Source organism: Falco peregrinus, chromosome 4 (assembly GCF_023634155.1).
Source record: "Falco peregrinus isolate bFalPer1 chromosome 4, bFalPer1.pri, whole genome shotgun sequence".
NCBI lineage: Eukaryota > Metazoa > Chordata > Aves > Falconiformes > Falconidae > Falco > Falco peregrinus.
Window position 1 is genome coordinate 93,980,933 of NC_073724.1, and position 288,358 is coordinate 94,269,290.

At 39.4% G+C, this 288,358-nt stretch overlaps 1 protein-coding gene across 1 annotated transcript; it reads right to left on the reverse strand.

Annotated features, from left to right (window-relative positions):
- Nucleotides 1–23,914: 23,914 nt before the first annotated feature.
- On the reverse strand, nt 23,915–166,996 carry FREM2 (FRAS1 related extracellular matrix 2). The gene is made up of 24 exons (XM_027790674.2): nt 161,743–166,996; nt 155,853–155,942; nt 88,697–88,843; nt 86,171–86,401; nt 83,299–83,424; nt 82,148–82,399; nt 65,867–66,016; nt 63,924–64,133; nt 63,466–63,663; nt 61,311–61,475; nt 61,051–61,233; nt 57,512–57,642; nt 56,422–56,580; nt 55,297–55,600; nt 52,520–52,651; nt 51,555–51,886; nt 41,987–42,179; nt 39,504–39,608; nt 38,285–38,412; nt 38,065–38,199; nt 33,185–33,311; nt 31,587–31,774; nt 30,535–30,681; nt 23,915–28,846 (listed from the first exon to the last, which is right to left on the reverse strand). Exons 1-24 carry the CDS (start codon nt 166,901–166,903, stop codon nt 28,334–28,336), a joined length of 9,507 nt encoding a protein of 3,168 aa, XP_027646475.2. The 5' UTR covers nt 166,904–166,996; the 3' UTR covers nt 23,915–28,333.
- Nucleotides 166,997–288,358: the final 121,362 nt, after the last annotated feature.

A 288,358-nucleotide genomic window follows, 5' to 3' on the forward strand; every position in this document is an offset into this window, starting at 1 on the left:
CTCAAGAGGAACCTGGTTTGAAAGCTCAGCTTTTGGCTTTGGGAATAATCAGAGCTATTTTCCCAACCAAATAGCCCAAACTAGCAGGCCCGAACTAAATGCTGGCAAACTTCAAAATCCACGTCAAAGGCAAAAGATGCAAATCAGGATGTAAAGAGGAATTAATCAACTTGTAGGTTTGCAGAAATGTCACAGGCTTTTGTCTGAGAGATTGCATATTTTTAAAGATTTCTTCTATTTTGTAAAAATGACCTGTACCCCAAAGGCTTGAATATAGTCTTTAAGCAATACAGAACAACAAACAGTGATACAATAATAAATGTTTTTAAAGTTAATATCATCACTGATCTACAGCAATGAAAAGATCTTTCCTGACCATGTGAAAAAATCTTGAGCTTGCTTGTTGGGCAAAACCAAGCACTCCCAATCACCACTGAAATCATATTAGGCATTGATTTATTAGTGTGCTGCTGTCACTGGAATTGTTGGTGTTTTGTCACCTGTCTCTAGGGTTCCGTGTTGTGTTGTGTTCCTAGTACAGATTTTGTGTTTTTTATCACCAGATTAAAACATTTACATCGCTATGATGGTAGACTCACCATTACTTTTTTCATCTCTTGGTAGTTGTTATTTTGGTTAAGGTTAAAGACGAACTTCTCTGATAGGAGCTGATTTTTTCTATCATCTTTGAAGTATGCAGTAACTTGCACTGGGCCCTGTGCTCCGTGGACTTGAACTGTTACTGTCTCATGTACGCCCAAATGCACCACATTTGGGGCAGTTATAACAAATCTAAAATAACATAGAAACAGGTTATCCAGCATGTAGGTTGATTTTCTCATAACAGCAGAATGTCCAACAGATATAAATTTTAAAGAAAAAAACAACTCTCACAATAGTTGAACTTGGGACTTGTAGAGATCACCTGGTCCACCCCCCTTGTTAGTCAAAGTAGAGATTAAAAGAAGACAGTTTCTCTCCGACTGATCTCCAAATACAGAACCATCACATTTAGGTCCTACAAAAGATCAGTCCCTATGCAGAGTAGAGAAAAAAACCTGCACTATTTCCCAGGGACTGCCAATGCTGTTTGTAGCCTGGTTTAACTCAGAGAAAGTTCTATAAACTCAACTTTCCGGAAACAAAACTAGGCTATGCACTGAGACACTTAATAGATATTCATAAATACATATTTGGTACTATGAAGTCATGTATGCTCATGTACTAGCACCCACATTATGCCATCTTAGGCTTTAATATGTCAGGAGGTATCAGTTTCCATGTATGGGGTTTGCAGGTGGTTGATCTTCATTGAGATGTCACTGTTTGTGAGATCCTGGTAATGAGAGATCATGGCAAGTGAGATCACAGCCCTGGGAAGGAGTGAGTTAGAGGCTAAACTGACTGGGATTTAGTTTTTTCTCTTTATTACTTTCCTTTATTCTTAACTCTGCTCTGGTGCTTCTTGGTAATTAATTTTGTGCCCTTCAAAATGTAGATCATCATTCTTGCCCTCTTTTGTTCAAGTATCTTTTACACACAAAAATCAGAGAACTATGTGAAGAGCTGTGTCTTAATGATATGATGGTACATACACAAAGCACAGTTCTGAGCTCAAGAAAGCTGCTTTTGGAAAATGATTATTCTGCAGAAGGTTCTAAAACAAAAGGCAAATGATTTCACCATTATCAGAATGGGTTGTCTGAACTTTTTCTTAGGTTTCTTCTTTCTTAAATTTATAAAATGAAAAGTGGGGTGTAGAAATAGGGAAAAAAGCTGATTTATTTTTTAAAAGGAAATATAAATTCACTTCCTTTTTTTATAGTAATCATGTTGCTCTGTGAAAATAAGTAAGAATCATCTCCTATATGATTCATGAAATGCATCACAGGTAGTCTGAGCCTTCACACAAACATAATGATCTCGGGAAAGAAAACAAGAATAGCCTTCAATAAACGTGAAAAATTTTTTATCCATCCATTTGTGAAAATATTTTCTAATGTTTCCACTTTACAATGAAAGATGAAACTTGTCTTTCAGTTACATCTACTCTCATGCAATGCTTGATCCTGATCTTTATTGTTTTCATTTGTCTAATTGTCTTCTCTAACTCATTAGTCAGGCAGGTTTGGCCTCTATATACATTCAAATGGTTGAATGTTGAGAAGAAAGATCATTTTCAGCTGTGTTCATTGTATTTTCTCAGTGGCACTGAAGGGATTTTACTCTAAAAGTGTCACTGCATGACCCACTCAGAGTCTGTTGGCGCTAGCAAAAGTTGACACAAGACCTATCTCGACATACGGAAAAGAGAGTGTAATGCTTGCTCTCTGCCATAGCCTACAGAAATTTAGGGTCTTTTTTAACAGTAGTATAGTTAGTTGTTTAAAAGTTTACCTATGCAATAGCTCCCACAGACATGGTCACTAGCGCACACTGCCCATGATCTCAACCAGCCAGACACAAGCCAGATCTGGTCTTGAAGTGTCATGATGTTTTCCTGACGTAATGTCCAGTTTCATATACTTAATACATTCAGCACTTTATGATTCCCACATCCATTTACCTTAAAGAAAAAAACCCTCAGTCCTCATTTCCACTAAGATTTTATCACAAATGACAAAGCCTGTGTTTCACTGAAGATGAAGTGTGTATGGTACTCAAGGTGTACCATAGGTACCCAGTATCTGGCTTCTGTGGGGCTGATGTGGACACTGGAGGTCAACACCAGATGTCAGGCAGGAGTCTGCACCTGGTTAAAACCTCATAAATATAGAAATAAGTATTTGAGGCTCAAAGATGGGCTGACATGGAGCGGGAGGAGGGTTTGACCTGACTGCCTAAATATTTCATCAATGCTCTCCTCTGACTATAGCAAGTACCTGAATACACTTGATCCTGGTTGGAATAAAGCAAGAATCTCTTCTCCTGTACCTCTGTCCTACAGATAAATGTCAATTTGAAGGACCTTAGATATGCTCCATAGGTTTTCTCAAAGACTTGCATCTATTTCCAACTGAAGAACCAGTATCAACATACGTGAATCTCCACTAAAATACAGGATATGTATAGAAAAATCATGAAGCTGTTCCAAACGTGAAACCTTTGTTTTCTGCAATGTATATCTCAATTACAGAAAAGAGAGCTATTCTTTACCAAGATTTTTCAAGCCAATAAATGTCATAAGCTAAAGATGAACAAGCAGCAATAACAGTGTGAACATCTTGCTTTAGTAGGACTTTTTTATTATTTGCTACTGAATGGCGATCTCTCTCCTTAAAAGTGCTTTAAAAGGGCAGGTCTTAGCTTTTTAATTTTAGCCTATTTAAGGTTACTCAGATTTCAAAGGTCCAAGAAAAAGGCTTTGTTGAACTTCTATAAAGTCTGTTACCATTTCCTACTTTCTCTTTCAAAGGATTTGTTAGAAGTGAAGAATTAATAACAAAATATACTTACGATGGTGCTTGCTGTGTATTGGCAACAGCGAAAAAAAAGCTCATCAAAAATACCAGCCTTTCCATTGCAAAACTCTACAACATCTGCAAAACAGAAATACCAGCCACCGTCAATCTACTCTCGAGGCGCAGGCTGTAAGAAATGGGCTGATGGCACACCGCAGCAAAGAACATTACCTCTCCTAGTTATTTATTAATAACTTGCAAAACTGTGCAACCAATAATGATGGACTTGCGAGGGATGCACAAATTAATAGCCTGGGGAGAGGCATTCTGGACTAAGCCACAATTCGATGTTTGATCATTCATTCTCTTCCCAGCTTCAATATTTTCACATGATAGCAACTGAAAGTCACGTGCAGAGAGAAATTTTTTGCCAATACTGCGAAGGCAATCCCAAAATCAAACAAGACACCATAGCTAAAAAGAGTGTCTCCAAAATGCTTCTAAATGGGGACAATCAGAAGTAACAGGTCCCTTCTCTATGCTGTTACTTAACTCCAGGCATCTCTGCGGCCCAGCAAATCTGAGGGAAAGCTCCTTTTGATTTTAGATAGCACCAAAGGAACTGCACTGGAATTCTAGCTGTACAACTCAGACCCAATCCATAGTGCTTGAAGGCATCCTTCTGCTTTAACTTAAATGGAAATAAAATGGATGTCTCTCCCTGAGTTACTCAGCCCAATTTTCCTTTATGGTCAAGACAGAGGGTAATTAGTCTCTTTTAAGCATAAGCACATAAAGATGGACTCATCAGCTGAAGACATTCCAGACTGCAAGAAAGACACATAATGTCTTAACAGGCAGGATACTCAAAACCAGGGGAAAAAATAATATATCTGAGGAATGGCTGGTTGTGCAGGAACCAGTTTTGATCAAATGAAAATGAAAGAACAAACTGAAAGTCTTATCAGGTCCCATTCTTCCCAGCCTTTACTGGATCATTGTCTCCCAAACATAATTTTGTTGACTCATGAGAATGGGAAAATGGTCATCTGATTTCCAGGCAGGTCAAATGCCAGAAATGATCACATGGCTGTCCACAAGTTCTGAGGATAAACTGCCCTTTAATACACCACATTTAAGTCTGTGTCTTTAATTATTAACAGTGGATGCCTTAAATCAGCACTCCATTATTTGTAAGGTGAATTCATGCTCACAGCAAGGTCTCACTGCGCACAGTCATGTTGTACTGTGAGGACAAAGGGACATCCACCTCACCCCACCCCTTGCCTGAGACATCCCCTGCCTTGGTCTTCAGACATCAGCAGCTCCAGCAAGAGCTCCTTCAAGACAAGGAGACAGGGGAAGAGATGGAGGTGTGAGTTGTCAACTAACCAGTTCACTATTTCATGTGAGTGTGTCACAAGTGTGGTAGCTCCCTCTGAGAGAAAACCAGATGTTTTTTCAGAAGTACTTTCTCTCCATTTGTGGTCACAGAAAGTACCAGCAGCAGTGGCAACAAGAATGTTTCTGCACATCAGCAAAAGCTAAGTTTTGCCTGCTCTAGGTATAGGTTTTTTCCAAGAGACAGTCAATTGCCTTCACCCTTCCTCTTCTGACTTCCACTCTCACTCCAGCTGTCAGTCAGGAGGGGGAAGGTGAGGAAAGGTACCTGTGGATCCTCAGGGTCCAAATCCATGTTCTTTGGGAGATGTTTACAGGAGATGAGAAATGGCAACTATTAAGACCAAAGTTATTTTCAGTCTGCCCTCCCTCCCCCTCCCCCTCTTATTCTCTCTGCAGTTATGCACTGACAAAACTGATTTATTTCCATTGCAAAATCACACCATTTCCCTCAGGGCCTCTGGCATCCCAAACCCAAGCTAGGTGGTAAGGAGGAGACCTCCACTACAAAGTTGGTCTGTGCCCAGAACAAAGACAAAGGTTTTGTAGAAGAAGTTCTCTTGGGAACAGGGAGCAGAAGAAGCTGGTTAAACTTGTGGCTGGTGGAATAAGAACTTCTCACTCTTGTATGAACAAAGAGAAGATAATGGGGGAAGTTAATTAAGAGCAGAAGTAGCTGTGGAGTACACTAAGGCTCTTGCCATTTTCAGAGACAGTTTTACCACTAGGTCTTACACGGCTGCCATCCAAGGTTGGGGCTGATGCAATGGCTGAGCAATTGTCACTAAAAGAGAACAAGAAATGAGTATGAATGGGTCCTTTATTGTTGCTCCAGACAAATAAAAAATAATTTTTAAAATAATCAATATCATCAAGGTCCATGCCCTTTTCTTGAGAAAGATGCGTGGACTTCTCCCAGCTGGAAAATTAACAGTTTGCCGAAGACTGTGACACAACTGGCATGGATTTCCTATTCCTGAAGTGACAGGAAAGGTAACTTTGCCCTGTGGGGTCACATCAAAATCTTGCTGTTGTACCAGTCCTTATCAGAGGGGAGGAGAGGGGCTCTCCATCGTCTGGGCTGGGTTGTTTGTCAGGGGACCAAGGTCTGTTTGTACAGCTATACAAATAGCTGTGTATGAGCTCACAGCAAGACATTTTCACATATCATTTTTTAAAGGGGACCTTGCAAAAGCCATTTTTTGCTTTCACTTGTTTTTAATTGGATTTACACACTTTTGCTTCCTTGTGAAGTATGAAGTGTGTATATGGCCGCTATCCATAGTAGTAAGTTACGTAACTGTTTTATATTTGAATTTAAGGAGGTGTTCTGACTCCTAATAAAAGCATTTTTTCTTCAAAATATAAACCAGTAACTGTTATTAAATAGGGATTCCTCGCACTGTCTCTCAAAAACACAAAAGAGCAAGTGTATACATAACTATTTAAGTAACTAGACTTAAAATTCCTTATGCTTTATTTGTCTGTCTCTGGGTTTGTAAAAAACGGTCATTGCACCGGTTCTCTAGTGTCACAGATTCTTCAGATTGGCTGGGATTGCAATGTCTAGTATAATGCAAAATGTTCCAATCCAAAGCCATATTAAAATATAACATTATGAAAATAGAAAAGAAGAGAAAAGACAAGAAGAGAAAAGACAAGAAGAGAAAAGACAAGAAAAGACAAGAAAAGGAAAGGAAAGGAAAGGAAAGGAAAGGAAAGGAAAGGAAAGGAAAGGAAAGGAAAGGATAGGAAAGGAAAGGAAAGGAAAGGAAAGGAAAGGAAAGGAAAGGAAAGGAAAGGAAAGGAAAGGAAAGGAAAGGAAAGGAAAGGAAAGGAAAGGAAAGGAAAGGAAAGGAAAGGAAAGGAAAGGAAAGGAAAGGAAAGGAAAGGAAAGGAAAGGAAAGGAAAGGAAAGGAAATTATCTCAGTTGAAGGTCTCCAGCACGTCCATGAAAGAGAGAACACAGAAAACTCACTCTAAAACAACTTATGTGCCTGTCCTTTTTCTAAAGGCAAAGTTCTTTCCTATTTACTCATCAAGCACTTTTCACCTATTGATCCTTCAGTTGACCCACAGTCCAGTACTGTGTGTGGAAAGCACCGTCTGGGATTGATGTATGTGTAAGAAGGAACTAGTAAGCCCTGAACTCAGGGCTTTTTTTGAATATATACTATCTCTCCTTTCAGTAGTTTCATTTGAACTTTGTAGGCTTTCACAGTGTTTTGAGCACCAGCAGTAGTTTTTGTTCTTTGGCTTGAAGTATTCCCATAAAGGCTTTTCCCCCTTAATCTGCCTAAATACCAACAAGAAACTCTTCTTTCACTTTCCTCCTGCACTCTTTCACCTCTGCCTGGCAGACGGGTACAAAGGACAGCTTCACAAAGCACATTTTACAAATAAGCCCTGTGGTGATATCCTCTTTGCCAAGTTACAGGGAATTGTGAAAAACACAAAGGGAATATTTCACTTCTGACATTTCAGAAAATTTGATTTTGAAATCCTTTTTCAACAGCAGACCATGAAGTGTGGTCTAATTTGAAAGTTCCTTTTAACAGCAGGATAACTCTTCTTAGGCTTCAATGTAAATTGAAAATGTAAATTTAAACTATATTTTTTTTCTTTACCAGAATCTAGGTCATGAATTAGAAAGTTAATCTAGGCTCTAGTTGCTTTTGCCATGAGAAATTGTCCTTTTTGTCTGTATTTTCTTTAAATGTTCATTTAGTGCTCCTAAGTGTATCCGCTGAAAAAAAATGCATCAACTATTTAAAAGAGGAAAATCAACATATCCATGGGGTTTTCTGCTCTCACTGAGGACCCTGGATTCTTGGGGGATTAAGCAACCAGACTGTTCCTCTGTCATTTTCCCAATGGGTAGGCTCAATTCTGTGATTTTCCTAATTATAGGGTTAAAAAAAAGGAAAAGAAAAAAGAAAGAAGTATTTGTGAAAAATGTACAAACCCAGTATTGCTTCTGGGAATTTAATATGTTGCAATAATGACCTATGTAAGACAGTACAGTTTTTTTAGGTCAAGCAATAATTGCATTATACTACTGACATAGTATTTCACTCTGCTGTAATAATGCTTCCTGGGTTTTTTTGTCAGCTACCTTTGTCAGAGTCTCAGAGGTTTGGCACCCTTAAGAAATGTGGGTAAAACTTAATAAACAAACCAACTGGAACCTGGCTGAGAGAAAAAGCCATTGGACACCTCATGGCCAGGAGGGGAGGAGATGTCTGAGCATGCAGGTGGTCCTCTCACCCCAGGTGAAAGCAAAGAACTTCTGGAAATGAGGAATAAAACAGCTTGGCCTATTTCATACAAGGTATTTGGGGTACTACAATTGTACTCAAACATTCTGACGCTCTGCCTTGAATCTTACACTCAAATCCATCCTTTGTGGGACTTTTTCCTTTTCTTTCATTTTTATTATAAAAACCAAAGACAACCCCATTTTTCCTCATTACCAACTATTATGAATTACCTAAAAAAAATTAACATATTTTAAATAATTTGATCTTTCCCAACATCTCCATTCTTCTGGGCTGTAATTAATATAATTAACTCTTTGAGGCATATTTTTCTTCTCCTTTTCATGGAAGTGGAAGATAAGAATAAGTTAAAACAGCAAAAGGCATCTTGAATATCAGTGGCAAAAGCTAAAATTTTAACTAGCTGAGAAGAATAGACCCAAAGATTCTCATCCAGTTCTGTGGATTTTGACACATATCGATGAAATCAAGAAAAACAGCCTTTTATGCAGGCAAGATTTAGAGATGTAATTTATAATAATAAATAAAAATATTTAAAATATATATAATTATAAATAAGTATTTTTAAATATTACTGACCCTTGTTCCTTGCACTTCCTGACTTGTTAAATGGAGATACTCTGATGTTTCAGACAATTGCACAATTATACTAGAAAAAGTGTTTCACAAACAAAAGGCAAACAAAAATCACATACAATGTACAACCACAGCTAGCTATGTGCCTATCTGCCACTGGCAGCTTTCCTTGTTCTGATCTGCAAATTAAATCTAAAACACTCCACGCAGTAACTCACAGGAACGTGAGACACAAGAAAGCTTCTCCCCTCCCAAGCCTGGGAGAAGGCTCTGCTCATCTCCATTGCACTCGAGCAAGGTTAGGTCAGCTGCACTGGCAGATCAGAAGCTGTCCCACTTTTTTTTTGGTCCCTTGGTTTTAATGTTCAGGGATGAAATTCGAAGAGAAAGGGGGCAAGGAGGCAGGATGTGAGTGTCAGGAGAGCTGTGTTTTTGTCGTAAAGGAGAAGCTGCTCAGTTACACCGCATTTCAGTGTCAGCAGCTGCGGTATCCCCAGGCAGCAGGCAGAGCATCTGCCGCCCTGTTATAAAGGAGTAAAATCTGGATGGCTTTTGTAGCAACTTAGTGGGACAGTTATTCAGGCAATGTATGCTGATCTCTTCTTTCTGCAGAAATTTAGCCATGGAGCTCTGGCCCGTTGCAGCCATCAGCTTTTTAGGCATCTATTTGGATGAGCGGTGTGCCTTTTTGTACTCTCAGGCACAGGTACTTATCCAGCCTGGACATGGTAGTCGTAGCTGAAATCTTCCCTCTCGATAATGCAATTTTGCAGAAGACTTGCTCTGACTAAATGATGCAAAAGAAGACAACTGACCTGCCCTCTCAGCGGCTTAGGTGCAGTGGGGAATATTGATGCCTTCGGAAGGGGCCTGGCTGGATGTCCCCAAAGCCCTGTGATGGTACTTGGGTCAAACACACCCTGCCCACATTATATGGTTTGCTCATTGCACCTACAGAAAAAAAGCGAGACTATAAGAAAATGTGAACACAGAGGATGTTTTCATTTATTTAGTCAACACATCTTGGTAGGAGCATGGATCTGTCCTAGCTAATATGTGAGCACATGTCCTGCTATGTTGTGCTGGTTTTGGCCGGGATAGAGTAAATTTTCTTCATAATAGCTAGTGCAGGGCTATGGTTTAGATTTTTGCTGTAAATGGTGTTGATAATACAGAGATATTGATGATGAGATTGTTGATGAGCAGCACTTACACAGCCTCAAAGCCTTTTCTGCTTCTCACGCTGCCCCAGCAGTGAGTGTGCTGGGAGTCCACAAGCAGTTGAGAGGGAATGCAGGCTGGAACAGCTGATCCCAGCTGACCGAAGGGATATTCCATGCCAGAAGACGTCATGCTCAGCATATAAAGCTCGGGGTAGAAGAAGAAATAGGGGAACATTTGGAGTTACAGCATTTGTCTTCCCAATTAACCATTATGCATGATGGAGCCCTGCTTTCCTGGAGATGGCTGAACATCTGCCTGCCCATGGGAAATGGTGAATGAATTCCTTGTTTTGCTTTTCCTCTGGGTGTGTAGCATTTACTTTACCTATAAAACTGCCTTTACCTCAGCCCGTGAGTTTTCTCACTATTACTCTTTAGATTCTTCCCCCATCCCACTGCAGGCAAGCGATCGAGAGGCTGTGTAGGGCTCAGTTGCCAGCTGGGGTTAAACCATGATGTATGTATTTTTGTGATGTGGGTCACATTTACAGGCCATTCATGCTTGATTTTGTCTTGACTTCTGAATGAGGAAGATGAATCTTCAGTCATATTGGGATGTAGTTCAAGAAGACCTCGGCAGTGTTCTGGTTCAGCTTGTGGTCCCAGCAGTGATCCTGCTGCAAACTCCGACAGCAGCCCAGACCGAGGAAGCCAAAGTTGGGGACATACCTCTGCTCTTCCCTCCTCAGGGTGGTGGGGCAGAGAGCTTTGGCAGCCAGTGCCATCCACATCTGGGCATCTATCTTAGCTTTCCTTTTTCTACATGCACTAGGCATGCCTGTTGTGTATGTCTCTAGCTTGATGAGGTAGAAGAAATAAACAGCAGGTTTGAAAAAACTGGTGCCCATGGCACTCTCAGCTTCAGACAGAAGCCCAGGTCTGAGATCTAATTCCCAACTTGCTCATGCTGTTCCTGGGCTTGGACAACATCTAGTCCTGGACCCGGAGCCCACTGGCCTCCGCCATCCAAACAGTGAGGCAGGTTACTCCTCAAGGTTGTGCACAGCATGGGGGTGCCAAGGCTGCCCCCTATCAAGCATCTCAGTCTTGGGCTGCTATGCTCTGCTTTACAGGCTTTTTCTCATTCCTTGCTGCCATCAGCAGCAGTTTCTTAAGTAAATTTGGGGCTGGCTCCCATTTCACAGGTTGTTACATTTCTTCCTGAGCAGTGACAAATAAAAAAATAAAGTCATCAGAGATCATTAGGGATTGCAACATAATGTAATAGAATGCTAAGTTTCCAAACATCTTCCCTTTCTTTGGTGACTTCAGTAAAGCTTGTTGGCTTCAGTAAGTACACTGCAGGTGTGCATTTAGGCAGCAAGCCCAGCTTCAGTTTCCATGGAGAAGAGTATTAACAGCATTTATTTGTACTTTATTCTATGAATATTTGCCATATGTTTGCTGCATGCATTCTCCACTGAGATACCAAAAAGTGTTGACTCACCGTGGCAGCATCAATGCCTCAGACCTTGGCCACATGTGGGATGTTAGTATACTCTAAGACACAAAATCCTGCAGCTAGAATCTGCTAAACCATTTATATACTGCTGTTGTAGCTTGAAGCAACATCAAGGAAGATTTGGGACAACACAGTTTGGGAGGAAAAAAGTATTTCCCTCTATTCTACAGTCAGAAAAGGTGTATTCCGCATCTTGATTATCCTCTGTGTGATTATCCAGAAATAGCAGCCCATATGGAAAGGAACACAAAGTACTCTGCAGAATATTCTCGTCTGGTCACCACAAAAAGAAACACTGGGTGCTTTTAGTGGGCAACTTGCTGTTAAGGGACACTGAGGTGCCCATCACCGGCTTGACAGAGAGTCACAAGAAGTGTTCTGCCTTCCAGGAGCTGAGGTCCAAGGTGTTGCTGAGAGGGTGCCACAATTTGCCAAAAGCAGACTACTATCCTTTCCTACCGTTTCATGTGGGCTCAGATGACACTGCAAGCCAGAACGTGGGCATAGTCAAGGAAGACTATAAAGCCCTGGGGGTTCGAGTGAAAAATATTGGTGTCCAAGTTAATTTCCATTTTACCAGCAAGAAGAAAGGGTTCAGGCAGAAATAGATGTATAATGCAAATCAACTGCTGGCTTCATGGCTGGTGCCATCATGAGGGTTTTTGGCTTCTATGAGGATGGGACATTCTTTGATGACAATGGAGGGATGGGGTCCACCTGTCTAGAGGAGGCGAGGGAACCTTTGGCAGCAGACTGGTCAGCTTGGTGAGGTGAGCTTTAAACTGAAGGACTCAGGGGGAGGAGTCCAAAGTGGTAACACTCATGCCATCACATCCAACTGCAGAATAAACCAGGCCAACCAGAGCAGCAACAAATGTTCCTTAGCTGCTTCCCAAGATGAGAAGCAGAAGGCCAGCTACCTCAAGGTTGTGAGTGACTATGGTGGATACTCTTGCACCCCTCTTGGGAAACTTGCATGCTTGATTACCTCTCTGAAGTGCCCATACACCAGTGCACACAGGGCCATGATCTCATTGCAATTGCAGAGACATGGTGGGACAGCTCTCATGACTGGAATGCTGTCATGGATAGCTACATACATTTTAGGAAAGACAGGCCAGCAAGGCAATGTGGTGGAGCTCTTCATGTGAGAGAGCAACTGGAATGTATCGAGTTCTGCCTAGGAGTGGATGCAGAACAAGTTGGGAGCTTATGGGTAAGGATTAAGGGGCAGGCCAACATGGGTGACACTGTTGTGTTTGCTACAGGCCACCTGCTCAGGAAGAGGAAGTCAGTGTGGCCTTCTACAGACAGCTGGCAGTAGCCTCGTGATCACAGGCCCTGGTTCTCATGGAGGACTTCAGGCACCATGGTATCTTCTGGCAAGACAGCACAGCCAGGCACACACAGTCCAGGAGGTTTCTGCAGAGCACTGATTATAAATTTTTGATGCAGGTGGTGAAGGAGCCAACAAGGTAAGGTGTGCTTCTAGACCTTGTACTCACAAACAAAGAAGGACGGGTTGGGGATGTGAAGGTTGGGGGCATCCTTAGCTGCAGTGACCATGAGATGGTGGAGTTCAGGACCCTGCGTGGAGGAAGCAGGGCAGTAAGCAGGATTGCAACCCTGGACTTCAGGAGAGCTAACTGGCCTCTTCAACAGCCTGCTTGGAGGAATCCCATGGGTTAGGGCTCTGGAAGGCAGGGCGGTCCAAGGGAGCTGGCTGATACTCAAGCATCACTTCCTCCCATCTGAAGATAGGTGCATTCCTATGAGTAAGAAATCAAGCAAAGGAGGCCTGCATGGATGAGCCAGGAGCTTCTGGCAAAACTCAGACAGAAGGAAGTTTACGGGTTGTGGAAAAAGGGACAGGCCACTCAGAAGGAATAGGGATGTAGTCAGAACGTACAGGGAGGCGATGAGGAAGGCTAAGGTCCATTTGGAATTAAATCTGGCAAGGGATAAGGAAAACAAGGGCTTCTTCAAGTATATCAGCAGGGAAAGGATGACTGGGGAAATGTGGGCCTGCTGCTGAATGGGGTGGGTACCCTGGTGGCAAAGGACACAGGGAAGGCAGAATTACTGAATTCCTTCTTTGTCTTGGCCTTTACTGCCAAGGGCAGCCCTCGGGTTTCCCAGACACCGGAGGCAAGAGAGGAAGTCTGGAGAAAGACAGACTTTCCTCAGGCAGTGTGGGATAGATGATTAGACAGCAAGGTGGGCTGAGGGCTGGCTGAATGCAGAGCTCCGGGGGCTGTGATCAGAGGCGCAGAGTCCAGCAGGAGGCCTGTAGCCAGCGGTGCTCCCCAGGGGTCAGTGCTGGGTCCAGGCCTGTTCAACTTACCCATCAATGCCCTGGATGAAGGGACAGAGTGTCCCCTCAGCAAGTTGCTGATGCTAAAAAAATGGGAGGAGTGGCTGATGCACCAGAAGGCTGCGCTGCCATTCAGCGAGACCTGGACAGGCTGGAGAGTTGGGTGGAGTAGGAACTTAATGGAAGTCCAATAAAGGAAAGTGTAGGGTCCTGCACCTGGGAGGAATACTCTGATGCACCAGTACATGCTGGGGCTGACCTGCTGGAAGGCAGCTCTGGAGAGAAGGACCTGGCAGTTGTAGTAGACAGCAAGTTGCCCGTGAGCCAGCGGTGTGCCCTGGTGGCCAGGAAGGCCAGTGGGACCCTGGGGTGCATTAGGAGAAGCGTGGCCAGTAGGTGGAGGGAGGTTCTCCTGCCCCTCTGCTCTGCCCTGGTGAGGCCGCACCTGGAGTGCTGTGTCCAGTGCTGGGCTCCCCAGTTCAGGAGAGACAGGGTACCACTGGAGAGGCCCAGTGGAGGGCTACAAAGGTGATGAGGGAACTGGAGCATCTCCCTGATCAGGAAAGGCTGAGACAGCTGTGCCTGTGTAGCCTGGAGAAGAGAAGACTGAGAGGGAACCTTACTGATGTTTACAAATACCTTAAGGGCGGGTGTCAGGAGGATGGGCCAGGCTCTTTTCAGTGGTGCCCAGTGACAGGACAAGGGGCATCGGTCACAAACTGCAACATGGGAAGTTCCATCTGAATGTAAGGAAGAACTTCTTTGCTTTGAGGGTGGCAGAGCACTGGAACGGGCTGCCCAGAGAGGCTCTGGAGCCTCCTTTTCTGGAGATACTCAGAACCCACCTGGAGATGACCCTGTGCAACCTGCTCTAGGAGAACCTGTTTTAGCAGGGGGTTGGACTACATGATCTCCAGAGGTCCCTTCCAACCCTGACCACTCTGTGATTCTGTGAACTTAGTAACACCGCAGCATGTGCATAAAAGATGACATGCTCCTTTGAAAATATGACCTGTGACAGCACTCTGTGTCTTCAGGGGCAGCTTTCACACCTGTAATTTTTACCTATCTTTTTGTTTCCAGAGTCTCTGTCCGTTTGCAAAGCACTACTGAGCCCAGCGACAGGACAGAGGCAGGGACATCAAGGGGGGCGGGGGGCGCAAACCTTCAGCAGCAGCACATGTACAGAGTCCTGGTGCCATCCAGTGGGCAGCTGTGCTCTCCACTACAAAGCAAGGTTTCATGAAGAACTGTGAAATTGCCGCTCTTGCTTTCCGAGACCTCCTTGTACCTCCCAGACAAATGTAATGTAGACAAAGGAGTAATGAGGAGTCAGGGGCAGATTCACACGGGTGAAGGTGAAGAACAATGGGTGGTTCTTCACAGTGCAGGCTGCTTGTACATGAGCTGCCTATCTGAGCTCCATGGCAGTCAGCCCAGCTAGTGGGTTTTAAAAAGCATTTTTTGAGTTATCCTAGTGGAGGGATACATCCTGGTCTGCTCTAAGGAGTGCTTAAGCACTTGCATGTAGAAAAGAAGAGGAAAAAAAGAGTAATACCGCTCCAAGCATGTCCCAGGTGACCCACTGGCAGTTCAGAATCAAACACGTTATCTGCTGAGGGATCTCTGATGGGATTCGCTTTGGGATACTGAGACACACTCACCTCTTGACATCACAGCCTTTACTCAACTGCTTCTCAAACCAACGTCTCTGAATACAAGCTCAGGTTTCTATCCGGCTTTTTAACCTACTGCCTAGTTATAATTTTGCAAGAAAATGCACCAGAGAAGTGGTGCTGTTCAAACCCTACTTTAAGGGTAAGTTTTCATAACGACAGTGCATTCTCTGTTGGCAGAACAGATCAGAGCTAGTCGTGAGCACCTTGCTCTACCCAGATACATCAGCTGCATGGCATTAGACCCTGGAAGGCAAGATGAAATGTTTTGTGCTGACCTGCACAGTCTGTTGCCAAGAACAATGCTTATCTCCTTTGCGTCCTTTCTGAAGTGATTATTGCAGTCAGAAGCCTAACCCCACTCCACGCCTTAAGGACTTTCTGATTTACTGCAACACACTCTTCCCACTCCCTGCGAGTCAAGAGCTTATCTGGGAAAACAGATGCCTTGAAGACGTGGGGCCCCTATTCTCTATTCCAGCTAAATTCTACTTATGACTTGAAGGGAGGGGGAAAGATTATTTTAAATCATCTTTACACTGCCTGTATTTCACAGTAGTCAGAGGGCTAGCTTCACTCCTGATAGGAATTAAAGCGCCTTGAGGTACTGTGATATAAGGCCAGTTATTTAGGAATGCTAACACCTTTTTGGCACACAGGGATAGACAGAGATAGGCTTCTCTGTCATAACATGTATCTCTGAGGTTAATAGAACACAGAGAAAAAATATACCTTCTAAGGATATTTATTTTACTTTATAACTTATTTCTCTTCACAGTCAGCAGATAGCCCTTCTGCCGTGGGGGTTAGAGTAGAAATTCAGGCTGGCTTAATTGTATTTACAATGTTCTTAAGAAATAAATAACTCTATCTGCAACTTGGATATCTGAAAGTGCCCTCTCTAAGGAGTCAGGCAGGTGGGATCCTCTACACAGAGCAGTGCAAGACCATATAAAAGGAAGATAATGTGTAGAAGGGACAGAAGAATGCAGCTATGAGCTTAGGAAAACACTTCTCACGCAGATTCAGATAAAGAAAAAGACATCCTTTCCTTTTCTGCAGTCCTGAGAGGTGTACCCTGACCGCCTTCCCATCTGCCTGCAAAAGCGACCCACAAACACTATTTCTGCGGTTATGTACACCCCTCTGTCCTCACTTATGGGTGTTACTCTTCACCTCTGTTACCTCACACAGAACAATCTCCTGCCTACATGGTTTTCCACTGCAAAGTCCTCAGTGAAAAGAAGCTAAGACCCCTGAACACAGACCTTGCTTCTTACAAAGAAGCATGCTGCTTGTTAATGATTACAGAAAAGAAATTAAAGCATTTCTCATACCTTGGAATTTGGTAAGCCAGCCAGGCCTTGCCAAAGTCAAAGTTTATCTAGTTACGGACACTCCTTAAATGGCAATAGAGGAAATATAGGTAGGAAAATCTGTGCAGGGGAATCTGCTCATACCTGTAATGTTGTGCTTTATTTGGGATAATAGAAGACTAAGGTACTGGGATAGTGGTGCAGAAAATGCCCCTTGTGTTTTTTTGGGGGTAAAGGAATCATCAGCAATACAAAACCTCAGACTAAAAATCATGAAACACAAAAGCAAAACTTTGGGACTGGAGCTGTGTTTCTATCTCCCCATTGCATTTTTTTTTTGTTGTTGTAGTGTGCAAGTGGGGATGCCCTGGGTGCCCGGGCAGAAGCTCTTCAGCATCCCTGCATTAGTGAAGGAGAAGAGGGAGATTTTCCCAGCACAGCTCTGAAATGTATACGTGTAGGTGTACATGTGGAGGTGAAGGAGCTGAGGTTAAGAGGGAAAAAAGCAGATACAGTACGTTGTCCAGTGCAGTGCAGTGCAACAGAGATTGGGTGAAGTATCACCCTCCTCCTCCCCCTTTACTTTACATTGACAGTGGTCAGAATTGGCCTAATTTCTGGTTTCCTTGGAAACCTTTTAAGTGAGCATGTTTATTGTAACAGCCAGAGTGCAAGTAGTGTAACTAAAGAAAAGATATATGTGAATATTTTGATAGTTCAGAGGGATTTAAGAGGTGTGTGCATATGTAGGTTTACATTCATGTGCGTGTGCCTGCATATATCTCTGCACAGATGTGCCTTTATTTTATGGAAGTTTCCAGAGGTTAGAGGTTTTCTTGGGACTGTGCAGTAGCTGAAAAGAACGGAAGGTGGCAGGTTTTCAACGTTTTCATGGAGCAAAAAAGTACAGTAAAGGAAATGCAGGAAGGAGCTACAGTAAAAGGAAAACAAGAAGGTAATAAAGTGAAAGGATACAGAAGGAAGAAGACAACTAAGCCCAGACCATATCCAATTTGTTATATCTCTGCTGTTAGTGATTGCATTAACACTGAAGGCTATTTATTTCCCTCATTCTTGAGATGTAATTCACTGATGCCATAAGGGCTGATTTCACTAGATCCTTGAAAACACCTGGTCAGTTGTCATGCATTTCATTTCAAGACTTTAATGTTTCATGAAAATTGTAAAATGCAGGTATGTATTCTTTTCTGGGTTTTATTATTATTATTATTATTTATTTATTATTTTATTTCCTTTGGGAGTGCAGGTACATGGGAGATAACACCAGGCAAAAAGGAGAATGAATATAGGTTTGCCAGAAAATTATAAAGCAAAACCCCAAAAGAAATAAAACAGAGAAGATGACAGAACTGTCTGTTCTCAAGTCATTAATTGAAGATCTTTCTGAATATTCAATGAGGCTTTGTGAAACTGTTACTACAAACGGGTGCCTTGTCATCTGCAGGCACCCTCTTGGCTGGTCTACTTTTCTGTAAAGCACACATCTATCTCTTTTTTCCAACCCACCAGTCTATTTTAAGCAACAAGTTCACCTCACACTGTGTGACAGTGGCACGAAAAATACCCGTTTGCAGCCAATGCTGGTGACTTACCAGGTAGGATGCTCCTTGCGTCTTGAGCTCCCTTTTTCACTTTGTCCTACAACTAATTGCCACAGCTTGTTTTGTGAGAAGCAGACTGAGAGCTGGGTTTGAGTGCTCCAGAGGGATGGCAAAGGCTGGTCTGAGCTGGACCAAAGCAACCTCTCCTGCCCCGGCCGGGGGTGCCAGGAGCCACCGAGAGTTAGTGGCCACATCCACAGGCACTCACGTGGGAAAAAAGCAGCACCTTTCTTGCCCCTTTGAGAAATCTTGGACTGTGTCCGACAGCAGGCAGCTCTTCTTTGTTTAGCAGCCAAATTCCCTCATTCCCAGGGCAGCAGATTAGCTTTGAACTTAAATACCTTTGCCAAATGAAAAAGACTCTCTTCAAGCCTCTGGGGACCAGGGACCAGGGAGAGAGGTCTTGCTTGTCCCAGACGCTGGCAGAAGCCCCTGTCACTGGCCCGTGGAGGCACATGCTCACAGACTGAGGCTGCTGCTTGGGAGCACTTCCAGGCCACTCTGCTAATGAGTGACCAAACCCAGCTTACAGCACCCACAGAAGGGGAGCCAAGAGACCAGCAGCCCAGGAGAGGGGCACAAGGAGAAGCTTTTATCTTTTTCCAGACTCCAGGCTGCTGGTGTTTGGGAGGGGGAAATCCTGCTACTGCAGCATCTTGACATAAAAAAAATAGAAGAGGCACCAAAACATGGACTTTTGGAGAACTTTGGTCATTTAGTTTCTCTTTTTCTTAATGTGTTTCCTTGCTGCTCTCCAAACACAAGGTATTTTGGCAGAATGGTTGTGCTGCTCTCTGGTACCCTGCAGCAGACCAGGGCTCAAGCTGGAAGCAGAGATGGCAGCTGCTGGTCCCTGGAGCTGCGATCGCTGAGGTTGCCATCTGGGAGACAGTCCTGAATGCCACCAGTCTGCATATTTTGGACTCCAGCAGAGTGTATCAAATCAGTCTTCCTGACCCCAAACACCAAGAGGTGCATTCTCAGGTTTTGGCTGTGGGTCTGGCTGCTATGATTCCTTCCAGACAAATACATCTTGCATTCTGCTTCCCATTTTGTAACGCTTCATCCTTGTGATCTTACCTAAGGAATACATATAAACAAAAAAATTGTATTATATAACACAAAAACATGAACACACACACACAAATGTACTATTTACATATATTGATATCTATTACATACTATATAAAATGCACAGGCATTATATATAACTATAGGTAAAGTTTAAAATACATATTACACAATAAAATCTCTATAAATTTGTATAATATAGCGTGTACTTGTTGCAGTCATGCTTTGAGAGCCGTTTTGTTGGAGAATAAAACTTCTCAGCCATTTCATGAGGAAACCGGGACAACGCATATTACCACAGCTGACAGTCCCAGATGGGAACTGCAGGCAATGCCTAAATGCTGCAAGAATTTTTTTTAATTATTGGCATCACACTTACCATTCATAATGATGTTATGGATGTGAAATGCATAGTTCCTAAGAAAACTGAAATCTCCTGGGGGAGAAATATCTTCCTGACACCTTCATTTTGAAAGCCAAATTGGAAAGGAAAAAACAAGCAGGGGCGCACTGAGCCAAAAGAACTCAGACAGATGCTGTTACTGGTGGTTCTGTTCCGAGCACAGTGTTGCAGGATAGGAAAACCAACACAGCTGAGAAAATAGCAATAAATGGGTGCAGCAACTGTTGCAGGAGGTGTGTGCACAAACCTGTCCAGGCTAACACCTGATAACAGAATCTGAATTTCCTGGACAAGCTGTCTAACTGTACAACTAGTTCAGAAAAAAAAACCTGTCAGCAAGGGAAAGCAATTATCGAATTGCTTACATTTAGCCTGGCTACATAAAAAGCAAGATGTGGGTTCTGCCTATGAAACTCGTATTTTTTGAGATGCCAGTACAGTTAAAAGCATTTAAGTTAGCAGTTGTAGCCATGCACCACTCTGGGTACTTGCTGCAGGTGGGTTTAGGTCCCGGTGCACAGCCTGATATCTGCAGAATCACTGCAACAAACCAAGCTCTTCCTACAACCAAAATGCAGCAGGTAGGCCCTTAATCATCAGTGAAAACTTCACTTGTCTGTTGCCCTTCTGTTCAGCAACTTTTAGGTGTCTGTGCCCATCGTGATGTAGTCCATAAACAGGCTTTTTTTGGCCCTTGTCACTAAAGTTCACCTAAATTAGGATCTCAGTGGAGTTTAGGTGGAGTGAACATGGTCTACCGAGACTTGCCTCTGCAGTCTTGGGAGACGTGACACAAATGAGCGCATCCCCATGCAGCATAGTGAGTTGGTGGTTGACATTACAACCTGAAATGGAAAGTCTCCTGGGGTGCAGAGGAGCCCCGAGAGCACCTGTGCCATACTGTACACTGTGATGCATTAGGGTTGCATGGGATATTAAGGGCATCACGTGGCACCTCTGCTAAGCTCTGGGCACATGAATGTCGCTCTATGTGTGATGCATGGGCAGCTGCTGATGCCCATAAAGCCATTACAAATCTCTCTCCAGTTGATGCTCTTTGAGGATTGAAACAAATCTTTCCCTTCCTCCTTCTGGGAGTGTTGTGAGATCCTGACAACGGGAGGCCAGGAATCCTGACTCCAGGAGACTGTGCAAGGCACAGCATTAATGAGGTGGTCTGTGGCACTGTTGTGTGATGTACAGGAAGACATCTCCTGTGAAGCCAACCTCCTGACATATCAGCATAATTTTGTCCCCAAAGACAGGGGCTTTTGTTGTTCTGAACGATTAGTCAGATCCTACTCCAGCCTGTTTCACAGACTTGACGATACTGGGGACCTGTCCCTGTGGGGAACAATGTAGATTGCTGTGTTCAATCCAAGTCTCATGCCAAGAAATAGAAGATAAGCCCAGCCACATCCCCATGAGCTACTACTACTACTTTTAAAGAATTTGGTATTTACGTTTCTTTCTTGCCAGGATCATTTTGGTGCCATTAGAAACATAAGAAAAAAATACATCAGTGAAAGAGACACTTGATAGCCCGAGAAATATTTTTTTTAACCTTTGGTTACAAACAGCAGAGAATAAATAGAGCATGTTCAAAAGGTAAATAAACTCAACAGTATCTTTTACCTCTGCCCCTATTTTCCTCTCTCCAGATGCTTTACCTCATTCTGGCCAGATCATAGGCACAGGATATGTGCCAGCAAGAAGCTATAGACTCATGTACCATTTCAAGCGGTCCCCAGCAGGAGGTCTAGGCAGATGTGAGGTGCAGGTAAGCCAGCTGTTAGAGACCTAGGGTGCTGACAAATGGAAACTTTCATTCCCTCTTACCCCAATAAAAAACCTGCCAGATTACGGGTTTTGTACTTTATTTCATCAGTTCCAAGCCTGGGTCTGGCAGCTCTTTGTACAACTGTAAGGGCATGGGTGGCTCTTCTGGGTTGGGTGATCTGCCTCTGACAGAGCCCAGCAGGAGCTGTGAGGAAGACAAAGGAAAGAAGATGAACAGCTTGATTTATGTTCTGAATCATCTCAGCTGTTTCTGGTCCGGGATTTCTAAACTAGCTGTTGAAGCAAATAGTTGATTGTGACGGACTTTTCTTCCATGAATTTAACTTCTTTTTTTAGTTTGGCATACACATCATCCTTCAGTAATGAGTCTTGCAATTTTAATTTTAGGTTGGATAATTAGGTATTGCCTACTTTGTTTCATCCTTGTAGCTAGCAAATTTTTTTGGTTGAAACTGAAATATTGCAAGAAACAGTGAATACTTTTTTTCCCTAATCATTGCCTACTTTGTTTCATCCTTGTAGCTAGCAAATTTTTTTGGTAGAAACTGAAATATTGCAAGAAACAGTGAATACTTTTTTTCCCTACTCATTGCCTCTATAACATCCAGGATTTAATGCACCTCTATAATACTTTCTCTTGTGTATTTCTTTCTGAGGCTGAAGAGTGGAAGAATCTTATCTATTTAATCTCGCCTTATGGGGAAGACATTCCTTACCTTTTGTCATTCTTTTTGTCATTTGCTGTCTCATTTAGTTCCATTATATGCTTTTATGGATGGGAATGCAAGAGGAAGAAAGGCAGATATTAACTTGTTATTAAAGAGGTGGGCACACCATGCACTTATCCAGAACGCTTCCTTTTGTCTTCCGTGGTAGCTCTGTTAACAGGTTTTGCTACAAAAATGGCCAAGAAGAGGCTAGAGGTGACAATTGTTACACCTGATCTTCCAGTTGCATTAGTTTAACTGGTGCACTTTAGCTGGTGACCTACAGATTTGTGCTTCACATGTAAATTAACACTCAGGAAAACTTGTATCATGAAAATGCAGGTAACAGGACAGAGCAGGAACCCAGCGCATGCCCGAGCATTGGCCGTGAACTGAAACAAGATTCATCACTTCCAAATCTTCCAGTTCCCTTCATTTTTACTGCAAGTCAGTGGTTACTTACCAAAGCAACAGTAGTGCAAGCAAAATTCTAACAGATTATCTCTTGAGATAAATAATAACACCAACACTCAAACAGCCAATCACTTGAGAGTAATTAACTGCACAGCTTTCAAAGCTAAAGCATTCAGGGGTAGGAGCTGAATTCCTTTGGTGTAGGATCTGAGTCATTCTTTTAAAAGACAGTGAGGATGCATTTAAAAACCCTGAGTCATATAAATGCTGAAATGTAACCAGCCTCGGGCTGTGGAGAAAGTCATCCAGAACCTGCTGGAACATGCTTGCCCACCTTAGCAGTATCAGAATTTCACTAAGTGTCAAAATGAACGTGGACATGACTCCATCGCTGTGGATGATCTCAGAGGGGGAAATTAATGTCCTTTGATTTATTGATAGTGCTATAGTCCTGTGTCCAGATTATTCGTTTACATGATATATAGCTATTTGTCTTGGAGCAGGACAGAAACAATTCTGATCTGATTTGCCCTGGTAGAAATCACAGCACAGAGCTCACAGATACAAGAGCGGATGGCTCAGCTCAGTCTGTGTAACTGCTAAGCGTGAAATCCGCATGAGCAAGTTTAGGTAGTAGAAGGGAACAGACAGAGCAAAGCAGGAATCACTGCCTGCTACTTTATCCTTCCTGATAGCAGTTGGTAAATATACTGTATCACTTGTGTGACTAGCCATAAGCATAGCCTTTCCGACAGGGAAGGAGGCGGGTGATTGCTTGAGTTCACACAGAAATCAGAGACCAGTGCTGCAAGTTTGCAAAGGGTGGGGTGAGAGGGGAAAGGTTCAGAGCCGGTTTTTCTTTCTGCACCATGTGTGTGTGCGTGCGTGCGTGTGTGTATACATATAACAGTTTCACCATGTCTACATCTCATAGATTTCTAACCCGATACATTTGCTACTGGGAAAAAACTAATGAGCTGGCACAAGAAACAACTGACAGCAACATCAGTGCTGCAGGAACAAGAAAATTGCTTCCTGCAGGCTCACCTTCACTTGTCAATGAGTCTAGTACAATAAACCCTGCCAGCACACAGGAACACGGCAATCCAGCCCACAAAGGACTTGCAGATAGCTAGAGCTTTCTGATGGTCTGGAATGGAAAGGGAAATCCCTCTCTGAGCCATGACTGCAACCACAATGATTAAAAACCTACCCCTGCGCTGAACACTTCATGACCAGAAAGCAATCAGTTCAGGAACAAAGCAGTGAGATTTATTGCAAACACAGCAGTAAGTTTATGTTCTGTTGATGTGACAAACTAGTTTTCCTTAACACTGCGTTACTGACCCCTCTCCACAGTGTGATATTCATACACAAATTTTAGATCAGTAACCAAAACAGAAGTAGTTTTATTTTTTCATTATACAAATGCCAAATATCACAGCCATAGACATAAGCAAAAAATTGTTCCAAATAAATATGCATGGAGAGATTTTTGACAGCTTGATAACAAATTTAAACACAGTAATTATTGTATAAATGGTTTAACAAATGGTATTACTGCTAGCAGAATAAGCATCTCCAGGGAAAAGAGGATTGAATACAAAATCTGGAAATAGATTAAATATATATATATAAAATATACTCAGTTTATTGCATGGATAGATAAATATTAACATATTTGTGCACATAACTGGGAATGAGGCACTTATTCAGGTTAGTAAAACAAGGCCACTTGTTAAGTAGAAGAGAAAATGTTAATAAGCCTCCAAAACATCTTGCTGAAATCTAAAACCCTGAAGCCATAATAAAAAAAGGCATGTGTTACAGATGTATTTATAGTTCACTGAATTGTAAGAAATCCAGTTTCTTAGGAATGGGACAAATCCAGCAGGCCTTACTGAAAACGTTGGGATTTTTTTTCCAGACAGAGGACTTTGGTATCTGACTCATGAATCTCACTCATTCTTGTTCAGCTTTTCAATGTTTGCTTTGTGTTTTATTTTGTTATCACCAGTTTGCATTGTTATTTTATATATTGTTAGCAAAACGTTAGCCTGATAATCTCCATCAACCTAAACATTTTACAGACTTGTAATCAGATGCTATTCAAAACAGTGATCAAGTTGTTTATCGCGCTAAATGCTTGGCTTGTAGAACACATGGTTTTGCTGTGATTTTATAAAAAGAAATAATAATAATAATAAGATTTGCCTGCAAAGCAACTTTAATGATATTTCAGTCTGTTAAAATTCAAAAGCAGAAAAATAGCTCTACTGATAAACACCTAATTTCTGTATTATAAATATATTTTTTTTTAAAACGATCTTCTCTGCTTATAAAAACCAGGCATTTTATAAATATTAAAATGTTCTATTATTTACATGTGTCCCATTTTGCTGTGGAATCAGACTGTTACTATCAAAACATGCAGGTTCTAGGAGACAGATTCTGCATTTCTCATTATCATAATGATTTCACACACAGGAAAAAAGGCAAATTTGATCTTATGTTACATTTGCAACTTAGTGGTGAACTTAAACTGAATATAAAAAGCATCTGTGGGTTAAGTCTTTGATCAATCTTGCACACATAATACATGGATCACAAAACCAGGAACTTAATTAAAAGAGTAAATTAATGTCAGGTGACTAGGGAAAAGGTCTAATGCACTGGGCACATCTTGCGGATAATTGTTTTGGGCTAGAACCCAGATTAATTAAAATAAAAGATGACTGCATGATTTTAGTAATGGAGTTTGACCCTTAGGTTGCTGCAAACATCCCTCAATTAAGCAGTCTGAATCACAGCCCTCAGAAAAACCTAGAAAAGGTAGGACAGATTCTGACCTGATTCGTTTGGTGAAAAACTGGTTAAATCTTATTAAATGAGTGAAGTGCTAACAATATAAATCCAGAGCATGAGATACCAGCATGAGTCCCTCTGTGGGCATATTCACACCGTACCATGAATCATAGCACAGCTATTCCTAGGCTAGTAGACCTCAATGTTTCTGAGCCCTTACGGCTCAGAGAGCGATTGCACAGAATTACTGGGTCAGGTCTAGCTGTACTGGCAGAGCACCACAGCCAGGCCAGGAAGCCTTTTGGATGGATTTTTCAGTTCAGAGGCAGCACTGTGTGCTTGCAGCCAGGCTGCTTTCAAGTTGGCTTTTGCTTAGCTAACTCAGATCTCTGCAGCGTGGTGCCCATAATACCAATTGCCAAGTGTATTGCAGCTGAAGAGAGTTTGGGGGCTGCCCACGCCCACCACCACAAGATAATGAATGGGAACAGGTATTCTAGCAACAGCCTCAACACCTGATTCAGATTTTGTATCTTTTATATAGTTTAGATCCATTCACAACTCCATTAACTCCAGTGCTGTTTAACAACTTTGTTGGCAACATGACAGTGGGATTGAGTGCACCCTCAGCAAGTCTGCTGATGACGCCAAGCTGTGTGGTGCAGTCAACACCCTGGAGGGGAGGGATGCCTTCCAGAGGGACCTTGACAGGCTTGAGAGGTGGGCCCGTGTGAACCTCATGAAGTTCAGCAAGGCCAAGTGTCTTGCACATGGGTCAGGTCGATCCCAAGCACAAATACAGGTTGAGTGGAGAATGGATTGATACCAGCTCTGAAGAGAAAGACTTGGTGGTGTTGAGGCTGAAAAGCTCAACATGACCCTGCAATATGCACTGGCAGCCCAGAAAGGTGACCAAATCCTGGGCTGCATAAAAAGAAGCGTGGCCAGCAGGTTGAGGGAGGTGACTGTCCTCCACTACTCTGCTCTTGTGAGACCCCACCTGCAGTACTGTGTTCAGCAATGGAGTTCCCAACATACAAGAGGAATATGGACCTGTTGGAGTGAGCCCAGAGGAGGGCCACAAACATGATCAGAGGGCTGGAGCACCTCTCTTATGAAGACAGGCTGAGAGAGTTGGGGTTGTTCAGCCTGGAGAAGAGAAGGTACCAGGGAGACTTTATAGCAACCTTCCAGTACCTAAAGGGGGCCTACAAGAAAGCTGGAGAGGGGCATTTACAAGGTTGTACAGGGACAGGACAATGGGGAATGGCTTTCAATGTAAAGAGGGTAGATTTAGATTGGACATAAGGAAGAAATTCTTCACTGTGAGGGTGGTGAGGCACTGGCATGGGTTGCCCAGAGAAGCTGTGGCTGCCCCATCCCTGGCAATGCTCAAGGCCAGGCTGGATGGGGCTTTGAGCAGCCTGGTCTGGTGGAAGGTGTCCCTGCCCATGGCAGGGGGGTTGGAACGAGATGATCTTTAAGGTCCTTTCCAACCCAAACTGTCCAATGACTCTATGACTTGAAAGGACTTACTCATCTATAATGTTAGTGTGACAAATGGGACTATCTGTCCTGAAGGTTATATAGCTTTCATAGCCAAGCATTTGGCAGGATTTCTTTGGGACAGAACAGGTCCTGTCTGGATAAGAACTGACATGGGACACAGCTGATCAAAATTTCTGTGGGACATGATGGTATTTAAATCAAGAACACTGAGAGAAAACTAGAGTTACTCTTGCAAGAGTAGTTACTCATTAAAAAATGCCCAACAATGCCCCAGCATGTTTGTCAAGATGTGCTGTGATTATGCAGTAATAAATACTACTTGATTCTATCAAATGTTAATGTTTTTTTCACTTTGTTGCCATTTAATATGGCAATTGACAATCACATGCTGGATTCAGTATCGTGATTCCTAGGCTCAGTTCAGGCAGAACCTTGTCCTCTGCATTTTGAATCTAACTCTATCATCTTCTCTAGGTGCTGAAATACTAATGTTTGCATTTCCCAGCTGTGGATATGCACTAAGAAATGTAATTTACTTTACAACACTTCCATGATCCATTATAAACTTAAGAGGACATAAGTGTCCAGTTTCTGTGAAAAATGATTTTTTTTTCTGGATTTGTTGCATTCTTTGGCTTTATATAAACATAAATAAGAAAAAAATGTCTCAGATTAAATAGATGAATAAGAATTTGCAGAAAAGAGTAGGTATTACATCCTGTGACATGCAACTGTTTATAATGCCATGCTGTCTAATCTAGCTGTCTTTTGAAAAAAAATTCAGTTACACATAAGTAAAAAAAAAAATAATAAAAAAATCACTGGTATAGCTTAAGTGAAGTCAAACGCTTATAGGAGGAGGATTCATGCCTAAGGCATTTCATCACCTTTCAGACTAATTGTCGACACTGAATATTTTGTGAGAAACAGTACGAAATATAAAGGGTGTAAGGATTCCTCCTCTCAAGTATTTTGTGTTTCTAAAGAAACAGATTTCCTCTCTTATTGTAGACAGGATATATAGCACCTTTGGATACTTTTTATGAAATGTCAGAAAATACAAAAAGAAAAAATTCTCTCCCTTACAATGCAGTTCCTTGAATTGCTGCTTAAAATTAGTGCATGATACAGGGACATCAGGATTACCTTTCGTGCAAAGTGGGAGATTCAGTATGGATTCTTCTATTGTTGATAATGGCAGCAAGAGTTCAGTATGAAAAATTTCAAGTACACCTAGAAGCATATGAACTCTTTATTCCTCATCAGTCACTGTGATCTGCTGCTAGCAAAGTGCAGTTCAAGGTTTTTTTATGAGGCACTCTGGAGACTCTGGCTTGAATCCTGCAGTCTTGGAATCAAACCTCTGAGCTGTCACTGGTGTAATTATACGGTAGCATCATTGGTTCATTGCTGCCTGACTCCTTTGTGGCTTCCTTCTTCTCAGAATTTTGTTTCCATTTTAGCAGCAAAATGATGGTTGCAATCAAGCAGATGGCAAGGAAAACGGCAGCAGCTCCACCAATGATTGTGACTACGCTGACCCCTTCACTTTGGTTATTCAGTTCTCTGGGGAGAATGCCATTGACTGCAATCTCCCGTTGAGGAACCTGTTTCTTGCTGGTGCGATCTAGTGCTATGTGCTGTATATTTGTTCCTCTGTTGTTCTCTACACCAATGTCTTTTGCGAGTTCTGGGTCTTGCTCAGCTGCCCTCTTCTGACGTCTCTGTGTGGATGCTCCGGGGCTCCCACCACTAAAGAGCAAGTGGTACTGGTGCTCCACGCTTCTTTTGCCAATTCCACGGTTAGCATTCTCTTTTGAACGTACAGTGTAGATTGTATGGACATACCACTCCCTACCCAAAGACACCTAGAAAGACAAATACTTTTTTTTGTATTTAAACACAGACATGCCCAACCTGGACAGCACTATACACAGAGGAATTCAATCACTGTTCCGAGCTGATTGTCTGGACAAATATTTTTAAAATCATGCACAGATAACCCACCTCTATGTGCCAATGTGCATCAGAAGAGTCATGTTTTCTGCCAAGATTTTAAGAGGGGGTAGTCTCCACTCCTCTCCATGGCCAGACTCTATGGCTATCAGGTACAGATAAAGAACCATAGCTTTGGCTTTTTTTGGTACTGTTAGTGCCAATGGCTGTACAAAGAACCTCAGCTGTAGACAGGCTGCAGAAAAGGACCGTCTAGGTCCAACCTGCCAGCTAACTAGGCCCTGGCTGTGGCTCTGTTTCCATCTTAATATAAGAAAACAGTTTTTTACTGTGAGGATGGTTGAACATGGGAATAGGGAGGCTGTGGAGTCTCCATCTTTGGAGATGGAGACATTGAAAATCCAACTGGACATGGTCCTGGGGCAACCTGCTCTAGGTGGCCTGCTCTGAGCAGAGGGTTGGAACAGGCAGTTTCCAGAGGTCCCTGACAACCTCATCCATTCTGTGATTGCACGATTCCCTGCCACCTGTGTGAGATGATGCTATCTCCCTTTAATTTGTCTTGTCTTTTCTGAATACATAATAAATCTGGCCTCCACAAAGTCCAGTGGGATTCTCTGAATACTATCTTAAAGCTGCTGGCTGATAATTTCAGTGGTTGAGTCCAAGTCCTGTTATTCTAAGAAATAACACATTTTCTATTTTACTCTTGTTTTTCCAAGTCTTTCTCAGGATATTCTGTTGTTCCTTCATATTCCCATTCTTTTGAGAGAATGAGGATCAAAAATCACAGCATTATTGGAAATGGATTCTTCATATAAAAAATGAGATTTCATTTTCAGGGAGGCAAATTATGAAACCCTTTTTACATTGGTAAGTAGGCTGTTCTCTTAAATACTCCACTGCTTACAATGAGACCATTAATACTGAAGGGGTCAGGAGCAGGATTAAAGTCTCCTCAATATTTTTCTACTAAATTTATACACTGGAGTTTTGCATGTAGTTTTGCAAATACTAAAGAGACAAATAACGAATAGACAATTCCTAGCTGAGTTATATAGATTAAAGGGGTCAATGCACACTGTTGAAGGATTATATTTAATTAAACAGTAGTTGCACCCTTTAGTTGTCAGTTTCTAGGCTTTCCAGTGCTTAGATGTTTCACAATGTGCAAGTTCTCAAGAAAAGAATTGCACAGAAAATGCTGAGTATCAAACTAGATTTTGATGAAGTTCACTATAAATGCTTATGATTCTTTTATTTTTTGTCATTCACAAGTGAGATGGGAAGCAATAAAACAATGCTGTGTAACAAGAAACTTAGCAAGTTCTTAGAAGAAATGCATAAGAATCATCTATATAATTTTGGGCTAGACTGTGGAATTAAGCAAAAGGAAAGCATAGTATCCCCACAGAAATCTTTTAATAACTGCTACAAATTTTTTATCTATGAATTTTTAAGCATTTATAATCCTGTTTGACTGTCATGGGAATCAGAATAAATCTTTCTGTTGGCTTCAATATGACTTACCGTTAACAATGCTTACACAGGAAGCCTTTCTTGGTTCAGTACTCTTGCTACTAAGCTACAGAAATCATACCTGAAATAGAGGAGTTGAATCTACTTTAAATCCATCAGAGCCTGGCTGTTTAACTAATGGAATTGCTTCAGGATCATCTATTGCAAGTTTTGCATTAAAAAGCAGATTTCCAAAGCTTGTGGCTTGCGTCTCCGGTTGAGCTTTGTCCTACATGATCACGGAAGGAAAAAAAGTTTGTAAAACACAGATTCATTTATTCTAGGGAAAACAGTTCTAATATTTATACACAATGTAAAAATTGTGTAATTTACACATTCTATTTTATGCAATCTGGTGTAATATCAAAAGAAAAGACATGAGAAGCAGTTGTGGTCACATCTGACTTGTACTAACTTCTATTTAATCTCTTGCCTGAAGGCGTTTTTGTTGAAATATGAGGGAGAAACACTAGGGAACAAACATAGCTACATTTCTGAAATAAAAAAGATATATAAATGTGGTATGAAATAAAAGTAAGACTCTATTTCTCAGTTTAAAGAAGCTACCTCTCATTTCTATTAACAGTCATTCATACAAATTAAATAATCATCTTACTTAAAGTTAACTCTCTAAAAGTTGGGCATCAGGTCTGTAGTCATCTAGGCTTACTCTAGAATTATTTTCACAAGGGAAATCACATCAGGAATTCTAAGCCAGCTTTAGAGTTATCTTTCTTTGCCTATTGACTACAGAGGCATCCTGGATGACTAACTTTACATTATACACTACATTTTGGAAGCCTAAAGATGAAACAAATTCCAATCCTTAACCTGCACATGTCCTAAGACTCTCTCTATGGTCAATGGCTATAGACAATGCAGAGCAAGAGTCTATTTTGGGATTCTAACTTAGGCCAAACTCTAAATGATTAAAGTCCCCAAAAGAATTAAGAGTAGAACCAGGAGGAAGAAAGGTACAGTACTGCCTTGATCAGTTCATATTAGTCTGGAGCTCAAGTCAAAAATTTGGTGCCATTGAGAATATTTTAAAGAATAGTTGGTTTTGGATAAAAAAGAAGTTAGAAAAAAAATTAAAAATATATATTTGCATCCTCCCAGAATTAGAACACTTACCACAATCTTAAACCTGTATAGAAGGGATGGAGAATCAGCAAGGCACCCATATTCAGTGTTGGATGGGTTGTATTTGGGTACATATCCATCAGCTCCTGTGCACAGGAAAACCTTCTCGATGCTACAGTAGAAAGAATCACCCAGATTCTGCACTGGATCCACCATCACCCGGCCATATATGATATCACCTGTAAACAGTGTACACAGTTCACATCCTATTACCCTGGAGCATTTAGCACAGTACTAAGCCTGAGTTAATAAACCTAGCCAAGAAGCTTAGTGCAGTGCAATATGATTATGATTATATCCAAAGACACCTTGCTACCCAGCTTCCCCTGTAGGGGTGTGTTAAAGGCTGTAATCACAGGGCACACTCTTCCACGCACTCTGGGCCATGTGATAGCAGTAGGAGGCCATTTGCTGTCGCTGTAGCCTGAACCACTTCAGGGGCTGCTTTAATTCTGGGCTATACTGGGTTCTTCATTCAAGAGGTGACTTAAATAATTATGTACATTATGTACAACTCTGTATCAGATCAGGGTGTAAGTTTTGGCCTCCTGACAATGCACTTTGTTGAAGAGATGGGGTTTTTTATGTCAGTAGGATCCTGTTTACGCTGTATAAGAGTTTATTTATAGTTGGTCAGACTGGCATACTGTACAAGGGAAATAAACATTATGAAAAGTCATAGAGACATTTTCTGAGATTTGGCTCCCTACTGTGTAACTGCATTTCAGCTGTCTGATAATGTTTAAGATAAGACATGCTTGCCAGACCTGTACAAATAACCTGGGCCGTTGCTATGCAGGCAAGGAAAGTGTACTGTGTGCAGTGGTCAGATACATATGACAGAAAGTGGTTGGGAAGGCTGAGAATCTGGAGAAGGAAAGGAGAGATATTGTGTTGCTTTTACAACAATTTGGAGCAACTGTAAGGGAGACCAGATACCTGCTGTACTGTGCAAGAGTGTGCAAGTACTGAGACTGTGCAAATACAACACAAAAGACAGTCATGCATTCAAGGTGCTGGCACTCTACGCAAAAGAGGCACGTGAGGAAAGCAGAGGAATGAAATGACTGCTTAGGTCCACCGACAAATGTGTCAACTGACTCAATCTTTCCAACCTCAGCCCACTCAGTGGAGGACAGGGGGAAGGGAGAAAGCCTTGATGAAAGCACTGTTCAGTAGCAGCCAAAACATTAGCATGTTATCAACCTTGTTCTAGCCACAGATGCATAGCATGGCACCGTAGTGGCTGCTAATAAGAAAGTTAACTCCATCCCAGCCAGACCTAGTACACTCAAATGCAACACAGACTGTATAATATTCACTTATCAGCTAGGAATGTTCTTCATATCAGCCAACATTTATAAAGTGCTCAGTTTATGGGAAAAGGTACCAGCACTGTAACCCTCAGACACACCAGTTTCAGTGCAGAGTGGCCAACAACTCTGATGTAAATGGCCAGGTTGGAAAGGCAAATGCAAAAGAACACAAGCAACAAGCCCAAACCCTTGCTCCTATCTTGTTTTGACTGAAACAGGACCCTGATAGTGTGGAACACACATTAAACATGCATGAGGTGTGCACAATTGTACCTTCTGAGAAAGCAACATCGCTTTCTTGCCCAAAGCCCATTGAGCCATCAGATAGCCAAAGTGTCTTTTTGGAGAGGAGGAACATCTGGGTATTCAAGCTGAACTCAGCCGCCACTGGATCACTGACCTAAAACACAACAACATAAGGCTCTTCAACAAGCATTGTTTAAAGACTCTTAAAATACAGCATGACTTTCTCCCAATGTACATTATTCATCAGCTCCCCAGATCTACATGCAATAATACAGTTTAACCAAAAAACTTCTTTGTATTAGACCTATACTGTGATATATTTTACATGCATACAACCTTTGAGTTATCTGCCTCTGTGATATTTGATAGTATTCTAGGTTAGCTTCTTTCCACCTCATTTTTCCAGGTCCCAGCCAAAAAGGTGCCCAGGGCAACTGATGTGTAGGGGTAACATAAGGAAAATATTTCCCTCAATAACTTGTCTCCATCTGACTCATCACAGCCTGTTTTCTCTATCCCATTTTCATTCTTACATCCAAGTCTCACCTCTGCTACTGATCCTCTACCAATTATTTCAAAGTACACATTGCTGAGGATTTAGTTGCAAGTGTCAGTTCTTCTGATGTGCTGCAGGATATCAGATCATGCATGTGAAAATGCACCAAACCATGTGAACATCTTTTTATGTTAATATTTATCTTTATATATTTGACACAGTTATCTATGGTTCCTCTTTGATTACATTACAAGAATAAAATAAATTAATACTGTCAGCAGCAGGTTCTCATTGGGCCATATAACATTAAGTCAGAAGGCAAACTATACAGGGACATGGCATAATAAAAGGGTAAGTATATAGTCAACAGAAGAACTAGGGAGAGCCCAGAGTTCAAAAAGATGCAGTGTACTTGAGAAACCAATATGGAAGATGCACACATTTAAAAAAAAAAAAAACCAAAACAAAACAAACAAGAGGTCACTAAAATAAAAAAATACTGACACATATATGTATATTTATGTATACATATGTAGATGTGTGTGGAAAGGAAGTAAGGAAAACAGAAAAGAAAACAGTCTTGCCAGCGCATGGACAAGGGACTGATGGAATGAGATATAACAGTACCAACAGAAACTACTGCTGCAAGTTATACAGCTAACACATTTATTCTTCTTCAAATCCCTTTTTCACAACAGGTTTATCCCAAATTATCAAAGCAACAGAATTTGTCAAGAAGAATGTATAGCTGAAATAGATTTTACACCCACTGCTACCCTTCAGAAAAAGGAACCCTACCCCCATAGCCTTTTCACAGAAAAAAATAATTTAAAAAATCATTTCCATTCTCTTGGAATGCTTCCTTCTTAATGCCTGGGATTCAGGCCCACAGCTTCAAAAATCTGACTGGCACAACAGGTTTCCAGCTGTGGTTCTGAAAAAGAATCAAGCATGGCCTCATCAAGCTCTTCCTGGGCAGAGTAAATGTCCACTGAATAGGAAACAAGAAGTGTGTGTTCAGCTAAAGGCTCCGGACTTCAGCCTCACAGCTTACAAGAATGGTAAGAGCAATGGCATGGGTAAATACCATGCACGTAGCTATGAACACATCTTTTAGGCATCCTATTCTAAGCTATTAATTTTATTTCTGTTTTATGTGTAAGTCTCAGTACTGCCAGTGGCCGACATAGCTGTTATTTATGACAGTAGTTTAAATGTAATTATTTTCATATGCATTTGAGCCATTTTAAACAAGAGTTCTTAAAAAATAATCTGTGAGGACCTGCTGGGTGAGATGAGTACTGTCACTTTATTTGCTTATTTTCTATGCACATCAAGCCTCATATGGATGACTTGGGGACAATGCAGGTCACTCATGGTAGACATCCCCACCTCCATGGGACTAAAGCCCATGAGATACTTGGTACCTCAAGAAGCAGAGAATTCTTGCGATTGCTCCATCCCAGGGCTGCAAGTATCTTGACTAAGGAAGTGCTACTGTCAGGAAATAGTCATGTACATTTAAAGAAAGGAGATGCTGAAAGGACTGGGATAAAGCAGAGCTTTGTGGTTGAATGCTGTTTGTGTTCAGGAAATTCCAGAGAGAGACAGTAGTAATACAAACCTCACTAGGGTTCCAGGCTACCCGTTTCCCTCTTCAGGGGCCACAGAGAAAGGAAAAAGGAGATGGGCAGATACATACTAAAGAAGGAAATGTAGAACCAAAATCTCTAGAGTGGAGACACCAAATATATTGCCTTCTTGATGTTTGATCCTTAAAATGGCCCCTCACTCATGAACAGTGAAAACAATTGTGAAGAAAATAAGAACAAAAAGTTTTCAAGAAAATGAAAAGCCTCATGTTAAAAAGCCCAAGAAGATAATTCAGTACAGCAGCTGGAGCACTAGACCAAGAATTGGGAGAAACAACTGTTCTGCCCCATGATTTCATCATTAGGCTTTACAGCCAAAGTCATTTTGGTCCAGTTATGACACCTGCGCTCACTGACTTCATCGAAACATATAATGGTTTGGGTTGGAGGGCACCTTTAAAGATCATCTAGCCCAATCCCCCTGCCATGGGCATAGACACCTTCCTCTACAATCAGGCTGCGCAAAGCCCCATCCAGCCTGGCCTTGAACACTTCCAGGGATGGGGCATCCACAGCTTCTTTGAGTAACCTGTTCCAGTGTTTCATCACCCTTATAGTGAATAATTTCTTCATTATGTGCAACCTGAATCTACCCTCTTTCAGTTGCCCCTTGCCTTGTTACTATAGCACTTGGTCTCTGGTTTTCTTATAAGCCCCCTTTACATATTGGGAGGCCACAACAAGGTCTCCTTGTCTCACTCTCTTCTTCAGACTGAACAAACCCAACACTCTCAGCCTTTCCTTAGAGGAGAGATATTCCAGCCATCTGACCATTTTGAGGCCCTTCTCCGGATCCACTCTAACAGGTCCATGTCTTTCTTGCACTGGAGACACCCCAGACTGGATGGGCCTGTGCAAAGTATGAGGTGTTGCCTAGTCTAAGGACCAGTGTCACAGTCTGACCATTCATGTTCACTTCTCTGTCTCTTGTTCCTTATTTCTAAAACAGTGGATACCAATGCTTATTCAGTTTTGCAGAATAACTAGAAGATCTTAGAGGTGAAGTGCTAGATATTGTCTACTGAATTTGTGCTACTGTACTGCTGTAATTGCTGCTTATTTGGGACCTGCTTTCAGTCCACATAGTCTTTCAATCTATGATGGAAGGGAACAATATCATGGGCCACAGAATCTCCTGAATTCCTTTTCCTATGGTATCTCAAGAAAAAGAGCTGGTCTTGGTTTGAAAATTATTGGTGATGGAGGACTAACTGGCCACAGTCCTTGGCGATTATGACACTGCTGCAATTTTGCACCTTATCCCTATTTTCAACTGATGTACCTGAAACTTCCATGTACTGTATTATTAAAGCTTTATCTGATATAATAACCCCTATAGTATCCATTTATTTGTTCCAAGGTAGTTCTTAGTTTTATTCATAGTTCTTAGCCGTAGACTTCTTCCAGGTAAGAGTTAGGTCTCTTGCTAGGCTACTTTGCCCATTTTGCAATGATTTTTGCGGCTTTTATGAATTTTCTTTGAATTATCAACATCTTGTTTATACTGGGACCTCACACAAGCTCTGGTTTAGCATTGCTGTGAATTGCTTTAGAGTTCCTAGAAGCAGACTGGAAATCCCAGACAAAAGCTGAAGTGCTGAACTAGTATAAATTCCCATCACTCCCTCCATTCAAACTTTTTCAAAATGTTTTGCTAATTAACTCTGAGAAGGCAGGTTTCCTGTCAGATCATGTATCATCTCTCTGCTTCGCCAGGACTTAATGCCATATCAGGAATCATCTGTTCTCCCATAGCTGGCATAGTGTCAAATGAAAGCATAAAGACTGCATACATTCTCTTGTGTACTCCAGCTAATTCAACAGAAAAGTGATTGTGTATCCCTGACTGATCTGGATCGGATTTATACCATAAGATGACCTAATGGCACACAACTATACTATTAATGAGCATGAAACCACAGCCACACTATTCCAGTATTAGTTGTACTGGCTCCAAACAACAGAAATGATACAACTTCCTCCTTACACACCCGAAGGTTATGCTAGCCCTTTTTATAAGACTGTAAACTGTCAGTTTATTTTCTGCTAACTATCCAACATGACCCTCAGATTTTTTCCAGTCAATGCTTTCTCAGCAGAGTCCATATTTTGTTCCCAGCTACAGAGCTTTACAGCTGGGCTTTGTGAAAGGTATGCTGTTTTGCCTGTTCCCATGTTCCCATATGATCCATACTGCTACCTACGGCTGCAATTTGTCTCACTCTTGTGACTCTTAAAGCTAAGCATTTTAGCAGTGCTGGCTGTCTACACTTCCTTTATAGTCAGTGAAGGAAGTCCCGCCTTAGGCATGAATTAATCTCCCTCTGGAGGTCCCACCAGAGAACTAGCTCTGATCTTTGTGTCAGATTAAAACCTTATGATAACATTTATGTTTTCCTAATTATGTGATAAAACTATTTCATACCAAAGCCAACAGACAAGTAAATAATTCCCAAGGTTAGTTCATATCACGGTATCTCCCAAACCAATGTCAATGAGCTTCCTATCAGCTATCAAAGATTGGCCGTGCATTGAGGACAAAAAAACGTTTATACCCATGTTACTATATTAGCCTTTACCAGTTGGGCAAAACTGGTTAAACAGCAGAGGGGGAGCATGTGCAGTCCCACCAATTTTGGAACTGGTTTGTTTAAAAGCAAGTAAATTAAGGTTCTAGTACTATCATTGTAAGACCAACAAAGGCAATTTTGGTAACAAACTGAAAAGGAAACATGATGAAGGTATCATTGTGATGGTACCTGCTGGAAACGGATATCCAAATCGAATGTGATCGGCTCTCTAGGATTGCAGATAACTGGTAGGTTGTACTCCTGATGTGGAGCAGTGGTACAAGCTATCAGCTTCACAGTGTATGTTCCAGAATAGTCTCGAACCTGAAAAGAGAGAGAAAGCTGTTCCACCAGCACCCTAACTAACAGGTTGGGGCAACAGAAGGCAGAGTGAAGGCTGAGGTCTTACCGCAAAATCTGAAACAAAGCTCCACTGCTGTACTGGCTGGTTGTACGTTGGCTCACTTCGGATGAGACTGAGGCTAAATGTCAGGCCTGGGTGATCAGCTGACATAACCATGGAAATTAGAGATGAAGCTAGAAACATGTCAAGAGACAGATTTGTCACCTTTAGTGTTTCACTGCAAACTCTCAGAGCCTGAAAAACATTCCCAATAATTCATAAAACACGCCATAGTTGATGTTAATATATTTACAGGGCACTTGGTTTTATTAACTGAAACTAACAAAATCAATTACAGTCAACACAGCCGGGTTGGGCCACATAACCAGAACTGTCTGAAGATTAACAGGCAGGCAAAAGTGGAATGGCAAAGATCTATATTCCCTCCTGTTTTAAACTTGGAATGTCAGCCCAGGGAACACAAAATAATTTCTCTTAGTAATGTAACTCTTTTGGCTCTACCTGATAGGCAAAACCTAACACACTAGAGGACAGCTGCGGAAAAGTAGAAGCACTATGAAGGAGTTTTACAGGTCAATAAAACTGAATTAAACTAGAAGAGATTTCTTAAAATTATTTTTCCCCCTTCTCATTATTGTTCAGCAGATTTAATTTAGTTAATCTTTTCCATGGCCAGCATTCATGGTCAGATTTATATCTGTAGACAGCCTTAAACCTGTGATTATTCTGAATAAAGGCAGTGGGGTTTAAACAGATTAAATTGCAGGATCAGGTCCTCAGCAATGACTAATTGAATGGCAGTGAGAATATTTTATTAACAGAGTGATACAATGCTCATACAAAACCTTTTCTTACTCTCTGAAAAAGGTCTAGATAACCTACAAAGGCTTCAAGTTAGAAAAGACATTTTAATACTAAGTTCCTAGGGCAACATCAGTAAATAGGTAATCATAGCTTTTAGATTAAAAACATGTATTTATAGATCCCCAGTGGACAGAATGGCCTAGATGTTCTTTTTTCATGAATCGGGCTCTTGATCAAGAATATCTCTGTTTTCCATCAGATTAATGCATATTCTATTAAGTTTGACAATCTGAATACAGTCATCAGTGACAAGAAAGTAATCCAAAGTAGAGGGAAAATCCTTATCTGAAGAGAACAGTACATAAAAAATTCAGGTTTCAGTAGCAGAAATAAGAAAAATTAATAGTATAAAATCTGGGAGAGATTTTTATAATACTGCTAAAATATAGATTATGCTTACCAGGATGGGACATCACAAACAGGCCATGAAACCGGGCTTCAGTCTTGAAGTTGACAACCAAGCGCCCCTCTTCACTGATACGCATGCTGGTTGGGTACAGGGAACCTGGCAGAAGAAGCCAATTTGCAAAGTTTATTCCTCTTGCAGATGACAAATAAAATACACTCCTGTGAAACACCAGCCCCACTCTTTCGTTTCCACTTAATCATGTCAGTCGTCTGGGAGGGGGCCTGCTGCTACCTTACGAGCTGACCCAAGATTCTTCTCCAACGAGAATTTACACAGTGGGGCCTAGAGTTTTCACAATGCTTCAGCTCTCCAAAGCACATACAGAACCTCCTGGCAAAACCATGGTGTTACACGTTATCACGGACCCACACAGCTGCTCTAGTAGGCTGAGGAATGTCCACAGCACAGTGTGCTTGTGTTCAGGCAGCAGCATGGTCAGCTGCAAGGGAGTTCTATAGAAGGAAGAATACTTTTGTTTTCACAAGGTACTCAGGCTGACTCCTGCCAATGAAAGCTGCATCAGAGATACTCTTTAATCAGTGCCTCCCTATCTATTGTCCCAAGGCAGCACCCCTCAGCATTTAGTTGTAGCAGTTGGTTGTGGCTTCCATGGCAATCTGTTTGAGGGTGCTTGATTTTGTGAAACTCATTCTGACAGGCTTTGCATTGCTGGCAATTTCTGGCATGAATCCGGCTCAAAACACAGGCCTAATGTTTCCTAATTTCAGGTTACAAGGTCTTGTTTATATGTCAGAATTGGTTTAGTGCTGTAGCTTGCAGCCAAGTCCCTTTTTCTCTGCAGTTCTGCAAAGCTTCAGAGTTCAGGCATTTCCTCCAGTGCCCCCTTACAGCCAGCCAGTGATGGGCCCTCACTCTGCTTGCAAGGAGCAAGAAGGAAACGGGAATGTTCCTCCATGAATGTGTCAGCAAGCTAACATACTCACCAATATGAATGTATACCACCCACACAAAATCATCTGTATCAATCAAATGTATTGGTACATTAAATATATATATATATATATGTATGTATGTATGTATGCATGTATGAATTATTGCTTTAGAAGACCTGGACTGATTTACAGTTTTATGTAGAATTTAAGTAGAGCAATTATATATAACCAGAGGTATGGAAATAAACTGGAAACTAGTTAACCCCTCTCTGCCTGGAAAAAACTGCTGCTCATTGTGCAAGGCTGCGGAGTCAGAAAATACTGCCCAGATCAGATTGGGATTTGTTAAGGGTCTATCCTTTGCTACCTTGCTGTGTTTATCATCTGTTTTGTGCTGGCTGTTTTCAAAGGGAGCTGCCAAAGTCCAGCATCTCCATCAGCTGGCCATCAGCTTCTTAAACAAAGAAACAAAATACTTAAAGCATCAAAGACAGGAAAATGGTGGCATAGATGCACCACATAACTGCTAAGGCTGAGGATTAGACCTCGTTGTTATTCAGTGACTAATACATCATATGATTTGTGTCATGTGGTTTATTCTTTAGGCATGGCATGACATGTGCTTCATTCTTCATGCACTGTAGATTCCCCTTGCCACTCCTGATTTCCTGCTTTTAACATGAAGACAGAAATTACATAGCAATGACTTCTGTAGTTCATATACAAAGTCTGCAGAAACAAAAGATGGTTTTATGTTCACTGGAGTCCTGATACTGTATAAGCGTACATACATAATTATAGCCAGTGCCTGTATTCTACCTTAGGCTGAGACAGATATGGAACACCTGAAGCTTAATGCTGGGAAACACTAAGTAAATTTACATAAATAGAACAAAGCAGCATATAGGTGTAACTATAAACTTTAATCTTTCACAGACATCTGTATGTCACTATTTTAAAAACATAAATTAACTTTTTGCAAAGATAAATTCTGTAATGATAGAGTTTGATTTGTTGACTAGTTATAGTCACAAACATTTATTGACAGTATCTATCACATTTAAAGAATGTTTCACAGTTTATTACTCTAACACATAGGACAGGTTATTATACCCTTTATATATTTCTGTATATTTCAAATATTTCACAATTCATGTTTTCAAAACATCAAAGGTTTCTGAAACGGCACATTCATGTCCAGAAAAAAATACCGCAGAAAAATATCAATTGTTTTTCATTGAAGTGCAAGCATCTTGTATGGTGACAGAATATGAACACGTAGTGAACCTTGAAGTTCTGAGTAGAAATAGATGTTTTAATTTCTCCACATGTACTTCAAACATAACAAAACATTTATCTTTCTTTGCAATAAAAGAACTGATGTCAACTTTACATGGTTTTCATAAACACCCCAGCAGAGAACTGAGTCCTAGGAAATGACAGTTTGCAACTGATAATAAATTATATACTTTCTGGGGGCTTTTTAAAGTATTAGAATGATTGAAAAAAACATCCTACTGTGTGCAAACTATACTCTTAGTAAAAGAAGACGAGTTGGATGAAAAGAAAACCAGCAACTACCTTGGAGCTCTGCTTCAGGTGGGCTACCGATCCCATCCTTCCACAGGATGGCAGTGTCATACACAAAAGTCAACCGGAGCTCCGACTGCAGGTCGAAATGCTGCCAGCCTCCTACACCCACCGGAGAGTGGAAAACGTAGGAGACGTACAAGGGGACCCTAAGCGTGACATAGGACTGCACTAGGTTGAGAACCTATAAAAAGGAAAATTATTTATTTAGGTTAGTGGTCATGAAAGGCAACATTGCACAGGTAATCCAAATGCAAGAGAAAGAGAAGACGCAACTTGAAATAAATATTGTGACTGAATCAAATTCTCTTATTTTGCAAATTGCAGATGAAGTCCAAACCACCACATTTCAATGTATTTCACCTGAGCTTACATCTCCTCAAGATCCATTTTTGTATTTCAAACTAAATATGTGTTCTGATAAAACATAAACCTCTCAATTTTGACTCATTTTTATTTAGGTTTTTAAAGTACATAAACAACATGGCAACAAATGAAGGTTTTAGAAATTTTTGAAATATCCTTTTGCATTTGCTCTATACTTGTGCCTTAACCAACTCTTTTGCTTACAGTCTTACATTACTATCTTCTAAGAAGCTCTTCTGGAAGACCCTGAATTTGCTCAGATGTCATTGCAAGACTGATTCCTTGGACTGTACTTACTCATCTAGAACTATTTCTTCCTTTGTGCATGGATAGTAGCTAACACTCCATGCAAACACACAAATCATACCATTTATCACTGTCTGGAAGAAGTAAAAATAATATTCAAGTTGATATAGATTTAAAACCAGACCCTTTATGCATATATTGTGAAAAACAATAGCACTGTATTTAGTTATTACCAGTCAGAGAATTATATATTCTTCTCATATATAGATGAAAAAAGACAAGAGCAACAGTGTCAGTAAACTGTCACCTCTTAAGATAACTCTTACATGATATGTGGATCTAAATTTTTCTGAAGAGACTTTGAAACTACGGTTTGTTAAAAATACCTTTTCATTCACATCTCTCTGATTAGAAATGTGCAATCTAGATCAATTTAGAGCATTCTGGATTTTCTTAGAAAGCCACGGAAGGAAAGGCATTGAGATCATTTCCCGGTGGAAAACTTTTCAAAGGCATAAATGGTGTTCAACTCTCATTTATTTCCGATAGAAATTCCATACATAAATTTGTATTTGAACATTTCCCTGGAGTGATTACTTTACAAGCTTCTAAAGAGTGTTTTGCACTATCAAAAAACTCCAGCATTCAAAGTACTTTACAATCTGTGTAATAAACAAACTGTTTCTGGGTTCACACAGTGCTGTGTCAGGGGGCTGAATGTCCATTACTTTACAGCTGGTTTACATTCCCAAATGCCAGACAAAACTTTCAGTAACACTATGAAACCACAAATTTACTGCCAGCACTGAGTGAACACTCTGAGCTAATTAAGGAGTTCATTATGGCAAATGTTCATAGCTGCCACAACTCACTTCCACGCATGACACTCCTTGATCTACACACTATGCTACCAAACCCTTTCCACTGACATTGTTTGCATTGTTCCATACAATGTGCTAGCCCTTAGACAACAGACAAACTGGAAACACAGAGTGTCATGCAGTAAAGCAGCCTGGTAGATAATATGAGAAGCTACAGTAAGAGATTATTTTCTATTAATGTTTGTTGGTTTTACAGAAACACAATCAAGAGCTTCTATTTGGAACAAAACAAGAGGGTTTACTTCTCTATATGTATTTGATGACAAATCAAAGTTAGACAAATATATTATTCTTTAGGCCTATTTAAGCTGCAAGTTTATCTTTGGGAAACCTGCACAAATATCTCAGCAGTTACTTAAGACAATTTGCTAAATTGTTCCAAATAACAACACAGAATTCTCACTTTATTAAAAAAAATAAAATATATATATAGCTATGATGCAACTCTAAGTGCATCATGGTTTGCCCTTAATTCAGGAGTAACCTCAAACATTTGTCATTTCCTGGAACAGTATCAAGAACTGAACACATTTGCTAGTATAACAAATGTGTTGCTATTGAAAAGTCATCCCAGACAAACTGTCGTCTTTTCTCTGTGTGTTTTTGTTCTACATCTGCATGTTGTACAGTAAGAATTACACATTGAAGTCAAAGACCTGAAGTTCAGCTTGTTTATGAGGAAGAGACAAAGGTACATGATTTAATGTATGTCCACTATCCTTTTGAAAAGAAGCATACATCATGCTTAATGATAATGTAGAGAAGGACTGGAATATCACACAAGGAGAATTTAATGACCTTGAGGACTTGAATAACAGAAGTGAGATGAAATTTTACAGCTTAAAGTAATAGAAACTAGTGAGAGAGATTTCTGCTAGAAATTAAAGACTTTGCTTAGAAACAATAGAGGGGAAAAGATTTTGGTACGTGAATTGATCACATCATAACTATGACCTTCTACCCTCTCCATGTGATATGATCCTAAGATAAACTGAGGAATGGGGTAGAAATTAGAAGCATGCATGCCATTATACAGAGCGCTAGTGAGAGCTTATCTGGAACAGCTTTGATCATCCATGCTTGAAAAAGCCTACTTTGCATTGTAGACTGCAGAAAAAGAAATCAACATAATCACAAGAATGGCATAATTATCTGATGAGAAGAGACTAAAATAGCCATGTTGGTTAGCCTAGTACAACAAAGGCTGAGAGGGAATACGAATGCTGTCTATACACGTCAGGAGATGAACAGCAGAGAAGGCCACTGATGATGAAAGATGGTGCTGACATGGGAACAGACGGGAATAAGATGGCCATGACAAACACAGCCTAGAAATCAGAAGAATTTCTAGCACTCAGTGTGGTGGCATTTAACAAGAATAGTGAAGCCATGAAATCCTATTAGCTTTTAGATTAATTTTACTAGTGTTGGGACCACATTACATAGAGTTAAGGCAGTGGCCTGGACAGAGCGATCCACAAACCCCTTCTAGTTCGGTGTCTTATGCTACCTCAAGTGAAAAAAACCCAAACACCTTCTTTCAAAGTTTTTCTTGAATTTCAAGTCCAAGGTACTATTGGCTCTTCACATGCAGTGCACATAACACAATCCATTAATGGGGTTTGTAAGCCACATGTTAGGGTTTTCTTGCCTCCATTCAATGGGAGCGTAGTATTAGCTCAACTCATTTGTACTGGTGGAAATCTAACCATGGGATCCCTTCTGGGTCTAGCCTGCCTGAAACACTGCTCCTTTGCCATATATCACCACTGCTTTGTGGGCAAATCTGAAACTATGGTGCTAAAGAACTGTCTTCATTTCTAGAACCCTAGAATTTAGAAAGGTCTTCCTTTTTAGCAAAACCCATATGTCCGGGCAGCAGGGCTGCTTGCCCCAGCCTAGGAATTTATTCAGTAATTCTCTGGCTATCGGTATGAACGTCTGTGTGCTTCCATCAGTACAGCTGCCCTTATGTGTGATTCATGGCATGTAGAGAGAGGAAGGGGTTCTTGCTAAACCAGCTGATTGAGTTTTTATGCATACAAATCCTTCTTCAGGCACTTGTGGACTTGTGGGTGTGGAGGAAAACCTACAATACCGATAGCCAGAGAATTACTGAATAAATAGTTCTCTTTCCTAACAGGAAACGAAAACTTGCAAGGCCCCCTCATTTCCTGCTGTCAAGGAAAATGCCATGAAGGGCAAACTAATCTTCAGTAGGCAGAAAAGAAAAATCTCAAGACATGCTACGTGAAATACAGAGGACCTTTCAAATAACATAAAAAGGAAATTAACTGCAGAAGAAAACTGTGTCAGAGTGAGCAGACCCCTACCACCCCCCCCACCCCCCCCAAATGAATTGATGGAATGTGTTACACAGATGGGGGAGTCTTACTTCTCTAGCCCTCTTACTAACACCGTTTAGGTGAACATGAGAAAACATTCTTTCCATTGAGTTATCTTTATTTTCCAGCACTGCCTGCGAAGCCTATTGAAAGTAGCCAGCTGTTCATATTTTATCTCAATGTGACACTGATGAAACCAAAATGGTAACATAGAGTTGTGTAAGTGTAGGATCAGCTTAACTGCTGTAGAGAGACAGGACAGGTGCATAATGTATCTATGCATTCTATGCACAGGAGATTTTAGCAGTTGTACTGACAAAACTATATTCATTAACATTAATTTTAAACAATAGTAGGTGGGTGTGACTTTTAGCCTTCAGATAGCAGGAGAGAAATACACACTACAGCAACAGCTCAGCTAAATTGGGCAAATTGTGTCTAATAATCTGTGACAGTGCTAGGTCTGGAGAACCTGAGAAGGCAGAAGACTCAAATTTTTCCAAGCAGGGAACTCTTACTGTTAGTATCTGAAAAAGTGTACATCACAGATCACTCAAATAGCACATCTCAAAATTCATGTGTGTGAGGGAAGAACATAATTTATACTGGATATTGATATAAGAAGCAGAATTTCATACATTACTTTTTTGCAAGTCAAAATTTTGCAGAGCACAAGATCTGTTTTTGAACACTGACAATTCCCATTTAAGACTTAGGAAATATTAATGGGAGTTTCTATAGGTGTTCTCCTTTTGTTCCCTTTTCTGTTGCAAACTGTCAAACTTCATTAAGTAAAAAAACATAATTAGTTTGAGAATCTGTCATGTAACAAGTGAGAATATTTACAACAAAAAATATTTTCAGTTAATGCTTTGGGGCATGGACTCTGTTCTACTTTTATATTGTGCTTTATTTATCTGGCTTACATTTCCAGAGGGCAGAACTTGGCAGTGTGTGTGTGCATTGTTAGTACTGATAAAATCAGAATTATAAATAACACAAGTTCATGTTTTATATTGTATATCCCAATGAAACAAAGTTTTCATGAAAACTGTCTTTTTGTCCTCCAAATTGGCCTAAACCTCATTTTCTGTTGCATTTACTTGCTATGTCTGTGAATCTGAGTCACAGAAGTTTAACAATGTTATCAAGTAACTGTTTACACAATATCAAAGTGGTAAAGTTAAGATTTCATCCCAAGAAGGCAGGCAGCCAGGTAGGTCACAGGTGAAATGCAAAGCAGGTTTGTTTAAAGAAGTCTGAATGGAGAGGTGAATGCAATACAGCCTTGAAATGCCAGCTCCCTGAAAAATTTAACCTCTGACTTTGTTACACAGCTGGTGCATTAACTTTATAGTAGAGTGTTTTCTTCACAGCGCTTAGTGAATGCATGTGTTTGCAGCTGGAGAAAAAAAACGTTTGACTGTTAGCGAGCTTCCATGTCAAGGGAATACAAGTTGCAGGGCTTTCTTAAACTTGACTGTGGTGGCTGCACTGAACAAAAAAATCTGAAATTAGATATTTCTGTCTATTTGCATTTTACAGCATCTAGTAAGATTTTCAGAAGAGCTGACTTTTCCCCCTAAAGTATAATTTTGGTAAAACTAGAACTGGTAAAGCTGGAAATATAATGTTTCTGTGTAATAAAAAAACTCTGCACGCTGCCTCATATAAGCTGTGGCTGTACATTCGTGATTTTAAAATCTGTTTTCACATGGGATTTCCAAACACTCTGTGCCATAACCTGTGTGGCATAAATGTGAACTGAACATACTGGAAAAAAGGCATTTTCAGTTTTGGCCAGAAATAACTGTTTTACTTAGAGACAAAACACAGTGCTCAGCTGTGTTCAATTACAGTAACTTCAAGGTATCAATCTGTACATTCAAGTATTTTAATATGTGTTCTTTACTTTCTTGTTTCTGTCAAAGACTTTCTTAATTGGCTGTTGTTAATAAAATTTGTTTGAACGGTAATTTCCTTGCTTCCCTATGCCAGGTTTGGCAATGGACTGGAACTAGGGAAAGTAACATCCATATATAAATACTTGGCCAGAACCACACAGAAGATTTTAAATGCCAAAATGTCTGGCTACAGCAAACAGTTATAACAGTAGGAAATGAGATCAAATGATACTCCATACTATCAAATAAGTCTAGGCCAGCACTTCTATATATACTTTATTTAAGGATAGCCACTTGTTTGGTTTTCACTGTTTCATTTTTTAACTTCCTTTCATAAATATGTCATTGTTCTACACCTGCATCTTAAGAATGAGGTGCCTGTAGTACTTGACTCTCACAATGTCCCATGAAGTTCAACATTTACTAATTACTTGAAAATACAGGAAGACAGCCCTTAGGTAGGCAAGTTCCACATTTTTGAGGCCTATACATATCCAAAGACAGACACTGACACTTAGGCTGTTACTGCAGGTTGTCCAAAAGAACGCTGTTGCTGCTAACCATCAAAGCTGACCTTAACTTTAGCCAGAACAGAACTACAATCCAAAAGAATTAGCTCAATTTAAAGAGGAGCAGATCTTTATTTTTAAATATAAGGTGCTTAAGCTGCACATCTAAATCCATGTTTAGACACATAAATTCCTGACTTTTCAGATGTGGTGAATATGGTCAGACCCCAGGAACAAAGCGTCTAGCTGTAGACTGAAAGGAGTGCTGCATCTAACTCATGCAGGGTTTGCTCAAGCACAGAGTAATTGAGAAACAGAATGGGTCACAAGCAAAAGGTCTCAAAGAAAAAAAAAAAAAGAAATCTCAGACCTTCTCTGTATGCATTATGACAGTTCAGGAGTTCATGGGAACTGGCTAAGACAGCTGCAGCCTGCAACAAACACTAGGAGCACTGCCAGAAGAACTACACCAGCTGCAGGTCTCCCACCTCACTTCTTGCTGATTGAAACTCATCTTCTTCCCCTACCATAGAAGGAACACCTATAAAGTGAAGTTCCACAATCACACAAGATGTTGCCAGTTACTTTTGTGAAATCTCTCTGAAGCAACAGTACTGTCTTTGTTTGACCATACAGGTATTGGAGAGCTAGAATCAAAAAACAGAATTTTGAGCTTAGAGATCTAGCCAAAACTGATGCTATTAAATTTGCAGTGGTAGCAGGATGTGGTAAGAGTGTTTTTGTTATTTATCTCTTCTGTCTGTATAATAGAACTTAAGCTTCCTTTGTGTGCTAAAAAAACATGGTGAAAACCATAGCTGCCAGCTTTCCTCTCACAGAGGAGGATTATTAATTGTTCACTGAAGGAGAAAAAACCAACAATGGTGACAACCACAGAGATAGGGCACTGACTGCCTCCCCTCTCAGCTGGAGGGGGTCATGTGAAGATAAAGACCAAACCTGGAGAAGAATTAAATGGAGGTGGGGGAAACGGGGAAGGCAGCGAAGCGCATACTGGCTGTGGGGCAGTGCTTCACTGCTAGAAGTAATTCAGCTTGATATTTCACTTAACACACTGTAACCTCTTAGCCATAACCTACGAGGCACTAAAGAATAACTTCAGCTGCAGTTTCATGGCTCTCATAGCTCATGTTCACCCCATTCTGCTTTTAAATGAGTGGTCTTACCTAAAGTACATAATGCTTCTGGAGCTTAAAGCAAGAACAGCTCTCTGCCTTGTTCACATTAGCATTTATGCATGTCCTCCACAACTGAGTATACAGGTTCTTTTCATTTACCAAAACAGTGGAATGTATCCTCTCCTTTGTTTACACGCATATAGGTTTTATTTAAACACATATTTGTCTAAAACAGCTATTCAGCCTTTTCCCTAAATGACACAAAAATATTCAAAATGGAAAGGATTCATACCAGGCCTTCCTTTCTTTTCACTGTGGGAGAAGTGCCTTGCATAGGTCACAGAATCAGAGCCACAGCTGCTTGGCAGCTGTGTGTGCTTATGTGCTTATCATTGAGTTGTGTGGGAAATAAGAATATATGATTGCATATTTACATGGGCATAAGGAGATAGTCAAAGATGATGAGTTGAAGAAATTAAATCATTCTAAGAACAGTGAAGATTACTGTCATTTTTATCTTGTGGGAATGTGTAAGTTTTACATTCCACACTTGCATGCCACCTTCTTCCCTCTGACAGTTCATAGTCCCAGTGGAATGTGCCTGTAGGAGGATCTGCCTGTAGCAGAGGGGCAATCCCAAGCAGATGCACCAACATCAAGTGAGCTTTCAACATGAAGGCAGAGACCTTCTGGTTTTATACCTTACAGAGTATGTAGTCTCTAGTTAAACGGGACAGAATGTTAGGAACTGAACTCAGGGCTAAAGAGAACCTGGTGCAATTTCTTGTCCAGCAAACTGACTGATCACCTGCGGACACCCACAGAGTATGGTGGACTTTAGGTGTGTAAGTATAAAAAAAAGGAAAAGCAGTTTATCTGATTAGGTATCTACATGTCCATTGGCACCTATGCTTTTAGTAGTAAAACAGCTTTGTTGTTGCACATGCCCATAGGCTTCTTTGGGCAACAACACACTTTTCTCATCTGTTAAGGCCTCATGTCATTTCGGACTTACAATAAGAATTTGTGCATATAAGTCTACTGAGGTCTGATAAACAGATGGATCCTTGGCAAAATTAACACCTGCCAAAAAGCAGAGAAATTATGGCCATTTCACACAGTGGCCTGATCCTTTCCACAGTGGCTCAACAAGGAAGGCTAGCAAGCCAGTAAAGTAAGTTAGCTTTATCACACAGTTGTCATGCTGTGGATGGACTTCTCTGAGATGAGGTACTGCATTTCCAGTCTTTCTTCCAGCCTGTGGGATTATTCCCCAAAGAGACTTTTCTGTGTCATAAAGGACTGATCTTCATAGCTACAGCTTTTGTAGTCCAGAGCCTAAGTGGTATCAGACAGGCTTATATGGTAATTATACAAGGAAGACCTAGGGATTAACTTCGCTCTCAATGTACCAGAAAAAATCTTGCATCCTTTTGCTTCCACATTACTATGGATCTATAGAAATAATTTTCCAAAGAACACCTGACGGTCTCACCAGTCTCTTTGTTTTAACTCCCCAACCACTTTCACAGCTCTGTTCTTTGTCCATTCCATATTAGCAGCTTCTCATTGCTTCCTGACCAAGGAATTTTCTGCTGGGTGATGCAAGATCACTGTGCTGTCTGCACTGGTGGGTCTTGTTACCCAGTGAGCAAGATCAGCAGAGCCAAGCAGCTGGTAGGACACTGCAGTCCAATGTTATCAGCAAGAAGGCTCTTCACAATTTTTTAAACTCTTTTTTAAGATACACCATGACTAACACTAAATAGCCCAGACTATAAATATGCTAAAAGCAATCCTTTAGAAGCTTTTCATTCTAAGAAAAGACTAAGGTGGCTCACTATACAGTAAAAGTGTGATTGATTTGTCCTAAAATACTTCAAAACTGTATTGGGAGATAACAATAGCAAATTTCATTCAAACTAAATTATTCCCTTACTTTCAGTCAGACAAGGATTTCATATATAACCTATTAGCATTTAATGAATATCAATAGATTTATAACATAAGTTGGCTTTGGGGGAAGTCTGTTTCTTCTTAAGAAAAAAAACCAAAACATTTTCCAAATAAATTAATTCTAAACCCACTTATTTTTACTAGCACAGATGCATTACAAGGGAAATCTTTCATTTTAAGAATACAGTACAAAATCAAGTTACACTTCCGTACCTGTCCATCTGTCCCAATAGTGCCTCCACAATCTGTGAGGAGCTCGGACATGTCATAATAGCTAACAAACTCCCATAAACAGGCTTCCAGATTCAGATTGCGGTAGAAGCGTAGGGTATTGAAGCCCCTAATTATTGGGCTGTATTGATAGGGAATGGTCTCTCCAATCACATCTGGATTTTTGGTAGCATCAGTTAAGAAACCATGGTGGGTCTTCACTTCTGTGTAATCCAAGAGGTTGGAGCATTTATGGTTTCCAACTCTAGTTCCATCAGGGCTAAGGGTCAGCTCAAAGTTGGAGAGCTCTCTTGTAGAAATAACAGGCAGCATGCCTAAAAAATATTAATTTATATCACTATCACTAAATTTCAGTTGTCAGAGCTGCTTAATTTAGCCAAAGTTTGTCAAACACTAAGCTTGTTATGCAGTGCTTCTGTATTTTTTACTTATAATGTACTTTAGAATTCAAAGAAAGTTGATATGCTAAGTGTGTATGCGAATGTTATCCACAACAGCTATATCTTTATACCATGAAATGTGAAATAAAAATTTTCTAAATCTCCAACATAATTTTTAGTCAGGACTTAGTGCGATTTTTTCAGAAGCACATAGTAATTAACTGATTTTATATTTTTTTAATAAATAAATTCTTCTTTGGTATATCTCTATGCACTTCAAAGGAGTTTTACAAAGTGCAGGTCTAGTTCAACTTATGTAAACTATGCAATTAATCTGAAAACAATCTTCACATCAAAGACTATGTATCAATACAGTATCTTATGCACCTTGTTGCAAACTGCACTTTTACATTCATCAGATTCTTCTCTGGTCCCATGTGTTAAAAGATTATATTATTATTTAGGCTATTTAAAATGACATGATTTAAAATGGCATGACCAATAAAATAGCACAAATAACAGCTTGTTGTATGTGTTCTCTCAACTACACAGCTGATTTTGTCATACCATCGATATGTGGCATTGTGACAGTCAGTTTGATGAGGTTGGCATAATCAGGATCTTCTGGGCCGGTATAGCGCAGTTTGGCAGAGAATGGTTCTGCTCCAACTACTCCTGACATATGAGGTTGACAAAGACCTAATGGAAAAAAAGAGACAGTAACTTTATGTCTAGAGGAAATAACCTGTACTTTCCCTTGCACTATTTTTAGATGTGCTCTTTTCCACTGTACAAGTTTCCAAAACAAGGGGAATTTTCATGAATGACAAGTAAATGCTTTCAGTAGCATTTACCAGAGGTTTGAACAGGAATTTATGCAAAAGAGGGTTCAAACAGAAATCATTGCTAGATCAGCTGGACCACATTTTCAGAACCAGGTGATGATACCGCACCTGTACATTTTCAGCTGCATGTGTCAACTATAGCGTGAAGTCAGTGTCAAGTGCCAATACTTTCTTACACAGGTCCTCAGAGGCATACACTTTTATTCCTCCCACCCTCTTAAGCACACACACAGATTTATGGAAGATACCTGAGTAGTGTTCAGTTGGTTTTGGCACTGGATTGGGATGTGAACCTATATATGCCTTCATAGGACTCTCTGAGCCCTCTGTTCCATTAGTGACTGAAATGTAGTTAGAATATTGTGTCAAAGGATCTTTAGAAATACTGTGCATATACCAACGTAAAGCCACCTTCAAAGTTAGATCAAGTTGCTCAGGGCCTTGTTCAGTTGCATGTTGAATTTGTGCAAGAAAGAAGAATCTGTAACTTATTTTGGCAATCCTTTTGAGGGATAGTTCAACTTGTTCTGGTATTAGTCCTGCTTTGTAGGACCAGAAGATTAGGTTTGCAATCATATAATTTGAAATCCATGCGGCTTGTAGTTGAATCATTCAATGCAGAAGTGTCTGCATTCTGGCCACAAGAATCATAGCACATTGTCATGCAATGGCCAAAGGATCACAAGGTACTCTAAGAAAGAAATCAGTAGAAATGGAAAATCAAAACAGTTGCCTTTGCCCACATTTCTACTGTTTGCCCATTTCTGAGGGATTACAAGAAAAGAGGAGGCAGGGCTCTCCTCTTGGAGAACGTACTGGTTCTGGTGCACCTCATCTGGCTCAGCAACTCCAAGTTGGAAACTTCTGGCATGAGGAAACAAAATTTCTCTTCTGTACATGATAGCATCTTTTGTTTGTATTTTTTCTCAAATGCAAGTAAAGCATACTAAAGAGGCTAAATACAATTTTTTCACAATCTGCCTTACATTTGAGAATTTGGTCTATGCACTGGAGGTCAAGCATCCTCAAAACTGAAAATATTCAAGATTTTGTCAGGTTGCTCTGAACATTGCATTTCTTTCAAAACAGAATCTTAGAATTTCCTTTATGTTGTACACGATCTTCAGGATTGTTCATTTCCACATCACAGGTTACCTCAGGTAATATATGCATGACAATTCAGTCCTGAGCCTGAGCTAACCAGCCCTGTTAATTTGTCAAGTGTAATCCAAGTAACACATTATAACTGAGCCAGTCTGTTTCACATGACAGAACTAGCTCACCCAGCATAAGGTTGTCTGCCTTTAATGAGCACTACACTGCGCCTTGTAGGCAATACCCTTAGACAGAGTCCTCTTTAGGGTGTAGGATTCCTGATAGTACAAACAAAGGTGACTTGAGCCTACAGTCAAAATGTGGAATAAAGGATAGGGGTTAATAGAGATTCTATTAATTAAGCTACTTAGAGCCCTAACTTAGCAGAATAAACTGTTTTAATTAAAATATTTAGTTGGAAAGGCCAAGGAAATGAAAATGATACTGCAAATGAACAATCATGTAATTTATTATCTATCATAAGGTCTCACAAAACCCAGAAGAGTTAATTTTGCTATGAAAGCAGCAGAGATGACACAAAGAATGCAAAATGGCTGCAGATGGGTAATAAAATAGAAGGCTTTGTAATTTACCTTGATTGCTGACAATTACTCACTCTCCATATTATAAAATAAACATAAGTATCTGTGCTTTCTGCAACAAAATATCATATGCTCTCAGACTGTACTCATGTGCATGTCAGCTCTTCATCTCTGCTTCATAATGTTGTTCAGTACAAGTTTCATGAAAAGAGCTGGCTGGGCAAAGGAGGTAGGCTACAGTAACTGCTGGCTGAGAGAAAGCATCGTCAGTTCGGTACTGATTAGGTATCAGAGAGAGACAAAGAAAGTATCAGAAAGAAGGATGAATATTATGAATAACTCAACCATGAAAAAATTTTATCTACACCCCATTATTGGACAACAGTTGCATTAGTCCTTAGTCGAGGAAGATACTGAATCTTGGGGTGTCCAGTGAGGCTAGAATGCCAGATGAAGCTTTTCTTCTGGCTAAGCATTCCTAACAGCATTCCCATGTGGGTTCTCCAATGTCTAACAGGAGCTGAGATTGCAACACAACATTACTACATTTGAATTCAAAGGCCAACAGAAACCAGCTTTCACTAATTCCATTGCACATTACATACTATTCTCCTAAACATAAAAGTTTGTTTTTAAAGTTGTGCTTTTAAAGATGTGGAAAATTAATAAAGAGAAAAACCATTTTCTTCACACAATTCTCTGCTGTGTGAAGAAAAGAGTTTTTGCACCGCCTCTACAAACAACAGAAGAAAAGCTGAGACTGTAATGTCAAAACACCTGATCATCTAATCAGATTTTGTTAGGATGGAATCTGGGATCCAAAAGAGGTCTGGGGGTTTTGCAATATGTAATGATGTCTTACCTTCTGACGTGCTTATAGTTACAATAGGGCTCATAAGCTCAAGACCCTCATTCCCATCTGAATTCACAGCACGAGCCGCACACTGGACACGAGAACCAGCTTGAAAGTAAATGGAGTCAAGTGTAATCATCTTGGAGGAAGTGAAGAAGGTATCAAAGTCAACCTCCTTCATGGGGCTAGTCACACCATCAGGACCAGTGGGTGCACTTACAAGCCACCGGTATTGTGTCAGAGTATTATTGATGTTCTCACTGGCACATATAGAACCAGTCTTGTCAAAGTCTTCGTATTTAGGATTACAAGCCTGCAGAACAAGGCAGATGTGTTAAATTTTTTTTGCTTCATGGCAAAGGAATTTTAATTTACCAAGAGTCACTAATCTCAAAAACATGGAATTGACAACTCCAATAAATCTATTAAGAAATCAATTTATTTTGACAGTAACACTTTCAGCACTGTTATGGTATATTAAAAGGCAGGTCTAACCATGCTTATTGAAATAAAAATATTATTTTAAATTATGGTTTATTGGTGAAAATCTAACTATGTTATGAAGGTACAGACTACACTCTCACATATATATTTTGCATTTCAATATTTCTTTTGGTTTTTATATTTAGGAGAACTATTCAACATAAGATGCATTCCTGTGCATAAGGAACGGTGTGAGAAACCAGCTGAAGATGCAGAGAGTCCAAAACCTTCCTCAATGCATATGAACATTCATGCAAACTTTTCAGTTGCAAAATTACAATGAAAGAAGCCTGTAGGACTTCAACAGACAGTACTAATTTTTCAGTCTGTATCACTCATTGAAAACAATTTATCGCCAGGGATTTTAACTCCACAAATTGAGGCAAGACAATGCAGGAAATAGTAAAATCATGCAATCACAGACTTAGTGTGAACATCAAACTGCTCTTAGTGATGAACAAGTGAAAAATCTTTCTATGCTTTTTGTCCTCTTGAAAATTGATTTGTTATCCAGACAAAGTAGATTAACTCTTAGGACAGTTCTAGTCTCATGTGTGACTCACAACAATATGGATTGATACTGAGCGCCTAAAGTCCATTGAACAAAATCCATATACTGATTTTGTTCCATCTTTCCACAGAGATACTCACTGTGATACAGATGACAGGATAGCCAGCTATGGGACTTGTTCTGTCTTTGGCACTAGAAATATCATCATATATCAAAAGGGATGCAACTTGCGGGACAGAGGGAAAGGTGACATCTGCCATGCTGTTCATTTCTTCAATGTAAACAATGGCCTTGGCTGTCTGAACAATGAAAAGGCAGAAATAGTTCTCTGTGAATATTTAAATAAACAAGGGGATTCAGGCTAGACCTTGATCAGAATATGTGTAGCCTTTGGAACATTGTCCTCAAAGAAGTTCTAACACCTCAACTGGATGAGCTGTTGAAAAAGGGTTGAGGCACTGGAAAGTATATTGCAGACTACAAAAGCAAGAGCTAAAATTATGTTTTTCTTTTCATAACACTGAAGATACCAGACCCAGTGGGGTACCTTTTGTCCCAGCTTTCTTGAATCACTTCAGTACTCTGGCAGAACCCTAATGTACAGTGTATGCTTTAACGCCTGGTGGAAATGGGACGCTTGTCATCAGCAAAGGCTGTGTCTCTGCTGTCTGGCCACCTGGAGTCAGACTATATATATTGTGATACTGATGAAGCGGTCAAAGGGTTTGAAGAACATTATATGCAGAATCAGAGGAATATACTGTTCAAATTAGAAGTACATATGTTATAATGCTAAATACGAAAGTGTGGCTATTTCATTTCACACAACGAGAATATTAAAAGGGTTTTGAAAGCAGAAGTTATATTTCACCTAATTGCTCTTTTTACAGCATAGAGGTTATATTGTGTTGCCAGGGTGTGTTTCCAAGAGGATATCAGTTTTTAGGACTGATTCTATGAGGAGAATGTGTCTGGAATGGTATCTTGAAGACTTCAGTCTCTCATTGTTTCCATGACCCCACGAACATTATTCCCTTGGCAACAATCTGTTTTGGGTAGGTACTACTGTGTCAGCTGGGATGATCTTCTTTGTCTTTTAAGATACAAGCCAAGATATACAAGCCATATACATGGCGTGTATAAACCTTAGAAGAAGAGTAAAGCTGTGAGCCAGAAAGTAAGGTCTGTTTACCAGATTTTGCTGTTGAGGACTTTGCATCAGTTTGTTACCTGTATTTCTGCGACCATGTTCTCGTCAGGCTTCAGGTGAACAGTGAAGGCTTCTCTCATCTCCCTTACTCCATCAAAGAGAACTTCAATCTCCACAAAGTGCTGTGTTTCACCTTCCTTAAACTCAATTTCTAAAAATATAAAAAGACACTTAAAAATAAATCTGTTTTTTCATAACAAGCTGTAATTCTAGACCCAGCCACGAGAGATGGCAGTTAATACTCACTTTTAAAATTACAGATGTTCATATATTTAGTTTAACCTCTTTGATGCTAAAAATAATAATAATGAATAGCAGTGAACACATGGAAATCACTGAAAATAAAGCATTATCATCATCAAAAGAGATTTGCAAAGACCAAGATTTAGTCTCACAGAAAGTAATTCCTTGAAAATTACCTGGGACTAATTATTACATAAACGTTGGTAACATGAATGACCAAAAGACTGAGGAGATCTCAATAGAAAGTATTTATCATGCCTTAGTCATACAAGATGCATTTAATTACAATGGCATATACCAAAACCAAGATACAAGACTAGAGTTACACAAAAGGGTACTGCATTTTGAAAAGCATTATCTCTGAAAAAACTTTGCTTGCCATGATGGATAAAAAGTTCAGTCTTATCTGTCTCTATTGAGTTTGTGCAGCAAAGTCTTGGTCGTGGGAGGGCTGCAGGCATGGCTTCTGTGAGAAGATGCCAGAAGCTTCCATCATGTCTGACAGGGATAGGGCCAGCCAGCTCCAAGATGCACCTGCCACTGGCCAAGGCTGCGTCCATCAGTGGTGGTGGTAGCAACTCTGTGCTAACATTATTTAAGAAGGAGAAAAAAAACTGCTGCACAGCAGCAGTCAGAAGGGAGAAGTGAGAAAATGTGAGAGAAACGACTCTGCAGGCAGCAAAGTCAGTGAAGGAGAAAGAGGAGGAGGTGCTCCAGGCACTGGAGCAGACTCCGCTGCAGCCCGTGGTGAACACCACAGTGAAGCAGGCTGTGCCCTGCAGCCCAAGGAGGTCCATACTGGAGCAGATCCCCACCGGCAGCCCCTGGAGGCCCCACGCCGGAGCAGGTGGGTGCCCGAGGGAGGCTGTGACCCGTGGGCAGCCCACGCTGGAGCAGCTCCTGGCAGGGCCTGTGGCCCCGCGGGGAGAGGAGCCCGGGCTGGGGCAGGTTTGCTGGCGGGGCTGGGGACCCCGGGGGGACCCAGGCTGGAGCCGGCTGTGCCTGAGGGACGGCACCCGTGGGGGGACCCGGCTGGGGCAGGGTGTGAGAACTGCAGCCCGTGGGAAGGACCCACGTTGGAGAAGTTCATGGAGGAATGCTTCCTGTGTGCGAGACCCCATGCTTGAACATGGGAAGAGTGTGAGGAGGAAGCAGCAGCAGCAACATGTGAGGAACGACCAAAACCCACATTCCTTGTCCCCCTGTGCTACTTGTGGGGAGAAGGTAGAGAATTTGGGAGTGAGGTTGAGCCTGGGAAGAAGGGAGGGGTAGGGGAGAAGCTGTTTTAAAATCTGGTTTTATTTCTTATTGGCCTACTCTGATTTGATTGGTAATGAATTAACTTAATTTCCCCAAGCTGAGCCTGTTTCGCCCATGACGGTAAACACTGAGTGATCACCTCGTCCTTATCTCATGGGTCTTTCATCATATTTTCTCTCCCCTGTGCAGCTGAGGAGGGGAGTGATTGAGCAGCTTCGGTGGGCACCTGGTGTCCAGCCAGGGTCAGCATACCATACTGACAGTAAGAAGAGTGCTGTGGTTCTTGGATGTATTAATTACTAAAGGAAGAAGTAGTACAGAAACTATTTAACGTTCGTTTAGGGAATGGGTGAGAGTGATAGTAGGTGTATTTCTACTGTCTTTGTTTTTAAAGGATGTCAAATCAATCAAAGATGGTACAGAAAAGACCAACAGAAACTGAGGACCAGAAGGAAAAAAAAAAAAAAAAGACTTGCAGAAAATGATGTTCTGATTAGTATATTGAAATACCGTCGCAAACAAAAAATACCAGATGCTAAAGAGCTCTGCTCAAGTATGTATGGTGATGATGAAGCGATAAGGACTGGTCAGTGAAGCAAAACACTAAGAAACACTCATCCTCTCCGGTGCCTTCAAACCAAGACTGGATGCCCCTTCTGAAGTGTATACTTCCTCTAACCAAAAGTTATTGGGTTCTACAGAAGTAGCTAGGGGAAACTGGGAGAATCCTGCAATCCATGATGAGTCTAATGATACTTCCAGCCTTAAATTTTACTAAGCCATGAAAATACTCTTTGTGGTAATAAACATGCTGGTGTGAGAGCTAAGAATTTTACTGAATTTCAGCTTGTCACACTTCCTTCAGATAACCCAGTTAGGGATGTGGGGTTTATACCCACGACTGAACAGGCAGGGTCCCTAAACCAACAGATGCTCTGATTCTTCTGTGGGGAAATCCTGCAGATCACAGACCTTTCTCAAAGGTTCTTGTTATTGTTCTGCAGTAGCATGTTTCCCTTGAAAACTCTGCTCCTGTGTGCTGTCAGTGCACAGCAGGGAGAGGGTAAAGCAAGGCCATGTGTATAGGTAATGTGTATAGATAATGCGTACAGGGTAAGGATTAGCTGACATTAAAAATTCCTGTGGTTTTCAAAAGGAAAGAGCAAAACTCTAAAATGCACAAGGCAAAGTGACTGTAATTAGCAAGCTATGGGTTGATAACTTTCTTGTTGCTAACAATTTTTCTCTTCAAATATTACTAGTGGGAAATGCCTCTTTATGGAATTCGGAGATAGCCCACTGTTGTTACTGGATGTTCAAAAATAAGTCCTATCTTTCAGCTGGACTGGGCACCAAAACAGTTTATACAAAACTGTAAAAGCACTCCAGCAATGAATGATTAATCTTAGTATCATGTATTATCGTAAACTTTAGAAGAAAAAAATTCATAGTGCTACAAAGTCTGTTAGTCATTCACTAAACCATGTTGATGGGCGACTAATAGAAATAAGTTTATCAACTAAGAAATTTCTTATTCTGTTGCACAACTCTCCTTATTCATTACTAGTGAGGAGCATTGGGCAGTGAATTGCAGAGATATAGAAATAAAGCTTAATTATTATGAAAGTAAAAAAATGAACAGAAGTAGACATTAATTCCTACATAGAGCAAAAGCCATTAGCTTAATGAACTGCTTGAGAATCAACTACACAATCATATCCTATAAGTAGATGTTTTTGCAAAATAATGGTATTACACTTTGCAAATGTTACTAAGGTGGCACTCACAGATTTATTCCACATTTATTACTTGAGCTACAGATGTTTTCAAAGTAGACACAATTCTTTTGCAAATACCTTCACTGATATCTAGTATTCTAAGAGCAGTTGCATTACCACATGGGATCACGTCTGTCCTGAATTTAAATAGCAAAATGTATTAATAGATGTAGTTGCAAAGTAATCTATTCATAAAGTTACTTAATTTTTCAAATATTACATTAAAGTCATGAACAAAACCAAATAGTAGGATGTGATAATCATCTGAATGATCCTACCTTCTGATATAGGGTGATAGTCTTCTCCAGAAGTAGCAGATCCATCCTTTGTATGAACTCTCACAACAGAAACCTTGGAAGTGTCTCCCAAACGAAGCACTGGGATTTTTACAACTGCTACTTGCCTTGTGTCCTTTGGTTCACTCACACTAAATTTGGTCTCACCAAACTTAATAATAGCCTCTGCAAACAGAAGAAAAATGTTTTTAGAGCACACAAATGGGCTTCCAAAAGCCAATAACAACAAAAAAATTTCTTACTGTCTGCATCATCCCGAATCTTTATCAGCATCTCATTTTGTTCACCAATAGAGGCACCAAACGAAGAATCGCTTCTTGGAGTGCCAAGAACCAGGCGTAGTTCTTCCTCTTCTTCATGGAAAGTATCATCCATAAGCACCAGCGTGCAAGGCTTCTCAGTTTCACCTGCAATCATTCTGAAGGTAACATCATGCAGAACTTAGGTGTTCTTTGCTCTATTACAATACTTCTTCCCAAGCTCAAGGAACCACAGACTGCTTCTGCTGGCCAAGGCATCCACCTTGACACTGCATAAGTTAATGGGTAATGACAATAGTGAAAGCAGAATTGGTAATCATTAGCTTTCTATGAAAACTCATTAAAGTGGCATCCACTATTTTGGGACTTCTCAAAGACAATTTTCTATCTGGTATATCCACTTCATGTGTATTGTTCCTTTTGTTTTATCTTAGAATAAAATACTCCTCAGTGACCTCTCCCACAATGTGCATTTAAAAAAAAAATAAAAAATACTTGCACGAGGAAACAGAGTAATAGAAACTTGCACTAATAATGGTAATTTTGTCCTGAAGTTGTCCAGTCTCTTTTGACTGGACACTCTCCAACTGTGTGGACCTTCACTTATTTAATTTGATTTTAGTATCTTTTAAACTCCCACTGATTCCAAGCAACAAAGGTTATTGCCTTAAAAATGCTTTGGAGTTGCAGAATACTCAGTTTGAGCACTCACAAATTAATGTGTCTAGACTTACTAGATGTTCAGAGACTGGGAAATAGGCCTTGTCTTAGGTCTTCTACAAGATCAGCAAGAGTTATGAGTGGTGCACAGTGTCTGGCTCCAAGTGTCAGGCTTAGTGGGCTCATCATCACGAGAATGACTCCTACTTCGCCGACAAAAGGAACAGCATAGGATATGAAAGAGGTCAATTTACAGTATTTTTTCATCATTACACATGCAACTATGATCCAAGCTCTTCAAGAAGAACCAGACCAGGATACTGACTGTGTTCATTCTCTGAGGTGGGTTTTTTCCGCCTATAGAAAATAAATTATCCATTAGGAGGAGAAAAAAATTTTTCAAAATATTTATCCTGCTCATTGTTACATGTGAAATGTGAAAACTACTGAAACTGCCACATATTAAACATGCCTAAGAAGCTTATGGAAACAAGATACGATCGTAGCAGATCTCTTTTTGCTACTTGTCTTAATGGAGAAATGGTAGAGTGACACTCAAAAAAAATGAGGAAAATCACTTCCTAAGGGGTCCAGATCCATTAATTGTAACAAGTTGGACTCTATCCTGGTTGCACAGAAACAATGGCAAAGGTATAGAGTACATGACAGTGCTGAAAGCTGAGGCCATCTCTAAATAAAGACAGATGGAACAACTCACTTTACTAGAGAACTATCATACATATCTACAGAAATATGAAGGTCGTCATTTCTGTGATAAGGGCATACCAAGGATTTCATGCTGATGACAGAACTTGCTTAGGGCTTGTAAAAATATTATCTGTGTGTAAACTTAAAAGACTAAACTGTTCTGCACAAATAGAAGGAATCAGGTAATATTCTTTCAAGGCAGGAACATCTGACTTATTTGTATTTAATGTCTGATGTGAAATATTAAGTATCTGATATTAGTGAATTGCCTTAGGAAAACTTTGGTGGGAAAAAAAAGTTCAAACAGAAATTACAAAGCTGTATCCCTGTTGAAAGACCTATTACTTACTTCAGTGAAAGTCAAATGTATTTACCAGAAATCTGCTTAACAAAGAGCAGAGCTTCTGAAGTTTCCTTTCTCACAGCAGGTCTGTGCTTCCATTACTGTGTTACACTGAACCTGCTTTTGCTATCAAAAATATCCTGGCACTCAGGCTGAACCTATATGAGATTATGTCCCTCCCTTTGGTTCCTATTGATGATCCCTCTATGTCAGAAGTGAAGCAAAAAGAGACAAGAATTTGTGCACTCTGCCCATTGTGTACAGAAAAAAGCTTGGTTTTCCAGAGTGGTCTTTTTGGCAGTACTTTGTGAGAAGACACAATTAAAATGAAAGAAAACAAACAAACAAAGGAAAGGAAAGCAAAGCAATGCAAAGCAAAACAAAACATGTAGACTCAAAGCTTCTAAAATAAGATCAAAAGCTTACCAGGAAGGAATGTGATGATGGAACTGTCAGTATTAGGACGTTCTTCAAAGTCCATCATTACCTGAGCTGAACCTTGCCTTGTATAGCACCTCACAGTGGATGTGTATCGGATATCCCCACTCCTGTATATCATGGCAGAAATCTGTCCATCATTTTCATTGCCTACATATACAGATTCCTTAAACTGCATCTTAGGCACTGGGAAGAAAAACATAAAAAGAATGTGTATAATTGCAAAAGTTATCATATCTTTCCTCCATTATTTCAAATTTGATATCTTACATTGCACAGGATACATAAAATAAGCAGCCAGACAGCAAATTACTGAACACATTGTCTGTAGCTGAAACAGGCAGACTTGCTGGTTTTGGTGTGATTCAAAGGAAAAGTGCTATTTGTGTACTGCAGTCATCGATCTCCTGCAGAAATGTGAAAAGGCAAAAAAAAATATTACTCACAGTCAGACAGTGAGTCATTAATGAAGATGGTGGCCTTGCTGGGTTCTCCAAGGGCAGCGTTCATGGGCATCCTTAGCACAAGCTCAAACTTCTCAGTTCCTTCTAACACCGGTTGCCCAAGGTCATCCAGAATTACCACACGAAATGTCTGCATATGGACTCCAGGGGAAAAATCCAAATTACGACTGATGCCTACATAATCTACTCCAGCTACCAAAGGAAAAGAGATTAAAAAGTATTAAATTAATAAATAACATTACCTGCAATGAAAAATAAAAACATCTATCATTACACAGTTAATTGTAAGCAAATATATAGGGGTTTTTATATACTGTTTTAGAATTTGCCAAATTCTGGCAGTCATGTAAAGCAAAAAGCTCTTTTGACCAATATAAGTTGGACTATACAATAAAACAAGTCAATATTAAGCTATAAATATTAAGAACTGTTCAGAGGAGTTGTGTAAAACAAAGTGAATGGAAAATAAAAGAATCAAATTCTGCTCAGACCATGTCTGGTGAGGTCTGGCACCTTAATGTTAAAGGCAGACTGATCTGGGTTTGGTTTGCTTTTATGTTTTGTTTTGTTTTGAGCAAAGCAAAACAATCCATAAAAAGCCAGTAAGAAAGCAAACAAACCAAGATACTGACTAAAATGTGACACACTGTCTCAGAACCAAAGCATTAAAGCTATCTAGGATTTTAATAAAGGACTGAGTTTTAATAGTTTTAATGTTCATTTTTGGGGGGAGAATAAGCAGCAAAGCTGTTGAAACAAAGCTTTGGGGAGAAATGGTTTCACTGAAATTGAAATAAGGTTTGGAATTCTGTGAATTTAACGAAATACGGCAAGATTAAAGGCCATTATCAGGTGGGCACTTGCCTGGGGTCCCTGCTGATCTACCCCAGATCTAAGCCTCTAACACAGGATGCCAGGACTGGCAGCTCAGTGCAGCAGAATCATTGCAGAACTGTGTAAGACCAAGAACCAGGTTTATGGTTTTACAGCCAGCCAGCCATGTCAGAGCTTTCAGGCTGTAACCAACAGTCAAGACAGTCCAAGAGGTGTGCCATTTCCAGTTTTGAATCTAGAGGTCCTAGCAAAATTAATTATGATTCTTACTGTATGGAAATATTTTTTTCCCCCAGAAATAAAATAACTTAAATATTCAGGATGAGATAAAGACATCAGATCATATAAAGCAAGTTCAGAAGTGAAGTAATCTTATCTTTTTTTCTTTTTCATGAGAAATAGGTTTATCATATAAGTTATGTCTGATACGTATATAAGATGATTAGATATTCCTGAAATAACAGTAAAGTTTTACATAATTTTGGCTAAAAATTAGTTGAGAAGCTAAACTCTACTGTTCAGTTACACTCAGAATAAGCATCTAAGGAAGATAATTTTTATGCTGTCTTTATATAAATGTCTTAGGCACATTGTCATATGTGAAAAGTAAAAAAAAAACCCCTATACTAACACTTGATTCTGCAAAGGTTCTGTTGAAGCATCACTGAACCACACAGCCATAGAAATTCTCTTGCTGAACAGGATACTAGATAGTAATTTCTCATTGCCTACAGTAAAAATGAGAGGAGCAAACTCTGCATGCTGCCAGTGATTATAACTCTGTGCCCTCAGTATGCTGTTGAGGCAAATAATGAACTGCTTTCATGGGATAGTGTTTTATATGAGGATTTGAAGGCATTTCTCTTAGTGCTGTATTTAATGACAGTACAGTTTATTTATAACAGTTTATAAAATTTTACAGTTGCTCCTACTCCTGTTTTGAGACAAAATTGGTAACAATTTGTACTAAGATCTGCTAAGACCAAGAAACAAATAATTTCACCTTATGCAGTTGAATCTATATCAAGACCAAATGCACTAGCATTTTTTGTTGTTATGTATTATGAAACTAGAGCAAAACAATAACTTACCCTCTGCAGTTACTGGCTCAGATTTGCGAGACCTCACTGTAACGGAGGCAGATTTAGACAGATCAGTTCCAGTCCTCCAGACACGTACCTCAATATGGCCAGCACTCTCATCAACGTAGTATTCATCATTTCCAAAGTAGAATGCTGGTTCTGGGGGAAAGAGAAATAATGTTTATAAATGTTTCTTTACCTTACATTGAAGGTAATGAGTATCAAATCCACATTAGACAATGGGGAGCACTTCACTCTTCTCAGTAAGTGAAATACAGCCTTTTATTAAGGGTTAGAATTTTTTTAGGTATTTTTGGCTTCTTTTCAAGTATTGGTTTGCCTGTTTCAAGACAGCAATTGTTGTATCAGCACTGTGTTCTTTTTCTTGCCTCCTACATTTTCAGCTTTGTGTGTCAGCAGTTATGAATCTGTGTACAAACCCAAATGTGTTATCTCATTAAACTTATTTGAGTCCCGTGCACAAGCCAGAAAATTCCTTGCATTTTTCAATTTGGTGCAAGCAGACAGAGGTGAATATAGATAATGAAACCTTAAGTTGAATGTCCTCATGGATTCCTGTAGCTAAACCCAGACTGGAACATGATATATATCTGAAGCTGCTTTTGGAAAAAATTTCCAGCTAGCCAAAGGGGCAAATACTTAGTTCCCCCACATCCAGCATTTAAAACAAAATCAATCTTATTTCATGTAAGCTGTAACATGAATAGTATTATATCTTAATATTTAAGTTCCACAGTCCATGAGAAAAAAGAGCAAAAAAGCAAAGGAGGTTAAGTGTTATCCCACTCAACAGACATATTGTTTATCGTCATGTTTTCCTCCCTTTTTCAGTTTTTCTACCTATAGCAATTTACAAAGTAAACAGGCTTAATAACATAGCCCAACTTCATCCTGGATATATATTAGGTCTCCTTTTCTACCTCTTCCATTTCTGTTTCAAACATGCAAGAGTAAGCACACACAGGCAATGCCTCAGTTTTCCCGTTATGCAGCAGAAATCATACCTACCCTCCCCAACGGCTGGGATGTAATTTAAAGATGTACACAAGTTCTTTTTGTATTTAAGCAAAATTTTCTTATGTTGCTTAGTGAGAACTTATTATAATCATGAGGTTACATTATCATAAATGTGTTTGAAAATGCCATACAGCATGTGGCCAACTTAATTTAAGTTGACAAAGATCACAGCAGTTAATCAGTGCTTTATCAGTGGCACTATGAATACTTCCCCTTCCTGAAGCATAGAAAAAAAAAAATCAAAGAAAATGACTGGAAAAGTTTATCATTCTACAGAGCTATGCCTAGAATACATAAAAGGTACAACTTACCCAAAGGAGGAGACATAAATCCTTTTTAATGGTAAGTGAAATTCGGGCCATCATTTCCATGATTCAAATTTTCTTAAGATTATATGTATGTTGAAAAATCTATGACTTCTATTATCATGGAACAAATGCTTTGGAATTAAAGAACCTGCTTTGGACTACAGCTGAGCTCAATAAAGCAAAATATTGTGAAGACATTGTATCTTGAAGGTTTTGGAGAAGCTTGTAGGATAATCAGACAAAATATCTACGCATTTCTGAAGTACTTGAGGCCAATCTGACTGACTACACAGTGTATGGCAACAACCTCCTCTGTAGTAGATTGCTTATTTATTTTTATAGAAAATTGAACAAATTAAAATAGGAATTTAATTAAAACTAACCAGAAGTAATATAGTTAGTTATTAGTAAGCCAAAACTTAATCTGAGAAGTGAGCAGTTAATAAATATTTTGGAATTGCATTCATGAGTTAAATTGGAAGTTTTGGAGAACATAATTTTCTCTTCTGCTTTCAAGATTTTTCCTGTATTTCACAACTGCCAAAGCTAGTAAACACCGCCCCCCCGCCCTTAGATATTCCACATCAGTGAAACAAATCCAGCAGCCTTTTTATTTATCTGCTAAAACCAAAATCATGGGTTTTAACAAATTGATGGAATTGAATGTATTTACCGGAAAATAGTTCAGACTCATAGACCTGCTTGAGCATTATCAAGGACATCAGCCTTTGCAGGATGAAAGACAAACTTGGTAAATGTATAACTTTGGTAGATGAAAAGGTTTTCAGTTCCAAGTTAAATTTTTTTTATTCAACATTATGTGTATTTAAATGTGCATGTGTGTTTGAGTGCACAGGCATACAAACATCAGTCTTACATTATTTGCCTATAGGGACTGGTTGCCAGAAACATTTTTAACAGATGAATAGGATACACTCTCTGGACCTTTTTGTATAATTACTATTAATTTTGATGACAGTTCTACTTGCAGAGATACTGCAGAACTGGATATGAGATCTGCAAAGAAATATGCCATTTCAGACATACAACAATCTTCTAAAATTCTCAAGATGGACAAAGACTCATCCAGCCTCTGGAGGTTAAAAATACACAATGCCTACCAAATGGTGATGAATGTGACAACAGCTAGATAAAGGCTGCTAAAAATATTATCAAATCTAATAAATTTCATTTCTTAATCAATTATTCTTAAAGTTTAACACTCTTCCCCAAGTCTAATCTCATTCTTATAACCATATTCACTCTATATTTATGTCCCAGTGGTTCCGGAATTAGATCTGGACTTGTCTGCACCTCATTTTAAACATTTAAGTGAGAGGTACTCACACCCACAGCCTGCTTGCTCTCAGTTTGCAAGGACAAAGATATGCCATTACAGAGATTTCCAGTATAATAAACATACAGAATGAGGTGGAGTGGTTCAGCCACTGCAGTGAAAAAAATTTTAGGAGATCTGGAAGAATCCCCTTCTGCTCACTGACTACCCAGGGAACATAAATGATCTGCCTTAAGCTAGATGGAAGATATAAAAGAAAATTTATATTTCTTGCAGTGTTATCCTAATGCTTTATTTACTGCTGCTGCAGAAGAATCTCTGTGCACTGTTTATTCCTGTAGCCACAACCGAACGCAAAAATGCCTAAACCCTCAGTTAGCTTGCCTTGTATTCCAGAGTGAGGGTTTCACACTTTTTGAGGCATGTATCTTCAATGAAAGACACATTCTGCATGGTTACCCATCCTAGGAAACAAATCCTTACAAATGTTTTGTAAGTTCATTTCCTGTAAGCTGTGTTAGTAGCTCCCCAGGGGAAGTAGCAAAGCCAAGGTACTAACAGGGAAAGCATTGTCTTTCTCAGGTCATGGCTGGCAAACACTCTGCTCAATGACTGCAGGCTCACTTACGGCAGTTCTTTAATCTAGTAATCACCCCGAAGAGAGACCACTGCAAATTTAATGGTTCCTTTTACAGAAATAAGAGGAAGGGTTTTTTTAAAGTTTTTTTGTTCAGACCCACAGATTTCACTGGCATGAAGTTACAATAATCAGAGGAGAAAGGTTAGGAGCTTTAGTCCCAGGTTTCTTGGCACAGAAATGAAATCTTTGTCTTGCCTTTGTGCTTATACAGTCAGGAGCACAGATCAACTACAGCACTAGTCAGTCCCCAAGCAGGAAAACAAACACACTTCTCATACTGTCAGAAATAGCTCTATCTTTGAATATACATTACAAAATCAATGCAATAGCACAAAAAAAAAAAATATTTCCAAGGAAGCTTTTGTTTTTAAAATGGTATCCTTACAATCTGCTTTAGAAGGACATGGCAAAAGAGTAGGTTGGTTATAGGATATGTAAGGTGCCATAATCGTTTGGGCTGCCCATGCAAATAATCTGCGAGGTGGGCTATTTAGGACAAACACAAAAGAACAGACTTGTCTTGCTGCCACCTTGATAAGCCTTAATACTAAAGTGTTTTTCGGTGATATAAGCTTCCAGTGAGAGATACGTATATATATGTATATCATCTCAGAAAGAGACAAATAATAGAAGAAAACAGACCTTCCACTCAGACATATTTAGATATTGGAACTTGAAACAGTCATTACAACTGAACTCATGGTTGATCTTTTCTAGTGGTGTTAGACCATTTATTCCTGTAAGCTTTTGCCAATGTTATGATGTGATCATTGTGAGTTGCCAGAGCTAGCAGAAATCTGTTGTAGTAATGCAGAAGGTGCAAAACAGGGCTTTGTAAACCTACTAACTTGTTCTGGTACAGTCTAGATATGCTAGTGCAATGCTGAGTCCAAATTAATGAGCCCTGATGGTTGACACAGCTAATTAGCTTGAACATAACAACAGACAAACAAGGCCAGATTTCCTCTGGATCTGATCTGATTCATAAATCCCTACACAATGCTTACTTGCATTTCAGTATCACAGTTAGCATTAAATGACTGAGCTGCTGAGTCGATAACAAAGAGACTCCATCCTTCTGAACATGAAGTGGGTGAGTTGTAGAGAGACCAGTTAAGAACAAGAGTTCCATTAAATGTGAGAAGGAAGAGGCATTTACTATTTAATAGCAGTAAAGGTCAACTTCTGTAATCTTTCTCATATATGCATATTAATGGGAACAAAGTATAAGCTCAGAAAAACTCCCTTATAAAAAGTTTATATTATAATATTATCAAAGAGGACTTTTAACATTTGAAACTAGGTAGCACTATTCTACAGCTATATACACATCCTTGAACCTATGCAAGCAACTAGGCTTGCCTTTAGCACAATGAATTTAATTTGCTAAGTCATTTATTTTTGCTGAATGCTGTAGAAGCAGAGGTCAAGATTACAGTCAGAGCTTAGTTCTGGAGCAGGTACCTATTGTGCAAATGCCAATAGCTTTTTATTTGATGTGGTCAAAACAGATTACTTTCAAATTCATATGTTGCAAAAAAGAAAAGTTAACTTTCATCTTCTTAGCACTGTTGTCATAACTTTTGCAATCAAAAAGTAAATTCACCTCAGAATCAAAGTTACTAGTTGCAGCCAAAATGCCACACACATTATCTGAAGCAAATAACATCTACATTTCCATTTGTCTCAACAGCTCATTTCTGTCTAGCAACTTACAATGATTTTTTAAATGATACTGCAAACATTACAACAGGTAAAAGGACAGACTCAAATTAATGCGACCCTTACCAAACTCAGTTATACTCTGTAAGAAAAAAAACCATTTTTTAAATATAGAAAGTCAATGCCTTACATTGACTGGGCTGTTTCATCACTGAATTACTCTTATTTTATGCAGCTTAACCCCATAATTTCAGTAGAGTAACACCATATGAATCGAGATCTATAACTGCTACGAACATTATGTATAATTTATTTTTAATTAATTTATGATACAAACTGAGTCAGTACAGACGTTTACATTTTAACTCACCCTTTATGTTAAAGTGCATCCATGCTTCAGTTCCTTTACACACAGTACCATCACAAGCAGCACCTGCCTAGCAGGTCTGGAAGCCATATCTAACCTGTCTGCTACATGAATAAGTAAAACTTAAATGTGAGCAAAGTAGCACAGTAAAGGAAGTATACTACAGCCCTAGCTGCAAGACTAAGGATGGCAGTAAGATGGCTACAGCGATACCCTATATCTGACCACGTACTCTTCCCTTCTTGTCTGTCCCATCTGTACTACAAGGACAGCCTGCAGCATAGTTTGCAGCCTGAAGAACTGAGATAAACCTAATTTTGCTTAACATCAAGTTGCAATTCATAATGGTTCAGTAATAACTAGATGGGCTACAGAGAATGTCTGAACCATGGAATAAAGACATCTGAGTGCATGAAGCCATTCTGTAGCTCAACTCGTTCAAGATGCGTGCCTTTAAACTGAAAATGGATTTTTTAACAATTAGTTAACTATTATGTACAAGACGGTAATGAACGGTCTTACATTGTCTCCCAGCTATAACTGGCAGTTCAGGAGAAAGACTAATGTGTGAGCTTGACTATTATAAGTGACCTTCTCTTGGACACAACTCATATACCTTTGTTGGTTTGCTGAGAAACATTGCTAACTTTCCAAAATACTAAATTCATATATATGTGAATTAACATATATGTGAAAGTATTTATTGACAGAAATAGTACTGTTATGATCCTTGCACGCACCCTCAGATTATAACATACAGACCTTGATACCACTGAAACTATCACAGGTGCCAGAGGAGCTTCAATGTGCAGAGTCTGAGGACAGGACCAAAGTTTATCAAGCTCCAATCATTTGCCCAAACTATTCCAGAATTCAGATAATTGCCACATTTACCAATGCAAATAAAAATATAAAGACTAATAGCTGAAGAAACAAACACTTTGGAATTTGAGGAAATACCCAAATGTGATGGTACTGCCTGCAGCAACCGTCTGATATTCACATACCTTTTTCATACTGGCTAGACCTCCCACAGAGCATGAAACCAACTCAGATTCTTCTACATGTTCTGTTTTTTAAAAGAATGAGATTATTTTTATGTAAGACACCCAGGAAATGGGATCCATAACAAATTCTCAACAAACTGATGAAACAGAGGCAGGCTGATAAATGGCAAGGCTTGGCAGTAGTATCTAAATATACCACACACAAGGTACCTCACAAGGAGGCCAAGCATGAAGGAGCTCACAGTCAATGATTCATACATGAGATAAGAAATGATGACTCCTACAGACAGAAATAGTTGGAGAAGCTGAGCAGCATTTTAGAAATCAGGCTACATGAAGATATAGCATGTAGCCATTTCTAAATGTTTTTCACATTTTAATTGAGTGATTAGTTTACTATTGGCCCTTGCGGAAAAAACAGTGTGTAGAAATGGTCTGAGGGTAGTAAGTCTATTTGCAAAAACAGTTTTTCTGAGAAGAATATTTTCAGGTTTTCTCTTCAAATCATGTTCCTAACTCCTAAAGTTATATCTAGAAACACAACCACCAAATCACAACAGATCATTCTATGAATATTTTCTTTATAGTATCTTGTAACATCACACACTGAAATCATGGCCCTGATCTCTAAGGTTTTAAGGCTTGAAGTCATAGTGATGACAATCATATTTTCTCCCCAGCTGAGATTTCCACTGGTTGGGTAGTTGTATTAGTAAGGCTTTTGAATGATAAATAAGTGTTTTGTTGTTTGGTAAGGAGAGCTGATAGGAAGATGTCGAGGAAATTGTGGAGACTGAATAGCAAAGATAGAAAAGACAGAAAACCTGGACCTTCCAAAACATAAAAGCAAATGCATGCTGAAAATGGGTGAGCTCCTTATGCAATGAAAGCTATTAGACTTTGAGAAAAAAGATATAACAAGATTCTAAATGTCAAAATAAATCCAAATTGTGAATTTTCTGAGACTAATTTTTCATAGAATCACAGAAGAGTTTGGGTCAGAAAGGGACCTTTAAAGAGCACCTAGTTCAACTCCCCCTGCCATGGACAGAGACAGATTTCATTATACCAGGTTACACAAAGCCCTGTGCAGCCTGACTTTGAACACATCCACTGATCCACAACCTCTCTGGGCAACTGTTCCTGTGTCTTATCACCCTCAACATAAAAATTTCTTCCTTATGTTCAATTAAATCTGCCCTCTTTCAGTTTAAAACCATTGCCCCTTGTCCTGTCACTACAGGCCTTGCTTAAAAGCCTCTCTTCAACTTTCTCATAAGCCCTGACTATATAATGAGAGGCCACCACAAGGTCTCCCCAGAGCCTTCTCTTCTCCAGGTTAAACCCAACTCAGCCTTTCTTCACAGGAGAGGTGTTCCAGCCCTCTGAACATTTTTGTGGCCCTTCCCTGGACCCACTCTAACAGATCCATGTCCTTCCTGTGCTGAGGAGCCCAGAGCTGGATGCAGTATTCCAGGTAGGGCCTCACAAGAACAGAGAAGGGGAGAATCACATCCCTTGACCGGCTGGCCACACTTCTTTTGATGCAGCCCAGAATACAATCGGCTTCCTGGGCTGCAAAGCGCACGTTGCTGGCTCGTGTCCAATTTTTCATCCACCAGTACCCTCAAGTCCTTCTGTGCAAGGGGGGATACCATACATCCCCCAGTCTGTACTGATATTGACGATTACCCCAACTCGGATGCAAGGCCTTTTACTTGGCCTTGTTGAACTTCATGAGGTTCACATGGGCCCCCTCCTCAAGCCTGTCAAGGTCCCTCTGGATGACACCCCTTCCCTCAAGCCTATCAACTGTGCCACTCAGCATGGTGTTACTTGCAGATTTGTTGATGGTGCACTAAATTGCACTGTCTATGTCATTCATAAAGATATTGAATACCATCGGTCCCAGTACAGACCCTTGAGGAACACCACTCATTAGTGGTTTCTGTTTGGACATTGAAACATCGAGGGTAACTATTCAGACATGTCCATCCAGCTAATTTCTTATCCATCTAACGGTCCATCCAACAAACTTGTATCTCTTCAATTTAGAGGCAAGAATATTGAGGGGGACTGTATCAAAGGCCTTGAAGAAGTCTAGGTAGATGATGTCTGTAGCACTTTGTCCACTAATGCAGTCACTCCACCATAGAAGGCCACTAGATTAGTGAGGCATGATTTGTCCTTGATGAAGGCATGCTGGCTGTCTCTAATCTCTTCCCTATTTTCTGTATGTTTCTACATATCTTCCAGAAGGATCTGTTCCATGATCTTACTAGGCACAGAGGTGAGTCTGTTAAATTAATTTTAACCAAATGAATTACAAATCGGAATCTTATCAAAGCATCAAATGTGTTTGGTTTCATTAAAGAATAAATGAAGAAGGGAGGCACTATTATCATAACTATCATGACTACATATGGTGCATAGAAGAGGAATAGCATAACCAAGAAATTAAAAAAAAAATGCTATGTTTTCCAGGTGGCTGTGGTATTTCTGTATCATTTCTGGCACAGCTTGTACCACATTTTTTTAAAGAAAATTATGATTCTATCTATTCTTGTGGATAGTTAATAAATCTGTTCTTCTGCCTATATGCATACACACACCCTTCTGGCTTGGAGACATCTTAACCCTATCACAAAATAGACTAAGAAAGACAGTGCTCCAATTCTGACTTTAGATTTTTAAACTTTTACTGTTCAGTCACAATGTTATCTTGAATTTGCTTAACCAGCAGAAACAATTTCTTACAGGCTTTTTGCCCACATATAACGAGAACACATTTAGCCCACTGAGTTCTGAGAAGAAAAATATGCAAGAGATCTTCCACACTCCCTTTACAGGAGCTAATGTTGAGAATGGAACTTGGCAGAGAAGAGAGAACAGAAGTGAAAATAGAGCAACAGCCAGACTTATCACACAAGCAGAGCTCTAATGACAGAAAATATGCTCTGCTGTATGTTAAAAGTTCTTGAATTCTCTCTTTTGGTCTTCTAACCCCATTGGTGTGAGAGGGAAGAGAAAAGAGTTGCCTGACAGACAGTAATGTGAGATAACAACTAAGGTAATCCTTTAAGGATTTAAACATTCAAAAGGAAAATCAATGTCATTAAAGCCCAGTGGGGTACACTGGTTACTCTGTTGTTCAGTATCTTTTGGATCTTCAAAGACTGATGAGTGAAGTGTTAGTATAAGCAGCTTCAGAGGAAGCAAGATGATCTGCAAAAAAAACCTTAGGAAAACAATGCACCAAGATGTTCCACAGAACTTGATTATCCACATGTTAAATACACAACACTAAATTCACTCCCTACAATCACAAGCAACCAAGAACAAATGATAAATTTAGAATGGTTTGCTAGGCATTCAATACATTTTCAAATATAATAAATATTAATATTTATTTATATCTATAATAAATATAAGACCTGCAGTACAAATAACAAAGCCATGAAAAAATAAAACATGCTACAGGAAGACTGGAGAGAGAAAGATGTTCAATGTACTCTTGAGTGAACTGTCATAAAACAATGATCCATTAGGCTCTGGAAAACAACGTCAGTAACATAAGAATGCTATTTCATTTAACTCATTCTATATTTAACAGAAAGTATCAATTTTCTACAGTTCCTGTAAATTTGTACCTTCTGCTTATCAACTATTTTATGTGCTTTGAGTACAAAACTCAAAAGCTGTTTCCCACATTTCCACGCTTTGCTAGAAATACTGCTACAATTCACACAGAAATGTAATAATGCGTTATGTCAGCTAACCGTTTCAGAACCTACAGCAGTGAAGACTTAGAGATACACTGCTTTGCCAGCTGAGTCCTCTATAGTAAAGGAGTCATCTGAAAGAGATGTGACAAAGTACGGTAAGCAGGTCATGAGGAGCCCAGATCATAAAGTTGGACTATATACCTAGTTATTAAGCAGCCAACTGAATATGAGATTAATCTAATATTTGTAGTTCATGTATATAATGTGTGAGTTTGCACCTGCAGACACACACATGTAATAAACTGCCAGCAACAGATAATGTTGGAAAAGTAAATCATAAATGTGCCTGGTTGCCTCTATAGAATGTCCTACTGTAAGATATGACAATAATTTATTTCTGTGACAGACATCAAAAAGGGACTTTCCAAAATCTTTAAGGCTATCACCATAAATTGAACATTTTTCACTGTGTTGAACTGGTGATAATTAGACACTATAAGTAAAGAAAACTGGGAGTATAACATGTGTCATAAATTGGATGTCTTCCACCTTTTCCCTTGATTAGTTGCCAGTCTGGCCACCTGCCATAGACTGGTGAAAGGGGAGGGGTCACACAGAGATTTTACCTAATGAGAGGACAAAAGAAGCTAAAAGCTGCACAGAAGTGCCAGAGGCATCAGTCCCACCAGCACAGTAAAAATAGAAAAGGAAGGAAGCAGTCAAAGGTGGATGTATAGAGGAAAAAAGAACAACTATCTCACTATTTTAGTTATCTCCAGAGAACGGTGATGGATACTTTGCTAAATTATGACTCCATTCTTTAATATAACAATGGGCATGCTATGCCTATAGTGTTCAGGTTGTAACTAAAATTGGACAAATAGACCAGCAGATATTAATCACTGAGATCAACCACCCAGACATTCAGTTTAAGGTTATGGCATACTTATTTTCAGAAAGAAAAAAACACATTTGATGGCCTGCCTTGGAGGCCAGTGGAAACAATGAGATTCCAGATAAACTTGTGAGATAAGGATGTCTCTCTAACAATGTTACTAATAGAATATTTAATTATCATCAGCTGGAAATTTGGCTCAGTAGATTTAGTTGACACTGTATGTCTACTGGGAGCCAATGCAAAGCATAGCTTTATGTTGCCTTGCACTGTAGACTTTCTGCCTCTTTTCAGGCTATTGGTAGTAAACATTAACATAGACTTTACTACTCCAAGCAAGCTGGACAAGTGCTAGTGGCTACTGATTTCCAGAACATAGTCTAAGGTTTTCCAAAGCTTAATTAACTGTAGGGGGAGTGACAGTAAGTGTTTTAAAGAAATCTCCAGAGGACTAAATAATTAATCTGTTCTGTTTGATCTCTAACACTGGCTTTCCATGTTATCATACCATGATCGTACCATCATCCAGTTTACTCAGCTGTAAAATATTCCCAGATAGTGCTATCCTTTCCCCTGTCATGTGGATGATATGAGTGATCGATTCTGTTGAGTAGGTACAAAGAAAATGGTAAGCAAACCTCTGAGTCCATTGCTTTCCCAGCCCTGATGTAGAAATGTCCAGAAGTCTGAACGACTGCTTGCCCATCTAATGTGAATGTAGTGGAACAAATGTATTTAATGTACTTCTTGCTGTGAAGAGCATGAGGCTTCAACAATTCCACTAAGGCAAGATGACTGTCAGCCTGGCTGTAAGGCTGGGTGCTCTCATGGCAACACTAAATACGGTATCATGGAATTAAAATCACATGGGAAGATAGCCACTGACACAAAACTTGATGCAAACAAAATAATTGTAAGCATTCTCCTCTTAGCTACAAACTTCCAGCTCTGCATTCATCACACCTCTTCTCTTCGGGTTTCCAAATGTGACTACAAACCAAGAGTTTAAAATTTGCCCGTGATACAAAACAGAGTAAGCAAAAAAAGAGTCCAAACAGCAGCCTGGCCGTCAAAACAGTTGACTGTGAGAGCAGAGTTTCACTTCAAGACTTGTTGCAAGGACTAAAGCACATTTTGTATTGGACTTATTGCACACAAGACAGCGACACTGTTGGAGTTAGAACCAAACTACAGGCAGCTCATTCCCAGATGAACTAACAAAAGAGTTTGGTCTCATTTTTTTTCTTAATATATGTGAAATTATTTCAGTCACAGCTTCAGTTAGAAAAACAAAGAACACTTCTAGGCTGACCTTGCTGAGTTGCTAAGTCCCTGGGGATTAAGGTATTTCCATGGAAGACTGGGGTCTGGGTGTTTTCAGGGTCTGAGTCTAAACTCCAGGACACCTCTCTCCAAGGAGAATGAAAAGTGCACAGTAACCTTATCTTCCTTTTCCTAGATGCACAATATTGATCTATTATGTAAAGTGCCTCCTCCAAATGAACTTTATGCTGAACTCTGTGCTCTCCATGCAGGATAGGTATGTCCTTCCTGAGCCAATCAAGTGACCTCAAATCCTTCAGGGATTTCTGTTGATCCCCCAAATCCTTGATGTGCATGCAGACAAGTAGTTGAGCCCACCAATTCCGGCTAGATTTAGAAACAAAAGTCCACATTTGCATGGAAAATAGTTGGGTATTTTTGTCTGATTCTGGACTTCATCTTGAACATCTAAATACCTAGTGAAACACTCTCGAGCATTCATTTCTTTAGATTTCAGCTAGATTATTTTCAATTTTTCTTTAGAAATCATAATTATATTATGAAGCAGGAATAGCTACGTATGTTTTTGTTGTCTAATGGCATTTCAAAGTAGGAGCTGTTTTAACAAAAAATTAGAAAAAAATCTTTCCTTCATGCCCAGTAGTGCTTATCACTTTGGGTTGAATGGCAAGTTAAATTTCTAAGGCTAGGGTTTATAGGTACTGTCAGAAATCAATGTATTCAGATGCACCAGATATTCACAGTGATTGATCTCAACAGTTCAGATACTTCTAGGATGGGATGGTTCCTGGGAGTACATCTGTCTTTAACTATATTAACTATAGGAGGACCCCAGCATAGCCTGCTTGAATGAGATGGCTAATATTGAGTGAGATTACTGCTACCCCAAAAATGGATGATTTGCATAGGTCTTTCCCCTGAATGCTTTTCTTGTAGTGATTCATGGTTAGTGAATATCACCTCTGACTCAAACAGATCCACGTTTTTATTTTTTAGTGCTTAAACTGTAGTGACGTGTAAGTTTGAATCCAAGATCTCCAGGCATAATTTACTTTGCTGTGTATTTCACTAACTTAATCCTTTTCCTCTTTTCTACCTGTCTTCAGCTTCAGGACCTATCAGGAAAAGTCCCTTCCGAATTAAGAAATGTCCCAACAGCAGCACTAATTTTAAAATCACCTTTCACAATATAAAAATATACCTGTGCATGGTCTACATACTATGTTTTTTGTTTTGTTTTTTTTGTCCCAGATTTTGCTTTGGCAGCACAGCACTACTGTATAATCCCCAATTAAAGTATTCAGTTGCCAGGAATTTAATATACTCTGGTTCACTACAAAGTTGAGCACACCTCTTTTATTTTTTGTTTATTGTCATGATTGTATAGCAACTCAGCTATTTTAGTTAGACCCTAAGGGCCTTTCTAGAAATAAAAGAAGAAAAGACTTTGATGATAGGTACTGAAGGTGAATGTTTCCTAATTAACTTGCACTGAATGCCAGAGGAGATAAGGTAATGTTGGTTGTGCTGATTTGACTTCCATAGGAAAGATCTCATGTAGTATTATTAAACTTTGACCTTTGCTGTTTGTATCTTTTGACCTGAAGAAGTCCATGCATAATGTTAATCCTGTCACAGGACTTGGAGAAATCACAACTTAATGACATGCTGTGACATTTGTCCAAAGAAGCTTTGTTAAATAGAAGATGAATTTAAACAATGAGAAAAATATATCAGTAGATATGAAGCAAAGAAGTTAAAGTGAACTAAAGAATTTAGTATGACATTACAATAGCTCATAGGCTATTATACATGTGCTAAAGTTTTAACCCATCTCTATCTGAGGCATTTTCTGAATTAAATTTTGATGTTAAAAGCTGAAGAAAATGCTTTTTATTTCACATAAACACATTTACATTTATTAAAATTAATGTTGTGCACTGAAAATAATAACCAATGCTTCTTAAAATTCCCTGCTTATTATGTAGAATTTTAATCATGACTGCCAGAGTGTTAAATTGCTCACACATTACACAAATACGTGTGTGTGTATATACACAATCTGAAAGAAACATACACATATATATTTCTTTCTCTGTGTGGAGACATAAATAGATATGTAAGGTATACCGTAATTTATCTACTCTGTAGCCTGTACTCTGCATTTTATAGAACAGGCAGCACAACAGATCTCAGATGAAAAAAGACACATACTGACTTTTCTGTTATTGTGCATTATGGTTTTGTGAAAAATAAATTCATTTTCATGTTTTCTAAATTCATTCTCATGTTTTCTAGTGGCAGTGTTAAAACAAAGGAGATTTCCCTAATATGTTGTGGGAGTCTCATAAACAGTTAAGTTGTACACTATGTTGTGATTGATTAACTTTCATAATTTCTTATTCAAAGTCAGTCAAGGTTACAGTTATAATGATTGTATAAGTCGAGGAATTATAATCTTATTTTAAATGCTAAAAACAGTATCTAAAAGTGTTCCCTCCCAGGAAATAAGGTTCTACTGAAGATAGACACTGTAATTTCAGCTTCAGTTCTCTTTTAAACAGTCTCTTGGAGAAACATTCTCCCCATCCCAAACTTTCCATATATATTTTAAGCACTCAGAACACTTTCAAAAGCTGGGTAATCATCTGCTTCATGGATATATTTTTTTATACCTACTCTCCCAATATTTTGTATTCTGCTATCTACAAACAGTAAAGTTCATGAATTCTTCAAAATTATTCAAAAAATCAAATTGTTGCAAAAAACCTACACAAACCCGTATTTGCCATCACAGCAAAGTCAGATAAACATATTTCTATTTCAGCTTGCATTCGATATATGATCTGTTACAAGAAGTGTTACTTCAAACTTTTGTATTCGTTAATGATATATGATTATCCAAATACTTCACAGAGAAAACAAAGTCACCTCTGTCACAGGATTACATGTGAGAAATTTCAGGCAGACTGAGTATTTATGATGTAATTAGATGGGTGTCAACTTCCTGCCTTTAAGAGCTGCCTTTTATACTCTTAACTAGGGAGAAATCACTGTGCTGATAATAAATGTCTATCTTGGCATAAGACTTTCAAAGATATAATTCCTCACATTTAGGCTTCAGGAAATATGACAGTGTCACAATAGATGGTTTATGGCCTCACAGAGAGGACTAAAATAGCTTATCCGTATTCCTTTCACAGAGTTTCCAGTTGGTATGTCAGCTTCTAAAATCCATGCATAAATAGGGCAATTGTGCCAGGAAGCCTTTTTGCTACCACTCCTAGAAAGAAGAAAGTTGCACCACCCATGCTAGGGACACTGAAGGAGACACTTGAGGCTGCAGTAGTATTTACATGAATTTTTGAAAGCAGTTGGTGACACAGTGTGCTGATTCTACTGTTCCTTAGTCACAGACCTCTCTAATCACAAATAGAAATGTTCTTTTCAATGCAACATATCAAAGCTATCGACCACTTGAACAAAGGACATCATTTGGTCAGCATGTCCTTACTGAGGCAATTGCTAAAATAACATTACTGACTTTTGATAATTCGCTTTACTAAAAAGACCAAGGCAGCATACATGGACACTTCTAGGCAGAAAGTTAAATGCAGTATCAAATCAGAAGGACTATAGCTTGCCTCTTAGCAGCTGCTATATGGCTTCTAGTCCATCGGGGATTCTCATATGGCCCTTTGGAAAGTAATGCAATGGGCCTGAAGGCTTGTGGACATAACCTCAGAATCACACATAAATAGATGCCCATGAAAGGTGATTTTTTGGATTACATCTGCTACTGTGATAGGGAAAGGTGCATCTCCTCACTCCCAATCACTGCTTGTGTGACTTTCTCAAACCATAAAATATCAATACTAAACACTTTAAAAAACCCGCATTGCTTTCTAATAGTATTTTCAAATCTCAAGATGGAAGCAGCATGTGTTTTAACCAACAGGAAGAAGTGCAAAAATCCAATTTCTACATGCTGATTTGAATATGATATTGATACTATTTGTAGTTTCTGTCTGGAACTGGGAATATCACTTTGTTAAATGATGTCTTACCATCATCCTTGTCAGGTACAATGGTAATTCGAGTACTTGGGAATTCTGCACCAACTCTTCCACCCATTGGCATGCTCAGCAAAACATCAAAGGTCTCAGCCTCTTCATACAAGGAATCATCTATGATGACAATCCGACACATTTTTTCTCGTTCGTCTTTGTCAAAACGTAGAATGCTGTTGTGATCCTCAGGCCTGGATATGTAGTCGGAGTAAGAAAGTACAGAGGTTGGGGCAGTGCCAGATGCTGTTCCTGTGGCATAAAAGGAAAACAGTCACTATACATACCATGGTTACAATGATCTCCTCACAGAGGCTGAATCTTATTTCATTACCTTTTAATTTCTATTTACTTTTACATTACAAGATGGGCTGAAACCTTTGACCAGGCTACATTTCTGAGATCCCTGGACAAACTTCTTCTGTATATAATGCAATGCAAGCACATGGCTCCTCAAATTAATTTCCAGTTTTCCAGTCAGAAGGAATATTGTAGTCTATCACAAAAGACACTGACAAAGGAGACCTAGTGAGGATTAACAACTAACTCCCTTTGTATATTTTACCCAGTGAAGATATCGGTGGACCAGAAATTATCTATACAGCTAGAATTTGATGAAAACAAATTATTTTGATTCCAGGTCACCTCACCAAAAATGTTGCTTCAGCTGTCCAGATGAAAAAAAATAGTAAAAGCACAGTTATGCTTACTAGAGACCCCATGCTCTGTGTGGATTTAATTAATAGGAGACTGAAACATAGAGGAAGGAGAAGCACAGCAATTAAGCACTATTATTTTGTAACTTTTTTTTAAAGATACAAACAAATAAAGGATATCCGTGGCAATCACTGCAGTGCTTTCAGTTCTCATCACTTCCAGATATATGGGGCTGATATAGATAAAGAACACAGATCCTCTTCACCTCCTAACAAATGGCAGAAATTTGCAACATGATCGTTTCTCATCTGTATTCAATAATAATCCAAGACAGACTGAAAAAATGAATACATTTCCAGCTGAGACTGAAGATATTTAGATGAAAATGTAATTAACTGCTATAAACAATTTTATTATACGATAGATAGAACAATTCTTTTTCCTTTCTGTCTACCGTTTTTGCCTTTTTTTTGTTCTATAGTAGATTCTGTTACCATGTTGTGTGTAGCAGATAACCATCAGTTCCTGGCTCACATCTCCACTTCTTCTGACTGGAATGAATAATTCACCAACATCTTCTTCAATAGTATAGGTGGACTGAGGAATAAAGACTGTTGATTCTGCAAAGAACAGACATATTTATTTATGTAGATTTATGGCCTCATAAAGTCACCTATAAAATACCTAGGAGCATTTTAGCATATTCTGAAGTGCAACAAATAACTTGTATTTATCAGCAATAGTGCTAATTTTAAGAAAAACTTGGAGGGTGAGAGAAGTAGAGTTTCTTAGTCTTTCAGAAATGGAAAACAAAATCAGATCACTAGGTCTGAATTCACAAGTCCTTATTAAGTAGTCTCTAATCTGACTAATTTACTTATCTAGGGTTACTTGTGCAAGATAGTGTTTGGAGAATTTGTCCACAAGGTCTATATTTTTCTCATTTCCATGGTATTTCTTTATTAACAGCTAATCACAGAAGTATCAGTAGTATAGCTCACACACAGGCAGTGGTTCTGCAAGGCCATTCATTAACTTACTACATCAAGATAACTGAAAATCATTTGGCATTGAGGATGCAAGATGGAGCTCCTGCTATCTTACTCTAACTTGGACACTTGATTTGAATCGGCTACACATCTACTCCTGTTTTACTCAAAGGAGACCTAGCCAATACAGTCAGCGAAGTCTAGAGAGCAGTCTCACCCTAAAATTTATTGGACCAAAGAATGTCAGATGTGTTTTTCAGGGAAAGAAACACTGAAATGAATTTTAAACTCTTCATTATTTTATATTCATATAATCATATTGCTGTTTTATGCTGTTAACTGGGATTCAGGATCCATTTTGTTCTTATTCTCTCAAAAACTCAAGAACAAAAGGTGGCTATGCATATGATTATAAAGCACCTTTACAGTTTCATTAATATGACTGCAACCCAAACAGAATATAATTCTGTATAATATTAAATCAAGTGGTATCAGCTGACTGCACAAAGCAATTCTTTCCAATATTTCAGAGTACTTTGGCAAACAATTTTCTGAAAATTGTCAGGTGATTTCTTTGAAAACATGTTCCAGGTTTTATTTATCCAATTGGAAAATACTAGCAGCATGACTTAAGGTCAAAAGACTGCCTTAAAAATGCTGTAATTCAGGTTTGGTAAGATCTAGACACTTTCACTATTCCAGCAAGTCAAATATTCAATGTGAAAAAAAACAATCCCCTACCTTTTTCTTTTAAAGTAAAACAAGATGTAACACCCAAAACCCCCATTTTGTTAATTTTATTTCTCCCTTTAGAATTAAGTTGACAAAATGAAAAACTCTATCCTAAAAAAAAAAAAAAAGCGAAAAAAAAAAAAGCAGCAACCTGATTTGTTCTGTTTTCTGTCTCCTATTATCCTATTAGGAGTAAAATGACACTATAAAACTTGAACTGACCTTATGAACAACATAAAAGCTCAGAGGAGAATGATGTAGACAATGTCAGCTAGTGTAAGAAAGCACATCCTTATGCAATCTCTTTTTGGAATAAAACATTAACTGATGTCCCATACACCAAGGGCTGGTACAGCTTTCCAAACGAGCTCACTGTTTTGGAACTAAGACTACACCATTCAAATAAATGAATTTGAAAATAATTTTCACTGGAAGCAGAATAAAACTTTTGATGGTTTCTATACAGTTAGCAGCTGAACTTGTACCTACCCTGTGCTCTAAAAGACGATTAGGAAACCTAGTCCTTCCCCTCAAAATTCTCTTTATATTCCTTCCTGTAGATATTACTTGATTTGCAGTTGTGCATTCAATTTTCTCTTGCGCAACTTCACTTTATGTATAATTACTACAAATTCTCTGGGACTGTGAAAATTTTATCTTAATATAAGAAATAGAAAAAACTATCATTGGCATTAAGAAGACTCAGATAACTATCTTGAGTTGTGCTATCTCACTGATCATAGAAAAGACAGATGTAACACATTTTCAAGTAATTTCTGTGTTTCATACATACTACTTTTCAAGTTAAGCACTATTTTTCTCAGTGGCTAAATATGGATGATGATCATATAACCTCTAGTTTAACTTGCGCTATGAGCGAAGAAACCTCTGACAGTTTTCCTGCGCAGTCCTCTTCAAATGTTAATCAGGGAAGACCACATAAAAGAAGCTGTTACAGTCATCCAATACTTGAAAGATCCCTTAAAGGACAGTTTTGTGTGACCATGGCCCATGAGTTCAAGTGTCTGGATGCAGCTGAAAAGCAAAGCAACCAGAGCACATTCTACATTTTTAGGGGTTTTTTTCCTCAGCTTCTTTTTTCATTTACATTTAACCATAACTGTATCTGTTCTTGACACAGCTTGTGCTGTACTTGGTCTACTGAACCTTACCCTTACTGACCTCCCCAGCTTGACATTAAGGCCTAACTGATGCGACTAGTTTGCTTCAAGACCCAAACCAGCCTGGACTTTCCTGTACCGTCCTCTCTCACAAGAATTATCATGGCAGAGTAAATCCAGTCAGCCTCCAGCCGCACATGCAGATACACTCTGCTTGCAAACACATTGAACTGAAACCCTATTATACATAAAATGAAACCGAAACTAAACAAAACAAAAAACCTAGAAATAATATATCATAGGAAAAATGCAGGCATTTCATCAAAGCATGCTACCTTAGTCACATATTCATTAATTACTTAAAGTGATAGGGGACAAATGGCTACCCAATGCCCAGGCCTGCCTTCAGAAATATTCTGAGGGAAGGTAAGCTTTACTATCCACTATTACTAATAGCATTTGTCCTTCAGTCTATCTTCTGGTGTATGTACATATTGGCAGTACAGTTCTGGAAAGGTTCTTACCATCTCCTGGGTCAATAATTTCCACCGTGGATACATATGGAAACTCCAGAACTGCCATGACAGGCTCAGAAAGAACAATTTGAAAGGACTCAGACTGTTCATGTTCACCGTCACTCAAAATCCGTACTCGCCACGTAGCTAAGGTTTGGCCAGGATTAAACTGCACTTGCTTCTGGGCTTTTCCTCTGAAATCCTTATCTTTCTTGGCAGTACCATCTTTGGTGCTAATACCTGCAAAAATCATAAATTTAGGTCATTATAAACATTACTTACATTTTTTCTGTCATTTTTAAACAAAGAATTTTTAAAAACCATACTTCTCACAACCCGAGAGTATTCAAGCCAACTCCAATTACTCTTGATCAATTTTATGCTAGTGTCACACACAGCAGTGGAAGTGTATCAATTAACATTATGAAAGACAGTTTGGACAGAATTAGACAAAGCAAAGCTAAATGCTAGAAAAACTCTACATTCTCCAAGGTTTCAGTCAAGTTTCTGTTTCTCTGTAATTCAACTATGGGTGCCCAAAAGGGCCAACAATATGTTTTCATGCCTTTACCTTTCTGGGTTCTCTTCTGTTCCAGAACTTCTAAATAACATGCTGCCTGAAACCCTCAAAAATATTTATTTCTCCTAGAAAAAATCAAAACACACCTGGAAAGGGGAAAGCTAAGGAAAACACAAAGACACAAAAGGGTAAAACGTACAGAATAAGGATGAAAGATGTAAAATCTGAACCATTGTGGTCATTCCCACTACAATAAGTATTTTTTTTTAAATGATCATCCTCTTATTTCAGTGTTTGCATAATGACAATTATAAACTGTAGTTCAGTTGAAACTGCAAAGCCATAAGATAAAAATCAATACAGCTCATCCCACAGAGACAACACAGACCTTACAGCCTCAAATCCAGGATGCTCTAAAATGGATTTCATTGGCACTTTCGTCACAGTTTAAGGCTGTTTAACAGGCCCACATGGAAATTAGACAGTCCTTCAGAACTATTTCTAACTCATGCATTTGGCCTTTGTTTGAACCCCACAGCACCACTCAAATCTTAAAGGTCTTTCTCAGGTTTTCAGAAAAAAATTCAAAACTTCTCCCTTCTCTGTTTGTTTCTTACAATGGTGTTAATTTATTAAACCATATAATCTTTCCCTACACAGCTTGCCTTTCTTGCTTCCTGCTTGTGCCTCTCTTCCTAAGTTATAGCCAGTATAACTTAGCATAATATATAGCCAGTATTTTACATAACCTATAACCCTTCAGACCCTTTGGCACTACACATGGACCAGAAAGGCCAGCAAGCATCTTAACCAATATCTTTTAAGTTCTTTGCAACTCTGTAATTCCATTTTGCAGGTGGTCAGAGGCAAGTTATTCAAACTGGTTTTGCTGGATTTTGAGTCAGCTCAATTCAGAAGCTGAGCTTGAATCCGTAGGTAGATAATTTTGTAAACTAGTTGTAGGATCAGAAGTCAAATCAGTATCTGTTAATCAGCACCAGTAACTAATTTAAACCACACACCTATAACTTTGCATTTTATTGACCTATTTTATTCTTTTACTTTAAAAGAAATATATTATCAAAGTAAGTTCACTGTTCAGGATGGAGTCTTTTAAGTTAGATCCAGTTATTTTGTGCCTATACTCCTTATATCTCATGCCAAAATAGGTATCCTAACTACATCTCAATACCTAAACACAGATTCTTATTCAGAAAGAGACCTAAACAGAAACCTGATTTCTAAGCATGAACTTGTGCTCCATGCCAGGTAAATGCTTACATATCTCTGCAAAACCAGCTTTGAACTGAGTGCCTTTTCTCAGCAGCGTAAGCTCGTCATAGGTTTCAACATGAAACTGTATAAGAATAATGCTCCCTAGTCCAAACGCATCACCAGGAAAAGGATGGGAACAGATCCAGAAACTACAGACAGGTGTGAGGTTGCAGGATGTGATAACATAATCTTTTTTCACCTTTTCACTCCCCAGACACTGCAAACAGCTTTCAACACCTCCTGTATCAGCCTCAGTTGACTGCCAACATTGACAAAAGAAAACGAGCCTAATGGTCCTAGCTGCTAATCAGACCAGCTCACAATAGCCTTCCTGGAGAATGATCTCTGCTTATTGTTGTCTTTCCAATTGCTACAACTGTTTTTTCTCATTACAGGAAAAATAAAATTCGGACAGGAACTACATTCTGTGAAACAAATACAATTGATACCACTGTTGGTATCAATCAAATCAGAGAAAGGAGGACTGGGTCTTGGGCTGTTAAATCAAAAATTAACCGCAGAAGACCAAAAAGAGAAAAGTGAAATTTTCATCATATAACTAAAGAAATAATATCTTAGCATAACAAAACATACTTGCTTTAATAAATAAACATACTCCTTTGAAAGTAGCTTGCTTAGTATGAAACACCAGTAAAAGAAAATAGTTGTATTGATGCATTTTATCATCTAGCTGGCCAGTGATTTATAGAAGCAACTGATAAGGTTAAAATTGAACTTACTTATAAAAGAGGTTTCTCCAAGATAACCTCTCCGTTTAAGAACAACATCAAGATATTTGGAGTCTTCATTTACTAAATAGTATTCCTTTTCTAAGGAGATCCATGCCCAGTTTAGGCGAAAATGTTGATTCTTCAGCTTATTGCCTCCTGCAAAACAAAATAAAAATTCATTTTTCTTCTTCATCAAATACTACTCTGTCTTTGGAGGTTAATGTAACCTGTACCCTGGGTAAAAAGTGTATCTTACCTAGACATCACAATCCAAAGATTTTGAAGATTTAAAACTAAGAAATAACAAGTAAAGAACTCAACCATGAAATGTTCAGTGCATATAGGAACAAATTTTATCTTAGATGCATACAGATTAATCACATTCCTTACAGAGTATGCTAATGTTCTTCTTTTTCAAGGGAAGAAGAACAAGGATTAATAAAAATATATTTAGGATGCCTTTTTAGAAATTACAAAAGGTGCAGATGATCCAAGTTTCTGCAGAACTGTATTGGTATTTCTAAATAACACACAGCGTAGGGCATTATGCAGAACTTCCTCAATATGATCAGGCTACCAGAAGCACTGGAAGACCCTTAGTATCCTGAGAGACTGGAGCTGATACCTACCATCTTTTAGACTTGCATGTACCCATGCAGCCTGCTTCTAAAACTTGCTATTTTGTTCACTAAATCCAACAATTTCTGCTCTTACTGGTTTAGAATTTATGCATTAGCACTGTATGATTTTAGGAACAGCTTTCATGTCTTCCTAGGAAATGGTTTCAATAGGATTAAGTATACCTGATACACACTGCAGTTTATAGTTATGCTGATGCCCTCCTAAGTTTACATGCGTGTAACCGTTGGGTTAGGTATGATTGCCTGTGCCACCTAAGAAGATTTAGAGAGATATAAATGCTTATTGGAATTCTCTTATACTATTTTGCAATGAGCTATCTTCATGATATGATGAATGCCCCCAGCTAAGTAAGCTGCTGAGATGTTTATTGAGAATCAGTTTTCAATAGACCACAAGATGTCTTCACAGTTCTTTTTACACAGGCACAACTGTAGCAACATATTCCTGGTGAAGAAAGCAAACTCCAAGGATCCCTTCCAAGGTCTTGACTGTAGCAGCAGCACAGCAGCTTCCTTGTGGTCTCACTGTGCATTCAAACACTGGGAACTGAAAACACAGGACAGCAAGCAATGCACTAAGCTAGGGAAACTGAATAGTTAACATGGACCAAGTCAGCATCTCTGGCTGGCAGCCGTTGATGGCATTGTCCTTAAGTTGAACACTATTTCCTTACACAATAATTGGAAGAACCTTCACAGTCCTTCTGAAACAAAAATGACCATATAGTTGTCAACAGAAGTAGGCTCTGTTTTTGAAGCCAAAGCAATGCAGGAATACAGGAAGCATCCCTCAAAACTTTTGGAGGGGATGATATGGAAGTCATTTAACTCCAGCTGCAAAACACTGAGCACCAGCCTAAAATCTGAGCATGTCTCAGCCTAATCTCTTGCTCCCAGCAGAAATGAAGCTGTTGTGTCTACAGTTAATGGGTTTTGTACAACTGTAAAAGAACAGGAAATACTGATTGAAATGGCTCTCTAAGGTCCAATTAAAAATGCTACTTTTTTTCAGTTGAAAGGTAATAGCTGGAAAGAGCTAGCATCCATTTCACTATGAACCAACCATTTGTACAACAGACTGAATATCTTAGATTAGATTATCCCATTTCTAATAAAACATAGCATAGCTTTAGTTTTACAAGTACAGTTTACCTCCATCTGTTCACTGATTTTTCACAGTAAAAAGGCATTTCTTGTCAGTGTAGGGATTCTAGATGCCACACATAAAAGGGCATGACAAACTGAGTTCTGTGTATCCTATTGGATGTTTGTTACTACTCAGGAGAATCCTCTAACTTCCATAGCAAGAATAAAATAACCTGTTCAGCTCACTGAAGGCAGATGCTTACTCAGCAACTGTCTTCTGGGAATGCTGGCTTGTGTGGGAGGCTGTAAGCTGATCTCCTTCCCACAAGGTGCTGCTACAGAATAAGGTTTGCTCAGGTAATGACTGTCTGAAACGTGCCCTTTAGAATTAACACTTCTGTAAACAAGCCAGTGAATAGAGTTACTGGAGTACTACACTGCACTCCTTGCCCTGCTTTTTTCTGCTCTTTTGATCTCTATAGTTGCTGACAAAGGGGGTGACTACAAACACACATACGAAAACTGTAAAGAGCACCACGAGAAAACCAGGAACTACAGTGTTAGCTACACCAGCACTTATATTAGGTTAGACATATGTTATGTCTTCCCATTAGTTTCTTGGGACAAATGCAATAGAGTATGTCTTGTTCTGTAATCTAGTAAGAAAAGCCATTTGTGTGCTGCCCTTGAACACAACTGCCCAATTTAAAGATAATTTGACACAGGGATAAAAGTTTCTAACGATATAAAAGAAACAAAAATTTACTGCCAATTAGAGGAGAAAGAAGCTATTAGTATCACTACTGAGAAAATTACTGCTGCATAAGCTTACTAGAAATGAGACTGTCAGATACTGGAAAACCCTCAACTGAAGGAAAAGCGTAGCAGAGTTTATATCTCTTTAGACAGAATAGATTCCAGCTAGGGAATGGAAAGCAATAGCAAATCCAACACCAACTGTTCTAACATCCAAAGAAGTAATGGTTTAAACATGTTATGGACATAGGCACACAATCTACAGCTTACATACACACAGGTCTTATGTTTCATTTCTAGACTCTTAAATCAACCTTAAATGTAATCGATATTTGCACATAATTACTGAACATACCAAAATTACTACACAAGTGACAAAAATCCCAGTTGTTAAAGAGGAAAAGTCATACAGAGAAATTCTCAGTAGCCAACTACCAAACCAGTTAATTCCTGTCATTGAAAATGTTGAAATATACTGAGTTAGAAATCTAATAGGAGGACGAAATTTAGGAAGTAAAATGTGCAAGAAAGAAAATATGATTTTATATTGTGTTAATTCCACCTATTTCTTGCTTTCAGCAGTTTCTTTCCATTTTTTCTTAAAGTAAAAAAAACCCAAAACCAAAAATGTATTATTTATAGCAGGCTTTCAGCAAGCCTGCATTTCTATCGGCCTACTTCTGCCCCTAAAATATATATTGTTCACGTTTTAGAAGGTGCAGTACTAAAACCATCAGATTCATAATTTTAAGAAAACAATATAGATACTTTAGATCTTGATTTCTTAACTTTGTGCTTCAGAAGAAATGTTTTCTAAACTATACAAGCCATGTCACAGTCCAATGTCCCCAAAAAATAAAACCAGTGTTGCGGTTGTTGTTATTATTACAGAACTCCGACACAATAGTGCAGGAAGTATATGATACAATTTATCTAATTTCAGGTATTTATTTTTGAGCTAGAAATTCTAAACTGTCTTTATAGCCAAAATTGGGAAAGAGGCATTTTGTGAGGCTATGATGTATTTTAGGTATCTATTTTTGAATGAGATTAGCTGTGCCTCAAAATATGCAGAAATACATGCATTTTTCCTCAGTAGCTGTTAAGAAGGCCTGTCATGATGAGTTACATTGTAGGCACTTTTATTATGCTATATATATACACTAATGCTAGGTAAGATGAGTTCCACCACACCTGAACTGGATGAAACTGGGCTGTTCTAGAAGATGGTAGAGCCAAGCACCACACAAATATAAGGTCTGTTAAAGAATAAGAAGAGTATAGCTTTCAGAAATTATAAAATATCAGAAATAAAATTTCACATGCCATCTTAATTTTGTTCCCTGTTAAATTAGTTATCTGCCTTACAATAGTATTTCTATAGGCAAATGAATTTTGCATGGCTCACTAGCACTTCCTTTGGGCATAGTCAAACATTTAGCTGCTAGGCAAATAATTAAGGTAATTAAGGTACCTCAATGACAGTTTTGCTTTTGTTCCTTTCCTAGACAAGTGCTTGTAATACAAATACATCAGAAGTTGACAGAGAGAGAAGCCATTACTAGAGTGCTTTTAAAACAAAACAAAAGGAAGGAGGGCCATGTTACGACAAGGTAAATCCAAAGTAACTTTGGTTATACATCTGTGAGATACAGTTGGCAAGATGTTGCTATAGTGATGCATGAAAACCCATTTCTTGAATTTTGCCAAAGACCACAGTGCAGCAGTGCTAAATCAGAAGATGCTAGACAGGACCTGGTATAGTGAGACATTGATGAGAAATGAGATGGCAAGGGTTGTGAGACACAGTCAAAAACTTTGTACGCAGCTTAAGCTAAGGATCTAGAGTAAGGTGGGTCACAAAGTGACTTAATGACTGTGACTTCACTGACTGAGGCTGCTGAGGACAATACTGTCTGAAAAGGTTTGCCTGAATATGACAAATCAAAGATGGATGTCGTCTAGAATTGGTCTTTACAGGAGTCCTGTCAGAAAACAGTGTCACCTGTCAGAAAACAGTGATATATTATTTTTGCATAGGTCATCAAACCAGAAATTCCTAGAAAGATCAAGTCATACAGAAACTCCAATTTCAGCTACATGAATAAAAGAAGAGGACTTGATCAGTAAACTGTTTAAAGGGAAAAATATTAAAATGAATTTTCCCATTTAAGCATTTATCCTTCGAAACTGCTGTTCAGGTATCTTTAAAAATACATAAAAACTCCATCAGAAACACTCACTAGATTGTCAGAACTTTCTATCATGATGTAAAGAGCTCAGAGAAGGAAAGAATCAGTTCCAGTTCTCTCCACAGATTTCTGGGCTATGTGAAGACAGTATAAAATATATTTCCATCATTAATTCGTGTCTCTTGAGCACTGGCAAGCTGAAGGGCATTCCATAGAGAACGTCTGATTGTAGCTTTGCTGTCCCTAGGAGCTACCCCAGAACCCCAATTCATAAACAAAAGCATACAGCTACACCACAGTGTTATTGATACAATGGAAATTGATGTATCTTGATAGATACTGTCTTCCCTACATGGTATCCATGGCATAATCAGTCAGAGATGAATCAGCTAAAGAGTGCCCAACCTGTACAACCATAGCCACCCAGATTCATTGTGTCCACAAAGTATGTCTTGCATTGCCATAAAGCTCTACAAATACCAGACAGCTGTGGTTTAGACATCTGTTTCATTTTTTCACCCTCTGATTAGCTTCTTTCTGTGCCAAACCAACTTAAGTTACATATCAGGATAAAGTTATCTCAACAGTTTCATTAGAAGTAAAATCTGATGTGGAATGCAGAAATCTTAGTTCCCAAGATCATGATTCTCCATCTAGCTATGAAGATCCCTGTCAACCTTAGCACTTCCCAAGTTTTTTGATCCCCACACTACTTGCTAGTTGTTATTTGTGGTTTATATAAACATGATTTTTAGCAGACTAGAGAAGTGACATACAATCTTAGATGATTCTGCTAGTTAGAATAAATGTAGAGAAGATACTATATATTCAGCTGAAGACACACAGTTTCAACAACTCTGATTTGCCATACTGTGTCATAGTCCCAGTACATTCACCCTACAGGTTAAAAAGGCAAAGATCTCAAGTAAATCTATTAGAAAGACCTCACCTATAAAATAGATAATAAAAGTACTTTATTCAATGTTTTGGGGCAGTACATCATTGGGCTAGATGACCTTCAAAGGTCCATTCCAACCCAAACTACTCTGATTCTATGATCATATGCTGTTCCCTCTGCTATGATCACCAGAAAAGGCATATCAGGTGAAACTGCTTTAATTTCATTTAGAAAAGCTATTTGCAGAAGTGAAACACATAAGTAAACCCAGCACATAAAATACGCCATTAAAATGTTTTAAATAGGCTTCAACAATGCGTAAGCTAACCTAATAATTTTATCCAATTAGAAACCCTTAAAATGCTTCTCCTTTATACGTCTTTTTCAAATGTACTATAATGGACTCCAATCACTAAAGCAACTTGCTGAACTCTGCACCCTTCTGCAATCTCTCTGCCACTGTAACTCAATATATTTGCAGAACAACCAAAACCAACCCCCTGAACTAGCCCCTAGTGATTAGGGACTAAAACAATGCTTCCTCTGACTTGTCATGAGAAAACACACACTTCCCAACATTATGGACTTGGCTTGCCTAGAGTGTAATTGCTGATATCCAATGGGCTGCAGACAGTTTCTGTCTTTCAGTAGTTTCTGTAACTCTTTTGCTTTTGTTTTATGTCTGCCCCCAAGAAACAAGTTGGAATGGCCACATTTGCCAGGGCTCAGACTAAGCAAATGCTTGAAGTCACATAGCAGAAAAAATATCTTAAGTATACTGTACAGTTGCTTTGTTACAAAAAGAGAAGGGGAAGTGAGAGAATGTAAAGGCTGGCTAGTGCATATTAAATGTTGATCCTAGTAAATTCAACTAAGCGTAACTAAGGATGTCTCCAAGCACAGTCTGGAGATTCACACTGGGTTAATTTAAGGAATTTCCAATACAAGTCTATGTCCAGTTCTTCTGCAGGAGATTAGCCAGATTCTGATTAAGAGATTATCCAGATTTTCATTGACAGAAACTGTGGAAGAAAACATGCTCTTTTAGACACTGCGTTTCATAGCTTTAAATTAATTTCAGTTTAAATCAGCTCAGTACAAATTAGTTCACCAAGAGCCAGGATACCTTCATTCTGTTGGCTGCACCAAGAAGCTGTGAGCTTTCAAAGGAAAGAGCAAAGCAGATAAAGAGAAACCCAGTCTGAATCATAAAAAAGGATGCTGGACCACTGTGTGGGTTTCAAAGCATTTATAGACATAAAGTGGTTAGCTTTGTAACTGATTTCAAGGGAACCCAAAAGGATCCACTTGCTGGTTTGGGATTCTGTGCTGTAAGCAAGGAACTAGCTCTGCAGGAGTTGAATGCTTCCCACTGCTACCGTTCCAATGGTGAAAATACAAATAATTTAATGAATTCAGGGTACTACTGAAGTGCTACTTATTGAAGTGCTTAAGCACATACCCATATATGCTGCTGAATCATTGTAACAGAAGAGAAAGTCATTGAGCTACCCAAAAATTTCTTAGCAAGACTGAACAAAGCAAAATTGGGCAAAAAAATATTCATATTATTCCTCCTCTCCCTCAAAATATCAATCCATCAAATTAAAGTTGTTCACAAAAAGACTGGCTTTGATTAATCTCTTTACTGAAAATACTGGTGGAGAATAAATGATGAATTATCATCTTTTTCCACAGTCTGACTTAAGTATTTCAGGTATATATAGCTTCACATATTATTACTGTAATAAATTTGTCTACATATACATATGCATGTACATGTACATATACATATACATATATAAATTTGTTACATATGATGTAACAAACTAATTTTTAATGTAAAAACTACAAATACTACACCATACATTTTATTTTATTTTTTTCAAATGGAAAACCCTATGCTCAATTATTCCACAAAACTTTATTAGAATTTTGACTTTTTGACCTGTTTCAAAATAAAATATCTCAAAACATTTTCACAGGATAAGACAATATCTTGTTGCTCTGCTCAAAGACTCAGGAACCATTCAGCATTTATTGGTGGAGAACATACACAGAATAGGATTCACAGAATCACTTTAGATAATGCTTTCTCTGGACAATCACATTCTAGAATTTGATCAATCTTATTTTAAAGTAGATACTTTAAATATGTCAGATGCAGCCTAAATTTTCCTCTAAGGGAGCAAAGAGTTTAAATGAAATAAAGGGTAGATTAAAAGTAAAATAATGACAGTTCATTAGACACAAAAAAATATGCTATTTATATTAATCACATATATTTCTATATTAATATATTCACAAAAGAATGGTTATACAATACTTGTACTATGTACATACCAACAATAACATATTACAGCATTTTAAAATCTTGCAACATTCACAGTGCAGCCAGACAGGTTACTGTGATGACAATGACCATACGATCTGATCTAAATCACTTTGATACATTGGATCATTATACAGTTTATATGGAAAGATTTCTTTGGAAGTTGAAGTGCCACAAGTCTCAGTTCCATAGAAAGTATATTTTCAAATTAATACAGGCCTGTTCTCATTACAAATCAGAACTGACAATGTTACCTTTCCAGAAATACTTTGCCTTACTGAATGTCAGCGGGAGCGAGGCATTCATCACAGAATCTGCTCAAAACAATTCATAATCAGACTCTACCCTCTCAGCCTGCATGCACTATTGATAGGGAAAAAAAAAAAAAAAAAGACATCTAAAAATTATGAAAGTGAGCATTTTAGAGGATCAGAATACATTACAAATAATAATGTGAAGGTATGCTGAATGCACCTGATTTTGGCCAGTATTTGAGGTCAAGCAGTCACCAACAGGCTGGCGTTTGGAAGGCAGACCTCTAATAAACTCCTGTGCATCAGGCACATGAGAAGGTTGGTGTTATACTGAATTTACAAGATGACAGATAATGAAGCAGAAAGACTTTATTTTGCCCTGTCACTGTTTCTGAGATGATGAACAAGGAAAAACAAAATTTTTTAAAAAATTGTGCCACCTGACTCTTGGTTGGTATTGCTAGGCACTTAGCAGGGATTATTTTAAACTAATCAGCAGGTAGCAACCACTGCTGAGAGCTTTTATTTGAAGGTAGTAAAGGACAAGGAAGAGAGTAAAACGTTTGGGAACTTACCCTTCATTCTGGAAAAGTCACTCATATAAACAGATTCAGGAGAAGCAGGACAAAACCAAAACCAAGGGAAATGGACAGGAGGGGAAGCATTTGAAAGGGGACAGTTGATGGCTACTGAACATAACGGCCCACTAGTCCCAGAAAAGGGAAGGTACCAGGAGGCAGGGTTGTCTGTAGACTGCTCTATTAGCAGCACTTTGTTCTCAGAAGTCTTTGTTCTTACTGTAGAGATCAGTCCTTGTTTTGAAATGATGCTTTATGTTATTGTATAATGGATAAATCATGACCACTGCTTCCTAGCAGAAAAAAATCCAGAGCAGCCAAATTAATTCCAGTGAATAACCACTATTGGCAACAGGTCCTAGTGCACAGGAACATAACCAACTCGGTCCTATTCCACAAAATTTAAAGACATAAGACCTGCCACTTATGAGTAGGATTCATACAGTCTAATTTTACCATGTAAAAGAAGTATGTTTAACTTAGGCTAGCTGTCCAGGCACAATGAAAGCAAAGAACTGCATCTTCAGAAACTGCAGGTAGATCTGATATGAACAGCTGGATTACCCTCTGGAAAGGTTTGGCCCACTCCATTGAATATAACTGGAGAATGTTCAACCCGCCAGTCTAGATGGCTAATTAAGTCCAAAGACATGATTTTCATGCACGCACAAAGGAGAGTCCCGAAAAACACAAAAATGTGACTACTCCTGAATTGTAATACAGTAAACTTGTAAATTCAAACACTTTAAAAGTAATCTTTGGAATATTTAAAAATAACAACAAAAAAATCTATTTGGTTAGAAGAATTACTCTAATTCTAAAAGTTATTAACATGTTGTCATTAAACTAATTCGCACTCAGTGTAGCCACAAACTAACTTTGCACCAGAAACATCAGAAAAATAATTTAAACTTCCTTTCTGAGTAGTAACAGAGAAAACCCAAACATACCACTGAAGCTGTCATGTCTATCATTAAACAATGGTCATATTACCTAAAGCAGAATACCTTTTTTCCTCAGGATCCACACCCTGCACCTCCCTCTGAAGGAAAAAAAACACCACCTGGATTAGTAAGGTTTTGTGCATGCATGGCCTGCAGCAGTAGGTAAATTTATTAGATCTCTGGCAACACATTCTTAAAATAAACTTAATAGTCTTCAGGTCTCTGCTTACTAATTTGTTTTGTGGCGCCAGACAACTTCTGCCAAAAAACAGGCTCCAGCTGAATTGAAGCAAGGGTCATTTCCTTGTCTCCCAGAATAACGGGTTTAGCTCCACCAGCTTAGTTACTGTCCTATATGGGACTGTCTTCTGGTTTACACATTTAAAGCAGCACTATATCCATATTAGCCTGTAGTAAAACTACATTTTAAAGCTTAATCAGACCTAGTGTTATATTTGAAGGTCATGGGGTATCCTCAGCCTCAGTCTTGAAACTAAAGAGTAATAACAGAAAAGTGCACTGTGACTTTACAAATGAAAGACAGTCCAACAGAACATGACCCGGGAGAAATATATTTACAATGAAAATATTGTCTCACTTAATATAGAACTATTTTAAGATACTCCTTTACTCTGGGAAAAGAATATATCAATTTCCCTTTCTTTAAATAGCATTTTAATTTAAAACTTGCTAACACAAACTCCTTCATATGTGCCTAATTTTCCAATGCTTGCAATATCCTCATGCTTAAAATTGGGGAGCATGAGTGGGTGCCACCTGAAACTGAGGCCTCTAATTTTTCATAATGAATCTGAAATTGGTATTTGTGTCAAACTGGCAAATTTCCCTTGAAGAAGTAGTTGAACTTTTTAACTAACTGTTGAACACTGTCTTTGCGGAGAATTCCCCTCTATTTCAGGTGACAATCCAGGCTCATAAATCTCAATTTTTATAGCCTTAAGAGGAAAATGTGTGCAAGAGGGATTAAAGAGGTTGTTGTTATTTGCAAAGCCTACCCTAAACAAAATGGAACAGTTTCCATTTGATCAGCTGGACTTGCTGTAACTCACTGAGCACCAATAGGAAAACTATTCTTTCAAGTCCATGTCAAAGTGATTGAACTGTTTTTCTTTATTAAGAATTAACTTCCACAGACTTGAATTTTGGTTCCTTTTCTGTTCTGGCAATGCAACAAATGCCCAACTGACTGGAGGAGAACAAATGTCAGGCAGGCTCATTTAACATTTACTCTTAATTCATTTCAGAGTAATTGTACCAGGTAATCTGAAATACTTAACTTTTAATATTTGACCAAAGAAACTCCTTTGTGGTGCCTTTGATCCTTTTTAAGCTATGCCAAACCCATAACCTTTTGCAGATGATTTAGTCCTGCTCAGGAAGAGCAGAGTAAAAAACTAAAAACATACAAAATCATTGATAGAGACAAGGACAAAAAAGGGTTCCTTTTCAGATCACTGTAATTTTGCCTTAAGACAAGCCTTGTAAAGAGGTATTCAAAGATATTAGTTCTGCTGAAGAAACATTTTTGCATGAATGCATTTTTTAATATCATGACAAGTTCTTCAATGTTACTTGAGGCGTATCCTATGGAACAGAACTGTATATTCCTAAGGCAGCTATTATACTATATTCCTGTATCCTTTTTCATGTCAAATTCCAATGCTGAAGTCACAATGTATACTGCAAGATGAAAAAAATAAATAAATTGGGAGAACCTCAAAATTCCTTCAGAAAAGTCAAGACATGAGAAATCTGTTCAAATATCAAAACTAAGTACAGAAAGGTACTTCTGAACTTAATTTTGAAACTCCTGAATAATATGACCACTGTGAGTTTCCCAAGACAGAAGTTCAACAGACATAAAGCAGAGGGACAGGGGACAGAAGTGACTGTGAAATTATGACAACTAATCTTGATAGTAAGTTGCTTCCAACACATTATTTCTCTCTCCCTCCTCTCTGCATATGCATGCAATCTTCATTTATACTTTAAGACAAGTAGTTAAATTAAATGAAAATCATCAGTAGAAAAAGTGTATCTTTATTTTTAGCACAGAGCTAATTATAACAACTCATTTATTTATGTACGGTTCACATTTGACTCAGCTTGAAAAGAGATCATTGGTTTAGATAGTATCCCCTGTCTTAATGTACTAGTAGAAAACTGCAACATCTTGATAAGTGAAGAGGTACATCTACAAAAAAATCCCTTTATTTGTAATAGGTTTGGCAAGATTCTTTTCAAAAATTACATATTGACCTTCAAATACCAAGGTGTGTTTTCTGACATGCCAAGTTGAAGTTCATTTGGCATCACTCAGGCTTTTGAAAACTCCTTGATCAAGACTTCCATGACTGTTCTCCCACATGTTTTCAGAAATTAAAATCCTCAGGTTTTTCCCAAGGGCCAGGGAGGCAATGTTTTTGTCAAATCAAGTCCAGCTCCCCCTGAACCTGCTGGCTATCACATACAGGCAGGTGAAGGCCTGGGTATCTGTGGTCTGAAGTTTACATTTTTTGCCTTAGAGTTCATACAGAAATGTGTGGAGGTGCGACCACAGCAGTTTTAACAAGCCAGCTAGCAGAAATGTTTCTGTTTTAAAGGAAGGTTTTTCCCACCCTTTCTTGAAAGGGAGCTGCATAGCCCTCGCCTGTCAGGACACGACCTCAGCCTCCTGCGTGTCGCCCACTGCAGCTGATAACATCGCTGACAGAAACCGCAGCAGTTCCCCGGGCTGCAGCATAACTTGGGGTGCTTGAGAAGCTGCTGGGAAAAGTCCTCTCACCTCAGCCTGCAGCAATCCAAACAACGCTGATGACACAGTGCTGAGCTGTCATCGTCTACCTCCTCCTTTCGGCTGCGGGTGTTAAACTTGGGTTTTTTAACTGATTTAATGGCTGTTCAAAACATTTATTTTTTTTCCCCCACTACATCTGACAGTTCTCTTGCTACCTGTTAGGATGCCTACTCCTTGTATGATGCAGCAACATGCTGGAGACCGAGGCCCGTGGGTTCAGGAGGCCCATTCCAGGAATGCTAGAGAAGCCCTGGGGTCCATAAGGCCATGAAGAACAGTGGATACTGTAGAGGTGGGAGCACAGGGAGGAGGTGACAAGATGACAAAGATCACCAGTTGCTCAGTGAGATTACTAGGACATCCCAGATCAAATCAGCCTGGGCAGCCCTCCTGCCAGGTAAGTATCGATGGCTACTGAAATCCTTCCAGCTAATGACTGCCATCGAGCTACCTGTGAAAGCCTTTTTGTTTAGGAAGGTAAATTCTCCCCTGTATGCCTTTCAAGGATATTTCTTTCCATTCTTACCTTAATTATATAAGAAAATTAAGGACTTGGCAGGATTGATTAATGAGCGCTGCACATATGTTAGATGCGTAAATAACAGTGGATTTTTTTCTCTGTTCTGTAAGACTGAACAGGTGCGGATGTCAATTGATTTAACATCAGAAGATGGGATGGCATAAGTATTAATCTTCACATGGATAACTATGCAAAATATGAAATGTCACTGATTGCTGGGTCACTGTTTGTCATCTGTGGAAAGGTACATTTGAGTTCATCTATGAAAGCTGAGTGACCAGTTGGTCAGGCTGAAAGCAATCCACTGCTGATATTCCTGTGCAAAACAACATACGCCATGTAAATCGACACATACATAAAGAAAAATATAGCAGTGATTCCTTCCATGTTTAGAGATGGATCTGAAAAGTTATGTGATACATAATAAAGTTTCAATCATTCTAACATCACTAAATCTGATCCTCAGCTTCCTACCTGCTATAGGCTTCTCTGTGCTTGGTCTACTGGTCAGTTCCATCCAGCCACTCAGAAGGGTGGACTCTAGCCTTAAGCTTTCCAAAGAACTTCCTACTATGTTACCTATTTAAGAAAATAATTGGTCTACCCAGATCTCCATCTCCTGCCTTTTCAAAGAGGGAAAATATTCTTGAAGTTGTTTGTAAAGTCCAATGAACTATAATGGTATTAAATCTCAAAACATAAACCCTGGCTTTTATGTTTACACTGCAATTCTGTCCCTCTCTCTGCCCCAAGCTAGGAAGTGCAGTTATATCAGCTAAAAGTGCGTATGGGTTGAGGTTTCTGACAGGAGTAGTTCCACCAATTCTTGCGTAACCATTTATCTTTTAATTATTCCAGCTATTCTTTAGGTGTCTTTCATATCGGAAGAGAGGGGAACACAGCAGTTGAGTAACCTCACTGCCTCTTAGCTTGCTTTTAAGGTTCTCTAGTCCAAACTCACCCAGTCTTCTCCAGCAAGTTCACACTGGGAGTGATCTGGGATCTCTCTTCCACTGTTTAACTCTGTAGGTAATCTAACTGAAAGGGATCTTCCTGATCACTGCATCTGGTCTCCTGTTGCAACAGAAAGCCTTATTGCTATTCTATGTCCAAAACTCATTAATCTCCACCTGCAAAGCAGAGGCTTCTTGCCCTTCTCTCCACCTCCTACAGTGGAGCCCTTCAAAAATTGTTGACTAAAATGGGGCACTGCAGTCCAGAGGTCTCACAATAACTCTATTTTAAGCACTTGGACTTAAAACATTTCAAGAAAGCATATTCTGACCTTGGAAAGTCTTTGTCCAAACATATTTCTAATCCTTTGGACATGATTCCAATCTCATGTTGTTAAATTCATATCATTATAGATTCCTTAGCTGCTGAAACATGAGCAATAACTCTATTCAATTCTTCACATACTCACTGAGTAGCTTCTTGGACGGATAGTGAGCCAAATACAGTCTAACATAGCCATGGGAATGCACTTTCTTTTTGCTTTCTAGTTAATGAGCAACTTTCAGGATGAGTTTGATAAAAATCCTTATGTTAAAGAACACAGGAGGGAACAGTGAAATGAAACTCGAGAGTGTACTATCTCAAAAATTACTTGTTCAATGCAGACACATTTGCTCTGTTCTGTGAAATACATTAGAGGCCTGTATTTTAATATTCTTGTTCTTTTATTGACAGATATTTCAATCTACAATCACCAGGATACCTTAATGTGCCTTGGCACATGAACACAGGGGCAAGACATAGTACATGCATCCTCTTCGCATCATGCAAACAAGCTCTGGTTGCGCTGGTACATGCCCGTGGCACAAAGGGCAGCGCCACAAGACTCAGCCCTGCCAGAACCGAAACTTTACCAGTTTGATGCTCTGCTTAGCCTGCTCAGCCCTGCCCTGCTGATTGCTGATTCCTGAGCTAGTTCATTAAGCTCTGTCTTGAGTGGCTCAGTAAGGAAGGGACTGTGTTGCTGTGTAGATGGAAAATGGTTGGGGTTTTTTATTATTATTTGGCTAGTGGGATATAAATGAAGAGGGTAGATTTTATCTTGGGTTCTCTCAGTGTTTTCCCACAGTGCACTCTACAGGTTATTGGATACGCTTGTCTCGCTCTTTCCTACCTATGTGTGGTCACAGAAACCATTTTCTCTCTGGTCTGTCATCACGTGCCCTTCTTGTGGTAAATACTGTAACTGCTTACACAGGGATATAATACAGGACAAGTCTTCCAACCTTTAATTTGAAGGTTTCCTTTAACATTATTCAACAACTAAATACAAAAAGGGCTGCCAGCAATATGTCAGACAAATCTGACAGCCAGTTTTCACACCAGTGTCCTCATAGGGCACCATTTTCTCTGAGTCAGATTTCGATAAGCAGAAGAACAGCAATTATTTAAATGTATTGGAGAACAGGGTGGCAAACCTCATGGCATGAAAGTGGGCCTGGAGTTCCATTCAGACTATGGTTTAACTTTTTCCTCCTAAGAGATCTTGGAGCAGAGACACTCAAAAATTGCTGGAGAATGAGATTTGGACAGTATACTGTATGGGAAAGTTTCTACTTTTTAGGTCAATTCTTTGCACCCTTACTAATTATGCAGAAAGGTCTAAATAAAATAAATGTTATACAGAAGTGCATGGAAGTTCTGCATAACAACATATGGATTTGCACTACACAGAAGAATTATTCACAGATATATATAGATAAAAAACTAGGAATACTTCAGAATAACATTTAAAGTGTGAGCATATCCATTTATGGCTATACTATATTTCAACTTTAAAGCAAACATGGTCTTTTCTTAAATCCTATGCTGCTGAGCAAGGCTGGCTTTAAGACATCAGCTTTCCATTATCTGAGTACTAATAGATTGACTGTAAAAGCCTTCTTTGAGAAAAAGCCTAGAATATCTAGAGAAAAGTATTGTGCTGACATACATACGAAGCCAGACTTGGCTTGGGTAAGTCCCTGAGCAGGCAGACTGGAATATTATCAGCAGGGAAATCCTTACACCTTGGATAATCCTGCCATCTATGCAGTTGTTGATGCTAAAAGAGATGGTGAAAAGAAGCTACGGTGAAATCAGGGATCAGTGATAAAGTAATTAAGGAATTCCATTAATAATATTGATTTGGTATATCAAACACTTTTAATGAGTTCTGAAATAGGGTTTTTTTGTTTGTTTGCTTTAACTAGGTATCTTCTTAATATTAATCATCTGGCAAGCAGGAATGCTGACTTCATTTTAGCAAAAGAAAATCACTGTACATTTCAGATCTAACCAAATCCTCAAATATATATTTCCTCTGCTCTGTGTTTCACAAAGATGGCATAGCTTGATGTTACACTAAAAATGATTTCACCTTACTGATGGTCCTACTTGTCACTTTTCAAAATAAAACTACTCTGCAAGGAACTATTAAGACAATTCACCTCTTTTGTGCATATACTGTATCATACTTAACAGCTTTAATACTCACTTTCTTTAGAACTTTTTTATATCTCACAAATTTGTCTGTCTTTCAGACTGACTCTAAATTTTGCTTTCCTCCATAATTCTGTCTTAGTGGTGATCTGACAGAATTGATTTGGACTTGATTTAAAATGCAGCTCCCTCAGTAGCTTTCAACAGTCTGCCAGAAGATCATTTTTTCAGAGCAGTAAATCACAATAAAATAGGACACAAGAAAGGAGTGTTAGGGGTGAAAAGAAATCAATTTGATAAAACAGAATAAGTTTGAACAGGAATTGAAATAGTGGTTTCCTATTATCACTTTTGGTATCAAAAGAGAAGAAGAGGGAGTAACTAATACACTTTTGCCAAACCTAAATTTCTGCTTACACCAAATAAAATGTGATGACAAAATATGTCCCTTCACTTAGTGTTCTAGCAAACCCATTGTTCACAAATTTAAAAAAAACACCACCAACTCATATTAATACAAATAATGCAAAACTTACTGTGAATTATTCCTGTGAATTCCAGAATGCTCTCTGCAATCTGGTATTTAGTATTTTGGATAAGATTTTTTGTCTGCAATTGGCACACAAGTGAACCCTATAATCACCTAGAAAGTCAGCAGTAACCAAGTATCCTGCAGAAATTTTGTTAAAAGTTTTAAAGAAAGAATCATAATGTATCATGATGGAAAGAGAACTAAGTCTGATATGATGGTCAGATAAAAAGAAATACACTTTAACAATATTTTGAATGCTACGTCATTAACATTACCTGAAGATATTTTTATAAGATATATGCACAAACCTAAATTATTTCTGAATAAAAATGAATATAAATTATAAAAAAGTTATCATTTTTTCCAAAAAATGGCATAATAATTCTGAAAAAAAAAATCCTAAGTAACAGTGTCTATTCTAGTAAGCACCATATATCAATGAAAACACATGATCAATGAGCATCAGGTTTAGAAGATGCTATTACTCACTTTTAAAGTTTCAAGTACTCATAAGATTTTTAAACATCTCCTCCCATAAAATGAGAAACTTTCATGTGAAATTTGAAGTCTAGATAGCAGGTTTTATATGTTAAATATATATAATTCAGCATGGCAAAATGATCAGCTTCTCATAATGTGAAAAATATTTTGCATCCTTTTATATCTTTTAGGAGCTGTGCCCAAACATTCAATCCCTCTCTCCACCATAAAGACACAAGATGAGTGATGGGCAGTGAGAGGCAATCTTTCAGGGGATTTCCTTGAGTATTCTTCCCCTTGCTGCAGAATTTGATCTCAGAAATGTTTAGGAAAGTTATATTTGAGTCAATACAGAAAAAGTTTTGACACTTAACAGTCAAGAAATATAGAGTATTCAGGTCAGTAAGAGAACAGTATGTGAGAACTTTCATTATCTCCCTAAGAAATCTAAATGGTCTGTCAAGCAAACAGCTTACAGTACTTAAAGCTCTTTCAAAGACATATTCAAAATGGTATAAATATGTAGACTGTAGTAGGTACAATATTTATATGCTTTAACCTTTGCCAGAATATTAATATTAAGAGGAGATGAAAAATTATAAACAATTATGTTTTGGAGAATATAATTTCTACAATTCCTTCCATTCCTAGTACTACAGCACAATATTTCAAACACCAACAGTGAACTGAAGTTCAGCATTCATTTCTATGGCTTGAATCTGCTCAATAGGCAGTGTGAAGTGCAATTATCAGCAAACAATGCAGCATGACTACTAAAATTAACACTGACATATTAAGGAAGATTTGTGCGGAACACAGAGAATATTATTAATGCTAAAGAATTTTACACCTGATATGTAGAAAAGATTGACACAAAATTTTCTGACCATGCAGATTTACATTTTTCATATAAGTTTTGGGAATAATCTGGATTTCTTCCCAACAGCTACTTATACTATATTTTTAAGAAGCCACATGTATTTCACCTGACAAACTTAAGCCAGCTCTCTTTATATATTGTTAGATTTATAAAGAAAATTGAGTTGCACTACTTTCATGGAATACTCTTTGATATGAGATCTGACAGACGTGGGACGTAAATATGTCTCTACACTACAAGTCTCCTTCTTTCTCTGTATATATCTTAAACAAGAGAACTACATAGGTAAGCCCCTGTAGATAAGACACATGCACATATATACACAAAGACTTATGTAGGGAACGCACAAGTCTTGAACGCTCAGTTAAACAGTTCATTGAGTACATTGCATTCACTCCAGATTCAAAATAAGTTTCATTCTGCAGCTCAGCTGAAGCAAATGGACCAATCAATGACTGTTCATTAAGATGAAGACCTTGTCCATATTTTTTTGTGCTGCTCTGGTATCTATACACCAGTGAGATGCACATCATATCAGCAACATAAATGCGAATAAATACACTGAAGTTACCACACCCACATAAATTTATGATTTTTTTAGTGTTCACATTATGCATTGGGATTTATTTTTCATCTTACAGAAAATTCAAGTCTTTATTCAGATCTGGAAAAACCTATGTAACAGGCTAGGGAATAATTCTCTTTGGCTGTCTGAAATAAACCAGTAACATGGATAATAATAATAATATTATTATGGATAATAATAATATGGATAATAATATTTCACTGTATGAAGCAAAGTGAAATATACTGCAGATCTCCAGAGTCCTGTTTTATGTATTAACAGTTCCATTCTACCTGCCTCCCACTACAATCCCTATAGGGAGTGACTCCAAGAGCAATTCCCCACAAACCTTATCCAGGACTGCAGCAGACTCCAACAACACACACAAGAGAAATCAGTTCATACAGTTTCCGAGGACACACAATCAAAACTTTGCATTCTGCCAGTAAATCAAGACTGAGCACCCTGTTCTTGAGTGAAAAATGTACACTGTTCCCTTCCGACAGTAATGTCAGGCAATCTCTCCTACTTCCAGTAATGCAGTTTAAGTTGGTATAATGCACTCAGCTGTAATCTCCCATTACTCAAACTTTCACCTGGAGAACGTCAAGCCTTTGGGCTGGACACTATTAAGCCCCCACAGGATGACACAGCTTGACTCACTAGCAACACCCCAGTAAGTAAAGTGATTGTGGAGAGCAACATTCTGGCAAAAAAATTGATGGTTATCCCAAGCAGAAAACTCTGTTTGGTGCCTATGGCATTCCATTATCTATTCTCTCTGCTGAATTTACATACTCATACAACCCTTTGCTAGTATGACAACACTTACGCCTTACCACAGGGGGCTTTGCTGGGTGAGTATACGTAACTTGTAGTTTTAACCACAGCCGAAATCCTTGCCCTTTTAACAAATTATCTAGGTCATAGACCTGCTGGTTCTTGTAACTGTGGTTCCTTTACTGTTCTTGCCAGGAGAAGCTGGAAGCTTGCTTCCACTTTCTCTCCAGGACTCTCTATACAGGGAGACTACTGCATTGAATTACACTCATGCTATGCTAGATAGGTTTTTTTTTTAAAAGAACTTATTGGTATTAGTTTCACCTAACTTTGGACACTGTAGATATCTGTATCCTAAGATAGTTATACTAAGCATCCATTATAGCCAGTGAAAGTCTAGTCAGTGGATTAGGATCCTGTTGCCTAAAGATAGGTATTCAGGACCATTTGAGATCCTTTAAAGTATCTGGGACATCTGCAGAGGCTTCACAAATATAACACAGGATTGACAGGAAATCCATGTCCTTCTGCAGGGTTGCACAGAGGTCAGGCAGGTTGGCTGGACCTCTTACACTGCACTCAGTCCTATGCTGAGGGAACTAAATCCTGCACAATGGTGTCTTGAGAGCTATTCAGCTCATCCTAAAGAAGACACTTGCCTCAGATGAATAGTTTTGTAATTCCTGACTGTACAAAATAAATCTTCATGGGCCACTGTGGGACCTTAGACAACTAGACACATTCAGAAACCTGCATTCAGATATCTAAATTTGTGTGTCTTCAGTCTAGCACAAACTTCCACACATAACGTTTAAACCTTGGTTTTTTCAGGGAGGGGAGCATGCAGATTGAAAAACAAATCTCATGTTACATGGCAGCTGACTATTACTAAGAGAGATTCTCAAGCCCTACCTCTTGGCACTGTGTCTTTGAGATGAATGTGTGGATGTCTGCCTGCATCAAACAGGCAGCCTGAAGCAATATGCAGACAGGGTAGGACAGGAACATGTCACAGAGCAGGGAAGTGAAGGAGGTAGTATCTCTTTCAGTGTTGGCCTCAGATTGGTTTAAACTGATTGAAAATGCATCCCTGAGTCATGACTTCATGTATGCATTCAGCACGTATAGACGAAGCACTGCCTAAGAAATCAAGAACTCCCTGTTCCCCCACGGACTCTCAGTCCCAGCTTTTGCTCCATCCCCTCCCTGGAGCTGGCACAAGTGGCTGTGGCCATTTAAGGAACTACTCTAGGGAACTGATCTGTAGTAGAACTAAATGTGGAAAGAAACAGTTTAATTTTAATTTGGGTGATTTCCCTGACCCAGAGTTCATGGCACAGTGGTAAGAATGCTTGTGCCATTGTAAGGGAGGCAGCAGCACAGTGGCAAGTACCAGGGGTGGAGGGAGAGCGCAGGACTGCTGCACTTGGCAGCAATGCTGCCTCTTGACGCTGAAAGTAATCTCTTATGCTGTCCATTCCTTGCTGGTATAAATCAGTGTGTTGGAGTGTAAATCTGGCCATTATTCTGAAAAGCAACTTTTCCATGTTATTTCCACTAAGAAACAACTTAATCCCTGAGTCTTATACCTATTGTAGAGTGTAACCAAGGAACACACACTTTGATGCTGACACAAATCACATCACTTTTAACAACATGAAAATGATTCCTGATAGAAGCCGGGAGTTGTTGTGGCAACGATTTAAAGAGGTCATAAAGGTTCCAGCCTTACAATGCTTCCCAATAAAAACAAAAGCCTACGGATACCCAAGCTTTCTGTTAAAGCTCCTTTCCATCAGACCCATTGGCCAGGACACTAATGTGACTGAAGGACAGAGCTTTCTGAAATGTTACAACTTGCTCCTTTTGACCATTGTGAGGCACTACTTTGCATCTAATTGCCCACCAGCCACCCACTTAAAAGGTAAGAAGTCACTCCACAAAACAGAGATTTGATGTCCTAAGAGGTAAAGCACACACAAAAAATCTGACCCTCTGAAAACTGATTCTCTTAAACTCATGCTTTACATACACACACAGAGATACCTACCTACAACACACAAATGTAGCATTTCAAGCACCCACAAGAATGAATTCTAAAGTGAATGCATGATTTTAAAAAAACCCTAAAAGGACAGCAGTCTGGTTGGGTTGCTTTGCAGATGACAAAATAATAATAAAAAAAAAATTCTCTGTTTAATAGTGTTATCACTTGTAACCATGTGCCAAATATGAAAATCTAGATAGGTATTAGGAAATAACAAATATACTTTGTTTTTGCAGACCTCATTAGCTTGAGAAATGTCTTTAGGGAGTCACTTCTGAATGTATCCATAAAGTGTATTCTCTTTACTAAACCATTCAACATCTTGACCTCACAAAAAAATAAAAGATGAGGAATATGGGTCTCATCTGAAAATCAAGATCTGTTAGCTGCTCCCTTCTGCAATGCTTTGAGTGCCCCCTCCATACATACTAGCCCTGCAAACACACGAGTGGCTTTTTTGTCTAGTACTCTTACAGATATTAAAGCCACTCATATAGATAAGTATGTGAAGGATTGAGCCAGTAACAGGTATTTGCTGGAAAATCCTTTTTTCATTGTTTACTTACATAACAAAGAATAAACAGATCTGCCTGACTGTGACAGACACCAGGACAAAAGCAGCAAAGAAAATGCACTCTGAGTAAGATGAATCTGAACAATGCGTTCTTTAGTTTTCTTTGTTCCTTTTGGTTGTGTTACAGTAAATGTAACTAAGACACACACACACACAGAGAAAATAAACTTCACATTAACCTCTGGCACCAATTAAACTATCTCAGCATTGCATGTTTGTTCAAGTACATTTTAAATGCGATGATGTTTTAATAGTACATGACAGTGCATGCAAAAGAATCACCATATTCTCTTGCATGCGGGCCATGGGGGGTATAGAAAGAACCTCAGATCTGACTCAATTTCACTGTATTTTTAGATTGATCTGAGCCTACAATAAAGCAAGGCTTGCTTCCTGCTTACACAGTAACAGTAGGAGCACATAAAAATCCATCTTTAAAACATGTACAATCTGCACACAAAAGATGATGGTAATCACTCCAGACACGTAGAAAAATAGGTCCATGAATGATAAAAAAAGCAATGAAACCTGATGGAGATTTATTAATGCACTACATAAGAGGTCTCAGCATGGCATTTCAGGGCCTCACTATAAGAAACATAATAATCAACAAGTAGACCAACAGACTTTATTATCTTATCATCTCACTGGCTGTTATAGTTGCAAGAACTTTATCAGGTATTTATCAGTTTCTTTATTCACTAATTACAGATAAATGTAACAAAACCTGCATGGTAGCTTCCAGTACCATTTTTTTGCTTTTAGTTTCTTTCATATATACTAAAATTAAGTACTTTATATTTTTAAATACAAAACCCCCTGTGAAATGTTTTCTGTTTTATATTAAGAATACAAATATTAAACACAAAATACAATTATCTAACAAGGTCAACCAGTCTAAAAGAGCCTTTTTGGGTTTTTTTCCCTTTTCTACTTTAAATAGGGAATTTTCTATTTAGTTTTGGAAAACAGACCACACAAACTGGCCCTGTTTTACAAAACGGCCTTGTGATAGGAATACAACTGCAAGAATCTCAGATGTCCCCCAAACAAGGATGAAGAAAGAATGAAAAAACCTTTCTTCCAGCAGCCCAAGTGCTGTAGCCTCGTGTAATTAATATCATATCCGTCAAGTGAGTAGGATCTCAATACAAAACTGCATGCAAAGTGCGGCTTTCAAAATTAGCATCAATAACATGAGTGCTAACCTAAAAGTACAAAGTTGTGAGAGGTTTTTTGCCGTAGTGATATTACGTGTTTTCAGGGATTAGCAGTATTAAGTAACATGGCTTCAGTTTGCTTTCTCATCAGCATTTTCTGATTAGTATAATATATTTTCAAACAAAATTTCACAGTCATGCCTGTCTTCCAGAAGAGTAAGGACGAGGATGTGGGGAACTACAGACAGGTCAGCCCCTCTTTGATCATTAGGAAAGTGATGGAACAAATAATCCTGGAAACCATTTCCAAACACAGGAAGGACAAGAAGGTGATGGGGAGGAGTAAGTATGGAGTTACAAAGATAAAATCATGCCTGATGAATTACAGACTTAGTTAAGCAGGCTTAAGTGATGGATTGAAAATTAGGTGAATGTATATCAATGAAGCTGGGATCAGCTGCATGAAGTCTAGCTGGAGGCCAGTCATTAACAGTGTACCTCAAGGGTATGCTAATAGTGGGGCAAATGCTGTTTATCCTGGATGATTAAAGACCTGGATGCTGAGACAATGTGTACCCTCAGCAAATTTGCAGATAATAAAAAACTGGGAGGAGTGGCTGATATCTCAGGTGCATGTGATGCCATTCAGAGGGACTTTGACAAGCTAGAGAAATACTGATAGAAAGCAAATAAAGTGCAGCCAAGTCCTGCCCCTGAGGAAGAATAATTCCATGCAAAAATACAAGTTGGAGTCTGACTGGCTGGACAGCAGTTTTTGGAAAAAGATCTGGGAGTACTGGTGGGCAACAAACTACCCATGCATACTTGCAGCAAAAAAACCCAACAACCAGGAAAAGCACTGCCAGAAGATAAAGGGAGAAGATCCCTTTCCTTCTACTCAGCACTGGCAAGACAATGTGGAATGCTGGGTCTAGCTCTAGATTCCCCAGCACAAGAGAGACATGGACATACTGGAGAAAGTCCAGCAAAGGGCCACAAAGATGATGAAGAAACTGGAGCACCTGATGTATAATGAGAGGCTGACAGCTGGGATTGTTCAGCCTGGAGAAGAGGAAGGCTTAGGTGGGAAACTTACCAATGCACAGAAATACCTGATGGGTAGATGTAATGAGAGGGATCTGGTCCCTTCTCAGAGATGCCCAGTGACAGGACAAGAAATGATGGGGATAAATTTAATTGCAAGGTGCATTCAAACATGCGAAAAAACTTTACTGTAAGGGTGTTCTACCTGTGGATCAGGTTGCCTAGAAAGGTTGGGGAGTTGCCATCCCTGAAGACCTTTAAATGTTCCTTCCAATCCAAAGCATTCTATGATTCTTAGTCACTTAATCTAACTCTAATGAATCGGTCTTTGAAATGCATAAAAAGGAGGGGAGCCGCTGTGTTCACTTTAATCCTAACTATTTAGGAAAATTTAATCTTCTGAAACAGTTTAATGTCACATTGCTGAATGCAGTGGAAATGACTAAACAGGTGATACAGATGTGGCCAAAAGAAGAGACATCAGACTCCCCTAGTGCTACAAATGAAAGAAACACAAAAATCAAGGCTGCCTACCATCCACAGCTGTTTTATAGATAAAAGAATACCAAATGAAAAATGTGCAATGATGAGATTAATCTGACAGAAGTCTGGTTTTCCAAAAAGTAGGCGTCTAAACTAAAACAATTTTCATGCAGTCAACAGAGAGAAAAGCATCTCCAAGACTAGCTTGCTCTTCCTCCTTTGTACACTGTCTTGATCCCTGCAGACACCTAAAGAACCTCACTGAGGAAGCTCATGTGGTTAGTGTAGATGAGATAACTAAATTTCATTGACTAAATTGAATGAGATTAACCTGGACTGTAACATCTGCCAGACACATAAATGTAAATTCTCTATCTTTTGCTAGAATAATGATTATTTTTTTAACATTAACTTTATAGGGAAATTCAAATAAAATTGTATATATGCATCTATAGCAAACATAGCAAACATTCGCTGATCTGGTATAAGTAGCTATTCTTATTTTCTTAAAGGCAAGATACAGGCTCTAGGAATGCTTACTTCTTTTTCATGAAATGGAAAATACACAGATAGATACTTTTAAGAGTATTGATACACATAATGTGCATTATTGTAAAAAAACCCCAAACCTCTCATAAGTATAAAGTCAGACGTGCAGACTTCACAATTTCCCATGAACATTTTTTTCATCGCAGCATAATACTTCGAAGTATAATAACTGAAGCATAAAAAAAAAAAAAGTCAACAAGCTGCTTCCTTTTCCAGTAAGTAGAATTTTAAGCATAAGGTTACTTAGCCACTAGGTTTTTGACCTATACATCTGTTCTAAGAATAAATTCAACAGAAAAATTTGATTGCAGGTTATTCCTAGAGCAGAGTTTGGAAACACACATAAGTAGTCTTAATTTTCATTAAGAAACAGAATTAGTGCCCTGTCTTTATTTCAGTCTTATTAAGAATGACAGAAATGTCTTTCTCAGCTACTGTTCTAAATATTTAGAGGATGAAAAACACTTTTTGAACCTAGTATTAGCAAAAAATTTATTCTTCCAAATACTGTTAGGAAGTGTTCTTTTGAAAAATGAGGGGAGAAATGTTAATTGTGGCTCTCATGATTCAGTCAGGTAAGCAACTTCAAAACAGATGTAATATTTTATTATTTTTTTAAATCATTGACTGTATAAGAAACCTGAAGATGTAAAAGCCTTGTAGATTATATGTCAACTCGGGGATGAATGGAACAGCAGGGTGAGCAGCTAGCTAATACTTTTGTGCTTTATTCTTTCCAGTAATATCCCTGTTGCCACTAGATATCAACAGAGGACAAAAAAAAAACCTTTTTTATTTGTTCCTTCTTTTTTTCTTTTCTTCTGCAGGGATTGTCACCACTAAAGCATACTCCACCTCTGCACAATACAATAGACTTCTCTCAAAAGTGTGATTGGCTGATAGAAGTGAAAAACTTTGTAGCTGAAATGCTCATGAGTATACTTTCAATTGTTGTTTATGTTCCTGAATATTTACTTTCGAAGAACAGATTGCATGTGCTGTCCTTGCATGCTCAATGAGTAGAAAGTAATCTAATGTCATCCTTCTTTATTTTATGGACATTACAGACAACAGCATTCAAACCTGAAAATTTGGCCCTTTGCAATGCTAAATGAAACTTTACCTTATGACTACAAAATCATAAATGGGGATCTCCTAATCTAATTCAGAGTTAAAATCTCTACACTAACAAACTTCACTTTGGAGACAGGTATATCTAGTATGTGACAAAACATACCTGTCTTAAACCTTCATCTTAATCAGGTGATAGCTTATCATGCTGAAGGAGTGGAAAAGGGAAATCTTACAAGAAAGCAGGAAGATGGCAGGAAGCACTGTAGATACGAGCACTGTAGATACCATTGTGTGAGAGGTGGCATCTCTAAAGAAAGTGGAAGGAAGCACAAGTTGCATTGAACACTTGACAGCAAGCACTTTAACCATAGGAGCTGCATTGTGACTGCAAACTTTAAATCAGAGTTTACGGTTGGTCAGGACTGAATCTAAATTTCATTGTGTCTAAGATGTTAGCCTTGAAAAATGAACGTGTACTTTGCCTACTTCTGATTTTGATGATGGCAACTTAAGGTACAGAAAGCTTAATTTTGGTTATAATTGATGTATCAAGAATAGGTTTCTTCAGAAACAACTGAGATTGTTTTATATCTGGAGGCAAAGGGAAGGAATACGTTCACTAGGCAATGAATTGCTTTTATCAGTGATTACAGAAAAAATGGTTATACTTGTTTTTATCACGTCTTTCATGGTTACAGTGATGTGATCCATCTTTAACATGTGGCCTTCAGCCCACAGGGAATGTCAAATGATACTAAACACTCCCATTCATCTGACCAACAGCGACTTTAAGGGGTCTGTCCAGTCTTTTTGTTAAACACTCTTTTTGATGACTTCACATTGGACTTTGATTTAAGTTTAAACCAAAACCCCACATTCTTTCAAGGGGCTCATTATTCTGGACTGAGCGTATTTAAAACCGCTTAAAGCTCCAGTTCAGCTGGCTAGCCAATAGTCCTCAGACCTAGCAGATTTTTTTCTTCCTGAAAGTAAAGCCTGCCTGTGCAGGAAACACAGCTTGCTTGGGAGCTAGTCTGAATTTCTGAAATGAACTCCCCCAGGAATAAAGAACCATCACAAATCTTCCAGTTTGAGTCAGAGTATACACCTTTGATTTCTCTTTAACAAACATGTAACATACACATTTCAAAAAGCCCCAAAACTGCTAGGTTACACTGCACACACAATTCTGCCCCAAGGAGCGGATGAAAGAAAGAACATTTTGTGACAGATGCTAATCGTGTTTGTTCATGTACTTGTGATAAGTATTTGGATACTACAGGATACTACTGAAAGGGGGTGGGGGGAAGCACAGTAACAACCAACACAGAAGAGAATAGCCACACTATCACTTCTGTCCCGACATGTCCTGCAGGACTGCCTCACTGTCCTAGTGCAATGCTCTGTGCTTTATCAGGAACACATCTTCTTTGCCATCTCCGCAAGCTCACATCTTAAGTAAATGAAGTTGACAGTTTATCCATCAAACTAACGTCATAAACTTAACGTTACAATAATGTTGTAATGTTAATGTTAAATTTGATTCTCAATGAACAAAAAATCTGAATGTGAAATAATACTGACAGCACAGAGCGCTATCAATAAACTCAGTCTTAAACATAAAGTTCCACAAATCTCTACATGTGCTTTTTATCAGGCATCTGTGGTCTTCAAGCTCTCTTTCCTAGTCCAGAATACATTTCTATAGGTTTCTTAATTCGTCCGTACTTATTTCAAGTCAGCTGAATACCATATTGTTCATCTGTTCAGATGTAAATCCTTTTAATGCTCTTGATGGGTTTCAAAATCATGTAATCTTTAAAACTTTCAGATACCCATCTCTATTTAATGGCAGATTATTGCATTAATCCTCCACCAGAAAACTGATCCTAAAATGCAGTCTCCATTCTCCACTTTAACTTGCCCTATGCTGACAGTTGCATGATTGTACCACAAGCAACATCTGTGTATTCCTTATCCAACTGCGGACACAAAATAAGGGAAGGAAAGAGACCAGTTGACTTGATTTGATTGATGAGTGAAACTAAATACAGTGTGCAAATACTGTGTGTCTTGCAAAATAGTCATGGAGCCATTTTACATACTGAACAAACTGACAAAAAAACTTTATGCTGGATGCTTTATTGTGTCACATATGTTTTCATTTAACAAAGCATCTGTCATGACTGACCTTGTAATCTTATCATACTTCTCAAAGCGACAGCTTCAACAGCAACAACCCACATTTTAAAGAGATTTGTTAGTGATATTTCTACATTCAGGACTAAAGTCTTTACTAAATAATCAACTCAGGCACAAAAATAAGTGTGGACTTTGCAAAACTTCAGTAATGATGTCAAAATTGGTATCTAATAATCATAATTAAGTCCCTGCAAAAAATTACAGAGGGATTATGACAGAAACCATTGCTTTTTATACATGGAAAAGAATTATCACCAGTAGGTTATTATCAAGCAGCCTAAAAGAGCGGAGAAAGAGCACCATGAAAGCAATGAATGGCAAGTAATTAGTAAGATCATGGTTTATTGCAACATTAATTCAAGCAGTGATCTCTACTACTACAATGCTCTTTCACAGCTGATACTTTCCTCCTACTTTGCCTCTTATTGCTAAATTGTCCTTAATGCAACACTAGCCTTAGCCTGTTTCCAGATTGCCTCAGATAACAAAAGCAGTACACAACAGTCACCTGGCTACTGTGGGCTGGATACCCTTTAAGTCCTTGCCCTCTTGCGAAGGGAATGACTGGCACTACAGAGCAGGAGTACAAAATGAACATGGAGAGAAGGTGGCTTCTGCCTGCCCTCCTCAGTGCTAGCAAAGCTGGCCAGACAAGCATTCATGCCAGAAAGCTGCTGGAGGGGTTTCTCTCTTTCTCTGAGCCAGAATCTTTCTGGCAGCTCTCCATGGGCCCTGCTGCTTTCCGTGGGACTTGTCATGGAGAAATGTCAGTAAGCAGAATGCTGCATGCTCCAAGGGCAAATGAATTCAGATGCTGTAGGCAGGTCCTGAATTACTACAGACAGGTGGAACTTCCACAGCAGATGTAGCTACATGTCAAAAGTCTGAAGGGGTTCTTGTGTTCAAGTAAACTCTGGTGAGAATCAATATAATTCCTGTTTTATAAGGCTATGATGCAAAATGCAGATTATTTAACATTGCATCTGCACTTCTGGTTTCAGGGCACTAAAGTAACATTCCAGTATACCTGTATTTATCAGACAGGGGCAGCTGGGAATCCTGAGAGAAGAGCAAACGGTAAGCTAGAGATTTTGGTGTCCAGTCAGTCTTGGATGGGGTAATACTGTAAAATACTGGAGTAAACTTAAGAAGGAGATTAGCTATATCAATGCAGCTATTTAAATTGTTATACTTAGTTTTTTTTATACAATGCAGTCAGACATTCCCTAAAGAAATTAATAAGACAATATTAGAAGCTAATATACTTTGGCTGCTTGTTTCTGCTCCTTTGCTGGAGGCTGTCATTCCTCTAGCAATGCAAATGAATAGAACTCATGAGCCTCTCTCATCTGCTCTAGCACAAATTAACCATCCTAGTTTAAACCCTCTTCATCAGCAAGTTAAGGTAACTCAGTTGGCATTATGCTGAAGCAGAGAAAGACAGTGTTTTGTTGTCTCTTCTGTGAGGCTGCAGTCTTTAGCAGAGGTTTAGTAATTAACAGCTGAAGGACTTTGATATCTTAAACCACCACAGCTGCTTCTGTGATGACTGTCTATGAAAGCCTCAGTGTTAACTTACTGAGATGCGTACATGGGGAAGGTCATATATAGGCTAACTGCTACAGCGTGCTTACAGATTTCAGAAAAAAGAAATACCATATTGATGTGATTCAGATGCCTAAGCAATGGCTTCTAGTGCAATTTAAGATGGCTATGGAAACCAGATGTCAGTGCAGGCTTGCAGGTGTGATTTGGGACCTATGGAAAACTTGCACTGTTGTGAAGGGGCAGTTAGAGGCCAGAAGGCTACCTCATGGTTCTACCCTACTCGCACTATTGCAAGACATGTACATTTAGGCTAATCATTCTTAAAACATTTTTCTTGATTAGAAGGATGGGGAACATGGTTTTAAAGTTAAAAATTCAGGAAAGGATTTTTTCCTTTTAAATCCTTCTTTTTCTCTGATGAGATCAATGGTAAATTTCCTGTTGCTATTCAGCAAGGAGAAAATTAGGTTAACACTGGATGCTTTTGTAGATCATACCCTTCCATTCTGGAACACAACATACAAGCTGGATTCTGCAGCTATGTGTGTATAGAATACCTGCAGCCCTCCCTACAAGACAGTAGTGAGCCCTTACACTACTGAGTAGAGTCATTGCTATTTCCTAATACCCACAGGCATCGTTGTTACCTTCCTCTGTTGAAAACAGTCTTTCAAGCACTTCTTATGCACTGCCATCAGAGCTCAAGGAGAATCAGTTCATTGGAAAGGTGTCTCAGCAAGTGGCACTTCCATACAAAGACTTATACTTTGAACCACTTTGTTAGCCTACATGTGCTGCCAGCCAGAAAAAACACACTCAAGTGCTGCAATGTAGTGTCTGCTGCTCATGAGCTGGCAAGAATGTGGAGGATTAGGGAAGGGTGTTGCATGGTTTCTGGACAAAGAGGCTGTCTTGTGATGACATCTACTGGCTAACCAGAAAGGCACTAACCCACCTGTAGGCAAGCTCATTCCAACATTTTCCATTCTTGAACATTTTAGGTACATGATGCATCTAACCTCAGAAAAAGGAGGCTAAACCAGCAAAGAAAATAAAGGTCCATTGAGAAACCCTACCTCTGCTGCTAATGCTTATTCTGACCATGTATCTTGCCTTCTCCTATAGAAGACAAATGCAAAATAGATACATTTGCTGATTTGTATTTCAAATGTGTTGTAGGTTACAATTTCCTTACTGTAGCATTTTCCCAGCTTTTATTTTTTTCGGTTCCTACCTCCTCTTCTGTAAGCATGAACCCTTTCTAAAGTGTCTGCTATTGCCCCCTTCATGAATGCTTTCATATTAACCTCCATCTCCAAACTGACCAACACATACAAGCCAAACCGTTCTCTTATCTAATAGCTTTAGAAAAGTACACTTACGCTTCTTTTTCTTCCAAGTTTTCATCTGCTAAATTATTTAGACACCCCTATCACAGTCTAGCCAGTCTTCCCTCCAACTGACTTCCAAACTTTTCACCTCAGTTCCCAGCATGTGTTTCATAGCACCCACTTCCTACCAGCACTGTGACCTAAAGACCCATAAAGCTGATTCATTCAAAATGTCATCAGAATACCTGTCCTCGTGCAACTCCAGCACAAAACCTGCTTCTTGCCACCACAACCCAGTTCCTTGCAGCACACATGTTCTCTCTTACCAGTTCAACACTGAAAGAGCACAGCCTGCTCTCAGTCTTGGCACAGACATGGTGCAAGACCTGGCTCAGTTCAGTGTCTACTGTACAAGGATTCAGAAAGACAGTACACCTCTGGCCAGCTACCCATTCTTGAAGAGTGTGCTGGAGCATAAGATATAAACTCCTCTTCATCCTGTTCTCTGTGAATTCAGCAGGGATGATACACTGCAAAGGAGGTGGAATACAAATTCTCAGTACTTTTCCTTAAGTTCACTATCTATAGCGTGAGCTAAAAAGGTTGTTCATAGCCTTCCTTCTAGCATTTTAACTGCAGCAGAAGGAACTCAGAAATAATAACAAGGAGAGTAAGGAAGTGAAAAAGGTTATACAGATAGGATGCGAAGAAAACCAAGTCTTGCTTTGCCAATCAAGCTGTGCAAAGTGTAAAATACAGACAAATTACATAAGGGAAAAGGCTAAGATTTTTCAAATGCCCTCATTTCTACTTATCTTGGAGTTTGTTAACTTCAGAGGAGCAACATAACAAAGTAATTCAAAGGATCAATCAAACACCCTTTTTAAAATACACATATTAAACCTTCCAAAAGCATAATTCCTTACAGTTGTAAGATCATTTTCTCCCTTGACATAGCATTCATATTATAATTGAATTCACAGCATTCAAGTCAGTTTAAGCTAAGTAAAAATGGACAAAACCAAAGGCGTTCTAGAATGACTCCCCAGGACAAAGGCATTGTGTTAGTAGCTGATGAGCTTCACAAAATAGAATTAGGATGGACTCTCCTGCCAAGGCAGCCAGCTTAAGGTAAAAGCACTAACCTGCCAAATTTAGTAGATTTTGTACATAGGCAAGACTCAAACTAAAGGCAACTCCAGAGTCCTAACTTGCAGGAAAAGTATTTAAACATTCTGGTATACCTGTAGATAATAACATTCAGAAGATTACATCTCTCCCACAGACACATGTTCATTTATTGAAAGTCCTTTAACATCTTTTGCTCACATCATAAACACTAACATTAAAGATTCAGTCCACTAACTAATCAATAGTCCTGCTTTTCAACAATGACCTTTTAAAGGCTTGAACATAAAAGGTATTTCAAACTATGTCACATGAACAGAAGCATTGCCAGAAGCCAGCTATTACTCTGGAAGCACCCTTCAGTGGTCATTCAGTTGGTTTGTGTAGTTTCTTTCTTCTTTTCTTCCCCCTAGGTAGGACCAATTATTGGACACAGATCTGAAAGCACACAGGCAGCTCTCTCTGAGGTCAGGAAACAACTACTTAATGTATCCTGCTTTCAACTTGCTAATGAATGGCTAACTCCTAGGTTAAAAATTATCTTTCAAGGTTTATGTATGTTACGCCAGAAAGGGCCGGGGGGGGGGGGGGGGGGGGGGCGAAGTGAATTAAAAGCACTGCTTGTTGTATGTTTAACCTACATTCACCAGAATAAATGTGTGAAATGGTGGTAATCACAAAATATCTGTCAGCTTGCTAACAAATATTTTTTGATGCTTACGCTAATGCCATCACCTAGGAAAAAAAAAAGTATTAATGTTAATGTAGCTCCTAAGAGGATTTAAATATAATTTTTATTACAAAGCCAAGAAGCTTTCATGTAATTTCTTATTCAGTGCTTTACAAGATTCATTCCACATTTCTGACTGAGAAAAAAGGTGGCAATGCTCAGGTTTTAAAAATCAGGTGATTATCTCCTTCATTTTACCTAGTTGTCTAAAAATCTGCCCCAAATGCAGTAAATATCCCATACCAGATTCTGAACGCAGCAAAGTGCTTTAAGTGTAAGGTTCCCTTTTCCAGTGGCCACAGACATATACACCAAATAAAACAAACTATGGGGAGCAGGAAAGACAATACAAAAGTATATTTTTAATGTGCCAAATGTGTTGGAAAACCAACACAATCTCTTATACTGCAGCCTCACTTTAGGAAGCTGTTGGGAGCTTTCTAGCTATTCAGGGAAGTGTCACTTCAGTGTGAACCTGTACTTGGAACACCTGCAGTACCATGCCCTGGCTCTTTTTCTGTGTCACAGCACCATGTCCCAGAGGTGAGCTGTAAACAAGGACTAAATTTCACTTGTTTTGTCAGAGCAGTAGAGAGGTTGTTATGTTACATAGTCACAAGGATACAACCTACAAGTGAGGCATGGTCAACAAAGCCCTGCTAAAATGTATGTTCTCCAGTAACAGGTTAGTGACACAACCCAGCTTTTATCATGGGACTTGGCATGTCCCATCAAGATACATGACACAGCCCACTGGCAAACAGGGTATTAGGCTGTGAGTCGGCACCATGAGCGCTTCACATACCTTGGAGGCTTGCAGGTATTAACTCTCTGCCAGTTCCCCAAACCACTCCTGGATTCCAAATAAAATGAGAATTCCTTTGCCAGTAATAAACCGCACAGACGTGTTCATTGCAGTCCTTAAGAGTTCCACCAAACAAATCAAACATGTATTTCCAATGCAGTTCCTCAGGGCAGTCCTGTGCAGGAGTACAAAGGTGATGTTTCCCTGGCTCAGTGCCATGTGTGCTCCCCTCCAGATTCAGTAAAGCACTGTTCTGCAGATTTCCTACACACAGCTCACCCCATTTCAGTCACCTTTTCTGAACCCCTCTGTGTACAGCTCATGTTTGTCATGGCCACCTCCATTTCCCCTGCTAGCTAACAAATTGCAGCTTTCCAGCCTGCAGCCCATCATATCAGTTCTCATCTGGTTTTCTTTCTATAGCCCATATCAGTATTGGCAAGTCTTATGATTTTTATGTATACAAATTTATAATACAAGTCCAAGACACTGAAGACATGGTATAGCAGCCTAGTCAGAATGTAAGTCACAGCACTGCAAGCAGCCTGAAGAAAATTATGCTAAATTTTACAATCATTACTTTTGGTGGGGGTTTTCCCCCCACTGGATTACATCGGATTGAATAATCAATTCCACATACCTAACAAGTCCAAGAAAATCTCAAAAGGCTAATCTTTTATCCATGTAAATATGGTTTGCACACATGCTATCAGTCTCTATCTGTGATGTACTTATTAACAATAATCTAAACCCCAAGTAATTTTATTCTTGGATACATCAGAATGTTCTAGGATATATATTTTTTACGGTGAGAACAAAGGTAGAAATCTGCAGTATAAACATCATGTTTCAGTTCCTTAAGGGTAAGATTCATCTCATCCCAAAACAGATATTTAAAATTAAAATAAATCTAAGTTAGATTAAATAAATCCCTTTCATGAAAGACAGTTTAAATATGTTGTAGGCTAAATAAGGACAACAAAAAGGAGACAGAATTTTTTTTTTCCTAACAAGAGCTGCAAGAGAGACTAAGGGTTATACCGAAGATTACCAGCCAGCTGAGACATGACTGAGAAGCTGTATAGAGATTTCAGTCTCAGCCTGGTCTAGTGTCTTACTTCAACCCCTTATTTGCTCCTCAAGCACAGTAAACAAAGATGTTCTGAAATGAAAACAGAAGGAGGTGAGAAGAGTGTTTTACAACAAAATATTTGTATAAGAGTCTCTGTAACCACACTGAAGGGACTTGAGAAGAAATTTATTTCTCAGGGTAAGTTATTTTAATTCCATTTTTTTAAAGTAGGATCAGTTTTCTATTAAAATGAAAAAAATGGATTTTTAAACACCTCCTTAAGCAGGTCATTGAAAAAATCTTATCCTACAAAGGACACCGTTGTGACAAAAGACCAGTCTGCTGATATTTGTCTCACCAGCAAAAAAATCAGATCTTGTAAAGTTTTAAGACTTAGGACTGGGTATAACCAGTGTTGTCTCTCTTGTAAATTTGTGCAGTTCTAGAAATACAGAATTACACATAACTGTATTATCCAGGGTTAAGGTTAAGGGGCCTGGGAAAACCCAGAAAATGGAAAAATAATAACAAGGGAATTATGAGACATGCTGGGGAGGATGATGTGCAGATAGGCAAGCAACTCTGTAGGGCATCAGGTCACGTTTAGCACGGGGTGGAAGCAATTAGTTCAGCCCGCAAATAACTGAGTTTGCTTATATAATTAATCCTAAATTCCTCTCTGAAGTTCTCCCTTACCAGATAAAAATTTCAAAACATCTGAATGACTCAGGAGCCACTGCTTTTTGGTGAAACTTCAAATGCATCTCCAGCACAAAGTGACTAGAACAGTACCATGATCTCCAGTTATACAGCAAGGTGTCACTTCCACTTTACGAGACAGAGGTGACAAGCCCAGCAGAGATGACTGCTTCAGTGGCAGAATTCAAGTGACATGAAGACAAAAAAATAATTTATCTTTATAGGACAATGAAGAACTCTATCTGTCTTGCAAGGGGTTGTGCTATTCCGAGGTTTTATGCCTACTTTCACAGTTAATTTCCCCCTGTTCAATTTCTGAATTTCAGTGCAGTACTTCTAATTTCAACATTTTATTTGCTAGCAAAACTTTCTGGGCTTTCTTTCTCTAGTTGTTCATTACATGGACATGAGATGAGAAAAGACTCAAGATTTTATGCTAAATATTCATGAATTATCATAACTTCTTCTAATCTCATAAAACCAAAAGCATCTAAATGGCCAAGTGTTTAACAGCACCACACATCTCCATTGCAGCAGCTTCTCTTCCTCCTGCCATGCAGAGATGTGGAAGCACAAAGCACTCATTTTCTTTGCTTGCTTGGAAGCAGCCTAAATGATGACAACAATACTTTCCTAACCCTCTGTAATGGCCATAGAAATCAGTATGCAATTGCCCTTACGATTGCATAACAAAAGCTCTAGGCCTCAGGCTCAGTGACTGCAGGGTATGCCAAAGAACACAGCTTCCAGAAGAGCAAACACATCCCAAACCCCAACTCCATTTGGAACACCTGTTTTACTTGAAGATAACAATCTGATCAGTCACCCCTTCTGGCAGACCAGTGCAAACTAGCATTCATGGCAGATTCTCAAAAAGCTTCAGTTAGATCTGTTTCCTTATGGACACTTTCTAATTATCATGGTTTATTTGTTTCAGGGGTGCCTAATACTGTAATCACTTGGTAAAGCACAAACAGGACAGGCTGGGAAACTGATCTGCTTAAGCAGCCATCCATTTGAATATATACAAAGCCTAAATCTGTTCAGAAAGAGGTATGTGGCTGAACAGGAATAGCCAAGAACAGGGGCAGTGCGAGACTGGTCAGTATAAGACTGGTCAGAATATCAGCATTGCACGTTGCGTTACTCAGCTCCCCGTTTCAGTCTGCAGTCACTGCTTCATGCAGTATTTGTCTCCACCTTGCTGCATCTTCACCCACTATGTGATCATCTCCCTAAAATTTACCTCCTGAGGCTCTTGTATGACTGAGTTTCTAGGTCTTCCTGGCTAGAGCAGTCATTGGAGTGTGTTGAGTGCTGGCACAGCTGGAATGGACAGACAGAGGAGCACACTCCTGTGTAAGCCAAGAAACACCACTTCAACATCAGTTTGTTCAGACTCCCACAGCTTCAGAAAAAACACCACCCCAGAGCAGCTCAGTTCAGTAAGGCCATAAGAACCTATATCTGTTCTTCAGAAAATCCATCTGCAAACTCAGCTCTGGCAGTCTCAGTGTGGATGGCTACATGCTGTGAGTTGACTGCAGCCCTGCAATATGAACACTCACAGGCAAACCTCAATCCCTTGCATGCTGAGATCAACTCTTGGACTTAGGTCACAGCTGCAGTGGTAACGTACCTTCAGGGACTCCTAATGGCCAGTCTGCACTTCAACAAATCTTCCAGTCATTGACTTCATGGAAACCCCCCTAGTTTCATTAATAAAGGACTTCCTGATACACCGAACAAACACATAACAGAAGGGATTCAGGTCCTCCTAGATTCTTACAGTGTGTGACATATTTCTGATGATGAAAGTAGAAGGCAAAGGATATTCTCAGTAACACATTAGATAGATTTGCTTCAAAGACCCCACAGAAACACATTTTTCCTTTTAAAGGCAAACTGTCAAGAATATATTTCTGCCTGAGCTCAGAGATATCTCATTAAAACACATATGGAGAAAAAAAAGACACATATAAAAAGTAACCAAATCATAAAGAGTGAGATTCCACCCTGATATTCCAAACTAACCCCCTATTTTTAAAGAAAAGAGAAGAGAACGCTCAGTTTAGCACACAATGTAAGTTATGGAAGAGAAATGTGTATATAGAACTTAAAGCTCCAGCTGGCAGAGAATGAGCAGCACAAAAAGAGAAATTACACAGAAATCCTCAAATCAGATTCACTTCCCATTTTGATTACTGTAATTCGGTAGACTTCCTAAATCACGACCTTTTCTTCTGCAGTGCCACAGAAAGCACATGCAATTTCAAGGAAATTTCATTCTATTACTTAGATTAATTTCCTAACAGTATAAAACCCCCATTTTTTTCTAAGTGGTTTCTGGATGTTTGGCACCTTCCTTTCAGTCTCTCTTTATTTCCCTATTAATATCCTTCTTTGTTCTTTCTCTACAGCTGCTCAAAACTGAAAGTCAAGATTTTTCACATGCACAGTTGCATCTATACCAATACATCTTCGCATTTTCTCCAAACCACCAGCTCAAAGTTCTCTGATGTTGCATGTTACTCCGTCCTGTACTCCACCTTCATCTTCACAATTTTACCTGGCAATCACCATGTCCAAATTTCAATTCTATCTCAAGAATGCATTCCATGATTGCTTACATGTTAGCATGTGAGATATATTTTCATATATTCTTTATTTGATATGACAGATATAGGTAATACAAATATTTCTATAATAAAAATAACTACTAGCACTGTAATGCTCATGATATTATCCTTTAAAGCAATATTTCTTGAAAGTACAAAAGTCTGACTGCATCTACATCAAGACTAGAGACCAAAGGCAGACATGAGAGCAATCCATTCATCAGTGAACTGAACTCATTTTACTTTGTTACAACTACATATTTTTTAAAATCCAGTTAAAAAACTGAATCTTTCTGTGTATGTTTATTAAAACACAGGATTGTTTCCCATAGCATATTATTGATGATCTGTATTGTAATAATACACAAATGTCCATAATTGCCATGAAAAATACAGAAACAGTACAATTAAAGGGTGGTGGATTCAGTGACAATTAGACTGTCAATGTGTTGTTTTACATCTGTGTACAATCAAGACAGGCTTCTAGGCAGCAAATACTAACTTGGACATGCCAGACACTCCAACATGTACTTCAAATGAGCAGTGAATAAAGGTTATTAATTAATTGCATGATATTGTATATTCTGATACAAATCTTGACCTCATGACCATATCTGACAGGCAAGCCCTGGCAAATCTTGCCATAGCAGCTTTAAGACACTACCCCCTACATCTGTCTGCCCCCTTCCTACATTACTGGCAGACATCTAGCAGTTACTGAAACAGAGTATGTGTCCTGCCCCTAAACTGCACATTCAGAGTTCAGCATCTTAGCTGCACTAAAAAGAGTTACTAACATAAGCATATCACTCTGCTGACCCTGTAAAATGGCAGCTACCTCTGGCAAGAGTGGGATTTGAGTAACATATTAAGCCATAAAATACAGTCAAAACTTGTGGGTTTTTTAATGTGGTCGTTACTCCAGCAATCTTCCCACTATCTTCAGGAACAGTTTAGGGACAAATAGCGACAGCAAGCTTAGATACATTTGATTAAAGGCAAAAATGTTAGCTTTTAACCAGAAAAGAGGTTACCTAAGAAAATAATGTCCAGATCCTTGCCCTCACAAGAGTTCCTTTGCCTTGCTCATGTCCCAGTCAGTCCACTGGAGCAGAATGCTCCCATGCTGCAGAGGAACACCAGTTTCTACATAATACCCTATCCTGAGCACAGAGAAAGCGAGGGTGGCCCCATCCATCAACAGTTCCCAACTCTGGAACCATAAATTGGCATCATCCACTGCAATCCAAATATGCAACTGTAGCACATACAGATACAGGACATCTAGCTTTAAAGTAGTTAGTTTATATATATATATATATATGTGTGTGTGTGTGTGTGTATATATATATATTTATATGTATATATACATATATGGCAGTGACAATGCAGAACTCAGCATGAACAACTGCTCCTAAGACTGTAGACTGCGGACTGCTTTAATACCTGGTCCAGATGGTAAAGTCAGTTCAGGTTATCTCTCTACAGTCATTATTCCACCTTGCAATTAGCCTGCTGTGATTTACACACAGCATCCATCATGAATAGAGGCTTTAGGTGTCCTTTGATGCAGCCCAGAATCACTGTGAATGTTCAAAATAGTTTAGAAGTCAGCTTACCATATCACCTTCTCCAGAAGTGCAAAAAGATTGAATTTTGTTTCCATGCAAAAATAACCTGGTTAACTGCAACACTGATATAATATACTCTGAAGCAGAGTATATTGACATCAAAATCATCTCTGTTAAGCCATAAAATAGCTCATTATTACACTATTTGGGAAATGAGAAACACCTTGTCACTGATGTGTATGAAAATGTAAAGTGATTTGCTCTACAGTATGAGATCATGTTAGATTAAAAAATATTGCAACACCAAGCACAAAACACAAACAGGAAATCTGGCATGCACCTGCATGCACTGTCTCTAAGCAGAGGCATCTTCAGAAAGAAATCTCTGGAGGCAACATTTTCTTTGTTACGCAAAAGGGATAGTAAAATGTCAGAGTAAGTTGGCATCTCTACAGACACTGCATGTCTTAACAAACATGCTGCAGTTTCTTGTTTTAGTATAGAAACATCTCTGGATTTTTCCCAGTAGTGTCAGAGACAGTAATGGACAGTTACTGACTGAAAAGAAGGTCACACAAGCACAGAGTTTGTGCAAAATGAGACTACTTAGAATGTCTTTATCAATCAATTTCCTTGCTGATCAAATTCTTCACTTTAAAATAAACAATATATTTCAATAAATGTAATATCATTTCCCTTAATTCAGTTGATCTGGATCTCTGCGACAGGAGTAAACCCGCACCCCACGCCACCCCACCCCGTGGGGCTGTTTTCACAGCCTAACTTGGGCAGCAAAGTTAAGGTGCCTTGGTTAGGAGACCCATCTCCCTAACTTTCCTTGAAGTACCTGCAAGGAGAGAAAGGGCTTTTCATCACAAATTCAGGACAGATGCTGAGTACTTTCATCTGCTTTCAAACAAGCCCTTATTTCCTGGGCACAGGCCTACGAATATGGGCTCCTGACGTCATCCCCAGCACTAGAAGGCTACTGATTCAGTACCAGGTAGTAGGTTACTTGGCCTTGACATGCACAATACCAGTAATTACTTACACACTGTTTCAAAGCAATTGAGCACAGGTATGCATTCTGGATTTCAGAAGACCTTTTCTCTTAAAATGATAGAGATGCACCTTTTATTTTTTAAAGAAGGAGAAACAAAACCAATGAACCAGGTTTTTTTAAAAAAACTGTGATGTAGTTTTCCAGTAGCCTTTACTCAAACACTGAAGTGTTTGCCTGATGACTTGGTTCATCACTCCCTGTACCTTTTGACATCTCGAAAGATACTATCTCAATGATGTATTCATTGCATGGGCACCATATTCAACCTGTTAATCAAATAGCTGATGTAAGGGATGCCATTTAATATGGTAGAACACAAGACATAGCCAGCTGGATCATTCCATTGCACAAGTTTTATAGGATTATAATGCCAAAACATACAGCTGCACGAGCCAGCATTCCAGTAATCAAACCACATGTCTCCTACAACAGGCAAACCACCACCTTGTGTCATGTACTTAAGATGTTTGATCCACTTTTTGTTAAGTGATGTTCCTTCCACAAGAGTAATTAAGTTATATTTTCATCACTTGTTACCTCAATTCCAAGCTAAATCCATCACAAACACTGACACAACATTCTAAAGAAAATCAGATATTTCCTTTATTGAACAATTAAAATTATTTCAACATTTAATAAAAGTGATTAGAATATTATGAACTGGAAGATATAAAACTTATTCTAGTTTATAATGTGTGCAATGCTATACATAACCATTGAACCACACTTACCTTATGTACACATTAAGATTTTTTTCTCATAAATATCACAAACATGTATGTAATTTTCCACCTTATTCTTTATTTGTCATTATTTTCTTCTTTTTATTTTTTATGTTATTATTAAAAATATACAATCTTTTATGGCATATTCAAACATGCAAGAAAAATTTACCTTGGTACTAATGGAGATGTCATGCTGGAATGACATTTTACAAACTAAATGCACTCATCATTTTATAAACCATCTTTGTTCAGCTGTTAAGACACCAGTCAGTGAAATCCATAACAAAACTTTTATAACAGTATCTACAGAGTTGTTTATTCATCTAACTATTAAACCTTCACAGCCTGAGGAGCCCAAGGGTGTGGTAGCAAGATGGCCTTAAACTGATTAATTATGGGATGCTGTAGGTAGGGTGAATCCATGCCTTTGTGTGTGGCTGCATCACCGCTAGTGCCAGAACAGAGGACATGTACAGCCAGATGCAAAGAGGAGGTGGGACTTCCCCTTTGGTAGGCAGCACAATTCCAGGTTGCCTCAAGCAGTCTGTGAAGGGTAGCTAAACAACTGAGCTGAACCAACCCAACAGCTCAAAGCCCTCAACTGGGGAAACCCCATTTCTCTCTCACCTCCTCCAGTCCCCCCCATTCCTAGCTATGGGGCCTCCCTGCTGCTCATCACTGCCTGTCTGGTAAACCAACCCAACATCCTACTACTCACTTTGCCTAAAAAGCTGCTGGCTTTCTGCCAGGACAGTTAGTTCAATCAATTTAGCATGCTATAAACTGGTGTAAGATGAGATAGGAAAGGATGAGGGAGGAAGAGGGGCTCTCTTTTGGCAGCAGCAGCAAGTAATTAAGTCAATTTGACTGTATCATTGAACCACATTTTAAGGGAGGAACCCAACTGCTCTAAACTCTGTAAATAGATGATGGAGTGAATCAAGAAACTCCAGAGGGCTACTTGTCCTGCATAAGACCTGAAATGCCTTCTAGAGGCATCGACATCTCCTAAATAAAGCTCTGGAGGCATCACTTATAAGTGTTAAGAGCTAGGTGGCATGGATTATGGATTCTGTCTCCCTCTCTTACTCCCCTCAGCCAAACAGCATCTGATTCATTAATCTAAATGAAAAATGAGGGATGGAATTCATTCCAGCTGTAAAGCACTACACTTTTATCATAGTTCATACACTTTCAAAATATCCTTTCATACCCCTTACACGATTATGTATTATCTGTCCCCCAGTTAAATGGAAAGAGAAATTAACACTTTCAAGCTTGCCTCCCAAGTCTGACTCTCCTAATTTTACCAGCCATTGTGGACAGCAATGTCCATGCTCCAGTATATGACTCACACCATACAAAGAGGGGAGAGAGAAAACAAGTTTGCAGCTGCTTACCATGAGCCAAGGTACTGCATGGTAATAAATCCTGTGAGCTGCTGATGCAGCCTTGTATGTGATTTCCCCACAATCCTACTATAAGATGTACTTTCTTCTTACAGTTGGTGGTTACTAACCATGCTCTATTTTCACGTTGAATATGGAAAACAGTTTCTAGCCCTAACTTAGCTATCAGTGATTCATGCTAATTTGGAAATGCTTCTTGCAGATCAAATTTGTAAGCTACTTATAGCCATGATAGTTTGAATACTTGAAATATTAGTCTTGCTTCTTCACAGCTGAATGAAGTAATGGGGAACTGAGATTTTTCTTACTGCCACAATACAAGCCTTGGGTTTATCTAGATTGATACAGGATAGTATGAACATCAACAGCATCCTGGGCTGCATTAGGATGACCTGCCAGCTAGCTGAAGTAGGTGATCCTTCCCTTCTACTCAGCACTGGTGAGACACACACAGTGCGGGGCCCAGTTCTGAGCTTTCCAATACAAAGAGAGACATGGACATACTGGAGCAAGTCCAGCAAAGGGCCACAAAGATGATTAAGGAACTGGAGCACAAAACACACAAGGATAGATTGAGATAGCTGGGATTGTTCAGCTTGGAGAAGGCTCAGGTGGGAAACTTAGCAAACTATAAATACCTGATGGGAGGGTGTAATGAGAGGGAGGGAGACTCTTCTCAGAGGAGCCCAGTGACAAGACAAGAAACAATGGGGGCAAATTTAATTACAAGGTACATTCAAACATGAGAAAAAACTTCTTTACTGTGAGGGCGTTCAAGCACTGGATCAGATTGTCTGGAGAAGCTGTGGAGTCTCCATCCTTGGAGATACTAAAAAATTGACGGGGCTCATTCCTGGCCAACCAGCTCTAGTTGGGGCTGCTCTGCACAGGGGTATTGGACTATATGATCTCCAGAGGTGCCTGCAAACCATTGTTGTTCTGTTGTTTTATGGCTTGCGTACAATCACATACCAAGTGTGAAGAATTAGGAATAAAATCCATTTTAACAATTCCATCTCAAAGCCATCCTTTCTCCACTTAGAGGCATAAAAAGACTAGGAAAGTACTAGATTCTCTTCTAATCATATTATTCATTTGTAGTAAAAGCTGAGACTATTCATTGTAAACATAATGTCTCTGTTTCCTTAACTTCACAGATAATAGATTCACCGCATTTCTTGTAGGCACATGGGTATAAACATACATGATCAGGACACTCTATGCTCACACAAATATAGCTAAATATGTATAAAGAAGTGTTTGCAGTGTTTTAGTTTCAATTTTGCAATCTTCTGTGCTCAAATCCCTATTTTCTCTAATCATTTGGTATATTAAAAGGATTATATAAAGTAGATAACAATTTTACTTGCATGCCTAAGTGTTTTATTTTATCTCAGTCACAACTTCTTGGTATTTCACTCCACCAAAAGTTTGTCTCTGTATTCTTTGACAACTATTTAGATAAAAGAAATGGCCACTATGAATGAATTTACAGTGAAGAAAAAGATAACACAATCTTACTTCTATAAATTCCATCAACTTACTAAAACTGTTCTCAGTGTCTACTGCATATGTTGCAATAATTACGTATATAGAGAAATAAAGAGGAATCACGACCATCTCCAAGCACCAGAAAAGGCAAAATGCCGAACTTGAATTTTGTTTTTATGAATAACACATATTTAAACTTTAAACAAATGCACTGAAATCAGTTTGTAAAAAGATTAGGTAGGAGTAATATAGAAGACACATTAGATTAACTGTACAGCCCTCAGCCTTTGATAAATTTTGATAAACAGACACTTCTGATATGCTCTGAAATTCAGAGCACACCATAATAAAAACACCATGAAGGTGAAAAGAATTGCAAAGTTTTCTTAGCTAGAGAAAGATTATAGAATTTTACAGAAGCCTCAGCATATGCAATTTTAATTTACCCAGTGTCAAAATCAGACAAGCCTGCAAATCTACTTTTAGCTTCATTTCATTTTATCCCTCTTTTAAAATAGGTTTTCAATTATTGGGCCAATCTTTTTTTTTTTTTTTTTATGTGATTCACACCTGAATTTCTCCACAATATTAATTTCAGCAAAGGAAACTCTATGTGGGACTTATGGAACTGTATGCATAGAACCAGCCTTTTTTCTAACTTCCACCAATGACCAAGAAGTACCATGACATCATGGAGCATTTTTCAGTTTACATCTTTTTTATTAACAACAACAACAAAAAATGTATCCTAGATCATTAGGTTTATTTTATGTTCCTTATGAATTCTAACCTTTTAAAAGCATTCAATGACTTCACTATAAAATCTGTAAAACAGTGTTGTTCTCATAAATGTAATATTTTTTTTATTTCTCCTTGCATAAAGCAAAGCAGTATGTAAGGATCTCTAGTAAACCTTCTCAACAATTACTGTTCTTTACAGCCACCATCTTCTTTTGTTGTCTCTTTCATAAAATAAGCATCTCAATGACAGTCCACAGTGATGTTCAGGAGCTATATATTTTTCAGAAACTCAGCTACTCGGGTGAACAGCTCCACTGCACATCCAGGCATCCTGTAGATTTATTCCATGGGGGGCACTGTGGTGTTACAGTCCTCTATCCTTGATCAGGACCTGTTCAGAATAAGGTGCACCCTGATGATGAGGCAGGTTCCTCCCTATGGTGCTCAACAAGGTCTCACACTCACATGGTATAAGAACATGGACACAAGGCATCTGTAAGTGAACAATACCAGCTATCATGGGTGTTCACTTTGGGTTTTTTTTGGGCCTCCTGGTTTCCTCCAGGTCTAACACCTCTGGGTTCTGTCATTTGTAAACATTTGTAAAGATGACCCCTTGCTGCTCACTTGCACTGTTTACCACAAACTCCTTATGAAAGAAATTGCAGCATCCTCATCACAAAAATCCTGTTAACGACAATTAAAAGCTAATCTCTACTAAATTTTACTGTTGTCTAGCCCACATCTAAAGCAGAAAAACATCTATTCTCACTGATGTACAAGAATTTCTTAGCTACTGTAACAACTGTTTGGGAAGGGCTTTGAGGAAGACTGATTTTCATACAGCTGATTTGGATTTCTAACAAATTCACTATCTTTTCTAATATCAGAAGTATCCTAGTGGATTAAGGAATTTCTGCTTATTAGTATTAACACAATATAAAAATATTCAAAGTTTTAAATACTCTATTTTTAACTACTGATTCAACCATAATATATATAACGAGTCTTACCAGTCATTGTCCTCCAGATAACACACACAACAGCAATATGCCTTTCTGTTACCAAAGGACAGTTTTAAATTTTAGCAGCCTCTAGGTTATTTTCTGCTGATTTAAGTAAGTGCCTACACTGTAGGGAAGCTCAGTCACTTCTTTTCTTAATTCTTTTTTTTTTTTTTTTCCAAATATTAATTTAACAGTACAATTAATGTGGATTGCGTCTTCAGTGATGTCTTTGTTTCAGTACTTTTCTTGTTATGGGTTGATTTTTGATAGATTATATAAAGGAAATGTCACAGTAAATAAAGATCACCCAGACTGTGCTTCCCTTTCACTTTTGCCTTCTGCATCTTTTTTTAACACTTCAGAATTCCTCACTCTAAATGAGAATTTAACTTAAGGCTAGCATCTAGATCCCCAGACATCTAAAGCACAGAATTATGCATGCAAAGGTAGTGTATTTTTTGTGGTTACTGTCAGCAGGGTATATCTGTGTATACTGTATATACTGCATATACTGCAGCAAAAGTACTGTATATTTGAGTTGGAGAAAACCCCATTCAAATTAATTATTTAGTTACAAATGTACATATTTTTTTAAAAACTACACAATGTTGCAACATAGGAAGGAAAAACCTGGAGGGGGGGAAAGGATCCAGGTCCTTTAGTCACACCTTTGATAAAGAAAAACAAGTGCCTGGAACTAGACCCTAAATCAATACAAGTTAAAGATGGTGAGTTAATTTCCAAGAGGTTAATTGAAACAGTACAAACTAGAACTCCTCAAGGATACACACCTTTATACACCTAGACAACAGAATTACAAAATTAGTATTTCACAGCGTCTGTGACCAAGAGCACTGACTGATCATTAATGCATTAGTAGGCCAGTTGATAAATACTGTTACACTAGCTAGGATACTATTGAAGGCGATAAGGTCGCATTGGTATCAGTGTAATCAGATACTGAACATTAGAAGGCACAGACACAAATATTCAGTAAAGGAAAATTACTAAGGAAATTCTATTACACTCCAAGAGGAGCATACACTGGTTTGAGCAAGTACTTCAAATATTTTAAAACAGATGTTCCCAACTATATATATTCCTTACCCTTCTACAAACTTTTTATCCAAATTCAGATATTTTAGAAACTGCTTCAAAACATTATTTTTTGCAACCTGCACCCATAAATAAAATTGATGAGAAGTGGGATTCATCTTCATCTTTAGATGCCTAATTTTTTTCTAGTTATACCAGGTCCCCCCTACCATAAATGGAGAAATAATAAAGCACCCCAGGGGAAAAATGTCAGCTACTCTTAGTTTGTCTCTTAGACTGAGATGAATCACATTTATTTAATCAGATTAACAACTACATTAACTAGAAAAGCATTCCCAAAATTACCATTAGATTTTGAACCATACAGTTGGACACCTTTGTTAAACCACATGACTCCCATCCTTTCTGTTTTCTTTCTGAATTTGAAAGAGCAAAATTTGGCTGTACGTTGATGAGAAGAATTTTGTTATGATGTAATAAATGAGCAGAGTACTAAAATATATTGCCTCTTAGAGCTTCCATTTAAAAAAAAAACTAAACAACCACCACCTGCCCAGGGAAGTATGTTACAAGTCCCCTCCAAACTTGTATTAGGCCAAATCTTATTAATAGAAGACATATCTACAAAGCAAAGGTAAGATACTAGTATATGATAGTGTACCTGTGCCAGACTGATCTAGCTGGCACCCAAACATTAGCAATTAAAGAATTGCAATGTGGGTTTTAGCATTGTTTGTCATTTATTTAGCATGTATATCCAGAACATATAGAGAGTTTGTGCTTAGATTGACATACGCTAGAATGCATGCCGTGGCTTCTGCTACTCTAAGCTATGCAGCTAGCTTGAAGTAAAGCAAATATGTTAGCACGTACAATTAATCATACCTTTGTTCCTCCTGTATATCCTATTCAATGCCATTTAGCGCACAGGCTTGTATTTTGGAATGGAGCTGAACAACACTGCCCAAAGGGCAATGTATTTATGGAGGGGAAAAGAAGTGATTCTTTTAGCTTAGTAAGGAATAAGCCAAGGACTACTAAATTGTGCAATAAGTAATTAAAGGATTTTAAAAGAAGACCAGAGTAAGAGCTACTTAAAATGAAAACAAACAAACAAACAAAAAACCAAACCCAAATATACATTTTTAATTTACTCATGGACACCACTTTGCACTGAAAGCCCACCCCAAATATTTCATTTTACTCTTAATCCTGAAACTTCTGTTTATCATCTTCTTCATGATCTCTTATCAACTCTACACTGGAAAGGCGAGTTAGGCCTGAGAACAATAGTTTCAGATAGTGTGAACAGTGAGAGTTAAAAGTTGACCTAAAAAGTATTCTGTACAAGCGTGACAGTATCTCCTGACTGTTTTCCTGCCCCCAAATAATTATTTTTCATAAAAATTGGAGTATTTCCTATGCAGAAGAAATGTGCATTTTTTATTGTATTTTAAAACTGACTGTTGCTTGAAACAGTATGCTCTGTCTCCTTCCAGTGTAGCTAGCTGACTGCATAACAATATCTATAAGCAAAGGTCAGGGTAAAGACCTGTTTATACAAAGCTAAGCACTGAAAGAATACTTGCTTTTCTTTGGGTAGAAAGCCAGTTCAGGCATCTCAAGAATTCAAAGTTCAAGACTTAACTGTGAACCATGCTACTCACCAAAGCAACCTCAGTGCAATATGGGAAAAAAACAGGAGTGCAGCAGGAAAGAAAGATACCCCACTAGAATATGTACTTGCTATATAAAGTCGAAGAGGCCAGCTGACTTAAGGACTATACAGAGTCCTTTATATATACATATATGCTCGTATGTATAGTCCTGTTATAGTAGACTAAAAGATTTAGCTTACAGACCATCAGTTCAAGTCCGCACAGCTAAACAAAAGTGAAGTAACTCTGCATGGGCCACTGGAGAGCTATAGGAGTGGGTGGTTACATGATCTAGTCATAGAAGAGTGTCACTCATATCCCCACATTTGCTGTCATCTGACAGTGCATCCATAGAGGGGCTAGCAGTGTAATGAACATGAAATATCATTCTGATCTGCTGAACTCCTCCAAGCAACACAATAATCAGGTAGAATTCGTGTTGGATAACCTCTGTGGGAGTAATTTTGTCAAGCAGAGGGTGGAAAGCTGGACAGTCTTGTTCCATTTTCATTTACATAAGGATGGACTTATTTCACTTGATTATATCAGAATAACCCTGATCTAGCTAAGAAGAACAGGATAAAAAATAGAATTCTAAAAAATATAGCACCTATATTTATATATAATGTGATTTTAAGAAAAGCTGGCACATTATGTGGTTTTGAACATCAAAAATAAGTACATTTTGCAAATTTTAGCTTTTGGATTGTTAAATGCAAAAGGTTGTTTTAAAATTCTGCAAGACTGTTAGATTTTTAGGTTTCGTTATTCTTTTTGGCTGTTTTTTTTAAAGTGCTGCTTACTTTTAGAACTTTTTGTAAACTTCCCTGAGGTGAAAAACGTTAAGATAACATTAAGATCAACGAGATACACTTTACAAGAATGTGTGTGGGTGGGAGAGGGATAAGATTGTATGTTGAAATACTAAGCAAATAATGTTACTAGTGACTTTATGAAAAGACATAACAAACCACAGGTTTTGAGGGCTGTACCATTCAGTTTTCATTTTATCGTCTGTAAATTCTTGACTTCTCAGCTATGTGATTTAAAGGTCCTTCTATGACTTTCACAATATACTTCTTAATTTCCTTAAGGATCTTGGAGGGGGACCAGTGAGGAGTAAGAATTGTTTATTATATATACAATCTGGAAGAATAACAGTGGCAAGAATTTCCTGCAAATAATATATTCTCTTTCCAGTTTTTTCCTCACTGAGCTCCAAGTGAGCTTTGTTGCTGACTCTAGTTCCATGCAAAATCAGTAATAGTTGAGAGTTTCTATAAATTCCTGCTCCATGGATTTCAAGGCCAAAAGAAGCATTCATAGTGATTTAGCTTGATCTTCTGTATTAAAGGAACATAAAATTCCATCCAGTAACTTTGTGTTGGATGTAGTTTGACAGGTGGGTTTTTTTCAATAAGATATCTATTCCTTAAAACATCGGGAGAATTCACCACTTGCCTTGAAAATCTGCTACCAGTTAAGAGCATTTGCTCTTAAAAACTGCATTCCTATATCTCTAATCTGAATTGTTATGAATTCAGTTTCCAACCACTGACCCTTGTTATGCCACTTCCTACCATGGGTGAAATATAGAAATCGAGCATTCAGAAACTGCCAGCAGACCAGAAGCAGCTCAGACTCTTTGTTTCACAAAATCACCATTATTGTTAAGTTTATGAAACAAGGCCTCCTAGGAAATTACACTTCCCAGCTTTTGTTAAAGTTGACAAGATCCATGATCCTTAACAAGCTGTTCATACTGTCATTTTATGAAACTCAGTGTTGGTTAAATGTTTAAAATCATCTTGTCATGCATGGCTATGTCAAATGCTGTGAAAGAAAGCCTATATTAACTCTTTGTCATTATCTTAATACCTAATATTAAATCTCACCATAGTAATACTCATTCTGAAATCATCAAACAGGACTACAAAAAACCCAAAGAACAGAAGTGGACTTAAGCTGGAAGTATTTGCAACTCAGTTCACTAAATGAATCTGAAGAACTAAGCTACATGGACAGAACTATGCAAAAACTTCACAAGTCAAAATGAATACTATGAATAAAAAACTACACTACAATTATTACTTTTCATAACAATTCCAAAGTTATGAAAATATGAGATTTAACCACAGAATCTATAGATGTCTTAGAACATATTTTTGCACCAATGTGTATCTATTCCATGCAAAGAACAAAGCAGAAGTACTTACAAGGAAAAAACCTGCAGATGAACTATTTTTTTACCAAAATAATACATTGCCTATTGATGAGAGGATAATCAAGGAAATGCAAGTGTGGCCAAATCAAGGTACATCTGCATTTCCCAGCTAGGAAATTCAGCTCTGTCCACAGACCTAACATACATTTGCACATACTCTTACTTAAACTGTAAGTCAAGTTCACAGGGGTAGATTTATTCTCTTTCAGTTGTGGAAACCAAGGGAAGACTGTTCAATAAAGAACAGATTCATCACATGTAAGAGCAACGTCTGAGGTACTTAAGTGATGCTTCCCTAAAAGCAGGAAGCTCCAGCAGGTAATGCAGTCATTTGAGATCTCAACAATTCAGCAATTAAAGATTGTTCCAGGGCTGGCTGTGCTAACAAGCTACGCTCCTCAGATGCTTAGATGAATCTGGGACTTCAAAACAATGAATAAGGTCTGGTTTACATGCGCATTTAAGGGAAGTGTAAAGAACCATGAAAAATCACAAGCTGCATATTTAGAACTGTTTGCTTTAATAAGCAGTAATAATAGTAATCAAGAGGAGGAAATAATTTTATCATGTGATTTCAAGCAGAATTCCTATGACTGATGAATATCAAACTACTATAAATAATAGCAGAAACTACATAGAGACTAATAGTCTAAGATTACATTTGCTTATCCCTCAATGTGCTGAAGTTACTACAACTTTAAGTTGACCATTTTAGTTAATGGATATGTATTTCTCAACTTTTTTGAGGCTTCTCTCAATTTGCAGCCACCCTAAAGAGTAGCAAAGAGCTTTTTCTCAGAAACAACTCTTTCTCAGAAACAGCTCTCTGATGACAGAGAAAGGGGATTAGTTAAATCTAGGCTGTTTCAGGGGATGTAGTAAGGAGACTCAATAAAAAGGAAAAAAAAGACAGACCTCATAAAAAATATTTCCTTTCCCTTTCTCATCCTCTTTCCTAAAGTGTTAGTGAACATTTGCTGGTCATTAACTGGAATATGGTGCAGATATATTTTCATGAGCTAATTAAAATAATTGAATTTACTTGTGCTGTGAACCTAATAGTTCAGAAAAGGAGTTCAAATAGCAGCATAATTCAGGATCGTGAAGACATGACACAGGAATCACTGCAGGCTCACTATCTTAATGTAGAGATGCGGAATGGTGAATGTGTTTGCTCAGTCGGGAACAGGTACACATACAATAAGATACTTTACAGGTAGGAAGTGTGCTTGTACAGATATTTTTTTTTTTCTGAAAGGAGTTATTTTCTATTAAATAAATAAATGAGTGAATAAAACTTTTTTCTGTTGTGATCTGTTCCTCTGTTCTTCATAAACTGAAAATCAAGAATTATGCATTATGATTCAGGGCAGAACCACTGCTGTGAAAATTCTCCTACTTATTTGAATAAAGCTCAGTTGTAACCCTTCTATAGATCTGAAGCAGTATATCTGAAAATAAGCACAAAGCATATAGTCATTGTGCATCTTAAAATGACACACAGGACTCTGCTATGCTATTGCTACAGTATCTGTATTATATACTACATATGCCTGTCTTTAAGTGAGGGAAAAAGTTAGATCTATATGACAATATGCGGGCTCATGGGCTGGCTGATAGATCCCAATGACAGGATTACAGTCCTTCATTTTTAGGCCCTTTCAACCAAAGCAGTCCACATCACTTCAATTTAATGCTGAAGGTCTGTCTATTTCACCTACCCTGAAGGGTGAAAGATTCAGTCCATCAGAATGTATTCAGGAGGGTTAAGCACAACTCTTTCTTTTTTTTTTTTTTTTTCCCCATGTTTTTTCATTGGTGGCAAAACAGTGCCAAAAGCAATGCTTTGCTTTGTGTCATTCCAACTTGCCACTGGTGTACAAACAACAGGACTCTGCAGGAGCACAGGTTAACTCAACTTTTCCCAGTTCCTGCTATGAAAAGGCATCCCTTCATCCCTAGCAGAGCTAGTCGTCTGATTAGTAAGCTCTTGATGATTATTGGTACAACTAGGCTATGGCAGCAAGCAGAAGGCAGAGAAAAGACAGAGGAAGGAAAAAAAAAGGTTTGCTTGGATGGAGATAGAGGACAGAGAGCTGAAAACTTAACTGAACACAGGCATACGTCAAAATTCCTAGGGGTCAGGGAAAATGGGGTGTTAGGCTTTCACGTGAGGGAAGATTATGAAGGAAGAGACTTTTCCACTGTGCTGGCTGGAGCAGAGAATTCAGGAGAGTCAAGCAGCAGCCCAAAAGGGCCTGGTTTTGATGCAGTGGGACAGGAAGCCTGTTCTGTGCTTGACAGTGAACAGTTACTCATTCCACACAAAATGATTCTGCTTCAATGAGAGGGATTCACCTCACATTTCCTATAGCCTAAAGGCTACAGCAATTGTGTATGAAGTATCCATTTAAGCTTCCTCAGGCAGCAGAGAAAACTGAGCACAGGTTTCAAGTATCAGCAGTGAATACAGCACGCAATGATTTATTATGTAAAAGCAAGAGACTGGCAATCTCATGTCCTTTCGTTAGGTTTAGCATAATGCCCAAATCACTCAACAAGCTTGAAAATGCCCACTTCACCAACTAACCTGTAAGTTTTGCCAGTGCTGAAAACTGCCCTGTTTAATACCCACACGATTTATGCAATTCTAAGTACACATGGAAAGAGAAATATGGGCAAAACTGGATTAGAATTCAGAGCAACTGCTCCTGTGTCACATATTAATCTACCCACCCTCAAGGTGTGTCTCATTTTGTCACTGGTAATGGAGAGGACCTAAATTTATTACAGCCACAAATTCAGCATTTTAAGGACCTTCACTTGATTAGGAATCCAGGACATAACCCAACTCAAAGTTTCCACTAGAGCAGTTCTGCCATTTGGATCACCAGTGTAAAATACTGCATCACCTATCCCTGAGGGAGAAGACCAGTGATGCAGTCGTGCATCTGCCAGGAAAAAAAAAAAAAAGAAAAGAAAAAAAAAAAGGTAATGACCAGTTTCCTCTTCATTAGATTCATCTATATTTATTTTAAAGACTCTCAGTGCAGTTCTCTCTGAAGGGATGTATTTGAACACACTACTACAAATCCTCTACTGTAATGATGAGCCAGTTTAGAGGGTATTAGTGAGATTAAACAGTGCAGACAGTGAATGAATTCAGCATAAAGCCCAGGAAAGTCTTCAAATAATATACAGAGTAATCCAGTGGGTTTTATTTAACTGGTTACAGTGTCTTGGGCTCTTGAGCTCACAAGCTTTGCCTAAAGAGGAGACATCAGAATAAGAAATCAAATACTTTGAGGGCCCTAAAATAAAAAGATTTTTGGGTAAAATAGTTTTAGGGACAGCAAATAATAGCTTGCTATTAATTACGAGAATCTTATCTTCTACAACCTCCTTTTGAACATCACATTAGTAAGTGAAGAAATTATTCCCACAGATGTCAGTAATGCAGGATCAAACCACAAACCTCTAGGCACAAAGACCCTCACTGGAGGCACTGGGCTTTAAATTAGGCTTCAAATCTTTCTTTAAAGGTACAATTCCCTCTCTAATTATTATGTTACACCCTAACTACAAAGCTTTACAGAGGCAGCAAGGTGTGTGGTAACAGCATTCCTACAGTCTTGAAGAAAATGCACATTATACAGCAGAATGACAGAAATGCTAGGCTGGTACTTAAGTTAAAAGTTACTGAGATTGGAATCCTGGCAAACATTCAGGGCAATGATGTATCAAGCTGAATGAATTAATGTTTTACTAATGACTTGAACTTTAACAAGCTAAAATCCTTTTTCAGAAAGGGCAAAAAAAGAAAAATTCTGTCTTTTCAAAGAGCTTCCTAAGGGCCTACTGCTAAATGAAATTCTTTCTAGTACTAAAACCAAAACCTAATTAGTTAAATCTGTAAAAGAAAGACTAAGTGAAGAAAACCCTAGAGAAAACAAGCCACAATATACTAACTTAAGAAATTCTCATCTAGGCAAAAAAAAACAAACAAAAATTAACACAGGTCAAATTAATTCACTAATTTAACAGGATTTTCACTCTGCTGGTATTATTCCTGGCTCTTAACTTCAAAGAATCATAGAATCATAGAATTGTTTAGGTTGGAAAAGACCTTTAAGATCATTGAGCCCAACTGTTAGCTTAGCATTGCCAAGTCCACCACTTAAAACCCCCACATCCCTAAGTGCCACATCTACATATCTTTTAGATACCTCCAGGGAAGGCAGCTCAACCAATTCCCCGGGCAGCCTGTTCCAATGCTTGACCACACTTTCAGCGAAAACATTTTTCCTAATATCCAATCTAAACCTGCCCTGGCACAACTTGAGGCCATTTCCTTTCATCCTATCACTTGTTACTTGGGAAAAGAGACTGACACCCACCTCACTCCAACCTCCTTTCAGGGAGCTGTAAGGAGTGATAAGGTCTCCCCTGAGCCTCCTTTTCCCCAGGCTGAACAGCTCCAGGTCCCTCAGCCGCTCCTCATCAGACTTGTGCTCCAGACCCTTCACCAGCTCCGTTGCCCGTCTCTGGACATGCTCCAGCACCTACCTCAACATCCCTCTTGCAGTGAGGGGCCCAAAACTGAACACAGGATTCAAGGTGCGGCCTCACCAGTGCTGGGTACAGGGGGACAATCACTGCCCTTGTCCTGCTGGCCACACTGTTTCAGATACAAGCCAGGATGCTATTGGTCACCTTGGCCACCTGGGCACACTGCTGCCTTATGTCCAGCCAGCTGTCAACCAACACCCCCAGGTCCTTTCCCACCAGGCAGCTTTCCAGCCACCCTGCCCCAAGCCTGTAGCGCTGCCTGGGGTTGTTGTGAGCCAAGTGCAGGACACAGCATTCAGCCTTCTTGAACTCCATGCAGCTGGCCTCAGCCCATCGATCCAGCCTGTCCAGATCCTTCCTGCCCTCAGCCACATCAACACTGCTGCCCAACCTGGTGTCATCTGCAAACTTACTGAGGGTGCACTCAATACTCTTGTCCAGATTATTGATAAAGATATTAAAAAGAACTGTCCCCAATACTGAGCCATAAGGAACACCACTTGTGACCAGCTGCCAACTGGATTTAACTCCATTCACCATCATCTTTGGGCCAGCCAGTCAGCTTTTTACCTAGCAAAGAGTACACTCATTCAAGCGATGAGCAGCCAGTTCCTCCAAGAGAATGCTGTGGGAAACTGTGTCAAAGGCTTTGCTAAAGTCCAGGTAAACAACATCCACAGCCTTTCCTTCATGCACTAAGCAGGTCATCTTGTCATAGAAGGAGATCAGGATCATCAAGCAGGATCTGCCTTTCATAAACCCATGCTGGCTGGGCCTGATCATGTGGTTGTCCTGTATGTGCTGTGTGATGGCAGTCAACATGACCTTCGTAACCTCCAGCACCAAGGTCAGGCTGAGAGGCCTGTAGTTTCCCAGATCCTCCTTCCAGCACTTCTTGTAGATGGGTGTAAGCTTTGCTAACTTCCAGCTGACTGGGGACCTCCCTGCTTAGCCAGGACTTCTGATAAAAGGTGGAGAGGGGCTTGGTGAGCACTCCTGCCAGCTCCCTCAGCGTCTTTGTGTAGATCCCATCCAGCCCAATTCAGTTGTGTGTGTCTAGTTGTGTGTGTAGGTCACTGACCATTTCCCCTTGGATTATGGGGGCTTCATTATGTTTCCATTTCTATCTTCTAACTCAGGGGACTGGGTACCCAGAGAACAGCTGGTCTTACTATTGAAGACTGAGGTAAAGGCAGCATTAAGTACCTCAGCCTTTTCCTCATCCTTTGTCACTGTGTTTCTCCCTGCATACAATAAAGGATGGAGATTCTTCTCAGCCCTCCTTTTGTTGCTAATGCACTTACAGAAACATTTTTTATTGTCTTTTATGTCAGTAGTCAGATTAAGTACTAGTTAGGCTTTGGCCCTTCCAGTTTTTTCCCTGCATAACCTCACAACATCCTTGTAGTCCTGAGTTGCCTGCTCCTTCTTCCAAAGGTCATAAACTGTCCACCTTTTCCTCAGTTCTAGCCAAAGATCTCTGTTCTGCCAGGCTACTCTTCTTAACCATTGGCTCATCTTTTGGAACACAGAGACAGCCTGCTCTTGCTCCTTTAAAATTTCTTCCTTGAAGAATGTCCAGCCTTGCTGGACTCCTTTTTCCTTCAGGACTGCCTCCCAAGGGATTTTGTTAACCAGGCTCCAAAACAGGCCACACTGCCCTCTGGAATTCCAAGGCAGCAGTTCTGCTATCCCCATTCCTTACTTCTACAAGAATCAAAACCTATCATTTCATGATCACTGTGTCCGAGATGGCCTCCAACCACCACATCACCCACAAGTCCTTCTCTGTTTGCAAACAACAGGCCCAGTGGGTGCCTTCCCCAGCTGGGTCCTTCACCCACTGTGTCAGGAAGTTGCCTTCCACACACTCCAGGAGCCTCTGAGACGGTTTCCTCTTTGCTGTATTGTATTTGCAGCAGACATCTGGTAAGTTGAAGTCCCCCATGAGAACAAGGGCTAGTGATTGTGAGACTTCTCCCAGCTGCTTACAGAATATTTCATCTCCCTCTTCATCCTGGTTGGGTGGTCTGTAACAGACTCTTACCATGATCTCTGCCTTGCTGGCTTTCCCCCCGATTCTTGCCCATAAACACTCAACCCTATCATCACCATCATTAAGCTCCAGACAAAACACTCCCTAACATACTTCAATGCCAATTATAAAGAACAGGTCATATAATTTCAAAGAAAATTTGAACAGCATCCAAACACAATTTTGGCTTATGGAATAAAACTAATATCTTCATGTTCCAGAAATTACACAGAGGTTGATGAGGCAAGAATTATCCTTATGTTATAAGATTTAGCAAGGCAAACAGAGTCTTATAATAGCTAGAATGTTATAAATTAAGATGCACATATTGCAAAAATTTGATGACAATATATGACATCATTATATTTTCTCAATTTTTAATTTAACATGATTCTTAATGTATTTCCATAGGTTAAGACTCACAAATGTTTCTTGTTGGAATACTGTTTTTCACGTCTCTGTAGTTTGTTTCAGAGGTATTTATCCCTCTTGTATGAACAGTAATCTAATTTTTAAAGAAATCCAGGAACTTCTTCGATACATTTAACCTACTGATCAGACAAACCTTTATGGGAACTCTAGAGACACTACACGGTTAACTGGCAAGTGAAGTGATAAATGCTAAACTCATCCTGAGGGCTACTTAGAATCCCTCAGTGAAAATAGGTTGGGAAATCAAACAAGTCAGGGTTCCTTGACAGCAGCCATCATTTCATTCTTCTCTAGACCTCTGTATTTGCAACCACCAACCAATATGATTTCACAGGCTTATTATAGCTCGCTTTAGGAATTAGTGTCTTTCTTCATGTTCTCATGTCAGTGGCAATCAGTGTTACTCCTGAAAGTTCTCAATTCCTCTACTTAAGCCTAGTATGTCTCCTTAATCTCTTTAATTCTTGCTTTTTGACCTAATTTTACTGCTCATTGTCATGCTTCTTTCGCTGCTAGTTGGGCCTTACTCTGTATCTTAAGAATATAAAAGTTAAATTGTGGATTGTTTTTAAGTAAAAATCCTGCTGAATACTTAAAGGGCTATCCTGAGCATTATCATCCTTGCCTCTCACCTGATCAGGTCAAATGAAATTACTGGCATTTTTCAGCTTGATGGAGCTGAGCTGGTCAATTTTGTTGCAAACGCGTTGTTCTTTAAAAGTGTGATTATTCTGCCAGTCATCTCAGCTTAAAACTAGGAAAATACCTATCACCAGGTGATGGTGTTGGAGACAGTTCCCTTTTAGCCAACAGTCAGCGTGCTCATTCTACATGGAGACAAGACTATTGGCCCTGACTCAAAGAGAAATGGAATCAAAATCTCCCTGCCCTAAACTCTGATATAAGCCACCAGCTTAAGTGCTATTCTGGAATGCACTGCTCCTAATTGGCCTGTTCAAGCCATTTTATTCTATGAAACATAGCAAGTATTAGCAGAAAAGGAGAAATATAGAGGGAAAAAGAGAGGAGGAACACACACAAAAAATGAGACAGAATTTGTGGGGCCCATGCTAACAGCACTTAGTTGCAAAGTGGAACATCAGAGTACAGGCTGTGTTCCAATGAGTAATTAAGAATTCGTATACATGGGCAGCAAACAGAAAATGAACACAAAACTGGCCAGAATATAGGTGAGGACACATTATGGTGGGTATGGGTTCAAAGTCTCTGAAATGAAGGAAGGAATTGCAGTCAAGACTTCCATGTTTGGACAAAGTGTCCTAACTTGTGTATAAAAGGCAATTAAACCCACAATTGCCTCCTCTTTCCTAATCCAAAACAGTACCTAAATCCACCCCTTCAATCACGCTGCTTTGCTTGTGTTAAAAAATGACCAATAATCCAGGACGGGGAGCAGAGGAAAGCTTTGCCTTTGGATAAAATCACCATTAGAACCCAAATAATTAAAAACAAACAAAAACTGACTTGCCAAATGAAACTACTTTTTTTTGCTTTTCAAAAAACATTTTGGTTTAGCCCGACAAAGCAGACCTTCTTTCATATATATATATTTGGCGGATAAGGTGATATTCAAATTAGAAACAGAAAATTCCATCATTTCCATCAGTCAGTCTAAAACACCAGTACAAAGAAACCAATATAACTGGTACAGAAGACAATTAAAATCTTTCCACTGAGATTAGTAAGGCTTCTACTAGACTTTCTGTATACCCCATATAATCATCTTTTACTCCTGTGCACTTTAACAGAGATTAATTTTGCTGTGACCTTGCAGCCACATTCACAACAATGCCCTCATGAACTAATTTTTTATTTACAGAAAGGTTTATTTTGAGGTTTGAGGTTTTTTTGTTTGGTTTGGGTTTTTTTTATAAACTGTAGTGTCATACTACTGTTTAAATCCCCTGGTAATACTTAGAGTAAGAAGTGTGACACATGGAAAATTGTTTGGACAACAACCTAGAGTATATCAAAACAGCAGCAACAAGCCTGGCAACAGACCAGAATCCAATACAGTACTTGGCAAATGATGGAAAATGTACCACCAACATCTGATGCCCTCATTTTTAAGATAAAGATAGATGTAGTTGATGTTTCTTGCCAAGACGAGTGAGCCCAAATGCCATATGTGAGGTCAAGCAAGGATGCTGCAAATAATTCCCAATGATACTTTACCAGTCTGCTTCTTTAAGAACTGTCAGGTATTGAGTCCAAAATACCTCTTCCTACACTATTACTGTAGCCCACCCAGGAAAATACATCAGTGTTACAGCTTTGAAAAGCAGCACTGACAACTGTTTTAGTTTAATATTTATACTCAGAAGTGTAATATTATTCTCTCAGAAATGAATGAAGCATACCAGAATGGTAAAATTCCTAAAAATATACTTTTAATTTAGTAACATGAAGGATGACAGATGAAATAATTATATTTCAGAAATGTAATGGAAGTTTTCTCTAAGCAGTAGAACAGTACTTCTTTAATTTCTTGCATAAACATATCTGGGAAAACTCTAAAAAGTTTTCCCAGAAATTAAGTTTAAAGGCTAACTTCAGGGAATTGTTTTTGAAAGACTCTTTCTTCAATGGAAATTTAACCAAACGTTAGTACAGGAAAATGCAGTGCTGTGTAAAGGCATTTAAGGATCTGTAATGAAAAGTTTAAATGAGATTTAGCTAATGATGTAAATCACCAGTTTCAGTGAGCCCTGGCTCTGCTATGCTTTGGCTTTAAGTTAGAAAAGCTTGCCAAAGAGCCTGAAAAAAACCAAACCAAACCAAAACAAAACCCAAACCCCCAAAAAAACACAAAAAAAGGAAAAAAGTCTTGTTTCTTTCCTTCCCTAATGATCCTCACATTCCTAAAACAGCCATGATAATCTGTCATTACTTCCTCTGAAAGCATTCTACACTTGAGGCACTGTATTGCAAGACACCATTTAGCAGTCCTAAAGAAGCAGTTTGGAAGACTCCACTTGAGCACTGAGCAAAGAAGGGACTTAGGTAAAACAGATAATGGCTGAACAGAAAAATGAGTTTCCCCCTTACATGTGGTTTGTGGTGGGGTTTTTGAGGGGTTTTTTGTTTGGTTGTTTTTTATAATGCTCCAGGCTCAAAAAAACCAAATGTCAGGGTTATCTCATTTATTTTCCTCAGAACAAGAAAATTTAATGGAACTGACTTTGTGATGCAAAATATTGTTAATATGGCAACAGCCTCTTGCAACAAAAAAATACTGAGTCACATAACGCTAATTTCTTCCATGAGTTCTGCAATCCTGCTTGAGAAGTTTCCGAATCTTCAGAAGACAGAAAGGGGAAGAGGAAGAACAAGCAAGGCAGACTAATGTGATGAGAGCACTAGCCAAGCAACAAGCAGGTCAAGGAAAAGGTGATATTTTAAAAATATCTGGGGACAGATCACTATTTTGAAGATATGAACATTCCTTTACTGACTTTACATGGTCTGAACTTGAGCATTTCAGAGGTATCCACAACACCTAAATAGAATAAAGAATTTTTTTTATGTGAAGCAAAAATACAGACAACAATAGTCCTTTACAGAAAAGCTCTACTCTTTAACTGGCATTCAGCACACTACTGTAGTACTGCTACCCCAGTCCCAAACCCATTGCTGGGCAAGGGAATCTATTTGACTCTGATACTGCCTCTGAAGGTATGGGGTTTGCGCTAGGGTTTGAGTTTAGTGCCAGCTTTGGGGTATGTTTGCTTTACTCTACACAATCAGCAGAACCCGGCCAAAAATTTACCTTAAACCAGTTCAACCAGTTTCACATTATTTGAAACAGCACATTTCAGGAGAAAATACCTTCTACAGATTGGATAGGTAGGCATTTAGATCCATATTCTTACTCAATTACTATGACTTACTGCAGTGACATCAAATAAACTCAGACAAGCAGAGTATAACGTGAAAGTAAACAATGAACTTCAGTTTTAACTGTGTATTTTCAGTGCTAGTTTCTCATGTAAGGAGTAAAAATGCTTCCGACAACTCACAAGGGATGTAGCATGAAATTGTAGCCTGCAGTTTTCTGACAGGCACAAGCGCTCTATGCACTGCAGCTAATTTCTGTGTCAACTTTCATTCTGTACAGATTAGTGCCATTTTGCATAGCTGAAGCACCAACTCTATGCATATATTTGGTAATGCCATACATATATCATACATTCCTTGAGCTATCAGTAATATGAAGTTGCTGCAGACACTGCAACTTCTTATTATGTATATCAGATTTAAGTTACTCTGTAAGTCTGTTTTTCGCTAATTAAAAGGCTCAAGCATTTTCAGCGGGATCTTTTTCTTCAATCTAGCAAGTCTCTCAATAGTGTGCAAATTTACATAACACAAATACATCCAGTTCAACTGTCAGTCTGGATTTCCTTTTTTTCCCTTCCTCACAGGAAAAAACCCCACTGTTTTCCCTGCCTTCTAGTACTATTGGTTCCTTTACTAATCATTGAATTAAGAATTTAATAATATAAACATCAAGAATCACCACTGTCACATGCTTACACTTGCCAAGAAGAATTTTTTCTTCACCTTGTTAATGGAATGTGGAGGCCACTTCTGAGGAAAGAGATTCAGCTGACACTACTGTGCAACTATTGTGAAAAACCAAATTCCACACTTTCTTCAAGGTTTTGCTAAAATAGATTCATAACACCTTCCAGTATCAACAGGTCTCCACATGACCATTTCAAGATTAAAATTCAAAATAAAGTGTAAATTGTTAATATGAACTATGGTAGTTCTTTCAAAACATCACACGGCTAACTCAGCAGCATCTGATATACTAGTGTCTTCTTGTTCTGACGGAAATGCAAGGGCTCACCCAATTTATAGCAGATCATCTTGAGGCTAAATCCCTAAACATGATGAATAAAACCCTCTTCTATCCTTAAAAATATTAGTGCTGATAAATGACTGAATTGCATTCAATTTATTTCACTTCTTAATCACTCTTTAGGAAACATGCCATTTAAAGCCAGAAAAGCACTACAGCCATACATATGTAGATAATTGATACTGACAGTAAGACTCCTTCAAAGCTTAAAACCTCAACCAGTTCTTTCTGGTGAATCCTCTAATTTTGGTTTGAATACAGCAGGCCTATGCTCTCATTTGTGAATTACAGTCCTAAAGGTTCTTTCCTTTTATTCTTAAAAGGCCTTCCTTTCTTTTCATAATTGAGCCCATTTCTGTTCTTCTTAGTTTTAACTGGAAAGTTATCACAAGATAGCAATAATCCATGAGCTATTCTCCATTTGTCTAAACTGCAGTTTTCTCCCTTGGCCAGTTTGTCCCACTACCATATTTCATGCTTTCAGACCCCAGGTCACAATTCCATAAGCAGCACAGCACTCACTCCCACTGTGAGAAACTGAGCAGGCAAGGGGTCCAAAGCTGCCAGAGTGCCGACTTGGCTCTTTTCCCCTCACTTACCCACCTAGTCTGCTGTTGCCCTAAGTTATCATAAATGCTAGCCACATGTAAGAAGATAAACAAAATTCCAGATCCACAACAAAATTCACACCAGAGCAGTTTGATGGCTCCTTGTACTTGGCCTCCAGGCACCTGCCTGAAATAACAGACTTGGGCCTTAATAGGACTGTCATCATTTAAGAGGCTGACAAAAGAGTTTCTGCATTTGTTTGCAGAAGTCATGGTATAATGAGTGGGGCAGATCAACCATCAAAAGATGGAGCTAGAGAAAATCATGTTGCTCTGCTCTTATTTGCAGTTTATAGACCATGAACAAATATTCCAAGACACACAGAAAAGTTTTTTACAGGCAACACTAGAGGTATGGGACAAAATCAACTTTCTGATTCATGCTATTTGAAGAGAGCAGTGACTGGTGTTGTAGGTTGCCTTCGCTGGGGCGTGAGACGACTGGAAGGTATAAAATATTTGGGTTGCAAGACGCGCCTTATTTTTTTTTTTAAACTTATGTGAAATAACATAAAGCTGAATTATATGAACACATATTCTATCACTGAATCACATTTTGAAATCCCTCCTGATTTCAACTGGATCACTCATGGACTATGGCACAATTCAGCTTAAATGAAGTCACACTTATTTCATTTACAGCATTAGGCATGGTATAGTAGCCATCACAAACTTGCTATTACTGCAGAATTCCTGATACAGAAGACAGAAGTCTGAAATTCTACTGTGGATGTTGGTAGTCTGTGCTGCATCTTTCACTCTGATCTTGTGCGTAGTCCCTTAGTATGGCCTGGCTTAAAATCAAAAACACTAAAACAATAGTCTTGGTACCACTGAAATTCTGCCAAAATATAGCTGAGCTGCAAAACACTGGCTTTGATATTTTGCTGAAGAGGGTGGAAATATAGCTAGATTAAATTGCTGGATTTTTCACCCCTGTACAGATTCTAAAGGCACTTCTAATAAATTTGAGTTATTTCAGTCAGACAAATATTAATGTTTTGATCACAACTTTATCTCTTTTAAATGCCATTTTATGATCCTCAGTCAAGCAGAAAACCAGAAATATTCTGAAATGCAACACAGCTCATTTTTCACTGTGCTAACAAATAAGCCTTAGGAAAGCAAAGACCATCTCACCATCTAGCTAAGTAGTCTGCGAGATAGTTGCAGGTTCCAAAGGCTCTAAAAAAATCAACCACCACCTTGTTATCATAATGATACTTTGTATTATGAAAAATAGCATTCTGTTACAAATTGACAGGCTGTTACAACTCTGCCAAGTAGAAGCAGATGTGGCAGGTAAGCTTTCCAATGAAACAAAAATTCTTGGTATAGAGTAGGAATATATTAAGTGCAATCTACTTTAACTACATATTTGCCACTAGAAAGTGTTCAAGTAGCATGGAGAGAAGTCTCACAAACATCGGGTTAACAAGGAGAATCTCCGTTTTAAGAACTGATGTTAATCAGGTTGCTGAGAGCAAACTTTATTCAGCTTTAATTACTCCCATCACATGAAACTTTGAAACATATCAAGACTGAGTATTTGTTTAACCTACTAGAAGAACAACTTGAAAATCATGAACAATGTCACAATGTGGTGACACCTTTCATAAGAAAATGATGGTATCCCTAATAAAATCTAGCACTCTGTGCTCCGTTATCTTTACTTAGCTTTACATTTCTCTAACCTATATCTCAGGTTTCCTTAAATAAAATATTTAAGGAAAATAAGTGTTACAAACTCTTGTCTCACCCCTTGTTCTCTGATGTAGCAAAGATTTGCAAAGACATTTGCAGAAGTCTCTAGAGGTACTGTCTCTTCTATGCTTGTCCAGCACAATGAACAGGAGAACAAGCTTTAATATACCACTTCCAGAAATGGTAGATGGTGGCAAAACTGTTCAGTCTGTGAAAGACAGGATAAATCCCTGTCCACTGATCTTAATACCATTAATTGGCCATGCCTCTTGTAAAGCAGTAACACAAACTGCATACACATGAGCTAAAAATAAGCTAACTTGAAGCATTTTTCCTAAGAAGTATATTATTAAATCAACTAATACAATTCATTGCCAGTTACTCATAGAGCTGTATCACATATTTAAAAAGGTATTAACGTAACATAATCTAGTCATATCTTACCATACACAGGAATATCTACATTTAGGAATATCCACACTAAGTACAGAATTTGGATTGGGGGGGGGGAACAAAACAAAAAGCCCATTAATGTTTTTGTTTGCCCTTTAAACTGTTCTTTCTTTGTTCTTTAAAAACAAACAAAAAAAACCCAACTACATTTTTTTTCTTCTCAATCAAGTATATGTCAGTATTCTCAATTTGTTTTTATTCTATTGTTTTGCATCCTCCACAATCCTACAAAATAATATTAGTCAGGACACATCACATCAGTCAACTGACAAAGATCTTTGACAAGCCATTGAGGATTCTGTTATGTTAAGGAGGTAGAATCACAACTTGAACTCTATGCAACATGTTTATTATAGACAATGTATCCATATGAATAGCTTATAGCTGGAACCTTTAAAAAGGCAGGCAACCATAACTGCAAATCAAAACTTAGAAAGTTTCTCAAGATAAAAAACTTATGAGAATTTCTATGTAAAGAGCCTGGACATGGAATACAAAGGTAAAACTACAGAAAGCCCAGGTATCTGAGTAGACTTAGACAATTTCCCTTCCTTGCTAGAGTAGGTTGAGTGTTTTTTCATTAGATGTAACTACCGTTTTACCAACACCTCTGTAATCAAGACAAGGAACAGGTCACAACATGGGAAAGTCATAACAAAACTCATATTCAAGAGGTAACTTGGACTTCCCTTTATTAAACTCAATGTTCTTAAACTCCCAGAGTATACTTAAACTCTTTCAAGAACAACAAAAGCACAGATCTTATGAGTACTCACCACCGTCTTCAACCATGAAATGAAAACTGTCACTGGTGGCATTGTCACTCCCTCGTAAAACATAGCATATCTTCATATCATCAATATCAGCTGGAAAGAGTCAGGAAAATTATATGTTATTTTAAATGCTGAAGATAGGAAATTGTTTTTATAGAAAAACTTGACATGTATTAAATAGTTTAGCTTCACCAGAGAGGCACCAAGGTTCTTCAGCAAAGCTCAGGAATTTCAGTACTAACAGCACTGAAGTTTTACAGATACCATTCATTCTCCCTCCCTTTACTTCCCCCTTCCCAGTGCCCTCTTTCTTTTAAGATGTATTTACAGAAAGAACTGAAAGGAAATGTAAAGACATGGATCAATAGTCAGAACTATTTCATATTTTTAGTGGTGCATTTTCTTAAACAGAGGTGTATTGCCACTAAGATATCAATTCTGTCCTTCTTCAGCCTGAGAAGTACTGTAGAGGTCATAGAAAAACTGTGGGTGAAACAGGAGCAAAACACAGGGTATCTTCTATGTTAATTTCTACCCTTCATTCAAGAGGCAAGACAAATTAGTTCACACAACCCCTCCCTCCCACCCCTAGAACTAGATTATTTCTGTCATGTAGTCTGCCTCTAGGACAGGATATCTCTATACATTCTGCTATAGAGAGAACTCAGTCTCTTTAGTTTTCCACAAAAATGCTCTCTCCACCAGACCATCCTTCCTTATCAGCATGTTTTCAAAGGACATGGCATATAATCTATATGAACCATCATAAATAGTGCTCAAACACTTAGTGTGATCGGCTCTTTTAAGAACCCAAACAGGTGCAATCAGACAGACAAGACTTCAGCAAGAAAAACTTCAGTGCACAATTCTGAATCATCAATTACAGCAAAGAAAGTATGTAAAAGGTAAAGAAATATTACTATTGTGTTTTTTTGTTTTCTTGAGTAGTGGTGAGAAATGAAAACCAATTTTTGTCACTTCCTTTGAAAGACTGTTGTTGGTAAAAATCCATGTCTGATACACATTTTAAGAAAAAGTGATAGAAATTAATAGCGTTCAAGTAGAGCTGAAGTACCACCCAAGTTCTCCTCCCATGTTAGCCAGATGCATTAGTAAAAAGAAGCCAAAAGCACTTTTGTTAGAGCTCCTCAAAATCCTCAGTTCCAAAAGTAGCCAGGCATCTTCCAGGGCAAACAAGTTAAGAGCATTATCAGGAAATATATGTCACTGAAGAATCTCTTCCATAAATGTTTGAAAGTTAAAGATCAAAAATTCATGGGGCTGTAAAGAGGACGCAAATGCCTCTTCATGCCAGCGGAGCAAATAAATCTTTCATCCTGCAAACACTTGCACAAATACTCAGCTCTGCCCATGTGGGTAGCCTTATCAAACTCCATGGTTCCAACACACATAAAGATAAGTACTTGAGCCAGTGTTTGCAGGACCAGGGCCACCTCATCAAAAAAAGCCCCTCGTCATCCAAACATCTTAATTTTGTCAAAAGAATTGCAAAGGAATGACCTGTTTTCTGTTCATTAAGAATATGTTCAGAGTCACTTGAGCAATTCTATGCTCTTCTTTCACAGTTGATTACGTTATGCTAGTTATATTAAAATTTGTCTAGTTGTAAGCATAATTCATTACTGTATAACTACAGTGCCTGCTAAATATTCATCTGATATTGGAATTCTCCAACACAATTTTGAAATCCATCCAACATAATTTTCAGTTTAAAAAAACCCCCACAATTATTTCCACTACACTGGGGTTTATAATTTAAAATTCTGTAAAACTGATATGATTATTAAAGGCTACATACATTACTATATATTATTTAAGAAACAAATGCACTTCACAACATAGTTCACTTGCCTCTCTGAAAACACTTGCCTAACAAAGATGATAAAAAGCATTATCAGGAGTGAATGTTGAATAAAATCACTGCTTGCAAGTGATTTGGCTTGTGTATTTGGCAGGAGTAGCCATGTGGATACCTTTGGCCTCAGGAGGCTACATGGAGTGCTGATACATCAACCTAGCTATATTATTGCCAAGGCAGATCCTTACTCTCCACTACTTCTTCCCTGCCACCTTCCCTCAGCACACCTGCAGAGCTGTGGGATGTGACCTGCCCCTTACAAACCTACTCGTGTGGGACTGGGGCCTCCCAAAGCAGTGCTCTGCAGTCCATCACACTTTGTGACATCAGCTACCTACCTACTTGTTATATACCACTGAAGCTTTTTAAATGTGAAAGACTTTGTAGTTCCCTAACAGACTTTCCCTACTTTTAAACAAATTATCTAATCTTAATGAATATCTGCTATGAACAAATTCCAGCCCTGACTTGCAGAGGTGAGTGCAGTATGATTATGCATGCACACTATTCTTTGTGTATATTTTTGCCCTAGGACAGCACTAGACTAGAAATTACCATGTGGCAAGTGTTTTTCTTTACGTTTTCTCTGCATTTACTATCACCAAATTGTACATACAAAGCACAAAGAAATAATAATGAATTAAAAGTGCTGTTTTCAGGTGTAGTGTGAAGTAACAGGTAGTACTTGAATAAACTTAGAAACTGCTTAATGCATTTTAAGAATATTTTATTTTGCTACTGTCACTTGCCTGTCTCTTATTCAGATTATTTTAACAATTAAATAGAAAAGAATAAAAAGCACCAACTATTTGCAGAATCCAGAGACCTTTTATCAAGAAGTTAATTCTTCCATACTCTAATAACCCCTTTGAGCAATCCAAATCAACTCTATGAGCCTCACAAGCAAAAGATTACCTACTTGTGGCAGAAGTATTTGATGTATATTAATTGGAAAGATCCGCACTGGTTGTTCCTGAACAAAATACACAACAAATCTCCTGGACATACTATATTGTGCACAACCACACTTTGACTGGAGGCTTTTAGCTCATCTGGCAAGCTAGGCTAATTTCCTTTCTAGCACCAGGCAGATACTGAAAATTAATCTCAAGCATGAGGCAGAAAGCTGTTTGCTAAACAATCACTCTGCCCTCTCAGTTACAGGCAATCTGAAAAAACAAACCGCTTAAGCTGCTTGCACACAATGAATCTTGTTTCATCAATGTTATCTTGCTCAAAGTGGTCAGGCTGCCTGTTCATACAACCACATACCCAAATCCAAGGAACTGGAGTGTGAGGTGGTAGAGTATTAGGATGGACCTCACAAACTATTGAGCAGCTTTCAAAATTGATCTGCATGTGACCCTGAACAGCCTCATTTACATGACTTCAAAGCTGGCCCAGTTTTCAGTAAAGCTTGGACAAATGACCTCCAGAGGTCCCTTCCAACATAAATTGGAGGACTGTAATGATGTTTTACAAGCCCTATCATGACCCGCACGTTAACGAAACTGGAACTATTCAGCATTTTGTAAGAAGTTGCCCTGCATGGCAGCATAGAACCCTTAAAAAGGGAGGACATAAAAACATAAAAATAAAGTGTATAACAGCAGGTCCAACCATCAATACAGGAGCATCCAAAAGTCAACACTACTACTCATGGCTGGTTGCAAAATCTGCACTTATATTAGGAACATTAAGAATATGACAAAACTGGTCTTGTTTACTCCTATCATGAACAATAATAGGTAATTATTTGTTTCAGCATAGCAGAAGCATGAAATATGCATAAATTCACTACTCTGGATTTGACAGTGCTTTGCACATTAATGGTAGTGGGCCACAAGGTGAGGGACAATAGTGAACTACGCCCAGAGAGCTTTAAGTATGCAGCTTAGTCTACATATGACCTCTGTGTCTCACATTACTTCTCAAAACTGTAGCCTTCTAGGTTCAGCCAAGTATTTCAGTCTCCCTGCCACTCACAACCTCTCCCATACCCAAAGCAGCTGCAGACAAGACAGCATCTGAGGAAAAAGGGAAAGGAAAAGACAGTGCAGGGAAAGATCCCTGACTTTCACTCCCAAGTTGCTCTACGACTTCCAGCAAGTTCTCTTTTCCTGTCCTCGGCAGATGTATTATCCCTGCATGAGCCTGATGCTTTCTGCCTTTCACACAGCCTTTCCAGACACCTCTTCTCCTTCAAGTGCTTGGCCCTGCATTCCTAAGACATTTTTATGTGTTTGCTTCATAAAATACAAAACATTATAAAAAGCATTCAGGAAGCTGAGAAAAGAGATACCACAGAAATAACACACAGATACTCAGGAGGTATTCACTCATAGAGGCCAAAGGACAAAATTATTGAAAAAATCTGTATTTCTTAAAAACACTCATAACAGAAATTACGAGTGCTTATGCCAGTACTGTCAGGGAACCTGTGAAGTTATATCACTTTGTGGGAATCTTCACTAGCTTTAAAAACAATTTTTCCCTAAGGGTTGCAGGCTTTTCACCCAGCTCGGGCAGTCCTGGGATATTAAGAAAGCCTGCATGCAGATCAGTGAGCATGCCACATGGTCAGACTGCCAATTGAAAGCCAAGTAGCAACTTCAGTTTGGTCATCTGGCTAAAAATGTATGCCTGGCCACATGGCACAAAAAAGAACGGAATATGTACCTATCCTGAGTGCCCTGCCTCCGTGAAAAAAACGGGATATCACTGTGCTATGCATCAGTCTGCTTTCAAGAAACACTCACTCAATAATTCTATGTTCTCCAATGTTAAGAGAAACCCACTAAAGAAGTGATAATCTCTTTATTTGCTTACTCCCATTCTCATCTGTTTCTCACTTATTCTGACAATATTCTTGATACTACTCACAGTTCACTACTGAAGCCTTACATTTAAGGAGCTGTGGTGGTTCCCAAAGCTTAGACATGGTTTAGTCCCTCCTCCACCTCTTTTTTGCACTGACGCTGCAAACCTCAGGGCAACCCAGCCATTCAAAAGCTCATCAGGCCTGTTTGCAACATTTAGTATATCTGACAAGAACATCACTACAGCCGAGACTGTAACACGGGACACATGCCAGTATGGGCTCTGTGAAATGAAATACAGCCAACTACAAGCATTCACCTCTAGCCTTACCACCTACACAGCCCAGCCTGCCTGAGCCCCTTTAACTTTGAGTCTCTATGCTGTTGTGCTGTCTCCAAGTCCACAGCTGCAGAAGGCTCCAAGAAACTTCATTTCATTGTTAATTAACAAGCTATTAACTCACTGCAAAGTAACATAAAAAATTCCCTGGAGAACAGCTAATGCTTCCTGTTTTAGGTTACCTCATAGCCCTGTGTTAAGGCTTTATTTCAGAACATACAGCACGTGTGGTTTTCATTCTACTTATACCACCTAGCATTTTAGTTCCATGTAAAAAGTAAGTACCACTGACATAATTGTAAAACATTTACATTACATTTTAATTTACCACAAACGTTTTGTGGTTAAGATTTGTGTAATTAAGGCAACAAATGCACTCATATTATTTCCTCATGTTTGGGAAATGATTTTGCTTTTACAGTTAAGTGTGCTCAGACTGTATAGCAACTGATACCATGGTATGACCATTAGTTAAGAATAGCTTGGCCACTCCTGTAGCATTTTCTAAATAAAACTGTTTAAAGAAGGCACTCAGCCTCTAAAGATCTGGAACCATGTGCAGCCCAATGCTGTTATACAAACTTCTATCACTGACAGGAAGTCCAAATCACAGTTATTTGGACTGTAAGCTCTGCAAAGTGAAGATGCTCCTTCATTCAGCGTTTATCCAGTAGACCCCCTTTCCTATTTAAAGCTGTCATAGACACAATAAATAATAAACAGAAATAAAAAGTAATAAAGCCATTATAAATAAGCTCACTGTTGGAAAGTTTCTCCCATCAATTATTATAGAGTTTAGCATGAAAAAGCATGTTTCCAGGGATCTAAAGAAAGCATTGCATTGTATTGTAATACCTTGGGTGAACTGGCTGATGCTATGGTTGCCTTTCCCCAGGTGGATCAGGAAGCCATGGCGTGGAGCCTCCGTAATTCTGATCTTAAGGGTAACGTGTAAACTGTCCCTGTCTTCCACTCTGAGCACCTTGTTGGTAATCTGAAACCCAATGTGACCTGTGGCCAGAAGACGGAGAGTCTGAGCACCCTTATTTATTACAATTTGAGGTACACTGTTGTCCACAGCCATTACTCGAATCTTCATAGTCTGAGGTTTCCTTGTTTCAAACACAGTGTTGGGGAAGACATAGAAATCAGTATGAGTGCCATCTGTAACAGTGAAAGAGAAGCTATCCTCAATTGATTCTGTCCCATCATGTTTGTAGCTGATTAGATTTTCATTTAGATCTTGTTTAGTGAAGGTGGTGACTGGTTTGGAGTTATTAAACATGATCTGACCATGAACTGGTATTTGTGTGATGATAAATTTTAGCAAAGCATCGGGTGTATCTCTGTCTTCTGCAGTCAGTTCAAAAGGGGTTATCAGTTTGTATTCATTTTCAGTCACCACCAGGTTATGGATTGTGACAACAGGTTTCTTATTGTCCACATCACTGATAGAAATTCTGAAAGTACGAAATACAGGGTTATAGCCATCAGTCACCTCAAACTCAAAGCTGTCCATTTTCACCTCATCTTCTGAAGTGTGAATGTAATAGACTTTATTGCCTGCTAATAGGAGTTGAGTAAAAGTGGAGATGGGTACCCCAGGCTCATCTGTACATTCAAGATGACCACGAACAGGTGCTCTGGTAATAGTGAAAACTAAGTTCTCATCTGGACTATTAAGGTCACTGGTGCTAAGCAAATCAGTAGTAAGGGTTACCTTCCCTCCTTCCTTCAAAGAAACTCCTTTGCTGATTACATCTGGAAAGACAATATCAATGCTACCTATTGTCACATAAAAGTAGCGGTCAATGAGAGGATTTATTCCATCTGTCACATCAAACTTGATGAGATCACGAATTCCTTCTCGGCCAAAATGCATATATTGAATTAAGTTTCTATCCACTTCCTCTTGGGTGAAGTTCATCCCCAGGGTGATATTCTCTACTCCACCTGAGGGCTTTATTCTCTGTAAGAGGCCTTGTCCTGGCCCATATCTTATAATATACGTCAAGGTTTTGTCTTCAGAATCCAGGTCAGTAGCCTTCAATATTCTGTTATGAATAGTTTTAGTTTCCCCTATTTCAATCTCCAAACCATCATTGATGGCCATTCTGGGTGTCTCATCATCTACAGGAATAACCATGATGAGTACTGTTTTCCTGACAGTATGTTTACCATCTGTGAGTTTCACCTCAAAACTGTCCTCCTTTGTCTCAGAGTCATCGTGCTCATAGAGTATGTTGGAGCTCTCTGTTACCTGATCCAAGGTGAAACTTTCCACTAGGACAGTTCCATTGACCAGCTGGTTCACAATGTGGCCATGCCTGGGAAGCCTGGTGATTGTGAACATTAACTCATCAGCAGGCATGTCTGCATCAACTGCATTAAGGATAGGGGTATCAATAACCAGGCTCATGCCTTCCATCACAACAAATTCTCGCACAAAAATTTCAGGCTCTTCATCGTTGATCGGCATAATGACAATGGGGAAAAAGTGCCTTTGGGAAAAGTTAATGCCATCAGAACAGCGGAACGCAAACCTGTCTTCAACAGGCTCTACACCCTTATGTATACTTTGGACATAAAAAATATGCCTTTGACGGAGGTCTTTTAAAGTAAAAGCACTTATAGCCACACCTGCTCTGGATCTTTCAGATCCTGGGGCTGGAGAGATGTTCTCTACATACCCAGATGTGGGCTGAGCAACAATGGTGCAGAGTACATCATCACGTGGAGTATCCACATCTTCAGCCCTGAGGTGAGCAGGAGTAATGACCTGTTTGTCACCTTCCATTACCTTGAACTGCTCCCCTAGAAAAATCTCTGGGGCTTGACTGTCAACAGGAAGAATGGTCACCAAGACTGAAACTCCTTGAACAACATTGCCCCTGATGCTCCACTCCTCAGATAGGTCAGACAAGGTAAGGTTGAAGGTATCTTCTTTGGGCAGAAGGCCTATTTCACCACCAGTGTGAGCATATACTACAGCACCATCCAGCAGATCTCTCTGGGAAAATTTCTCTGCGGGCACCCCTTGGAGCAGGATGTTCCCATGCTGAGGAGGATCCTCTACAATGAAGGTCAACATTAAGTCATCTGTATCCTCATCTGTACCCTGAATGACATTCGCGGTGATTTCAGCCACACCATTCTCCAGCACATCCAGGTAGGAACCAAGGGTGCCTGGGGGCAACCGTAGCGTAGGAACCTCATCATCAACTGGGTGCACATTCATTTTCAGTGTGATTGGCACAAAATGAACACCATCAGTCACATCAAGCTTGCAGGTATCACTGTTGGTCTCAGCTCCACTGTGCACATACACCACCCTCCCTTGTCTGATATCCTCCAGGCCAAAGACACCTCCTGGAATCAAACTGTACCCAGAAAGCTGCAACTGGCCATACCGAGGAGCCTGGGTCAGGATAAATCTGAGATGGGCAAGTTCAGTGTCCGTGTCAGTGGCATCCAGCTCAGTTGGACTAAGAACATGGCTGCCTCCCTCAGGCAAAGTGAAGCCAGTGTTAGTGATTTCAGGAGGCTGGTTATCCACAGGTTGCAGGTAGATGGTGAAAGTCCCTTCAGCTGCATTGCCAGCTGCATCTTGCACTTGATACTGAAACTGAACCAAATGAGGAGCCACCCCCAGTTCTTCCTGCGGAGGACGGTACGAGATCTTGTGATGATTGATCTGGGCTTGGGTGAAGTGGGTAACTTCCACAGAGTGATCCTCAGTCAGCACAAGGGATCCCAGGCGGGCACCATATACATCTGGAGGGTGGTTAGTGTCAGTGTCAGTGGGGGGCTGGGTTATCGTGTAGCGAAGTTCACGGTCCCCTGAATCCTGATCTGTGTAACATAAGTGCTTCCTCCGCAGTGGGGTCACCTGCTGCTCTGCAACTATTAAGTGCAGGCTGCTGCCACTGTGCAGCTCTGGGGCTAACCTGTCTATGGGATGTACTCGAATTACAAAAGTCTGTGGCCCAGAGCGGTTGGGTGGGTCATTGTCATCCTGGACTCTAAAGATGAATTGGTCTAACACAACCCCAGGGCCAGGGCTGTGAGGCCCAAAGTGGTGGTAAAAGAGACGCCCCTCCACAATGTCCTGCTGCAGCCACTCTCTTACTGGCTTTTCATAGATTAGGGAGCTCCCTGCTAAACCTTGCACCCTCCTCCAAGAAAAGGCCTCATCTTCTTCCTCCTCCTCCTCCCAGCCAGGAGGTGGCTGTGCTTGACGGAGGAGGAGCTGCCCAGCAGTGGGGCCAGACTCCACTGTGAAGAGCAGGATGGCATCCTGCGAGTCAATGTCAGTGGCGCTAAGAGCACGGGTGGTGATGGGCACTGTTTCACCCTCAGCCATGGCCAGCCCTGTGTTAGCATTGAGTAGGGGTGGCTGGTCATCGGTGGGCACCAGGGTAATGGGGAAAAGGAACTCAACACGGTGGCGAGAGCCACCATCTTCCAGCCGCAGCACCAGGTTGTCACTGAGTGGAGACTCGCTGCCGTCATGCTGGTAAATGACCAGGCCTGCTGCCAGCTCAGCCACTGTGAAGTGTTTACGAGGGGCAGCAGGCACAGGGGTGTCCTGCAGGAGAGTGAGGTGGCCGTGTCTCAGCCCTGCCACCACACTCACCCGCACCTGTTCAAGGTCATCCTCGTCACTGATCACCAGGTTGGGGCTGGGACCCGGGCCTGAGAGAGGCCGTGACTGCCCCTCGTAGAGCACAAGGCCCATGTTGCGGGTCACCACAGGTGCCAGGGTGTTCATGGGCTTCACCACAATCACAAAGGCGAAAGGCTCTGAGGCAGCACCCTCCGGATCCAGTACCTCCAGCTCGAGCTCAAAGAGCCGCTCCCGATCTGAGTCTTCCGTGGGTGGCTGGTAGGCGATGCGCAGCTCCCTCACGTCCCGCTGGCTGAAGGAGGAGACAGGCAAGCTCCGGTCGTCTGTGCTGACCATGTGGCCCTGACCGGGGCCAAAGGGAGAGGTGATGTTGAAGAGCAGCAGGTCCGGCGGTGACTCGGCATCCTCAGCTGACAGCATGTCGGGCGTGAGGGCGGTGAGGACAAACTGGTCCACCTCCATCATCAGCATGGCAAGGAAGCTGGGTTTGGGGGCCACGTTCTCAGTCCCGGCCCGGATACGCACCAGCACCTGGAAGTACTCGCGCTTCAGCAGCGCCCCGCCGCCCGCCGCCTCCCGCAGCTCCGCCACCAGCGGCACCAGGTCGCGGTTGGGGGAGCCGCCGGCCGCCGTGTGCCGGTAGCGCAGCCCCAGGCGCAGGAACTCCTCGCAGTCCCACATGGAGGTGGGCACCGGGCCGCCCCCCGCCGCCTCCCCACCCGCGGCCGGCGGCGTCGCCGCGGCCGCCGCCGCTGGGTAGTTGAGGATCTCTCCGTAGCGGGGCAGCCCGGCCAGCGGCGGCAGCAGCCCCACCCGGCAGCGCTGCCGGCCCGGCTCGAAGGCGAACTCCAGGCTGCGGGCGTCCAGCGGGTTGCTGGTGCCCCGCAGGCGCTCCACGGTGAGGGGCAGGTTGCGGGTGACGATCTCCAGCTGGGTGAAGAGCACCTCCACCTCCAGCACCAGGGGCAGCACCAGGGCGCGGCTCGGCGAGTCGTAGCGCAGCTGCAGGCGGACGCGGTCCCGCGCGGGGCTGCGGCCGCCCAGGTGGGCGTACTGCACCTCGCGGGCCCCGAAGTCGCAGGGGAAGCGCCGGGGGCTCAGGCGGCCCGGCCGCTGCCACAGCGGGTCCTCGTCCAGCACGGTGAGGTGGCACCGGTCACCTGGCTGCACCTGCAGCACCAGGTCCCACGCGGGGTCCAGCCAGGCGGAGCGGCCCAGGGGCACCCGTAGCCCGCGGTTGGCCACCACCACGGCGGCCGCCTCCGGCGCCCACGGCGAGGAGACCGCGCCGCTGCCTGCCGGCGGCTCCGGCGCCCCCAGCCAGAGGCAGCCGGCCAGCAGCAGCCAGCCGGCCGGCAGCCGCCGCGGCGCGGCGGGGAGAGCCTGCATCGTCCTTGCCGGCGGAGCGAAGCGCCGGGAGCCCCCGGCAGCGGCGTGCGCGCTCCGCAGGGGCCGAGTGGCGGCCGCGCTCCCGCCGCCGACACCGCCCTCCCCGACCCGCTCGCCTCACGCACACGCTGCGGTCTGAGAGAAGCGCGCCCCGCTCCGGAGGGGAGCCCCGCGAGCCGCGAAGTCCTGCCCGGTACCTCCGAGCGGCCAATAGGCACCCGCGGGGGGAGAGGCAGGCTGGCGCGATTGGACAGAGCGGGTTGCCAATCACGCAAGGTAGTGGGGGACAGCCTCCCCCTCCCTCCGCCGACCCCTCAACAGGTTGTTGAGGAGAAGGCGCCGGGAGAGCGCCGGGCGCGGCGCTGGCTGCGCGGGGACGGGGCGGGAGGGGGAGGCGGGCGCCGCCGCTCGCCTTGCCGGCAGCCCCCGCGGGAGAGGCGCCGCGGATCGCCCAGAGCCCCCGTGTCGCGGAGAGGGCGGTGCAGCTTGCGCAGGGCGGCGGGAACGCACCTCCGCCAGCCCCGGGGGGCAGCGGGAGGGCACCGCCCCTCCCCGCCACCCCCGCACGGAGCCTCCCCGCTCTCGCCTCCAGTCCCCGGCTCCTGGGGCAGTTAGAGCGGGGCTGTCCCCCCGCGGCCGCCGGGGAGGGCTCGGGGCTTCCCTTCCCCTCAGGGTACGGGGCGGCAGGCGGGCGCGGGCCGGCAGCGATGGCGGTGGCCCGGTTCCCGCGGGCAACAGGAGGGGGGTTGCCCCAGAGCCGAGCCGGGTTAACGGGGGCCGGGGGGGGACAAAGGTGCCCGAGGGACGGCGCGGCGGGTGACGCGAGGGGCAGCGCCCCGGGGCCGCGGCTGGGGGCGGTGGCGCGGGGACCTGCTGCCGCCACCGCCCTGCTGCGCGCCAGAAAGAAGGCGGATAAATATCTCCGGGGCAAAATACATTAGCTGATATCCAGTTTCATTCCTCGGAGGTGACTAGCCGCAGCACTGGTGAATAAAAGCTTCACAGTATTCCTGCCATCTTGTGTCTGCAGTTAAAGGCATATTAGTAAGAGCCTGAGCTTGCAGGAGTTGCTTGCCTTTGAAAATCCCTAATGGCAGGCTCTCAGGTTTTATTCATCTTGTCTCACAGCTGCTAAAATTCTTTCTTGTTAATGAAATGTGAACCAGAGTCTGTTTAAAAGAAAAAAAAAAACAAAACCAAAACAACAACCAAAAAAACCCCAAACACGTTTCTAAGAACAGAAAATCAGAAAATACTAAAAAGGGGGCAGATTCAAAGGTGACCCAAGGCAGTTTGGAAATGACCTGGTACAAATTTGTGATGCCTTCTTTTAAAATAACCTTTGACGTTACCCTTCAGTGGTGGAGCAACTTTACGGCAGGTGATCTTGTTTTCTGTATGAAAAACCTGAATTTGGAATTTCAAAAGTGGGCAGTCAGCCATGTTTACATCTCAGTGTTCATTCCAACAAATAATTCAGCTTGGTTTGGGGGAGGAGGACATCAGTGGACAACTGCTCTACATAACTGGATTGTTGTAGTTTGTGAGATACTTTTATATTCTATTACTGACGTACCTGTGGAAAACTGCAGAAAGCTATTTTGTTAAACAAGTCTACACTGAATTATGACTTGGATGCTGCTGCAGGAGGTTGTAGTTCTAGTAGTCAGATACCGAGTAAGTTAAGCAACGCTATTACCATTTCTCTACCCTTATGAGGCATTCACCCTGGATTTCAGCAAGTTAATGTCTGATTTAGGCCTCAAAGGAAGGTAATTCAGTAGAAAAATTTGAGTGCCAGGAACAACGATCTCCCATAGTTTCACAAACGTAGTGTGAATATCTCTTCTTGTCAGAGATGACAATATTCAGGATAGGGTGGTTGGAATTGCCCAGGTATAATGGTCTAGTGTCAAATCCTGTGTTCTGTTTTAAAACAAATAAAATAAAAAGAAAACCAATGCACCAACCACCCAACAACCAAAAGCAAATGACCCAACACAGAGATTTAAGGTAGCATTGGGGTGTTTTGAAGGCATGTCTGCCTGCATGGGCATGCATAGCTTAACTTACCAAAGAAATGCATAACACCTAAGTTTGATTACAAATTTAGGCTGTAGTAAAATGAAGTTTTACAGAACCAATGTTCAGCAGAAATCTTTTGATTTATTCTCTTAAAGAGATAAATATTTTCCTTTTTTTCCAAATAAATTCCCTTTTTCAGAGATTGTCACTCAAACGATGTGTCTATGTGTATACATGCATGTGTGTGTAGAAAGCCTTAGTGAAAAGGGTAATAAATCACTTACAAATAGCTAGCTTTTTTTTGCTGTTGTTCTAGCAGAAGAAAAAAAATAAAGTATCTAATGAAGAGTGCGCTTTTTTTTTTCAATTCTTAATGTTTTTAGACTATTAGGGATAGCAGGTAAACATGTACCTTTAAAATATTTTCTTTTTAATGATGATGTGTTTTAACCACATTTGTAATGGAGCAATCTCTTCTTTGTTAAACTCAGTCCGATACGTTTTGTGGTGTTTATCAAGAGATCGTATCTGGGACATCTCTTTTCAATGGGTAAAGAGAGTTAGAGAAATCTGTTAGATGAAGGAATAACTCTTTAAATATCTGTGTTGAAAATGACTGGAGAAGGGCATTCCAACCAATCAATTTTTGAGAGATTTAGCTTCTTAACTGAAAAAAAGAAATTCAAGATAAAAGTAGTAAAGAGATGGGATTGACCCATCTCTGATACAGAAATATCTTATTTTCAGCGGACACAAGGTCAGGTTCTTTGATCTCTATTATCTACATCATCAAGTAGTAAATCTCCATGTACAAACAGCAGAAGTCCTCTTTATTTTTAGTAGTTGCTGTCTTGTCAAACAAGTCAATGAGCTCTGGTGCCACAGTTCAAGTACAAAGTGCAAGATGTGTTCTTTGGGTTGTTTTTTTTTTCTTTTCACAGCACAACATAAAATAAAAAGCGCTCCAGTTTATAGAGTTGATGAGAATTTTGTAAGGATTTTCCTTGACTTGCTGACTGGTTGGCTTGTGCCAATAATTGTGTCCAAATCATACTTGAAGGAAAGTCATCTTGGCTAAGCTCTGATCTAATGACATAGCTGTAAATCCAAAGCATTTTCCTACCAATTGTCTCTGAAGTCAGTGTAACAAATCAGAATTGGGCCCAATAACAAGTCCATTTATCTTTTAAAGTTTTCATTAAAAAGGTGACTGTGGCCAGGGGAAAAAAAAAAGCATCTACATATCTTTGCATGAAAGCTTTCAGCTCTGCTGTGCTACCACACAGTATTTCTGACTCAAAGCAGAAACAGAAAACTTTAAGACAAAGCAGACCCGCTCCTTTAACAGATTATTAGTAAATAAAAGTGTGCTTATGGAAATCTAGCACTGAATATTTCTTCTGAAATAAATTACCTGTGGGGCTCAGCAGGATAAATCTGTATTTTAAGACATTTGTTTATTTAAAAATGAATGTAAATCTATTCTTATTTCAAAAGCAACCCTTTCTGAGGGCATCTGGCTTATGTTTTTTATGATAGGTCACAGATTTGTATTCCTTATTGAAACCTACACAATTCACAGTTCCTGTGTAAGACAAACAGAGGTTTACTCTTCACATCTATGCATAAATTTATAGTTATCAAAGGCTGCCCTCTGTCGATATGGTGTAATCTTAACAGCTTATCGGTAGCAATTCCTGGTTTTTCTTGTTATATTACTTTTTGCAGGAGTTTTGTACTTAATGCTGGAATTCCAGACATGCTCTTCAAATAAATTATTAGTAAAAATGAAATAATTTTGATTATTAAATACTGGGAAAGAAGACTAAATGTGAAGTACAGTTGTCAGAGGTTTTTAACATTTGCTAGATAGAAAGCATGTGTGTTTCATAACTTACAAATACAAAAAGATGTGCCATCTCTTGCCAATGTATATTAACTGTCTTGCCAAGGAAATTAGGAGAGAAGGGAGCGAGAATGGAAACAGCAAAATAGATCCATGGGAGCATTTGGGCACTTACTGGTTGTATAATTAATTTTACTATTACAGTTCAACTCTGAAGGCCGTGTAAAAGTAAGGTGTACAGTACCTTCTGTGACACAGAGAAAATTGTCATCATTCACAACAGCACAGGTGATTTGGTGTGTGAAGACTCAAAACCAGTCCTATATAAATAGCCTGCTGAAACAAGGTGAAAATTTGGCAATGTTAAGTCAGCCAGATGAGTGTCTCCATTCCCTGTGTGTAGCTGTGCTTAACCAATAACCTTTCTGATGCTTCCCCATTCTTTTCTTCTTATTTCATTAATGAATTATTACGCAACTGACAATTTCTAAATCATTGGGCATAGCTTTTTGCCTGAGTATATGCAAGAATATTGCTAAACTGTAATTTTAAGTCATCCCTTTTCTGCCAAGTATCTCAAGAGGCAGATAGCTGACTCAAGAAACCTCACTCCTCTTCCTGAGATGTATTCTTTAGCTGTAAATAATTGTGGCATTGTCTTGACCCTATTCTCCATTTCTTTCATGACTTTTGTGTCATTCCAAATATCTGTTGCCCTGCAGGCAGAGGTGTTCCTGAGAAGTCAAACACCACTAAATATTACATCCATAGTTTTATTTTCCTCTGCCTCAGGTAAATCTTTCCCTTGTAGTGTGAAGAAACTTCACTGGCTTCTGGCAGGGTAAGGTTTCATTTCTTGACTAGTGAAACTTACACAGTCCATGCTTAAAATTGTTTTCTGTTGATGCTGGGATGAGTGTAACAGGTATCTACAGTAAATGTGACCACATGATCCAGCCAACATTCACTCCAAAACTCAATCCAAAATCACCCTTTATGTTTCTAAAGCTCATCTTAAACTTTTGTCTTACTATCTTACGATGTTTCTTCTGCTCCTACCACAGTAATTGTTTACACGTGCCTAGCACTGGCACCCTGCCCACCCTCCATGTCTCTAGTGCTATTTTTGCTTCCACTTTAGCTCTTTGAAAATCTACTTTTCAAGTCAACCTTCTTCAAGCTTCTTCCCACTTTAGATCTCATCAGAAGCAATGTGTTTTCCTTTACATATTTTCTCCTCTGCCTTTTGATCACTTTTACTCTTTTTGTTTCAAAGCCAAAATACAACTTCTTGATCTCGTATTAACAATGAGAAAAGACTTGGTAATTTACAAGAGTAAATAAGTAGTTCCATGAAGCTTCCTTACCTACAGTTTATGTCTTGTGTTTGGACTCTTTGAAGTTTTTTTACTGTGATTACAAAATTTATAATGTTACTTTTAAATGTATGCTAACACACACACATGTTCTTTGATATGTAATGAAGGCAACAATAAAGACATTATAAGCAACATAGCAGTTTTCAAAAAATAATTAAAGACCTAGACTTTTTGAGTCCTCTCAGATTTCCCCTGAATGAAATTGATGAGTGGTTGGAAATGTTCTTGACAGGAACTGGCCAAATGATAATGCCAAGTTCATCTCAATGTGCAGTCCAGAATAGGTACATGTTGGTATGGGTATGTATTGTGTTAGACTATATTTATGTAAATTATAACTGAAATCATGTGTCAAGAAGGAATCTTGGTAAGACATTCATTACATTAAATACTTGGTAGCTGGTGGAGGTCAACACAGATCTTCCATGTTTATACATTTATCTGAAGTGCCAGTTTTTTAATTTTATTTTCTTGTTTTAAACTTTAAACTGTGTCTGTACTGGTTACCTACTCTAATTTACATTGCATTACATTAGGGAAATGTTCCTGACACCACTTTATCTAAAAAAGAGAACAGAATGGAAGCTACTTAGTGGATAAAAGATCAAATCCAGACTGTTTTTTAACTCCACCTGTCCCACAAATGCCCTGAAAAAAAAAAAAAAACCCAACAACCATATATATATATTTTCTTGTTAGGACACATGCAATGTTGTTTTTTTGTTTTTTTTTCTGGTAACACATACCTGTTACAAAAAATTGCAACAAGAGATTTATTTCCCTTCCTCTTTCTCCTGGTTCTTATGCTTTCAGAAATGATGAATAATGGCTTCTCAGTAAAACCGTTTTACACTGTGGCTTGTGTGCATTTTGACATTTACAATACAGGCATTTTATTAGTGTAGCCTGTGGAAAAAATTAATGGCTGAAAGAGCAGGGATCACTGTTGGTGCTAGAGTTAAGGCTATTCAGCTGATGGTGCAATGTTCTCAACTGGATAGAAAGTGAGAGAGAATCAAATTCTTGTTTTCATGACAGAGTTGTTTATGTGTCCACATTTGATCTCTGTATTAAGAACTATGAGTTTAAAAAGTAGGAGTTCAAATTCATTTCATTCTTGCATAGATGTTAAAGGTGGCTGAGGTGAAACTTTTTGGAGTTGTCCATTTCTCTATTGACTACAGTTTAGTATCTTTGGTCATGGTGGTGTTCTGGCTATTATGATTTAAGTGTTATCTCCTTAAATAAACAAAGGAAGACTTGTACATAAAGATAATATATTTTGATAGATTTAATATAAATCACTGGGAAAAAACATAAAGCCTTTGACCACATAAGCCTATCTTATCTCCTGGCCTGCCATAGAAACAGAGAGTTAATAATATTTGCCCAGAATTAACTTTCTTATGCTAAATCTATGAAGTAACTTGGGAGAGAAGTTGGGCAGTTGCTGTAGAATGAAGTCATGCTGAAATTTCATTCAGAGGATGATCTTTTTCCATCATGGATTACAGTGATTAATTATTTTCTGCATATATTTCATGTTTAGCTGAATGACCAGCGCTGGGGAGAGACTGTATTGCACCAAGTACCTACATCATATAAAGATAGCTCATTCAAAAAGCCAATCTGTTTTTCTCTAGAGAAGTGATCTTAGTGTTTGAAAGGCTTTTATAGTTTGAGCATGATACTGTTCTTCTCAAAACAATTGCAGCAGTATCTAGATGTATGTTACTATCTTTTTTAATGTGTTTTGGATGGCTGCTCGTCTTGGGGAAGGAGATATGTTTGTCTGTGGGTGAGTAAGTGGAGTTGTTGAAAACAGTGCAGTAATACTGCAACTGACAGAGAATTATATCTGGTAATAATATTTAGAATTATTTGAATTTATCTGAGCCATGATGTTGATTTTTTCCTACTAACAGAACTCTTTTCTATCAACTAATTATTTTTGTTACGTACTTACACTATACACAGAACATTCTGCACATTTTATATAGTATACAGTCATGTTCCATGACAAAGATTGTTAAACTAGGTCCGGAACTTCAGTCAAACAAGCTGTCAGGTATCCTCAAATTGAATGCTTTTAATGATTCGGGACACTATGGTATGTGTCATAAAATGAAACAAATTCTTTTGAAGGATGATCTTGCCATCTCTATGTTGACCTTGGATAACTATTAAAATTGCATATCAAAGGCTGACAAAACTGTTGTTTGGGCATTTCAGATGCCCTTCACTGTAATTTTCTCTCTCCCACTTTGTAAGAGAAATTTTACCTAATCTTTGTAGCTTTGGTTGTCATAACAAAACCACCCCACACAGGCAGTTTCATCATAGTACAGTTCAAACAGTATCGCTGCCACATACACATTTTCCTCTGACTATAAACTACTGGCCTTTAGTTAGACAGCTACAGGCTGGAAAGTAAATGAGAGCTAAGCCTTAAGATTGTGAAGAGGACAAGGACCAGCATCCTCCCTCCCTTTTCATATTCAGGTAGTGATGTCAACCACTTACTGTGTTTCCTTCCTCCACAGAGATTTCCCTAAATTAGCCAATGTTAACTTTACTCCCATTTTGCGCACAACGGGTGAATACAGAGACATCTTAACCTTTTGGTCTGATACTGTGACTTCACTCAAACAAACCCCATATTGTCTTCAATTAGTTTTGCCAAGATAAGAATCACAGGCAGCTTGAAATATGACAGATGAGGATTTTGTTAATGTGCAAGTCATATGGATGTAGGTGTCTCTTTCACCTGCGTACCTATTAAAATGAGGTATTTGTAACATTGCAATTCCCCAGGCATTGTAACATTGCAATGCTCCAGGCACTTCTGTAAATTTGTTTCAAGTCAGTTCTCCAGATTTTTATTCATATTCAAATGAAACATCAATCAGTCTTAAAGTATACTATGAAATAGGAGCTATTGTGGAGCAGCAACAATAAAACCTCTTGTTCAAACTGATTTCACCTTACCAGTAGTGCAGAAGGTGTTCATCAGAGACAAAACCCAGCAGTTCACAAGTAAGAATCCCAATTTCAGGTCAAAGCTTATTTTAGAGGAAAGATTTTTGGAGGCACGGAGAACTACTTGGTGCCTAACTTCATCTTTCAAGTGACATAAACTGGAAGTCAAAAAACAGCTAGGATTTGTGTTTGGAGAAGATATTTGCAACACTGCTGAGGTCCAAGTCTCACAGAAGAGTGCAGCATGTACTCACCACAGAGTTGAGACATGGCAACCGGCTGCCTTTAAAAAGAGCCCCAAAACTTGGGCAAGGCAATTTCAGATTTCCCATCTCAATATGTATGTGTAGAGTGAAAGAAGCAGAATATGACTGCCTAAGCTGAAGGATTCTTTGGTCCATTCCCCTTTATAACTTAAAATTTGTAGTAAGATGAGTTTATGGCATTTCAGTAAGGACACAGTTTTTCAAATATATGGTCAATAACCTTATATGAAACCAATGTTCTGTGTCATTCATCACCCCTTTGGACATGAAAAGACCATTTCAGGCCATTTATTTTAGGTGTCTGAGACCTCACTTCACTTCCTCCATTGACAGTATGTTAAACCAGGATTTACCAGCCCCAGTAGATTTGAATCATTTATTGCTGTGTTGATATTAGAAATCAAGATATTTTGACAATTGTCAGATAGAAACCACGCCACAGTGAGACTCCTCCTATAATCAGTGAAGGGAGATGGGGGTGAGAGGCAGCATCTTGTCCTGTGAAAAATGTTTGAGGAGTGCTCATGTCCTTCCATCCCTGTTATGGGGAAGCTTGAATCCCTGATTAGGTACTTAACTCCTAGACTTGCAAAGTCAGGTGTGGTAAATGCCACTCCAAGTTATCAGAAATTCAAAAGCTCTGAGCCTATTAGCTCTAGGGCTTCTATCTTTAATTATTTATATATTTTTTTAAAGTTAAATACACTTCTACAAGTTCTGCTGCTTCATATATACTCATATTCCTGAAGAAGCCAAATCTTTTCTTAAGCATCCTGAGGCTTGCATGTGATGCAACTCTCTTCAGTGCTCTGATACAGAATGGAATCGAAAGCTCAGGTGTTGCAGCATGTTCAAAGACTGGTGCTGCGACCTTTAAGACTTCTGAATGGCTTGCTTACAAGAAAGTAAAAAACAGGTAACTAGCAGTTTCAAAACATTTCCCACCGTTGTGACATCCCTGTATTATGTGACTTGGAAACCCAAGTCACTGAAATCAAAGGTGCTCCAATGGGAATGTATTTGGCCAAATGGGCACAAAATAGAGAGAGCAAGTAGTATTTTGCAGTAAGAGATTCTGGACCCACTTAATGACAGAACACACAATACATGCAGTTACCTTCCCCAATTTTAAAAGCTGTTAGCTGTAAAATGTCTTCTCCTTAAAAAAAAAAAAAAAAAAAAAAAAAGCTGTTTGCTGTTAACTGCTCAATTAGCAAACACACACTCGCCAAATAATGAGAGATAGGGTCAGAGGCCACCAGTATCTGACCCACCATAAAGATTATTCTTGCTACAGCATGTAAATCTGCAGCTAAGCAGGTAAATCAAGGTCTCCCCCAGGGGCTACACAACAGCATCTAGAGCGATCTTGCCAACTGCCTTAGATAGCTAACTAAGTATTTGCAGTCAGATAACCTTAGTATTTGCAGTAGTTGTGGTATTTCCAACTGTATTCAGGGAAGTAAAATTGGCAACTCTATTTGACAGAGTCTCAGCTGGAAGGTTAGTTATACATGGTTGGCATACACGCTTGAGTCACAGGGCACAGAGGTTTTTGAGCTGGGTCACCACCAGGCTTTCTGCGGTCACTGTATTTCCATAAACAATCCTGGGACCCTTAGGGGGGATGGCTGCTTGAAATACAGCCTGTGATTACCCTGTACCCAAACAAGCACCTTTCTATTTTTGCAACATTTCCAGACATGGTAGATTTCCCTGTTATTGTTTAAGCCCTTGGTCTTTTGTATGTGCCCATATGCCTTAAGAAACTATGTAACTTTTTTCTTTTTTAAACAGTCTCTTCAGAGCCCATTGTGGATTAAATCCCACACTGAAGTTCCAAATGGGCAGTGAACACATCACAGGTATCCATAGGATAATTCTCTCTCCTTAAGTATCTGATCTATGAAATCGTCTGAATTAAGCAAAATCTTCACAAAATAAGCCACCATTTCTTCATGTGGTATTCCAGGCCATTCATTTACAAATCAACCTCAGTCTCTGTAATGTGTTACTCCCCACTTACATGTCTAGGTTTAGAGTCGCTTTTCTGCCCCTTACTATAGACTGATAAGAGGTCAGTAAGGAACACAAGAGGATGCTGCCCTAAGCAGTCACCCTTAGTTCAGAACCTATTTAAATGCCCCAGAAAGGTTACATTATTTTGTCTAATGAATATTTTGGATTTGAGCAAGTTATATTCCTTCTATCACTTTTGACTTACTATATTTCTTAAGTCTGTAACTATATGAGAATTTTCTTATATATGTGTTTTTTTGTGGCTACACCAGGACTTCTCAACCTCAATGGTGAAGTTTTCACCTGAGAAACAAATATGTTTCTTTCTCAGATCTGCAACCAGCAAGTGCACAATATTGTAAAACAATGGAAGCACTAACATAAACAGTTTGAAAACAAATAAAGAAAAAGCATATGTTTTTTTCATATCTAATGAAAAAACTCCCCAAGCATATCCACAGATAACTAAATACCTACAGGTCTCTCTAAAAAATATGATCTCTCACAGATCATAGATCATCCATCATGATTTCACTGTTGCTACTGTTTTTATATAAAAGTGTCAGCAACAGATAGTGAGTGATAGATATGTCATAAAGATTGTGAGTCTATGGCCTGTTTGCTTTAAGGAAGAAGTAAAGCAGTTGATATTTGCAAATAAACTAGTGGTTACAGCACCTTCTCAGGAAGCACCAGGGGTGCATTTTAGCCTTTTGACAGTCAGAGGACTTTAAATGTTTCTCCCTCCTACCTGAGCTGCCAGGCTATAGGACAGTTTTGAGACACCTTCTGTCTTTCCCAGTAAATCTAGACTAGCAAAGCGCCTGATGAAAGGAACAACCTGTTACTGCCCAGTCTAATGGCTGAAGACTCCGCTTGCTTGACCTCATTCCTGGAAATAATTTCTTCTTGCTGCTATAGCTATAATGCTACTGGACCAAAGGTTGTTTGGCAATCTCTATGGCAGGGGTCCTCAAACTACGGCCCACGGGCTGGATACGGCCCCCCAGGGTCCTCAATCCGGCCCCCGGTATTTACAGACCCCCCCGCACCCCCCCCCCCCCGGGGGTTGGGGGGGGAAACCAAGCAGCCGCAGATGACTGCCTGCCACTGCATCCGCGCGCCGGCCCCCTGCTTAAAAAGTTTGACGACCCCTGCTCTATGGCATCTTATTGACTGTAACGTACTATACCCAGAGACAACGGTACAGTCTGAGCATCACAGGTAGAGGCAGCAGAAACTGCAGAAAAAGCATCTCAGAGGCTTAGTAGCCCGAGTGTGTTGCCCGCAGCAAGAACTGAGTAACCCATGAGGGAAAAGGTAGGAGGGAAAAGGAAGCATCGAAGGCAGTTGTCATCACACTACCATTGTGAAATGGAGGCAAGAAGAACCACTTCACAAGACATTTGGGAGCTAATCTTTCACCCACGGTGAACTGCATTTGTATGATTTCAGATGAGCACTCTTTCTCTTTTCCACCCCTGCATTTTTTGCTCATTCCTGCCGCAGCCTCACATCAGCCCTCAGAGGCCCCTTCCCTAGACTGGATAATACTGAAAGGACATTACAACTGTGCCATACCATCTTTACACTTACTATTGACATCTGTGTCTTTTTTTTCATACTCAAGTAAGTTTTGTTAATAGAATTATAAATAAAACAAAAGTTGTCATGAATGCCATAAGAAGGACCATACCTTAGACTAACTTACAGACACCTGCTGAAGGGGAAGAGGCAATTAAACAAATGATCCAGCCCTTTTTTTGCTATCATTGGACAAACCTCAGGAAGAGCCTGGGTCTGTGAAAGTTCAGAAAGGAACACCTGAAATTTCATTTCATATCCTAGCTGCAATATAGTCAATATGTAGATGAAATAGCTGAGTTATTGCAAGGTTAAACAGCTAAGTCATGACCAAGTAACTCCATAGGTTTGTAAACAGATGAGTTTGAAAAGCACCTTCCAAAGAACTAGCCAAATCTCAAGATTTTCACTTGAAATAAATACATTCTTTAGTATAAGAGTGCTGTAGGAAACTAACACGTGAATGTTCTATAAGAATACTCTATAAGCAAAATGAATTTGCAAATAACACTTTACCAAAATACTTTAATCCGTCAGTGACATTGGCTGAAAAAAACATGATGCCAGTTCTTGACAGGCAAATTTCCTGGTGGTGATTCACTCCAGGTAACAATTTCATCTGATCAAGTCAGCATTCTCTAACTCTGGGAGACTTTAAACCAGGTCTTCTTCTTTTATTTTAAAACAAAATAATAATTTATTCTGTTCACACCAGCCCAGAAGACAAAGCAGAAGGTCTCTGAGATACACAGAATAACATGTCATGATATATGATAACATACCACTCTTCTTATGTCATGCTAAAGTAAACTTCTTCCCTCCTGGTTAATCAGTTCCTGAATCCAGGCTTAGGAGCTGTGCTGCACACACACATACTCTTTACCTGTAAGATTCCAGCATGCTGAGCACCCTGTAACCTCTGTTACTGAGTTCATTAATGCCCTTTTTCTGCTCTTTCAGACCTATTAATCTTTCGGTATCTGGGTGGCCTGATAATTTACTCTAGTTGAGAATGTGAATTAAGGAACAAAATTCATCTAATGAATGTAGTTGTCTGCATTTGAGAGTTGCTTTGGGTTCTTTTTACAGACAATGCAATGAATGTTCCTATAATTCATTTAATTTAACCCTGAAGTTGAATCTAAAACAGGTCAAATGACCCTTGAATTTAAAATGCACACTTTTCTTCATTAATTACAGTGAGAACTTAGGGATGTAAGTACCTGCACTGCAGACACCTAAAGGTAACTGTGTTTAAGCCCACCCAAAGCACTCATTTCTTATTTTAATTAAAATGATTTAAAAATTGTTTTAAGATTACCTCCAGGAGCACTATTGTTTTGGAAATATATCTCCTTTATACTCCTATAGATAAGATCAAATTTGAGACCTAAGCATATACATTGGATAAAGAAGTGGAAGCCTTGTTATACTTATATTTCACATGAATATTTAACAGAAGAAAATGCTCAAAAATTAGATCTCAGAGATCTTACTATGAGACAGCCCTGGACACTGTTAAGTTATTTAAGAGTTATTTGAAAATATACAGTAAAATTGCACTGTAACTTTTCTGAATACTTGAAATATAGTTTCTGACTTAGTGAATTTCAATAGTTTAAATATTATTTGGAATATTTATATGAATACCTCTTGAAATGGTCAGATCTTCATATTAATTTTTTTTGCCCTGATTATAGGTTCTTTGGTAAGGACTTTATTTACAGAGCATTGAAGCTTACAACCTGTGATGTAGGTCTCTTTCTATGTCAGGTGTCTGTGGTTGTGAAGTGACCTTGGGAGGGCCCAGTTTCAAGGACTGGCAGCAGTCCAAAGTATGCTAATTCATAGATATCATGGTCTTCAATCTGACATCTGTCCTTCAGGAAACTTTCCCTATTTCTGAACCAACAGCAAAGGAAAGCCAGTGGGTTGTAACTCCTTTAACAGTATTCTGTAGAAATATGATCGGTCAAGTAGCTTGCTGCTAGACATAACTCTGCTTTGTAGATTATAATGTACACCTTAAACTGCAGCTATAATATTCAGAGGTCAAAGCTTGCAAGTGCTACTCAGGAAAGATTGCCTACCTCTGCACAATTTGTGGTCCAACCTTACCTCAGATAAATGAGTTTTCTGCATCGTTTTGCAAGTTCTGGCATCATTTTACCAAAAGGACAAGGACAAAATAAAGGGAATTCTAATAGTGACAGCCAGAGTTACAGGATATATGAAATGATTTATAGGAAAGTACTAAAAAACCAAATTATTTATCTCTTGACAACCTTTGGAAGCATGGACTAAAACACAGAATGTAGTATCATTAAGGAGTATAAACAATTTATCAGGGAAAAAGAAGGATTCATTATTAAAAATAGTTTGAAAATCTAAAGGACAAGGTCCAAAATATGACACATTTCCTGTGAAATAATCTACCAGTATTTAGGGTGTGATGACCACTGCTTGGGTTATTGAACAGATTAGATTCTATATCTGCAGAAAGGAAAACCTATTAAATAGTAGGGATGAATCAATAGTTATAAGTGGAAAAGATACAGATATTTAATGCAAGTATTTATGATACTTAAGCTTAAGGGAGTAATATGTCAGTCTATCCACTGTTCAGGGACACCCAGGCAGGAGATGTGGCAGCAATGGCTGAGGTTGGCATCTACAGCAGGTAGTTTGTGTAACATGGGCAGCACAAAAACTTTGGTAGTAACTGAATATTTTGTTTCAATAAAAGATGAATCAGTTATGACATAGAGGCTATGTACTGATGGATCTGATAGGATATTAAGCAATAAATAAAATTGGCAAAGGATGGACACCTTGAGGAAGAGGATCTTGCACAAGTCTTATGGGAGTTAAGGGATCCTACCATTAAATTATTTTTCCTCTTCTTATGCCTTTTTTACTTTACCCAGGATAAAGCGGTATTCTGGGGCTTGGTCTGGTCTACATAAGTATTTAGTATCTTAGCTTCCATAGAAATAAATGAAGTTTAAACTTCTAAATACATTTACAGGTTCAGTCTTTGGTCCTCATCTTTTTCCAGTGATTAACCTTGTGAGAGGTCAGCAGCCTACTTATCAGGAAAGATTCAGAAAATTGTAGGAAAAACAGGACTAAAAAGGATGTCAGGTGGTCAGGTAGTCCACCTTCCTGCCCCAGGGTGGGATTTACTCAACCTAGACCAAATACCTATTTGTCTAATCCAACAAAGGGGAGTGCCTGGGGAGGCGTGCAATCTCTGCTAGTCAATCATAGAGACAGTGCAGATCAAAACCTCTTACTCTGCCTTCAAGCAACCATGCACACATGGTGCACTCAAGGAAGGACAAGCTAAATCCCAGGAGATCTTTAATGATACAGTCTAAAGGCTGAGATGTCAGTTAAACTCTCTTTGATGGAACAGATCCACCTGATGTGGGACAGGAGAGACTGCAACAATTCAGAAGGCTGCCTATGGTAAACCATCTATATAAACATGCTAAACTATAAACTCTTATAGGACATTTCTTTACGTAAGAGACAAAGCCAAGGCAAAAAGAATGTTCTTTTCCATCACTCACTTTTAAAATAGTTGATCCATCTGAAAAATAAGAGAGTTAATGTATGTAATAGATCATTTTCTGCTTTGGGAGTGGCTCCTTCTGTAATATTCTGGCTTTGTATGTGTGCGTGAAGGATCAACATCGCCCTCTAATTGGACTTTGCAGAAATCAGGATACATCTGTCTTACCACGAGCTAAACTGTTTTGCTGTCTTTTGTTTATTGCTGCTCCAGTTATTGGTACGTATTCCCATTTGCTACATTTCATACCCACTCTCGTTGCTTTCCAAACAGGACAATTAGCAATCTGGGTTTCTGTTCAGAAGTGTGTTTCTTAGGTGATTTTAAGCAGGTCTCTTGTATGAGCAAAGGGCTTTTGCACAGAAAAAAAAAATCAAACAACAAAACTGTGGCAAAATACAGGATGTGAAGACGCAAAAGAAATAAAACACATAAGAAATGAAGTCTGTTTTATATGAAACATTGCTTTTATAAGCAGTAGATATACAAGACCTATTACACACAAGGAGCTAGATTCATTAGCAAGCAGTGTTGTTACTTTTTCCTTCAAATTCCAAATACTTTTATCTGTATCAGTGTTTCCCACTGAAAAAAACAACACTAGAGATAGAAGAGCAAACAAAGGTTTCCTAATCTTGCTAAGCTTCAGTGCAAATATGTGGTTCAAACTGTATTCTAGAAGTGTTGTTCAAAGCCCTTAGATTCCTATCTTAACAACCTTCCTAAACTCTTGCATTACATGCCAACTAAAGAATGACATCCTGCTCTTTGGCTGGAGGGGTCGTAAACTGTTCTGGAGTCCTTTCAGGGCTGTACTGCCTAGCTTCCCAGCAAAACATCTGAAATGTGCCCAATATATGGCCAAAGGGTGTAAATTTGGGTTTGGTTGGTGATTTTTGTTTGGGCTTTTTTTTTTTTTTTGCCTGGTTCCACACCAGCCCCAACATGCACATGCTCACATCACAAGACTGATTATTTTAGTGCTCTCAGAAAAGATGATTGCCAATGCAGTTCATTTTGTCTCCATGGTTGAAGAAAATAGTGTGTCCAGGGAAGTGATGATGGTCTAAATAGAATATTTTCTTTGTCGAACCTTAACTTGGTAATCAGCTTCTCCTTTTGCTCTGAGTTTGAGCAAAAGGACATACTATTCCTAGAAGGAGCTCATAAGCTAGAGCCAGCATGATCAGTAGACTACAGGGCTCAGGAGAAAAGTATTGTAAACTCCTTTCTTCTTTTCCCTTTCACCCAAAGGCATACACATAGAAACATTCCCCACTCTGCCAATTTGATCTACTTTTACTTCAAGCAGTAAATTCTGCCCTAACAAGCAGCCAGACAGAGTGAATGATGATATCCAAGGCTGATCAGACCACCCTCAGTTATCTCCTAGTGACTGGTCTATCTGTTAGATGTTGATAGGACTTGTGTAGCATGTCATGCTGGTAGTGTGTGACCTCCCAGTAAATGTTGACACAAAATCTAGTTTAGTTTAAAAAATAAAGTAAAAATGCTGGAAAATTAGCTATTTACCACTTCATATCTTGACTTTGTGTCCACTGTCCCCCCAACTTTTTGGTTAAACACTTCAAGAGTGATTCAAGTGCTTAAGCATAGGTGTCTATGCTATCTTAGGTGCCACACAGTATCTGAGACATCACACTAGGCTAGAAAATCATAGAATCATAGAATGGTTTGTGTTGGAAGGCACCTTAAAGATCATCTGGCTCCAGCCCCCCTGCAATGGGCAGGGACACCTTCCACTAGACCAAGTTGCTCAAAGCTCCCTATGGAAGATCAGCTACAGCCTTACATAGAAGCAGGGGTAAAATAAAAAACACAAAGGCATCCCAAAAAATTCTACTGGGCATGTTTAGGCACCTGAATCCCAGCCTTCATATTTTCTTGGATCCCCCTTTCCTGTGTCAAATACAAGTCACCTGCCAGCAGCCCCCTCCAAAACAGACACGGTGAATATTCATTTGCAAAGCCCAGGCCAGGGACTAAACTCCTTCACTACTATCAGATTCAGGAGTCAGCAACATCAGCTACTACCACCTGATCACTCCTGCCTCAGTTTATTTTGAAAAAAACCAACAACCACTCTAAGAACTCCCCCTTCACCGTTAAAGCAAAAAAACCAGCCCAGCTGCCACCTTGCCCTGCAGCTCTTTCTCCTTTCCCTGCTGTCTGACTTGCTACAAGTACTTGTTGCTCTCACACTTGCCCTTCTTTCTTTCTTCCTTCACTCTTACACCACTACAGGCTTCAGCCACTCTGCTATGCCTCTAGCACAGTGTGGTAAGAGCTGCAAGCATTACCAGCTGAAAAAAGCAAAGTGAGCAGCACAGGTATTTCCACCCTCAGCCCAGCTCCAGCCTGATCTGTGGGGTGAGACACCTGAGCTCTCATGCCAGGAGGACACAAAGGAGCCCTTCTCACATGGGAAGCAGTGCCAGGGATATAACGTGGAATTCACTCTGCATTTTCAGGATAAGCCTGCTTGGACCTGATGAAGATCAGAGAAATAGCAGAGAAGTATTGCAGGTAATTTTAGTAGCATCTAGGAATTGGTAATGCCAGGAATGACTGAAGGAGCCTGGTGCTTTATTAGAAACAGCTGGAGAGAGTTGAAATAACTCATTTAGATTTGACTGGATTGTGGTCTTTTGATAAATCACACAGATGCCTGCTCAGCAGAGATATATGGGTCTTCTGAAGGCTGCCAAATGAGGACTGTAAAACATAGATCTGAGCATTGTCTGAAGAAAGTAATTTCTTCAGAGCTGCAACAAGACAAGCGTGAGGTGAGGAGAGGCTACCCAACAGGGATGAGCATGCTGCTCCCTCAAGGAACAAGGGCCCCAGGTCTGTGTGAGCCGAGAGAACGGGAAGAGGTGGAGGGATAAAGAACAGGGCAGGTGGATGGGTAGGATGGAAGTCACGGTTAGGCACCCCACATGTTAACATCTCACAATTCCCTTAGTCTTGTCAATGCAATGTTGAAAGCTCTTTAAATTAGGGGTGAGGGGAAGAAGAGAGGGGACAAAAAACCCCATCAGTAGCTAAGAATGACCAAGGAAACTAATAGAAAATAGCTCTTTTCCTGGAAAGGGAGTTGCAGTGTAGACAGCATAAGATAATGATTTAAATCATAAGTGACCGTTTGTCACTTCGACAGTGAAACAGTGAGATTGTTTCTACTGCACTTTTTTGTGTTATTAAAAATGTTTATTTCAGGAAGATTCTTGCCAGCAGAGGGCTCAAAAATAGCAGTTACAATGAAAAGTCATTGTGCCTGTTTTGGGTAGTGTTTTTTTGGTTTTTTTTAAATGCAAGGGTGACTACAGCTATTATAGTTGGTCACTAAAGCTGAGGGCTTGCACTTTCTTTTACATTTTAAGGCCAAGCAAAGGTAACAGACCTTGTTTTTTACATGTAATTTGACAAAGTAAGCACTAAATATTACTGTGATTTAGTGCTTTAAACCAGTTTGGCAAAATGGTTCATCTGCCTCTGCCCACAGTTAGTCTTGACTTTCCTTTTCAGAAACTCTTTAATATTTGGGATTCTACAGTAACTAGAAGTTACAGTCTATTTATAGGTATAAGAGCAACTGGAAGGACTGATAACCTTAGCATGCCTTTACAGTAGAGCAAAGTTCTGTTCTTTCTCATATACACACACATGTTGGCTTGCAGCCAGCCCTAAATATGCTGACATTTTCATGTGCATGCACACAAATATCCAGTGACAATCACAAGAGTGAACTGATACAGGCTTTCAGAGTTTTTCATTCCATTTGGAGAGGGGACAGCCTTCAGCAGGCCATCTGACGGTGATCGTATAGGCATTAAAAAGGCATCACAAGCCTTTTTATCACCTGTAAAATACTTAATTTATTATTCTCAGGAAATATAGCTTCAGCACTTGAGAAGCTTGTTAGTTTAGACCAATATATTAATCTTGTGTAATTTGCCGAATCTTTTCATATTAGTAGTCTCTGAGTACAATAGTTTGTAACTTATTTGCATGTTATGTTTTAAAATTCAGAAGTCTTAACCCTGGAGCAATCCAATTTATATGTATCTCATTTATCAAGAGACAGATTTTGTCTGCAGTGGACCAGCACCACAAAGCACGACAGAGATCCAACTCACCATATGCTATCTAGTGGAACTGTTCCATAGAGAGTTTCATTCCTTTACCCTGGGCATGCTCAGAAGGTGGGGAACTTGCAAATGCTTTCTAATATGTGGCACTATTGCCCATGCACGGCATGTACTGTCAAGAACAGCATTGGTTCAGTTTACTCCATTCCTGGCACCACGAAGGAACTGGGAGGGTATCACCATTCTCAGTATATATCTAAAGCATGCAGCAGCAAGTGATAGTTACTTGTGCTGTTGCAACAAAGCAATGTGAAGAGCTGACACAGCAAGGTACTGTCCTCATGGTTACTGTCCTGTCTGTCATTAAGCAAAGTTAATTCTCTCAGCTGGATAGCAAGCTTTATTTTGCCTTGCCACAGTAATATACTAATGGTGCTTGTGGACTTGAGCTAGCATGTCCACAGTACTCTGTGCTATACACCAGCATGGTCAGGATTTATTCCACTGAAATTTAGCCATTTATTTGAGGTGATTAAATTAAGAATGTAAAATCCTAAACTATTCATGCTTAATGAAAGAGGGTTGATACCTCCAGAGGACAATTCATTCCACCCGTTTTAAACACTTACCTTAGGATGGGATTAATTGCTTATTAAAAGAATCTATCCTTCTCTATTAGCTGTGCAAGAACCTATGAACCTTGCTTAGATGGAAAATCTAAGCTTCTGGAATGGTAAAATTTGATAAAAATGAATTCTAATTATTTTCAGACAAGTTTGTACAGCTAAGCTAAGACAGGTGCCTGTCTTTACCATTGCAATGATTTGTCTCCATGTCTATGCAGGGAGTCAATGCCACATACAGAAAGCAATTCAGAACTTAACTGCATTGATTTGATCTTTGGAAATGCCTACTTTTCTTAATTACTTATAGAGAGACCAAATTAGATTTATTCTCTCAGTTTAGGTGCCTGTGTTAAGTCCCTTAAATTAAGTAGTATTAATACAAACCACAGTGCTAAACCAAGGACCTCTGTCCTGTGCCATATCCCCCCTCAGCACTTTCTTCTAAGCCATACCAGCACCGTTCTGGCATTTCACCAGTGCTGTGAGCTGCAAATCCTGCTGGTAACAGAGAAGGTAACAGTTGGGCCAATATAAAATATGTGGCTTGTCTGTTCTCCTGTGAAGCTGGCTCTTCGGGAACCCTGCAGGGCCCAGCCCTGGTGCCTTCTGCCTACCTAGGTGGGTCTGTACAGCTCTGTGATGTATACATAGATACACTTTAGATATGTATATTTATATATGTGTATATAATGCATTTGCACACACACACATAAAGAAATATAAATTAAATGTGAGAAGGAAATAGATACAGTAAGGAAAAGTCTCAGAAAGTTTCCCAAAAAAGACAGCACAAACACGGACAACTAGCTAATGGCTTCATGAATCAGAAAAAATTGTTTATAAAGTTTTTCAATTCTGTGGTAAGTTTCACTCAAAGAAAGTGTGTGCTGAGCTACTTTTGTCCATGGCTGTGAGGACCTTCCATCTGCCTGTGGGACCATGACACTATCTATCACAGGATACGAGATCAGGTGTAGAGGTACAGGATAAGGTGTTTCTTCATCCTTAGGTCAATATCCTTGTAGAAAGTTGCAACACTCCTTAGCTGAGTGGTGGAGGAGGAAGAGGACAGAAGTGGGCCATGATCTGCTCATGTCCCTGTCTGGGACTGCAGCTGGCAGAGACAGGAAAACCACCGACTGAAGCAGCCACCCTCGGCTGCCATGGGCAGCCCCGGCCGTCCCGCCAGGGGCTCTCCCAGCCTCACACCAGGATGTGCGGGAGGGCAGGAAGGCTCTGCAGTGGGGTCTGGACAGGCTGTGCTGATGGACTGAGGCCAACTGTATGAGGCTGAACAAGAAGTGCCGGCTCCTGCACTTGGCTCACAACAACTCCACGCAAGGCTACAGGCTGGGGGCAGAGCAGCTGGAGAGCTGCCTGGAGGGAAAGGACCTGGGGGTGCTGGTTGTGGCTGAATGTGAGCCAGCTGTGTGCCCAGTTGGCCAAGAAGGCCAACAGCATCCTGGCTTGTATCTGAAACAGTGTGGCCAGCAGGACAAGGGCAGTGATTGTCCCCCTGTACCCAGCACTGGTGAGGCCGCACCTTGAATCCTGTGTTCAGTTTTGGGCCCCTCACTGCAAGAGGGATGTTGAGGTAGGTGCTGGAGCGTGTCCAGAGACGGGCAACGGAGCTGGTGAAGGGTCTGGAGCACAAGTCTGGTGAGGAGCGGCTGAGGGACCTGGAGCTGTTCAGCCTGGGGAAAAGGAGGCTCAGGGGAGACCTTATCACTCCCTACAGCTCCCTGAAAGGAGGTTGGAGTGAGGTGGGTGTCAGTCTCTTTTCCCAAGTAACAAGTGATAGGATGAAAGGAAATGGCCTCAAGTTGTGCCAGGGCAGGTTTAGATTGGATATTAGGAAAAATGTTTTCACTGAAAGTGTGGTCAAGCATTGGAATAGGCTACTCGGGGAATTGGTTGAGTCAGCATCCCTGAAAGTATCTAAAAGACCTGTAGACATGGTGCTTAGAGACATGGCTTAGTGGTGGACTTGGTAGTGTTAGGATAATGGTTGAACTTGATGATCTTAAGGGTCTTTTCCAATGTAAATGGTTCTGTACTTCTTATATATGCAGGTTGTTATATCTGCAAGTATGAAACAAATGGTGAACCAGGGGCAGATCCTATTTAAGGAACAGTCTGAAGCAACAGGAGTCAAGGCCACAGACAGGCTATGAAATATGTATGATGGGTCTATCCAGGAGACAAGCTACCTATAGCATAGGTGCAAGGTTCATCCATGAGAGAAGACCAGAGACAGGCAAACCTACAACATGGCTCAGGCAAGGCCTGAGCTTCTGTGGAGCTCCTGGGGCAGTGGGGAGAATGTACAGGGATGAAGGTCACACATGAGGTTGGACAGGGCAAGTCAGACCTGTTGGTGCCCTCAGACCCTTGATAGAAGCTGACAGATAACTTTTCTGAATTTTGCCTGAAGAAGCATTGAACTTGCACTGTCCCACATGAGACAGGACGGCAAGGGGTGAGGGAATTTGTCATCTTAAAGACCATGAACTGAGTCAGGCTTGCACTACAAATCATCCCCTGGCTGCTAAGGGCTTTTGTGGCACCAGACCCATGAAAAGATCATCTGTCTTTTGTTGTTAGCTAAAAGGGGCAACAAAGTGACTAAAGTAGAAAGCAGTGAGGACTGAGAGGAAAGCAAATATTGCCTGAAGATGAGAGAATAAAACCTTAGTGTGGAAAGAGCAGAGATTTCCATCCTGTCTGAACAAGGGAGGAAATGGAGCAAAATGTGGATGTGGTCAGAAGGGTCTTTAGCAAATGGAACCTGGAATTGATTCAGAATTACTGAACCTCCTATATTGCCAGCTTTAAACACTGCTGGCAAAATTTGTCTCTTCTTCCTTTTGATTTGTGCAGAAGTTGACAAATGTGCCTCTATTAACTCAAAAGGATCCAAAGAGCTAAACTCTGATGATGAACCTTATGGGTCACTAGAATACTGCATAATAGATTTCCTGAAGGAGGTCAGTTTCCTTTTTTTAAAAGACCCAAGATTTTTCCATTAACATTCCCTCTCTCCTCCTTTTACTCTTTCTCCTGCTAGATTAATAGACAAATAAATCTGCAAAGTCAAACATTCACAAGTAAGTAAATGCCAGGACGAAGATTATTTTAGCAAGAGAGAAGAAACCCCTGCTGATCTTGCCACCTGCCCACATACCCAAAGGCAGATAGCTTACTTGTTCCCTAACCAGTGGAAAACAGCTGTGGCCAGCCCCTCTGTGTTCTGTGTGGAAGGCTGCCCTTACTCCGCACAGAACATCATTGCATATAAGCTAGTCACAGGCTCATTCAGGGTAATAAGAGGAAATAAATAAAATGTTTACAGCTCAAGGGAACTCTCTGTTTCAGCTCTTTTTCTTCTTTCCTTTTATTTTCCTCAGAATTATCCTTGTATGAATCCAGTAACTCCAAAGGCTACTGCCATGCTCTTTGATAGATGTGTTTCAATCCTCAAAATTACTGGTTTTGTAAACTCTCCAAAGTCACTTTCTGAAAGTGATGGCAAACAAAAACTCTTCTTGTTTATTTTCTTTAGTTTTCTGGTAGATCATGTTAAGCATGCTTTGGCACCAGGTTGTATATTTCTGAAAAGAGCAGAGTTAAAATGCATCATAAGATGGATGGGACCTGTATCTGTGGGTGAGGGGGAACCTTTCTGTACTTTTGCGAATACACCCACTGGCTTTATAAATGTACGATAAAAATCTTGTCAAGCAGGACTGCAGGCTCAAATAAACTTTCTGGTCTCTGATCTCAAATGGAGTGTTTTAGCATGGCATTACATGTTGTTAATTCATGACTAAATATTTAACAGAGTCATAAATTGGGAGGCTCTGTTTCCTGGGCAGAAGGATGTTACTGCTATACAAAGTTTCCAAGTCATTGAAGCAAATTTGATTTAGTAGTTTGGTCTAACTAACTGGCCTGTGGGCAGCTTGGTGCTTTCAGTCCAGACTACAAGCATTTAAGTTAATGTCTTCTGGGAAAGATTCAGCACGTACAATCTTCACTGAAGAGACAGTGGGAAGTGCTGAGCCTCTCAGAAGTGGGAATTAACACTTTGAGGGATTGGTTCTTTATCTGTCAATAAAGCTATAAATTATTTTTACTGACTACTTTTGTGGACTTCCTTATTTTAATCCCAAAATGAAACCGTCTCTGCCCAGAATATTTTTCCCTGCTCTCACCAACAAATTATTAAATTACCTGGGAATCTGGAAATAGTTAAATTAGTACTCAGAAATGAATTGTTTTTATGATACAACAAATCTTTCTCTTCACTGAGGATGTTCTTACAAGTAGCAAAAGTAAATGCATTGACACATTAAGAGTTTGATCTATCCTGTTCAAATGTGGATTTCCACAGCACAAATAACTGCGTCCAAATGAGTTGTGCAAGTTCCTTTGATGGTCAGAGGAAATAAAACCAGTTAATGAAGCTGAGGGTGAGATTAATTTCCTTTTAAATCAGAAGCCTACATGTGGTCATTTCAATGCTTAGATCTCCACTGACTCTATTAGGAACTCTAAAGGTATCAGATAGAGACACTCATAATCAGATGGATCCCATGTATGCTGTCTTTAAAACATGGTCCTACATAAGCAGTGGTATGCCAGGGCTTTCTCTTTCTCAGAAGACGTTGCAAAATTAAGGCTTTATGGATATGCAAATGTATACATTTTTGATGGAAGAGAAAGACAGAAGCTTCCCACTATATTTAGGTGCATCTATAGACAGAAGGCAGGCTACATCTGGCTCATTTTTAGTGGTGTAGAAATTAGCACCTAGACAATATCAAACTACTTGCTTCCCTCAGTGGAAAAAGACACTCAGAGAGGGTAATTTATCCATCCTCCTTTATCACTTGTTCTAGGATAAGATGAATTTAGACAATGTGCCTAGATTGCACATAAAACTCCCAGATGATCAACATTATGTGAGGTGTGTCCTACCCACAAATCCTGTTCTAACACCTGTGTGCATGTGGTGGCATTTTAAAGTCACCACCTGTGCACTTCCTGCAGATGTTTTACAACTATTCTGGTCTCCACTGCAGCCTTTACAGCTTTTATTCCTAGCATCCCATTTCTCAAATCCCTGCTTAAGACTTCTTCCTTTGTTCAGTGGCTTTTTGCAACCATACTCAAATCTACTGTCCTCTGTATATGAATCTGTCTGAATTTTGCTGTAAACATTTCAAAGCATCTTTTTGCTACCTACAGTTATTCAGCTTTATAAATAATATCCATTGCTGTTTAATTTATTTTAAAGTGATTCTGGATGGAAAAAGGAGTATGTGCACACAACAAATGCTGAGGAATATCATGCAATAGATGTGCAAGTGAGACAAAATGAACTGAGTGGTGGGAGGGGACCTCTTCCAGTAAATGGGTGCATGAGAACAGAAGACCCTTAAGGGGGAAAAAATTGTATTCCCAAGATTTAGAGATAAGCAAATGTAAAATGCAATCTTTGGAAACCTGAAGCCCTTGTTTTGATCTTTGTAATTGCTTTTTTTAAACTGGAGGGGCAGATGGTACTGCTGCCCAACCTTAACACAGCCCTTGCATACTTTAGGACTCTTCAGAAGTTCATAATGTGATATGATTAGCAAACATTTTTTCAGCTGCCTTGCTGCATGTACCACACACACAGAGTCTGTTCCCAGTCCCACAGGGTGATGCCAGAAATCAAACAAACTCCAGCACAATCTTTTGAAAGAAATTTGAATGATAAAATAAGACTACTGCCTGGCAAAACATTATAAAATGCATTTTCTGCTATCAGAGAAAGATGGAAAAAAAGCCAAAGACCAACCTTGTTCTACTGATGGACTTCTCAGGAATTGGACAGTCTACCTTACCATCCCTCTTTTGCACTGTTTTGGAAGATGTAGAAGACTTATTTAGGTAAAAGGGAGACGCTCATCCTGAATGGTCAGTAAGTCCTTGTTCCCTTAGCTGAAATATTTGGTAAGGATATCAGTGAACTCCAACATTGATAACTCATATAGAGAAGGCTCCTGCTAGCCATCAGCCAGCCAGTCAAAAATGACTGGATATAAACCAATACCTAATACTGAAAGTAAAGGAGAAATCACATTAGTCAGTGCAAGATGGTATAAAAGACTTGAGGTGGTTTGAAACTAACTGATCTGGTTTAAGTTTATGCTTCTAAGTAAAATAAAATAGTCCATGAACTTTGCATGCTGTCAAACCTTGTTTTCTACATAGCTATTGGCTCTCTCTGGCTCTGTGTTGGACTGCTCAGAGTAGGTGTCTCCAAGACACAGTTTAGGCCTGGTTTTGGAGGCAGTTCAGCACCAGAAACCCTTCCAGTGAACACCTTTGTATGCCCTTCAGCCACACTGCAGGCAGCGTAGCACTGTTGTTGCACAAGCTTCCAAGAGAAAAATAACAGCGACCTTGTTCAATTGAATGCAGATGTCTTGGGACCATAGAGGAAACTGGTGATGTAGCACATCCCGGGGGTATGAGGTTGCAGAGGGGTTAGTCCTTAGTAGCGCAGACATGAGACATCCGCACTGCTCCCTGCACCCAGTGATCGCTCCCCAAAACTGATGCCAAAGATGCAGCTTTGCGTGAGCAGTGCTGCCTATTAGGAGATGAAAACCAAGGATGGATTCAGTCATCTGAGCTCTATGCTCTAGTGGCAACTCTGTTTCCAGAATGTGAGGTACTCAGCCGAAAAGGCAGACGTACTACTGTTGTTGCAGCCTGTGTCCTCTGTACAACCATTTCCCAAGCCAGAGTAACGCCCTAAGCAAATTCTTTAAGCAGCACAGTGTAGCTACTGATCCTACTAATTCTCAGCAAATAAGTTAACATTCCAGACATAACAGGTAAAAATAATGAACCTAAAGTACATCAGGTAAAACTTTGCTGTGGTTTTGCCACTTTTTAGGAAAGATGCTGCCTCATTCTGCAAGATAAGATCCTTTACTAGAATAAGAAAACAAATACAAAAGTTAGCAATTTTATTTGTTTGCTGTGAGTGACATTGTGAGAACGAATGCAATTACAGCTCTTATCATTTTAATGTGGCATTTACAGTTATTAGATGATCCTGCAACAATTTCTTAAATAAGCTGAAGGTTAGGTGCAGCTCCTTCACAGTAATATGTTCCACATGTGCTACTGAGTCTATTTGGTGCCATATCCAGGTATCTAGTCTTCTTCATAACACTTCAGTCTGAACTGGAAGTGCAATGCCAGTAATAGAATGAGTAAAGTAGCTCTGCAGTCCTGCGAAAGAATTTAGAGAACAAAGATTTTCCTTCAATAGTGTGGACTTGTAGCATTACATTATTGCCTTTATTTCCTATCTCTTAACTGCTTAGTCATTACCCATCAAAGCTGGAAAGGTCTTTTCCGTTGACTGCAAAATTAAAAAAAAATGACATGGTGTTATGCAAGTCTTAGAGTGAAATGGAAAATTCTAATTTTAGTAAAGAAATTTAAAAAAACTTATTTGCAGCCTTTGTTTTGTTTGAACTATTTTTGTATTAACTGTAGACCTCTGTTTTATTTGGGAATAACAGTGATGTCCTTGAATACTTTGATCATGCAAGTGTAGATAAATTGGTTTATCTTGTAGAATAACTCATATGTCTGAAACACCACTTGTCAGATATTAAAATTCATAAACTAATGCAATTCATACTAGTTAGATTAATTAGAACCTATCAGTTTTAATACTCTGTCTTCTTAGAGCCAAGGAAAGCTCTAAGAAACCTGTCCAGGATTGCTTTATTTAGATAACATAAACATACGGATTCTGAACACAACAGCTGTTTCTCCCTTGCTGATAATTTCACCCTTTCCATTGTAGGATGCCCACCCCCCACCCCCTGTTTAGGGTTTCTTTTACTCTAGATATAATTAGAAATAATTCAAAGCCTTCTTATTGTTCATAAGTACACTGACAAACTCTATACTCACCTGTTTTTTCTTCTCTTGGCATGTTCCCACAATGACTAGATTCTAATTTGTATTCATGCCTATCAACTTTCTCCCCCCACACCCCTGATTTTTATATTTCCATTTCTCTCTCTTAACTGTGTTCCATTTTCTCCCTGAAGCTGGCTGGTTGTTATGGTTTTTTTTGGTTGTGGGTTTTTTTGTTTTTTGTTTGTTTTTTTTTAAAGAACAGGATTGTCTTTTTCATGTTTTTCCAAATTCTGTTTTTAGAATATCAAATAAAAAGTAAACTTTTCCCCCAAGTACTATTTTTTCCCACTCCTACACCTCATTCATTCAGTTCATGATCATTCTTAGCTCTGTGAGTAGTATTAATCATTGTGGCTTTATTGTTCTCACAGCTGAAAATAACCAAGCAATGCTCACTTTCACAGGGTGACTGTTAGCTCAGTGCCTCCTTATCTGCCGTGAAGAGCCCTCACTCAGCATTTGCCCTTCTCAGGTCTAGGGCTTTGGAGTTAGTAGACTGTCGTTTCTACAGTTTGAAAATTCCAAGGCTGGTTTAACATTAGCAGCATAAGGACCTTCAAACATTTCGTTTCAGCTTGAACTCCCTCAAAATGCCACGACAGATAGATGCTAAAAAACCCCAACAAAACAAACAAAAAATATCACAACAAAAAATTAGTTGGATTGTTCCCCTGACTTGCATGCGATGGTACTATGGACATCTGTGCATTTGTGGTCTGTAAAGGTTTGGGGTAACTTGGTGCTCAGTTATCTTTGCCTCAAGAAAGATAATGCTACTTTTTTACATGTGCTCCCTCTGTTCCCACATTTTAATCCCTGGATCTTTTCCTGAACAGATCTTGGACACTGACTGAAACATTCTAATAAACAGAAAAGCTTGCTATGTTCTAGTACTACTAACAAGATTAACTTTTTTTCAAAACTCAGCTACTTCAGTTCTTTTTCATCATCTTGATTCCCCAGCAAGTAGGAAAAGGGAATCCCATTTTTTAATTATTTTTTATTTATATTTTTTTTGTTATTTTTAGTCTTATTTTTGTCTTATTTTTACTTTTATTCTTATTCCTATTCCTATTCTTAGGTTTTTAACAGTTTTTTACAGTATTAGAAGCTCTTGTTATATCTTCTGAAAAAGAAAAAGGAGTTGCATTCTGAATCTGGGATAGATTCTGTGGTCTTTGCTGCCAGAACAGCATGACAGCTGCCTATCCCACTCCTTCCCCAGCAGAGACCTGCAAGCACACTCAATTACCTTCTTGCTTATATACCTTTAGCAATGAGATTTTCTATTTAAATACAGCATTTTGAAGCATCTGGATATAGCTAGTTTCAAGGCATTTGCTTGCTTAGGGTAAGAATAGTTAGGCTATATTTAAATTCTTGATACGGATGCCAGCTCATGCCAAGGATATGTTTTCACATTACATCCCCACTGAACTCTGCAGAAGAGTAAAGATGCGATCTGGGAAAGAAAAAGTGAGCCAGCTGCCCAAATGCTCTCAGCTAAATAGAGAAGGTGATGAGTGGTTTTTGTCATATGCTATTTTGAGAACTACAATTTAGAGTAAAAGAAAAGATAAATAGAAGGGACAGAACAGTGCTGCCAGGCGTGTTGGTCCTGACAAGATGTGTCCTTAAGGTCTGTCATTATTGTCATCATTCTCCAAAATTCTGTAGCAGTAAAATATGAGTTATCATTTTCAAAAGAAATTGCTATCAGTTGGGAAACAAAAACATTTGAGTATTTGCCGGTATGCTAGCATTACTTTTTGTTTTAGTGACAGAAATATTAAGAAACTTCAGCCAAAGCTTATGGAAAGCTGGGAGGATGCACATTTCAGGAATGGCCAATTGAAAATTACTTGATTTTCCTTGATCAGGAACAGAATGGCTGCCTGCAAACTATGCAAGATCTCATCAGCCTGTTATGGAAAGGATAGAAGGAAGGAAGGAAGAAAGGAAGGAAGGAAGGAAGGGAGGGAGGGAGGGAGGATGTATGCTGCATGTTCCTCCCGCCATTCTGATGCTCAGAGTGTGGGCATTGAATGTGCAAACTATACAGGTGCTCTGCCAAAGAAAGGCTCAGCATGCAGCAATTTCATTGCAACATGTTTTTACTTGTATGTTGACCACAGTAACAGTAAACAAGGGGCACAATGTAGGCATTGACAGTTGTTTCACACAAGGAAGGCAATGCAGTGGCAAGACAGAAGTCTGCATACGGGTCAAGTATGAGTTACAGTACCAGAAACCCTGACTTCAGTTTGGCAGTGCCATTATTTCTCTGAGTAGCCTGAATCCAGTTACTATCCCTTTCAACTCTCCATATTAATTTCCTTATCCATGAAAAACTAAGAATTTCACCTCTTCCCTAAACTGGCTGAAGTATTAATGACACACTCTGGTGAACTGTACTTTGAAAGTACAAAATAGCTTTTTTTTTTTTTTTTTTTTTTTTTTTTTAGAAGTGAAGGCAACTCTTTTTTCATCAACTCATGACTAGCAGAGGAAAACACCACCTGGCTCATTGATTTTCATGGGGTGCCTGTGACCCACAGAGCCACAGTAAGGCATCTGTAGCTGTTCCATGAGCCATAGCACACTTTAATTAAGAGTTGGATGATAAGCATATGCTACACTCTCTGAAATCTTCTGAAGGTCGTCAATGTCTGAAATTCAAAATTCCCTAGGACAGGAAGGTTTCTGCAGACAAGAGAACGCAGAGGCCATACCTACAATTGCACTGTATGGCTTTGGAATTTGCCTAGTATTTGTCTGCCTGTTGGTAACACATGATGACACATACTCCATTTCTGAAGTGGAAATTAAGAAAAAAAATGAACAGTTAGACCTATAATGGAATATCTTGTATTTATAAGCACTGGGATCAATGGATGAAAAGAGGTGTGCATGCAGGAGTTGCTTGTGGAAGTGAGTCATCCCTGAATCCCATGTCTTAGCGTGTCTTTCAGGGCATTTGGTTGTCACGCAGTAAAATCACACACATGATTTTTGTCTTCCAGCAATTCTTTACAGATTTTGGAAAGCTCACAAAAGGAGGTGTAGTTTTCTAAAGAAACCTACACCTACATGTGGTTGCTACCACATGATGTGATTCCCTAAAAAATGAATAAACTGAATAACACATTTGAAATAATCTCTGCACTCAGAGTAAAAAAATCTAAATTCTGACTGAAGCCAACTATTAATTTTCCACACTTCCAGTCTGAGATACTGCTGAGACAGAAGAAACCAGAGTACTTTGAGAATGTCAAAACACTCCATTTTTAACCTTCAGGATTGTGGCTGTCTTGAACAAAGCCTTTGATATATCCCATGCTTTGAGAAAAGTTCTTCTCTAGTGTAAGTTCACACAGAAAACTGCAGGTGGACTGGATATTCACACCTAATTTTGCAAGCACCAAGAAAGCCTGATAATGAAAAAATAACATCTTTAGTGAAAGGAAGACCACATGTTCTAGAACGTGTAGTCTGTGCTTCATTCTCAAAGGAAAATAGTCAACAGTGTTTAAACATATCTAGGACATAACCCTGCAGAAAATAAAATTGTGTAAGAAGCATTCTGCTTTTTCTACCCTCCCTTTCCATTCCCTGCCTTCTGTTTCCCTCCTCCCCACCTGTAAAATTTAGATTTAACCACGACAGGTCTGTCTCAGACACTCATTTCCACAATGTAACTGGGGAAGAATTTATCATGGTGCATCTTTAAAGTGAAACATGACAAAATCCATCCAGGACTGACCTGCATGAGTGTATCCCTCATAGAAGAAAGATCCTGATTCCATCTCTGTCTGGTCCTTCAGTGTGGGTGAACATTAAAAGGGTCACTGCCTGTATAGTTCTTCCCTTTAATGCACCTTGGTTAGAGTGTGCAAGCTGATGCAGCATTTCTAGAAAGGATTCTGTGTTCCTACGTCCTGCATGATGCCCAGGGTCCTAATGAAATTAGGTAAAAGCAGTGTGGCTCCTCCACGAACCATCAGCAAATTTAGCTTGTCAGGCCGTGGCCTGTTCAGGCTGGCTATAGGTTTTAGCAGCTATTCAACACTTATGAAGAGGAGCAGCTTCTGCTGCTTCCCATAGACGTCAGGGCCTTCATGTTAACGTAAGGTCTGACCCAAGCTCTGCTCCGCTAAGACCCTACAAATTCATCTTCCACACTGCCAGGGTAGATAGAAGCAAAGATGACTTAAAGAAGTTTGTTTAGTCTAGGAAGAGGAGAATATAGGAAGATGTGATAAGTATTTTCAAGCATATAACGTGATATCACAAAAAAAGAGAAAAGAATAAATCATTCCCCCTATCCAAAGGGAAGATAAGAGTTAATGGACCTATATTGCAGCTGTGGAGACGGACATAAGGGGGGGGGGGGGGCCGTGGAATTCTAACTGTTAGCACAAGGAAGCACAAAAATAGATTGATAAAGGAGAATGGGTTCTCTATCATGGTTTTAAAAGTAGGGTAGATAAATATACATCAGAAATTACATAGGCATGTTCCTTGGGGCTGTGGCTGGGACTACACCACCTTTTAATATCTCTTCCAGATCAACTGTCTACAACCCTACATATAATTAAAAAGTAGCAGTAAATATTCTGAAAAAATAAGCTCTCTTAAAAAGTTTCACACATGTATCATGCAAAGATAATGAAACATTTTCAAAGACAATGAAACATTTTCTTCCTTAGCCTGTTGTGCATACAGTGCCTGCACAGGACTGAATTCTTATGTCTATTGTGTAAATAATGCTACTATGAATTGAAGATTGGGAAGTAAACCTTTGGGCCAAATTCTCTGCTTGTACAAGTTGGCCTGGCTCCAGTTACACTCCATAGACTCATGCTGGGGTTTATTTACCGTGCTAGGGTTTGACCATTTGACTTAGAGTCTCCCCTTGACTTCTCTAGCCTTTGAATCTAGTCCTTGAGCAAGTCTGACCCTCTACTCAGAGAGTGCAGGATCCACACAAACAAGCGAAAGTGCTTCAACACGGCTTGAACTGTGGGAGCATTCCTGGCTGTGTCTAATCAAGCAAATACAGGGAGCCAGAAAAAAATGGGCAAGAGCAGTTAAATCCAGGAAGAGGTCAACCCTGTTGGTAATTAGCAGGATAACGGATCAAAGAGCTCCACTTAGCACAGGAAATATTGAGCACCTCGTCTTTATAGCTGCATCTGATAAAACCTGGGTTATACATTTTCTACTAAATGAACTGGAGGCAGCTACAAACAGGAGGCTATTGTTTAACCTCTGTGGGAATTACGGCTTGGTTATTGCATGCTTCATGTGCTACAGAAGAGCAGTCCTTATGCCATATACTGATGGAGGTCTAATGATCTCTTATCTTCTCATCCACAGTGGTTACTGCAAAAGCAAAGAAAAATGAAAGCCTTTCAAATGGCTTTGCCTCAAAAAAACCCTGCCTCTTGGTTTTTGTTTGTTTAGTGGGGATTTTATGTTGGCTTTCTCTTTTCTCTTCAGCTTACAAATAAATATATCCAGTACTTTAACAGGTTTCTTGCTCTAAAGGAGTAATTTAATCATTTTGTGTTACACCCTTCAAAAATCAATCAGATAACGCTGTTCAGACAGAAAAGATCAGACGTAAAAGTGAAAAGAGAAAGGCTCTTCAGTACCACTGTTACATTAATGCCTAAAAATTGCCTTTTAGCAAATACTGCACTACTCCAGGGCTGTGTCTACTGACACTGCAATTTCAGTTCTTTGCAAGACCTTAATTAAAGGAGTAACACACACGTCATGTGCTGGAGTCAGTCTAAACTATGTTACCCTTTGGGTCTGTGCATTGAGTAATAAAGAAAAAATGACAACAAAACACCCAGTGCTCAAAAAAACCCAAACCAACCTTTTTTTTTCTTTTTCAGAAAATTGATTTTCAATAGGTAGAAAATTATGTATTTTTCACTGCTGATTGTAGATGAAAAAATCTGCTTTTACATTTCTCCCTGGAGACACTGCTGGGTTTGTCCTTACTGTGGCTGCAGCATAAACTGTCCATACTCATTTTAGAGTCAATGAACAGGGATAGTTCTTCCCTGGGTAAGTAAGAACATCTAAAGTTAGGCTCATCCTCTGACCTTTTCTGGGATGAGACTGTCTATTCATAGAATAGATTATAAATAATGTTTTCTGTTTAGACGCAAGCAGCTTTTCATTATTCTCCTGCATGTGACGGATCAGGAGCCATCTAAAGTGGATCAGTCACATTCAGAACTGAAATTGTCTCCAGCAGTAACAAATTCACTGTAGAAGACGTGATTTTCTCTTGCTGCTCCCTTCTCCTTACAGGACATATACCACCACTGAAAGCTGCCTTCTGGGGCTTATAGCATACTGTGTTCTGCATACTGTGAAAGGCTATGGGGATCCAGTCTCAGATAATTTCATGGAGTGTTTCCATTGCCAAATGAAGCTGGACCTGCCTTACCAGAGTCAGAGCAAAGGTAGTGCCGCAGCAGTGCTCTGACCATGCACAGCATACTCACAAGCCCTTGTACTCTCCTAAAGTTCTGATTTTTCACTGTGAAATAAAGGCTTCCTATGTTTCATACACATTAATGTGGAGTGGAGCACGGTTTCTAACCAACAATTACAAAAAAGGAGAAGGGACAGTGGGGGAAAGGAAGGATCACAAAAGTCAACTCCAACCAAAAGCCTCCATGGCAACTAAACTGCTGCTTTCTTTGAAGCCTCCTTATAAATGCCATAAGCACAAAGCATTCAGGCTTCCCTACAGCTCATTGGTGCCAAGTGGATTAGGCTGGCAGAGACTGTGCTGGTTTAATCCCCTTTAATGCTTTGCACCTTCAGTCTGATGAGCAGCCAGGCCCTTTCGCTCCAGCTCCACACTGAGCTCATCAGGGATAATGGCTTATCGTTACCATCATCAATAGGGAACTGCTTTTCCCTTTGCTCCAGGCCTTCATCCCATTTAAAAAATCTGCAGAAAAAGACAAGCTTTCACTGAAATTTTCCTACTCCTAACAGCTCAGCTGCCAGTTGCCTAGTGAATTTATGCATTTATGCCCGTTGCCCCTGAAAAGTGTAAATGAAAACTTGGCAACAAGAGGGCTGCTTCCTGGCAAGTCCTCGAAGAGTGTTTTTCACACAGCAATGAGGTGGCATTTATTCACATCTGAAGTGTATCCCACTGGAATACAACATCAAGTGGTATTTCACAGGCTCTTCTGCGCTCAGAGTAGGACGGGTTGTATCATACTTGTGCTTTTGGAAGTACTAGGAGAGAAGGGACATTATTCAGGCTAGGAAGGGTGGGGGTCCTTGGGCTCACCCACACAGCATGACCTGGCCACACACCACAAAAATCACTTCCACGGGACTTTTTATAACTATTACTGGGGCAGAAGCAGCAATGGCAAATCACAGGAAAGGCAGAAGAAATACTGGTACATCTGGACACTTGCCCTCTACCCAGAGAGACAGAGAGTCCAGAAGCGTAACACTAAGCCTGTTCTGGGGAAAGGGACAAACTGTTTACCGTTCAGCTGGATTCCTGCAAACCACCATTTCAGAAGCAGTTCAGTTCACAATTTGTTTGCATTTCTGTATGCCAACATATATATTCGTGTATCGGAGTACAACATCCATTACAATGTCTCGTAACCATCATCACTCCTGCTAGTCATCAGGTCTTCCATGTTTAGCTCATGCTGTGTTTTGATATAAGAACAGATGTCCCAAGAGGGCAGTTCATGCTCCATAGATGGCAGCAGCTGTAAAATTTCCACAGACAAGGCTTTAGGAGCCCCTTATCCCAAGCTCTCTCTCATAGTACTTCTCTGAGGGAGCCCAGCCAACAGTTGTCCTACTGTTACTATCAGCTATGGAGGGGAAGGCATGAAAGCAAAAGTGCAAAACAGACAGAAGTATCCAAGTAAAACCTGGCTGCATAGAGTGGGAATGGGATGAATTTAGCTTCTTATTTTAAGTTGTCACATTATTAACGTTCAACAAAGTAATCTCTAACAAGATCCATACAAACGAACTATGGGTAACTTGAAAAAGTTATGAATAACTTCAGAAGACAAAAAGTAAATATTTGTGCATTTCATGAGAAAAGACTAGTTTTAAACAGATGAACAATTCCTCAGGTCATTTTAAAAGACATTTGAATGTTCTAATTCCTTAGCTCTTATTTTTCATTGTCACTGGTGTAATGTCAGCCTTTTTACCAGCTATGAAAAGTAAGTTTACTAATGTCCCATCATGTTATGAAAAGTTTTTTCTTTTATATTAGTTATCAAAGGAAATGAGTAAACCTTGATTATTATAAGAGAGACTGAGAACCTCTCCAAGACGTGTACAATTTAGCAAGCCAAAATCCTGTTCTCTCTTATAACAGTAGCTTCACCACTCTGACAGAGCAAGTTTGAGGACTATGGTTTTAAACAGTGTTGGCATGACAAGCATATCTAGCAGGTTAATATCAGGGACTGGCTGTTGTACTTGTTTTCAAAGTCACTTACTGTTTTTAACAATCCTCAAAATGACTTTGAGAGCAAGCATAGCACCCATTCCTAACATCCACCTGCTGGATATTTCTGTAGTGCTGGCAGTGCTTAAAGTCCCAGACAATTCTTTGCCATCAGAAATACTACCGTGTTGATTATATATTCCCATAAAATCTTTGCTACATTATTTACTGGTGAAGTCAAATATAAACCAGAATCATTTTTTGCCTTTATTGCTTGTAGATCACATGTAACTTTGTCCAAGCTTAGCCTAAAGTGCCAGAAATAACACAGCATAACAATGCTGTGAATCGGATGCATTATTTTATAGCATGCAGCAGAAGAAAGGAAAGCTTCACTACTATAATACATGGAATTATTTTTTTCTGTTTTTCATAATAAAGAGTGCAGATAAACACCACAGACTCTGAGACAGAGAAAGCAAATGGATAAATCAGTAATAGAAAATGTGTGCCAGTAACTGGGCTTCTGGATGCCAAGGGCTGCCAGCTTTGCCTGGGCGATCCCTGCTTGTGTGTGCTGTCTGTGACTGACTGCACTACACTAACCACGGCTGCTGCTAAAAACAGCACAGAAGAAGATGGCTGGCAGGGTACGAGTGGGAGGCAATAGAGACCAGGGTCTCTAGAAGTGAGAAAATCTTACAAGTGCCCTGCCAGGGTGGGGCCACGCAGCAGCTGTCCTGCATACCAGCCTGACTCGTGCCAGAGCACGCTGTATGGCCGTGGCTTCGCTGACAGTAGGGGACAGAGCCACAGTAAACTCGGCTTCATGTGAGCAGACAAGTTGACAACCGACAGTGGAAATTACGCTGGTGACAGAGCAGCCCCATGGACTTACTGGGCTATTGTCATTAGGACACTCTTTTCTTAGTTCTGTGTGCTCCCAAGCATCTAGTTTTCAAAACTTATGTAAATATTTGGGGTGAGGATTCAGTTCACCTAACTGTAGCTTTTCAAAAATCAGTTGTTTAGGCGAAGCCATCCCTATGTTTCCTGTATAACCAGTAGTGGTACATCTGGTTTGTTTTCTTTTGTTTTTAAACCCTCTGATTTTAAGAAAAAATGAGTTAAACTCAAAAGGAACACCTCTATCTTTATTTCCTAGAGAAAAAGCCAAGAAGACTAGCAAAGATCGTGGACGGGACCAGCTCATGCCAAAACGCCTGTGTCTTATATATCATTGCCTATGTGTGCCAGGAGGTTAAACTCCGGTCGTAATCAAACGCAACCTGGTCAATGCAGCCACTGAAGCCTTGGGAACAGATACATTCATCCTGATGCAGTGACTGCTCAGCTGAATCACCCTCTAGGTTGCACTGATGATAACAGCTAGGTCTCCCGTACCTGTAAGCTGAGCTTGCACACGTTAACCTCTCACAGGCACTTACATACCCTCTTCTGTGAGCTCATTACTATCACAGAGATGTTAACTTGCAGATGGCCAAAGTCGTATTACATAAATCCCATCTCAGGCACTTGTATTGCACTATCAAAGCATATGAAGAGAAAGACAGACAGTTTCCATCTCCTCAGGCACGTTCATTGGCTTAAGTTACTCTGATTCACTCAAGTGGAATTCATAAATTATTAAATTGTACTGTCACTACATGCTTGGGAGTAAGGGACGCTTGCCTGGTCACTGGATGATGTCCTTGATACTCAGAATAAGAAACAGCAAGGCCAGTCAAGTTCCCCTAGTCTGAAATAAATTTCTCTAATGGAGACTCAGTGTCTTCTATAACATGGCCTGAGCAAACAACCAGCAGAGGAGGAGAAATCCTATTAACTTCAAACAACTTCGGATGGGATTCCCAGTTTGCACGTGTGACCTATGGCAAACCAAAGTGTTTGTCGCCTCAGCAACTCACTTAAGTTTCTAAGAGAGGACCAGAGGAGGATGTCAGTCTGAAGGACAAATTATCTTGCATGAGCTTTATTTTTCTGGATGACAAATTCCTGCCCCACAGGACCTTTGGCCATAAAACAACAAGAAGGACGTTAAACATGAAATGGATTTCTTTCTGTCTGTACTGAAACACGATCGCTTTGTTAATAAATCTCTCTTTTGAATGGGAACGAAGACATGCTGTGTGGTCTGTAATTACCATGATCAGGCAGTTTCCAGTCTTCCACAAAGCTAGGGCTTTATTTGTGAGGGCATTTTTTACTGATATTGCTGTGCATAGTTTGAAGGTCCAATTCAACAGTGTAGAGTATGACTGCAACTACATTAGCTTCAGCTCTGCCTTGGCCATTTGACTCTGAGCCTGTAAAGCATAACTCTGAACACTTACCTCAGAGCAGAAAAAAAAGTTACTTTATGGTTTCTTTGCAATTTATACACTTCTTTGCTCCATCGTTTGCTTCCTAAAAAAAGCTCTGCTATCATAGGAAATTAAGATCTCTTTTTACTGAAAAAAATTATAATTTGAAGTCAATGTAAACTCCTTAAAATTGCTAAGGGCTAAAATACATGTGGATTTTATGTCTCTAAACTGATTTTAAATGTTTGGCATGGTTCTGTTGTCTTTAACATGTTATGGATTTTATTGATGTCCTTCAATATGTTTATGGGTTCCCAAAGATCTGAGCAGTAACAGCATGTGAATTAGATGCTGAATTCCATCTTTCTGATGAGTAGGACAGTATGGTTGTGGGTCAGAAAACACAGGGCACTTCAGATATATTTCCTCATTTGACTAGGGATAGCAACAGGCTGCAACAAATAAAGATAAAACAGGTTGTTCAGAGTTGCTGTGAAACAGCATTTCACTGAGTGAGGCACAGGTCTCTCGTTAAGGCTTTTCAATCAGCTTCATTCTGTATTTGCAGTCATCACTAGGGTGTCATTTTGGAAGAGCAGGAGACTCTTAACTTATGGGGTCCTTTGAATAGGGGGCTAAGCAATGTCTCAGGGCTGCTGGCTCCATACCCACAGTGTCAGACAGGGCTGCTGAGTAAGTCATCTGCCACGCAGCTGCAGCTGCAGCCTGGGGGCACGGAGCAATATCGAGGCTATGAACCAATGTCGAACTGCACAAACACAACGGACGGCCCAGGCTGTGGGGGAGGTGGAAATGGGAATTAATTGTGGATCTTAAGCTCAGTGTGCATGCATGAATGCTCAGACCTGAATGACTTCCACAACTGCATTTCAGAACATGTCAAGTGAGAAAGGAAAGACTTTTCCTCCCCAGTTTTTTATATACTTTAATGTTTTTATTATCATCTGACAGCTCAGTTACAGTTTGCAATTGAAAAGCTTTGCATTGCACTCCAGAGAGTTGGCACCTAAACCTAACAATTAGCCTTATTCAGTAAAATACCTACATTCCACACAATCACAGACAAGTCACAAACAAAACCTATCAGTAGTTTTAATCACATAATTCATGTATCTGGGCTGTGTTTGCAGATAAATCTCTGCTGAAAAAAATTCTTCTGCAAGAAAAGAGCGTGTTTAAAGTGGAGACAATAAATGAGAAGACATGTGTTGAAGCAGGCTCCCTCATTCATTTCTTTCTTGCCATAATTTTGCATGCTTTTTCCTCAAATAAAATATTTCAGAAAGTGTTGCAGATAAAAAGGACGACTAATAAATATTACTTTTCCAGCACCCACAGAGACAAAGCAAGAAAAATCTCCCTGGCTCCAGAGACCCATTCGCTCACTTTTTTCTTTGTCTACTCAAGCATTGCTTTTGGGAAAATTTTATATTTGCTTATGACTTCACACAGGCACAGAAGTGAAGAAGGTGGTAAACAGTCTGGGTTAGGTCTATTTTCAGACACTTCATGAAAAGATTAAATATGAGAAAAATTACTTTTCTACTTCCCAAACTGTCATTTATGAGGATATGTTTTGAACAGAGCTCCCTGAACTGTGTTACTTATTATTTGAAAAATAGAACCCCCTAAATGCATAGGCTGTGTGCTAAGCTGTGGAATAGGGGATGGCATATGGGACCCTACTTGTGGCTACAGCAGGCAGGAGCTGTATATATAAGATAATAACTATGTGTCTTATGTACCTGCTGGTCCCTGTTACTAGTAGCTCTTGAGCAAACTAAATTAAACAGTCTCACATAAAAGGTAAAAACTCCGAGAGAACCATGAAATCCACTGTACTGCAGACAGTCATAGTGTATCGTAACCACTAGAGCTTTACTTCAAGCTAACCTGCACTGTGGCAGTCTGTACAAATCCAACTCAGTACTCTGGACCTTTCCTCACGTAGTTAGTCCAGGCTGGAATCTGTGTGATTCCAGATTTTATTAATTTAGCATAAAAGCTGAATGAAAGCAAGCAGAAGAGCATCTGCATGTGCTGCAAGCCCACCTCTGGTTGTCATGCTTTCCATTGCTGCATTCCTCTGAATCAAATGTAGCATAGTTTACATATCAGCTCTTTATAGACTTGTGGAAACCTTTGAAAGCAGACTTTCAGTATCGAGTCCATTGTTCACCCAGGTCTTGCCCACCCCCCCCGACCCCCCCCCATCCCCTTCCACCTCCCCCAGGTAGGCACAGTAGAATACAGAAATAGCTGTGGAAAGAGAGAGAAAAGTATAGGTTCCTGGGAATTCATGGTAAACCTGTTGGTTTAAGGCAATTGTAGGTTTATGGACCTCAGCTTAAAGCCGCATTGATGGTGTGGTACAGTGGCAGGACCAATGTATGCAAATAGCCTCATGAAAGAATTCAGAAACCATTGGTGCTGGGTGGGATGGGGGTGCCCTGGCCTTGGCTCTGCTGGCTTGGAAACTGCAGAGCCAGGCTGCTCTTTGGAGGAGCTCATGGATATATTGAAGAGTGTGGGCTTGGCTTGACACCTTTCTCTCCCAGGGTATTCAAGGTTTAGGGGACAGAGAAACTTCCCTTTCTAGACTAGACCAAGAGTGTCCATGCTCTAAGGTAAAAAAAAAAAAATAAAAAAAAAAATCTATTTCCCCACCATACGCCATGTGCCGATACTCCCCAAGGTCTGTTCCCTATGCCATGTTTTTTAGCACAGAATAAAACTCAGGACCCAGCCTCCTACATACGTGGGACTTCTCAAAACCAATGCAAAGCAATGCCTTACGTTGCCTAAATTACAAGTGCCTAAGATACAGAGAGACAAACTCATAATTTTAACAACAGTGGAACTCACACCAATCCAGGCATTCTTGCAACACCAAGTCAGACTCTGACCTCAACCATTCTGTAGTAGCTGTGCCATCAGTCAACAGCCTAAGAGCAACTGTATCCAGTACTGGCACACCTAAGTAGTTAAAAAACTTCAAGGAAGCCCTCAACTGAAAAATACATTTAATATTCAACAGCTTTTTATTAAAACATCTTAAATTTATATTATTTGCTTACTGTTTATGAGGCCTTTGGGATATTCTTATGCAAGATTTTCTCTCTGCCTACAAAGTTTAGTATGTTTTTTGTTGGGTTTTTTTTTAGCTTGGATTTTGAATTGTAAAAGGAAAGGCTCTGAAACAGTAAAATCATTGACTAGCGTTACATATTTAGAAAACAGCACAGAAAAAGGAAACAATCTGTATAAATGTATGTGTAATATTCCTAATTGATACACAAGCCTTACCTTCATTCATCAACAAATTCAGCTTTCCTTGCCTGGTCTATCCTGTTCTAGCTAACTTAAACCTGTCACAGTTTTTACATCAGAGAGAGCAAAGCAAAGGCAAACTGGTGGCACATACGTCAGGACTGGCATGGCATACATGCCAGAACATAGAATTTCATGTGACGTGAAAGATTTTGCCACTGCTGCCTTAAAGGCTCATCTAAGCCTACTGGTGTCAGTGGCTACTACTACCTTGTAACAGTGGAAGTTAACGCAGAAATAAATAGAATATGCACGTACAATAGAAATGGTGTCTCAAACAGACCATACCTGAGTAGTTACAGTTACCACATACTGGGAAGGAGAAGAATAGAATTTTATAGAATTTCCTTGCTGACCTACCCCATTGGCACAACAAAACCCATTCATCCCATTAAATTTGTGCCATTTATGCTAACACATTTCTGCAAGCAGGAATGTTATCAATACTTCTTGAGTCCATCACCCTTGTGCTGTGCCTTATCTCTGTATCTTAGTTTCTTTGAGGCTCCAATTGTACTAACGCACTAGGTAATCACAATAGTTGCTTGTCTACTTACATTGCCTGGAACCTAAGCAGAATTTATTTAGCAATGACACAAAAATATTCTGAGCAGATGAACTAAATTTCCTCCAAATGGTGATGCTTTTAAACACTGAACATGTTATTTTATTGAAATAAAGAAATTTCCTAACAAACAGCTCTGTTACTGCTCTGCTTTAGAGTTTCTGACTATTTCTTTCTCTGATTTCAGCTGCCTTGTTTCTTAACAGAGGTTTTAAAATAAGGCTTCTTCTTAAATGTTTCATAACAAGTATGAAAAGACTTAAATTTTTGTTGCCATGAGTTCCTGGGAGTTTCCCACAGAGTGAAAACACTAAGTAACTTTTGTCTACCCTTAATCTGCAGTTTTTAATGCTGTTAAAGAAACAGAATAAGGTAACAGGCACAAATTCAGATGGTATCTTTCATCAGGTAACAAATGTTCAGTCCTCTAAGAAAGCATATGCCAGTCTGTCTGTATTGAATTCTGCTTGTGCCATGCATATAGGTAGGGAGAAGCATAGTCTTATATGTCCCAATGTCTTTAAACATTCCAGCAACAGAGAATACTGTTGTCCTGTGGAAGAGCTTGTGGCCACTAAACAGATGGGTGACAGCTGAGCTTCATAGCCTAGGATTTTTATGCTAGAGCTGTACAAATAATGCCTGGAGAACATAGCACCAGCTAACATGATAGGGTGCCTGGAGAAGGAAGCTGCTGAAAAGAATTTAACATCATTATTATGCAATGTAAGATATATTTACTACACAAGTGCACCAGTTCAGAGATTCATATCATTGATTTTATTTTCTAGTCAAAACTTGGTTAAATTACACTTTAATAATACTTTCTAGAATTCAATGATATAATAATTTTATATATTTTAATCTCTCAGCAACTTTCTAGTGGAAACTATATTTAATTCTTGGTGTTTTAGCATTTTTCCAGATCATTTACAATTTTTCTGTTTTGTAAAAATCAAACCCCATGACATTGCAGAAGAAATTATCTTTCAGTACTAGTCTTGACTGTATAAATACTTTAAGGCTTTCAGTTTTATCTGTTTATTTGACCATGTAACTCTATTGCATCTGCATAGCATCCGGGCATGAGTCAATGCATAAATACAAAACCCAAAGATACCCTAACAAAACTAGGCAGATGGCAACATGTTTTGTCCACATCTCTGATCTGGACAATCAATGGGCCAGGACTCTGATCATGCATCATTGCACATTCTCCTCAGTCCACACACAAAAAAAGACACCACTAAGGTTTGCTATGCTCCTTCCAACTCCCAAAACACCTTTGTCGTGTTCAGGCAGAAGAATGTCCTGTTTTCCAAAGAAGCAATCTCTGTGACCTTGTCTATGGAAAGATAGGAGACTTCTGTAACTTCTGATATGGCTGTAAAACCTTCTGCAAACACTTAGAAATGTGTGTGTGGTTTTTGCATACTCAGCTTGAAAATACGATGGTATTTCAATTACAAAATTAAACTCTGGAGACCATATGAAATGAGATACTTCCATTCTTTTGGCCAAGGAAAACTATCCCATGGGACATGGATATATTTTGACCTTACCCAAACTCCAGATAAGCAGTCTCAGAGTGTACAAGTATATGCAGTTTCCTCTTATGTGTACTTACAGGAATTACTGAACGTTAGCTAGCCAAAGAATGTAGTCACTAAGATGAACATGAATGAAATCATTTCACCAAAAGAATGCTTGTCATGGTAGAGTACAAGGGAAAAAAATTGATACCAACTTAAATCTTTCTAACAACTACAAAGACCTGTTTCCAGGCATCTTTCCTGTCGGTGTTATTATAGAAAAAAGTATCTTTGCTATAATTCTTTATAATTGCCTCATCCTTCAGCAGTAATATTCTGCATGTTTGCTCAAAGGGAGCAGGCATACAAGTGACTAGCAGACGGATGACTCTTCTCAAACCAGATGAAGGCAGAATTGTAATATTTGTTGCAGGATTAAAGTGTTCAGGAAAATGATCAATGGGCATAATAACACCAATTCCAGGGAATTTATCAACCCAGTACAAAGCTTAATTTAATGTTACTGTAGGGTTTGGGGCATTATATAAAGGACTTTCAGAAAATAAGGGATTATTTTGTACATCTCAGCATAACAAGTTGCTGACATAACTGTCCTAAAACTGCCAGATAATAGCTATTCATCATTGCTCAGTTAGACAGAATTAGAACCCAACATCTATATACAACCTAGTATAATACTATATATATAATAATAAGAAAAATACCAGTATGGATCACAGATGCCTAGAAGGTTCACTGAAGCATCCCTAAAATAGCTGAAAGAGTCCCATTGTTACAAGAAAAAAAATGTTCTTTTCCCTCAGGATGCTCAAATTGGAGTGAAAGGAATTTTAAGGCCTGGGAATAAAGCAAGTGGGCATATGTCAACAGCTTTGTTATACTCAATTATTTGTACTTCAGACCCTATCACATTCTTTCACCCCTAGTAGCTAATGTGCTGTATGATCCGTGTTTCAATCTTTCTCCTCTGTCCATGGCTCTTGATGTCTCAGTTCATCTTGTAATAGGGTGCCATCACTTCACTTTGAAGATAAAATGATCACATTGACAAACACAGGACAGAAATGAACCGTGTAACAAAAGGTTTCTGTATTGTCCAAAGCAGTTATTTCAAAGCATAACCACTGAAAACAAAATGTAGGCCTGTTTCTGCATCTGATATATCAGATATATCTGGTTCATAGCATATCATGCTCAGAAGGTAACATTAATTTCTCAGTCATCTTCTTGGGTTTTTTTTCTTTTTTTTTTTTTTCCTTTCTTTTCTTGCTTTGCTAGGTTCCTCCTCTCTTCCCTTATTTTGTATTGCTCTTAATTTGTTTGCACTGATCTCACATTTTCTTTGCACAGGTCCCAACAGTACAAATTTCTAGCCCATAACTGGAGCTCCTGCTTGTTTCAATAATACTGATAAAATTCATTTACTTAAATGGGTTAATCAACCTCAATGAAGGTAATTCTACCTTTCTGAAGAATTATATAAATGATGAAATCGCTTCCTAGGGTGTGAGCAATTTAAGGACCTCCACCTTTGCTCTGCTTCTCTTCTTTATGTTAGAAATAAAGACATTTTCTACCTGTATACTTTTAAAAAGAAAAAAAGACTCCAATATTTACAGGTGGTATTCAAATGACTTAAATTTGTTTGGATAGAGGTCAAGTTCTTAGTCTAAACTAGTTGTCCAAAAGTCAACAGAGAGCTAGACCAGCTGCAAAGAGTTATCCTACTATTCTTAGATGTTTATCTTAAGATAGGATAAATGGCTCTAAGCGATATAAGTCTCTGCTAACTGCAGAGGCTAACTTACCAAGTAGTTTAGACTAGATGGTTAATTTCAGTTGAAGAAGTTCAGAGAAATAACAGAATATCCCCCTGTGTGTCTCCTTGTCTCCTGCCCTGTGCACACTTGACTGCATTGTTAAAATCCATTACGATATTTTCTGAGAACAACTTTTAGAGACTGTATTGGGTTTACATGGCAAGGTTTGGTAGAAAGGGGGCTACACCCCGGGTGGCTTCTCTGAGAAGACACCATAAGCTTCCCCCATGTCGGACAGAGCCAGTTCCAACCAGCTCCAAGATAGATCCACCACTTTCCAAGGCTGAGCCACTCAGTGATGGTGGTAGTGCCTCTGGGATAACATATTTAAGAAGGGAAAAAACCTGCTGCACAACAGCATCTAGGAGAGAGGAGTGAGAAAATGTGAGAGCAACAGCCCTGCAGACACCCAGGGCACTGCAGAAGAAGGGGCAGGGGGCTCCAGGCCCGGAGCAGAGGTTCCCCCCAGCCCGCGGTGAAGCCCACGCTGAGGCAGGCTGTCCCCCTCAGCCCGGGGAGGCCCACGGAGCAGCAGATCCCCACCGGCAGCCCCTGGAGGCCCCACGCTGGAGCAGGTGGATGCGCCCTGAAGGAAGGTGCAGCCTGTGGAAAGCCCAGGCTGGAGCAGGTTTGCTGGCAGGAGTTGAGACCCCACAAGGGACCCACTCTGGAGCAGGCTGTTCCTGCAGGACTGCACCCTGTAGAAGGGACCCACATTGGGACCGGGGGAGAGCATGGGGAAGAAGGAGCAGCAGAGACGATGTGAGATGCACTGACCACAACCCCCATTGCCCATGCCTCTGTGCCACTCAGGAGGAGGAGGCAGAGACACTGAGAGTGAAGTTGAGCCTGGGAAGAACGGAGGGGTGGAGGGAAGCTGCATTTTAAAATTGTTCTTATGTCTCACTATCCAACTCTGTATTAATTGGCATTAAATGAAATTAATTTCCCCTAGTCAAGTCTATTTTGCCCATGATGGTAATTGCTTTGCAATCTTCCTGTCCTTATTTTGACCCATGAGGTTTTCATCCTGTTTTATCCCTTGTCCTGTTGATGGAGGGGGGGTGATAGAGCAGCTTGGTGAACATCTGGTGGCCAGCCAGGGTCAGCCCACCACAGAAATTCAATTGATTTCTTCCCTTGATAGTGGCCGTCATAAGTAAGCCAGCTTTTATCTTTGGTAGCCACACATTGGTATCTGATGTCAGAGGGACAACTTCATGTACACAGGGAAGAAATATTCTTTCAGACATTCTAGTGTAGTTCTGCAGGTGAAAAAGATATTTTCCCTTTACTGATGATACTAAACTCTTTCTGAAACCTAATGTAACCAGTAAGGTCAGTGGATTGCATTTTGCTGACAAGTGATTTCAGAAAAACATACAGCTGTAGAAAACTGTTAATCCAAAGGATGCTTGTTTTAAAAGAGCTGAACTGAGTGTTTCTTTTAGACCGTGTCACCAAACTCAGACTTTTAACACTAAAATTGACAATACCACTCTTTCAGTTTTTCTTGAAAGGCTTCCAAATGATTACTTCATAACCGCTACTATATCTCACTACCTCATCATTTCATGCTTGTTCTGAAATAATTGAAAAAGCATGCTTTACCATATATTATTATCTGATGATATACTTACTAACTGACGTGCAAGTGTGGTGCCTAATGCAGGATAAACAGGTACTTGTCTGAACGAGATTTCTCCACGTGCCTGCTGAAGAATGGAATGCAGATGGCCCTTTGCTTCCTCCTTGACAGGCTGCAGCTCTCTCTAATCCTTGCATTTCAGTTCTTCACACGGATGCACGCAAGACAGAGCAGGCAAAATACACTGTCCTGAGTAACTATGCACGTAATACCACAACATCCTAGAATTACAAGGCCGAGTTCCTGAACACCACATTCCTAGAAAGATACCAAGCAGCTGAAGATTGGTTGGAAGAGCAATGTAAAAATGATGAAGAGACATAGCTGGTTTATGGTGGAACACTAGGACAAGTCTGAATAGTTTGGCTAAGGAATGACTAAGGGTAGGACATGATAAACAACTCAAAATATCTAAATGTTGCTAATATCTAAAAAGATAGAAGGATTAGTATGGTGGTATAGAGGATACCTGAAAGTAGAAGGATGAACTTGGATAAAGGAGCAGGTAGGCAGCCACCTTCAGTATTTCTGTTAATAAATTTTGCTCGGCTATGCCTCAGTCTTCAAAAGCCGCAAAAATAGAGTGAAAAACTCACCCTAGAAATTGTATTAAATTTATAAATTCTTTAGTTAGTAAGATCCCCTAAGAAGAAAAATAAACTTTGAAACTGTAAAACTTATATATGTGTTATACACCTTATGCCCACCCAGATTTCTACTTACATTTTATAAAGTGATGTTAATACAATTTCAAAACTTCAAGACAGTAAATGAGGCATCAGATGGACACAGTATAGAGACATATTTTTTTTTTTTTGTAAAAATAGGTTGGAAACAGAAGTGCTGAGGTACTATACTAGCAGAATGACTCCTATTCTTACCTCTGCCATCAAGAGTGGTTTGAAAGAACGTTTATCAATATGGTTATAGGCACTTTATCTATATTATGTATAGATATATGTATTTTGAGGACAATCAAATAGTTGAATTTCAGAGAAGGTATAATGTGATGGATGATGCTTCAGGATTATCATAGATGCATGAGGTTATTTAGCTTCTGAATTTGTATAAAGAAGAAAGAAACAAACACTGCAGCTTTGAAGTCCACAGTAGACAAAAGAAGAAGTAGAGGAAAAGAAATAAGAAACTACCAATGGATTATTTAAGGTGATACATCAGGTGCACATTAATTTTAATTCAAATTGTATTTCAGTTCAGTGTACACAAGACTACAAAGATGAGAGGGAAGTTTTGTCCATAAAGGCAGATTTAGGATTCATTGTAACTCAAAGCGCAATGATGAGGAAATAGGTAGGTTACCTCAATCTAAAATCAGAGGAAGAACTTTAATGGCAGTTTAACTAGTTTTGCTGAATGTATTTGAGTACTTTTATTGGCTAGTAGAAAGTCATCTGGTCTGCTAGAGTGGGGAAGCTGGCAATATAAATACTTTGAACTAAGTATTAAACATTATTTGCCAACACTGCAGTAAAGTTTTCTAGTAAAGGATATTATTTCAGTAGTTAGATGATAGGAACAAAACATCTAGATACAGAAGACAGCTGAATATTAAAAAAGCAAACTGCTATATTCTTAAAAAATGAACAGAATTTGTTTTACTATGCAGACCATTACTTTTGAAAATGTTATTTTTATATAAAAAGTTCTTTTAAACATAAAAAATGGTATGAATTTTAGAAGATGTCATAACATGCAACTGTCTTAACTATACCTTTGGCTGGCATGCTAACAAAACTACCCTTTACAGGCAAAATTAACCAGTTTTCACCTTGCTCCCTTCTCCTCTGTCCTCACTCTGCAGCATGTGCAAGCAAGTCATCTCACCCCACGTGCTTCTCCTCCTTCACAGTTCTCTAAACTGCAGCAGCGTGATTGCAGAAGTTCGTTATTGCTTTCCACAAACCCAATTCATTCAGTTTGCTTCTAGTACAGCCTGTCAGAATCAGGGTTAGGTTGACTAGGTCCTACTACAGAGGAGGCACTTTGCCCTTCTGTACTATCCAGAAGTGAGATAGAGAAGAAAATCCATCTGAGGAGTGATAAAACCCAGATTAGGTGACCAACAGCCAAGATGCACAGCACCAGTTAAACATAATGTAAATAGATAATGTATATATTATTATGTTTGCCAAGATGACTAACTGAACTCTTATGGATAATAAATACACTTTGTGATATTAGGACAGGATTATATATTTACTAATCCCAAACAAGCTGATTTATTCATAATGATTCATAAATAAAGAATTTATCTGGGTTGAGTGAGTCATAATGCTTTAGATCCAATCTCTGGACAGATTTCCAGAAATCTGCCTAACCCAAATTCCTATGACTAATAAAGGGGCAGTGACTCCCCATACTTACATTACTTTGTCTGTTAGCAAACACAAAGGTTTTCATCTGCGTGCTTTCAGGCCTTTCTACTGCAAATGTTAGACAGTCTTTGTTGCCACCTTCTGGTTTTAGTAAATATATATAGCTCCACATCAGCTTAGCTGCACACTGTAGCCGTCAGGTTGACATATATACAAATCTTACTAAATTTCCACGTTTGTTGTGCATATAATGCAGCAGTAGGTTTCTAACTATTCCCTTTGGTTTTGTCATCCCTTGTCCCAAGGATATTAAGTGTCCTTTTCACATCACAAACACAGACAACCAGAGAAAAAACACCCATGACTTTAAATCTTAGAAGTCAACTCAAAACAGAATGTATGAAGATTTTAAGCTTTACCAATTTCTGAAATGCATCCGCGTAACAAATATTTGTGCTTGTTCTTGCAGACAAGCATTTACATATATTAGAAACACATAACCACGCTCTTTTTGCATGTCTGTATGTAAGCAAGGTTTTCTTAATCTGGACTTTATTTTGAAGATAATATTTAAACAGATAAGCTAAAAAATGTTGTATTTAATCAACTGTAACTGCCAGAGGCAGTCATATCTGACTATTGTATGAAGGTGGAGAAGAACGTATTACAGGGGCATCTTACTACTCTGTAATTCACTGATCTGGACAACAGTCAGTTGCTACATTTGTAATTTCTGCTACTTGAATAAATTTAGTATGTAGCACATGAATTTTAAAGGGCTGTCTTTTTATTGCTTTGCCTTATGCCAAAATACTAATCTCTAGTAAAAAAAAGCCCAGAGCTGCTGTTTCTAGCCAAAGAATACATTTTACACTAACAGTGTGTGTTTTGCTAATTTAAACTGTCCCTGACCTGAGCAGCAATACATGCCCAAAGCACTTGAAGCCTGGGCTCCTGATCCTGATGCTCTGGCTTATGCTGTGCTTCTTGAGGGCTGGAAGCAGAGCGCTACTCACTGCCCTGTGCTATGTGGCTGTGGCATTGTGCCAAACCTATCAATTGCTAACCTGTTTTTCTGCTAAAAAGAGAACTTACTACAGTTGTGATTCAGCTTGCAAGACAGCCCAGGCTTGATTCACTGAAAGCTGTATTGCTGTTCATCATCACTGTTCTGCCAGCTAGGCACCGGAGTGCTTCCAGTCTAGAGAAGAGCTACTATAAAATTCACTGGACAGACTACAAAGCAAGTTGCTACTGCTGTCCACCTGGGCTTTCTCTAAACAATACAGCTAACATTCTCAATTCTTAGAAATTATGTGAAGTCTTCAGTGTTATAATGTTACAGCATATTATGTTAAAAAATGTGGGTTTTTTCTGCTTTTAGAGGATTGCCTCTTATGCTCACCATAAACACAGGACAAATTCTCCACGTCTCACCTAGTATGAATGAAAATAACCATTTCTTAGAGGTAAGGGTGTGGGAATCAAGGAACATAGTACAGAACTATAAAACAAGGTAGGTAGGAGTTTAAAAATTCTTGTACTTCACTGGAATTTGCAAACACTTAGAATGGAGTTTATCTCATCTAACCCTACCCATCTTAAAGTTAGGTATCTGGTCAAAGTTGAAAGCCTGATCTTTAGTTCAGTGTGAGATTGCCATCTTCAGATGGCAGTTTACTTATCCTAAAATATATGTTCAGAACACAAGGTATCCTGCATGTTTACATCAACAAGTTAGGGCAGACGCCTATAGGGCAAGCCTACACTAAGCACTTAGCCTTTACATGGCTAGAGGAAGAGGATATGGAACCTGTGCTGAGCTTTATTTTTCATTTAAAGGCTGACGGTACCTCTTTATAAATAAAGACTTCCATACTTTATGCCTTTAAACTAAACAAATAAAACCAAGTGGAAAATAAAGTTTGTAACTTTCTACATCAGCATTATACATAATGTTGTTGCTACAGGTTACCATACTTACGTGCATTTCAAGTTTCCTTATATGTGGAGAGAAAATATGTGTGATGAGTGAGAATAAAGCTATAGTCCTGGACCCATCAGATGTCTGCCTTCTTCTGCTTTGGCCTCAGTGCTTTCACAGAGCTGCACCTTAATCTCTTTGCATTCCTGAGAGGTTCATTCCTAATATCATGAGGATCTGACGAGCCATTTTAAACTGTTCTGTTCCCATATAGCATTTTTGTGTTCATAATTTAGAAATTAAAAATCATGAAGTTAATTTCCTCTCTTACTTTGATTGTAGAAGCTAAGCCCAGGTACATTGCATCAGCCACAAATACAAAGAGGCAGTCACAGAGAAGGTAAATAACATGGCCACAGCTTTACTATCAAGAAGTAGTACTATAATGTAGTAAGGGGGCCTCTGTTTTTTTACTACAGTCCTATAGGAGGTTTTCTCACCTGCCTTCATGTCACAGCACTCTCCAAACCATCAAGCTGCAACAAGGTCTTTCACCATCTCATACCAACATACTCTTCATGCCAGTCCCTCTGCTGCCTTCTCCTCGTCTTGCCTCACCCAGGGCACACTCTCTCTCTCTTCTCTCTGTTTCTTCCTTGGCTGCTCTCCCTTCCTTGGCTGCCCAACCCCTTAACAGAACCAGCCACAGCTGCACCTTATCCACATCAGCCAACCCACCGCCCCTGAAGCCAGCCCACAGCTGTACATTATCAATGATAATTAACCCAGCTTCATTCCTCTAACCTTCATTATTAGTATTGCTATATTTCTACCCAACATCCCCCATCTCCCAAATATCATTGTGTTCTCCTGTGTCCTGTAGAACCAGTGCCTCCAATGTTGATGCTGCTGGGATGTGTTACATTGACTGGGTACTTGGTTGCAGGATGTTCACAACAGGATTGGTGATGAACTTCTCACCATGAGCAGAGCATCCCTGTGTTGCTTCCAAAAGGTTTAGTTCCCACTGCACAAGCCCCATGGAGCTAATGTGCGTGTGAATGGCAGATGCATCCAGAATCTCAGGCTGACTGGCCAACCAGCCTGAACTGAAGTTTTGACTGGGTTGCAGTATGGCAGGAAATCTGAGAAAATGTCCTCAAATACCATGTAGGTGGGGAAGAAAAAATGCCACTGGAGAAGCCATGTGCTGACTCTTAAATTAGCCCAGATTTGGTTTGTGGTATTCATTAAAATACAGGACTAGGAGGAGGAATGAAAAAGTTATGAAATACTACTTCTGCAAACAATGTAGGAGTCCTTGTTATTCCATAGCTTTCCAAAACTCAAACATTGGAAAGATGTAGTCTATTGGATTTACTCTCTGTACCTAAGGATATATTTCTGTTTCAGAAGAAAATAGTCTGTCACTACATAACTTCCCAAAGTCATCAGAGAAATCTGTAAAGAAAATGTACTTAAATTGCTTTTCTTTATGTTCAGCAATGTCATATTAAAAACAATTCTCAGGTTACTAAGTTTAGGGTAACATAGGTCTCCGCGTGTTTGTTTCTGCATACTTTTTCCAGGATTGGCAAAGTGAATTTCTCTTTTTGGTATACCACAGCCTAATCCTTGAGAGGAGAGGGCTTTGAGAGCTCTCTAGGGCTTATGCTGTTCTTTCTGTATTACAGCACACTCTGTTTCTAACGTTGGGAGTCAAAAAGTGACCCCACAGAGACATCATGCAGTATAATACATTATATATGTGCTATTGTTAGATGACTTGTGTTACAACCAATGATGCTGGTTGTAACCTCATGAGAAATGAGAGCTGGAAATCCAGACAGCAGCATCTCAGGAAATTCTTGCCTGGGAACTCAATGTCTGAACACACTGAGCTAGAAGAAATTTGTTGTGAGTGGCCACAAATGCCTATATGAGCTTCCCTACCTACAGGGAGTGTGTACAAAAGCCACTGCTTACTAGTTTTGAGGTTAAAAGATGTGACTCAGGAAAGAAAAGGAGCTCAGAAATAAGGATGGTAAAGAGGAGATAGGTGGCTCATTATTTCACTAGCCAGATGCACCATTCAACTGACTTCTTCAACTGGGACAGAAGTGAAACCCATCCAAAAGAAGGTTTCAGCTGTTGAATGTCCACAACTGGAGAGATTTCATCAACACAGACAGAGGCTGAAAATCTGTTTTGGTTGCAGAACAGCGTCTCCACCGTTGTTTTTTTTCCCTTCTCCTTTGGGGTCCATAAAAACCTCCATGTTCGTCTTTTGGATGTAGGGTGGTAAGTCAACGTGACTACGGTCAAAGGAAGGGAAGAATGAGTTTAATTTTTGCAGTCTTGCCACACCAGGGGGGGAATGTGGCCTAAAACATTTTTTTTTTAAATTAAATTATTTTAATTATTTGCTAATATTAGTATTTTTGTAAGCAAGGCCTGAGTTTACATCCATTATTTGAGGATAATAAAGGTGAAGTGAAAAGCTGTAAAAGCATTTCTCTATTTGAAAGGAAGACTTCCCATAATTTTGGCTCCTACTATATAATTAAATAATTACCCCAATTTAAGCTAATTGCTTATCCATGCCTCCATGATATCCCTAAATGACACAGTTTCTAACTTGTTCAAAAGGAACAAATCACTGCCATATGATTTTTGGAATATGTATATCCTTAAATGTATCATTCCAGTGTGTTTTTTAACTTGTAAAGCCAACCTTAAGCCTGCAAGGTAAGTGTAAAAGGCTACTCAAATGCAAATAGAACCAGGTGGCCAGAGAAACAGGCTCTGGAATGTTGGAAAGAGCAGACATGCAGAGGTGCTGACATCTCCAAAATGAGACATGAGAAGTATTTAGGACTATACATCATACAGAAGTGTGCGGACTAATGTGAGATGTCTTTTCGTGTGAGGCTTTTTCTCCTTTTGGATCTTGTGATGTCCCTCAGAGGTGTTTGCCTGAGAATATATTTTCTGGCATTCCTGAGCATCAGACACAGAAGCAGGAGGAACTGTAAGAAACAAAACAAGAAAAATAAATAGCTATTTCACTGTTGGTCCTAAGTTCTTCAAAAACACCTGCTTAATAACGAAATACCAAAGAAACTGTGGTGTTATGGGAGTCACCAGTTACACATCGGATTGCCAAATGTTTCACTTACTGGCTCTCAGCCTCTTTGATTTCCCCAGGCATGCTGTGGGAGAGCAGGGGAGTGCTTCCCCAAGGCCGAATTCTTGGCTGAATGTGGCTGAAGAAAGGTCAGACCACGATAACAGAAATGTGAATTGTCAGTTTTTCATTGCTTTTCATCAATAAAGTTTTGGGGCTTTAAAATCTAGAGATAAAATATAATATACCCTTATCCAGCCAAATAAAATGGAGATCAAGAAATCTAAGAGTTAAGAGAGGGAGTTAACGTATTACTTCAAAAGAACCATGATAAGTCATATAAGAAATGATTATTTTTTATCTCACAGCAATTTCATTAGCTGAAATTTGTTGTTTGATTTTTTCTACTCAATTTTTGATCCAGGCCTACCATGAAATGTATACCTTTCCTCAATGAAACTGTTATAAGAGGTGTATGTGCTTAGATTATGTTATTTTGTATCTAGTTACTTTAAATATACCTACACTACATATACCAACTTCCTTAAAGGGTTAGTGAGAGCAAGGATACCTTGAAAAAAAAACCTACGAGACAAAATTTTCATATACATTTCATGTCCTAATTTCTGTACTGTTGAAGGGTCAAAAATATCCCTGGAACCAATAGAGCTGGGCTAACTTGCACCAGCAGTAACTGGGCACCATTTCTCCAGTCTGGTAGAGAGATACATTAAGGTCATTAAAGAGTAGCAATGTGGAAACAGGGGATATAATGTTGTTGGCATTATTTTAATTGTCTACTTCAGCTACTGCTGCTCTGCTGCAAAGTCATGTTTCAACACAGGGCTTGTATCAGATAACGGCAAAACACACTTGAACATGGTCTAATTGCTCTCCTGTCATTGTAGCATGTGAAACTGCAGTTTGCCTTGCATTTTCCAAGCATCTTTTTAAGATGAAACTCCTACACTTTAATACTTCTGCTGCTGTATTACAGCTCTCAGGTTTGACTGTCAAGCTTAAATGATATGTTGTGGACAGACATGAACTCTGCCACCTATCCTCCGTGCTGGATGGGAGACAGTTTCTTATTTTAACAAAGTTTTCTAACTTTGATACTGATGTCCACACTAGCCAGCAGATGGATCCAGGCAAAGCACACTAGGCAAGCCATTTGAGACAGTGTATTGGTTTAGGTGAACTATGGCCATCACTTTCAGACTATTCTGAGGGCACCAAGGCCTGGGCATTTAGGCTGGGTGCTGCTAAAAGTGTGGCTGTAACATGTGGGACAAGTGACATAGTACATGTGGGACAGTTACTGTTCAGTGGGCAATGTGTTTTCTCAGAAAATGCTGTTACCATTTTCTTTATCATTCAAGGAGTAGCAAACTCAGCTCTCTCCAGTTTGTCTTCCACCTCTCTGCTTCTGCGAATTGTCTTTCCTCTTTCCTGTAATTCTTTCTTTTCCATTGACGTCCCCACCCTTTTATTCTTGAGGAAGCAATATTTGTTTTTCCCTGTTACATGAAGCTCTGAGATTGCCACAGCTATGCACAGAGTTGCTGAAATTACTTGTGCATGCCCAGTGCTGAATGAGCCTGGTGTATGTCTTTGAGAGAACTGGATTTTATTTAGTCAGCTAGAAGCACAGGCAGATCAAGCTCCCTCCTCTGCCCAGCTCTGTAGACAACCCCAAGTTCTACCTCTGTGATGAAGAGAGGTATTCAAATGAAGCATAGGGTGGAGGTAGAAGAGAAGAGAACAAGGTGGAGGAGTGCAATGCAGCAGGATAGGGAATCCTTTCGGAGGAGATAAAATAAGAAGTAAGACATAGGAGAAGTCAGGAGATAATGTTTCGGAGATTAAAAGACAAAATCCAATCTAGAGGGTAAGAGACATTTGAAATTTTACTTGCATCTGAGGAAGCACTGCTTGAAGAAGGAACAAGTGGATAGAAGAAAGGATGTAAAAGAAGTGGTTGCTAACAATCTGTTGTGGAAAACAAAATGTGTAGATGGGAACGCTGTTTCTCAAATAGCCTAGGAAAAAGGGCAACGTTTAACTGTGCCATGTTCAATTGAGATTTTTTTAAACATAATTATCTAACATATTCAGTCTTTATACACCTGAACTCCCATGAGATCAATGTGAGTTTAGGTACCTAAATATCTCTGCATCTGGTCTTACACGTCTATTGGAAAGCATCAATTGCTATTTTACTATAAACCAAGTACTACAATCTGATTTGGCACATTTCTAGACATTATTGTTTTACAAATGGATGAGAAAGTGCTTTGAAACCTGTGAAAAAATATTGCTCATACTGATAGACTGGTGAGGAAATAAGACCCTAAGAGTTGATATTGATAGCATAGCGTGGGGTAACATCTCAAGAACAATTATTAGTTGCACAAGTCACATAGAACAAGTCACATTAAAACCCTAAACCCATTCCCAGATCCCCATCTGAAGTGCTCCCATATTTCCGAAACATCAAATGTCAAGTGGAATGTATGAAAAATGAAACAAGTCTTGATTAAAAAGGAACAAACTTTTCATAACTGAGTTTAACCAGGCATCAAACCGGTTTTAAATTGTGCTTGAATATGGCATTAGAAGAGTAACAACGAGTCATGCCAAGGCCTATTTCAGTCTACAGATTCTGTGCTCACAAATGAAACACTCCATTCCTTATTTCTCTGCATACAATAGATCTGAGGAATACATGATTATGTCCCAGAAGCTGCACCCGTTTGAAGGAACAAATAACTTCTTAAAAAGTGGTATATGCTTTGACAGAAAAAAGGAACTTAATCATATGGAAAATGGATACTACAAAATTGGAAAAGCTTTCAACTATTGTCCCTCTCTCCTAAGAGTCTTTGCCCAAAAATAGAATGGTTTACAGTGAAGGGTTATTGCAGTGCCTGACAGCTGCAGCAGTGATAAAGGATCTCACCTCTTTTATGTCAAATAATGACCATTTTTGTCAATTTAATGTGGTAACCAAATAATTCCACTAGAAGCATAAGTAATCAAAAAGTAACTAATTTTGACAACACCTCTAAAACAATAAATGGCTTGGATACTATTGTGTATGTAAAGTATGAATAATTACAACAAAGTTACACATCTAGTGTAATGCAATGTATATCTTGAAATAAATGTAGGCTGAAACCAAAATACAATCTTGACACTTTGACAAGACATTAATTTACTCTGTGACACATAAATTTCTGTAAAATGTTTATTTTACAGTTAAGTTCATTTTACAATTAAATTTTTGATGTGTCCATCTTTATATAATTCTATCTTTAAAAAAACATTTTTGTGAATTTAGATGAAAGGAAAAGCATTAAATGCTGTAAGTGGCTTTTAGTAGCAATTCAATACACACTATTATGCTGAACCGATTTGAAGACTAAATGTGCCTTGCAGTGGTATGAGCTGATCTCACCTGAATGATTTCAGAGAAGCTGGTGTAGCCATACTGTTAGGCAAGGTGCTTTTGAAAAGGCCAAGCTTTTCTTCAAGTCCTGAGAAAAGCAGAGTATAGGAAACCTACATATGATTAAGAGGAATTCTTGCATCCATCCATTCAGCAATAGTTTGGTGAACTTGTTAACAAAATTGTGATCTCATTTCTAATCCCTGTGTCACATTTGGACTTAGTCACTGGGTGTCTTAGTGTTGAGGAGACTGCTAGGAATTAACTGCAGTGTCTTGGAAATTTTTCTTGTTGCTTCAATTGATGTTGAGACATCAATGGCAAGGATTTGCCTCATATTGGTGTAAAGAAATTACCAAAGCTTCACAATATCTTCTTTGCAAATAGGTCTATGGTGGTGGCTTACAAGCAGACGTTCTTTTTATCCATTGGAAGTGTCTTGTCTTGTCCTATCACTTAGCAGAAGTTTTCAGAGAAAGAAATAACTCAGTTCAGAGCTGGGTGACAGACACACATGGTGAGACTCAGGATGGAGGTTCATGACCAGTGTAAACCAGTCAAAGACTACAAGGCAACTGAAAAGGTTATTTTTCCTTTCCCTTTTCTGTTTTGTGCTTCTGCACCTCTTCACCCCACCTGTAGCAGTGCCTGGCTGCAGGGCCTGTGAATCATCTCACTTTCCTCTCTGGGTCCTTTTTAACCAGACCAAGTGATCTGGTCCAGCTCACCACATGGCAGCACCATCATTAATACTGAAATAAAGGAGTCGACAGGAATGTGTGTTCTAGGGCAACTTCTTGCAGCAACAGCATGGTTTCCATCTTCAGACATACAAAGGACCTAACATAGTCTGAGTTTTTTAAATTTACCAGGGCCTCATTCTTAAGATCTAGGCTTAGAAAAGCACTGAAGACTCAGGCAGCAATGAATACACATGCTGGAGAGAGGAGTGCTACATGTCAGAGAAATGGCATAAACTGTAATTTCGGATGGACTTCCTCCACACTGCTGGCTGTCAATGCCTGTCACTGACAACAAGTAGCCCAGCATGACCAAGATAGGAAAATACCGAATCTGCTTCCAGTGGCCTAGCCAAATGCTGTGATTTCATCTCCATACACTGTTTGCAAAGGTACAACTAAATCCGGGTCTGGAAAACCTCTCATCCCCTTCTGATGCAAGTATAGGTGAAAGGAAGCTACAGGGAGAGAGTTTATAACAAAGGCAAAGCACAAAGATTATCTTTTGTTTTAGAGATAAGCAGTTATTTATAGTACAGATACACATTGTAGAATACTTCTGGATTGCTAAATGAAGGTCTAGTAAGAGAAGTTCTTTCTCCTTGTTATATAATGTGAAAGAGCAGGTTTCAAGGCACACACACATTCACAGACCCTGGAAGAGCTCTGAAATATGCTTCCTGCACTCTCCTGTTAAACTTTCTGTCCAGAATGTATACGACACAGAAAACACCAAGTTATCCCACCTTGTAGCAGTCTTTAACTACTGCAGTAGGGGATGTGACACTGTGCTTTCCCCTGGTGATACTGGTGTCAGGTTCAGCTGCTAGAACCTGATTAGACTGATCTATCTCTTCCTTTGCTGTGGAAATGTCTGTGTCCCAGATAACACAGTGCCCAGGGCTGCAGACAGCTCAGCCTTCTCTTTCTTCCTGCACATGAATGCCCAAGTTCTCCCCGAAAATAATTCAAAAATGAAACGTGACTTTGGCGCAACATGCCTTTCCAAACTAGTTCAATGAAGGATAAACTATGAATCTCAGGAACAGAAACACCACTTTAAAATAGAGAGGAACAATCTTTTGGAGATATATTTAATGATAGTTTGTGAGCTGTCTAACAATTGTCCAGTAACCCTCACAGCAAGGAGATTTTTAAAGAAGAATTCAAGAGAAAATAATACTGTGTTGCATACAGTGTCTTCAGAATAAATAATTATTTTCCTAACATGAGATTTGCTTCAGATTAAAGTTGTTTCTTTCTTTCTTGTTCACTCGTGTGAAGTCAGGCTTCCTGGTGATCACACACACCAGCTGCTCTCTGTCACAGGGCTTCTCATGGAGAAAATTTCTGACATTTCATCCCTGCAGCAACCAGGCTGGGATATGGCTTATGTCTGAACATTTGGCATGGACTAAAAGAACAAAAACTATTCTCCACACTCTGTATTTTGCTTTACTGAAAATGTTCTTTTTAGAAAATAGATAATATATTGTGTATAGTCTCAAACATGAATGGAAGATTTGCATCAGGCAGTAGAGCTTTAAGCAAGGTTTAAAATAAAATTTTTGAATTGCAAAATATTTTTTGCTATAGACATCGTAGAAGTATGTGCTATGTTAATTTATCTGGCTGAATTTGGTGGGGAAAAATAATCAAACCACCCAGAGGTGATGGCTTTTTATTCCTAGGAAGGAGATTTCTCAAGGGCAGGAACACCACAGGCTGTTCCGAGTCTCTGGTACGATGATTAAAATCATTGTCCATGACAAAGGTAGCACTGTGCAAGCACACAGCAGGTGTAGATAATTTTGTGTGATGCTCCTATTTACACTGGCAGTAAAATTGTGGACTGTGAGTGTACAGAGACAAACAAGTGCCAGTGGCTCAGAATACCTTTGCTGCCAATTATCCCTAACTACTTAAATGATCTCTATTTTTTTCTGCAGTGTCCTGAATTATGGCTGTTCAATGTATTCCTCTTTGTGCAGATACACAGACTAATTCTGCTGTAGTTCCCTTAGGTGCAGTTCCTGTGCCCCTTTAGATCTGGCTTGGTTATGCCATCTTAGTTATAGATTCATGAAAAGGCTTTGTTTAAATCACCAACACAAGAGATGAGTCACTCCAAGGTAGACACCCTGATTTCTCTCTGAAACAAGAGAGGACCACTTTTAATGTCCTGTCTTTTGACATGACCTTTGTTGTGACCTAGTAAAACTCTCCATAAATCAGAGATGTAGCGAAGCATTTGAAACTGCTGCAAACCAACTCTTAAGATGGAAAAGCACACGGTCAATCAAAAGAAATGGAATAGTTAGATTTAGCTGTGATAAACCATCACAATCCAGTTTTCAGATAGTCTGTGTAAACACCCCTCATCTACAGAACAAAGACAGTGTTAGTAATACGTGGCTGAAATCCAATGCTGTGAGGATTTTTTTTCTCCTTATTCTCCCCAGCGCTGATTAGTTGGTGTGCATTCCTGTACAATCTTCTTGGAAGGTTTAAATTACACAGTGTTTGCTAAACCTGACACTTGGCCAAAGAAGTATTTAACAGAACTAATACATGGACTAGAGATCAAATGACAGAGTCTTGAAAAAGTGTCATTATCTATTTGATGAGTGACTATTTAAGCCTCAGTTTGCTGCTGGTCCCTTTTGAAGAACTGAGGCTCCAAAAGCGCAATTCATAACTTGACCATATCCTAAGAGCTGTTAATTAATTGTGCATGTTGGCATGGGATTTTAAAATATCACTCCCCTTCAAGTTAAGCGCAAAAAAAGGCTCCATTCCTTTGATGCAAGGAAGTGTGTGACTCACAGAGAAAGATAATGTTGCAATTACATGGTGATAAGGAAAGGTCACCAGTGCAGGCTCCATGTAATGTGTAGGAATCTTTACTGGAAATAAACATTTTAATCCTGAAGGAAAGATTGTCTATGGGTGGCAAATGTGGCGATGTATTACTGCCCTTTGCTATGTCTTCAAGAACAGAGAAAGGATTAATTTATGATCAGTCAAGGTGTAGGAATAATCTGTAATTCTCTGCCGTTCCCTCTCAGTGATTAGTGCCTGCCTTTGGGAAAATGACTTCCAAACATAGAATATTGCTGTACGTATGGAAGAAAGGAGTACCCCTCTGTAAACTCCAGCCATTCAGATGTTTTCTAGCCTAAAATCACAAGAACTAAGCCGGAGTAAGCATAGTTGGGTCTTGATAGCAGGTTTCCTGCTAAACTGCAGCTGGCTGTTCAATGAACGGTAATCTCCCTTCTGAGTTACTATTGAGCTAAAACTGGAGTTGTGGTTAACAGGTTTTTTGGTAGCTTGACTGTCATTTCAAAATAGCAATGAGGAGTCTTGGAAAAGCATTTGTCAGGTTAGAGATAATACTCTGGCCAAATTTCCAGCTACTTCCCCTTTTGTTTGGAGGTACAAGAACAGTTAGCTGGGAGAAGAGATAGAGAAAATCTCCAATTAAAATCAGCATACGTCTTTCTTAAGACCCTACAAATGCTGGCATGACAGTCTTGCAGTGTGACGAGCTCCCTGTATCTGCAGTACTACTTCAATGACCTCCTGCCTCTCAGCTGTTGAAATTTGCCATTGCTCTGATCCTCCTGGAAATGTTAAGGACAGGCTGAGGGATTGCCTCTACCACCTCCTGTCATCAGCACTGATTTGTAGACTCCCCTCTGCCTATCAAGGCGCTGTCTCCATTTTACAGCCAAGAGAGAAAGCTGTCTTGGAGAACACTTACTCTCCTGCAGCGTCAAACATAATTAGGTCCCAGTCTATGAGCAGTGCTTCCAAGAAACGCTGCTGGTGAGAGGAAGAGAGGATTTCCACCTCCAAACCCAAGCCACAGAGAATTTTTCATTCCTTCTAACTGAACTCTGCAGTCAGGACATGAAGCTCATGCCCAGCTCACCTGAGGGAGGCGAACACCATGGCCAAGGCTAAAAGGACACAACCACATGAATGGATTGCCTCAGCTTGAGGAACACCTTTGCCTTCCCCTCTGTCACTTTCTTCCGGCATTGCTCATGTCCAAAGAAATACGTTGTTATGCAAACCAGATGCATATTGTTTTTTTCTTATCATCTTGCACAGCTGTTTGGCTGAGCTGCTCAAAACGCAATGTAGCAATCAGTTTATTATTTGACTTTATAACCTTCTTTTTTGCCTCTAGAATGTATTTCCCCTGTGCTATTTTGTGACATTTTTGAGATGCCACATGTGAATCTAAAATGATATAAACAATGTCCTGTCTCGACAGTAGCCCGTTGCAGAGCACAGGCGAACACTTTCAGCTTGTTATCTTAAAACAATTTAACTTGCTGCAGTACCTGTTTGCAGGGGCATTGAGCTCAGGCTGTCCCTACTTGGTCAGAGACCGTAAGTTCAAAACTTAAAGAGATACTTCCCTCTGCTGGTCATGTTTATAAAATGGTGTCCTCTTCAAAATGTTAAAAAATAACTTGCAACGCTCGTCATGTAGGAAGAGTTTAGATGATCTAGCAGTTTAGCAGCTGTTTCGCCATACTCATTGTTTCTCCATACTCATTGAATATTGTTACTTTTTTTTTTAATGTTGTCAGTTTATTTCATAAAAGCTGTATTATCTAGGCTGACTGGGGATTTTAATATACTACAAGGACTTACATTTTTATGAGTGCTCAAGAACTTTTATTGCTAAACATTTTGTAGAGAAACTGAGTTTATGGTATACTTCAGCAATTTATATTACGGTCCACAGATGGAAGAAATAGTCAGGCAGTAGAAAGGAATCAGACTTCCCATTTGGTGTTGATTATCCAGACAGTTCTATGTCCCAACAACCTCCTGCTATCCAGGTCGATTAACTTATGATCATTGCTTCACAAATTAAAGCCCTATCCTAAACTACTGTAGCTGTTTATAACTTCTATTCCTTTTGCATTTATTGCAAATCATCTAGGGGTTCTGTCAAGGAAAAACTGTGCTTCTGTCATACTGTGTTATGTCTACAGTTCAGGCTTTGTTTCATTGCACTATACCCAGAAAAAGCATTATCCCCACTGTTTTTAAAAGGTTATTTCTCATTTCAATATCACCCCCAGTTCTCAGATTCCTGAAAATACTGAACTGCGGTTCTGCTTGACCGTTGCTGGTTTTCTTCCCCACAGATTATTTCAGTCCACGAGCACCAATTCTTAAACATGATCACATTAAAAATCAGGTTCCCTCTTTATCTTGGACATTAGTACATTGACCTTGCATCTGTTTATCAACAACTGCAGAGTTTTCCATCTTTGGCTCTCTATAATCACAATAAAATCAAGATAAATTTATAAATTTATCTCAATTTATAAACTCTTAATCATTCTTATTTACTTTTAATATGATAACATCAGATAGCAACAAGATGGCTAGAAGTCTTGTTTACTGAAATGCTACTTAGGTAGAGTGAATAATTACATAGCCTAGTTGGGTTACCTAGTAGCACTTGTATTGTCTTCACATTTTCCCTATGACTATCAGAAGAGTTAAAATATATGATACCTTAATTATTGGAGAAGAGTATGTGCTCTGAGCATGTGACTGGGTAGAAGAGGAGATCAGTTCACACAAAACATCTTCACAACAGGTGAAATAGGCTTGTGGGGTAGTGTTTGGAGTTAGCTTTAGAAGAAAAACTGCTGCAGATTGAGGAATTGTGACTGCAAGTTGCTATTATTTCTCTCTCATTTTACCCGCAACAAAATCTCTCAGTAATCCTCACTCCTCTAGATAAAATTTTATTCCTGTCATCTTTGTAATAGACTATGTGGCCATAAGACTTTTCAGCATTATATACAACTGAACACTACACTAGAATAAAATCAAATCTACCTGCTAACGCTTGACTTGTTACTTTCAACACCCTGACACATCCTTTGACTTTTCTTAGCAAGCAATATTGGATTTTGTGTTAATTATAAACTATTTGTCATGTGTTTTTAAGGTACCTTCACTCAGTTGCAATCTTCCACTTTTCAGTGCTCGCCGTTCTCAGTGTGAATCACAGTGGGGGTGTGTAATTCTGACTAGTCTCTGCTCAGCACATTAGAAACAAACACAGGAAAGCAACCTTTTTTAAATCATCCACTGCTTCCTCATGTCCTTGCACATAACAGAACCTCATCATAAACTTTTTAAAGATGTTCTCTGTTAATGTGCTCTATTGAGACCTAGGAGACTGTAACAGCTAGAAAGACAAAAAGTGAAGCTTTACTGAGAGGTATCCAAAAGTACTGTAATTTTCATTTCAGCAATAGTGCCAGACTGGAGTGAATACAGATCAGAAATTACCTACCATCATACATTGCAAAAAAAGGTGTATTCTCTGTTGCTAAACAGTAACAATCTCTGCTCTTACCAAGTTTATCAGATTAGGTTGGGGCTATCTCCTTACCTTCACTTTCCAAACTATCCAGAAGGATAATTACTTCAGCTACAGCACAACTTAAGCGCCGAGGAAAAAATACAAAGCAGTAGAAAGAATGAATTGAATTAGACCTCAGATTTCATATATATTCTAGTGTAGGTCATTCTATAGAAGAACTTATAGAAGACCTATCAAGACCTTAATAGAAATTAGAGAATTTCAAAGCATTTTACACCAATAAAGTATTACATCAACACTACAGAACTCTGTACAAAAATTGCAAGGCTTGTAGAGGTTTAATTTGTGTGAGGTTTTTAAAATTAATTTATTGGTAACATGATAAAATTCCTGTGGTGTATTCCATTAATTAACTCTTGTTCTGTCTGGCAGATCCTTCCTAGGAAGGCAGTTTTGGTTGCAGCCTTTGAGTGATGTCATTACACAAGATTAAATTAGAGATTAGATGCCAGCACCCTATACTTACAGTGTGGAGAGTTGTATTAAGCAGATTTCAGACCCTTCACGGGGCTATCTAGTATGTCTCCTGTCAGCATACAATGCATATGCATATGTTGTGGTCCTCTGCATAGATAAAAATCAGTTTCACAGTGGTAAGCACGCTAAATGGGAAAACAGACTTCTAAAAAATCATATCATAAACTTTATCTAAATTAAATATCTAGAAAGACACTGAGACATTACCTGAAATAATATCTTTAAGGTGAGTCATAGACACCAGTTAAAATTGGATGGTTACAATGAAGGCAGATAGACTTGTTCAGATTTGTTGCTGGTTCAGCAACATTAAGTCAGCTCAGCTAGACTAGTTTGTTGTCTGATGAATAACAACACTAGAACATTTATACGTACTTGGCACATTTCAAGAAAGTGAAACTTATTTTTAATATAAATAATAATATAACTGAGGATGTCTACAGGTAATGAAGTTCCAGATGGGTAAAAAGTAATTTTTGTTTTGTTTAAGGCACAATAATACCTAATAAAATTTTGTTTCCTGACACAAAACCCTAGCTCTGAGCTTGAAGATTGTTGACACAGCCCACATGAGCTCAGGATAGCACCAAAGAGATGTCAGAAACACTAATTCTCTGGGAAGACCTAACCTACTACCCTGCTTAGCACACCTTGGCAAGATTAGACCTTTTAACAAAAATGCCAGCTGGAGGACCTTCCACACCTTCCTGTTCAACATTCTCTTACTTTTGGCAGGTCTACAGGATTTTTGGGTGTCTTCAGATCCCCTACAAATAACAAATGCATACACACAGAGACATCCTCCTCCTCACGCAAGGGATACTGGAAACAGAAAATCAGGCGTCTCCATCACTTTTTTGTTTACCATTGAGCTGTCTGCTTTGCAGTGCACTCCAGAGGCACTTTTAAGTCTCAGAAGACTTTAGAGCTCTTTCATACGTTGGGATTTATGGAGTTATGTGACATGGAGCCATCTTATTGACTGATGTAGAAAACCAAGAATGTAAACCAAAAGGAATACCTGTGGTGTCACAACTGAATTCAATGCAACTCCGTCAATATCAACTTTGGATTTTTGAACTTTTACCAGTTCAGCTGTCAGATTCAGCAAGCATGTTGCTAAATGATCTAAATTCATTCCTATTACTATTGAGTCAATCATTCTGAGATACTGTGATGTGCTGAAGAATTCCCCAACTCTGATAAGAGGAAAAAATAAATATATTTTTCTTTGACTGAAAACAAATATAATACTCCAACAGACTGACATTTGCTGCTTTTGTTCTACACACTGAATAATAATTTGTTTCTTTTTTTAGAAAAACCACCTGATTCAAACTGATCTCATGACTAACATGATGTCAGTAAAAGTGTTTGTCCTCAGAAGTCATATGGAAGTAATTTACTACCCATTATTAAACATTATATCAATTTCTAACATGCAGAATAAGATTTTACTGTTGAAAAGGCTTTGGTTCATGCTTTACATGTTATTTGTAATATTTTGGATAAAGGTCCAAATCTGCAATGTGTTAGAATTTAGCTTTACTTGCATTTATTTCAAACACACAATATAGAAATCGTATGCCCATCTTTAAAATAAATCTACTGAAATTTCAGTTTCAGGAACTTTTTTTGGTTAATGAAGGCAAAAAGGCCAATGTGATAAGAACAACTCTCGAAAATTAATCTTCAAATTAACTAGCATATACTATCACACTTCATTAAAGCATACCGAGACCACTCTGTTCATTTTATGTCTTGAGAAGAATATAAAAAGAAAGCAGAGATCAGATTTAATTATCACTTTTTCATGTTAGAACTGATTAGCATTTGCACATTTCCACATAGATTCTGTTTTGTAACAGAAACATTTGAGCTATGATAATATCATACAGATCAAAGTGTCTTTAAACAAGTCCAAATAAAAACTAAATTGTAATTGCTTTTTTTCTGGTTTAAATTGTTGACAGTAATAGGCTTGTAAATATCTATTGAATATTCACATTATTAAAGCACATCAATGTTGGTATTAATTTGGAACTTAACTCTTCAAAAATACTACTGAGTAGTAATTGTGGGTGAATAATGAGAGCTTTTGTAGAATTTTATTTCTCAATAATGAAGGTGTAGTCATGAATTCCCCACAGAGCTTGTCAGGGAGCTGCAGCAGAGAGGCTGCTCTGCAAGCAAAGGTGTGTCTGGAGCCAAGGGCCGACAAAAGGCAGGACAACCCTCGGACAAGGGCCCTGTCCCATGGTGCTCAAGCAAGGGGAGCAGAGTAGATTGAGCAGTTGCAATCAGGGACAGTGAATGAACCTGTCACTGAAATTGGGAATAAAAAACCTCCTTAACACCAACGCAGCATTCAGGAGCAGGCATTCTTTTATTGCAGCGCTGGATGCATGGGAGATCGTTTCACCTAACATGCATGCCATATGTTTCATTCAAACAAAATTACATAGTTCACATTTATGTTTATGCATTACATTTATCGGAAAAATCATACCTATTCATAAGATAGGCTGTGCTATGTTCATTAAGCATCCCACTTGCTATCTTAAAGTCTTCTAAAGGAGCTCAAACACCAGTCAACCCTATAGCTACAGCTGACTCATCACTGAATCTTAATTTACTTCCCTTATATGGAGAGGCCAAGGAGAGTCCAGGTTTGTTGCATTAGTTACCTCTACAACGGTCTCCTCAGCTACTGTAAGTTTCCAATGACTTTATTTCTCTCACGGTATAAAATTATACAACCAGGGTTGGTTATCAATCCCTCCATAGTGATTACACTGAAGCAAACAATATAGTTGCAAAGCTAAACCAGACTATATTGCATGGTAACAGTCCTGATCACTACATAAGTTCGTGGTGATGAGACAGGTCCAAGGCCAAGCCATGAAGGCAAGCCAACAGCTCAGCATGGCACAAGGCTGGGCACAGGCATCCCTACAGTACATCTCAGACAAGGATCATGAGGAAGGACTGAGCCCAAATGCAGGTCCTGAGCCCGCTGGGAGGCCTCAATGAGGCTTCTCCCAGCTCTTTCTCCCACAGTTCTTTCCCAGCAGCCAGACCCAAGGTTTCAGCTACACTGTGCCAGAGATGGTCTTGAGCACCCAGGGCCAAAGTTGCAGGAGGGTAGAGGCTGCAGAACCTGTTGATGCATTGAGCTCTCCTCAGCCCCACTAAATGGCTTGCATGCTTGTGTGAAATTTTTGAAATTTCTTGTGTGAAATGTCTGTTAAAAGGAGCAGATATTACTTAGTCCTACATCCTGGTATCACAAGTAATGTTAAAACTATTTATAAAATCCCCTTTCATAGATTAGAATCAAGCTCCACCTCAGTAGGGCACTACTTGTTCATACTTTTCGTAACAGAATACAAGTGACTCTTGAGTCCAGGCTCTGAGCTGGTGCAGTTTTAATACAACTTCCACAAAAGTGATGAAGTAACATTCTCAGCTGAAGACAGCTCTATTCTTAGCATTTTGTCATGGTGCATTATTAGACATAAGTTCTTGTCACAAATCAGGAGATGGAACTGGATAAGTCCATCTTGATGTTTTGGAAGAGATTGATCTGATCCCATATTCACATATCTACCTAGGTGAGGGTCTAGTGCTAAGAGTGGCTGAGAATCTAAAGAGAAAGCCAGCGCCTCCTTCTACCTAAGGGTATATATGTAGGCAGTATCGTTCAGAATTGAAATGTTCGATCCCCTGAGGCTTCATTCTGTCTGCAAATACAAATCCTTATAATTGTATCTGGGGATACATGCTCCCTATGTAGTGGCATTTTCACAGCATTGCTGATTAGAGAAGTCATTAGCTCATGCATATACTCCATGGCCTGTGATAATGATAGCAGCCTTGTTTTCACCCCAGCACCAGCTTTTCTCGTATTAATATTTGAGTTTGGGGTTCAATTTTGTGTTAATTCCAGATGCAGAATCCTAATCTGTGGATATAGGACTCAGTGATGACATTTTACCATAGTAAGATATGGGAACAGTTTCATTAAGGAAATAGTTATGAGGGCCAAGGTTTTCTAGCATGAATCACAACTTTACAATCTACTTTCTAGGTGCTTTATACCAGGTTTATTCAAAGAGGCTTAATTTTCATTGGGGAAGAGGGAAGACTGCTGAAGTCTTCTTGAAAAAATTCTTCAAAAACCTTTGCAGGCTTGTAAATATGAGAAGTGAAAAAGGAGACATGCTAAAGCTGCATTGACAAATGTATCTGCTGTCAGGCAATACCTTCATTTTTCCTTACAATTGCTTCTACTGGCATAGAAAATTTAAACCAGAATCACATGAAAATGTGTCTAAATACAAACAGAATGAAATGTTCACTATTAGATGAATATTGCAGTAGGCACATATTTTAAAAACTGCTTTCTAAAATAATAATAATAATTTAAACAATAATAATTAAAAAATATTTAAACATCATATGAGAAATCCTGAATGGTAACAGCACAAAAAGAGAACATCAAAAATCTGTACCCTCCAGATTAACAATATACATTTAAAGGTTAGTCTCACAAAACTCAGGATTTTCAGCATTATTGACTGCTGAGTATATTTTCTCACATTATCGTTTGTGGGTCCTAGCTATGCTTTCTACTTCTATTAAATAGTTTCATTAATATTCAGGAATACTTAGCCTCATCTGCACCCAGTTTTATTCTGACTTTTAAAAAGCTTCCAAGAATTATCCTGCTTTATTATTTATTATTTATTCTTCTGCTCAAGCTATATATTACTGTTTGCTCTCTGTATGTACTCCTAAAGGCCCCTCCCCAACAGGCTTAAATCCCTCATCCACAAAGTCTCAGAACTCTAGATTGTGCTGCAGTTGAATATTAGACATATTTTTTGGCACACTGCTGTAATTTAGGTCATCTTTCAAACCACAGTAATTCACTCATCCTTTGCTGTATCATTTCTTTATTTGATGGTCTTTTATCACCTTACTCTACATCACCAAAAGCAAGCTTATGTCTCAGCTGAATTGCATTTTATTACAACATTGGGCAACAGCTCTTGCCATCGCAAGTGGTGTATAAAAGCATCCATTATTAAAATGCAAATAATTCTGAGGGTGACATTTCCTGCACTGAACAAAGACACAAAGTTTTTGTCAGTGCTGCAGGTAAAGCAGACCTGTGTGCATAAGTGTATGATTAATACTCTGTCATGATGATTGCCCAGAAAAGTTATTCACTGTTCACCTGCACCACTGTCCTCTTGGCAATTCTTTATTTGTATGCATAGGAGGCACTGTCAGGCAAAAATTTACCCCCACTTGAAGACTGCATTACTCTCTCAGTTTCCAATGAGCAGGAAAGGCTTTCCCTTAACTACAATTTTGCTTCTAGACAACTCTTCTATTTTCTTCTTGGAAACATCTTTTTTAAAGTATTTTGAGGTATTTACAAGTCAATATACTTGCTCCCATGTGTTATGAATTTCCAAAGAAGCATACTGTATAAATCAAAATGAATTTGAAAATGGTCTCATGCCACTGTGCTTTCATGTAACCTATGGTCATTCAATAATTTTTACAAAAGCTATAAGCATTTTACAATAAGAATCTTGCCACTGAAAAGAAACAATAGCCTGTTTTTAAACTTTAATTCTCTGTACTTGTTTTACTGATTTTGTATCTCATCATGGGGGTATTTAACACTATAAGCCAATATACAAATAAGAAGGCAATATGTAAATAAGAAGCTGTATAATTTCTGAAAACTGTAAGTTTTATAGACTTTTCTTACTGTGCTTCAATAAAACCACCATTTTTAATCTTGAAAGATTTTACTTCATGAATGGATGAATTCAGAAAGCACCAAAAATGCTTAGAAATTAGAGGTAATTATGAAATGCAAATTTCCCTTCTGACATTCAAGTGTAAGACTGACTTGCATCAGGTTATATGGTAGCTACTGTGTTTGAGACAGTCACATTGATTTCCATGACTAATGAAGAAGGGCAGCATTTATCAGTATTGGGTTTTATGGTCAGACAGGTTTGAAAATGTGTGAGAATAAGGTTTGCCATGTCTGTGGTGAATAAAACAGCCATCACTTTCAATTGCTGTAAGAAAGGCTCAGGATATACTGTCAAAAAGGACACTGCAATGAAGCATTATTTGAAAGAACCTCCTTCCAAGGGAGGTTAGGGAACGTTAGTCACCAGAGGTCTGAAAAGCAGGTGGAAGATATATTGCCAGGTACAGTATAACTACAGTTAGTCTTGGGGTAGAAGAGTGGACTAGAACACTTTCAATATTCGCTCTAGCTTGATTGGTTTAAAATTTTATCAAGTTAGACATAATGCTTATAATTTTTTACTGTTACATCAAAGCACTTTGTTCCATTGTATTTTGCATAAATCTCTATCCAGCATCACTTAGACAATAATACTCTTGAATTAATAGAAATTCAATAGAAATGTTTTCTTACTGTAATTAAAAACTAAAATTATTACTGCATCATTGCATTAGGATTATATCCACACAAAAAATATAACATACATCCACATGACAGAAGTGAGAAAGAAGAGAGAAACCTGAAGGCTTGAAAGTAGGTTTCATTCCTGCAATGGTCAAATTCACCCACTACTCATCCCAGAATTAATGTGCACAAAAGCACTTGCTTATCAAAATCTAGTACTGTTAAAATCTAAAACTATGATCAAAACTGTGCTGACATGGCTCTGTGTGGATAAATCTCCTGAAAAGTCCCACTCATTTGCTAGATCCCTTGATCTGATGTTTCTGGTCCCATGCAGAGAGACTAGCCTCTCTCAGTACATCAAACTTTCCCTTTATCTGAGATATCTAACTCAAGGTCTTTTAGATTCAAGGATCAAGAATAAAATTCAGTCATCTGGCTTTAGACACTGGCAGCTAAATGCAGACATCTTAACTATGTATTTCAGTGTCCATTTGTAGTCAAAGAATGAGATACATGTCACTTTAAGGTACAGATGCTAGCTGAGATGCAGATCAAATGAACTGAGCTCTGGAGATGCCTACTTCTCTCCACTGACTATAGGGAGAGTCTAGATAACCTCCTCAGATATAGATGTATACACTGTAGACATCTGAATAAATGTGAGCGTGCATGGCTGGATGAAAACAGACACCCCAAACCCACATCTTTCTGCACTCTGCTGCTAGTCTAAGGTGGCTGGAGGTGACGCAGCTCTGAACTGGAAACCCTTTAGTTTACAGGTGTGATCCTGAGCTTGAGCAAAAATATTTATCTGCTATAGAAGTTTCTCTTCGAGTGGAAATGTCTTGCAGCTGGTCAGTTTTCATGACAGCAAAAAGATTACAGGTCTGTCTTCATCCTTGCATGCAAATGTGCAGAGGGCCATCCCAGGCTTATCTGCAAGCTCTGAAAGTGAGACAAATTCAAGGATTTAATTACATTCTTATGAAGGAAAGGAGGTGGTACCCTGGTGAAGATTACCCACCCATGAAGTATCCTTAAATTCTTTGATGAACTGCACTTTGCCTATACTATTAACTACAGATGATGAGTTTCGAGGCACTTCACTAGTAAATACAAAGTTGAAGTGTCTGTATATAGGCAACAAATTGACATGAATTGCCTTAGCTGAGGGATAAAAATAAAGGACCAGGGTGTTAAGGAAATGTACATTTTTAAAATAGAATTTGAGCACTAAGTTTCTATATTCTGATAAACCACCATGCTTTTCTGATAATCCCACTATATGAATTAAAAGTAAGCATATGTTGGAGGTATTCCCCACTTGGCTTAAAAATCTCAACTGACTTTAAAATGAGTAGATAAATGCTCCTTTGGTCTTTTGAAAGTCCCTGATGCCTGCTGGTAAATTATCAAGGTCAGGCACAGGTAAAGATCCTTTTCTGTTTTTGCTGGCAGATTAATATTTCCTTTCCCTGAGCAAAGAATGAAAGTTACAGATTTTTCTTTTTCAAAGACAGACTATATTTAGCTTTAATCCATCTTCTCAGGTGAATATGCAAATTTTATTTTATTTTTCTTTTTCAAGCCCATTAAAATTGTACTTGTCAGTAGTTTCATCAGCAGTGAGAATTCACCTGGCTGCATTTAGAAAGATAGGTAGGTCGAATTTCTTCCTTGGTACACGACATATATGAATTAAAGACCAGTCTGACGTAGTGGATATTAAGTAAAATATATGCATAATTATAATTGCTTTGTTATGATTAGTAAAAGAAAATGCACTCATGAAGTACTGATCGTTTTAAAAAATTACTGAATTTGATGAGAACTTTAATTCCACTACTGTCAATCAAAATTGGAATCACTGATGTCTGTCAAAACTGGCTGATATATTCACCATCGTTGCAGAAAAGAAGTCAAATGACATACTGTGAGGTTATTGCAGACAAGCACATAATTAGCAAAGATAGATGTCCTAAAGATTGTTTTTGTGTATTTGTGTCTTATAAAGATTACTATGTGATTGATTATTTGCTGTTTAAAAATAAAACAAACACAAAACAATAACAGTTCAAATTTCTGCATTGTCCACTTAGGAGTGTCTCCAATTCCTACTGAAGACAGTGGTGAAAACATTTCCTGAGTGAACTGGGAAATGAATGCATACCTTTTAAGGAGCAGTTTGAACTGTTGTACATCTCTCCTTACCAGACTTAGCACAGATAGTAATTTCCATAACAATTTCAAAAGAAAAGTGAGAATCCTTCTTTTTCTTTTCTGTTTTAGGGAAAATGACCAGCACTATGAATGTGCATACCTAATTCATATTAAGAATGAATAAGAATGCTAATTTTCCAAAGAAAGACATAAAACAAATTCTTAAACAGTATGTTATGACTTTGAGCAATACTAATACATTTCAAGTAAAAATCTATGCAAATTCATTTCTCTTTGAACTAAATAGAAAATGTGGGGTTTTTTAATAAAAACATAATTGTTGATCACAAATCCTTACTTAATTATATATGTGGTTGTACAAGCTTATAAAAGAAATAAATTCTGAGTGTTATCTGAAAGAGCTTTCTTGTGTTTGCCCCTAGAACCATTTTATTTTCAGCAAAAATTACTAGGTTTGTAGATGAAGGAAAACAAAAGTGTCATGGCAGGGAGACAGAGACAATAGCATATGCTGTCTTTATTCTGACTTACAGCATCCCAAGGAGGCAGACTCTGAAAAAATAGAGTAAATCTATAGCAAAACTTTACCAGCCACTCTGTGTGGCAAGAGTCTCAATCTCAGAAAAATCAGTGAGACCTGAACACAAGACTGATTTCCCACATTGCCAAATTCCTGTTTGTAGAAATGAGATTGTTAATCTCTATCAAGATACAGTTCACAGAGACAGCTCTAGTCTCTCGGTCTCAGGGAGAGGAGTGTAAGAGTTGGGAGTTCATATGTGACAGAGGATAAGCTAATTTTAAATTACATTCAGTACTGGTTTATGACATATAAGAAGTCCTAAAATTATTGACTTTGCTCTTAAATGTGCAGTGGTGACCATAGTAATTGATCCCACTGAACATCTGCTAGAACAGGAATAAACATCTCTAGACTAAACCAAAATAAAAGTTACTTTTCACTTTCTTCCAGCATAGAAGTACATTGCAGTCTAAACAGTCATCACTTCTTGCACTGCATTCTTCTGCATCTTCTTTTTATGCCTCTTCTTACTGTTTTCATTTTTTTCTTACGCTATGAGCTGTCTTCTGCAAAGGCAGCCATGCCTGAACCTCGGGGAGAAGAGGGAGATGTCCCTCTGCTATGTGCCATCTCTACTGACAGGCACGTTGACCTCTTCATCTATGGCACAAAAAGACAAAAATGCCCTTTTGAGTTTGCTTTCTGTGCTTCCCCTCAGGAGTCTGAGTTGAGGTTTTTGCCTTTCCTGGAAGACAAAGAAGTTTGGATGCCTGATGCGGGCCTGGTTCCTCCCTAGTGTCTTGACTAGAGCACAAGTATGCACTCACACGATATTCTGGGTCTCACACCATCCCTTATTACGAGCCAAATTTCACAGCTCACTTTGCCTTTGACAGAGCGCGGTGTACTCCATCAACTGTTTATCATCTGAAGGCTGGACGAGGTCAGGGTGCTTGAAGCTGAGGAAGCCCTTTCTTTATGATAGGGAGTAGACCAGCCAACTTTGTGAAATAAAATATTGTTTAAGAGTTCAACTTAAACAGAAGAGAATAAATGAAGTTTGAAATGAACTGCCAGTAAACATTTATTCTTACCAGCTGTAATAAAACCAGGGAGTAGCTGGGTGATACTCAGGTCCTGTCTGGCCCACACAGACTGGATTTGACTCCCTCACTCCCGGTCCACAAAAATACATGAGCTAACCACTAATACAGAAAATATTTGTGAATTATCTCAGAAGAGATGCAGATGAGCATAGTTCTATTGCAGCCAGGCTGTGTTGGGTCATATGGGTTACAGACCTGGCTGACAATAGCTTATTATATGCAATACATTGGATTTGACCTTAAATTAAGTAAATAATCCCAATTTAAATATTTGAAGAAAAATAAATCCATATGGGTGTCTACTCATTACTGGCTTCTAACTGTATTAATTACTGAGGCTAAAGTGCTTAAGACAAATACATGTTGGAAATCTTTCCCAAACTGGATTATGCTTGATTCCAGCAAACCCAGTGATTATTAAAGGCACTGCAATTACATTGAGTGAAGCACATTCAGAACTACACGTGTTGCAATATCAGTGTGTGTAATTGAGTATACTTCTAAGTGTAGCTTATTGTGCCACTAACGCCCTGTAAGAGTGTAAGTGCGTGATGAATGTTAATCCTATGATTCAGCAAAACATTTGCATTTGCAATGTTTTAGATGCTAACTGAGAGGGGCTGTTCTCTGGTCTGAATGGTCCCACAGAAGCAGTCTTGAAATGCATTCAAAGGAATCATGTGAAACCTGAAAACTGAGCATGACCACACTGGGACCATTTGTAAATTCACCAGAGCAAACTGGGACTTCATATTCTGGCCTTTTCTGTCTGAATAGTCCTTGTTCCGACTTCCTTCTATCAGGGGAAGATATGGAAGGTACTAGGATGAATTAGATCAGTGGTCTGCCTCTGTAACATATATATTTCACAGGTCTCAGCCCTCCAGTTAAAAAAAATATTTGTTATAGCAAAACTTTTTCATCAGCTTAGAATACCTATTGTGAAGACCGTTTGTCATTATATAGAAACCAACAGACAATTTGAAAAGAAACAGCTAATTTGTGCCCCTGTTTTTGGCATTCATGGCAATATGACTCTTGGCTACTGCTGAAAATGTTCTTTTTTTTTTTTTTTAATCTTTGCTGCAAATACTAATCCACATATCATTTCTGCATTTAATATTTTAAGAGTTTGTATTCAGCAACTTATCTCTTGGAATGTATTTAGTTTGAGGACTAGTCTAGACTGGTCTGAAGAAGAATTCTTGATTTTTCGTGTGAACAGAAGTTTCAAGTCTTTTAAAGAATGTGACCATTTCATGTGCAGTCATTATCAGAACAAACCAACAGAGTGTGCTCATGCACTGTGAGAGCTGAAGTTGTATATAGTTCAAAGGTTTTTTCTGTATCTGAAGTTCTTCCTCTTTAAAAATAAGTAACTGTAAAAGCTCCATTCCCTGTCATGTTTTTCAATTACATATAGTATCTCCAGAAGAAACAAGCATCATCTAACATAATTAAACAGAGAAAGAGAGGGAATTCTAGATGAGAAAAGTGGGAGTAAAACATTCATACAGAAGGGATTTAACAGCATTAGCACAGGGATCCACCAAGCTTTTTCTGTTAGTGAAAGTATTTAACTATGCCCTGGTGATCAACCCCACGGCAAGCTTTTGCATGGCACTGTATTTATAGGGAAACGATCTGGCATGAGGCTGGAGGGACTGTAGGAGTCTTCCAGAATGGCTGAGCTGAAATGGATTCTCCTGTGGGGGGATGCTTGCAAAAAGTTCTGCTTGCTCATTTTTTGCCAGTAAAAACTGTATTTGTGCAAATGTGATATGGATCCCCAAAGATTGCAACCAATGTTCAGCATGGGAAACAGCACAAGAGGTGGGTGCAAATGTATAGCCTTCCTTGTAATGAATCTTCTTCTAAAATGTTGGAGCCATTTCACGCCATTAGAAAACCCCATTCTATTTATAGAAACATTTCAAAACCTTGACATTGAAATCTATTCTCTGAATAAAATCCTTAAAATAAAGATCTGCTCAATATAGGTGGGAATATGGCATGCTTTGGTGTGGTGCATTACACATCTGGATCCATGAGGCTTGAATATTTTACAAAGGAAAATGCAGAGACAGGTATTTGAAAGCAAGTGTTACACACTAGGGAAGAGGAACACTATAATGTTAGTCACAGAATTTGGACTTTCTTTGCTACCTCAGCTGTCATGTGTGAAATTGTATCTCAGATCAACAAACAAGCTACCATTGGATGGCAAGTTAATTCACATTTTCAAAGTTTAGTCCCTTAGCCCACAGCAAATGCAAGGGGCTTAGATGAATCTGAAGTGCATGAAATAGCTCAGAAAGCTGATTTTGTGAAGGGCTGATGTACAGTGACTCCGTCAGGGAAGTAATTTATTCTGTGCCTTAAAGCCCAAACTTTAAAATAAGTAATACTGTTGCTCTGAAGGTTGTCAATGGATAGAGTTCATTACTGATTAATATTAGCAGTCATGTCATTACTGTCATTAATATTGTACTGATACCTACTTAGTTACCTAGGTTAAAGCTACCTACTTCATAGTGCGTACCACAGCAGTACTGTTTAATAAAATCACGTGAGAGGTATTGCTTACCAGATCTGAAAAGGTAATACCAAAACCTCCCTAGCTGGCAGCTGCTGAGTTCTGCCTAAAACATAGACAGACCCATTCTGTTTCACCTGAAGAATCCCCTAAATGCCCGTAAATCTAGGTGGTCCTGGGGGAAAAAAAAAAAAAAAAAAAAAAGAAAAGAAAAGCATTCTGCACATTCCACATACTAAGCTCCTGTCAGTGCATCCTTGCAATATGATTACACTGCGCTACCTCCCCACAGGTGAGGTCTTTCCCTCTCTCTGGCGACATGCTTGCAGCATTCTGAGACCTCTCTCCTGCACGTACCATGTAAAGCTCAGCCCTGGAGATCAGCCTGCTTCGCCTTCTCTGCCACAGTCACAGTTTTTCTTCTCTGCTCCAGGCTTTAGGCCACTTTACTGCATTTCAGTTTGGTGAAACTGGGCAATTTATAACAACTGGAAATGATACTCAGAATTTCAGAAATGTATTCTAGTGCGAGAACTAGAGATACACCTGATGTAGTTCATTTCGGAATCCATCAACATTAAAAACAAATTCCTGCTATAAATATTGCCATTCTGCATCGATTATAATTAAATACCTTTAGACATTCCTAGCCATAAATCAGAGAAGACATGTCTGGTGCAGCAGTAGCATAAATATCTTTGCAAAAAAACCCCAAACCAAACCAAAACCAAAAAAAGTCCTAAAGTCTGTAAACTCTGAAAGATTTCATGAAACTATTTGAGAATACCCCATTTTTCCCATGTTAGTGAGATTATAAGAATGTAGTGGATGGGATACATTCCTTAGTTTGTGAGTCTTTAATAATTTGTCAGCACAGCTTCCAATTCAGCTTACGTTCTTAAAATGAACGGTAATTTATTATGCCTTGTTCTTTGCCTAGTTTTAGATTATCTTTGAAAAGCAGGCCACTTAGAAACTGCCTATTGCCTCCTTTAGGAAAAAGTTCAAAAAATGAAAAGGCATTGCAAAACAAAAAGCCTGTGACTTGTGAAGATATAAGATTTTCACTGTTATGTTTCATTCAAGTCTCATTCTCTGTGAGAAGGAATTTCCTTCCTATTTTGAACTAAGGGAGCTGATTTGCTGGAAGAATTAATGGTCTTCTGTACCTATGCACACATTTAGGGATGAAACAAAAGTAAGCAAACCCCATGAAGCATAAATTCCTGGGATTTGCATCTTGAGGTTACATTACTGTGTGGCTTCCCTAACAACAGGAACTCAGCAAGCGTCTGATGTTTAATTTCCCCAGTTGTCTTTTTTCTTTATTACTTCTGTATTTAAGCTTGTTTAGATTCAACAAACAAGAAAAAAACCTGTGTATCAGTAACATTCAGTTAGTCATAAGCTTTTTGTACATGCAGGTACCCTTAGTTCTATAACCAGACAGAGTGTGTTGGCATGTTAGCATTGTTGCCACTGTTACCAAATAATAGCTGGAACACTTTCTGCTGCAACAGGTTATATCTCAAGGATCCATTTGTAATGCAGGCTGCAAATCTGTCTGATTTATGAAGCAGCTGCTATCTTCAAGAGCAGATCCTGTCAGACACATTCATCTGGCCATACTTTGAAAAAGAGAGATTATGCCCTTTAGACCAACAATCAAGTATGAAACTCTCCAGTGTCTCACCAAAAATGACAATGATGTGAAGGAAAGAAAGGCCATTTGCTTTCATTGGTCTCACAAATGACAGCTCATATTTAGACATCTAGGACAATTGTTTCCAAAATTAAGACACTCAAATTAGCACTTGTTTGTCTAAAATCAGCTCTTTCTTCAATATTTCATTCAATACTGGCAGTATTTCTTCTAATCTTAGTTTAAATGGTGAGATAATTCAGTTCTCACAAAAATGTTCCAAAGTTATTACTGCCAAAAAAATTTTAGAATTCATTTTCAGGCAAACAAAGAAAAATATGGCATGAAGCTAAAAATGAATACAAGAATATCTTGCAGCCAAAAGTGATAGGTTCCTCAAAGACACTGAATGCGAAAAATGCAAGAGGGTCTTATTTTCCCACTGAAGGTCAAATAAAACTGAACTGAACCAAGAGAAATGAGGTCTGCAGAGAACTTGGTAAATACGCAAGAAGTAGCTTTGTGTCTGTGAGATCATGCAAAGTATATCAAAGGGCAACAATTACTTCCTCAGAGAGACAGGCAGTCTCAATTGGTGGCATTTATCGACTAAGAATCTCAGTCTTACTAATCAGTAATCAGTAAGACTTTGGAAATCATGAAATCTACAGCATCTTCTTTTATCTAATTGCACTAAAAAATATTAGATCCGATTCTCTGAGCACTGCAGTTCCAATCTGCATGAGTTGTATGGGCAAGTTCTACTTAAAATGAGATAAACTGGAAAGCTTTTTAATCTCAATTTCTTTTTGCAAAGGCTGGTTGCCAAAAAGCTCTTCTCACTATTAGTCATTGGTGGGCAATTTTTTGAGGCTCTTCTGTCTTCCGTGGAAGGATTCTTCATGCCAGCTGTTTCCTCAGCCAGTTTTATATCTTCCCCATTTTTGTGGGGAAAAAAACAAATGAAAAGATAACAAGAAATACTTCCTTTCAGCCCAAAGCCCCATACAATTCTTTGAAGCACAGAAGATCCCACATTCAGGATGGACAAACACATTAGCAGAGGCAGATGCATGACAAGTCTCTCCCAATGCAGTTGCTCCTATCTTCCCTGTGACTGAATTAATGCACATGTGTGTCCACATAAATAGAAGAGAAACAGAGTAGCGAAATAACCTCTTATTTCACACTTTTTCAATATCTAGGACTCAGAATGCATAAATACCATAAGCTACTGCTGCTGTCCTCATTAGTATCTCTGCCTGCAAAGTTAAGTATTTGAGGAGGTGGCAAGTAGCCAGTCTTGCCAGAACTCTGGACCAAATTTTCTGTCCATGTTGGAGATCTAACAGGGTTACTGAGATATGTCTTTATTTGTGATGATGAATACAGAAATATACCTTACCAGTTTCAAGGGATACTGAAAAATCACCCCCACCAGATATGGACTGCTTCTTCACCACCAGCCCTTGAAAAAAATCAACATCAGGGTCATGGCTAGACACCACCCTGTCCTCCTCGTCTCAGTCATACAGCAGTGCTGCACTAGCTGTCGGGCTAGACCTTGTCTCACACTTGGTTGGTAAGTGCCTTTGAATGCTCACAGAAAGTACACAACCACACCAAGATCTCTGTCAGTACAGCTGGCAGGTCCCTCTGATGACTGAGCTCAAATAGCCTGGCCAACAGCACAGCAACAATTTTAACTGCATGAAAATATTCTAGCAGAAGTTCATAAAAATACATAGAATGCATCCCAGCCACACTCAGGAAATTGAACAAGAGGAGCAGAAAAATAATTAGCAACTCCTGTGAGACAGCACAGCCTGCAGCCCCCCTGGACCCTGACTCCCCCTGCCCCTGTCTGAGAAATGCTGCCTCACTCCCTGGCTCCGATGGCTGGTTTAGTCCAGAGTAAGAGATGAGCAGGCTCCCAGCGTGGTTTAAATCCCATTCCCAAACACATTGGGGATAAGATGCAGCTGTGTCAGCGCCCTGAGGACTCCACCAGCTCTGCCTGGCCACCACAAGGCTCCCCCCACCCTGCCCAGGCCCATGACCTCACATCAGTCCCCCCAGGGCCATCAGCCCCCGCCACAGCTGCCCTGCAGCAGGGCCAGTCTCCAGCTCTCCACGGCCCTGCCCTGCCCCGTCATCCCCCCCGGCAGGCCCATGGCCAAGCCCAGGCTCAGCCCCAGGGAGGTGCCCTCTGTACCCCCCAGACCACCTTGCTCCTGGCTGGGGCAGTGGGACAGGCTCTGGGCCCTGCCCTGCCACCCCCAGAGGAACAGCCAGCCCTCGCTGTGCCCTGCGCCCGGGCCAGGCCCCCCTCGCCTGGCAGAGCCTGCTCAGGTTGCCCTGAGCCCTGGCTCCCCAAACACCCACACGTGGCACCCACCACAGCAGGCTGCACAAATCACACCCTTCGTGCTGTAAAGGAGCCACTTTGGCGAGCTGCAGTACACTTCTTATACTGCATGAGATATTCTGAACAAAAGGCATGTACAAAATCAGTTACAGCTTTGGAGCACCAGCTGGGACCCCGAGGAGTCCCAGAGCTAGGTACTTTGTAGCTCAGGCATGTCCAGTCTGCTCCAGAAGGGGAACAGCCATCCTCAGCTGTTATGCCCCAGTAATCACTTATTAAAGCAGATGGATTAATTTAGCATCATGGATGTCCGGGATGCCACTCTTTCCCTGGGCTTCGGATGCAGCATTCAGCAGGTGGGCAGCCCGCAGCCCTCCTCCCCTAACACCGCGTAAGCAGCCAGCTGGGATGCACAGGGACCCTTGTCCCTGGCCACCCTGTTTGGCAGGAGGAGGTAAAATGCCAGCTGCTCCTCTCCAGGGCCTGCAGAAACCCACCTCCCGGCTGCAAAAGGCAGCATGTGAGGGGGAGATTTGTGGCCTAAGTTCCACTTCACCAGACAAGGACAAAAAGCACAATTCAGATTTAAATTCTTCTTAAGAACTCTGCTCTGCATTTGGTAGACAGGCACAATTCTTCAGCGGGTCAGTAACAAGCTATGCCTCAGCAAGGCATAAGCAGTGGTTCAAAATAGCTGTGTTGCTTTGCTCTGACATTATCCAGTTCTGCAGTCCAGGCCTGATATCTATTTTCTACCCTCCTAGGTGCTCGTAGTTCCTGAACTCTGAACCGGTATTCACTGGGGTAGAGCGAATGCCTGTGGTGGTGTGTTCAGGCTCAGTGCCAGGCACACATCTCTAATCAGATTAAATCCTGCTACTCTCTGCAGAGAAACTCAGACACCAGCCACACATTCAGAGGCCCTCCATTTGTTTAGCAGCACTGCTCTGCCCACAGTCTCACCAGTAACAACATTAAAGCCCATTTATATGCACAGCTGGACGATCTGAAAAACTGATTTGGTCTAATAGTCAACAGATGAGCACTGCAATCATTTAACACTATCAGATATTAGAGCCCATCATTTTTTTCAATCCACAAAATGATCTTTCCTGTGCTCAAAACTCATCTCTTTACAAAATATAGATTTTACACCAATACTGTTTCTTGAGGGCGAAAAAAAGAGAGCCGCTTTTTTTCTTTTTTTCCCCTTATGTAAGCAAAGTCCCATTTCCTGAGACTGTGAGTCATTACTGACACAGGGGACAGATGAAGTATGGATGATCGATACAAATGTTGCTTTATGTTGTAAAGCATTTATAAGAACATGATACAAGGCCAGAGACAAGGCCAGAGAAACTAATTAACTCATGGAAAGAACACGTTCCTAGGTGCACAGTACAAGAGGTGCAAATTTTAGTGATGAAGAACAAAAAAAGTGGGGTGATATGAGTCAAATTTGAAAGTAATTATTTCAGAGAAATGGGGGGAAAGCAATTATATGAAAAAGCCGGTAAGGAATAAACAAATCAACTAACCAGTAACGTTAAAAACCAAGTAAAATTGCACTTTGTGCAGCACTGTCCTTGTGTTGTTCTGGCACCCAAAGGTCCCACTCAGGATCAAGCTCTTTGCCATCCTACAGAAGGATATACCTTTTGTGAGTCTTAAATTCAATATGTTTGGAAGAATTAAAATATATTAATCCCTCAGGGGTCTGTACCGGGACCAGTACTATTTAATATCTTCAACAGTGACAGACAGTAGGATCGAGTCCACCCAGAAAAATTTGCATATAACAGCAAGCTGGGTGGTGCGGTTGACACACCTGAGGGACAGGATGCTATCCATAGGGACCTGGATGAACTCAGGAGTTGGGCCCATGTGAACCTCAAGGCCACGTGCAAGGTCGGGGCAGACCCCGGTACCTATACGGGCTGGGGCATGAAGGGATTGAGAACAGCCCTGTGGAACATGACCTGGGAGTGTTGGTGGATGAAAACCTGGACATGAGCTGGTAACGTGCGCTTGCAGCTCAGAAGGCCAACCATATCCTGGGCTGCATCAAAAGAAGTGTGGCCAGCAGGCTGAGGGAGGTGATTCTGCGCCTCTATTCCATTCTAGTGAGACCCCACCTGGAGTACTGCATTCAGCTCTGGAGTCCTCAGCACAAGGAGGTCTTGGACCTGTTGGAGCAGGTCCAGAGGTGGGCCACAAAAATGATCAGAGGGATGGAACACTTCTCCTTCTCCTGTGAAGAGAGGCTGAGAGGGTTGAGGTTGTTCAGCCTGGAGAAGAGAAGGCTCTGGGGAGACTTTATTGCAGTCTTTCAGTACCTAAAGGGGGTTTATAAGAAAGATGGGAACAGACTTTGTAATGGAACCTTTTGCAATAAGATAAGGGGTAATGGTTTTAAACTATAAGGGGGTAGATTTAGACTAGATATAAGGAAGAATTTTTTTATGATGAAGGTGGTGAAACACTGGAACAGGTTGCCCAGAGAGGTGGTAGATGCCCCATCCCTGGAAACATTCAAGGTGAGGTTGGACAGGGCTCCGAGCAACCTGATCTAGTTGGAGATGTCCCTGCTCATTGCAGGGGGGGTGGACTAGATGATCTTTAAAGGTCCCTTCCAACCCAAATTATTCTATGAGTCCATGCTTACATGGCAGTCTGCTTAGGCTGTGCTCACAGCAGATCAGAATCTCTGACAACATTTATGTGTAACTAGCAGTAATTGTAAGGAAGGACCAGGACAAGTTGCACTAGGGTGTAATCAGACAGGCAAATGACTCAGAAAGAAATTTCTGACATGATTTGGAAGCCAGAGTTTTCACTGTAATGTTTGTGTTCACCAAGAATATAGAAATATTTTATAGAATGAACTAACAGTTACATTTCTTTGTTCATAAAAAAATTCATAATACATAGACAGACAGATACACAGACAGGTAGATATTGGTAACACAAGTGTGAAATGTATTGAGCAAATGTTTTTCAGATGTAATCTGTCAGCATCCAGAACATTAATACTGTACAGACATTTCTTTGAACAGTTTCTAAATGCTCCCAACCACAGTTACATAAAATATACAATAAAGAAAAAGTATGTTAAGAGACCTAGCAAATCTAATGCTGAAACTGTCTGTTTAAAAGATTCTTAATGGCATTAGGAAACAATACTTGTTAAAAGGCAGCTGTTCATAGGTATGCCACCTTCATCGCTGTCTAGTATCACAGGCTGTCACTCACCTGCATGTAAACTGTACAGCCCTATGTGTGGAACTTGAAATAATGATCTCAATTTGTTAATATTTTACAGCCATTTCAAACACATATAAATGTCTATTCAAGCTGCAAGATAGAAGAGAAGCAGTTCCAGATTCTGTTTTATAAATAAAATATCTAATGTGTCAGACTGGGTTTTACATTCCTGTAACTTCGCTATAGCCAAGGGGCTTTTTGTTACCTGTTAAAGCAGAAATTGGCTCCATGTGTGTAATAGACGGTACATCTATCAGAAGGAATCTGGCAGAAATATTTACTCTTAGTGTCGTCATAACAGCTTGGAATATTATCATTTGTTGTATACATTAATTTAACAGAATATGCTGAATGCATAAATACTAGATTGTATTTCATAGCTTTAAATGTTATAGATTTTCAGCATCTTGTCAGAAAAGGAGTCTAGCAAGTTAAACAGTATAATAAAAATAAAATCCATATGTGGAACTTCTGTAAAATATGCTCCAACAGTTTTTATACATAAGAAGCACTTTGCTTTGCTTCAGTTTTCTTTCTATTGTGTTCCTCATACTACATCTCTTCTTTTTCTCACGCAGTTCCACAGAGATATAATAATGATTAAATTTGTAATTTATTTTAAAGTCAGATTTGACCTTTATATTCTAACACAATAAAAGAGAATTTTACAGTGCTTGAGATTTAGTAATATTCTGTTTTACTTCGATGGCTAAGCCCCTTTCCCCCAACCTGTCACAGACATAAATAATGAAATGTTCCCCTGGTGATTTTCACTGGAATCATATGTAATGTCTAATTTCAGCCAGAAGATATTAAATATTTGCCAAGAGACACTGGATAACTGATTTTCTAAATATGCAGTATTTTGTAAAGAAAACAAATCATATATACATATATATATATATACAAAGTATAATTCTAGCATACTTTCTATTCAAAAGTATAATCCTACTGTTTTAAATTAAACAAGACATAATTTTATTAAAAAAAAACCCCAAAACATAAATATCTATAAAAAAGAAAAGGATCTGGAGGTCCAGCAGATCAGACACAACTTTACATGGGATGTAATCACAGATCGTACACATTTCCAGATTTTCTCATGCAGCACTTGGAATTTCTGTATAAGGTTTTTCTTTGAAGAATTTCCCCTCCCTTAATGTAATTTTAAGTGAAATTAGCAAGAGTTTTGTCCCTAATTTCTATTAAGATGTTGTTTTGATTGTTGGTGAAAACTGAGACCTTATTGATTCACAAGCATAAGAAAGCATAATTTCCCTCAAATCAAGGTTAATTAATATTAGCTAATGTTCTGAGCAGTTGTTTTCATTCTTAGCATTGACAAGGTACTGGGATTTCAGGCAGTGAAGGTGAAAATAAAGTGTCAAGTAGAGGGAGCTAGGATAAACAGTAACTACAGGATAAATATTTGAAGTACAGTCATGAAAAGGAAAAGAAGTATCTTCCTTGCACAGTGCTGCAACCAAAAGCAAAAAGAAAAATTCAGAAAATACAGTTTAAAAAAAATGCCGGAAAAATAACCTGTCAGATTTTAAGGATATGGAAAACATTCAATAGATATCTTTTAATCTCATGGGTTTAAAATTAATATGATAAATAATGATATTAGAAAGTATACTTTTAAGAAAATATTGAGGCTATAAGGCACACTGACTTAACAGGTTCTGTGTTATTCCAGTGTCAGCGAATTATGTCTCATCTCCTTTGAAGTCAAGGGCAAACCACCTACTGGGGTCAGGAATTCACCCCATATACCTAGGATTTAAAACACAGGTTTTAGAAACCAGTTTTTAGAAAGAAACCCTACTTCTGAAACCTTTTAACTTGATATAGAAAAATATCTATGATAACTAAATCCTTTTGTCTTTATGAAAACTGACTCTCCTGATTGATATCCCACTAGTTTATTTCAGTGTGCCCTTCCAAACACATACACACAAACACCTTTTCTTTCAAAAGCTTTGTGAACCTAGTCTAGCAGGTTGTATATGCATTTCTAGGTGATTCAGCCTATATGGGCCATGTGTAAGACTCTTATCTTAAGACAGGCTTCAATTAAAATGTCACTGGCTTTATCAAATGCAAATAGACACATATTCCATATAGGCTGTCATGGTTCTCTACTTATTTGGAGGGAAAGCTGCAAAGAGAGCACTCAGTTTATGGGTAGTACTAGAGTAACACTGTGCATGACAAAGCCCAGACCATCTCTAACGGAATTTCAAAGTACTTTGCTTTTGTGTCAGTGGTCTTGATGTCAGGCAGCCAGCTGTGGAGGGGACAGTGCTTTTGTTGGGATGTCACAGCCTTGTCACTGCCTAACAGTGAGAGAAAGGTAAATGTGCCATCCGCAAGGTGTGGATGACAGAAGATGGATAGATGCTCATCTCGTACCTTTTTTTCTAGCATGCTAGGGAAGTTTCTGGGAATGGGCAGCTTTTCCCCGTGTTTTCCCAGAGTGTATGTGCTCTCACCTTCTTCCCAAAAGGATAACCCCCCCAATTTTTACTTAATTTATTGTGGACCCTATGGCACAGTAAATTTTGCTGGTTTTCCTCAGAGTACAAAACAGGTTAAGGTAGTCTTACTTGCCATGGTCCTCCCACCTAAACAAAAATGACATGTATAAGAACAAAACAGCAGAGAACACACTGAATATTTTTGTTGCTCATGGAAAGCAGGCACCCCTGAATGACACCCGTACGTATTGCTTTGTTTGGTTTGTTCTGATTATGACAGCCTGTGGGAAGGAAGTGCCAAGATCCAGACAATTTTGCCTATACAGGGCTGAAAGACTGTGTCATAATCTTGCTTCCAAGATGAAAAAGCATGCATTGGACCTGACAGTTACTGCATAACATGATATAGTGGCAGGTAAGGCATTGCCTTTCTCTGGTTTATCTGGCCATGGCCCTTTAGCTGACAAAGCACTGATCAGATTACTATCCAGCCAACTTCCAATCTGGCACTCAAGGAATGCAGCTGCAAAATCTGGGAAGAGCTCATTCCCAGCAAATACCACCCAGATAGGCCAAAACCAATTACGGCTAACAGTTATTAATGCTATGTAGCATGAAAGAAGTTTTTATTGGTGTAAGATTATGTAATGCATAACATATGCCCAAACATATGTCCACAGACCAGTCATGACGTATTTCAGTTTAGGCAAAAGCCTATAGTTGCTTGAATTAAGTAATAAAAGGGTTTTTAAACCTTTATGGAAACCACAGAGAATGCCAAACAGATGGAACTGAAAGTCCTTCTTTGTTCACAGCACATTCAGGATCAATTCCATCAATTTTGCAGATTTCACAGTCTTATAGTGTTATCTGAGATGATACAGCTGACCTAAGTATCTCATGCATTTTATGTGCTGTGGCGTAAGAAATGCGTATAACATACACATTTTAAGAAACAAGTTGCTTGACCATCAATACAAGGTATCAACCTATTATTAAACAAACTACTACTACTCAATGTTAAGGAAAAAAAAAAAAAAGAGGATGTTAAAATGACAATTTCAACCAAATACTAGGAAATCCCTCCCAGTACATCCCCCTGAATGTAGTAAGAGCAAACAAAAACATCTGATTGCTAGCAGCTCGCCTAACTTGTGAGGGAAATAGAATTTCTAACTAGGATCTTAGATGCTACAATGTAAAAATTCATATTCTACAGCAGTGTTATTCTTACTAAAACAGGTAAGATTTTTTTTAAAAAATAAAAGAATGTCTATGCATATGACTAATACAGAAAGATCTAAGTACTCATAGCTTTCTATTGTCAAGTGCCATATTCAATGATTTTTCTACTCTGCTCTGCTGCAGAATGCTAATGGCAGTTTTTTGTTATTGTCCAGTTGCTGGATTTGGTGTTAATGGAGTTCAGAAGATTAAAAGATTTCTCCATGACAGACATCTGAAGTGTCACAGGGTGGTCCTGCTCATTAAGCTAAGTGGAATAAAGTGCCTGTTGTTCTTGTTTCTTTTTCTGCTACAGCCTGCATGAAATACCTAATTGGAGTAGGGGTCAAGTAAGAAATCACATTTTGGTGATATGATCATGAAACACATTTTAAAAGAAGTATGTAGAGAGCTTTGTGGCAGGTGCTGGAGGCCACAATGCCTGTGAAGGACTTGAAGGCTAAAGAAGAAAGAAAAAGGTTGGCTGAATGCCTGGAAGAAAAAACGGGGCAGGAAGCGAGGCTGGAGCGGATGCGTGATGCCATGTCGGCAGCTGGTTGAGAACATGAAACTCACAGAGATAAGAAAGAAGAGAGAGAAAAAAAATGCAACAAGTTCAGTGTGTTTGTAACTTAGAAATTAACCAATTATATGTAGCCAAGAAGTGTGTGAAGATTATTGATTAACTGTTTTGATTAACAGTATTGATTAGCATCATTAATTGATGATATTTTAGTACGTTGCATGTGAACAACAAACAAGGATATGTAAGCATGGCTTTTGGACTAATAAAGGGTCTTCTGGTCAAATTCAGGAGTCCATGCCTCATTCTCCTTAAATGGTGACCCCTATGGTGGTGTTCCAAAGCCTTGGAAGAATAAGGATAGAACTGGTTGATAAAAATGACATCTCGTGGAAGAGGGCTGTGTTCCGGAGGAGACGTCTTGGCTGAATGATCGTCTTGCCAGCTGGACCAGGCGGACAACTTAAAACCCAGGGATAACACCTGTACACTTTGAGACAGGTGAGCAGGCAAGAAACTTTAGAGATTTAAAATATTTGAATAAATTTCAAGAAGCTTTAGAAACCTGTACTCATTGAGACAGGTGAGCAGTGAAGAAGTTTTAGAAACCTGTACACATTGAGATAGGTGAGCAACCAAGAACCTTTAGAGACTTTAATGATTTTAAGAAATTTTAAGAGACCTTAGAAACTTTAGAAACTTTAGTAAATGGGATCCCATATGTCTGCAGAAGAAAAAAGTATATTAAGGATGTTTTAGCATATTTTGCACAAAAGAGGAATTCTATATGAAAAAAGTAATTTGAGACTGTTGCTAGTCTAGTTAAAGAGCCAAGGCACCCCAGCTACCTTGACACAAATATTTGATGTTAGAATGTGGGAGTCAGAAGGAGAGCAAATTTGGGAAAAGGCATCTTGAGGAGATTTAACTGCTACCCAAGTTATGACTACTTGGAGATTAGTGCTTGAGACTTTGAAAGAGATGCGTGCAGAAAAACAGCTTGCAGGTATTGCTAAGAAGGCTTGGTCGGAGACTGAGAAAGGGCAGGAAGCCAGTATAATAAAACAAGATGTTGCTCAGCAGACGGAGCCGAATGAAAGCGAGGCTGAGGCTGAAATTGAGCATATTTCTGATGAACTAGAAGGAGCAGGGTCGGAGGACTTGGATGAGGATGGAAAAGATGAAAATTTGTTAAATTTACGGTTGGAGGATTTGCAGTTAAAAAAGGAACAGTTAAAAGTAAGGAAGAAGCGACTGGTGCGGCAGGGTGCTAATAAGGAAAGCAGTAGCGATAATGAAAATGATATCGGGAGACAGATTAAAGAAGAGTGGAGGAGAGTGCACTTGGAAAGTATGAAAGAGGGAGTGCACACGTTTCCCATGATAGTACAAGATAGACACCCAGGACAATATCAGGTGTTTCACTGGGAAATGATTAAGGAACTATGGAAAACTGTAATGCAAAATGGACTATATTCTCCTCTTACATAAACTTTATTAGAGAATGTGATGATGGGTCTGCAGCTAGTGACTCTGTTAGAATGGATCCGTGACAAAGCGCTGGACTTACCACCTAATGGCACTTTGCAAATTCCTGCCTGGCAAGTGGTCAGCAGACGATTGTATATGCTGCTACGCAGGGGGACTCCATGGCAGTAATGCATTTAGTACCTTGGTGGCAAATTCTGACTACTCTTCTCCAAGCGTCAACTAATTCTACTAACACTGCTAAACCAGGGGAGGCTATAAATTCCACCGACAGCAAGACTCTTCTCAACACACTGCCAATGATGGCAACTCCATCCACACCTCCTCTGCCTCCAAAGCTCCTGTCACTGATTGCAGCAACCCTCACAGCACAGGACCAAGCATGGGAACAGGACAACTTGGCCATTGATTCCACTGACACTGATAAACCTTTTGATCCAGGTCCTATAGATCCAGAAAAGGAGCTAGACCATCCCCCCCAGCCCACCCCCACCCCCCGATGCATTGACTGTATTTTTGGGGAGGGTGAAAGGGGGTCTGAGGGATCGGTGGCAGGAATGCAAGTGGTAAGCGCTTAAGCAAGGGGGTTTGGGAGTCGCTGTGGCATGTTCAGTATTTTGTCAGACAAATCAGCCTCCAGAGTGGCAGTCTGTGCAATACAAGGCTGTTAAAGAGTTAAGAAAAGCAGTACGGGAAGGGAGGATTCATAGTACTTCTGCTATGTCCCTTCTTGAAGAAATAGCAGAGCCTTATACACTCACATTGCATGACTGGAAGTCATTGCTTTGTATGGTACAAACTCCAACACAGTATATGATGTGGTTATCTGATTTTCGTGAGCTATGTGTAGTGGCCTTGATTGAAAACCTTAATCGAGGAATTGCTGTTAACTAGGAGCAGCTGGTTGGAGAAAATAATTGTGCTGATTCTGTGACTCAGGCAAGGTATCCCAGGGACAACTATTTGCAAATGAAGGACATATCTATTAAGGCAGTCAGGATGCGGGAGTCACACCACAGTCTTGCAGGGTCCTAAAGAGTCATATACTACCTTTATTGATCTGCTTCAGAATATTTTGCAACAACAAGTCAAGCATGAGGAAACTCAAGGTTGCTTTTAAAACAACTAGCTATGATAATGCCAATGAAAATTGTAAACAGTCAACTTTAACAATTGCAAGCCCAACACGTGTCAAATGATTGTAACGCAGAACTCACAGCAGACTGTAACTCCCAGGTTGAGTTCTGGAATGCACCGTAACACATTTTTGCCTCTCTAATCTCTTCTGTAAGAATAGTACATGCTCTTAACTTGCTTAGCAAATTAGGCTGCTAGCTTGCTAAAGAAAGTGATACTACAAATAGTATTTTTTTTTCTGGCTTATTAAACAGATGGTGATTTTGTCCGTCATATCTTGCTACAGAACTGATTCGCTGTTTATTTTTATTATTAGCACAGGGACATGGGTGTGAAGACTTTGATAGGATGTTACATGAATCTGAGTGACCACTCTGAATCAATCCACAAAAGCATACAAAACTTAAAAGCCTTAAAGATCTGCAGCAGAGCCAGGGGCAGGATGCCTTTGGTCTCTTCTCATGGCTGGGAAACTTTGGGCCATGGCTCAAAAGTATTACAGGATTTATTACAATTACTGTAACCACCTTATTGATGTTTGCCTTATATCTCCCACGCCTTTTTTCCTGTATTCAGCATTTAGTTGATTGTAACATAAATCAGGTCATGGTCACCCAGCTACACGTAACCTTTGCCTTGTTGCAGTAACAAGCAAAAAAGAGGAGGACAGAGAATGTCTGAAGAGAGATATAGGAGAGAAAGATGGAGAATATCTGACCTAACAAGAGATGAGAGAACAGCTAGGTATTGTGACGGAGAGTAGGAAAGACGAACATGGTTATCTAGTGATAAATAGGTGTCTGCATGCTTGTAGTGATATATAGCCATGTAACTGCATGAATGTTTTCTGCCCTGAGTCTGGTGGTGCATACAGCTGCGGTTTGTGTCCGGGCTCAGAGATGTAAATATGGGCTTCTCTATTATGGTAAAGTGTCTCTGGTTGCATAAAAAAAACAAAAAAAAGAAAAGAAAAAAAAAAGAAAAGAAAAAAAAAAGAAAATAAAAGAAAAAAAGAAAAAAAGAAAAAGAAACAACAAAAAAAGGGTGACTAAGCTGTAAATACTGTACACTATTATCTTTCCTTTTTCTTAAGCAACTATTTTATTTCCCTGTTTGTGTATAGTTATATAGATATAGATATCTATAAAAAACAACCAGCACAAAGCAACCAGAACATTCTGAGAAACTTTTATAGTTAACATCTACATTTAATTCCAGTAACAATCTAAAGGTGTCCATTCAGCTGTTTGTTTAATTCTAAGTTTTCATTGTATGCTTTCAGGTTCTTTGAAAAGCAGCAATAACAGGTGAACAATTATTTAAAGGAAAATTTTGTTCTACACGATTTCCACTTCCATGCTTTAGAATGGAGGCACAGTGGAACACTTGCCCAAGTGCAAAATTTCAAGTGCTTTTAAGTAGGTTTTATCTTTCTTTTAGGATAGAAAATGTTTCTTAACAGCTTATATATAGAATTTACAAGTTAAACACAATTTTTCATGCTCATTTCTAATTTATCATGCTCATTTATTTGATTAGAAGTTTCTGATGGAATATTTTCATAAAATTTTCATAGCTTATTGCATATTTTTATAAATAATCATAAACCTATATGTTGACCTCTGTATGAAATGCGCTGATAACAAAAATTACAGCATGAACTATTGGGAGATTGGTTGCGCAATCTTTTTAAGTTGTGAGGAATCACCAGATGGTTGCAGGAGCTTACAATACATGGAGGAATGTTGTTATTGGTAATTGTAGTTAATTGATTATTATTTCCTGTATGTTGAATTGTATAAGATCTATGATTCAAAAGCAGTTTAGCCTGTAAGTTTTTTCTGCTAAAGAAGGGGGAATTGTAGAGAGCTTTGTGGCAGGTGCTGGAGGCCGCGATGCCTGTGAAGGACTTGAAGGCTAAAGAAGAAAGAAAAAGGTTGGCTGAATGCCTGGAAGAAAAAACAGGACAGGAAGTGAGGCTGGAGCGGATGCGCGATGTCATGTCGACAGCTGGCTGAGAACATAAAACTCACAGAGATAAGAAAGAAGAGAGGAAAAAAAAATGCAACAAGTTCAGTGTGTTTGTAACTTAGTAATTAACCAATTATATGTAGCCAAGAAGTGTGTGAAGAGTGTTGATTAACCAATGATATTTTAGTACGTTGCACATGAACAACAAACGAGGATATATAAGCATGGGTTTTGGACTTATAAAGGGTCTTTCTGGTCAAATTCAGGAGTCCATGCCTCAATCTCCTTTAGAAATATGTTAACTATAATTTAAACTGTTCCAGTCCAAAGCTAGACAGAACCAGTGCTGTATGCTATTACTGTTGCCACACTGTTGTATGCTGTTGGTTGAATCCATATTTGATCTTTTTATCATCTTATTTGCTGTTAGTATTATTTGCTGTTAGCACAAATGTAACAACTAACCTACTTTTGGGAAGACAAATTTTATTCTTATGGTCATGAGTGTGCTATGCTACTCTCCTGGAAGACCAAAAAGCAGCCCTGTTAGTAATACAGGCAAAGCTAAAAATAAGGACCTTGCGTGCAACTAATAACTGAGTTATGGTATCACAGATATCTTGAGGTGACCCTTGCAGTTACGCTGTGCTGCTGAAGGAACACAAGCAAACACAATTTCACATGGCTGGCAGATAGATGGAGGCACTCAAAATAAGCAGGAGGGGAGCAACACCTCTTATCTCAGCCTTGTGGAAAATAGGGGGGGTCCTGTATTTTTCTCATGGTGTTTTCTTGGCTGCAGGACAGAAGGGAAAAAATTAAATATGCGGCAAAATATTTATTAGTTCAAATTTATATAGTTTTCTCTTATCAGGAGAACTTTATAAATATGAATTATTTAGAACTTGATGGCATAATGAAGAGCGAGGGAATCCTCTGTGGTCTCCATAGGAGCATTACCAGACTTGCCAGGGAAACGAGCACTCAATTGTCCAATCCTCCAGAAACAAAAACAATGGTTTACAGAGAGGTACATTGTGGTGGTGTGTATCACTTCCAATGATAGTGGGTAAGGGTTTACCTACAGATAATTTTATCAGTGGGAGTCATACTGGGTCAAGGCCCAAAAAGGAACATAAGAATGGTAGTAAATGGAGTTACATCCAGCTGGTTACAAGTGATGTTCCCCAGGGCTCAGTACTGGGGCCTGTGCTGTTTGATATCTTTACCAGCTAACTGGAGAAGGGGATCGAGTGCCCCCTCAGTAAGTTTGCAGATGACACCAGGCTGGAGGGGAGTGTTGATGTGGTTGAGTGCAGGCAGGCTCTGCAGAGGGGTCTGGACAGGCTGGACTGATGCAACAAGGCTGAGTGATGGGTCCTGCCCTTGGGTCACAACAGCCCCAGGCAGTGCTACAGGTTTGGGGCACAGCGGCTGGAAGCTGCCTGGTGGGAAAGGGCCTGGGAGTGCTCTTGACAGACACTGAACATGAGCCAGCAGTGTGCCCAGGTGGCCAAGAAGGCCAACAGCATCCTGGCTTGTATCTGGAACAGTGTGGCCAGCAGGGCCAGGGCAGTGACCGGCCCCTGTACTGGGCACTGGTGAGGCCGCACCTCGAACCCTGTGTTCAGTGTTGGGCCCCTCACTGCAAGACAGACACTGAGGTGCTGGAGCGTGTCCAGAGACGGGCAGCGGAGCTGGTGAAGGGTCTGGAGCACAAGTCTGGTGAGGAGCAGCTGAGGGAACTGGTGTTTAGCCTGGAGAGGAGGAGGCTCAGGGGAAACCTTATCTCTCTCTACAACTACCTGAAAGGAGGTTGGAGTGAGGTGGGGGTCAATCACTTCTCCCAGATAACAAGTGACAGGACAGGAGGAAATGGCCTCAAGATGTGCCAGGGGAGGTTTCAATTGGATATTAGGAAAAATGTTTTCACTTGAAAGGGTGGTCAAGCATTGGAACAGGCTGCCCAGGGAGCTGGTGGAATCACCATCCCTGGAGGTGTTCAACGAACATGTAGATGTGGTTCTTACGGACATGGTTTAGTGATGAACTTGGCAGTCCTGGGTTGATGGTTGACTTGACGATCTCAAAAGTCTTTTCCAACCTAAATGATTCTATGTTTCTATGATTGGATAACCCTGGTCCCCTCTCAGGGCACACAAACATAAGAAAACAAAGCTTCGCATTATCTTGGGGAAGGCTGTGTGTGAGGCAAAGGTGCCTTCCTCGGCAGGGATGCCAGGTGGATATCTTCCCAGAGGGCAGGCAGACTTCAGTCATGGTGCACTGCTCTCCTATTTACCAGTAGAAAACTGCAATTTTTCCTCCTCTTTTCTCTGGCATCTTAAAAATTACTCTACTCTTCTAGTTCAGAGCTGATCTCCTAACATTTTCCTCTCTTTTTTAATAGGGAAAGATTTTTTTCCAAGATTTTTTCCTCCTATTAATGCTTACATCCCCTGAATGACAGCAAATGAAAACCTTAGTCCTGTAATGCCACTGTACAAAACTACACAGATCTCTTTGTGCTTTGGAGAGGGTTATTATGTCACTGGAGAGGCTTTTGTGTTTAAAACAACACTGAATGCAGTTTGGAAATTGGCTTTCCACCACAAAGATAAGTGAAGTGCTAGTGCAGTCACTGAAACCCAGGTCTGTGTAACAGGAATGCTCTCAAATGTCACCCTTTTCACAAGGCTCAAAAGTGCATTTCAGCTCACTCGTAATGAGCATCTGCTGCTTGTTCTAGGCTGTGTTTTGTATTCCTGCACTAATTTTAACAGTACAAAGGTACAGAGCAGCAGAAACTTTGCTGTCTCCTGAACTATATTCCTGTGGTCTGACAGAACTTTCAAGCCACTGATTTCACAAGCCACAATGACTATTTCAGTTAGAATATCATGTTTTCATTGTATCTCCTACCAAAAGTCTCTACAGATCTTCCCAAATATGAATGTGACAACTTGAATGAGTGGAACCAAAAAGATTTTGTGAAATCCATTCTTAATTTTAAAAGTATTTATAGCTTATCAGAAGATACTCTATTACTTTAAGAGGGCGATGGGTCGTTTCCTTTAAAGACAAGATTTTAAGCTGAAGGAGAAAGTGATGATGCTACTTTTGAGGTATAACACAAGAAGCATCTTTAGATTTTAAGCCAGATCCTCTGCTAATATAAAGCAGAGTGATTCTATTGAAAGCAGTGAAGTTCTGCAGATTTATGTCTGCTAAGGGTCTGTCTGACAGTGGCAAGTGACTGAAGAGACAGCCATCTCTCAGCAAAAAGAAAATGTGAGGATCAAAAGACATCTAATATGTATTCAGGGGGGATTGCTCAAAAGTAAAAGGGCAATAATAAATGCCCTGTACTGCAAACAGGGAGGGATGATGCAAGAAAGAGAGAGGAAGAAGAAAGAAATTGCAGTCAATCAGAAACTGTAGAGAAAAGATGATAAGGGCAGCAAAATGTCAAGCTGGGCTGAGGCCATCTGAACAATGCAACAAGAATAAGAATGTAACCTGCTTATAAAGCAAGGAAAAATTAAAACAGTGAGAATAAACTCATTAATTGTGTGAGGCTCCAAATGCCTCATGTGCAATTTTGAGACCCACTTTGTCCTCAAAGTTGCTTTGAACAACTCCTCTGTCAGGGCGAACATTTACTGCAGTTGATCGACAGCTGTAGTTAGTCAGAAGTACTGCACTTGATAAAAATGGTTTTCCATAGGAATAATTTCTTCTTCTTTTTTTAATGTTCGGTGGAGTTTTTTAATTCAAAAACACTGAGAAAATACTTTATGGAATTTCATAGTTTTCTGTTTTTATTCCAGTGAGAACTCTGAAACTTTTTACATTTCATATAACAGCTAAACCTAATAGGTACCTATACCTATAATATCCAATGGAAGACAGAAAGAAAAAAAGTTTTTAAATTAACCAAGAAATGAGAAGTGGTGGGTTTTTTTTCAGAATCAGCCCTTAACATGGAGTACAGTGCTCGAGACAAGGAGATATTAGTACCATTATGTGTATTGTAGAACTTATTCTCATTACCTGCTAGTTTTGCTTAAATCACTAGCAATAATCATATTGGCAGAAAAAGTTACTCAGATGAGCTCACAGCCTGACCTGTAACTAAATACCAGATATAGGACTGGATCTAAAATACTTCAGCATAAATAGAATACATGTCCATATGAACCCTTCAGCCAATGTGACATAATTTCTTTCACCTTTAAATATTGAGCCTGTAAAGTTCCTAATGTCAGATCTTTCCTGACATTACAGAAAATGCTAGACTTGTCAAAATTAATAATTTTGTCTATTACCATTTTCACAGGGGCAAGAGGGTTTACAGTACAGCTTGTGTATTGCAGACCAGCTGTGGTTTGGGGGTGCTTAGATACCATGACCTGTGTTGTGGTCCTCATCTTTCCCCCAGGTTTATGAAGGGATTAATTTTCTTATTCCAGCTCAGTCTTTGTCTTCATCACAGTTTGTATTTTGAAAAGGAGAGTCAAAAGCACCCGATTCCTGCTTTCCCCTCTTTGAAGCACTGATACAAACTCAGCCTTCCAAAGGTTCTCCTTGCCATCACTCTTGCAGTTTCTGTCTTGCCTCTCAGCTGATTCTTTGACTTACTCTGAAGTCAGCCTGTTATTTTTATACATTGCTGTATACCAGACTGAAACCTTTGTCTATGATCTTTATCAATCCATTGCACTGGTTTTGCTACTTTTATCTTATAGATCAGTTGCTCCTCTTTCGGGGTTTGTTTAATATTGTGAAAACAACAGCAGCATGTATAAAGGGCATGGATGGTAGATGGACTTAAATATAGCACAAGAAAATGTAGCCTACCTAACACATTGCAGTTCTGACCTGAGCTCTCATACTCAGAGCTTTCATGTGTGTGTGTACATATATATACATATGCATGCATTTAATTAGTCCTAGAAACTCAGAAAACTGATTGAGGGGGATTTATTCAGCAGATCTTCAGAGAATATAGACAGAATCTGTGTGTTGCTATGTAACTGGACTGAACGCAAAAGTATCTTGTTAGATCTTTTGTCTTATAAACCAGCACTGATGTCAGGACCTACATTTTAATTCGATATTAGATTGTGAATTACAATGAGTAATTAATTTTATTTTTGCAGATTTTAAGTGAAATATGAATATTCCAAGTTTATTGTATTTCTTTTTGAATACAAGAAAATATCTTTTTTCTAAGAATTTTCTAAAAGATATCTCTCAAACTTCCTCACTCGGTGCAAAGCAAAACATAGTTATGTATATGTAACTTGAGCTGGTGCATAGCATGTACTTGGAATATGCTGGATAATTTATGTGCACTCTTTTCAAAGTCTGATAAAATGCAGCTAGCTGGAGAGTTTCTCTGTAATACTGCACCTGTTTGTCCTGACACGCCATATTTATTTCATTTTGTTGAATCAACCTGTTTCACCATATCTCAATTCTTTCCACTGCATGTGCACTCTGACATGGGACCTGGGAAATCCTGTTTCTTTCAGACAGCAGTCTTTTGGGGAAGTAAACTTTGCAATCTATGAAAAATATACCTTTTGCAGATTTTCATACCATTGCACAACATCATCTTTTTTTTTTTCTTGTTTATGCCTTCTTTTCATTTTATATAACTACTGAACTATTAAAGTAACATGACCATCAAACTTGAGCCAAGCAGCACAGAATAAAACTTGCAAAATCTGTATTTGGGCCAGGCTAGTTAAAAAAGCTCTTCAAATTTCATGCAAAGCTGGAACCAGCCCTGGTAAAACCTGGGCAGATGGTACTTATTTACGGTACTTATTTACTGAAACCAGCTCTGCAGTCATATACTGGAGCTGGCTGGGAAACTTGAAATGTAAAACTGTTGAAAAAAAATTCTTCCCAGGGATGTATCCATCTCAGTGAAAGATAATTATTTTGCACTAGATTGGTTGAGTAGGAAAATGTGATGGGAAGTTAGAGATCCAGGGTAAAATCCCGCTGCCTGAATTTGTAAAAAGGTTTAACCTTTTCACTTCCATATTCCATACGAATAACTGACCTTAGTGGTTGCCAGTCACAGTTAGGAAGGTCTCCGTGCTTCTGCCTCCTACTTCCCTCTTGCCCTTGCCATAACTTCCTCCTTTGTCCCATACTGAGCTCCCTGCACTCTCTGGTAAGCCTGCTGCCATGCCTTGCTCAAGCCATGGCACTGCCTTCTTGGGCTGATGTCCCCACATCCCAAGCTCTGCTCCCGCTCAGTGCTGGCTCCTCACCTTCCTCTGATCTCTCCCACTTTTTGACCTCCCTGGGCTACACCATGGACCACCGGTATTGACTTCTCACAGGAACCCTGGTTTTAGTTGGGGGTAGAACTAAGGAACCCGGCAAAGCTGGGTAAGCTGAGCTTTGCTCCTTGTCTCCCCTTCATCACTAGTGCGACTCCTTAGCAGAGTGTGTCCCACAGTTTGGAAAACAGTGTTTTAACCAAATAACACATCAAAAGTGTCTTTCTTTCACTCTCTCTCTCTCTCTGAAGCAAAAAAAAATAAAAAATGCCAAAGCTGTTTGAGATGATGTTGGGAGGAACACAAAAGGAATAAACTCCACTTAAATTTTGGGTTTATTTCAATTGACCGTGAAATGCAGAACTGACAGGTCTAACTCCAGGCAGTCAGTGGCATCAATCTCTGCAGAACCAAAGCCTCCACATTTTCAACAGGTTTTTCCATAAACTTTCTGCTGTGTAATGTTTAAAAGGGTATCTGGACAGGTATTCACTTTTACTAAACCAAAGCACAGTGCTGCCATTAATGGTATGCACACACACACATACAAAGGCAAAAATAAGAGATTATTGTGAGGCTGGAAGCTGAGAAATTTCAGGATTTTTTTCATGCTTTCAACTCAAAAGCTGGACAGATCCTGGACCTAATTCATCAATTCAGGCTTGGATTCGCGAAATTAAGGAACTGAAGACTTTGAACATAGAAAAAAATCTCACATGAAATAAATGAACACTGTCTGATAATATCCAGAATGTTACAACAGTTTACATTTAATCTAGGTAGTTCTTTCCCTGGAATAATAGCAATTAAGTGATGTGTCAGTGGCAACACTCAAAAAGCTCAGGGAAAGAAGGTGGAACAATATGAGAATCTTGTTTGTCTCTCTTCTGACATTAATCTCTGAACTAAAGTTCTAACATACACTTGATAAAAGGAAAGCTACAAAAAGAAAAAGCAGCTGGAAATCATTGTGAGGTATAAATGCCTCTTGCCATAGTCATTTAAAGATTTTGATTGTGTAAGTCAGAACTATTGATCAATGTGAGAAGCATACGTAATAATATTTACAACTACTGAGCATAAACGGATAACTCTATGACACCTTATCAAGTTTGCTTTTGCTCAGTATTCAACAGTATCTCGGTCATCAGAAGTTCAGCCTGCTGATCCATGGGTCACACAAAACAAATCTGCATTAAAAAAAATAAAAATCCCTGTTTTTTCATACTGCATGCTAAGAAGAAGGAAACAATTACATTGTATTTGGGAAGGGGAAGTAGTTATTTTTGTCTTTCTAGTCAAAAGTTCACATTTAGTAGGAAAGAAATAGCACGTCATAAGAGTCTATAAATAAAGAGAACTACACTTTTTAAAACAAATCTGATATTGTGGGAAAGCCATGATTTTTGAGAGTCTTTTGGGACTCCTTCCTATTATTCCTTAAGCCTGTACTGGAGACAAATTCCTGCGCAGTTTAATTATATGTATGATGCAATTGCTGCAGGGGAAGTGTATGAAAGTGGTACAGAACCTCACCTCCCCTTTCTAGCTAAAGATTTGGCTGATGACTCTTCCTGTGCAATGCTCTGTTTGTCTTCGGAAGAAATGAAACGCTGCTGGCTTATAAGAAAACTCAGTAATCACTGTGGATAATCATGCTGTTCATGTAGCCTTCAGCATTTGTAATGTCTTGCTCACCAATATTTTATTTTCTCATTTAGAGTTATTCACCATTATTTTCTGCCCTTCAGACTTACATTTTTTGCTGCTATTTAGCACAGCACAATATTTTCTGTGGATTTTATGTTCTTGCCCCACTGTCACCACACTATTTGGTTTTGCTTATTAAATCTAACTCTTCCATTATTATATTTATAAGTCATCTTGGGCAACTATGGCTATTTTTGTGTGTTTGTTATTTTCCATTTCATGCATGTTTAATTACCATATCTTTTAAATATTTTTAGCAGGCACATAGCACACTTGGCTTAAGTTGCACAGTTGTTTATAAATCATTATGGGAATGGCGCCTTGAGAAGCATTCTCCCCATAGCATATTTATTTGTTTTTGTTTTCAGTTTAGCGTAAAGGGAAGTTTTTTAAGTTGGTCTATGTTTGCCCATATTTGCACAGAGATGGATTTCACTGAAATGAAATTCACCAGTGGCAGGTCTGGGCCCCACTGATGAAAACAGATAGTACATGGATCTGCACGTATCTTTCCCCATCAATAAGCCAAGGTATGCCTTTTAGCAGCAGCTGTGAAATCCTTATCCAGACAAACCAGGCACTGAAAAGTAAACAGAGCTCAAAGGTCTCCCTTGCTTTCTTATTCAGTCACAGTAGGGGTTTATTTTATTATTTTTCCTACTCTGAAGTAGAAATGGCTTTGTTTGGCTTAACCACAAAGGACCACCATGGACCAGCATGGATATGTACACCTCTAAAAAGAAGGGAATCTGTGCACAAATGAGACACTGGTGAGTAGAAAAAAAAAAGAAAAGAAAACCCGGAGAGCCATTTAAAGTCTCCATGTCTCACTATAGCTACACCGTTGCTTTTTATAATATCTTCCAGTGAGTGCAAATATCTCATTCTTTTTTAATTTTGATATGATTTTTGACATAATCTCCAGCTTTTAGAGTAAAATACTCATTTTCTTTGCATGTAGCAGTCACAATGTGTTGCGTATCTGGGCAAGCCACTTACTATCAACTCCTATATTGCACAGAGGCTTTTATTCCATGGAGATGATCAGCTCTAAATGAACGTGGCAGGCCTTTATCAGATAGTAGGTCTGGACAGGTCTTCATAGTCCTTTCCAGTATGTCTACGTTCTTTAATAGAATTGCCTGGGCTCATGTGAACCAACATTAGCCTCTGAGTTTGTTTGCTCTTTATCTTATCTTTCTCCATTACCTATTAAGAGCTGAACTGTGAATCTAATATTCATACTAAGGAGCACTTAATTTTTGCCATGAGGTATGCTCAAGCTGCCCTTAATGACCTGAAACACAGGCTGCAGGGAAGACTAGGCTCTGCACATTTATATTGCTGTGTGAGCTGTCTAAACTTATTGCAAGACTGAGCCTACAGTGGTTAACAGTGAGGAGCTGCTAGGCAGCACTCTGCCCCCAAAATCATGGCTGCTGAGTGTCCAGAACATTTTGTTAACCCAGAGGAGCTAGGTTGAGGCTCCTTGCCCAGCAGTAGGGTATAACATACAGCCCATGGTGGTGACATGCACCTTTCCTTGTGTACTGTGGGACAATCAGCACTGGAGATTTCCACGCAGTGTTTTGCCAGAGCCAGCCCTGAGGCTGTTGCTACAGCCAGAGATTAAACAGAAAATTCATCCCTGGTCCCTGGTCAGGGCCACTGCATAACAGGATTGTAGGCACAACCAGTGAATTCAGTTTTGTTACTAGTGGGGAGCAGCAGCTGTCTGAAATGAGCATTTCACAGCCTGACCCTCTCTTCCTGGGCACCTACACGCATTCTCTGCTTGTAATAAGATGTTATTATTCTCAGTATAATTCTGTGCTACATTTCAGTTTGCATTCTGCAAAACAGACCAACTATTTTTGTTCAAATCTAGTTCTAACCATTGTGACTCCAAATGTCTTGTTTAAAAAAAAAATGGTCAAGCTGTAGTCACAGATCACCAGCCATACCTTTTTAAAAAGTCAGATTAAAAGCTTAAAAAATTCAGTCTCAAGTTGAGTTGTTAATCATGAATACAGGAGGTTGTTTTAGAAAGAAGAGGTTTGCTAATGCAAACAGCATGAAAGACCAGCATGAATGCCATGTGAACAGCAGCAAACTCAAAGTAATTGAATGCAATATTCAGGGTTGATGCAGTTATTTATAGATTTGAGATCCATTTAAATTCAATGAGAAATGCAGATTTAGAGAGGCAGAGAATTCCAAAGTTGTCATTTACGACTGAGATTAAATGATGGAGAAATCGTATGAGCGTGATAAAGCTACATGTGGGCCTAATTTATGTCAGTGTGGATGCACATCAGTAATTGTTTGCATGCAGCCAGGGAAGTATGAGCTGTTATGGCAGCACTAAGTATTGCTATTATGAAAATGTATGAGGAGCTGGACAGTACACTGAAAGAGAATTCTGAGAAACAGAGTGGAAAATTCACCATTTTCAAAGCTTTAAGAACAGGTACACTAGGATATTTTTTTCTTAGTAATTTTATTAATTGAGACATTTGGCATCAAGTTGTTAAAGCTTGCCATATAGTTCCATCATTCCAATCCAATCTCATTGGCTAGTAATGACTGGATCTTACATCTTCCTTTCTGTTGATATACATCCCTTTAGGTTAATACAGAGAGTAAAGCATAGTGTAAAAGGCAAGACTTGCTTAATATGCCCATGAAGGCTGCAGAACACTGCTTTTCCTAAATGTGTTTTACCTTGAAATTTCTTATGCAAACAGGCCAAAGGCATATTCCTTGTTTAGGGACAAGAATTAGACAGACCACATCTGTCCTATGTTTACAAACACATTTTCCTCCACCCCCCAGTCCCTTTTTTTACTGCTAAAACTGCATGTCTAAGTTGAGTCTACATATCCTATTATATAGGAAGGAATCTGGCTTTGTTGTCACTAAATGCAGATTCTGCAGCTGAAGTTGAGCTCTTGCTTCTGCATTTAAGTATCTGATTAGCAATGAAATGCCATTAAATTGCACTGAAGCCAGTACACAAGGACTTGGGACAAATCAGTAAGTGGGGCTTAATATTCACTAGCGAGCCTTTAATTTTGCTTGAAATCAAGTCAATAATTATATAAAGAAGTAGCATCTTCTTTAGTGCCTTAGCAGGGAGTTTAATTTTAAGATTGAGGGCTAATTTAAAAAATAAATTCTACATGCTCTCTTAGTTAAATTCTAGTCTTTTTGCATTGGAGCAGGAAGCAGTACATTATCTGGGCATGCTCTAGTTGTATGCTGTATAAGGTAAATGAAGATGACCAGGAAGAGAGACAGTTTGAGACTGTGACCTCAGGACATTATGTGGGAGGACACAGCATGCTGGTTGTTGATGGGAAGGCTAAATTCCTCTGGCTTTTCTGGGAAATCTTAGCCAACATAATTGTTGCATTAAAAAATAAAAACTTGGGGGTTTAGGTTTATAAAAATTCACAGACTTCAAGTGAAAGACCAAATCACAGACTTATTGTTCCTCTTAGCCTTTCCAAACATGGGTCCTTACTATATTCATGCTTTGCGTGATGAGGAGCCATGGACACTTCCCAAAGCCCAGATGAATTCCAAGCCAAAAACATCCCCAACAGCACTGCCAGAGTGAAGACCTGAGGTCCTCAGAGCTCTCTTATTTAGCAGCCTGGTATAAATCCCTATCAACTAAGAACTTCAGTATTCTGATCTGTATTAACAACAAAGATATAAAAGGGCCCCAAACCAAGTTGTAAAAATCTCCATTTCCCCTGCTTCTGCTAAAGATCCACATCTTTTCCCTATCAAGTTGGAGAAACATCTCTTTAAGCAAAACCCTCCAGTCAGCACAAGAATACTCAGACTTTTGGGCACATAGTGAAGGAAGGGCCGGTATACCTGAAAGCTTATCCTTTCTTCCTATCGTGTTATGTTTTAAAAAGCTTCTGCTAAAAATTGCCTTAGGCAAACATCAGTAAAGGCTCCCTGGAAAGACAGGTAAGAGCAAGGAAAGGGAAGGGCAAGAATGGAGTGACAGTGCTTCATAAGGTTTGTTGCAGAGATTATAGTTCAGTTCTTACACCTGCACCCAATGCCCTTGCTTTTGCACATGTTTTTCTGAACATCTTATTGTTTTATTCAAAAGAGGATACACCATAACTTCTAAGTAGAAACTACAAGTACATTTTGTCCGTGCTTTTCTTCTCTCTGGCCGGCTGCATAGCCTGTGTAGCAGAGCAGGCAGTGTTCTGCAGAACCCCAAAATGCAGGAATACCTCCCACTTTCTTCTAACTCTGATTCTTCTGCACAGACCTAGCAAGTCTCAGTGGCTGTGATATTTAGAACAGCAATGGAGTTCTAATTTCTTAAGTATACTGAGGACTCTAATTTGGGGAACTATCAAATGATTTTTTCTAAGCACTCTTGTTTCCCTGACTTCTAGTAACCTGTAGTCTAAAACACTGAGGGGAGGATGTTTTGATAAACTGAGCTGAGTGGGTTTTTTTAAACGGCTGGATGGAGTGCAAGTGCCTGAAATTCCAAGGTGGGAATTAAAGCAGCCTCCTTTAAAAGTGGCAGGGGAGGTTTCAGCCCTGAGTTTTCATCTCTTTAAATCTATTAGGTTTGTAAATATGTAATTTCGGGAAAGAGCTGACTGAGAGTGCAAGAACATTGAGCATCCTGAAGATAGTGCACATGTGCACCGACAGAGTGCACATGAACAGTACCTGGGCTCTGATGCAGTGCATAGCAGCACTGCATACACCTCCCAAAATAATTAATAAATCACTTGTTTATTCAGGAAACCTGTATTCTATAGAAGCAAAGCTGACATGGATTGTAAACTGCAGGGAGAGTATCTCCATGGCACTTCTGAAAAGAATACCTCTATAATGTTCTGTTTGTAGAACTCTAAGTTCTAATGTGACTTAAAATGAAAGACTTTTTTGCTGTCTACTTGTAGAATGGGCTGTGTCAATCTGTAGAAGTATTGTTGGATATCCCTTATCTGTTAAAGAACAACTGAGGTCAATGGTGCCCAAAAACCCCAACAATGCCCAAAGCAGGCCCATGTGAACCTCATGAGGTTCAACAAATGCAAGGTCCTGCATCGGGGGCAACCCCCAGTATCAATACAGGCTGGGGCATGAATGGATTGAGAGCAGCCCTTCTGACAAGGACTTGCTGGTACTGGTGGATGAAAAGCTGGACAACAGTTGGTAATGTGTGCACACAACCCAGAAGGCCAACCCTATCCTGGGCTACATCAAAAGAAGTGTGGCCAGCAGATTGAGGGAGGTGATTCTGCCCCTCTACTCCATTCCAGTGAGACCCCACCTGGAGTATGGTGTCCTGCTCTGGAGTCCTCAGCACAGAAAAGACATGGACCTGTTAGAGAAGGTCCAGAGGACTGCCAGGAAAATGATCAGAGGGCTGGAGCACCTGTCCGATGAAGAAAGGCTGAGAGAGTTGGGTTTTTTCAGCCTGCAGAAGAGAAGGTTCTGGGGAGACCTAAAGGGGACTTGCAAGAAATATAGGCATAGACTTTTTTGTAGGATGTGTAGCAATAGGACAAGGGGTAATGGTTTTAAACTAAAAGAGGGTAGATTTAGACTAGATATAGGAAGACACTTTTTACAATGAGGGTAGTGAAATACTGGAACAAGTTGCCCAGAGCGGTGGTAGATGCCTCATCTCTGGAAGCACTCAAGGTCAGGCTGGATGAAGCTCTGAGTAATGTGATCTAGTTGAAGATGTCCCTGCTCATTACAGGGGGATTGGACTGGATAACTTTTAAAGGCCCCGTCCAACCCAAACTGTTCTATGATTCATAGTGAGCTTCACTACACATAGAAATACACCCACTAAAGGATTTCTTATTCCAAAGATCTCAAGTCTTTGCAGTATATATGAGCAGTTACTTGCAAGAAACACTGAATTCCTCATCAGCCTCCATACTTAAGAGTCAAAGGACTTTACAATAATTAAGTAGCACATTTGTAGTATGTGACTTGAGCAAACCAAGCCACTTTGAATTTGGATCTCTTGCATCTCAAACCAGTAATTTTACTACCTGACTATCTTTTCTTCAAAGATGATTGCTGGATGAAAATCAGAATCCTCTGCAGTACCTCACAGTAGGCACCCAAAATCAAAATTTCCAATTGTTTTGTAGCCCACAGCCAAATACTGAACTCTCTGATTATTGCAGAGTATTAATGGAAAGAACAGCAGCTAATCCAAAGAATTTTAGTGGACTTTATATCTTGCCCTAAAACTGTATGAAAGTTACTGAATATAAATGAAAAATGAAAACAAACCATGCTAAGCAATGGTTACACTTGAGGAGTATTTATGTTTGTTATTTTTTTTCTCTTTAAATACTGCATTGTTCTGGGAGATTTCAGAGTAATCTCTGAAAGTATTACTTTGGAGTAATGCTTATTTTTCTCCATCGGTTGCATTTATAATTCTGTTGTTTCTCAGAGACAAAATATAGGCAGCCAAGCTTACTCTTGTTATTACTGTAACAACAATATAAAAGTTAGGGCATTTTTCAAAATGAAGCCTATTGGAAATAATCCATTTTTGCAAGCAGTGAAACATAACAGGATCAAGCTGGCTGCAACCACATAGCCAATTCACAGTCCTTAGAAAGCTCCCAGAATATGCAGCAGTTGTTGATTAACTCCTTTCTTAGAAGTCAAGCAGTCTTCTTTTAGGGTATGGTTAATAAACAGATTGGCCTGATTAAAAAACTTTGAACTAGGAACTAGAACCCCTGGTATACCTACCATCTAGAGCAAACAACTTAATGTAACTCAAAGTTCCTTTGCTGATTAATGTATTGAAGACAGTGTTCAGAACAGTGAACAGAAGTTCAGCAAAATGCACAGTATTTCATCTTGAATCACAACACAATTTTATGAAAACTGAATTCAAATTTCCAGCTAAGTAGGTGCCTACAGGCACAGGCACCTGTCAATTTTTTCCAAAAACATCCAAATACTTATGCACATGTTTTGAATATCTTGCCCCAGTTTTTTTTTTGTTGTTTGTTTGTTTTTGTGTGTGGATTTTTTTCTTTTTTTCTCCAATATGGAAGTTAGTAGCTACTGAAAGAGCCTGTAATGAGGTAAATAAGGAGCATTTACCCCAGACCTTCTTACCTTCCTAAGTGCTGTTTTATCATGATGCTGTTTACCAGAGCTTTAAGCAGAGAAAGGCACAGGGTAAGGAGTTTGAAGGTGCATTCACAGAGCCTAATATTACACCCAGAAGCGAATCTATCTGTATTTCTTCCAAAGTGAATAAACAGGAATGAGAGGAGAGAGAAAGGGGCTTGCCAGAGTACAGGTAAGAAATGGAGTTGAAATTCTGTTGTTTTGACTTACCCTCTGGGGTAAGTTTATCTTACTACAGTAATCATAGGAGGAATTTAGGGACATTAGGTCAGGTCTCTGAATCCAGTTACATATTAACTTAAACCCCCAAAAAGCAAAGTAGGAAGACACAGGCTTAAATCCGTGCCTCAAATATTTTCTTAGCTTGGGCAATTCACACCTAATATCACTTATTAGCAAAAAATCATACAAATAGCTTTGAACACTGTCACCTGAAAGATCCTGAGACAGTGCTCAGTACTTAGGAGCAAAACTTCTGTGTGTCCTACATCCATTGACCTGTGGGTAGAATTAGGCATGCTGGTTGACAGAGTTAATTGAAATTCAGTCTTTTTCTCTTTCAGTGAGTTACTGATTGACTTTGCTTTTACAAGTCTAAATTATTCATGGAAAAACTTCTGAAAATGAATTTTAGCTTCTTGGTTATTTATGAAATGTCCACTGTGACAGTGTGCGTCTTATGATTAATTACTAGAATAGCTTTTGTTACTTCTCAAAATGACCATTGCAAACTTTTCAAGCAAGAGGATAATGCCAAATTATCCTCAAGCAAGAGGATAATGCATTTTCAAACATCAGTTGGCTGGGGGAGGGAAGAAATAATCCAATTTTCACTGACAGGGTGCTGTACATCTATGCGTACACCAAAAAAATCACTGCATTTCTAGTGGAGATGCATACACAGAGCTTTGAGTATATTGACCAGATTTTAGGTGAGAGACCTGTTGAAAATTTAATTCACTGTGGACTGAGAAGCTGAATAAATTTATAAACAAATATAAAAATAACAAAGGATGAGTCTTCTTAACACAGCAAGGAACACAAAAATATGCAGCCGTAATTAAGAACCAGTCTGAAACTCAGATCAATTTCTGATTAAAAAGAAGGGGGAAAAAAAAGAAAATAAAAAAGAAAAAAAAAAAGAAATCACATTTAAGTTCATGCAAGTGGGCTGCTATCCTGTGCCCCAAGTCCAAACTACTACAAAAGCTTGCCTTGATACATGCAATCTGTCTTGTTCATTTTAAAAGAATTATTCATATGCTTGAGAAGCATTTGTAGATAAGGGAATTGAAGTCAATCTAAATATTTATTAGCCAGCACATACCGGTTTTCTTTTTCTTAAACATAATAGTGTTTACTAAATTTAGGCTGCTTTATGAGAGGCAACCTGACACAGGGTAGAAATCTTGATGCTGATACCCAGCCCTTGAGCTGTGCATATACATAAACCAATTCAAACCTTAAGCATCCCAGCATCCTCTTATTTGAGACAGTTCAGAACATCCTTACCTTTCAGTGATACCATACACTTAGTGATTTGGGTTTATAGCTCCTCTTGTACTGGGGATACAGATTTTGTGTTGTGATATTGTAGGGCATAAAAGATGGAAAAGTACCCAGGGTGGACCAAGAATTTACAGATATCCTAGCAAGAATGAATTGCAAATGCTTTTTAGCCTTAGCTGCTTTTCAGCAGATGGCACTGTAAGAGCATTTGAACTGAATTCCCAAAAATGCTTTATGTATTATATCATAGACATAAATTAATCCTTAACATTGAAATCTGACATTTTAAGTTAAATGTATCTTTTTCAATTATTTTTTTTAATCAGTGGGAGAGAGGATAGCAACTGAAAAATAAAGTTACATATCACTGGTCTGGGATACTTAATTTTTCATTACACTATATATATCCAATAGCAACATGGTTATTTTAAATTAAACTAAAATGCAATCCAGCTTTTTTTCATGTATCCATAACATCTATATTTAAGAGTAATTTGTTCTGACATTTAAATGTATGTTATGAACTTCATGGGAAGAGATAACGTCAAACTAGGGATCACATTTTCTCTCTCAGAACAGAATTGAGCCAGCCTATCATTCTCTATTAAGCATTTCTCAGAAGCCTGTTGCTGTACAGTCTAAAGGCTTTATGCATTGATAAACACAGTAGATATGGACATTTGGCTTTGGATCAATATTTGGCTTTGATGTCAATCTTTCAAATATTAATTTAAAGATGAATACAAGGACATTTAACTCCCTCCTCCAAACACCAACTCAGCAGCCAGCACAACCACTTTCTATCCCTCCTTCATGTCAGTGTCTGATCTCCTTTCTGATTAATGACTTAAACCACTTATTCCTTGCTCAACTATCAGTTCTCCAACTGGTTTGTGTTAAACTAGGTGCTTCTTCCATTGTCGGTTCTCAGCAAGCCCTCGTTTCCAGCTCCACCCTCTGTTACTTTACTGTTGGCTCATTACAAGGTACATGGGAACTACAACACTGTCCTGGGACCCCAGCCCACTCTGACACTTCTCAGGGAACCAAAGATGCTAAGTGAAAAGCAGACATGTCAGAGTTAAAGGTGAAGTGAAAGAACCATTATGTACAATATTACAGTCACAAAGTACAGGTTGTTTGAAAGAAATAGAAATTCTGAGAAAAGCTAAGATGCATGGTCTTTCTGAATCTTTAGCTCATGCAATTGTTACAATTTATTAATATGGAGTGGATTAGTGAATTTTCTATCCTAGATGGCAGGGATTTCTGACAAATCAAAACTTGTAAACACTTATTTTCCAGGGGAAAAAAATAAATTCAAATGTTCAGGGTATTTTTTCCCCAAACCTCAGAAATGCTCTTAATCCTTCAAAGTTCCCTCTCTCTCTCCCCATACCATTCTCTTTCCAGAAAAACAGGAAGGAAAACAAAGCAGTTCAGAATCCAATACCAATAGGATTACAATTATGTATAGCATATTAGAAATGCCTATTAAAAAGAGGGCAGGTTGTGGTTACTGCTTTGAGCTAGATTTTCCTGATACTTTCACTGACTTGTGGACTGTGAAGATAAGGCTACCTCCAGCTGATAGAATAGTGGGAACTCTATAAATAGGAAAGCAGGCAGATAATGAGAAGAAACTGATTGTCAGGACCTGCGTCCCTTGAGGAATATGGGAATGAAATATTTTTTTATAAAGCATTTAAGTTTTCATTTAATTACATACTATCTATGGCTCTGATTCAGGACTGCACTTGGCTACTTTTTGTGTGCTTTTACTGAGATCAATAAAACAACAAATGTGCTTGAAGTTCATGGATCTCAGCGATGCTAAACTGCCTTCTGTTCTGCATGGGCCCCATCACACCTCAGACTTCAGTGCCTGAATGAAACCTGTGTCTGACACCTAGACATTTGTGAAGAAGGAAGACAGAGAGCTGAACATCTTCAAAGTCGAGGGACAAATTATGCAATCAAAAGAATGGTTCATACATTGGGGGATGGGAGCAGGAGAGCTAATAGAAGACTGAAGTGTCAGAAGAATTATGTCTGGTAACACCTATGTAAACCTAGTTGCTTGGTGGTAGCTGACATTACAGGGACAGACCAGATAATTGTCCAGCACAGGCCATAGCTGAATATAGAATGTTGAATGGATGATATATGGAAACACCTAAGAGCTCTTGGTGTGAATAACAAAAAAATAGGAACATGTGCTCCTTACAGAGACATCATATTTTGAAAATCAATCACAAACATTTTTCAGTTTGGTTATTTACAAATATATAGAACAGTTATAGTGGCATATTATACCTGTGAAATTACTTATCATTTCATTTGGCTTCCATAAAGCATCTATCAAACCTTAGTCATCTAAGAAAATCTGGGAATTATCTCACAAAGTGTGCTTGAACTATGATGCAAAGGAATAAACTACCTTTAAGCTCAGATTGGTGTAACTTTCATAGTTTATCTATGCAATGTCAGGAAAAAGATGCCATCCCTCTCCCTGTCTAAGAAAAGTATTATTTTTTATTAAAATCTATTCACTTATTTCATATACCTGCCTTCAGCTTCATGTTAACGCCAGAAGTACAACAGATCGGTCCAGAATTCTGTCTCAGGTCAGGTATCCAAACTTACTTCTGAGAAAAAGTGCCCTTAAACATAAGGAAATGTTTTTTAAACATAAGGAAACAAAAAATATGGTTTTGTGCTGGGCTAAAAATGGATTAATCATATAGGAACTATGTCCATATTACATTGCTTTTCTAGAAGTCATTAAAAAGACAACAATGCTTTGGATTTTTCCCAAGGAAACGATATATGTGCAGTCATGCTGTGTGACTGTCTACTGGTCTCAACCAATAATTCCTGAAACTGCTGGCTAATTTCAGCCAAACTTGAGCACCATGAAGGGTGTATGGGACACACAGTTCACATGTTTCATGAGATAAACAGAGGAGTAGAAGACAAAGACTTTGGCTTGCTGTAGGAAATCTGCAGTGTCAGATCAGCTATATTATTAGACATCAGATACCTCAGGAAAGAGACCTTGCAACGCACAGAGAGCCAGGAGTAGGCTGGCTTGGAATTTGTGTTTAATTGGCTATGACAACTACAGGTCACAAAACCTCAAGAAACCAAGGATCAGTCGCCCTGCCTACAGGACTGGCTGCTTTTCAGAAGCCTTTTTTTTCCCCTCTGCATCCATCCTCCTTTGAAGAAACACATTTTCTCACACATTTTAGAAGCCCAGGCCTTAGTAGCTAAGGTTATCTAAATACACAATTATAATCGAAAATCTGTGTTTACAAGGTTCAAAGCTGGTCTCGTGTCAGTAACGTAAATATAAAAGATTATATTTCTTTGGCACATAATTGTACACCAACAGATTTAAGACTGAAGACCTCTACTTGATTTAGTATAAATCTGTATAAAGGTGTGCAACGAGTTGTTAACAGTGGCAGGTGGCTTATTAGTAACTTGATGTAGGTAAGTGAGAGGTTGTTACTTGCTCAGATGTTTGTGTACATTTCCTTAAAATTTTAATCAAAAATTACAAAGGATAACTGTGCTGCAGCTCTTATGAAAAGATCTCTGTTCCTGAGGAAGGCTGCAGTGGGATTATGCGGCAGAAGGGATCTCTAGAGACACTGTGACTGACTCAGATCAGCACTGGCTGAAGAGACTGCATATTTCCTTCCAAACATAAGAATTTAATTCAGATTAATAAGACAAGTGCCTCAATACAGCTGTCAAATTTTAAAATTTTGCTAAATATGCAGCATTTTATCGACAACAGAAATACCCCCAAAACCTCCTGCCTCCAGAATGTCTTTTGAAGGTAATGTCCATTCTTATTTCTCTGCCTTTAATGTCGCATCCTTATCTGGGAACATAAACCTTTCTTCAGATAATTTAAATTGCTCGTCCTGAGAACAGAATCACCCCCAAACACATTGCCCAAACTAGTAGCAATGACATAAATACTTTTATTATTTCCAGTGCATTTTAGACACATTGAGGTCAGTTCTTATTGATCACTTGCTTTGCAGACACTCTTGTATTCAGTAGGGACATGAACAAAGTTAAGTGCATCATCGTCCTGAAAATGTATTAAGTGATTCTGACATTTATGTGAGAAAAGTTGTCCTTTTTCTGCAGTAGATCTTTTAGGATCTGTTTAAATATTATCATAAAGGAAAATAATTTCAGTTTGATGTACTTGCCTGTTTTTTCAGAGAATCACTTCTTCCCCTACAAGTGAAACCAAATGGGTTTGAGCTTTGAAAGATGGGGACAACTGGAAAAAAACCAAAACCCAAACACCAGATATCAAAACATGTCAGAGGAGAGGCCTTGGAATATGAGCTACATCCAGACTTGTAGCAAAGGGCAGCTGTGGAAGGGAATCAATGTGATTTTTAATCCACTTTGACACCCTGTTAAACCTCAGTTATTAAATGTCCCTGGGTAGTCTTTGACTCTCAGTCCTGCTTCTTCCTGATATTATTTAGCTGGTGGCAGAGTCCTATACAGATCTATCTACACCAATTAGATGTTAAATCAATTAAGCTTCACAGTTGTCCAGCATCCAGACCTTTTTACTGTGAATCAGCCCCTTTCCAAGTGCAGGAATGATTTTGGCATTAACAGTTCTCTGCCTCCTTCTGTCTGCCAACAGATCTATGCAGAAGCAGGGGGGTTAAATATGGACAAATGCATATCACACATTGCAAGAAAACAAACAGGGGTTAACTATGTGCAAATACATGTCACGCACTGTAAGAAAACTAACTTACTGGAGGAAAAAAAAGTAATAAGCCTGTATGTAATGTTCTGGCAGAACAGTGATTCACCACCAGGAAACTGATATTTGCAGGAATCCTCACCTACCACAAGCAAGAAGGAGACCAGCATGGTGGGCCTGGGGAGGGGAGCGTGACCAGCTGGCTCACTGCTTGGCTATGTCCCAAGCTCTGCACTAAGAAAAGTGGGAGGGGGAAAACCAGCTCCTCTCCTGACCAGATTATATGTGAACAATCAGGCTACTAGCAATGTTGCAATGGAGCTGCTTCTCTCTGCTGCTGATTGCTGCCTGGAGGATGGAAATTTTAAGGAAGAATGTGAGGTCTGGCAGAAGGTCAGGCTACCTGTATTTATGTAACCTATAAATTATAGCATTTCCTCATTGCTTGGTCTAGGATCTTCTCTCTAAAATCCCCCTCTTCCTTATCCAATCTGTTTCTCCAGGACACCTTGTAAACCATGTATGAATATGAGAGCTTTGGAGTTTTTTCTTACAGCTGTCTCCTATGATGTCTAGTAATTCATGTCCCCAGCTAAACAGATACCACAAACACTGCTTTAACCCTTTTACCCAGAAACAGTGAAAGGACCACCTTTTACCTTACCTACAGTAGGGAAGAGAGACCTTATCCAAGATCTGCAAAGCTCTGCAGTTTCTGTTCTCAGGAACTCAGAAGACAATTTCCTTTTATTTCAAACATGGATATGTAGACAGGAATCTTAGAACATTCAAAATAAAACTCAGTTTCACATATGTCCCTTTTAAAACCCATCTAAAACCCCTGTTTAAATTTTCACCTCTTACTTCTTCAAAAAGCAAGAGAGTAGTCTGGAAAAATAAACAAGGTTTTGACATAGTGAAGACTTTATACATGTGCTTAACTATACACACAGCATTTAATCTCAGTTTCAGTGGAACGCACAGTGGTGCATAAAGATATACATAAATCTGCAGGCTTGGGGTTTGTTTAAATTTCAGCTTTGTAATCAAACTGTGAACTAGATAATTTCTATGAATCACAAATTTTTTGAAGCTCTTTTTAGAAGAAGGGATAGTTTTGTGTGTGTTTATGGAGGGGGGAGGCCTGTAAAGAACAGGTAGAAGTATCATTACTAATAGGCATGTAGGAAGCACAGTCGATGATCTTTGGAGTATACAGGGTTTTTATTTCCCTTACCTTTGCTAATACCACTTGCTGTGGTGTCTGGTCACGTAACAGCAGAGAACTTGCATTATTAGAGCCATCACATGCTTTTCATAGTTTGCAGACCTGGCAAACCAGTGTGGGTCATTGCAAATAATTTGTTCCTTGACCCAGAATCATATGGAGGTGCAGCTTTTCATATGGCATTCATTTGAGAGATATGCCCAAAAGCTATTTTTATCAGTTGAAGACAAATTTGATCTGAATGTGAGCTGGAATGTTAACTCCAAGTACCTTTCAATTTTTGTGAGGATCTGGATTTGATGTCATTTGGGTCATTGCCATTAGACAAATTTGTCAAAGACTGAGCCAAGATTAAGAATACCTAAAACTGTGCTTTTAAAATTAAACATGAACTGTTTAGCAAGCTCATCCTTTCTTTAATAGATGCACGATACTGACTTCTTAGGGGCAACCTCTCTTAGTCTATATTCAGTAATAGCTTGCTTCAGGACTCCTTTTTTTTACTCCTCTGATCTCTGGTCCAAGTGTCTGGACCTCTATGTCTCAGGCCTCACTATCAAATATCTCTGATTACTGCCAGAAACCTGTGGCTCACTTTTATTATAACAATGTAATTTTATTTTGCAGTCACTGATGTTTTTTTCTTGACATTTTCTTCTTTGCTTAGGATGGATTAACATGTTGTTCTACAAAAAAAAAAAAAATAAAAAAAGAGTGAATGGAAGATGGACACAAATTAGAGTGTAACGTGTCACATGATTTATTTGGCACATTGCACTTTCAAAATTCTACCTAACAAGCAGCTAAGACTGATGGGGTTCATGTGTGGGACTGGAGCTAACAGGTATGAAAGCAATGATTTCTCAATGACCTGAAATTTTAGTACAATGATTTGTTTGAGAGTAAGACCTAACCGCTCCCCCCCCCCGCCCCGCCCCCCCCAGGAGCAAAGTTGAATGCCATTGATTTGAAGAAATTATGCCTTTGGGTGCTTTTTCTGGAACACTTTTACCAGAGTGCCATTATATCACTGTTTTCTTTCAGAAATTTGCCTGGGGAATATAGGACTTTTATTTGCTATTTGTGTGGGTTTGATACGGAAAGATTCAATATGAACTGTGATTGACATCATTAAGCCCCTTTTGTATCTAGGATACCAGTACATCCTGAATATTTGTGATTGAAAGTAATCACTATCCTGAAAAAAAAATCAGCTGATAATTTATGTGGGTATATACATTTATTTCAGTTAGCTACACTGGACTCATAAATGCAGCCTGCAAGTCGTGAGTGTAGTGTTTTACATGACATGTAGGAAGGATTAGCTGAGAGCATCAGTATCGCATGCAAAATAATGTGTTTTTCAGAGCTGTAAGCAGTTCTAACAATCTCTGTAAGATTCAAAGATATATCTGTCTTGGCAATATGTGTTGTTTGCTAAAGACCACTGTAAGGTAGTGAAAAGAAATAATTTTTAAAGGAGGCAGCTGAAATTATCATACTTCTGGACTGAGAAAAGTCAGCTGAACCTTCTTGGTAAACTATAGTGACTTAAAGTAGGTAAGACCAACCGGCAAGAATTAATTTAATACAAAGAGAGCATTCTTTGCTTACAGGCTATGAAAAGCAGCCCGGTTCCTAGATTCACAGCTCACTCTCCAGTTTGCCTAGGTTAGTGGAGACAAAAAGTCAGCGGAGGTTGCTGAAGATCTGATGTTTTGTCTCCAGCAACCTGACTTTCAACAGGCAAGCCTGGGAAACTTTACTCACCTGCAACACTGCAAATTCATGGCACAGAATAGAGGACAATAAAACCAAAATGGAGAGAGAAAATGTGGGTATGAATTTAAATATTTGGGCCCAGATAATACCTTATATATAACTTAAATATGTGCCTCAATTGAATGCTAGAGGCATCTGTGCTCTGCTTCAATGTTCCTGTGAGGCTGCAAGTCTGTTCAGAACTGAGCACCTCAGTCCTAGCTCACTTTCAGACCAAATCCTCCTTGGTTTTGTAATGTCTTCTCCACCAGATGATTTCCAAAGACTCTACATGGAGTGGCAGTATCAAAGCCTGCAGTGAAAATGGCAGCAGATTCTTTTTTCTTTTAAGACTGATGGAAGACAAAACCCTCATTGTTTATATCACAGCCCTGACCCAAGCACTGGGAAACTTGAGTTGAAATCATGATTTAGTTAATAAATTTAAAACTATCCTTTTGAACTTCAAAATAAATGAAAGATAAGGTGAGTTTCACCCAAATAGTTTGAGCACTCACCTGGAAAACAAAAGCACTGGATTTTGGTTTTCTATTCACATTATACATTACAAATTATAGCACAATCATATTATTAAAAAACAGAGGATGAGTGATAGGCTCCATGCTCATAAGTTTGTACATGTGCGTGAAGTCAGGAAAAAAAACCCTCAAAACAATCAAACAAACAAAACCAATCCAACCAGCAATGTTCTTGAACTTCCTTTTACCAGAGAATACTTGTCCTGTGAGGACAGAACTACATTCCCCCCAAGAATTGCCCACTCATTTGGGCAACAAAGAGGAGGTTATACAGTCTGCATGGGTATTAAAGAAAAGACCCCTTTTCCTCTCTTTGTCTCTTACTAAAACTATGTCCTAAGATGACATAAAATTCGTGCATTTCATCATATGAAAACAGAGGATTCGTACTAAGTAGAGTCTATTGTCTTAGCAGCTGAAACTGCAGAACAAAAAAACCCCAACCCCCACATCAAAAGAACAAGATTAGAATCACAAAGCTGAGTATTCAAAGGCAAGGAAGTGACAGAATGAAGACTGCCAGAATTTTCTTTTTAACAATTTTGTCTGTAAGTATATGACTACATATTATTGGAAGGTCACCAGCCTTCATTTCTTGCACAAGAGTGAATAGTGACTATATTCAAATTAATGAGTAGTTATACTTATTTTCTTCTTATTGTTGTGTAGATAACTCCATACCCTAATGCAATACATTTTGAAAACGTCAGAGCAATAAGAGGTGATATTAACCTAAATTTTATGGCTCTGGAACTAAGGCATGAAGAAAATGAGATGCAATGTTTTCACTAATTTCAAATGACAATTTGGAAATAATTAGAAGCTCATTTTTCAGAGCATATGAGCTCTTATGACACCTTATATATGCAACATGACTTCATTTGCAATTGCTATGTATTTAATCGATCTGAAAATCAGACCTTAGT

Bases quoted from the DNA above. Each gene is read 5' to 3' on its own strand.
- FREM2 (XM_027790674.2), bottom strand. From the start codon at position 166,903: ATGCAGGCTCTCCCCGCCGCGCCGCGGCGGCTGCCGGCCGGCTGGCTG. The intron at 64,134-65,866 runs GTAAGTTATTGT...TTCCTTTGGTAG, and splicing joins TGAGCCAGTAACTGCAGAGG to CTGGAGTAGATTATGTAGGC. The intron at 63,664-63,923 runs GTGAGTAATATT...TTTTCTTCCCAG, and splicing joins TAATGACTCACTGTCTGACT to TGCCTAAGATGCAGTTTAAG.